Source organism: Rhinolophus sinicus, linkage group LG03, assembly GCF_036562045.2.
Source record: "Rhinolophus sinicus isolate RSC01 linkage group LG03, ASM3656204v1, whole genome shotgun sequence".
Lineage (NCBI taxonomy): Eukaryota > Metazoa > Chordata > Mammalia > Chiroptera > Rhinolophidae > Rhinolophus > Rhinolophus sinicus.
In genome coordinates, this window is record NC_133753.1 from 55568949 (window position 1) to 55857306 (window position 288358).

At 40.3% G+C, this 288358-nt stretch overlaps 3 protein-coding genes across 5 annotated transcripts; all 3 read left to right on the forward strand.

Annotated features, from left to right (window-relative positions):
• The first annotated feature begins 4927 nt into the window (after positions 1-4927).
• Positions 4928-23882, forward strand: ARPP19 (cAMP regulated phosphoprotein 19). 3 transcript variants are annotated; one of them, XM_019747089.2, is made up of 4 exons: positions 4928-5002; positions 5205-5273; positions 15615-15737; positions 19729-23882. In XM_019747089.2, exons 2-4 carry the CDS (start codon positions 5229-5231, stop codon positions 19897-19899), a joined length of 339 nt encoding a protein of 112 aa, XP_019602648.1. In that variant the 5' UTR covers positions 4928-5002; positions 5205-5228; the 3' UTR covers positions 19900-23882. The 3 variants fall into 3 exon arrangements, with proteins under 3 accessions (XP_019602648.1, XP_019602649.1, XP_019602650.1); XM_019747090.2 differs by having other exon boundaries at positions 4944-4997; XM_019747091.2 differs by lacking the exons at positions 4928-5002; positions 5205-5273 and adding an exon at positions 15408-15544.
• Positions 23883-27604: 3722 nt separating this feature from the next.
• MYO5A (myosin VA) lies at positions 27605-187228 on the forward strand. The gene is made up of 42 exons (XM_074327734.1): positions 27605-28118; positions 81002-81112; positions 84086-84257; positions 86414-86558; positions 94887-95043; positions 99365-99508; positions 102127-102208; positions 102821-102928; positions 104789-104895; positions 109804-110069; positions 110703-110784; positions 116552-116692; positions 117669-117794; positions 119096-119179; positions 125002-125163; positions 126319-126416; positions 129645-129731; positions 129828-129936; positions 132213-132424; positions 133815-133971; positions 137244-137483; positions 138467-138715; positions 141701-141794; positions 144168-144316; positions 148388-148501; positions 153395-153538; positions 153853-153906; positions 155854-156081; positions 158163-158171; positions 160289-160389; positions 163230-163310; positions 165138-165336; positions 167795-167869; positions 168520-168613; positions 173711-173857; positions 176154-176308; positions 178204-178293; positions 179886-180036; positions 181930-182212; positions 183743-183917; positions 185137-185217; positions 185506-187228. The coding sequence occupies exons 1-42, from the start codon at positions 28092-28094 to the stop codon at positions 185656-185658; spliced, it is 5643 nt and encodes a 1880-aa protein (XP_074183835.1). The 5' UTR covers positions 27605-28091; the 3' UTR covers positions 185659-187228.
• A 7512-nt stretch (positions 187229-194740) lies between these two features.
• MYO5C (myosin VC) lies at positions 194741-283297 on the forward strand. Its single transcript, XM_019747087.2, has 41 exons — positions 194741-195175; positions 206509-206619; positions 209795-209960; positions 210546-210690; positions 213582-213738; positions 215505-215648; positions 217104-217185; positions 218123-218230; positions 223588-223694; positions 224929-225194; positions 229041-229122; positions 231258-231398; positions 233200-233325; positions 235634-235717; positions 237492-237626; positions 238060-238157; positions 238913-238999; positions 239506-239617; positions 240379-240590; positions 242885-243050; positions 243679-243825; positions 244569-244733; positions 246050-246143; positions 248859-248922; positions 250945-251125; positions 253075-253168; positions 253477-253540; positions 253627-253707; positions 254587-254767; positions 256924-257017; positions 257485-257548; positions 258850-259018; positions 263233-263320; positions 266560-266658; positions 267886-268040; positions 270008-270097; positions 272891-273041; positions 273708-273990; positions 279840-280014; positions 280528-280608; positions 281905-283297. The coding sequence occupies exons 1-41, from the start codon at positions 195149-195151 to the stop codon at positions 282055-282057; spliced, it is 5229 nt and encodes a 1742-aa protein (XP_019602646.2). The 5' UTR covers positions 194741-195148; the 3' UTR covers positions 282058-283297.
• Positions 283298-288358: the final 5061 nt, after the last annotated feature.

Below are 288358 nucleotides of genomic sequence, written 5' to 3' on the forward strand. Positions count from 1 at the left end.
GCAATGTGGAATTTGGGAGACGGGAAGGTCTTTATTTGGGGGCCTGGCTAATGAGTAGACTATTCAAAAGATCTGGACAGGTGATGAGTGTGGGGCTGTAGGCTGTGGGATGGGGGGTCAGCAAGAAGTCTCTTACAAATTTATTTTAAAATACCAGCTAAAAGAGAAAAGTCTATTTATATTTTATAAAACTAAAGAAAAAAAAGTTTTGATTGGCACAAATTTATGAAGATTGTTCTCAACCTTCAGTCTGTGTGAAAACAACATGGTATTGGGCCCCAAAAGCTTTGGATTGTAGTCCTCGCTCTAATGGTATCTGATGGGACTGACTCCAAGAATCCGCTGACCTTTCTAGGTCTGTGTGATTAAGAAAATGGGGTGAGAGTATCGTTAATGGGAGGAGTGGGGGAGATGTTATCTAATTCTTCCTAAATTCTGTTATCTAATTCTTGGGATAAGGATTTCAATACACGTATCTAGACTTACACATTTGAGCAAAGTCAATATGGGTAATTTTATATAAAACTTGAAAAACACCAAGTAGTTAAAACACTTGTGCTTTTCAAATTTTTTTAAAGTTATTGCTTCTTTGACCTCTCCAGTAATCCAAAAATTAGTAACGTATATTGTAAGTAGGTGTCTTTTTACGTGGCTACCACATTGTAATCTTTCCAGAATTCTTTCTAGTACATGGTTTTCCACCTTATGGAGCATTATTTTAGAAAATGTCAAGATGATTGAAGCATCTGGGTGCATCTTGTGCTCTTCCTGGCAAGTTTGTGCAAGAGAAACATTTTGTCCCTCTACCTCTTAGAAACTTTTTTACCCATGTTGTTTCTCCCAGTGAGATAGCGTCACCCAGGACCTGTCTGCTCTCGCTTGCCTTGTACTGTATCATAATGATTCTTTTTTCACCCTTTTTTTTTCCGTAGGCTAAAACTTTACCACACCTCCTACATGGCATGGCTCCTCTTTGTAGTCACAAATTATGTCACTAGATTGAGTGTTGACAAGCAGGTAAAGATACCAGCAGACAATCAACAGTGATACTACCTATGGTAGATAATAGAGATTTCCTCACTTGCTGCAGGTTCACTTGGCAGTTTTACAGACTAACAAAATGAGTCGCAGATGATTACCTTTAAAATGGAGCTCTAGGTCACAAATACATGCAGAAAGTCTTTGAAAATTTTCTTATCATATGAGAAGGAAAAATATCTTTGGAAGTTTTCTTATCAGATGAGAAGGAAAAATATTAATAAGTTATAAAATGGCAGTTGGCTGAAAGACACCCAACAAAAACAACAAAAGTTTCTCTCCTCTTGTCATTTTCCCCACTAGGTACGGTATCTGTCATTCCCAGAGGGTTAAAGAAAGGAAAAAATTTCTCCTTCAGAAACTTCACTCTTCCCTAATTTGTTTTGTGAATGAAGCAGTGATTCTTTTTAAATTTTAATTTTAAAATTTATGCAATGTTTATTATTTAAAAATTTTTTTTCATACTACATAATTATATAAACTAAACATGAAAATCCCTCCCTCTGTCTGACCTGCTGGCTATCACTTTACAGAGATGGTCACTTAAAATTTTGGTATATGACACTCGTATGGTCTACTAGACTTAGGAACACAGTATCGGTCTAGAGAGGGAGTGGTCTTTTCATCATAGTAGGAATTCACTCAATCCCTATTGGAATCAGCCCATTCTACTCCATCATGGATTATCTGTGAGAGATACGTGTATTAAACTTGGACACTGTGGGAGGAGGAAAATAATATGAATGCCTACTATGTGCCAGGCACTGTAAGCAATTTATATTAACACTTAAAGCCATACTTCAGCATGAATATATTTTACAGTGAAAGAAAGGGAGGCTTGAAGAGCTTGCTCAACGTCACACAGTAAGTGTAAAAGCCAGGATTCAAATCTAAGTTAAAGCTTACGATTTTTCCATTCTACTACACTGGCATTTTGCCTCTTTTTTCTTTTTTCCTTTTTTCCACTAGTAGTTATGGCCTGGCATTAAAATATACTTTTCATCAATATTCTTGGCAACCAAGTTTATAATTTGCTGTGTGATATAATAAGGCAATGCCTGTTAATCATTAGGGGCAAAAAAACAAAAGACTGATTAATACAATAGACTTTAGAAAGGAATATCCTAAAACAATTCAGGGGCCATTCAACTTCTTATAATGTCAGGAGACATGGAAATACAGTTGAGGGAAGTTTTAGAAACACACTGCGGCAAATATTTTATGAGATTTTAAAGGTTTAAAGTTTTCCAAACCCCACTATTCATCGTTCTTTTTAATCTGTTCAACACTTTTCTGTTTCAACCTTCCCAGTTTATATAAAGTTTCCCATCTCACTTAATCCCTAAAGAAGTGGTATCCTCCACTTTCTAGGTTCTACTTCCAACACTCAAGTTGTGGAAACTGCTCTCTTTATAGTTATCTGGACTGCTTATTTAGGTAAGTTTCCCTAGGCTTTGCTCACAGAAGTCACCATTTATCCTCAGGGTTTTTGGCACTCCGTGTCTCACTCGGTTTCCCTTAGTTGATCTCCCAGTCTCTTCCTGTCTCTTCCTTTTATTAAAAATGTCTTCTGTTCTCGGTATTTGCTGCAATATTAGCAATGATATAAGTGGACTTCCTTTCTCAGATGTTTGCGGAATGGATGTGGTGGGACATTCTCTCATCTACTTTACTCACTCCTACAAACTCTCTTGAGCTAAGGGCACCTAAACCTCAAAAAGACCCCTGATCTTTTTAAAAGATTTTACACACCTACCAAGTTCTAAGCCCCAAAATTCTTTGGTGCACTGTGCATCAGAATCACCAGGGGGAGCTTTGGTTAAACATCAATGTTTGGACCTTGCTTCAGATCTAATGAGAATCTCAATAGGTTTTCTCTGATTTCTAATCCCTGTGGCTAATTTAGTTAATTAAATTTAAATGACATTTAAAATTCATTTCCTCACATTTAAACTGCTCAATAGTGCTATATGGCTGTGACTACTATATTAGACAGCACAGACAGAGTATTTCCATCATCACAGAAAGATCTATTGGACAGTACTGATCTAGAATATATGGATGGCAGTTAAAGCTATGAGGGTGGAAGTGATCTTTTGGAGAGGGTAGAACTAGAAGAGAAGGGGAGCCAAGGACAGAATTGTTACAATTCTCCCATTAGGAGGCAGATAAAGACTCAACAAAGGAGATTAAGAAGGACTGGCCAGAGAAATAGGAGAGACTAAGACAATGGTATCCTAGTGACCAAGAGAAGAAAGTTTTAAGAAACAGGGTGTTGGTGATCAGTGTGCAATTTTAAACATTAAGGTTCATGGTTGATGATGCAGAGGGGTGTTAATTGGGGAAGGATGGCTTCCCACTCAGGTCCCCACATTGGGGTATTGGCCTTTGTGAATTCTCCATTGACCAAAGTCAGCCTCCCAGAAATTTAACCTTGCCCTCATGCTATCTTTCAGGAACATAGTCTCTTTATACAAAGCCAGGTATAATGATTTTTTTTTTAATGTGTATGTGACTATCAGATTTTAACCCATACATTGATATGGGATATAAAGAGGGTGCCAAAAAAATATGTACACGTTTTAAGAAAGGAACACTGTATTAAAATTGTAATACTCAGTATATACTGATAACAAAAGATGAATACAAGTCACGTTTGACTTCTGCAATTATAAGAGGTGATCAAAGTGGTTACCATCAGCATCCAGACACTTCTGATCACGGCGAACTACTGCTTGAGCAACGTTGACCAAAGTGTCCCCTTGTATATGTTTTTTGACACCCCCCCAAATTCCAGAATGCTAGTTTATTAATAAAAATACAACTGTTAGATGCTCCAGTTAGCCTAACTAGTGCATTCTCCTTTCTGAGAACAAATTTAGTTGAGCTTGCAAAGTTTCTTAACTGACCCAGCTCAAGCGATATCATTGTCAAAGAGCTGGCCTCTTGAACCCTTGTATTTTAAATACTTTATCGCCAGACAAATCCCTTCCTTTCTCCTAAAGGAGTGTAGTATAACTCTCATTTTTTAAATTGCAATCCTAATACAAGTCTTCTTGTCTGAGATTCTATAAGGACACCCCAGTTGTTTTGATGGTTTCAAAATTTCCACAGAACTGCATTCATTACCTGTTTCTTTTCACTAGTTCAACTCTTAGAGGGCAATCTTATTTGCTGGTTTCTGAGAGCACTTCATTGGAACAGCCAAGTATTGCCAGTAGTTACGTATTCAGATGGCAAGTAGAGTGAGGATTAAATGTAAAGCCAATGAATTCAGCAATTAAGAAAGTCATTGGAGGAGTATGGCACTAGCAGTCGCAGTGAAGTTGTGGCAGTAGATCCCCAGGAGTAGACAAAAGAACGGACCTTCGTCAGATATTTATTGAATATCTAGGAAATGCTGGGTTCTGGGAGTGAAATACAAGCAAACCTGAGTGATGTAGCTTATCTGAGCAGGAAAAGGGACATTAATAAAGTAATCAAAACATTTACTGTCTAGTGATACAGTGTGTGTTGTTGAGGAAGAATACAGAGATGTGATAGCATTTAAGAGGTGGAGTTGACCTAGTGTATGGGGCTCAGGACGAGCTTTCCTGAGGCAGTGATGCAGGACTGGGGATGTGAAAGATGAACAGGGTTAAGGAGGTGAAGCTGAGGAGGAAAGACTAGTGGAGGGAAGCAGAACAGAACTTTGGAGCGCCCAGAAGAAAATCTGGGTGGCTGCAGAGCAAAGGACGAGGAGGCGATGGGACGAGGAGAGTATGAGAAGATGGAAACACTAGTAAACCTCCTGGAACAGAAGAGATCAGAATAGGCCGGAAAAGGCGGGGAGATGCGGCTGCACCTATAAACTACAAGTCCCAGAAAGCATCGGGCGGACGGATATGAGGTGAGGCGCGAGCCGCGACCTTTGAAGAAAGAAAGGAAGTGCTTCGGCGTCGCTGAGCCGGAGAAGAGGGGTAAGGTAGGCAGGGGCGCGGCGCGGGAGGGGCGACCGGGTCGCTGGCGGGCCGGAGTCGCTGATCGCTGCGGAGCTCCGTGTCGTCATAAGGCGGCGGCCATCTTCGCGGGCGGAGGCGGCCCGGGCGGGGGCTCGGCGAGCGGGGACGGGAGGGTTTGAGGTGGCCGGGCGGCCTCGGCCACCCGATAATCGCATCTTTTCCCAGTGTCTCGTCTGCAGAGGGAGCAGTATGTCCGCGGAAGTCCCCGAGGCGGCCTCAGCGGAGGAACAGAAGGTGAGTGTGCGCCGGGATCGGGCCCGGGAGGCCCCGAGCCGCCCCCACAGGGGACCGGGCCTGGCGGGCGGCCTGCTCCCGCCGCGTGCGGAGGGGCGCGCCCGGCCCGGCCCCGTGGCGCCTGATGCAGAGTGGGTTGCGCCTCGGCTGGGAGGCAGAACACTCGGGAGTCGGCTGCCCGCAGTAACTCTGGTAATTAGCGCCAACGTGGTGAGAGTTTGAACCTTCTCCACGTCTTTCCTGAAACGTGCCGGTTCTGACGCCTCGGTGGGTCGCGTTGGTCCTTAATCACTTCAATATACATAAGGGCCCAGGACTCAGTCCTTAACGCGTGGAACCTAAGTTTTTCCGTGGCTTCACTTCGCTTAGGAAATTTTATTTCACCCTTGAAAAACGAACTCTCCTATTGTGTGCGTCCTCTTAGTTCCAAAGGCGGTGTCGGGCGGACCTGGGTTGGAATTTCAGTTCCAGTCCCTGTTAGCCGTGTCATCGTAGTTATTCAACTCTTCAGGCTTCAGTCTCCTAATCTGTAAAATAAGAATAATAGTTCTTGCTTCGTACGGTGGTTATGAGGCTTATGAAGTAGGTAATTTACAGTATTTAGCGCCGTGTGTGCTCAAAAATGTGAGCCAGTGGGATTCGCATATGGTAATTGACTAAAAACCTGAAGGTTGGAATATAAATTTTTTTTACCGACTTAGTTGATCAGGGTTTTCGTGGAAACAGGACTATTTTGTAACTCACTTTAAACATCTTTTTAATGTAGGGAAATATGCCACGATTCGGTGTGATTCAAATTAACAGATAAAAAGGCTTTATATTTTATCTAGGCTAGTGCTAGCCCCTCCCACCATAATTATTTCTGCTGCCCTGCCCTCCTGGGTACTTGGGGCTGGCCCACAAAAGTCCATGATATCTTGTCTCCTAGATTGTTTATGGAGATTTACCAACACGTTCTTTAAAAAATCAGACTGCATATCATAAATGGTATTTGGTCTAATGCTTGTACTTTGTTAGAGTTTCTGCTTACTGTTGCACCCATGCCCTTCGTCAGGTTGGAAGTTGATAAGGGTTCTAAACCTATTCCATAGGTTCTTAAACCATCTTAACTTTTCCTGGGTTGGATGGTTCTATTGTGATATTGTTAAGTAACTGGAGAAAAACAAGAAAATAGCAATTGCGTAAATAATAGGCCAAGGTACCACATTATTTGGGAATATTCCAATGAAAACAATGTTGGATATTTTTCACACTTTGTAACGTAATGGATTTTGAGGGCAAAAACTATAGTTTAAAGATTAAAATCTTTATAGTAATATTAAACATCATTTATTTATTGTAAAATATTTATCATGATATTCATTATTGCTTGGGATTTCAGAATCCAGAAAAACAAACCCATGTCTGTGCTGTCTTGTCCTAAACACTGAAATCAACCTCAGTTTTGACTTCTGATGTACAATAGCGATGTAAGTTTTTCAAATGAGATTTGTTAGTATGTTGCCCAAGTGTAGTGTTGATTTCTATAGTATAAAGGCTTGGCAGAGCCTAATAGTATGTCTCAGCAGTATTAAGGATATCTTGACTGTTTTCTCTTCTTGAGTGTCTACATTAAAAATTTATTTCAGGTCCTTTGGTTTTAGATGCTGCTGTCATTAATACCAAAGAGTGTTAGTAATGTAATGTCCCTTCTTGAATTAAAGATTGGCTGTAGATGTTGAGTGCCTGTAGCATGGATACCATCCCTAAACATGAGGAAAATGTGCACAGTCACTTCTGTGTTCCTATCGACCAAATCACCTGGTTCTTCTATTTGGAAGAATGGTGATATGACCTAAAAAATTGGATTATTGTCTGTGTACCCAGTTTACCTCTCAATTACAGTGAAAGTATTTATATTTAGGTAAAATACCTTTACAGTTTCATGATACATTAGCCTGTTGCCTCTGAAAAATTAAGGTGAAGAGATGAGCTCTGCAGAGTAAGAGCTAGATCACTATTTCTCTACCTGAGTAATGTGTGCACCCTTGTTAAGAGAAAAAAAGTGTATAGACCACTTTTTTATTGGGATGTTAATTAAATATATACAAGCTTAAAGATAAGTATAAACTCCTATTTTTTAGACTCTAAAACTGAAATAAATCAAGTACAAACAAAACCAGTTTAAATTATTAATTCAGAGTGACAAGGTATTTTGGTGAAATTTTCCAATGTATTGAGAATACAGTAGCAGTCGGTAAAGGGCAGGAGCTTTTTGAATATGGCAAGTTCACGCTCACCAACACCATATGATGACTCAGTACTCCTTTTTACAAGTAAGCTTTACGGTCATTAAACTGTAGAGTCAGGTACGAGGTCTGACAATTAAGTTCGCGAACTCATCCTAGAAAAAGTGCTATATACCTGATTGTTGAATATCACTACCATCGCCTTTGAAGTACTTCCCTTGGGAAGCTATGCACCAATGCCAGCGCCTAGTCCACCCTTCAAAGCAATTTTGGAACTTTTTTTTCTGGAATGTTCATCAGAGCTGTCATCGTATTACCCTTGATGTCCTGAATGTCATCAAAATGTCTTCCTTTCAACATTTCCTTTATCTTTGGGTAAAGAAAGAAGTCATTGGAGGCCAGATCAAACGAGTAGGGAGGGGAGGGTGTTCTAATACAGTTATTTGTTTACTGGCTAAAACCTTCCTCACCGACAGTGCCGTTTAAGCTGGTGCATTGTCGTGATACAAGAGCCATGAGTTGGCGAAAAGTCAGGTCATAACTTTTTCACGCAGCCTTTTTAGCACTTCCAAATAGTAAACTTGGTTAACTGTCCAGTTGGTACAAATTTATAATGAATAATCCCTCATATTAAAACAGGTTAGCAACATCGTTGCAACAAGTTCACAAACTTAATTGTCCGACCTCGTACATCATTGAAATTGTAATTCAGGTTTGTTCTTTTCTCATCCTGGACTATAGGAATAATACTGCTGAGTCTGTCATCATAGATGAAAGCTCAGACAAGGAAGTCGCACAGCACTACTTAGATACGAGATGGCAGTTCAGACGCCCTAGAATATGCTTGTATTTTTCTTTTAGGTTATCACTGAAATAGAAACAAAACATTTTAGCAGAGACCTCATGGGTCTATTATCTATGAATTCCACTTTGAATACCACTAAGTTAAGACAGGCATGCACTTTGGTCCTGGGGGTGAGAGGTTTGCAGAGATTTAAAATACATAATTCTGTTTTCATTGTGAGCATCTTAAGTTCAGGGACCCTTCTTTTTTAATTAAAATGTATTGGGGTGGCAGTGGTTAGTAAAATTACATAGGTTTCAGGTGTACAATTCTGTAATACATCATCTGTATATCACATTATGTGTTCGCCACCCAGAGTCAGGTCTGTCACCATATATTTGATCCCCCTTACCCTCGTCTACCACTCCCCTTCCCCTTTATCCTCTGGTAACCACTAAAATATCATCTGTGAGTTTTTGTTTCTTTTCTTTGTGTTGTTCCTTTGTTGTTACAGTTTTATATCCCACATGTCTCGTAAAATCATGGTTCTCCCTGGACCCTTCTTTATCTTTTCTCTCATAGCATCTAGCATAGTACCGGGCATTATTCAGGAAATGCTGGTTGAATGAATTTTTCTCAGAACTTTTCAGTTGAAACTTGCCAGAGTATTATTCCAATACAAAGACAACGCTAGTACTACAGTTAAAAAAAAAAAAGAGAGAGAGACGGATAGACCATGGTGATATAAAAACCTTAGCTTAGACCCACTTAAGTCTGAATGAAAGTAGAGGAATGAAAAGGGCAGGGGATTAAGAAGTATATAAAATAAGTCATGGGGATGTAATGTACAACACAGACTATAGTCAATAATATTGTAATATTAATAACTGTACAGTGACAGATGGTTACAAGACTTATTGTGATCACTTTGTAAGGTATACAAAAGTTGAATCAGTATGTTGTGCACCTGAAACTAATAAAATACTGTATGTTGAATACAATTAAAAATAAATTTTTAAAAAGTGGAGGGATGTGTATATACAGAGGGTGCTAAAAAGTGTATACACATTTTAAGAAAGGAAATCTGTATTAAAATAGTAACAATATATACCGGCAACAAAAGATGAACACAAGTCACATTTGACTTCTGCAATTACAAGAGGTGCTCACTGGTTACCATCAGCGTCCAGACACCTTTGATTACGGCGAACTACTGCTTGAGCAATGCTGACCAAAGTGTCCACTTGTATACATTTTTTTGGCGCCCCTGGTATATTCTAGCTTTTAAAAGATCTCAATAGCGGGTTTTCTAAAGATTTTATTACAAGATTCATCAAATTAGTAAGATGTCTTGGAGGAGGCTAACTCAAGTAGAGGTCTCAAATATTTCTGTCAGTTTAAAATATGTGTGGTGCTTTTTTTGAATGATGGGAGAGGAAGAGAACTGTTTAAATTACCTCCATGCACCAACAGTAAAGAGTGGATATAAATTGATTTCCTAGTTTCCCAGTTTTTAAAAAAGTGCAGTTAATATTGGCGTTTTTCTGGGGCTAGTTTCGACACTACTTTGGTAACCAAAAGGCTAAATAGTGCTTTCAGTTCAGAGCACAAGGTGCTACTTGGGTTTGTGTGCAACCATTCATGCTTAGCAATCTAGAGGTAAACCTTAGGAGTTTTGAAATGTTTCTTGCTACCTTACCAGTTTGCTATACAGCAGTTAGGCTTGTCTGTTGTTTGTGAAGGACTTGAATATCAACTTCTGTTGTTGAACCTGTAAGGTCCAAATATTTCAAAGATAAGCTAATGGTGAAACTATCAGGTGTTTAGAAGGGTCTTTAACTTTATTGAAACATTTGGAGTACATTGTATTTATTCATTCAGTAGACTTTTATTGAACAACTAAATGCTAGGCATTAGGCAAGAAGCAAGGACTTAAGAGGACTACAGTATATTTCCATAGTGGTTGACTATATTGATACCTTCCTGGCAATTTCCTAAAGGATTTGTTGGGTTTCATTAATCTCTTCTATTTATTCATCAACCATTGCATCCATGAACATATTGCTTGCTTAGTAGATAGAGGAGAATTTACTTAGAGTGGTCAGGTTTGTATTGCTGTTGTTGCTGTGTAATTTCTCTGCTGAATGCTGAAAAGTGATACCAGTAATTCATACTTAATACCAGTCCATGACAGACTACAAAATAATCCGTAATCATGTGATAAAATGTCCTTTTTATATGTATGTACTTATACCTTATACCCTACCTACTTATAGAAAGGATAACTAATGTATTTCAATAGAATAGTTCACAAAAATGCAATTGCCTAACACAAATGTTAGGCCCTATGCTAGGTACAGGGTATACAACGAAGATTATTTGGAGGCTTAGGTACTTGTCAAGGGGATAAATATGATGTAAAATACAGTTTAAAATGTCTTTTGTATATCATAAGCATGTATCTGTTAGAATATCCTGGGTTTCTGCTTTCCCAGTTTCTAGTCTGTAGTCAAAAGTTCGAGAATGCCAATGATGCTTCTCCTAACCCCCCCCCCCCCAACCAAAGGTATTATCAGCTAAATGAATCTACTCCAGCTTTTATTTCTAAAAAGTAGTAAATTGCTCTATAACAAGCACAAAGGCTTCTTGGAGAGTAAAATTTCAAAACCAGGTTTGAATTTTAGAAAATACTTCTTGGTTAAGTTTGTCATTTCCCCCCTTTGTTGAGCCCTCTCTATTGTGTCTTTGTTTTCTGTTCATTAATTTCTGCTTTTTATTTTCTCTTAATCTCTTTGGGTTCCGTTCTTTGTCTAATTTCTTAAATTAGAATACGTAGCACATTAAGTTTTAGGGTTTTTTCTCTCTAATATAAGCCCTAAGGGACACTTGTATCCCACAAGTTTGCTATTTGTAGAATTTTTATTATCAGTGAGTTCTGAGTATTTTCTTTTAATTCATGTGATTCCTATTTTAACCGTGAATTATTATTACTGACTTTTAACCTCAATTATTAGTCATAGATGGTGGTTGGGATGCAAATGATTAAAGCTTGCTGTATGACCTAATATTTAGTCAACTTTTCCATTTTTGCTTGAAAAGAATATGCATTTCCTAATTGTTGGATAGAGAATTAAAATCAAGTACCTCCACTACTTTGTCTTTACCTATCAATAATTGAGGAGGGTGTGTTGAAATCTATGCTGATAGATTTGTTGCTCCCTGTAATTCTGTCGATTTTTGCTTTATATATTTTGAGAATTTTTATTTAGAAGCATGAATATTTAGATCTTCTATAGCTCTAATAATGCTTTTTTGTCTCAACGTCTCTGTTATCTGATATTAATATAGGAGTACTAGTTCTATTTTGGTTCGCATTTGACTGGTATGTTGTTTTGTTTTTCTGTATGTTTCAACTGTGTCCTTATGTGTTTAGATTTTTTTTTTTTTTGGTACTCAGCAGGTGGCTAGATTTTATTTTAAATTCACCTGCTAGACTTAAGTGGACAGTTTATCAGTCCATTTTTGTTTACTGTGGTTATTGACATAGTGGGTTTTATTTCTCCCGTCTTTCATTTTGCTTCTCTTTGGTCTTTTTTTTTTTTTTCTTGCCCTTATCCCTCTTTTTTTTTTCAAATTGATTTCCTTTTCTTCCATTTTACCCCCACTATTAGTTTGGAAGTTATATACTTTGTTTTTGTTACTTGATTGGTTCTCCTTGAAATTTTATGCATCCTTAAAATGTAAACTTAATATCATAAACCCTTTTCTAAACAATGTAGGACCGCAGAACATTTAAACTCTAAAAATACTGTACTGTCATATAGTATTTTTGTTCTGTTTTTAACCTCACATATTAAGACATTAATATTAAAAGTGAATGTGTCAATTATATCTCACTAAAGCTGGGGGAAAATTGGAAAAGTGACTTGTTTGTATACGTGAACATATACCAATTTCTTTGTTTGCTATTTTCTTCTGTATCTCAGACTTTTGGGGGGATTTTTTTTTTCATTCTAGCTGAAATAAATGCTTACAATTCCTCTGAAGGATGTTCAGAAATAAGCAGTCACACCAAATTCTGTGTCCCCTTTTGCATTTTTTAAGCATAACTATAGGGCTAAATTGCTTATTTTACCTGAGTTTTATCAGTGTCCTGTCTGGAGGATAGAAACCATTATGGGTATTTCAAACAGAAAGGGCTGTGATTTAGGGAATTATGTTACAAAGTATTAGAAGAGATAGAAGAGCAAAGGGGGAAGATAATGTTTCCAGAGGCGAGGGATTGCAGAATGCTGTTGAGAGCATTATTCTGAACCCAGTGTCGCCCACCCACTCTCATGTAGCTGCTAAGTATCCCCCGATTATCTGCTCCGAGCCTCCGGAGCTCACAGGGTCTGCACATTGTTGGTGGCATCACCAGAAACAGAGTGGGTTCTTTCTCCCATGTCTTGTGATCTCGTGTATGTACCATTGGCAGAACCTAATAGGAATTCAGTCTAGGAAATGTAGCTTCAGGCTTCTAACTAGTGATTCGGGGAATTGTTTAGAGAAGGGTATCTGGACTGAATGCCAGTAGACATAGTCTGCCACCTGATGTGTTATTTATACTTCACAAGCAAATCTGTAGCTGTGTCGAAACATTGGTGAATGTCCAAGCATTTGAACTTGCTTAGAACTTGCCTAGAATTGTCTACATCTGCAGAAGGTTAAGAGTGTTTTCATATGGTCCATGAAAAGTATTGTGGACATCTTGATGGTATTTACTATGTTTAAAACATGTGACTTTGGTCATAGTCTCCCCTTTTAGTGTTCACTGCAGCTGAAATGCTGACTGAAGCTATGAAGTTGCATTGAGCAGGGACTTGCCATTCTGCAGTGTGTTCGGCAAGAAAGTTCAAGAGTTGGTTTGTTTTTCACATTATAAATCTAAATGATATCTTCAGCTGTAGTTGCATTTTGCCCCAAACATTTTTCTACAGTAAACTAATTTAATTGAACATGCTTACTATTTTATATAAATATATACATAAATGTATTCCTTAATAAGAAAAGAAGGGAATGCCAGATATGATGGCATGTTGTATACAACTTTTCCTCTCGCATTTATAAAATGGGGGAAACCTGAAGAAACACTGCATACTACCCCTATACCAGAAATTTTAGGGAATCTCTCTTTAGATACAGAGAACTGATAATTCACATCAAACGAAGAAGTGGTGGAAAGCCCTCATTTCCTAGGCCCAAGAAAATTGGGTGGTTTTAGTGGAAATGTAGAACTCAGTTAAGACCCTTTAATTTAAAAATTCTGGGACTGAAAGGCTGTAATCAGGTTGGAGTCCTTTCCTACCTACGTCCAAATTTAATGTCAACCAATTCAATAAACAGCTTTACAGGGGAGCTCAAGAGTAGGTCACTCTTCCCAGTTCCACTTCTGAATTGTAGCACACAAATACCCCGGGGCCATAGTAGAAGCTTGTGTGAAGGCTGAACCACAGAGAAAAACTGCAGTGACCCAGCCCACCTCCTACAGGAAACTGGTAACCTTAAATTTATATTATTTCTCGAGCTTCTGTGATCAGTACAAGTGTAGTCATAGCTTACATGGGAGTTAGATTCTAAAGTTAGTAAGGCCAAAGCACATATAAGTAAAATCCCCCTTGAAAAATCCCAATGAAGTCTTGGCCATATTGGCAACTGCCCTGTCAATTCTCAGGTCAAGTAGTCACTTTGTTGTCTGGTGTTTGAACCGATGTCTGGGCTAATTCTTCAGTTGTTTGCCAGCTGAGATAGTAAGCTTGTGTTGTAGGGCCTGAGTTTTTCAGTACTGGAATGGTAGACAGTAAATTGATATGCTTACACTCTGAAAAATACCCAGGGATTGAGACTATCATTGGAACGTCAAGTTTGGATCACGCACCTCACACTTGAGCTCTCTGGGTCATATCCTTCCTGAAGGAATGACTGGCATAATCACTGTTGCTCTTTTAGAGCCTCTGTCTCTGACTGAGCACATGTAGTTGGATTTTTTGTGAATGATACGACCACTGTAAAGAGACAAAATCAAAATAGATAAATGAAACTGCAGCATAAAAGGAAAGTAGAAGGGACCATACACATAAAAGAAGCCCCATAGAGCAAGTGTATTTGGCAGTAGCAGCTTTATTCTCAAAATCCTTTAAGACTAAAAATGCGATGTGTAACAACACAAGAAGAAGCTGTTCAAGATGAAGGAGATATTGACTATATAAGGTGAATAAAGCTGATTATAAAACGTATGAATACAATTTTGAGGAAAATATGTGCAAAACTTGTATGAAGTTGTTTCTTCATTTCCTGGATTGATAAATGATTTATTTGCTGTACATTCGCACATAAACATTAGGCTTGGCATTTATGTATTTAACATTCGTGCTTTTTGACTATTCATAAATAACCTAGGAGAATTGAGATATGCAGAGGTGTGTCATTTTGCTGAGCTGATATGCGCAAATGAGTTCATTAGCTAGAAAGTGCACCTTGCCATTGCCCGGCCTTCCCTATTAGGGCAACTCTGTTTTTCTTGATTCATTCTTTCCTCTGCAGTACTTGCCATAAAGCGATAACCAGCTTCCCTATAAAATTTGGCTCTTGGGAAAAAAGTCGACTGTCTCAAGGCTGTCGTGTTAAAAGTGAATAGCCTAAAGACATTGACAGCCCTTGTTTAGAAAACATTTTTTTGATACATTAAAGATGTAATCTTTAGCATGAAGATCATTAAATATAGGGGATAATTAGAAAATAATATACACAGACGTGAAGATTGACAATGTTTTTCTCCTTTACAAATAGCAAGGTCTTCTGTATTGAGTTATTCAGGGAAAATGTGCTGGTAAGTAAGCTGCTGTTAATTTCTATTAAAGAATCTTGAGCTTCCAATTATGCATGATTTTGGATAAATAAGTAATCAAAAAGATTTTTTTGTATTTTAACAGTGTTAAGATGATTCTCTAAATATAGACAAAGAGCTGATGAGTTCCATAGAAGGTGACTAACTATAAATGTATTATACGTGACTAGAAAGTAATGGCAAGCAAGACTTCAGAGCTGAGCTATCTTGATATTTTTATCCAGTGTGTGGGGTGTTACACATGCATCACAGCTATAATAGAACTATCACATGGATCATTTGAAAAACAAGATAGAGATGTTTTAAAAGCTCCTGTGCTCGATTTCTTAGATGCTGCATTATATGGCATTTGACAACTAAAGTCAGAATCCAGGTATTAAAAGGTAAATTATTTTAAATAACTGAATTGTAATAGAGAAGTAATTTATTTAAAAATATTTCAGGAAATGGAAGACAAAGTGACTAGTCCAGAGAAAGCTGAAGAAGCAAAATTAAAAGCAAGGTATCCTCATCTGGGACAAAAGCCTGGAGGTTCAGATTTCTTAAGGAAACGATTGCAGAAAGGGGTAAGTTCTTATGTGTGATCTTGAAATACTTAAGCTCTATGAACTCAGCGTGCCAATAGAAATTAAAAATGGATATCTGCGTCTATGGCTCTGCGTATATACCTTACCAGATATATATATATATAATGTTTTTTCCCAGTATTTTAGACTGTTCATGGTATAAAATATGTATGATAAGAATCAATTCTTTATCACTTCAACTGTAAAGTATTTCAAGCATGTAGAAAGGTGCAGATAATAATATAATAGAACCCATGTGCCCACTGCCCAGATTTAATGTTTAAATATTTTGCCATATTTACTTCAGTTTTATCTTTGTCAGAAAGAAAGTGTAGATATAGTTGTAACCTACCCTGTGTATATATAGTATATATATTATCACCTTTCTCCATTTTTTCCAAAAGCAACCACTATCCAGAAGCTAGTATTTATTCTTCTGTCTATATTTTTTCAAACTTTTGACTGTTTTAAAGGTGATTTCCATACAATATCCAAAAGTTTAAAATACTTTTTATTTGGACTAAATACGTATAGAAGCATACCTCACTATCTCCTTTACATAATGCATTTCACAGAGTTACTCTGATACAATTTATACATTGTATACTTAGTAATTTAAATTACTGAAAACATTTTTTCGAAATCTTACCATACTTTGTGAGGTAGAAACCATTATTTTTCAATAATGAGACCTGAATTGAGATAATGTCATGGTTGTTCCTTAGGTTTTTCTTTTCTACCCCCTTCCTTTTTTTATAAAAAAATTTAAGGGCTCCATCTTTAGTTTAAGCACATTTAAATTACCATACAGGGAGCAGGGAAGGATGAAATACTGTTTATGGAAGAGAGTTGTTTATTGAATCAGAGGCTAAATCATGTTTTTACTTAAAGGAATACCTTAAATATACTTGTAATTGCAGCTTGCTTACAAAAACGCGTGTGTATATGTGTTTATATTAGCTATCATTATATATGGATTATGTTCTCAAACCAAATTCCAAAAGGATATTTTTTCCAGCTCTATTGAGATACAATTGTCATGTAATATTGTGTAAGTTTAAGGTGTACAATGAGATGATTTGATACATGTACATATGTGACATGATTACCATGGGAAAGTTAGTTAACACATTCTTTACCTCACAAAATTACCATTTTGTTTCTATGGTGAGAACATCAAAGCCCTATTCTTATTAGCAGCTTTCCAGTGTACAGTCCAGTATTGTTAACGATAGTCACATTGCTGCATATTAGACCCCTGGAACTTAAAATTCAAAGTACCCTTTGACCAGCATCTCCCCATTTTCCACACCCATAGCCCCTGGCAACCACAATTCTACTCTGTTTCTGTGAGTTTGATGTTTTTAGATTCCACATATAGGTGAAATCATACACTGTTTATCTTTCTATCAAAAGAATATTTTAACAATTTTTTTTAAAGTGGCAAAATATAGAATGGTATTTTTCTTATCTTACATGAAATAATACATTGAAATAATAGGATGACAAGGAAGAATTATACCAAATATATAAAAATGTAAAATTTCTGTTCCACAGGAGGTAATAACTTCCACTGAGGAAATTATTACAAAAATGTCTCTATAATACACAAAGGGATCTTTCAAATATACAAGAAAAACAATAAGGACCCCCCACACCCCCGCCACCAGAAAGGATTTTAACAGGAAATACAGATATTAAACACACAGAAAAATATTTATCCATGATAGAAATCAATGAAGTGTAAACAAGAACAATCATGCCATAGTATACACCCAACTAAATTAGAAAATATTTAAATACCCATTGGTGAGGTTGAAGTTGAATGTTGCTAATACACTTTTTGCTGTGAGTAGCATTTAAAATTCTTGCTATTGCTTTGGAAAGGGGTTTTGGTCAAGATTTATAAAAATGTTCATGTTCTTTGAATGAATACTTTCTTGTGAATTGATCAAAGGGTATAATTCAATATAAGGAAAAAGTCTTTAAGTTTGAAGATACACTTTGTAGCTTTAACTATAATTAGAAGCAGCACCACTATTCAAGAGCAGAGAAATAGTTAAATTATGGTAAGTCAGCAAATGGTATCCTGGTATTAGTATTATAGGTGTAAATAGTTCCAAATGAGAATAAGCCACGGAATCAAGAAATAAGTATACAGAATTTCAGAAGGATTCTCTTGAATTGCTGTATATTATACCAGAATGTTAATGAATAAGCACTTTATATTAGGGAAATGAAGTCCTAATATTCAACCATATCGTTTCCTCTATGATAAAAGAGTTTTGATTTTTTTTTTTTTTAAGAAGTCTGCATCACAGAGTCCTGGGTTTTAGTTTTCCTCTGCCACAATAGCAAGCTGACATCTTTAAGTAGTTTCTTTTTCATTTGAAAGAATTGGATAGATATTATTTATATTAGGTTCCATTCTGTTTCACTGTACTTGTTAATGTCATTACGAGATGTCAAGGATTGACTCCTTTAGGCTTTTAAATATGATGTGTACGTAGTGACTATATAGACTGTCAGAGCTGGGAGGGATATCAGCCAGTGCTCTAGCCCATGTTTTGTTTGTTTATTTGTGGAGTTTGTGAAGTCCCAAGAAAACTGAGAACCCAGTTTTAAGAAACATGGTCTTAAAAGTTAAACATTGTCAGTTTAGCTGATCACTTAGTGTCAGTGCAATTATAAATACTGATGTAACGGTAGCCCCTGAATTTGGGTGAGAGGAGGCTTTTATAAGATTGTCATCCAGATGATCCAGGTAGTTTTGTTAATTTTAAACATTTTCACTTAACACAAAATTTTAAAATTGTTAAAAAAAAACTAATACTGCCTTCTTAGACTGTATCTGTCCCAGTATGAGAAACATTGATCTAGTTCACTCTCCTATCTAGGGCAGTTAAAATTGTTAAGCATTGATTTTAGTTTTGTCTGTAGCCACACAAAATAAATGTAATTCCTTTTCCCCAAGCAGAGTAGCCTAATCTACAGTTAAGTGAGAATTCCTTATGATGAACTTTTTTGCTTAGTATAAAATTAGTGTCATTAGAAACTGACTTGATTATGTTGGGACAATCTGCCTAAATTTTGCACTGTGTGTTAAATATCTCATTTTGTGCTTTTGACTAAACATGATAGGTAATGTCGGAACCCAGACAAGTTCATCTGTTTTCACTCTGGAACAGATAACTCACATAGATAGATTATCGTATTAAGGTTGCTCTTTAGCTTTCATCACAATTTCTGTTTTAGTGATTATTGTTACCTTATTCATCCCTCAAACTAAAAAAGAGTAATAATTGTACTTATTCAGTGTCTTAAATGAAAAATGGTGATGTAGGATAGAATTGTGCATTTTAAATGATGATTAATTTCTAGTGAGTTTATTTCTTCCGTTACCCTAGCATTTATATTTTAACCTTAATTTTGATTTTAGTGCACTGCTCAGGTTCAAGTAAATGATTTAAATCCTCGCAGAAGTGCTTGTCCTAGATGACAGTACCAGCAAGTATAAATAATAGTTTTAATAACTCTAAGGTTGATTGAAAGTGGGTGGCACATTATAAATACAAGTTGGTAAATTACGTATTTTTATTTTCAAAATCATTTAAGCAAGAATATCAGCCTGCTTTTTCTGTTAGTAAATGCAAGTTTAGCATTTCACTTTTTAAGTCCAGGACTGTTCATTCTCAGGTAGGTTGATGAGGAAGCCGATGTCAGTCTTAAGGGTTCCACACTGAAACCAGAATGATACAAGCCAGCCTGAAGAGGAGAGGGTTTTTGCCTGACTTCTCATTGTTGACTGGTGCTGGAACTCACTACAGAGACATAGCTATTTTCATCTCATTAATGTTTTTGTTTAAATTTTGTTAGACTAACTTATTTTGTACTGACTATATAGGGTCACATCTACATCTTAAACCATTGTAATTGCATATGAAAGCCTTGAAACTCATCTGAATTTTTTTTTTTTTAATTTTTCTTGTAGCAAAAATATTTTGATTCTGGGGATTACAACATGGCTAAAGCAAAAATGAAGAACAAGCAACTTCCTACTGCAGCCCCGGATAAGACAGAGGTCACTGGTGACCACATTCCCACTCCACAGGACCTTCCCCAGCGGAAACCATCCCTTGTCGCTAGCAAGCTGGCTGGCTGATTAAAAGAGCTGAACTGCATGAATCTTCTAATTCCCATTATTTTTCCTTACTATGTTACTTCCCCGCTTTTTATTTCCTTTCATTCACTAAGTCATTTGAGAGCGACAGCTTTGCAGGTAGCGGTAGTGTGTGCTGCTATTGTAAGGGAAGACACATGTGTAGAGTTTCTGATTAGTTTCACAGTGCACTGATGAAAACATGTTAGAGCAACATAAAGTAATCTACTTGAAAATAATTGTATATATTACCTAACTCTTTAGTGTAGAACTGGTCCTAACAACTACCAAGCAAGATTTACAATTTTAATGTTTTGGCTTTCTTTATTTCATCTTAATTATAGCTTTGTGTGTTACTCTTATTTAATATAATCTCTACTATATTGTTTTTCTTCTGTGTTATCCTTTCGGATTTTATAAAACAGAAGTTTAAGACCACAAGTTGGAAGAAAGGTCACATATTTCAAACACAAATAGATCGGGCTCCAAAAAATTTGTATTTCTGTGCTTGAACTTGAATGGCCTTAAACCTGTTTCAGCTTTAACAATAGAAGTTTACTTGGGCAATATTTGCCCGTTCTGGTGTAACTTATGTGACCCTATTGCTTAACAGCTGCCCTTGATGCTAACATTCAGTTCTATAGTTAGAATACCTTTTGTTGTTAAAGATGTGAATGAAGTATGCATGTGCATCGACTGTTGAATTCACTTTTGTGCCATTTTTGTAAATACAAGTTTTGCACAACCTCTCACAAATGTCTGTATTAATTTCACATATTAAAAAGTAGATGATGTGCCAACCAGAAGCACAAAGTTCACACACAAAACTCTGTATGTCATTAGAGCTTTTGTATAGTAAGAGTAGTTTACAATCTTGGGCTTATAGAATACCAAACTGAAATCTTTGCTCAGTCTGCCATAGACTTAAGCTTTTTCATTTGTTACTAATATCCATAACATTCAGTGGCCTTGTGCAAATATGATATGTTGCTTAGGCATATCTTTTGTCCTATGCAGAACGTTTCATTTTGACTTTTATGAAAATTACAATTCATGTAATTTATATAAACTTTTTAAATGTAGAAACTTTTTACTTCCACAGTCAGTTTTGGGGACACTAGAATAAAAGGCTTCAATACTCTGCCTCCTGTGGCCCCTCCCTCCTTTTTTTCTTGCTGCTTTGACTCAAGTCACGTTGGGCTGTGCTGTTCAGTCTGTTCGGAAGCATAGGTGTCTGTCCTTACCCTTGAAATTCGCTGTGCTGAATGCTGTATTTTATAACATACTAAGGATGTTTTCCTTATAATTTCTGTTATTAACCATTCTTAATCCTGTATTACTAATACTTTACAATTATTTAAATAAAAAGAACTTTATAATGAAACAAATACTTGAGAAGACTGGCCCAGGAACCATGTCAGGATGAGCTAAATTCTGGTAAATAATTTTAAGTAATTATGATGAGCTAAGTGAATTAGGCTTGTGACAATTAGAGTAATTTACATAAGTGGAACATGTTCATATTAAAATATTTAGGTATTTTGCTTCTATAGATGTCATTTTAATAAAATAGCCATTTAATTTTACTTGTTTTTTATCTAGTTAGTAAGAACTTGAACACACTTTATTGGGACAAATTTACTGCTCTTTTAGGAGCTCTTCCCGTAAGGTGTTGTGATGCTGTAGCATGATAATAAGAATCAGTAATTGGAGATGATACTGTTTTTCTCTTCATCTTTGACTTGCACAGGGCCTCCCTTCTTTGGGATCCAAGCATCTTTGCTGGATCTTGGCTCTTTGTATACCTGCTTTCCTATGACCCAAATCATCATAGATGGTGCCTTGAGCACAGCACCTGCACTTAAAGACTCTGCCTAACGCTCTGAGGAAAGCTTGTTGATCATCTTTCTGCTCCACCTGCCCCGAAAAGCAGAAAAGCAACTGTGTCAGTAATGTGCTAATTTGTCATTTTAAGAATCAGTTATATAGATATATTTGTCATAGGAGCAAGTAGGTTATTCCACAATATGTATAATCATTGTAGGATCTATTTAAGAATTAGAAAATACCTGAAGTAGAATTTTCTGTGATATCTGGTCTTTTGTAATGAATATGTGCACGCTATCACCATTAAATCTGCACATCAGAGAAGATTGATCTGAAAGAGAAACCAGTTATTCTTGATCGTGATAGGACTCCTGCTGTGGTTTGCATCAAGTGATGTAACCTCTGCCTAAGTTTTAGTTTGTAAAATACAATGCTAATATTTAACCTACCTCAAAACTTGTTGAGGATCTGTGAAATACTGAATAAGTGCCCAAAATAAAATATTGTTGATTGTCTTTATTAAAAGTAAATTTCCTCATTAAACCAATCTGCCTTCTATAAAGTTACAGTGCTTAAAAATCTCAGGATTTTTCCATTAGGAAAGACCTGTCATTAAGGATTTGTAGGTATAATTGCTTAGCCTCCGTTATTGGTGCTTGGGATAGAGAGGCTTTAAATTTTTCTATTTTTTGTTCTGCCTCATAGCTCAGTTTATTGAAATCACATTTGCAGGCTATTTCACCATTGCTGAAATGATGATTTTGGCCAGACAGCTTAATCGTAAATTTTTATGATTTCAGAGTTGTGGCTTGAGAAACGATTAATTGTAATCATTGTCCTGTTTGTTATAAATGAATGCTGAAGTAAAACCGAAGTTGGAGATAACAAATACTTCATGAAAATTGGCTAACGTCTGAAATAACCTGTTTCATGTCTAGTAGCTCCTATTTGATAGTACAGTTTAGAGAAATGTTTCATTTTTGAAAGCTACAGCTGACTAAAATAGTTCTTGGCTTGTTGGGAAAATAAGGATTCTTGGATTGTTTTGATACACTGGAAGGAGCTTGTTTGCAGTCTATTTACAGATTACTCAATCCTCTTGTGCTGCTGATTTAACAATAGGTCTTAACTCTTCATCAAGGAAGGCCTAGTAAGGCTTCTACTTGTTATTACAACAGTTGGAATTGCTGTTTTTACTTGATGTAACAGGATTATACCTCTAAATATTTATTGATACTTTTTACTAAATCAGACATGTATTCTTTCTCAATCCAAATTAGTGAAATTTTATCAAAACAAATATAATCTCCACTTAAATTGTGGTCTAAACTTGGTGTTTGGTGAATCGGGCAGGTAGCCCATAGAAAGAGCACATCTGAGTGGCAACTAAAGCAGTTTTTCTGGTGGCCTTTTCACATTCCCCAACATTCAAACACATTTTCACTCTTAATTTTCCTTATTCATGATGCTAATTCCAAAACCAGACAAAGACATTACAAAAAAATTATTCATTCCCCCAGCCTGGCTTATTTAAGCACCCGATGGCATTCATTAAATAGTGTTTAGGATTGGTGAATTACCTATCCTTAATATCCGTCCCAATAAGTGACAAATAAGGACACATTTTTCATTTTCTAAAACTCGCTCCTTATCTGGATAATGACTAATTTGAGCCACTGTCCCAACTCTGCAACTCAGCATCCACTGCCAGTCTTCCGCACCATACCTTGTAAAATTGAGATGAAAGAAATCTCTTTCTGGGATTGTTAATCTTAAGAATAAAAATTGATTTCAACATTGTTTTGCTTATTTCAGCCTTTTAAATAAGTAGGCCTGTGGGTTTTATTCTGCATATCACTGGTGGTCATGATAACCATTAATGTGTGTTTGTATTATGTTATTTATCAACTAAATAGCATTTGAAAGAAAACATCTAATTTCTTTAATATGCCCTCAAATCTGTTACCACACATCTATCATTTGTGATGCAATAGGACACTTCGTCTGTCTGTATTAAAAGGGCCAAGAGTAAATGCCTTTTTTGTTGAACATGTCTATATAGAGTTGGCAGTTAATGCTGAAGTTTGTCAAATAGCCCTTCCAGAAATATACTTGTGAAATATACAGAAAAATAAATTGATCTACTTAATTTGTATTGATTTAATTTGCAGTTTTTTTATTTAAATGCTACATTTTTCAGAATATTTTCTGAAGTTTATCCCTTCAGAGTTTGGCTACTACTATATGCAGAAGTAATTTAATTTTGTAGTCTTCAGTTTTAATGTGCATTAATGAGATCCTAGCAATTAACTTTTATTATTTGTAAAGGCTTGTGATTACAATAACATTAAACGTTTGCAGATTGTAAGTTTCCATGACATGGTAAGACACTAGTACAGTGGTGTCAGAAATAGAAAGATGGATGAAACAATGAGCTTACATTCTGAGAAATAGATATACTGGGGGTGCCAAAAAAAGGTATACAAGGGGCAATTTGGTCAACATTGTTCAAGCAGTAGTTCCCCGTAATCAGAAGTGTCTGGATGCTGACAGTAACCACTTTGAGCACCTCCTATAATTGCAGAAGTCAAATGTGACTTGTATTTGTCTTTTGTTATCGGTATGTAATATTACAATTTTAATATAGTTTTTCTTAAAATTTGTATATATTTTTTTGGCACCCTCTATATGAGGTCTGACAATTAAGTTCACAAACTCATTCTAGAAAACGTGCTACTACATACCTCATTGCTGAATATCACTACGGTCATCTTCCAAGTACTCCTCTTGGGAAGCTGTGCACCTGATACGAGTACCTGGTCTTCCCTTTAAAGCAATTTTGGAACTCTTCCTAGAATGGCCATCAGAGCTGTCATCATATTACCCTTGATGGCCTGAATGTCATCAAGATGTCTTCCTTTCAATATTTTATCTTTGGGTAAAGAAAGAAGTCATTGGGGGCCAGATCAGGTGAGTAGGGAGGGGAGGGTATTCTAATACAGTAATTTGTTCACTGGCTAAAAACTCCCTCAGAGACAGTGCCGTGTGAGCTGGTGCATTGTCATGATGCAAGAGCCAGGAACTGTTGGTGAAAAGTTCAGGTCGTCATAACTTTTTCACGCAGTCTTTTCAGCACTTCCAAATAGTAAACTTGGTTAACTGTCCAATTGGTACTAACTCATAATAATCCCTCTGATACCAAAAACAGGTTAGCAACATCGTTTCAACAAGTTCGCAGACTTAATTGTCCAACCTTGTATGACGATGCAGCATGGACTGCCCCTTCCTCCACCCCTGTGGGTACCTGTTGCAGTGAGCTCCCCAGGCCCGGAACCGTATTTCATTCATGTCTATTAACTGCTGTTACATAATAGGACCTCAATAAAATTTGCTTTTAAATTTGAATAAAGCAATGACCAACCACCTTACTACAATTGCTGATCCTCTCACATTCTCTCTTTAATTTCACCTTTGCACACTGTTATGGGTTAAATTATGTCCCCCCACCCCCCTAAAAGATGTTGAAGTCCTAACTCCCAGTACCTGTGAATGAGACCTTATTTGGAAATACCGTCTTTGCATATGATCCAGTTCAGATGAGGTCATTAGGGTGAGTCCTAATCCAATATGACTATGTCCTTACAAAACAGGTAAATTTGGACTCAGAGACATGCACGCACACAGGACACCACGTGAAGATGACATGGGGGTGATGAAGTAGAAGCCAATGAATGCCAAAGATTGCTAGCAAACCACTGGGATGTAGGACAGGGGCATGGAACAGATTTTCCCTCAGCTCTCAGAAGGCACCAACTGCCAGCAGATTCGTCTGGGACTTCTAGCTTCCAGCTCACACAGTATGTTACTGTATGCCCCCCAGTTTATGGTACTTTGTTCAGCAGTCCTAGCAAACTAATACACTGATTTCTAATTGTCAGTCTCCCTGGCTAGAATGTAAGCTCCATGAGGTCAGCCATTTTGTCTGTTTTGTTCACTCATGAATCCTTAGCAAGTAGAACAGTCTGTGGTCTCAGTATTTGTTCAAAAAAGTCATTCACGAATGTTTTGGAGGAGAGGAATTTTTCATATTAATTTCTACATTGTTTTCATTTGGAAATAACCTTCATGAATATGTTCCCAATAATAAAGCTTTAATTGAGAACTCTATCAATTTAAAGTAAACTGACGAAGACAAATGAGCAGCAGAAAGGCATACAAATTTACATTGTTTTACACAACATGAAAGTCTTCACAAGGAAATGAAGATCCAAAGAAATGGCAAAACCTACTTGCTTTTCTATTAGGCTGAACAAGAGAAGCTATTGTGGAAAAGTGGCTAAATTGTGTGGGGAGGCTAAAGGAAGATAAGAGTTATGCTAACAAGGTCTGTTTGCATAGAATTCTCTCGGTTTCAGCTTCTCATCCTTGATAACATTCCCTCTGGTATAGGGAGGACAGCTCTCACACAGGAATTTCATCTCCTGCTTTTAAGAAAAAGAAGGAAGGCCAGAGTGTTTTTCTCGTATTTGCTGTTTTTCCAGTGCCCCTTGAAGTAGACATTATGCCAAAGCAGCATACTCTGGGGGGACGTGCCCTAAACTCGTTCTTTAGCACACGCAGCATTTCTGGGAGAAGGTATTCTCTTAAAGGCAAGAAAATAGACTGGTTAGCACCTTACACGAGGCAGGCAGGAACTGCAAGGGGTAGAACTCAGGCTTTTAAAATCTCAGTCCAGTGCCCTTGCTGTTGTACTGGTCATAACTGCACATGTTTTCTCTTCTTGTGTCTGGGCAACTAAGAGTATGCCCCCAAAACATGAAAGAGATTGGGTTTGAGAATTGGAAAGAACATAGAATTCTGCAGGATTTTGTACTTGGTAGCCTTTATCTCTGGCATCTCTGAGGAGACTGTGGGCTGTGAGCAAGGACAGGAAAGGCCTGAGTTCCAGGAGTGAGGACTGGACCCAAATATCCCACTGGGTCAGTGGTCTTCCTTCAGATATACATGCAGGATACACACAACCATGGGCTCCAACCTTGAGAGATGATCTTGATAGAAACCATCCCAGATTCCCATGCCAGGCACTGGGTACCACTTAGATTTAAAAGAAAAACGAAAGATGAGCACATTAAAAAGAAGCTGGGATGAAAAAATACAGAGAATAATTAACCAAGAGTGGAAGTGGGAGTGGGAAGGAGGGTGAAGACATCACGGGGTGGGTGCGCAAAGACCACATTCCTGTGCTTGATGGGCAAGGAGAACAGTGAGCAGATTAAATGCTGCTGCTGAGATTTCTCTGTCCTGATACAGAGCTACACTGCAGGTCCAGACCTCAGGTGGCATCTGCATCAGCTTCAGCATGATTATAGATGGTGTGGATAATCACTGGGGGAACAGGAGGAGGAAGAGGGCTGGGCAGATGGGTACTGACACCTCTACAAACATACAGGTCTGGTACCCAGGCAGGTTCCTGGGCCGCTCCCTGCAAGCATCCTGTTTCAAGGTTCACTGAAGTTTCTGTAGCTTCAAACAGGCCGCTATGCTCTGGCATCAGAAAACAACCCCGCTGCAGATGCTGAGGTGTTCGGGTGACTGGTGATCCTTTATCTCTGATTCCTGATCCTCACTCCCAGACCTCTGCTGCTCACATGGCTCTTCTGGAATTCTAGGTTATTCTATGGCCTTCCAAGAAGTCTTTCTTTCCGCCCCCACCCCCCAAAAAAACAAACACCCCACATCTTTTCCCTAGAAATTCTCGTTAGGATAGAAGCAGACTGGAGACTCCGAATCGTTTACCTGGACACCCTCAGTGACACCAACCATCGCCGCCCCTCTAGAGGGCTGGGCCTTTCTGCAAGGTCCAGGGCTCGCTTAGGGTAGGGGTCGCCCAGGGTGCAACGCGCCCCGGGGGCAGCTGTGCCTCGGGCGGCTGTCCAGGGGCAGCGGAGGCTGGCAGGCTGCTGATGCTCGGAGCCCGCAGCCGATGGGAGGCAGCGTGAGCCCGAGAGTGCCCCGAGCAGCCGCGGTGACCGCGCTGGAGCGCAGCCTCCTCCCGCTCCCACAATGCACAGGGCGGCTGCGGCGGCGGCGGCGGCGGCAGCATCACCGGCCACCGAGGGGGCTGCGGCGGCGACTCCTACGATCCCCGGCACGCGGAGCGCTCGCGGCTGCTCGCGGCGAGCCCGGGAGTGATGGCGAGGCCCCCGCGGGCCGCCCGAGCCTGAGCCGCCCCGCCCCGCCCCGCTCCGCCCGGTCGTGCCCGACTCCCCGCCGGCGGCAGCCTGGGCGCTTCCTAGTCGGCGCGGGCGGCGGCCCAGGCGAGGTGCGGCCTCCGCACGGGCGGGGGGCGTCGGCGCCACGGGCCCGCCATGGCCGCGTCCGAGCTCTACACAAAGGTAGGGCGCCGGCGGGCAGTGGGCAGGGGCCGCGCGGGGCGCGCCGAGGGCTGTCAGGCTGGGGAGCGGGCGGGGGCGCGCAGGGCGCCGGCGTCACCACCCCCTTTCCGAGCGTTTCCAAATCACCGGCCCTGCCCGCCTGTCGCCCGCAGAGGTGCCTTCCTCTTTTGGGCGGTGATGATGATGAAGGCGGCGGAGGGAGGCCGGCTTCGGGGGTCTCTCTGGCCCTGCCAGGCTTCTTGGGCTCGGAGCAGAGCGTGTGTCTAGAAAGGGGTCCCGTGAGGATTGAGTAGGGTGGGCCTGGGTCAGGATTGCCCAGCCCTCTGGCTCTGTGTAGGAAAAATCCTGGCTGGTGGGAGATGCTTCTCCGATGGAGCAGATGGTCCCTCCCTTGGGAACGCGCGCTTAAAATAACGTCTCGTGTTGGTATGCGGTGCCACTTCTACCGCCCGCCGACCTTTCGGTGAGATTATTTGGAAAGCTGCAAACGGTCGCCAGCTGATTGTCACCTTTAGCTGCCCGGTTTCAGATTGCTGCCCTGGGGTGGTGAGCCCCTGGGGATGGTGCAGCCGGATCAAGGCGAGCTGATTCACCGGCTGGGATGGTCCGGACTCATTTATCGCTGGGAGTTTGCAACCTGCGTGTAATCCCTTAGCGCCTTGTTAGGCTCCACGTCTTCACCATTCGCTGGGACGAGCCGTTTCCTTCTGGGTTTAATTTAAGGGAAGGGGCATCCTTTTCTTTGTAATACTGACACCAGTATTCTCTGGGTCTGGAAATCTCTGACTGGCATGTTTTGGAGAACTGTCCCTTTGAAGACTGTTCTGAAAATTTGTCTTGGGCAGTATGTGGTACCCTTTGTTAATATGTGTAATCATGGCATTTTATACTGTAACTCATGTGTAGGTAGGTGTTTTGCCAGCTATTAATTACTCCTAATTACAGTTAACAGAATGGCCTTAACGTTTGAAGTTCACATTTGCAACAGAATCCCCATTTAGGTTTCTAAAATCATTACTTCCAAATGTGACCCAAGTAAGCACAGGGCCCAAACTGCAGCGTGTTACAGAGAAAAGAGGTCTGGACCCCCCCAACAAAAGAACTGGATTCTTGCCCCAGGCCCCTTCCACTTACTGAGTGACCTTGGGCAAGTCTTTCACCTCTCTATGTTTCAGTTTCCTCATGTGTAAGTGGGTTAATTATACCTGCCCTGCATCTCTTATAGCTATTGTGAGGATTGAATTTAATAGGAAAGCTTTTGTAACCTGTGACTTTCTCTACAAATATAAGGTATGTGATCAGTGTCTTCAACCATGAAATGAGGAGGTCGCATGAAACAATTTCTGGGACCCCTGTCTTTCCAGCCCCAGATTTAAGAATTGGAATGTCTCTAAACCTGGTAATTTTCTTTAAGCATTGTAGATCTCTAACATATGAATAAGGTGCCTACTAAGAAACATCAGAGTCATTTTCACATGGAGAGGTAAAGATCTGTAAACATTTCTAGTTACTTTGTCTAGCCGGTCCTCCCCCTTTCACTGTGGTGAAGAGTCCATCCTTCAGCTGCCTAATGGGCGGGTTCACTAGAGACTGACGATACTAAATTGCTCTTGGACTTTGGGTCTGCTGTTTTCCACCAAGATAATTTGTGAGAGAAAAAAAAAAAAGATACTGTGATTTTTCAATTGTAAGGTTTTGGGCTTCAATCATCACAATCTGTTTTAAAAGTCACCTTATAGTGATTGTGAAGACAGACTGGTTTGGACTTCGATACTGAAGTTGAGCTTCAACTTCTTTCTCCTAAGTACAGTCATGCATAAGAACGATCTGGTCACTTGGCTATGGCTGGCTAGTGTGTGTGTGTGTGTGTGTGTGTGTGTGTGTGTGAATGGGCATTAGCTTAATTGTGGGCAAGAATATTTATTGAGCACCTCCTGGGTGCCAGGTACCCTGCCTAATGTTGAGAGGTTCTAACAATAAACAAGACACAGTCCTTTCCCTCAAAGGGCTCACAGTCTGATTCTTGACCCATTTGGAATCTCCAAGGACATAAATAACCTGCTGTCACTCAACAGCAGGCAGACAGCGGGTATGGTATTAGTGGAAGTTAGGGAATGGTCTGGGACATGGGGAATGCTGGAAAGATTCTAGAGACAAATGCTTGGGTAGTGATTATTAGAGGAAGAGAGAAATCCTTAGAAGTAATATCAATGGATAAACACAAGGGTTTTTCCCTTGCACAAGATTACAGGAAAGGAAGTGCTGGGGTAGATAACTAGGAAAGATGTATTATTAGTGACATGTCATAATTATGGTGTTCCACATAGTGGTCAAATCTGAAAAGTGCCCTTTTAAAAAATACCATTCAGGAGCTTAAAGGTAGATTTTGATGTGTGATACACCATCAGCTTTTATTACGGTGAAAGGCAAGAGACCATTCACTTTATTATTTTTAGCTAAAATGGTAGTGGTTTTGTCACAACACTTTAGTGGGGCTTCCATTTTGTAATTTTTCCAGCAGTATAAACATTTTAAGGGCAATAGCTAGGTTCCTAGGATATAACATTTCTGGAAATCAACATTTTGGTTAAAACATGTTTTTTAAGACAATAGCTTTACTGAGATGTAATTCACATACCATACAATTCATCAATTTAAAGTGTACAATGGTTTTATTATATTCATAGGGTTGTGGGTCGATTTGTTTTTAGATCCCTTGGCTTGTTCCCAAAAGAACTGAAGATGACTGTGATAGCTCATTGCTTCTAATTTTTGAAAATATTTGCTAGTCTCGACTTGCCAGTGGATATCTGAATCATAACATCACCCGTAGATGCTTTCAGCAACTTCAAAGGGTTCAGCATTTATGGAACAGAGGTGATGAATTAGACCTCGATGGATCACCAGCAGCAATGATGTGGGATGCTAGTTCGCCTGGCTGGAGGTTCCCAGACATAAATGCTGTAGAATGGCCAAGATTACCCGGCGTTATTTCATTAGGAATATCCATGGTGTGTCAGGATGCTGCGTCTTGTAACAGTGTAAAAGGATTTAAAAAGCCCTGCTCAGGAGCCATGTAAACTTTCTTAGACGAAAACAGCCATTTTAGCCAGTAGACTGTGTATCTGTAACCTTCCTTTCCCACCGACTGAAGCCACATGGCCTAGATATTATCTGGGATGATTTTGGTTTTGTATTCTACGCCATTGTCCCTTTAAACCATCAATCCTAGAAATTCTAATGTTTTGGTGTCAAAATTACATTTCTCAGGACTGCTTCCAATACCTTAAAGCAGGACAGCAATCTCATCTCTGATCATGTGCCCTGATTTAGGGCTTGGCAAGTACATTCACTTTCCTCAAAGTCACCTGTCGTGCCCCTTCCATCCGTATTTCCTCCTGATGTCTGTTAGTGGCCCTGCAATTCTCCTATCCCTCAGGTTGGAAACCCCAGCAGCTTTTCCCTTGTCTCCTTACACTCTACTTCTTCTTTACCAATTCGGATTTCACTTGACATCCAGCTGGCAGTTCTCTTCATGATCTGTATGCATTTCTATCTTATTAGTTACTCGTGTATATGTCTGCCACTCCCACAACACTGAAAGTCCCCTGAGATGCTAATCAGAGTTTTGTTCACCTCCTGTAGAACCTAGCAGAATGTCTTAAACACAGTAGGTGCTGATTGAATATTTATTGGATGAATGAAGGAATACTTAAACAGAAGAAAGAGAGACTGGAAATAATGGTTTGGGATGATTAGTCCACTTGTAGGCATGAAGCAGGGTATAAAGAAGTGGTTAAACAAGTATGCACGTTTTCAGGCTTGTTGAACAGGGTAAGTAATAGAGGAGAACTGGGAGACCAAGGAAACTATTGCAGGAAACAAAATGTGAAGTGATGAAGGGCCGGTAGGCTGAGGCACAGGCAGAAGGTATGGGACCAAAGGGGACAGGTCTGAGACACAGGTCTCGGTGACACGTTAGGTGGAGGATGGGAAGGAGAGCGAATAGTGTAAATTAATGCTGGTAGCTCTGGCTTTGGAAATGGAAGTTAGTTCCCGTCACATCACGAATGTTTGCTGACTCCGTGGACCTTGTAGGCTACTCAGAAATGCTTCTTTAGACTGCTGGGGCAAAGCAGAGGTCTCATGAGTTCCTCTTGAAATTTGTTACTGTCTCTTGAAGTGTGAAAGTTGAGTGTATTTCCCAGTGGCTAAAAGATGACAAAGGGGTTCTAATTCTCATGAGGATTGCTACTGTCAGATAAGCAGTTTAAATCTCCCTGGGGTTTTCAGCTTTTTAAAGTAGAGGAATACAAGGAAGGACTATGAACAGGGTTCCAGGGATTTGACTACAACCTTCAAAGGGTTGAGGCGGTGGGTTGCTCACTTTCCTATAGGAGAGAGTGTGGGAGAGGAGAGGTGCACCCCTTTGCCTCTTATCTCAGAAGGTAAGTAAGCTGTTCTGTTTTTCATTTTATGATGGATTTTAGCTCCTTCCGGAGAATCTAGGGGCACAGGTGCACTGGAAGATAGACGTGGATTCATTGTTCTCTACTTTGCGCAGTTCCTAGTGAAGTGTAAGGTACAATCGGAAGTGTAGACTCCTGGCTGATGTATGGAGTAAAGTCTGGCCCTCAGTAAAATATTGTTTGGGTCCCACTCCTCCCCCTCCACCCGGGTGGGCATGTCATCTGGCCCACAGTTACCTTCCCAGACTTTTTTCATTTGTCTACCTGGGGAGTTTGTCCCCCTTTTCCTCCAGCATATCTCTCTCTCTCTCTCTCTCTCTCTCTCATCAACTTTATTGAGGTATCATTTACATGTAGTACAATTCACTCATTTCAAGTGTACACTTGGATGCGTTTTGCAAGATCTATCCTGTCATTAAACACCACCACAAACCAGATATAGAACATTTCTGTCACCCTCCAAAGTCCCCTAGTGACTAATTTCTCTTCCCCAGCTTACTCAGAGAGTTTACTGGAGTCGTGCTTACCCATCAGGGCAGAGGGAAGAGTTTGTTTTGTTTGTGTGTTTTAAAATGTATGTTATGGTTCTACCTGAGCCCAACCGGTAGAGATACTTAATACCTAGGACTGACCTTGGGAGTCACTCCTGTGGAGTTTCATTGACAGTGGGAGGTGGGAGTAGCTGGAAAAGGAGATTGGGTGGTTGATTGAATCTTTCCTTCACACACCTACCCCTTTAATTTTAAAAATGGTCTCTCCCTTTGATGCCTTGTTTCCTCAGTCCTTAGTGTGCGAAAATGCCCTTTAGTCAATTTTGCCCGTTAATAGTTCTCCCCCATCTGCCTGGGTTGCAATGTCAGTCTGGGTTTGTGCTGATGTAGATTTTTGAATTTAGCAGAAACTTATCCCTGGCTTCTTCCTGCTTCGGGCCGTCTGCATTTCTCTGCTAAGCCCTCCTCAGTGGGAAGTCTCCTTAACCAGCAGCCATTAGCATTGCACATCTTGTACAACAGCCACTGGTAGAAGTTATGGATGATGTAATTATGTTTTGATTTCAAGAGAATGACTCCAAACTTCATTGAAATCAGGGAGAAATGCATTATCTACCCCTGAATGTCCATAGTGACCTTCTGTCTACCTCCTTTGGCCTGATATGTGCTGTGGCCAAAATGTGAGCAAAATGCTAGACTGGAGGGAGACCGGACACAAAAAAGACAAGTTTTGTCTATCCTTGGTCATTCATACAAAATCATGCCTTGTCCTGGCTAGGAATCCTGTGTGTATGCTTGGGGTTTCTACTTCTTGATAAATACAAACTGAAACTAGAGGATTTTCAGAACAGGAGAAATAAAGTCATCAGGGCAGTGAAGACGCTAGATGGATAAAAGGATAGAACTCTTTAGAAAGATGAAGGTGAGCTGGGCAAATGGCGAAGTATTTAACAGCAAGAATAGTAGAAATGTCTAACGTCAAATCTCAGTTCAGCAGGGATTCTTGTTATATCTTGAAATAAATAAATATGTCATTTAAAATGAATTTCTATCTTAAACATTTAGTTTTGCATTTATGAAGCTAAAGTTATGATATCACTGAAAATGTAGTACATGAAGAGATTGGTCTGGATAATTCATGGATGGCAGTTCTAACACACCGACTTACCAAACCTCTCTTTGACAGTGTTGAACAGTTTACCAGCCAGAGCGATTGTAGTTGGAAATAAACCCAGCTCAAAGCCCAAACGGATTTTATTTGCTAATGTGACCTGAAAGCCCAGTGGTGGCTGGATTTAAGGCTCAGACATGGTTTCTGGGGCTGTCTGTCACTGGCTGTCATGTCAGCTATCTGACATTGGTTTCATCTCAGGACAGCTCTCTTCGGGGTGAAAAAGATGGTCAGTGGCACCTGCAGACCGATGATCTCCTAGCTCTAGTCCTGGAGGAAGAGAGCCTGGTGGAGGAATTCTGGGTACCCTTGCTGAGGGTCCTGTGCCCCCTCCTTTCACTGTGCTGTGTAGTCTGTGGGGGAGCAATATCACGAGTGCTCACCCAAGAGGCGGGGGGGAAGGCAGGGCATTGTGAGTGTTGGTCCACTCTCACCTGGTTGGGTGGTGAGAGCTGTTCTCCATCAGGAGGTACAGTGCTTGTAGATAACAAAGCAGCTACTCTTAATCAGTGTCCACTGTGGAGAAATGACAGTGATCTTTGAGTAGCACATTGGGAGAGTTTTGCATAAACAGGAGGACATTGGATTTCTTTCCCTTAGAAAATCATTTTGAATTAAGAAAAAAAAAGCCACGGGGAATTCATATAAGCAAATGTTACTAAAAGCATATTAGAGTTTGAAGATTTGAAAAGTATTTTTCATTTAGTCTTAATTAATTAGGGGACTTTAAACCATATGTCACTCTTCCTTCTGATCTCTTTCTGCCATACTTTCTTAGCATTTTATTTCCCCTTATTTTCTTCACTTCCTAGTTTGTATACATTAATTCTCTTCCCTCATTTTCACCCAGAAATTGGCAAAATTTCTAATTACCCCTTTTTGACTTTCTGAATTGTCCCTTATTTATCTTTGGTGTGATATCTCTTTCTGTTCTCTTGCCTTCCACCCCATCGTCTTCTTCTTGATCCCCCGACTACTGTATTTCATCCAGTCACCTTAACGCTCTATTGTACTTTGTTGTAACCGAACACTCGTTACTTACTAACTTAGATCGAAGAGGATACTTCATTTCCTCAAATCCATGTACTTTTGCTTTGTTACCACTCCCTGAATCTGACATCACAATAGGAAGTAAGTTTGCATGAGTTTACATAAGTCATTTTCTCTGTGTGTGAGTGTGCAGATGTTTTAAACAATTAAATACTTGCTTTAGACTAATTTTTAGACTAGTTAGACTAATTAGAATTTATTCAGCCACCGTACCGGAATACATACAATAAAATGACCAGCTATTACTTTAAAGATATGACCTCTTTAAAACATTTTTCTAGCAGAACTTAAATTTTTACGTATAGGATTGATCTCTATGTGCTCAAAATGAGAAAAATTTTACTTCTAGTTTGACAAACAAGCATCATGCTCAGGTTGGGAGCAGAACTCCTGGAGATGTCCATAAATGAGGAAATGTGTATCTCAATCAGGAGTTTTGGTCAAAACCTGGATTAAACTTTCATTAACCCAATTTATATAAAATCTTATTTTAGAAGTGAAAAGTTAAACCCATTAAAGCTAATATTGTATTTTAACCCACTCTTCCTGTTTATACTCTTTTGTTCCATCCTAGATCAAGATTTCTCAACCTCTGCACCATTGACATAGTAGTCTAGATAATTCTTTTTTACTGGGTGCTTGACTTGTATATTATAAGATGTTTAGCCAAATCCCTAACCTTTATCTGCTAGATTCCCCCACTCCCAGTTGTGACAACCATATTATCTACAGACATTGCCAAATGTCCCCTGGGAAGGGGGGACCAAAGTCCCCCCTCCCCCTGAGTACCTTTGACCTAGACTTTAATTAAGACTTAGACTTTGGCAACAAAAAGTGGGCAAGAGTTAAAAACAGAAACAGAGATTAATTGGAAAAACTTAAAAAATATAATTGACTTTGCAGTAAATTTTTCTGCTCAGAGAAATGATATATTGTAGAAAATTTGGAAAATACAGAAACATATAAAGAAAGAAAATTAAAAATAAACTATTAATTATACCACTCAGAGATAATCATTGTAAACTACTGATTTACTTCCTTAAGTCTTTTATGTATATTTGTAATGGTAATTTTATACTTTCTAAAACTTAACATGAACCGTGAGAATTTTTATATTATTAAATATTCATTGAGAATGTTTTTAATGGCTGCATAATATTCTGTCATCTGGATATACCATAATTTATTTACTGCTGGGTGTTTTCAGTATTATAAGAAATGTACTGTGATGGGCATCTTTGTACATAAATCTTTCCTTGAATTAGTTTTAGTCGATTTTGGATTCCAAGTCTCCTTGTCACGGGTTGGCATTTACATTTATTCAGGATAGGTAGTCACATTTATTTCATTTTAAAAATAGCACTTTTATGTACATTGCTTCAGGGCATGAGTTTACATAAATCATTTGTCCCACTTCTGTGAGATGCTCTCTGTGCGCTATGCCAGGCCTGCAGCTCAGTGCTGTGTACTGCAGCCCTCCTTGGGACTGGGAGCCCCTAATGTGGAGGAAGGTTGATGGTGTGGAAACTTAGATATTGAAGGCCTGAAAAACGGAGTTGAAGCCTTAGCATCCTTGGAAGTTTCTTTGTTTTTCTTCCTTGACTAAATCATTGATTTTTCCCTTCTTTAGTTGTCATTTGTTTTCTTCTAAAACTGTGGCTTGCATAAATGCATGACTCCATGGCCGTATCATTATCAAATAATAATGGGTGAAATACACTGAGGCCTTACTGTGGACCAGGCTGTACTCTGAGGGCTTTGTTACAACTGTTTCTTTCTTTGGCTTGAAAGAAAAAATAATGCCTGAAAGAAAAAATAATGCCTGGTACATAGCAGTCAAGGACATGGACTCTGTCTACACTTAGAGTTTGAATTCTGGTTCAAATCCTGGATTTACTTTTCGCTGTCTGTATGACCTGGACAAAGCTACTTAACCTCTCTGTGCCTCAATTTCCTCATTTTTATAATAGGGAGACTAATACCTCAGATGGTGTTAATAATGACTAAATTATATAAAAAGTGCTTAGAATAGTAACTGATACATGGTACATACTTGTATGCTGTAGCTGTTCTTGTTGCTGTTGCAGTTATAGCTAATCGTTTTCATTCTCTCTGGCTGCTTTGTCTTCAGAAGCTTACCTCCCTTCTATTGCCCCCTAGATATTGGTGTTCCTAGGCTCTGTCCTTGACCTGCATTCCCTCCCACTGGGGCCTGATCTGCTCCTGAAGAGTTAAGTACCAACCCTGTGCTGATGACTCCACATCTCTGTTTCTAACCTACTTGCTGTCCCTACAAACCTGGATCCCTATAACCAACTGTCTTATGGACGTCTTTATCTCAAACTTAACATATTCAAAATTGAACTTGTCATCTTCTCCGTCCCTCTTCATGCCACTCTTCCCTACTTAACCTCTGTGTCTTAGTTTCCTCATCTGTAGGATGCGATAATAATAGTACCTACTTCCTAGGTTGTTAAGATGATTAAATGAGATAGTTTATGGAAAGTACCTAGGATAATGCCTGGTACATATGTAAGAAATGTTAGCCATTATAATTATTGTTGTTATTTGTATTCCCTGTCTGGTAAATGGCATCAACATCCATCCATTTACCAAAACCAAAAGCTTAAACTTAGAAATCACCCCCTGCCCCAAAACTAATCAGTTACCATTTTCTGGCACCATCCTTATTCTGTTTGGGCCCTTAATATTGCTTTCCTGGATCCTGAAACTGCTTCCTAAGCTAGTGTTGGTCTTAGCTCCTGTAATCTATTTTTCGTTTTGCTACCAGAGTGATCTGCTTTATAGAATGCACATATCTGATCACGCCAGTCTCTGTCTGGAAACTCCTCAGTGATTCCTCATAGGATTTTTGTTTTGAGAATAAATTTGTTAGTGTAATGCTTCCCAAAGTTTGGTTTCTATTTGCATTACCGAGGAATCATGGTAAAATGGAGATTCTGATGCGGGTCTGTGATGGGGACCCATGACTCTGATTTCTAACAACTGCCAGGTGATCCCGTGCTGCTGGATGGAGGACCACTCCGTGAGTAGTGAGGCTGTAACGCAGGCCCTCCCTGACCTGCCTGCACCTGGGCCTGCATCGTCTCTCGTTTCCCTCTTAGTGTTCAGTTCTTCACTTTCAAGTCAAGAGCTCTCCAGGTTGTCTTCTTCCTGCTTTGCAGCATTCGCCTTGAGCATTTGCTTTGCCTGGCTTTCTTTACTCTTCATTCCTGAATGAGTCCCTCCGGACCCCAGCCTGGCTAAGGGGCTCCTTCTGTGTGTTCATATAGAACACTGTTTACCTCTGCCCTGACACTTACGCGTGCCTTGCTGTTGTCTATCTACCAGGGCTTCTCTGAGCCCCTTAAGGACTCAGGAAATCTCTCATTTGTTTAGTTTTAGTAACAACTTTATTGATGTGTGCTTCACATATGATAGTTCGTTGACTTAAACTGTATCATTCAGTGGTTTTTATCTGTTTTTTTCTGACCCAATATCTAGACCAGGGTTTGGTACATAGTAACAACTCCTGAATGAATGAATGAATGAATGAATGAATGAATTTAATGACATTGAAGTACCGTTCTAAAGTTTTCTCCAAATTTTCCTCTCCATGTCTGTATTTTGGGGGTTTAACATTTCGGCATTCAAATCATCTTATTTATTCATCAGTAACTCCTCATGAACTTCCTCCTCCCACCCCTCTTTTTGGCACCGGTGATAGGAACCGCTTTATTCTTCTCTTGGTCAATTTTAATGCATCATTATAGACCACTTTCCTCAGTTCCCTAGTGCTTTCACTTCTCTTTTTCAACCTACGGTGGAATGAGCAATACTGACCCAAAGCACAGAACTTAACATGCTGCTCACCAGTTAAAACCCCTGCCACGTCCCCCACCCCTCCTCTCCCTGCCGTAATTACCTACAGAATGAACTCATTCCTTCGCCTGACATTTATTCACTTGGCTTGATCTTTCACAACACGGGGATTTCTCAGACTTTATGTAGCCATCATCTGGAATGCTTTTTGTTTAAATGTAGAGTCCTGGGTCTTGCCTCCAGAGATGCTGAGCCAGTAGATTTGCAAGTGGCGGGAATCGGCATTTTTAACACCATACGGGATTCTGATGCAGGTGGTGTGTGGAACCCCCACTCAGGGACATCAAGCCATCTTCCTGCTTGAGCCTGTGTTCTAGCTTTGCTTGGCTTGGGACTCCCCTCTTGCCAGAATCGCCCACCTAGTCATGCTCAATCAAAGTTAGTTGAATCAAACTATTTGTTGAGTGGTGGTGGTGAGTCTTTTCAAAATTGTAAGATGATATACTGTAGACATATTGTCAGCCACTATTTTCCCCTTGCTATCCTTAATGTTTCACTTTTAATAGACTATGTGAAAATACCTGGCACATGGTAGTGACCCAGTAAATCTTTTTGCTATTTTTAAAGGCAACTGGAAAAACTGCCTCCCTTATATTAAAACTTAATTTAGAATCTTCTATGGTGAAAGATGTTCCATTACCTTTACTAATAATAGTTGTGAAATAGTATAAGAAATGACTTGCAAAATTACTTTGGGAGCTATTTTTCTTTAAAAAAAACAACTATAAATGTTCAGTGCAGAGCCTTGGAAAATTCAGAAATTCAAAAGAAAAAATTGCATGTAATCCCACTGTCCTCAGATACTCTTAGTATTTTGATGTATGTCCTTCTAGCTTTTTTTTCTATGTATATTTTCTTTAGCAAAATTGGTGTGTGTGTGTGTGTGTGTGTGTAAGCATACTATTTTGTAGCAAGATTTTTTTCTCTAAGTAATGTATTGTGAACATTTTCTCAAGCTGCTACATAGCCTTCTACAATGTTTATTCATGGCGTCAGAGCGCTATATCACATGAATTAGACACGTTACTTAACCAGTACCCTATGATACTGGTTCCAATTTTTTGACAGTTTACATTTAAAAAATGAAGAGAATCAAAAGCCTTTGTGTGTTCCTTTAAAAAGAAATCCATTGTAGTTGTTAATGAATTTGACTATAGTTACAAAACATCCCACTTTTCTACCTAACAATATTGGTACAAAAAGTTGATTATCATATCAATGTTAAGAAGATAAGTCTAGTTAGAGTTTAGAAAAAAATGTAAAAATTAAAAAAAAACCCCACAGAATATCAATGCAATCAGGAATAAAGCCTTAAATATAATTTGGGATCTCAGCTGTGACAGCCACTAGAAAGGAATCCTCCAGACTATAAAGGAAGATTGAGATTAGTGATCAGTGGGCCAGGTGAATCAAAGTGTAGGTTAGCTCTAACTTGTGAGGGCAGTGGATCTCTTCCTATCCCAGTATTTTGGAAGCCATGAATTATATTGTAATCAACACATTAATATACCTGCCTTTTCTTGTTGAAGACACTATCCCCGACTAATAAAAGCCACCTGGGATTTGTCAAGCCCATGTATCCATTTTTAATGGCAGGATAGCCTGGTTGCTCAGAAACTGTTGGCTTCAGAAATGAAAGGGTTGATTTAGGCTACAAGGAGAAGAAATATAAGAGAGGTGGTTATTCAAGAAAAAACACGTTTATTAAATCAAGAGAAGTAATCTCGGAGACATAAGACGGATCTTAAAAGCTCCGAAGAGGAGTCTTTTTTATTAATGTATTTCAAATACCCCTCCCCCCTTACATATACTGTACTTAAATATTTCTTATAACAAATTTACAACTGAAATATGTCTGGGAACCTGGCCATGGATCCTCACTGTCCCAGTTCTTCAGAAGATGTACATGTTCCTTGGGGCAGAGGTGGCACCTCCTTGGGTCCGAGAGTTTTATTGGTCTGTGTCAGGAGCTGAGCCTTAGTCTCAGGAAAGTTAGAAGAATCTGTGGACTATGTGACGTTACCTCCTTGGTCCCGTCCCTGTAGTCACAGAGGTCCGGTTTGTCTTTTGTAGCTGGGCCTCCACTATGGTGTGTTTAGCAAGGATCTGGACCAAACATGCAGAGTGCAACTTAACTGGTTCAAGTAAGGATTGGGATGTCGTATCTGAGTTTATGAAAAATGAAGTGATGGGGACATTTGAAAATCAGTACCAATTTAACAGCTCTGTAAGACTCAGTTGTAATCTGTGTCATTCTGTACATTAAACCTAGTTTTTTGTTTTTTTTTTAAGATTTTGTTGGGGAAGGGGAACAGACTTTATTGGGGAACAGTGTATATTTCCAGGACCTTTTCCGAGTCAAGTTGTTGAACTTTTCAATCTTAGTTGTGGAGGGCGCATCTCAGCTCCAGGTCCAGTTGCTGTTGTTAGTTGCAGGAGGCACAGCCCACCATCCCTTGCGGGAGTTGAACCAGCAGCCTTGCAGTTGAGAACCCACTGGCGCATGTGAGAATCAAACTGGCAGCCTTCGGCGTTAGGAGCATGGAGCTCCAACCCCGAGCCACCAGGCTGGCCCCAAACCTAGATTCTTAAAATAATTTTGTTTTTAAGGTTAAACATCTCCTGTATTCTGATTTGCCTTGCTTGTCTATTGGTTATTTTTTAGGATTTTCTAAGGTAACTATCAGACTACATGAAATTTAATATATCTGTATGAGTGGAGGCCAAATTAATTATTTAAAATATATATGGGCAAATCATGTACTCGTATAGTGGCACTATTCCATGATGGAGTAGTGCCACTATGCGAGTACATGATTCCAGCTTGAAAATTGCTTCTGTTGGGCAGCAGCAGTGAAGGTTTTGTAAGTCTGAAATTACATAGAGTTTATTCAGAGTGTGATCAATATATAGACAGAGAGTCTCAGCTAGAGCACTGGAACTGCCTCTATGCATGCTTTTTACTCTAGTCAACTTAATTCCTTAAGTAGCCAGTTGTCCTTGGTTTTTGTTCTTCATTGCCATAGCACAGTGACATCACATGCAGCTGGAGCTTAAAGAAGAAGGGTCATGTTAATTAATTCCAGTGAAACAAAAAACTGCCTCAAATAATTAATGGAGTAACAGCCTCATTAAGGGACCTTAGAGTCCCCCCCCCCCGCCCCCCACGGACTAGAGAAGGAGAATGGCACAGATTGTTCACTGGAGACCGTTTTAAGCTATTGATCCATCTTAAAGCCCTCATCTGATGGTTAGGATTTCAACAGGAATCATTCAGGCCATGTAGTGATTTTCTCTTGAGGCTTTCTGTTTGCCTTAAGTGACAGTTTTCAAGAGAGCAATCCATGAACTTTGGCTTTGTCAGAATCTAAAAATGGCCTCTATTTCATTGTTTTATTTATTATAGCTGTCATATTTTAGTTTAAGTACAGTTGACCTAGCAAGCAAACATTTGTGTGTGTACACATAGGGTGACAAATACCAGGTCAGGTTCCCTGCTGGGTTATGGGAAGGAAGAAGAGGCTATGTATGTTCCCCTCACTGTATTCTTCAGCTGATCATACTGTCAGCTGATCTTGTTATTGAGGTTCACATTTTTGTCTTCCAAATAGTTAAGACAGGAATTATTGGAGAGAGATAGCCAAAGTTAGGGAAAACCTAAGGTTGAGAGATAAGTAGGAAGGTCCTTTCCCATATATGATTAACTTGGTTTTCAACCCAACAGTTTTGTAATTGGTAGAAGCTCCCATCTTGTGACCTAACCTTTGAGGACACTACCTTCGAGAAAACTAGAAAGTTTAATCTACTTTTTATTTTAATAGTAGATGAAAGAGAATAAGAGGAAATTATCACATAGCATGTGGTTTGCAGTTTTTTGACAGATAAAAAGGTGTGGATTTCATTGTGTTGAAAATATGCTCAGAACCTTATGTGTATTCAGGAAATAAATTTTTGGGAGCTTAATAATAAAGATGTAATGAAAAAGAACGTTAAAAAATAAATACAAGAAAACATAAAAATGGGGAAAAAAAGTGCTGAGGAATAATTGGGAGATTTGAGTATGATTACCCAAATGTGTGTTACTATGTATCTGTGGGGCAAACGGGGTTATGTCTCAGGAAGGGAAATAGCACGATAACTCAGGGGACCAGTGACTTGTCTATAAATAATATTGGCCACTGTGCTGTAGAGATAGCAAACTCAGAGTAGATGAAACAGGAAGGATAGGCACAAATAGGACTAACGTAGATGTATAGTTATGTTTTTACTTTTGTTGTTTGTGCATTGTCTTTGTGTTATGATTTTTTTTTTTGTTGGTTGTTTTTTCAGGTTAGTTGTAATATTTTATGTAAGCTTTCTAAAACTAGCTACAAAATTTATTTGGATTACCTGACTGGGTTTCTTTAAGATGTGATTGAAACAGCTTTGCCACTTTAGGATTTGAACCAGATGTACTATGGAAAGAAAATAGAGAAAAGACTACTTATAATATATAACTAAGAGTTAAACTTTATGAATATGAATGATTCAATAACAAATACATAAAACAAATGGTAAATCCTGAGACCAAATAAAGTAACAAATGTAATGTGATATGGTTAAAACCATGAGCTCCAGTGTTAGGTTGAGCTTCTTCCTGTGTGATATAGGCAAATTAGTAAATGCACTATATATATTACATATATCACTTAGCTCAGTACTTTGCGTATCATAATGAAGTCCCTTAATGTTAACTCTTAGCTGGTATTATTGGCTTCTCTACTTTAAATGGTTTGTAAAAATTTGTTTCCTTAAAAAAAATTCATGTCCCCAGAGAGATCTCTTCTTACCATACTCTTAAAGCTCCTGGAAGGTTTCAGGACATGAGTTTTGCACAGTAATACAATTTTCCCTTCATGCTGGATGGGGTTTTGTTAGAGATACTCTTTCAGTTATAATCTATTTGCAACTCAGCGTTGCTAGCACTTACTTCTACTTTAAATTGTCAGCATTGTCTGACATAGCTGTAGCTTTCATTCCCATCCCTTTTTAATCTGTCTCCATCAGGATTCTTACCTTCTGTCAGAAAGAGGAACTTATTCTAAACGAGGGCTCTTAATGCTCTTGCACCCAGTTGTAATTAACTAGCATAACTAGCATTTTATGCATTATATAGACATATGCCATAAACAATTGGTTGAATCTCAAAAGCCAGCCCCAACCCTGTTACTCTTGCCAGTACAGGGGTTTGAAAGACAAATACTCCTTTTTCTAACTTTTGTTGCAGTTCGTGATGGCTGTATGATTCAGTCTGGGCTAATGTGATAGAACCAGAAGTCTTCCGGTAGGCCTTTACAGGGAAACAAAAATTGCTTTTCTGAAGAGGAACAGAAACAATAGAACAGTTTGGAGGCACATCCCTTTTTCCAATCTTCAGAGTGGAATAGGATGTGGATTTGTGACAGCAAAGTTGCGATCATGAGGCAGCGAGCCTGAAAATAAAGTTAACAAGCTGAGGTGGCAGAGCAGACAGAGTTGGGTTCTTAATGGTATCACTGAGCTGTCAGAACAGCCCTGAGTTCATCTTCTCTGGATTTCTTGTCTGATGCATTCGATAGGCCTTAGAGTGTAAGCTGCTTAGTTGGACGTCTCTGTTCCTTGTAGCTGAAAACATGCCTCACTTAAACAAGAGGTAGCAGCTTTAATGTGAATAAAGTTAATATAAATTTAGAAGATCTGTCCAATTTGTACAGTGTTATTTATGCACAAAATAAATACAGGTAGCATGGGAATATGACAGAATTCAAGAGGTGAAAAATGAATTCTAGTCATGCTTTTGATATTGCAAAACACGGACAGTAATATCTAATAATCCAGGCCTAGTCATAATTTCTAGGCTCTCTGGCTACCTCCCAAGTCCTTTCCCACATTACCTGTGAATTTTTAGTGTTGTTTTCCTCAGGCTTAGAAACCTGAACATGACAGAGGCAAGGACTGAAGTTTCAATACTAAGGTAAAAGCTGGGTATGAGTGAAAGTGAGTGGGTGGAAGACATCAATTAAAAGATAAGTGTGTAGAGGCCATACCCGTCTTCCAGCCAGCCTGTTGCTAGGATATCCTGAAGCTCAATGTTTTTGAATTTCACTGGGGGAAGAAGAGAACAAGATATTTAAAAAGACAAAGAAGGAGAAGCAGCAGCAGCAGTCATTGAAAGCCTAGAAAAATTCCTTGCAAGCATTAGAAAAAGCCCCTTCAACTTTGAAGTTCACTTCCACTTGGTCTCTCAGCTCTTATGTGATGTTTGTGGCGAAGTCATGCCAATCAATCATGTTTAACCCAATCCTGTTACATTTTAGATAATCTAATGTTGTTAAGATGTTTGGTAGATTTGTCCATTTGGTGTGAAAATTTAAAAGGAAATACAAGTGAGAAAATGAGGAGAATGCTTATGGAAGGTAGAAATTTAAGGAAACTTGACTATATCATGAGAGGAACATGACAATTACATTTTCCATTGAGGAATTGTTCTTACTTAAATTTTATCGTTTGTTAAGACTCCCAAAACAGTGCCTCTTTTGCATCCCTTTAAAGTTAATCATAAAGCAAAACACTAATTCTTTGTGGAACTGGATAAACCAAAATATTGTTTACCAATGACACAATGAGAGAATTATACTTTAAATGGCGGCTGACGCACAAACTCCCATATATATTCATCTGTCTTTTACATTGATCAACAAGCTTGATAGCCTCTCTGTTTTGGAAATGGCTGGCCTTCCTGATCACACATTTCTGTAGATGAAGCATGATCAGAGGAGATACTATTTCTGGTACAGAGGGAGAAAGAATTTGTAAAAGCACTGTAGGCAGATATGGGAGGGCTGCCACTGCAGCCCTGTGAGATTTAGATCTCATGTTCAAGTGACACTGAGTAATCACAGGCTCCACTTTCCATTTCTTCCTCACTTTGTTGTTCAGTGTTAGACTCCAAATGCTTTTGGTCATATTAGTATCCATTTTGTCTTGTGTTTTGTGACTGTTTCTAAAATTCAATTTTCAGTTTACATATATAAGTATTTCATTGAGTGCTATTTAAAAAAGATAATTAACAGCATTTCATATCGATATGGATAGATATCCAGGATATATTGTTAAGTAAAAAAAGCACAAGTTAACTTTAGGTCACCTAAGACAATTTCAGTTATATCACAGTTTTGCCTTACCCTGGCTCAGCCCCACAAAGCCTAGAATACAATAGTATCTCCAGAGTTTTTAAGAATCTTAGATGATATTTTACCTTTGATATGCTTTATAGAGTTTCAGACTACATTCCTGGGCCAGCAAGGTATTTGTAGAGATTCATTAAATTTTTACCCATGCTTTTCCATTAGGGTTAATAAAGGTGATTATTTACATAGTAATCTTGGGATAGGGCTGGTATTTGCAAACATCAAATGAAAGACAAACTATAAAGGAAAAAAAAATTGACAAGGATGTAAACAATTTAAACTTCTCCCAACAACAACAAAACAAAATGCTCGAAATGACATTAATAGGCAAATTGATAGAACAGGAAAATATTTTCAATTTTTTGGTTAGGTGCTCAATATACTTAATACATAAAAAAGTAATAAAATTTATGAGAAAGACTAACACCCTAGTAGAAAAGTAGGTAACATTAATAAGCAATTCACAAAAGATGAAATTTAAATACCCCAATAATATTGGGGTATTCAACTTCATCAGTAACCTAAGAAATGTAAATTAAGATGATGAGTTACTGTTTTTTATCAATTAAATTGATAAATGTTTTTTAAAATTATGCTTGTTATTTAGGGATATAAACACTATCATAAACTGCTAGTGAGAGTAAAATTGACTCAGTGTTTCTCTAGGGCTGTTTAGCAACATATGCATCAAAAGCCTTAGAATTTTTTGCAGTCTTTGAGCCAACAGTAATATATTTATAAGAATTCGTTATGACGAAATAAGTAGGAATAAATACTATAATACAAGGATGGTAATTTCAATGCTGTGGAGTAGTGTATCCAACTGGAGACAATGTAGATGTCCAACAAAAGGGACGTGTTACATAGACTATGTCTGTACAAAGGTAGTATCTAATTTATTAGTATTTTCAAATAATTAACTTTCGGCTCTATTGATTTTTCTTTACAATTATTTTCTAGTTTGTTGATTATTTTTATATTTGTCTTTGTTATGTTCTTTCTTTTACTTTCTTTTTGTTTAATTTTCTTTTATTTGTCTAGTTCTTATGATAGATGCTTAGACATTAATTTTCAGTTTTCCTTCTCTTATATGATTGAAGTACATAAATTTCCCTCAAAGCAGGATTTTGACTATATTCCTCTGGTTTTTATGTTGAATTTTTATTATCATTCAGTTCAAAATATGTTCTTATTTCCCATGAAAATTCCTCTTTGACTCATGGGTATTTAGAAATATATTGCTTCATTTACAAAAATTTGGCAGTTTTCTAGTTCTCTCACTGATGCTGATTAGTAGCATAATTCCACTGTGGGCAATGAAGTTACTCTGTTATCTGTGTATGTTCTTTGAAATTTGTTGAGATTTGTCATCTCAACACCCCCCAGCCCCCTCCCTGAATTCTACCTGCCATCAGCTACTTTTAAGATTTTTCTCTTTGTTTATAGTTTTTAGCAGTTTCACTGTGCTGTATCTGCATATGTTTTTTGTTGTTGTTGTTGTTGTTTTTTCATTTATTCTGTTATGGGCCTTTAGAGATTCTTACTATGGCTTAATGTTTTTCATCAGTTTTGGAAAACATTTGGCCAGTATCTCTTCAAATATTAGTTCTGCCCTATTCTCTTTTGTCCTTCTGGGATTCAATTACATATAAGTTGGACTATATCACTTTATTCCATTTGCCTCTGAACGCTTTTTCTCTGTTACTTTATTTTTTCTATTTTTGGTTCAATATGATTTTCTACTGAGCTATCTTTCACTTCATAAATCCTTTCTTCTGCTGCATCCAGTCTATTTACCGAATTCTATTTTTTTTGAAGATTTTATTGGGAAAGGGGAACAGGACTTTATTGGGGAACAGTGTGTACTTCCAGGACTTTTTTCCAAGTCAAGTTGTTGTCCTTTTAATCTTAGTTGTGGAGGGCGCCGCTCAGCTCCAGGTCCCGTTGCTAGTTGCAGGGGGTGGAGCCCACCATCCCTTGTGGGACTGGAGGAATTGAACTGGCAACCTTGTGGTTCAGAGCCCACTGGCCCATGTGGGAATCGAACCGGCAGCCTTCGGAGTTAGGAGCATGGAGCTCTAACAGCCTGAGCCACCGGGCCAGCCTATTTACTGAATTCTTAATTTTAGTTATTGTATTTTTCAGTTCTAAAGGTTCTACTTGCGTTTTTGAAATATTCAAGTTCTCTGGTAAAATTAACAACTATTTGCATATTTTAAAATATGTTAATCATAGTTATTTTAAAGTCTGTGTTTGAACACTCCAATATCTGGATCACCTGTGGTTCCTTTTCTATTGGCTATTTATTCTCTTGGTTTTTGGTGGTTTAGTTTTCTTTCCTGCCATGCTCACTAACTTTTTATTAAATGGAGCACACTCTATATGAAAAATTATAGAGTCTCTGGATAATATCATTTTTCAGAATTGATTTAATTTTCTTCTGGCAGCCAGACTGATAACCTTGTCCAATTAGGGATTGAGATCGTTTCAGTGTGTCATAGGCTTTGTAAGGGCAGTCAATTTCCAGTTTGGCCTTAATTTTAGCATATAATGTTTTAAGGATCTCAACTGAAAGCTAGGACATATTCACTAGACCTTTCTTTCTTCCTGGCCCTGAACTCTGATTTTTGCTTCCTCATCACTTGAGTTGCCAAAATTTCTACTTAGCTGTTTAGCTTCTTAGTGATTACTTTCTGCGTGGTTTCTCAGCCACTCTGTCTGCACATTTACAATTTGGAAACTGACAAAATGCTCTAAAGGGAAATTGTGAGCGACTGGGACCACCTCTTTTTCTCCAAGATCCTCTAATCTTGGAGTTCAAGGCTAGTAATACAGGAAGTTTTTGTCTTCTTAGACCAGTGAGACTGCCACAAGTTCTGAGTCAACACTCTTTGCTCAGCCTCCACACCCCATAAAGTGAATTGGGAAATGACTTGAGAAAAAAAAAACAGTAGCAAAGGTAGGGCTCACCTAAATGCATTTCCCTGGGATCTTTGTCCCTCAAATCATGATTCTTTGGTTGCTATCCAACCTTCAATCTGCTGGGGGGTTTTGCATTTTATCTACCTTTCTTAGTTCTCAGTAGAAGTATGATACACCTTATTCCATCATATTTAGAACCAGAAGTCTTTTGCTAAGCTACTTTTAATTATGTGTTATAAGTATTTTCTTATGTAGATGCAAGAATTATTGAGGTGATTTAATATAAACTTTTTCTGGTAGGTAAAGTAACAGTTTTATTAAATAAAGAAAATTTTATTTCAGATATATTATCAGTCATGCCAAAGATGTATAACCCAGCATATGCATGTGTGTGGGGGTGAAGTAAACCCTAAAATAGTTTTCTGTTTTTACAGACAGACTACTTTTTCCAAATGTTTTTGGAATTTTCACATTTTTGTTGGTTGTATGGTATACAAAGTAAATACCCAATTGTGACTAGTATTCAAGTTATGATCTATTTAAGAAAAAGTTTTTGCATTTTTATAATGTTTCTTAGAGATAAATTTGAATATGTTTATTATGTTTTAAAAATCACCAAACCTTAGCTGTACATATTACATATTTTTCTATAACTGATTTTTCTATATACTAATAGTCACTCCTATTAAGCAAATTTATTTTTTCTAGTATAAGTATATTGGATATAAATCTTTCTAAAATCTATTATTAAAAATAGGGTGTACCTTTCTATTTGAAAATACAGAAGACCGTGGTGAAGAATTAGAAACACAAAACAAAACAAAAAACTCCCTTCCAAAGACAGCCGATGCTGATGTTTGGGTATAGTCTCTGTTGTAGACACCGTGCTGCACAGTCCAGATCTCTCTCTCAGGACTCCCCAGCCCCCTCTTCCCAGATGCTGCAAGGTGGTTGGGAATTTTCTCAGCTTAAAAAAGCCATTTAGCCCAAGGTCACACTCTTTTCTAGGGCAGATTGCTTCCAATAACTGGTGATGCAGGGCTTTGAAAGCCCAGCCTCTTCGTGGCAACTCAGAGTGAGGGCCATTCTCATTTCGCAACTCCATGTGGAGTTGACTAAGGTTTTTGTTAGGCCTACACTGCAGTTCAGCTTCTCTCTCTCCCAGTCATGCTTCCTTCTCTTCCTCTCGTAACTGTCGATCCTAAGAGCACACTCTAATAAACTGCCTGTATACTGATCTCCACTCAGAGTGTGCGTTCTGGAGACTCAGACTGCGACAGTCCCTTTCTAGCTTTGTTCACTTATTATTTTTTATATAGTCAAATATATACATATATGTGTGTATATATATATATATATATTTCTATGCAGCTCTTTTCCCTATTTATGACATGAATATTTTCCTTGTAATTTAAAATTGTATAGTTTTCAGATTATCATATAGATAATGTTTGCTCTATTGCTGGACATTTATTTGCACAGTTTGGGTATTATAAATAATGCTGTTATGAATATTTGTAAAATACATTTTTGCATGTGTTTTGGACTATTTTCATAGAATCAGTTCCTAGAGATAGAGTTACTGAATATTTCTAAGGTATTTTGTGTATAATGCTAAATTGCTTTCCAGAGTATACCGGTTTATACTTCCATCAGCGATAGATCACTGTCCTTCACCAAGTGTCTCGTTAGTGTCTTAGCTCTCCTTCCTAGAGAGGATATTGAATGCAATTTGTGAGTAATGGGTCATCATAATAAATGTGACTAGTAGTGCAATATAGTGCAGTGAAACTCACATAGTCTACTGAAGTGTTAAGGAACATTTGCCCATATACTAAATTACCTCTGGTCAAAATTTTTGGAGGTCCTGCATTCTTCGTCATGAGGCCATAAAATCTTACTTTTGGCAACTCTCTGTTTCCCATGATTTCTGTAGCTCGTCTTCACCTGTAATGGATACTCTTTGTAGGGCTTGAAAAGCCCCTAGATTGTGATGAACCTTCTTTAGTCCCCAGCCGTTGTGTATAACTTGACATCTTCTCACCTCGGCCACATGAGTCTAGATGAGTGGTGGCAACCCGTCCTGTGCTGGCCACTCATGTCCATTTCCCGGGACTTTCCCTGTGGTTAGACCTGTAGACCTGAAGCTCAGGAGCTGTGCAGTGGCCATTTTTCATCAGCCATGGGGCCCAGAAAGGAGAGGTTATAGATGCGCACAAAGGAACAAAGATGAGAAACTGAGAGGGACTGATGAGCTTTTTAAGCCCCGCTCCCAGTTCTGTCTGAAGCTCTTCCTGTGCTTAGACCTCATGAAGAGCCCACATCCTTAAAATCCTCCTTACCTGCCTAGGTTACTGTTGTTTCTTAGAACAACGTTACTTTTCTGTCTTTAAACTGACATGAACTTGGAACAGATAAAATTGTAAAGGAAGACTAGAGATAGAGCCTGTGAGTGAAAACTTGAGGGATTCTCTTCCAAGTAAAGCTTTAGAGCATGCAAAGACTTTGTGTTTTCTCTTCTGACACTCGGAGGCTATTTTTTTTGCCTTGTATTTTTAGTAGTGTTCTGGATAGTTGAATTTTAGCCACTTTGTAAGTCAATTGAACTTTTATAGTACTTATATATTTCATGCGTAGATTTCAGTGCTCGGGTATATAAATTCAGCAGAATCATTAGTACTTGCCTGGAGCTTGGCACCTAAATAATAGAAAACAAGAAATAACATTGTACCTTTTATGTAATCAGAGTAACTTTTATCTTGATAACAGTTATCTAAATATTGTCCTACATTGTAACACACTGCTAAGTGATGGAGATGATGATGTGCTTTATGCAGTTGCTGAGCTTTTCCATTGGAAGGAGAGATCTGTGGGTTTTAATACAGAATCAAGGAGACCCTTGGCACCTTGTGCATCTGTAGGCTTTGTTCTGGTCCCCAGCTCAAAGATTTCATCCTGTTTTTGGTCATATTGGCAATTGAACGTGAGTGTGAATGGATTAGCGAAAACCATCCTCACTAACAGGGAATGCTTTGCTAATAATGAGTCATTTATGATGAGTTAAAAATGCTTTTGGTTTGGAGACCAGGGATGGCACCACTCAGTAGTGAATGCATATTTTTTCTTAACATAAAAGAGGGGAGATGTGGAAATCCATATTGCTGATTTGGGCCGATCCTCCTTGCCTCATTCTTGTCTATTACAGGCTGAGCTGTCATGTTGTGGGGTGTTGAAACGAAGGGCCAGGTGGTGAAGCCTCTTATGCTGGTAGTTAACCCTTTGGGCTTTTAGTTGTTTTTTCCACCCTTTCATAATGCAAGCTAAAACATGGTTTCATTATGTTTATGTTACAAATAATTTATTATTAAATACAGATTATTTGTTTCAGAGGAAAGAGTATGCTGTTACCCATATTTCCCCCTACTTCCTTCAATTCTGCTGTATACCTCATCTAAGGAAAGCAAAATTTAATGGTGTCTGTGGAGGCCGTGTAGCTGTGAGTCCGAATGCTGTGTAGCTATGAGTAGCTCTAGTGTTTGGAACTTGGTGCCAAGGTTTTAGTCACTCTGAGGCTAATGTCTCCCATTGTATAATATGGGAGTAGCATGTCTCAGTGCTAAAGAACACATTTTTGAAATGGAAGAAACATTCTCCATTCTTTATTAATGTGCTATGGGAAAGAGTAGCTACATATTTATTTTATACTCAGCAATTAATGACTCAAAGTACAATAAATCTGAACTGCAAAACTTTATAGATCAAGAGCATTTGCCAGCTGTTTAATCTGTGGCTACAACTAAATCACTCTCAAACTTTTGGCTCTGAGGTATACCGGGCGTGCCAAACAAATGTATACACATGACTTGTATTCATCTTTTGTTATCTGTGTATATTGAGCATTACAATTTTAGTACAGTTTTTTCCTTAAAATGTGTGTACATTTTTTTGGCACCCTCTGTAGTTTGCCTTGGATAAGAGGCAGCCCTTTCTGTCCCTGTCTACCAGAACATGTTAACTGACCAGTGAGTGTCACGGTTCAAAGCCTGTTCACACATGGCCTGGGACGCTCTCTCTTCCCTCAGCCCTTGGTAGCAGCCAAGGCTTCTTTCTACAAGCTCTGGTTCTCAGCCCCACCATGCCACCGCCCTGTCTATTAACAGCCGAAGCACTGGTTCTGAGTTTTCTCTGTGAGGAAAAACAAACAAATAAATAGTTTTATTATGAAAAAATCTAAAACATATACTAAAGTAGAAAAAAATACAATTGTTTCCCATCGACCTGTTTCCCAGCTTCCACAATACATGGCTAATCTTCTACCGGTACCCACTTCTTCCCTCCCATTTTACTTTGAAGCAAATCTCAGACATACTGTCATTTCATCTCAAATATTTCAGTGTGTATCTTTGCAGGAAAGAGTTACCATATGAGACCTGGCTATTTTTTGGAAGTCTTGTTTACAAGTTTTGCCCTTGACTGGCATCTGGGAACTTGGATTTCGGGAGGGTTCTTACCATGTTTCCCCGAAAATAAGACCTACCCGGACCATCAGCTCTAATGCGTCTTCTGGAGCAAAAAATTAATATGAGACCGGTCTTATTTTACTATAATACCCGGTCTTATCTAACATAATATAATATAAGACCGGGTCTTGTATTAATTTCAGCTGCAAAAGACGCATTAGAGCTGATTGTCCAGCTAGGTCTTATTTTTGGGGAAACATGGTATCACCTTAATTTATAGTGGCTCACTGTGCCTAAGCTTTGTGTACAAACAATATGGTTTATGCCGAACACTGCTTTCCTTCTGGGAGTCTGGAATCTTGGTACGTGCTAGGTAGAACAAGCCAATGTAACCAGCCCTCAATAAAACCCTGGGCACTGAGTCTATAATGAGTTTCTCTGGTAGACAGTCTTGTCACAACTTGTTGCTGAGGGAATTAAACACATCCTGTGTGGCTCCACTGGGAGAAGACTCTTGGAAGCTTGTACCTGGTTTACTCTGGACTTCACCCCATGTACTTTTCCCTTTGCTAATTTTGCTCTGTATCCTTTCGCTGTAATAAATCTTAGCCTTGAGTATGGTACATGCTGAGTGCTATGAACTCTCCTAGAAAATCACTAAACCTGGAAATGGTCTTGGGGATCCCTGGCACAGTATCTTTAAAACGAGCACTTAAGAATTATATATATCTCCACAATATCATTATTATATATATCCACAATACCATTATTATACATAAAAATATTCATAATGATTCCTTAATATCATCGGATATCAAGTGTGTTTGCAATTCCAATTGTATCATAAATGTCATAGTCTTTTTTACAGTTGGTTTGAATCAAATTCAGATATTGCAATGGTTGGTATGTCTGCAAGTCTCTTTTAATCTATATGTTCTCTCTCTCTTTTCCTTGAAATTTATTTATTGAAAAAAACTGGGTCATTTGTCTTGTTCTTGATGATTTTATTGCCATGTTATAGTTTCACTGTTTTCCTGTAAATTGATAGTTGTATCTGGAGGCTTTTTGTAAGGGTTCTTGAAAGCCCAATGCCTCATGTGTCCTGAGGCTATCCCTGAATTTCCATTTGATTAATGTTTGCAAGCACTTTGAGGTACTTGGATAAAAGGGATTCTGCTCTAACAGTAAATATCTTTGTTTTCATTAGCATGAGACTAGATCTTCTGACACTTGGAATCTGACTCATTGCACTTCAGAGAATCCAATTAAAAGTACATGGCTTAGTGTTTATTACCTGCCTTTCAGGTATTAACGCTGGCAGAGTCCCCTGAGCTCAAGCTGGCTTTAATTATCTAGGGCTGGTACAGTGCTATGGTGACCAGATGTTATGATGTAGGTGGAAATGTAGTTTTTTTTTTGTGTGTGGTTTTTTTTAAGTCTATCTTACTATTTTTTAAGGCCCTAAAACAAGACCGAAAACGTCAGAACCCTACTAAAATCTGTAAAGCCTAACATGCATTAATTTGCTATGCAACAGAACCCTTGAGTATCTCAGTAACTAAGTTCTTTCTAATTAATGAGTTAGTAAGTTCCTCTTACTTCAACTCTATAGGAATAATCTGACAATAAGTGTCCAATGTAGTTATCATAGGTCATCTTTGGAGATGTGCCTTTTTGAACTGACTATGTGTTTGGGCTTTTAATAAACATTTAGAATACAGATGTATGATTTTAAATTTTTTAATTTTTACTAAAACACATATGAAATTTCCCTTCTGAACCGTTTTTGCATATGTAGTTCAGTGGTGTTGAGGACATTCATATTGCGCAACCAATCTCCAGAACACTTTCCATTTTGTAGAACTAAAATTCTATACCCATTAAACCACAACTCATTTCCTGTTCCCTCAGCCCCTGGCACTCACTATTCTACTTTCTGTCTATGAATTTAGCTGCTCTAGGTACCTCATACAAGTGGATTCATATAGTAGTTGTCTTTCTGTGACTGATTTAGTTCACTTAGCATACAGCCTCAAGGTTCATCCATGTTGTTGCATGTGTCAGAATTTCCTTTTCAAGACTGAATAATATTCCACTGTATGTGTACATTGCATTTGTTTATCTATTTATTTGTTGATGGATACTTGGATTGTTTTCACCCCTCAGATATTATGAATAATGCTGCAACGAACATAAGTGTACAAATATTTCTTAGAAAGACCTTGTTTTCAGTACTTTGCAATTGCTGGATTAGATGGTAATTCTATGTTTAACTATTTTAAAGAACTGCTGTACTGTTTTCCATAGCAGCTGCATCATTTTACATTCCCACCAACAATGCCCAGGGGTTTCAATTTCTCCAAATCCTCTTTAACACTTATTTTATGTTTTTGGTAGTATGTATCCTAACGAGTGTGAGGTAGTATCTCATTGTGGTTTTTGAATTGCATTTTCCTAATAATTAATGATATTGAGCATTTTCTCATATGCTTGTTGGCTATTTGCATTATTTTCTTTGGAGAAATGTCTGTTCAAGTCCTTTGCCCATTTTTAAATCAGATTGTTGATTTTTGTTGTTGAACTGTAGGAGTTCTTTATATATCCTGCATATTAATCCCATGTCAAATATATGATTTGCGAATATTTTCTCCCATTTTCTGGGTTGCCTTTTCACTCTGTTGATTGTGTACTGTGATGCACAGAAATTTTAAATTTTGATATAGTCCAATTTATCTTTTTTGTTGTTGTTGTTGCCCATGCTTTTGGTGTCATAGTCAAGAAATCATTGCCAAATCCAATGTCAGGAAGCTTCCTCAGATCTTTTCTTCTAAGAGTTTTATAGTTTTAGCTCTTACATTTAGGTCTTTGATCCATTTTGAGTTAATTTTTGCATGTAGTGTAAGGTTAGAATCTAGCTTCATTCTCTGAGGTTGTACTTTTACACATAGTGTAATGGTGCAGGTGCACAATTTGAAGGTGGGGGGACGTCTCTCAGGTCAGTTACACTACTGACAGCCACTTGCTGTGGGAAACTTGTTAACGCCTCTTCCCCTGTGTGGTTGTTACGACCTAGCTCATTATCCCCCAATGAGTCTTTCTAAGTTTTAAGAATGAAAGAGAAATTGTGAAATCATTATCAAGCAGTAATTATTTATAACTTTTAGTTTAGAGTCTTAAACTTTTTTTAATGAAAAGTTTTCAAATATACAAAAAGTAACGAGAATAGTAAAATAAACCCCCAAGCACAGAACTTCAACAAATATCAGCATTTTGCAAAGCTTGTTTCATCTAGTCCCTTTCCCAACTTTTTTTCTTTCTGGAATATTTTAAGGCAAATCCCAATCACTTTATCATTTTGTTTATGTTTATATGTTTAATGTAAACATACAGACTTCTGATCAAATATGTATTATGTCAGAGTGTGCTTTTCTATGTATTTCAAAGTAGAATACTTATATAATCGGTTTGTATTGTTTCTAAACCCTAGGACAGGCCCAGTAGCATAATTTTAATATTTGAAATTGTTTTAAAATTTTATAATTTTACATATTGGCTTTATGGCATTTCCTTGATCTTATATACAACTACTATGCTGCCTAAGCCTCAGGAACTGAAACTTCAATTATAACGTTGCTCTATTGAGAAAGTATGTTAGAATGTGGTTTCCGAGAGCTTGTTATTTATAGGTATCAACTACATATATTTAGCTGCATACCTAAACTGCTGTAAGGAGAACTCATAGGCAAAATCACAAAAACATGCTTCTCTCTTTTTTTTTTTTTTTAAATTTTTCCCTTGGTGGTTTGTGTCCTAGTGGATATTATTTAATAGTACCAACTACCTGATCCATTATTCTTTCAACCTCTTACTTTTTTTAAACTGGACAATTTCATAAAGTTCAATCAAGTGGGAAACTTTTTGCTGTAGAAGTACTACGTGAAGAATTCAGAAACACAAGACCATTGAATTGAGAGGTAGAGGCCTCATCCAAGGTTCTAACGGTTTTCTTCTTAGTCTTTGTACGGCCTGATTATCTGATGCTACTGGGACCCAAAGTAGCAGATGGGTCAGTTCCAGATGGGTCATCTCAGCAAGCTGTTTGAAGTGTGGCTGTTTGGTAGTTGTGGGTGTGGGGAGTGAGGAGGCCAGAGGTGTTGAGAACTGCTGCTGTTCAAATAAATTGGTTCCTTCAGTTGGGGAAGAATTAAGACTATATACAGGGTCTGGAAGTCCAAGAATAGTGGTTAAGGATAATGCAAAATTGAAACCAGGAAAAGCTGTAGTGTAAAACCCATTTTAGCATACTGTTCCGTACATGCCTCAGATAAGTAGTCTGTGTCCTATAACCTATTTCTCCTTTCTGAGAAGCCCTAACTTTTTAATATTGAGGTAAAAACTATTATAAAGTCTTCTGAAAAGGTATTCAAGAAGCAGTCACATATGACACAAATACTAATTCATTATTCTCTTAAGAAAGCACACACATCCACATGCTGACATTTTAAACCCTGAATGTGTTTTACCCATGTGCCTAAAGGGGTGTATCTTTGTGGGGAATCTTCCACAGAGCCTTGACTGTGAGCCTTGGTTACCCCAGGGGGCAGGACGGTGGTCAGGTCTGCACCTTGGCCTTTAGAACTGGCTCCCTCTCCCTTTAGCCTTTCAGGGAAGCAACAAGAGAGAAAGTGTAATTCTGGTTGGTTTGTTTCTTAACATCTTCCTTATTTTTCTCTGCTGGTGTGTCATTTGAAAAAGAAAATTGAAAAAGGCTTTGTTTTCCACAGGAAAAGACGACGATTTATTAATGGGTCCAATAGCTTTAAAAATGTGAAGAAAATAAAACTACTAATTTAAAAGGATGGTCTCTCTAAGAAGGTGAAATTTGAGTTGATCTTTGAATAAGAAAATAGCACAGTGTATGGAGAGAGAAAGTTGGGGCTAGACATTCCTGGGTGAAATCTTGGCTCTGCCATTGAACTAGACCCTCATCTTGGCCAAGCTACCTTACCTCACCCAGCCTCAATTTTCCAGCGGTAAAACATGGATAAGAATGCCTAATGATAGGATTGTTGAGGTCAAAATGCACCCAGGTTCTTTGACCTTCTTTTGACTTGGATGAGGCAGAGAGGCCTGGACCTGGCACGCAGAGAACAGACTATACTGTCGTCCTCCTTGTTCTGCTCTCACCGTCACAGAATGGATGTGATTGAAACAGTTAATAAAAATGAAAAACAGTGTACCATGGAACTGTTGCTAGAACCATGGCCTCCTGACTGCTTGTTTATAGTGATAATTAGCAACTTAAAATAATTTTGTATAGTTGCTTAATGCCACGCTGTTGAAATCACTTCAAGGTTCAGCCTAAAGGATTTGCCATCGTGTTTTTACAAGAACGACATTCAGAGCTAACAAATAGGTTATAGGAAAGATTTAAGAAATTTAATTATTTAGCTTTACCATAACGCTAAAAAAACCAGAGCAACAATCTTTGTCTTATCTTCTCAAAGCTGTGGGGGGGCTTTTTCTATCAAAAGTGGTTTGATTTTTAATCATCCACCCACTCCACTTCATAGCTGTGGTGTGTAAAATTACATTTGTATAGTAGAAATGCATATAGTTAGTATCTTAATAAATCTAAATAAAAGAAAAAGAAAAAGTGTAAAGATTATGCTGATTTATGTTTTCCTTTTTATTTCATTACATTGATTAGTACTACCGAGGGCAAGATTTCTAGAAAGAAGACCTTGTTATTCAAGAATTCAGTATCTCATGATCTCATCAGAGGTTTCATGTAGAGATCAACTGACTTCTTTTAAATAGGCTACGCTTAACTCATGTGACAGAAAACTTGAACTGTCTGAGTCCCCTTAAGTCCAATAGTGTTTGCGAATGTGCTCTATTTTGTTCAAATTCAGTACCCAAAACATGTCTTAACATCAAAATGATTCATCACCTGACAGTCTTTTTTCACACAGCAAAATCTTTCCTTCTCTTTTAAAAACTAGTGTTCTATCATTTACAACTCATTATTAGAAGAAGGGTAATTTAAAGTATTAGGAACTTCTCTGTCAGTTGAAGACCGATTAGAAATGGAGATCATTTTTAGTGACTTAGCTACTTTTTAGCTCTGAAAAGTTCTGTAATTACTCAGTCTCTGTTTTTATTATAATCACGCAAAATAACAGTTTATTCGGTTAAAAAAAAGACAATATTAAAATCCGAAAATATTTAGAGGAATAAGGAAATACATATAATTTTTGGTTCTGTCTACAAAGTTAGTAGTTGAGGAACATAACAATGCACTCTATCTTCTAATGGCATCTCGTAGAATGATCACTTTGAAATATTTAGATCTGTGAAAACTGAAGCAGTGGTCAGGGTCAAAGTTCATGTCGTGCCCTGTCTTTTTCTGATAATAAAAAGAATTAGGAGAGTACAATGTTTTCACACTGAACACTCACCTCCTCCTTTCCCAGCTACTGGAACAGGTCCACATTCTTATTTTTTAAAAAGGAGTGTGTGTGTGTGTGTGTTTTCTCTACTGTAGTTACCAAATTAGCCAGGGTCTCTTATGATCCAGTTCTTTGCATTCTAATTTGATTTTATTTTCGAGGAAAATGTAGTGTGTAAAAAGCAAGGCACACCTATAAAATGTTCAACTTCCTGTATTTGTCATAGAATACTTTTTGATTCTGCTTATATAGTCATTTAGTGAATAAATGTAATCACTTTAATTTTTCTTAAAATGGGGCTGCAAAGATTAGCTACCTTTCCCCTGTGGTCTGCTTGTTTGTGTCTGAGTTCAGCAATTCCAGTCTATACTAATAAACCTTTAAAGACAGATAAAGAAAGTGGTCTCTTTAGTTTTGACTGACTTCCTAACCTAGGGAGGCTTCCAGAGCTCTAGCCACGTGGGATCCTTCCTGAATGGGCGAGGGCTTCCTACAGCTGTAAGAAGGGATTAGCACCGCTAGAGGTAAGGCTTTTGGTCCGAACTACTCATTTGTAAAACGTGGCGTTAGCTGTATAGACCAGACTGATCTTCCCGATCACTGTGTTATAACGATAGAAATTGAAGAACCACAGTTAGGGGGCTATGATAAGAATGTGAATGTAGCCATAAACTAAGGAAAAGGTTCATCTAGTTTGGGAATGGATCTTCAAATCCTTTCCACCGTGTCTTTCAAGATCTCATTTTCTCAATTAAAATGTCTTCGGAACGTAGGACATTGGAGAGTAGGGGCAGATGTTTTTCTAAATTATGTGACTGGAGTAGGTGGGAAAGGAATGGTGTGTGCTGAGAATGGATATTTCAGGAATGTCTAGGTGTGTCTTGGCTGCTGAAGACCTCACACACATACTTTTTATGTTACTAAGTCTCTAGTACCAGCCAGATATCACTTTTTCCATCTTCCTCCTGAGACTTCTGCCGAAGCATTGCTGCCATTGGTGCATCATAAATGAGCTTACAGTGCTTTCCTTACCCACAGCCCCTTCTGAGGCTAACTCGTGCTGAAGAACCAGGACTCGTGCTAAAAACCACATGATGTAGGCCCTCTGGCCAAACTGATTAGACTAGGGGACGCCGTGACCCAAGGACAGCTCACTCACAGGCTGGCAAGGGCCTTGTGATGTTGTCTAGTCTCAAAAAGTTCAGTCTAAACTGAGCCACTCAGATGTTCTGTTTTGGGAACTGCAACCAAGGAGTATGGAAAGATAAACCACAGAAGGGTGGTGTGGAGGCATGGCTACTAAGGACCGCATGAGCACAGGTACATTGGAAAGGCCACAGATCCCTACTTGCTGAGCTTCCTGGGCCTGCCTTGGAATCAACACCACACTGAAGTTTTGGCCTCTGAGATTCAGGCCTCCTTTGGTTACTTATCCTTTGGTTTCCCCTGAATTCTTAACATACGCTCTTACCTTCCTTCACTAGAACGAGCTTAAGTGAGTCTCAGCCCCTTGTAATCATAGGAGCTCAACCATCGGCCCTTAGATGCCTGGAGGAGCAAAAACAGGTGGGTGGTCAAGGGGTGTCAGGGTCAGTCACAGTTCCAGGCAGGAACATGGACTTCAGGCTCCCAACCTCGAGCTGCTTCAACTTCTGTACTAATGGACCAGTTTCACTTTTTGTTTTTTTTAAACAGACTTTATATTTTAGAGTAGTTTTAGGTTCACAGCAAAATTGAGCAGAAAGTACAGAGAGTTTTCATATAGCCCTGCCCCCACACATGCACAGCCCACTTTTTATTTAAAAAGAAAGATACATTATGAACAGAAAACCAGTATTAGAGATATCAAAAGGATAAATTTCACCTTGTTGAGTTGTTTTTCGTGTGAGTGTGATGAAAAGTTTTTAGAATTTATGACTAGTAGTTAGGGTGTCTGCCTCCATTATTAACCTCATTGCTTCTGTTTTCTTATACTTACTGAAAATCTACTCTGGGCCAGAGTTCCTGTGTGTTTCAATATGGGTCATGCTGACTTTTCTCCCAGCTCTGGGATCCTCTTCCCTCTTCAGCAGCAGCGAAGGACTCAGGTCCACTTATAGAAATCAACCACCAGGAATATGAGTTCTGCTGTTTCCCAGTTCAGACTTTCCTCCATGTGATGCCGTGAGGAAAGACAGGTAGAGTCACAGATAGTTGGTTTATTTAGGTTGGTTGTGTCTAGGCAGGTGGATGGAAAAAGAGACGTTTGCTATATCCAGGAAGTTAAACTCAGAGAGCCTGAGCACCCCCTTTTTACCTTTCTCCATATGATTTCAGCCTGTGTCTTCTGCGCAGACCCCACCCCAGCTCTTTCCTCTCTTGTGGTCACAAGGATATCAAAACTGCCCAGCCACTTCCTCTTTATTATGCCTGCATCTCCAAGTATCAGGCTGAGTGAGCCATGTTCTTGCTGACTGCGTCATGTTCTTGTAATTCTACTGATGTATTATATTTTGTTTCTACTAACAGAATAAAATACAAAATATGCCCAATACGCATAGCCATATGCTCATATCTTTTTTTTTTATGCTCATATCTTTTATCAAACAAGTATTTATTGAACACCTACTATGTGCCAGGTCCTTCCTGATCAGAGCTCCGGGGGTCTCTCTGATTTCCTCTCATTTCTTACTATAGTGATTCTAAGCTGCTCAGTATTCCTCACACAGATTTCATTCTGTTTCACATCTTTATGCCTTTATTCATGTTGTCTCCGTCTGGAACATGCTTTCCCCACTTGCCTGGCTAACTCCTATTCATCATTCTAGTCCCTATTCAGGTACTCCCTCCTTGGGGAAGCCCCTTGTGCTCCATTGCTTTGCCCAAGCAGAGTGAGGTTTGCCTCCTGGGCTCCGTGGCACCTACCCCACCACACTTACCACATCATAGTGACTGGATCTGTCTCCATCTCAACAGCAGACCCTTCAGAGGAAGGACAGTATCTTACTCATTTTTGTTTCTGCAGTTCTTAGAACAGTGCATGTAATAGAATATACACATAAATAAACACTTGTGGAACCAAACAAAATCCGTCATGGTATAATGTCAAACAGGAAATCTTATAGGTTCTCCAGCCAATCCATGGCTGCATTAAACGATTATTTTTCATTGCTAGAGATCATTTACCCAAGTCTCCAGCAAGGGCATTCCTAGCATGTATTGCAGCAATACCAATCATGAGGTAGAGACACACCATCTGGTTTTTAGTGTGTAAGGGCTGACTGGGATTTTGGCGGTGTGGATAAATGTGCTTGAATCTAGTGCCAGTCCTGACCTCTGAATTTAGTCAGTGGACATGATTATGAAGACTTAATGCAACGAGTGTGTACAGTGTGGTCCAGCACACAATCAACCCTCCAGTACCCTGGATGGGTATAAGAGAAACCAAACATAATCCCAGCTACCAGTGTAGATGCTGTATCCCAGGACTTAGACCTGCACGTGGTATAGGGTCAGTACATGCTTGTTGAATGAATGCATACATTTGGATAAATGGATTTAATTGTATGCAAAAGAATCAATGGTTTGCACTTTGTAGCTCTGTAGAATTTGCTGCTGCTGGAGGCACAACTAAGGGTTGAAGCTAGGAGATGATGCTAAGGAAAAAGTTTTCTCTATTAGAGAAAAAAGGTGTGGGAAACCAAGTTGTGCAATAATGAAGTGGAATTTTAGTTGCCTCTTGATTTTGCTTTCTTCTGTGCGGCTGTATAATTTCTTACAGATCTGTTAGGTCTGAGAGAGAGAGAAAACACCAGAGGAAGCCAGAAAGAGCCTCGGGACTGCAGGGGACTCAGGGCATGCTGTTTTTAGTGTGTGTTTGGTCTGAGCTTGCTTTACAGTCTAGATGTATTACCCTTGGAGCTTTAAGTTTCTTTGTGAATGAGATGTTTGGACCAGATCATTTTTAAGCTCTCTTCTAATTCTGAACTTTCACAGTCTCAGTGGAGTTTGAAGTAGTTAGGGGTTTTCCTAAATTCTGCAGGTGTTTCCTGAGTGGGTTAAACACCTAATATAAATAGATCAAATTATAGATGACGTAATTGAGGTTCTTTGAGTTTTAGCCAATGACTCTGTAGTTATTTGACAAGCACATTTCCGTGGTGATTAGTATTTGGTTCTTATTTCTTCCTTCACACATGAAAAGTAAAACAGACATGCTGTAAAAAATTAGACGGATCAATTTTTTTCCAGTCATAATCACTAGAACCAACACTGTAATTGATGTAAAAAGACAGGCCTCATTTATATACAATTACAAATTTGAACAAAGTGGATAACTTTTTTTTAAAAGACGTTTTTTAAAGAGCAGTGTAGTGTTCACAGCACAACTGAGGGGAAGGTTACAGAGATTTCCCATGTATCTCCTGCCTCAACAAGCAAAGGCCCCCTTGTTATCGGCGTCCCCCCACCGGAGTGTTATGTTTGTTACAATTGAGGAACCCTCACTGACAATTCATACTCACCCAAAGTGCATTCTTGGTGTTATACATTTTATGGATTTAGACAAATGTATAGACATGCAGCCATCATTATGGTATCATACAGAATTTTTTCACTGCCCTAAAAATATGTGCTCTGCCTATTCATCTGTCCCCTACCTTCACCCCTGGAAACCACTGATCTCTTCATTGTCTCTATAGTTTCACCTTTTCCAGAATGTCATATAGTTGGAATCATGCAGTGTGTAACCTTTACAGGTTCCTACATATCTTTTCACCGCTTGATAACTCATTTCTTTTTAGCATTGAATGTCTGGATGTACCACAGTTTATTTATCCATTCAGCTACCAAAGGACATCCTGGTTGCTTCCAAGTTTCGGCAGTTATGAATGACGCTCTGGGTGCAGGTGTTTGTGTGGACATAAGTTTTCAACTCCTTTGGGTTGAATCCCACCAAGGAGTGTGATTGTTGGATTATATGTAAGAGTATGTTTAGTTTTGTAAGAAACCACCAGACTGTCTTTCATAGTGGCTGCACTATTTTACATTCCCACCAGCAGTGAATGAGAGTTCCTCTTGTTCTACATCCTCGCCAATATTTGATGTTGTCAGTGTTCCAAATTTTGACCACGCAAATAGGTATATAGTGGTATCTCATTGATGTCTTAATTTGCATTCCCCTGATGATATATTATGTGGAGCATCTTTTCATATACTTATTTGCCATTTGTTTATGTCCTTTGGTGAGGTGTCTCTTAAGCTCTTTGGCCCATTTTTTAAATCAGGTTGGTTGTTTTCTTATTGTTGAGTTTTAAGAGTTTTTTTGTATGTATTTTGGACAATAGTCTTCTATCAGATATGTGTTTTGCAAATATTTTCTCCTAGTCTGTGACTTGTGTTCTCATTTTCTGGACATTGTCTTTCACAGAGCAGAAGTTTTTTAATTTTAATGAAGTTCAACTTATCAATGATTTCTTTCATCAATCATGCCTTTGGTGTCATATCTAAAAAGGCATTGCCATATTCAAGGTCATCTAGGTCTTCTCCTGTGTTATCTTCTAGGAATTGTATAGTTTTGCATTTTACATTTTAGGCCTATGATCCATTGAGTTACTTTTTCTGAAGGATATAAGGTCTGTGTCTGGATTCATTTTCTTTTTTCTTTTTCTTCATGTGGATGTCTTGTTATTCTAGCACCATTTATTAAAAAGACTATCTTTGCTCCCTTGTATTACCTTTGCTCCTTTGTCACAGGTCAGTTAACTCTATGTGGATCTATTTTTGGCCTCTCTATTCTGTTCCATTGATTTATATGTCTCTTCTTTCACCAATACCACACCGTCTTGATTACTGCAGCTTTACAGTACGTCATAAAGTCAGATGGGATCAGTCCTCCTACTTGGTTCTTCTTCAAGATTGTGCTGGCTCTTCTGGGTCGTCCTCTCCATAGAAGTTTTAGAATCAGCTTGTAGATATCCGTGAAATAACTTGCTGGGATTTTGCTTGGGATTGCAATGAATCCACAGATCAAGTTGGGAAGAACTGACATCTTGATAATACTGAGTCTTCCTGGTCATGAACGTGGAATATCTCTCTACTTATTTAGTTCTTACTTGATTTTATTCATCAGCATTTTGTAGTTTCCTCGTATAAATCTTGTGCATATTTTGTTAGATTTACACCTGTGTATTTCATTTTTGGTGGGTGCTAATGTAAATGGTACTGTTTTTAATTTCAAATTCCACTTGTTCATTGCTGGTGGTAATTTTTCATACAGTATGTTTAATATGTTATCCATAATCACGCATATATATATATATATATATATATATATACACACACACACATACCGTTCATTCATGTGCCAGCCACTGTTCTAGATGGTAGAGGTGCAGCAGTGGGCAAAAATAGAAGGGATGGAGCTTCCTGGGAGGAAAGCAGCAAATGTCATGTCTTAGCTGTGGTAAGCGCCAAAGAGGGGAGGTTCATAGTGCTGTGAAGGCACACAGAGCCGCAGGAACTGATCATTCGGGGCTGCTTCTCTGAAAAAGTATAGGCCAAGCTGAGGTTTGAAAGAAGCCTAATTATTCATGAGGAGGGGAGAGGAGAGTTGCTAGCAGAGGGCATGGATTGCAAGAAGTCCTGTGGTGGGGCGAGTCCAGCACCTTTGAGGAACTGAGAAAAGGCCAGTGGGGTTGGAGTACAAAACAATCAAGGGGGCAGTGTGATGAGAGATAAAGCTGGAAGGAGGGGCCGGCGACTTTGTAGGCCAAGGCTGAGCTAGGATGTCGGGGCGGGGTTGGGGTAGAGGAGACAGCCCATGGTTAGAACAGTCACTTTCAGAGACCTCTTTCCATAATTTTCACTTTCATCACAGTTGCCAACAGGGGGCTTTCAGAGCTCTCGCCTACAAGGAACGTTTATTTGTTTATTTATTTATTATCTTTTAAGGAGTGTGCGCACTAATGGGGAAGAGCAGAGATACAGCGTTCAAGGCAGGGCCAGGCCCACTATCCAGCTCTGGTCTCCCTTCCCCAGAGAGGTCCTCACAGAGTGTCACTCATTCATGACCAGGCAAAGGATAAATGTGCAGATGCCACAGCCTCCCAGCCTTTTTCACAGAGTGGAAATCATTAATGAAAACCTCTGACTGTCAAGCCACTATATTGTCTGGCTCTATAAATAGATATTGAACAAAAATAAAATCATAAAATTATGCTGTTTTGCAACTTGCCCTTTTTCAATTGACAGTATCTTTCCATGGCATCACCTACCTTATAGTTTTTTAGTATTCCTTTGTATAGCTGTACCATAATCTGTTAACTATATATTACCAAGTTATATATATATATATATATATATATATATATATATATACACACACACACACCTTTGTGTCCTTTCTGAATTTTTACTTTTACAAACAACGATGCAGAACATTTTGGAAATAAAGTTGACCCCTGCACAGTTCAAATCCATGTTGTTCAGGGTCAACTGTAATTGTTTGTACTTTCAGTATCCATGGGAAAAATTCCTAGATATAGACTTTCTGAGTCAAGGATATGCATATTTTAAAATCTTTTGGTTTTATTATAAAATAATACTTATAAAAAATGTAAAATATAGAAATACATAAAGTACAAAATCAAGTCTGCCCTCCTCCCAGCTTGGTATGCATGCATCCCTGCAATATACATCTTACATTGTAAAAGAAAGGACCAAAATACAATCTAAAAAGCTTGTGCCTGTTTATCCTATCACCCATCCATGAAAATGCCCGATTTTCTACTTTTTTTCCTATGCATGTTATTATCAACCCTTTAAATCTTTTTAAATCCAATTTTTTTAAATTAAATTTATTGGGGTGACATTGGTTACTAAAATTATATAGGTTTCAAGTGTATATTTCTATGATACATCATCTATATATTGCATTGTGTGTTCACCACCCAGAGTCAGTTTGCCTTCCATCACCATATAATATACAAAATATTAAATTGTGTTTTTAAATGTGCGTTTCTTTAATTATTAGTGAGATTGAACATCTTCTTTTATGTTTTTGATTTTTGTTTCTTTTTTTAGTGGTGCTTCTATGAGTTGCCTGTTTTTTTCATTTGTTTGTTTTTTCACCTATTTTGCTACTGGACTGTTTACCTTTTTCTTATTAATTTGTAAGAGTTCTTTATACATTAAGAAAGTTAGTTTGTTACGATTTTTTTTTTTTTTGGCCAATTTGTGTTTTGACTTTATTTATGATGTATTTTGCTACCCAGAAGTTTTTCATTTCCTTAAACATCTTTTAAGCCAGCCTTTCTTCTGAAAATAGGGCGTAGGTCAACTTTCATAGCTGCTTTTCCCAGCTGAAATTCAGCTACAAGGACACTTAAAGAAAGAGGAGCAGTGGATGAGATAAAGGAGCGGGCTGCAGCACAGGGGTCAGTGCTTCCATTCAGAAGCAGGCCAGCCAGGATCTTTTCCTCAGCCGACTGACCCAGCCTGCAAGCTGTCCTGCTCATTTGCCCTCTCAAACCTAGGTCATTACAGGGTCTCTCCTTTGCCCCCACCCCCGATATTACAACCAGGACTCTTGTTTCCAGGGCCAGAAATCTCCCCTCCAGCTTCCACCGCTCATGAGGCACTAGCAGCTGAACTGCCCGTCCAGCCCCTGCCTTTTGGTGAAGCTGACTCCCAGTCACTCCGATGCGAGCCTGATTTGCCTAATATGAATGGCATTTTGGAAGCAATTATGTGGGAATTAGGTAAATCTTATCTACAGACAGAATGTGAGTGGTAGCAGTATACACATAACTGGGGGGAGAACAACTAATTACAAGCAGAAGTTGTACATGGTCCACTTCCGATTATGATGAAAGAACTGCCGATTAGAACTAGGCCATTAGAAACATCTGGTCACTCATTACCCTACCGAAAAGCCTTTGATGAATCCCTATCTGCAGTATAAAGGCCAAACTGCCTAACATTGCCTGTGAGGTCTTTCATATCCTGGTCCTAACCAGTTTTTTTCAGCTGGCTAAACACTGTGCTAAGCTTTTTGATTCCACACATATTTATTGAGTACGTTTTACTTGCCAGACATTGTTCTATAGGGTCTGGAATTAGTGGTCTAGATCCCTGCTCTGACATGGCTTTCAGGCTAACTGGGGAGACAGATAATCCCAAGTAAACAAAGCAATTTGTAGTGTGGCCAGGGAGGATGTTGCTGAGGAGACGTGTAAACTGAGATCTGCAGAAGGAACTGGCGACTGTAGGAAGATTTGGGGGATGAGTGGAGGATGCTCTAGGCAGAGAGCTCAGTAACAAACATGAGGTAAGCAAGAGTTTGGGGTATCCTGAGAACAACAGACGGCTGGCACAGCCAGAGCTCAGGGGAGGGACAATACTCCAGTCAGGTGACTAAACCCGAGGCAGGGCCGACTCACACAGTGCAAGGTAGCATATAGTAAAGGAATTGAGATTAAACACAGTGGGGGGCTTCAATCTGTGGTTGTGGTGGGTAGGGGGTGATGACACTATGATGTAATGGTCTTTAAACTTCATCTCATTGATCTGCATAACAACTTTCTGACATAGGTATTATAAATAACCAGTTTTATGATTGAGGGCCTTGAGGAAGGAGGTTGGGTAGTTTGCTCAAGGTCATACAACTGGAAAGTATTGGAGCCACTGGATCTGTCTGACTCCAGAGCTCGTGCTCTTAATCTTGACTTTCAATTATATACTAGCTTTATTTTGTGACTGAGAACATTGAAATTCAGAGAGATTAAAAAATAAGCTAGAATGAGTAAGAGGATGTGAGGCACTGTTAAAAAAAATTGACTTCAATCTGGGAGGATAATGAATGAGCTTCTTATCTGGTGGAATCTCAGAAAGCTATGAAGCACATGAAGAGGGCAACCTGGACTTATTCACCATATCAATAAGAACTCAGGAGCATCTCTTGAAGATTCAAAGAAGTAATTACACGTCAAATAAAAGGAAGTGATTTTTAAGCAGTGGGTAGTAAACAGAAGAAGCCGATTATCCCACGTACAGATTGAAAAGAAAATAAATTTAGAGCAGCTTTTCTGAAGGCTGTAGAGTGAGCTAGCAAAACAGAACCTATTTTGTATGAAGCACACTAAAATACCAATGAAATTGTCTGTAATGGAAGCTTAAATAACTAAGAAAATTAGGGAAGAATGAGTAAGAGGAAACTAACTCTATGTATAATAATAAAACATGAAAGCAATTTTAGGTGTGATAATTTTGCAATATTTAAAAATTTTAGTTTTTTATGTATTAAGAAGTACATAAACTCATGTTTTTCTGGGTTTTTTGTTTTGTTTTTTTAAGTGAGAAGCCACTATAGAAGGATAGAAGGAAATAATATCTTTCCTCAGTCATACAGACAGAATGGCATTCTTATTTCCAGGGAAATCCATTTGGTCTGCTAGAAAAGGATGTTGCGGTCAGTGTCAGGACACTAGCTTGACATCTGAGGAAAAAGCTGAGGCATAAGTTCTTTCAGAACCCCTGCTTGTTTGTGCTGCATCTATCTTTCAAAATATTCTCTCAGCATATACATGGGAGTAACTCTTGCTCAAATGTCCTTTATTTCATGAACTATGAGATTTTTACAACCTAAAATAGAGTGACAGTTGATTTTGATTTTTCTGTTATAACCCTCCCCCACCCGCCATTGTCCTGTCAGATCCTCTCATTCCTATTGAGAACCCCCAACCAACCAATTCAAATGATCTTTATCAATTCAGTAATACCATTTAGCACCTAAGGCTGTCACAATTAAGGAAAGAAGAGTACACTCTTGGTCTTTCTAGAAGTTTGGGAATTGTTGAGCCAGAGTTTCATAGCCTCAATATCTAATTATTTCTGCTTCTTGGTTCTCTAGCAATTGTCTTACCAGGATCAAGGTGCAAGCGTGGCGAGCAGCTGTCTTGGGTCCAGCACGACTTCTGTTGTTCTCCTCTTCCTTTGGAGTAACTCTGGGGTCACCTGCTTCCTTGGTACTCATTGTGCCTTCAATATATCAAATGAACACTGCAGCCTTATGTTATTAGCTTAACCTGCTATGTATGCATTTAAAAATATTAATGCTACAAAGTAGAAATTGTGGGTTTTTCTCAAACAGTTTTTATAAGGATTCTGTTGATCAAAAGTCTACCCAAGCCATGGTCAGAGGGATAGTTAGCACATCCGATGTAAACATGAATATGTTTTACTAACCTTGAGGCTCTTCATGTTTCTCCATATTCTGTTCATCATCCTTAAAGTAGCCTCCTATTGAGAAATGCTATTTCTTTGGGGCAAGCCAGCCTTGTATTTTTAAGCGTGGACGACTGAGGTACTGCTTTTCACTCATGCTTGTATTTGGTAGCTTAATTACATTATGTTCAGTTCTCTTCTTTGTCTTCTGCCATGACGGGCTTTCTGTTTCAGCATAGTATTCCTTCACATTTCAAGTCCATGGGAGCTCTGTGGCTCCTAAAGACTAATCCATTGAACTATCCACTCACTCAACAGACATCTCTTGAGCATCTACTCTGCTAAGCACTGAGCCAGGTGTGGGGGTTATGCCAATGGCTAAATCAGATCTTGTCCTCAAGATGTCACAGTCTAGTTAAAGAGCTAGGCCTGTGAGCGGATAATACTAACGGAATGTGGCATGTGAATAGAGAGAAAAACCAGGTATTATGGAAGATCCAAACAGGAGCCCCTACCTAAACTTGGGGGTCAAGGAAGGCTTCCTGGAGGTTTTAACACTAAACTGAGTTGTTCAATAAGTTGTTCTATTTTTTGAATTCTGCTTTATTCAAGAAAGGTTGTACCTGTCTTTTAGACAAAAGTTTAAAAAGTAGAAAAAAAGAGAAGGCAAAAAATGCAGAGACAAAATAGAGTCAGAGAAGTGGCTAAGCGAATGTGTACAATGATGATCTGCTGTATTCACCAATTCTGACAAGCACATTAGGAATGCATCTTTTATCATTGGTGGTATCTTAGATTTGATGAAATAGGATATTCATTTATTCAGTAGGTAGTTGTTGGGCACCTATTATAGATCAGACACTGTGTTTAGCACTAGGCATCAGTTTTGAGCAAGATAGGCGTAAGTCTTTGTCCTCATGGCCTTTATAGTAAGAAAAGTACAGGATTATGTGAGAAAGCGTAACAGAGGGGCTTTATTTAGATGGACAGCTCAGGGAGGATAGTTCCAAATAACAGATATTCAAAGCTGAGATGTGAAAGGTAGGTGGAAATAGTAACACTACCAGTGAGGCTACGGATTCTAGGCCGAGAGAAAGTATGAGAGAGGTCTTGAGGTTTGAGGTAGCATGGATTGTTTCAGTAGTCTAAGGAAAACCAGTGCAGAGGCCCATAGTGGGATGGAGATAGGGGCTGAGCAGCAGGGGTAGTGGGCAATGTTGTGCGATGAGGCTGGGTGTGCGAGACTTTCTGGAGGCAGATGCCAAGTGATGCAAGGCTCTAGGAGGTTATGTGAATGTTTTATTTCAAGTTACTAAGGGTTTTAAGCAAGGGGAAAACATCATCAGATTTTTTTTTCCCCATTTCAAAAAGAACGTTCCGGCTGCTGAATGGAGAATGAGGGCGGAAACTTGATATAGAGCTATTTCAAGCATCAAGGTGAGAGATGATGGTGTTAGGATTTGGGGGGTGGCCATGGAGGTTGAGGGAGGTGGACCAAAGTTGCCATATATTGGAGGTAGGACTTAGTGATGGATTTGATAGGAGTCCAGGAGAGAATGGAGCTCATGATCAGTTTTCTCCCAAGAGCTGGGTCGAGTATGCCTATTACTGACATGGGGTTACTGCTGGAAGGACAGATTTCAAAGGCAGTGGAAGGAGAGTTCTGTTTGGGACTTAAATTTAAGATGTGTATGAGACACCTAAATAGAGATCTTAGATAGTTATGTGAGTCTGTGGCTCTGGAGTTGAATAAAAAGGTCTGGGCCAGGGAGAAATTTGAGAAAAAATGGTATTTAAACTCATGAGGGTGGGATACAGTGTTGATATAAAAATCACAATAGTGATCTCTAATGATAATGATAACGTTAATATTAACGAGGATGGCTAATATGTATTGTCTGCTTTCTATGTGCTGAGCACTGTTCTGAGGACTTTATGTATATTAACTAGTTTAATCCACATACTAACTCAATGTTGTAGATATTATTATTACTCTCATTGTAGATGAGGCGCAGGAAATCCACAGAGCAGGTAAACAACAAAGCCCAGACATTCTGTTCCTAAAGCCTGAGCTCTTAATATTACATTAGAAGAGAGAAGGCAATTCCAACATTTAGAGGTCGGATAGAGAAGGTGGACACGGCGCAAGAAACAGAAAAGGAGTGATTTGAGGGGTAAGAGGGAACCGTGAGAATGGAGTGTCTCAGAAGCCAAGGAGAGTATTCCAGATAGATCGTTAAGGTCAGTGATCAAATGCTGCTGAAAGGCGGGCTCTGAAAGGACACGTAGGCATTAAATGGGCGACGGGGATGGGGAAAGGGTGTGCCAGGCTTGGGGAGAATGTGAGTGAGAGGGAGATAAGGAGGAACCAGTTGTTATTTGCAGTTGTTAGAGAGCCAAGTGCAAGCCACGAATGGTGAGAGATGAGACTGGAAAAATTGGCAGGGGCCAGATCACGAGAGACCTGTAATGTGCCCTAAGTTTGCACCAGGCCATGATCTCAGCCAGAACTGTCTGTCCCCAAAGTTGGGAGCAAAACAAAGGGAACCACCTGTTACAAACGAGAGGAGCCACGTACTGGTGCCTGCTTATCTATGTTGTCTCATATAATGGATATATTCTCTGATTTCTTCAAAATTTATGATGTTGAACCATTTTATTTCAGATTTAAAAATTATCCGTGATTTCCTTAACACCAAATCATTTATCAGAGTGATAGGTATTCTGCACCAGAGGAAGATATCTATAGCAGAAGTCTGGACATATTTAACATAACCCTTTTTTATACTTCTGTCTAAACTCTTCAATGGAATATGTGTTGAAAATGGTAGGAAAGTGTTGAAAATGGTGGGAAAGCGTGAGTTGTTTTCTTAATTGGGCAACTTTGGTCACAGTCAGGAGAAAGTGATTCTTTGGGACTATGTTTGTTTTATTCTTCCTTAGACGGTACATCCTAAGCGTTTTGAAGTCAGATCGCCCTGAGTTTGAACCCTGCTTCTGTCATTTATTAGCTGAGTGACTTTGGGGCCAGTTGTTTAACCTCTCTTAGATTGTTTGTTGAGCGAGGGAATATAACAATTATAAAGAATATTGCAAAATTAAGTAAAGGAAAGTTAGGAGCATTCTCCATCCCAATCAAACAAAAAGTTTTCTGATGAAAATGATCAACATGATTCCTTTTTTTGTTGGTGATTCTGTTTTACTTTTGATTATTTTATTTACATAGAATTTTGTAATTTACCCTCAAGTACCCACTAGCTAATTGTAGACAGAAATAGTAATTTTTCTTGATGTGCATATTAAGACTGTGCTTATAAAGTGAGACCTAGTTCCAAAAATAATCTATAGGAATATTACAGAACTGCAGTATCTAAAAATATTCATTACAAAGCTCTGCCATCTCACATAAAATTCTAGAGAAATAAGGTTATTTAAGTTTTGCTCCTCGATGGTGACAAAACATAAAGTTCTTCATGAATTTAACATAATTTTCGTGTCTGCTGGAAGCTGACTTGAACTTTACTTTTAAATCATGTGCATGCGGGGTAACTTCAAGAGTTACAAAGAAATTAAAAATCTTAAATTTACCCTATCACTTTGTTTGTTTATAGAAGTAAATGAACCCAAAATAATTCCTTTATTAAAATTTTAGTCCTTGTCATCCTCAGATTATTTTTTGCTGTTATTCCCTAAGCTCGTTTCTGTGGTCAGAGCCAATTGGAACACTGCAGGATGGATGCCAGGCTGATTACAGTGGCTTTGACACATTGTCTTAGATGAGACACCGACCAGTGAAATAGCTGTGTTCATTATGATACCAAGAGGAACATTTTTGGAGTTGGGGAAGGGAGTTTCTTCTTCATGAAATTTGCTGTTTTAACTAGGGGGAAGTGTGGTAGAGTGGAGAGAGTATTTGGCTTTTAGAGTAGCCATAGATTTAACCCCAGTTCTACCACTTTTTAGGTCGAAGCCTCAATATCTGTTAAAATGGGTTAGTAATAGGGCTATGGTGATGATGGAGTGGAATTATATATGTAAACTACCTAGGTCTCTACTGACACAGGGAAAGTGCTCAGTAAATGTTAGCTCTCATTCCCCACGACCTTTGTCAAGTTCCATGAGGCAGGTTGGTGTGTGTCATTTGCTCAGCAGTAGCACGCAGCAGGGGCATAAGACACGTCCACTCTTCACCATCCCTACCCAGAATGCACCGTGTGTTCACCCCATCTCTTCTTTTCTCTTTGCTCCCATTTTAGTGTGATCCCTTACCCTGCTTTGACTCCCTGACTTCCTTTCTTTCCATCTATTCCCCCCTTTGCTGCTCCAGGAGATGACTGGTGAGAGATGGTCACAACACTTTGGCCTTTGAAGCGAGGCATTCTGGTGGGGTTGGGAGTGGGGCTGTCTGTTCTAGAAGGGAGGGATAATAACACATGAATCGTGAAGGGATTGAAGTATGGTTTGTGTGTGGGGGAGAGGAAAGGATGTTTTGTTACTTGCTCTACCCACTAAGTTCCTGGCTCTTTTTCTTTCTGTCATACCAAGATTTCCAACATAACTTAGCGGTCTAGTGTTGATTATATCTTTCTCTATTTCTAGGAATTATAGACCCTTTCAGAAGATTCTGAGAGCCTCTTGCCAATACGGGTTTTAGTCTGCCCTCTTAGAGTGTGATAACTGAGGCCAAGAATATTCATATAAAAAAACTTAATTAAGAAATTATCCTAGGCAGGCCCTATGCTAAGTGCTGAAGAGACCACGATGAAGAAGATGCACCTCCTCTCAAGGAGCTCACGGTCTCGGGGGGGAGATAGGTACACAAAGTCATCATTCAGTGGGGTAAGGATTCTAGCGGAAGATTATAGGAGGTAATGGGGACGTTGAGAATGGAGTGCCAAATGACGGTGATAAGTCAGGAAAGCCTTCTTAGGGGAGCTGGTACTTTTACACCGGTATGAAGGATAGATAGGAGTCTGCTGGCTGGAAAAACAGAGGGATTGTGTCTCAGGTGGAGGAAATAGCTAAACCAAAGGCACACAAGTGTGAGACAGCAGGGCTTTTTCAGGGTACAGCAAACCCATAGTTTGGTAGGACTGGAGAATAATAGTGGTGAGTAAAAATGGATGGAAGAATGAAATGTTTAAGAACATATTCCATTGAGGAGTTTCAATATGAGTAATGTTCTGTTTCTGAGCCTAAGTGGTGGGTGCATGGGACTTCATTACATCATTCTTTCATTCAACAAATAGTGTGTGTGTGTGTGTGTGTGTGTGTGTGTGTGTGTGTGTGGAAAGCCCATTATGTGCTTTAGAGTAGTAGTTTCTGAATTTTTTACATCAAAAACATACCATGAGGGTTATTTGAATTACTTAGTAACCACATGGAGCACTGATGTTAATGTCAGGATTCAGAGGAGGGGGTATTGATGATTCAGGATTTCTCTCCTGCTTCAGTTTGTAGCCTAGAGGGATAGTTTATATTACAGGCTTGTTTGAATTGTCACATAAAACTTTCATTTTTGCGAATATTCACAATGAGATATCAAAAAAACAACCCAAGGCGGATTCCATGTTGCCACACCGCTTGTGTTGTAATGGGGGAGCTGGAAAAGATGTGCACATGTGCTGTAAGTAAAGCAAGTCATGAATGTGGGAGTTTGGGGAAGGAGCAAGAAGCCCATGGGTCCGTCGTGTGGGACTCAGGGACCGCTCACTTATTCCTTAAGTGTTGTCAGTCTTGTTCTCGAGGCGCCTGAAACATCAGAAACAGTTGCTCTCGGTGCCCACATCTCAGCACACCTGGACTGACAACATTCAAGTTAGCAAAACTTCCAGTGAGTTATCAGCACTAATCACCGACCTCTTGAGTGTTGTCATTGTGGTAGGACACAAAAAGAAAGATAACTGGTGTCCCCTTAAGGGCGCAGGGATGGGTGTACCCGCTGGGAAGGTGTGAGGCCCTGAGAGCCTAGCCGGCACTGGTTAGTGCCCCTTTCTGGCGAGTCCTATGCAAGCAGGTCCCGCGAACCTGCCTTTCCGGGGCTCGTCCATTAGACTCTGTCAGAATTACCTCATCTCCGCCCCGCGGACGGACCTCATTCATTACATTGCACTGCAGAACGATAGATGGTTTTTATTTTCCTTGCAAACTGTAATATTATGTAACTTAACTCTGTGCAAACATTGTTCTCTCAGGTTTGACTTGTAAAATTAAGCCCATCTTCGTTTTGTCCCTACTGTCTTTCTAATCAGGTCTTCCTTTGAATTGTCATAAATCTTTGATACGTGTTTACATTTTAATGTTATCTACTTTAAGCCTTTTTCCTTTTTTCTTCATTTCCTACAGTTAGTTAGTCAGTTAGTTAGTTTGTTTTTTGGCTTTAGTGACAGTACCTCATATCCCAAATCTTTGTTTTCCCTTCTCCTACCACTTCCCACATCCGTGTTTACTCTTTCATTGCTACTACTTCAGGAATCTCTCTTCTCTCTGACTCCTCCCACTTCTCAACTGTGCTTTGTGGCTTCAGGAAAATCCTGCGGTAGGCCTGTGAAGTTTGCCTTTGCTACCTCTCATCCCAGTTCTCCCATGTTTCCCCTTCCCTTGCCCTACCTCTTCTTAAATAAAATCAACAAATGTGCTGCCCACCAACTGTGGGCAAGGAACTTGACCAACCTTAGAGAGGTTTCAGATGGGTTAAGGATATACAGCCTAGTGTGGGAGGTCAATAGACCCATAAATAACTCAAACAAGGTCTGAGGTATCATGAGTGAGATATTTGAGGTGCTCACAAGATAACGAGGGACAAAACTGGAGCAGTGTGAAGGGAAAAGGGAATGAGGAGCATTGCTTGAAAGCCCACCCTCCACCAGCTAAGAGTGAGTTACGTGACCTCCTTCCCTCCCTTGTCTTGCTGGAAGTTCTGTCCAGTCTGATTCACTTTGGTCAGGGCTATCGTTTAATAACTGCTTCTGTTTCACTAGGAAGCCCCAGAGCAGACTTATGGGTATGTGTGTCCACCCCTGTTTCTGATTCCTGCCTGACTCTTGCTTCCATGTCCCATTTCTAGATTTCCCATGTGATCTTTGGGCCTTGTCTTTCTTCCTGCACTCTGCACTGGATGTGGCTAGACTAGTTTAGTCCTATTCCCAGCACTGCCAAGTATATTTTCATAGGGAGCCTAGGAGAAGAGTGGAAAGAAGGGTTGGAAGTGACAGAGGCAATAGGAAGGGGCATTGTCAGGTTGAGATTCTCCCGGGTTTCAGCAACTAAGGTATATATACCTCCCAAATTGTCCCAGTTCTGCTGGAGTTGTCTCTGCAGTCACCATTAAAGATGGAAAGGAACCATAAAAAGACAATGGTAGGAATAGACTGATTTCTGACCTATTTCTCCTTGGATACTTTACCAAGAAACAAAGTTAGTATAAAGGGAAAGTTGGTTCACAGGGTGATGTTTGGTATTTAACTATCTTTTCTCTGCCGAGTGTCAGGGCCTTAACCTCCCTCTGCTATCTGTTGCCGACACCCAGCTTTTGGGAATCTAGCCTTTGGCAAAGTATCTGCTCATTCCTGTGTCTAAATATTTGTGAAAATCAGAGCTGTTGACAAAGAACACAAAGGCGCTTCTCTCTAGATTTAGTTAAAATCCCCGCTTGTTTAGAGCGGGTCAGGCATGCTTCTACACACTCACTTGGACCCATTTCGCTTTTTTGTGCTTTCATTGATCAGGATAGTAGGTCATTTCATGACTCTGAATCTCACATATTACATATCTTGTCTAGAGCCAGTAAATTTTTCCAGAGAAAGTTACAGAAATACTGGCTTTCTAAAGTGAGCTTCAGGGTGGGAGCAGTTGGTACACAGAAATGTTTATTGAGTGAGTAAGATTTTAGTAATGTGTACAGATATCACAGTGTATGGACTGCGTCACTGGGGAGAAAGTTATCAAACAAATTTCAGTAATGTATTGGACATAGAACATTAGCAATCACTTCTTACGGAAAAAACACTTAGTAACAATTATGCTTATGTATGGGTTTATGCTTTTCATGAGGTTTCTAAGTGTACGAGCCCTTGAGCTAAACTAGATGAGTACCGCTGTCATCCTCATTTTACAGATTCTTGAAATACAAGGTAAATGGCCAATATGGTAGTCCTGGCATTAGAACCCATAACCGAGTTCAGTATTCTTTCCTCTGCCAACTGCTGGGACAAAAAGTTTACATGAGTCTGTGATAATAAGAGAAAAATAAAGCAATGGGTGAGTTTGTTTTACCATACTATTTAATTCAATTTAAGGAGATGCCTTTTATTCTGAGATTCTTTCAACAAATCCTAAGTGCCCAGCTGTGTACCAGGTACACAGGCACTGTATACTGTATTGAACAAGACAGACATGGAGCTTATGTTCTAATGAAGGAAGAGAAATAATAAATAAGTAAACAAGCAATAACACAACAGTAAATAAGTTCAGGTAGTAATAAGAGCTCTGAAGAAAAGGAAGTTGAGAAAGGCCGGTGGTGGTGGTATTTTCATATGTGATATATTCCTGAAAATGGACGAGGTTTAAGTGTACCTGTGTTTTAAAGGGAGACTCGTTCCTGAGGAATCTAAGAAGTCATAGAACATCTCTTCAACATGGTGTTTGGAGTATTCATTCATGTTAATATATTTTGTTATTTTTCTTCAACATTGACTGGAAGTCCAAAATTGGCTTAAGACCAGAGTGTCTAGTTGAGGCTAACGATTTGCTGCTTCAGGAACCCTTGGTGGTTACCATACTTCTTTCATGATATTGAAGCTACAAGAACCAACTTTATTGCTGCCCAAATATACCATTTTTACTCATCTTTATAAAATAATGAGGCAAAGTATTAGACAATAATACTTTCTCAATTTTCTTTTATTAGCAACAGAACTACCTTTAAAGAAACTTCCAGATGCCTAGTATGTAAACCAGCTGTGAAGCCACCTGCTTGCTTTCCTCTTCTCCACACCATAATGGCCCCTGAGGAATACCTGAGAAATCACTGAGGCTTGCAGAGCATAGAATGAAAACCACAATAAAAAATTCAGATTGTAAATCCTTCTATGAAAGGATAGCTGTGCTACTGAAACTGGCAGAGCTGCCACACCAGTCATTCAAAACCATGTTTTGAAATCCATGAAAGTCTACATTTATATGCACATTTTAACCTCATTTACATTTTCAGGTAGCGTTTACTGTATAAAGCAAAGTCATACTTTCACTGTAGCTATTTCTTCCTCATACTTTTTGTGATATAGTTGACATACAACACTGTCTAAGTTTAAGGTGTACCTCATAGTGATTTGACTTGCATATATTGTGAAATTATTACACAATACGGGGCATACTTTTTATATAATGTGGGCATGATGGTACTACTTCTGGGGCTAAAATTTTTCACCTATTAATTTAAAAATTAAATTTCATATTGGCCAAGGTTTATTTTTCATAAATTATTTAATTACAAATAAATCCATGATATGTTTTCTATATCATTAAAAAGTAATTGGTTTGCTCATTTAAAAATTTTTTCTTCTTCTCATCTTCTAGTTTGCCAGAGTTTGGATACCTGATCCCGAAGAAGTTTGGAAGTCAGCAGAGCTGCTCAAAGATTATAAGCCAGGAGATAAAGTCCTCTTGCTTCACCTTGAGGAAGGAAAGGTAAAAATTTTGCTTTTATTTGTTATCATTAGCATAAAGTGACGGGAATTCAAAATAGTAACTTTGCTGTGACGTAATTGACTTCAGTTGGAGGTTAATATTTTTACTCACTGACTGATAAAAATGGCAAAAATCCATGAATTTATTATGAGTAGGTTTAGATTCACATCTAATCCTCCCAGCTATGCCTGTTTATTTGTATTTTGTTTAGGCTACCAAGAATGTTTTCATATTAACTAAGAAAACATTCAAGAAGCCAGTCTGAGATTTGATATTTGCTGGAACTAATCACTTGAGAAATATTTACTGAGAAGTTATCATATATAAGCACTTGGTTAATGACCAGAAAAGCTGAAAATCAGTTGTGTCTCTGTACTTGCCTGTTTGCATTCACTGCACTAGTGGACTTGGCTTAATTCCGCCTATTTTAATCTCTACACTGCATTTGACAGGGCATGTCACACTTTTTTCTTAAAAACCTCTGTGACATTAATTTCCTTTAAACAACTTAGTCTAGCTAGGGAAATTAGATATAAATACATGAAACATTAAATAAAATATAGAATATAAAGAGTAGTTCAATACTGCTAAGGCGTCAAAGGTAAGTTTCTGATTAACTACCAAATGAGTAACAGTATCCTTTCAGTTCACATGTATTGCACACTTACTATGTGCCAGGCATAATTCTAAGTGCTTTGTTTGCTATAACTCCTCTTGGAGGGAAATTCATTGTGGGCTGTTTGTCAGGGAACGCTTCAAGGAGGAGGAAGGATTTTGACTGGGTCTTAAAATGTAGATAGAATTTGATTGAAAAAGAGAAAGGGGGTAGACCCTATGAGGGTTGTATTTTGGAGATCATGAATGTAACAAGTTGACTGGAGCAGAGATTTAGAAAGGTTTGTGTTCCAGTTCAAGGCTTGCATATTAAGGTACCTGCTGTATTTCCACTGTAAGAGGTGGCAAAAGGTATGCTTTCTGACGTCAGAGTCAGGTAAGATAAATAGATGTATTTATGAAAAGTGTGACCCATGATATAATAAATATAAACAAGAAACAAAAGTAGAACAGAGCGGGAGTCGGCTGGATGGCTCAGTTGGTTAGAGCGCGAGCTCTCAACAACAAGGTTGCCGGTTCAATTCCCTCATGGGATGGTGGGCTGCCCCCCCCCCCCCCGCCCCGCAACTAAAGATTGAAAATGGTGACTGGACTTGTAGCTGAGCTGCACCCTCCACAACTAGACTGAAGGATGACAACTTGGAGCTGATGGGCCCTGGAGGAACACACTGTCCCCCAATATTCCCTAATAAAAAAAAAAAGGAGAAGGGAGCAGGGAGTGGTCAGGGGGCTGGTGAAGGTGAGGGGTCTGGGATTCATTCTCTGAAAAATGAGTACCCAAGGGGGAGTGAATTTCAGGGATCCAGAAGAGCATGGTGTGTTTCAGGAACTACACAAGTTCCACAAGTTCCATGTTGTTGGGGTGTAAAGTGGCCAGCACAGGACCACAGAGGGCCTGGTAGCCATGCTAAAACTCTTGGACTCCAACTGGTATGCTACAGGGAGTGATTATAGTGTTTATAAACAGAGGAAAGGTACTAGGTTTGTGTTTTAGAAAGGACTCATTGGTGACCTCCTGGTGGAGGATGAATTTCAGGACAGCAACACAGAGACAAGGAGATTAGTTGAGAAGAAGCTAGGGAAGAATTTGGCAAGCTCAGAAGGGCCTTGAATGCCAAACTAGGGAATTAATTTATTCAACACATATTGATCATCTACTCTGTGTTAGGTACACGTTTGGCGCTTTGGCCTATATTTTTTTACGTTAATTCTCACGGCAACCCTTGGGGCTTGTAGGTGGTATTAGAACTGTTTCCCCAATAAGGAAGCCAAGGCTCAGAGACGTTAAGTATTTCTGCCTGAGATCGCACAGCTGGAAGTGGCTTTTGTGTCTTGCAGGGGCCAATGCAAGGACCAGTCAGCTTTAGGGAAAGACATTGTACTCTCGTAAACAGGCAGAGAGAGGTAGAGGGGCAGATTGTAAAATTTCTCCCATTTTGCATAGTTCATTTAGACCAGATTTAATACTGGACCTCTATTTATCTCTTCAGTATTAATAAAAGTGGCTTTTTACAAAACCTGCTATCCCTCCCTACGATTAAATTGCATTTTTTTCCTTTTCACTTGTATGTTATTTGCCCTTAATATGTAGTTGTTTGACACTTCCATGCTTGGCTTTGCTATAAAGCGTATTCCCTTGGCTTAAAAGTGAATAGTCCTTCTTAACTTTTGGGGCCAAGCACTTCACAAAAAATCAAATAAAAACTGTGGACTGTCTTTCAAAAAAAGTACACATATGTGTATATATTGACAAATATATACATATATACCTAATATCAGGGGATTCTTGGATCTCTTGGGGTTTAGGGTTTCCCAAGTATATACCATGAGCCAGGCATTGCCTCATTTAATTTTTTACCACACCCCTGTGAGCTGTTTTTATTATTCTCTTTTTACAAATGAAGGATTTCGGTTAAATAACATACCTAAAACTACAAAGGAAGTTAAGTACCAGTTTTAGGATTTAAACCCAGGTAGATCTGACTCTAGAACCAAGGTCTTGACCACTTTGTTTCACTACCTTTCACTTATCGCTGCTGAAGAGAAAAAAAGAAAAAACGTAAATGAAAATTAGAAACTTCTGGTCCAATAACTGGGTAAAAAAAAGTCTAGACTATGACTGCTCAAACTATTAATATATTAGCAAAAATTATTAATATAAGTTAATACATCTAATGAAAAAAAAGACTCCTTATTTTTTGCCATTTCCATCAGTTTATGTGCTTTTGGAAGATGCCCAGGAAAAGACTGTTTAATAACTACGAAGCAAATCAGAAATAGGAAATAAGCAAAATACATGGGCCTGTTTCATGTTTATTGCCCTGATTTATCCATATGCTGTATCTTGTGCATTTGCAGGATTTGGAATATCGTCTAGATCCAAAGACCAAGGAACTGCCTCACTTAAGAAACCCTGACATCCTCGTGGGTGAAAATGACCTCACAGCCCTCAGCTATCTTCATGAGCCTGCTGTGCTCCACAATCTCAAAGTCCGCTTTATTGATTCCAAACTCATTTATACATATTGTGGTAAGTGTGCCTTGCTGTCTGAGTGGACTGGGACCTCTTTCCTCTAATGGACATAGCCTTGGAAATATTGTGCATGGGGAATGAAGACTGTGGTTGGATTTTCTCTTAGAGACAAATTCACTTCAGAGTTATCAAAAGGATTTACCAGTGTTCATTAGCTAGTTGCATTTTATGCTAAATAAGCTCTTTTGTGAACTTACATAATTTTCTCAAAATGAAAAGAACCGGGCCCCATCTTTTGGATTTTTTTCCCCCTGCAGAAGTCATATGACAAATTCAATGCCAATTTCCAGTTATTTTTATTTTTTTTATTTCTTACAAAAACTATTACATGAAGAGTCAATGTCCAAAGACTTACCTTTGGGGCTGGTTTGAGAAATTTAGTGTTCTCTTTTTCTCAATTGCTTAGAAATGCAGGACTGACTTGTCTCATAGTAACTATTCTAGCTTGATCTGCTTGCCTGGGCCCCTGCTTCTTGCAGTATTAGCTGCCTGGGACCCAGCTCAGGTTTCTTTTTCTCTCTCTTAGAAATTAAGCAGGCACATGTGTGTACATTTGGGTTCTTTTCCCTCTTTCCTTCTTTTTTCTCTCTTTCTCTATTTTCTTCTTATCTGTTATTTTCTCTCTCATTCCCGACTCTTTTTTCTCTACTGACTTCTTACCTTTCTTTCCCTAATCGTTCTTCTCTGAAACTCAGATTCGAGATTTCCATTTGTTTCCTTCTAAGTTTATTTGCTTGGTATACCCGCCTGAGTGCTGTCATTTCTTCTTTACTCTCCTGTTTTGGACAGGGACAGATATCTTTTCCTCTTCAAAGAATTTATATATTCTTCTTCAAAGAATTTTATATCCTTGATAGTAAATATTTTTCTTCCCTATCTATTAACTAAATAGTTCTTTTTCTCAATTTTCCTTTTTGTTTAATTTATTTTTTGCTTGCACATACGTTACCTTCTTGGGAAAGCCTCCCTGCCCCAACCTCCCATCTAAATCATAAACCCCTTGTCATCTTCTTAGTCTCTATCTCTCTTCTCTGTTTTATTTTTTTCCTTTTTCCTTACTACTGTTTAACCTATAATATATATTTTTTCTTATTAATTGTTTGAATTTCCTACTAGAATATAATAAGGTCCATGAGGATAAAGATTTGTTTATTTTTGTTTACTGTTGTGCAAACCTAGCACTTCTACTTGAAACATAGTTGGAAATGAAAAAATATTTGTTGAATGAATGACTTCAATAAGTTAATATATACCTACTGTAAAATTTAAGGAAATACAGAAAAAGTATAAAAAGGAAAAGAGTTACATGTAACTACATATAATTTACCACTGAAAAATAACAAATGTCATGTTGACTTACATCCTATATGTATGTATATGTGAGAGAGTATAAATAGATTTAAAATTGGAATCAGTCTCTATATAATTTTGTGTCATGTTTTCCTATGACATTTAATATTCTTTGCAAACATGATTTGTGGTGGTAGCAAAATAGTCTATTATATGGATGTAACAGAATGTATTTAAGCACTCCTTATTTTATATTTTTTATTTGTTTTATTTTTCACTATTATGAATAACATTGTGATAAACATCTTTATTTTAAAACAAGACTCTGCATGATTATTTCATTTGTATAAATTTCAAGAAGTGGAATTTTTTTTTTTCTAATTTTATTGAGGAACAGTGTGTTTCTCCAAGGCCCATCAGCTCCAAGAGGGAGCAGCTCAGCTCCAAGTCCAGTTGCCTGTTTTCAATCTTAGTTGCAGGGGGTGCAGCCCACCATCTCATGTGGGAATTGAACCGGCAACGTTGTTCTTGAGAGCTTGCGCTCTAAACAACTGAGCCATCCAGCCACCCTTAGAAGTGGAATTTTTAAATATTGTGAAAATATTTAAAGTTCTTTTAACAGTGCCACAGTTTTCATTATTTTAAATAACCTAGTTCAGTTTTTAAGTGATGATGTAGTTAGCGCTACATAGATATAATGGATTCAGAGGCAAAGGCTATGACATATTTTAATCCTTAATAATTTGTTAATTCAGTATTAACTGACATTGAAATTTGTGTTAACTGTGATTCTCACTTTACCAAGTTTGACATGTCCCTTAGGATATCACTGACTTCTTTTGCTTTTTCACGCCTTTCCCCAGGTATAGTCCTAGTAGCTATAAACCCTTATGAACAGCTGCCTATTTATGGAGAAGATATCATCAATGCATACAGTGGTCAGAACATGGGTGATATGGATCCACATATCTTTGCAGTAGCTGAAGAAGCATACAAGCAAATGGCCAGGTTGGTGGAAGCTCTATTTATTATTCATGCCTTTTATTAGATGTGATAATTCCTTCTTTGCTGAGTCACAGATATTTTAAAATACAGCAAATAGCAACTTGTAAATTATTATTAAATAAACAGCCTTGACTAGCTTGTCTCAGATGGCCTGCATTATTATTAAAATAGCCTATAAAAGGACATGTAGTTTTTAAAAACTGCCTTTGAATTTTATCGTGATCCTGTGACTTTGCAAGGACAGGTGTCATGTTTTACAGATGAGTGGATCAAGGTGTGGTGGTATTAAGTGCCTTGCCCAGTGTCTTTCAGGTAACGCGTGGCAGTTCAGAACTAAAAGGCCTAAGAGCTGCAAGAAATCTGCCTGTATCTTAGAGAATTACATGTGCAGGAAAGTGTGAATTTTAATGTTAGTATTATGTGCTGGGGCTTCAGGGGTCCTGAGCAGCATCCGCAAAATGTCTTTGATATTAACCATGGAACCCTAACATTTGGAGAGTGGAAAATGGGAGAAAAAAGCTACTTTCAAGACTAGATTATACTCTTAACAATGTAATGTAATGTAATGCAAAACTATGGATGCGTCGAAGATTAGTATATATTTAAGAAATTTCTCCAGCTTACAGATAAGAACTTGGAATGTTGTAAATATGATACGGGAAACCCTCCAGCAATTTATGGAGTGGAGAGAAAACTAATACTGCAGAGATTTTTATTTTCCAACCAGAGTGTTTATTTATACATAACTAGATCAGCATGAGCCAGAATTTTAGAATTATTTCAGTGACAGAGTCCATAGAAATCACTGTGCCCTTTTATTCATAAAATATTATTAATCTAATAGCAACAAACAGTTGTTAGGTACTCTGTGTGCAAGATACTTTTTATTTGCCTTCCATTTATTAACTGATTTTATCCTCACAGAACCTTCTGAGGTTGGTATTGTTATCAATCTTCATTTTACAGATGAGAAAACTGAAGCACTGAGAAGTTACGTAACTTTTCCAAGGCCACATAATTAGGAAGACTGGTTTTCAAATTCCATTAGCCTGACACTATGAAATATTATCATATTAAATATAAAATGAGTTTTGTACTATGTAACGTGCCATATTATACCAGATTGTACTGTAAAATAGTAACAAGTGTCCCAAGTTTAAGAAACTTTATTTTTTTAAGCTTAAAATTAAGCAAATTCCATCTGTCAGTATAATTTTCTACCTAAAGTTAGAAAAGCCCAGCAGTTTTGTATGGTACTGGAGACTTGCAGTACTGAGTTAGCGCCATACAGGTACAGCCTGACAACTACTAGGCAGAGAGGGAATTGCATAGAGTGCTAGAGCCTAAAAACAGTCTCTGAAAAATTTTATACTGCTCATAGAGAGAACTATATGACTTCTTTGAAAGTACTCTCCTTAAATATGAAAGCTTGGCTCTTACCATCTTTGTTACTGGTAATCCACAAGTAGTGTTAGATTTATATGAATACTTCTGCCTTTTTACCCTTAGATTTACTTTGGTTTTCCAACATTTCCCCCCCTCTCTATTTTCTGTGGCATAGCTATTCAATATGATCTCTTGACTGCAGGTTTGTTGGTTGGTTTTCTCTTTGCTCAGTTTTGTTTTTCAGGCAGTTTTAAAGTATGCTTCAATCAGTTATGATATCATGAATAAATCTACACCCATAAAACGTGCCACAGCAGCTAAATTGACCATGTCTGCTTAGACTTACAGTCGGGAATTGCTGTCGCAGCATCGTTTCTTGCCATTCTTGTTCTTACCAAATGAAGACGTGCCATCTTTACTAGATGTGAATCCTGGTCTCCTCGAGGCCCCTCCCATCTTCAGGGAAGGTCCAATTCGTTGTTTGTTCACTAGACCTTTATTGAGCACCATCCAAGCACTATTTGGGGTACAGGGGACATAGCAGTGAACAAATTAGACAAAACTACTACCCTCATGAAGTGAGGCATGATAAACAATAAAAATAAATAAGATACACAGGATGTCCGTATTAATATGTGGTGTGTGAAAAATAAAATTGGAAAAGTAGTACGCTTCTGACCACCTGTGACTCAGCTGCCATGTGGTACCAAGTATCCTATCTATGCAAATAGGCTTGAAGTGATGCCTGCTACCGGATAAGGAGGGTTTAATGTATGGTATGGAAAGGTAGATTAACTTACATTAAGTAACAGCTACCACGTTTAGATGCCTGCTATGTGCCAAGCATGGTGTCAGCTTGTTACCTCTAATCTTCCTTACATCCCTGGGAACATATATCATCACCTCTGCTTTACAGGTGAGGAAACTGAGGAAAGTAACTTGTTCGGGCTGTCATGCTGATAAATAGTATCTGGGAGCTGAGATTTCAGTCCAGCTCTGAGACTCCAAAGCCTTTCTTCTTTGTCATTTAGTTTTCTTACTTTCAGCTATGTGGCCTCACTCTAACATGTCTATTCCCTCAAATTAACATTGCATACCTCTATTTCTGCACTTTCTATTCATCCTAGAATGCCCTTCTCCATGCTCCTTTATCTGCCTGATTTCTATTTATTCTTCATGATCCCACTCAAATTTTACTTTTACACCATCTCAGTTCCCATTAAACGACTCCCCTTCAGGGTTCTTTATTAAGTGAATTTGGGACTCGCTTAGTACTACCCTGTTTCATCGAAAATAAGACCTAGTTGGACAATCAGCTTTAATCGTCTTTTGGAGCAAAGATTAATATAAGACCCAATATTATATTATATTATATTATATTATATTATATTATATTATATTATATTATATTATATTATATTATATCATATTATATTATGAAGACCCAGTCTTATATTATAGTAAAATAAGACCAGGTCTTATATTAATGTTTGCTCTAAAAGACGCATTAGAGCTGATTGTTCGGCTAGGTCTTATTTTCAGGGAAACACGGTAATCCATAGGTTGCAATAGGAATAAAATACAGTAACTATAAGAGTCTATAAAAGTTAAAAACAAATATAATTTAGCTATTTCTGTTACGGCGTATTTATATGACTCTCGGAGGCTCTGTGCTGATGGCACAGAAAAGTCAGATGGGCAGGAGAGGATCTGATAACCATGTGACAGGCTTCTCATCAGGAATTGAATGACCTCAGCACGTATCTCCAGGGAACGCTTATTTTCATTTCCTGAATAGTCTCTCTGCCTCTCTAAAGCACAGCTTTCACCAGTGCCAAGACACTCTTATAGTAAACATTTACACTTCAAAAGTAATATTGTCATTGTGAACTCATGGTACATTCTTCTTGGGACTGATCAAAAGCGGTAGTCAGAGAGACATCGCAGAGTAGCTTGATTTTGACAAGTGATAATAATGTAGAAAAACTTACCATCTCTCTGAGAAGAGAGATAGGAATTAGAGTCTCAAGTGAGGCACATCTTTAAGCCACCGCAGTAAAAACACAGTTTGGGAAGAAAGCATTATATTACACTAACTTAATGTTCTCTTTTTTAAACAAGGGACCAAATAAAGGGAGAAATAATTAGATTGATTGCCTGTAAAGAAGCAAAACTTAGGTTTTGTTTCATGTGACCATGATCACTTATAAGCTAAAAGTTAGGCCTAGGTACTTTATACTTGACCAGGGCACGTGGCAGCACCAGTGGGTGGTTATCAGAGGGCCAGCATCTACATGGGTGGGCATATTCCATTGTGTTCTGCATGAGTCAGCCCTGAGGCCGGCATTTCTTCGTGTCCTCATTAACAACCTGGCTGTGAATTGGGAGTATGATCATTAAATTTGCAGAGGACAAGGTGATGGTATTGGAAGATATGAATAGTTTTCAATGTGACGATGATAAACTAGAGATTACACTTTTTAAAGGGTAAAGTTTAGAAGGAAAAATCTATAAAATAATGCACCTGCTACAAAATGGAAACTTAATTGACATAATACAGGGAAAGGTTAGACAGACCCAATAGATAGAGATTTTGATATTAAATAGATATAGATACTGAAGACCATAGAAGAGAGATAGAATAAAGCGTAAAATCTCTTTGATCATCCAGAGTAGGTAGTCTATCCTTAAATAACTTTTTTCCTGGGGTTTCCAGTGCTTTTACATATTTAATTTCATTTCCCTTTTCCCACACAATCTGGTTTCTCCTAATCACTACATAAGAGTCAATTCAGGCATCACCTTCTCTAGAAAGCATTTCCTGACTTCCCCTCCTCACATTTCCCAGTAATTCCATACACTTCCTCAATGCTTTCATAGTATCCTGGATAGTCCGCTTTTCTAGCATTTACTCTACGTTTTTTTGTTTTTTGTTTTACTCTACTGTATTTTAACTGTGCACTTTTCACTTTCCCTCAGTAAGCTATGACCCTAAAGTCTTTATCTTCATAAAGTGCTTGGCACATTGTGACTACTTATTACATTTGTTGAATGAATGAATGAATGAATGAATGAATGAATGAATGAATGTATTTTTAGGTGGGGTTTATAGCTCACATAGGAGCCTGTGAGGCCACCATTGACTGAGACAGGTCAGAAGAGCTCGCCTCCACTCCAGGACATCCGGTACCCAGGCTACTTACAATCATCGTAGAGGCCCTTGGGGCGACAAGCCAGGCCAGAAATCATAAATCTTTGGTTTATGCATCACTCGGATGTTCTAGATTGATCTGTCCTTGATGAGGAGTGGAGAATCTCTATTCCTTAACTTGGTTTTATCAGGCCCTTGAAGCGATATCTACATTCCAAAAGTACAAAGAAGGTTCTTGCAATGTAAGGACACAAACCCCTGAAATATTATGAACAGTGGCTGATCAGCCAATCAGAATTTCAAAGAATAATAAATTATTATTTACATGTACATAGTAATCTAAAAGCCACAGTTCAAATGAATAGAAGAGGGTAGATTCTGATATTTACCTTGGAACCATAAATGTTTTATCCCTGAGGTGTCTGTCTGTTTTCTCCCCATCTCTATCGTATTTCCCTTTGTATCTCTTCATTTTGTATTACCTTTCTCCCTTCTGTGACTCTGCTTGGCTCCTAACTTTGTCTGTCTCTGCTTTTGTCCTGTCTTTTTGGCATTTCTTCCTATGGCCACATAGAACTCAAAGACATTTTAAAGACTTTATTATACTTATTATAAAGATTTCTGATTCCTGTTCTTAATTTAAAAGCAGGTCAATGGATTATTTTACGTTTTTCTCTTTGTAGCCCTTTGTTGGTTTTGGCCATCTCTGACTCAGGGATCCTTCAGAGAAGAAATTCTCCATCTCACATACAGCCATTCGAGACCACCTAAGTATCCGTTGGCCTGGCCTGGTCCAGTTGTCCCAAGAGTTTACCCTGGTTTAGAGTACAGGCTATGGCCCATCCAACATGTGAAAACTCCACTGTAGACTTATTTTGACTTTTAGCTCATAGTACTTTAGCTTTTGAGGGGGACTTTAGAAGCCATGTAATCTGAATGGTGAGAAAACTGTGACCCAAAGAGTCCATGCAATTACTCAGAGCCATGAAGCTGGTAAATGACGGAGCTAGGACTGGAACCTGGATTCAGAGAAGTTTATGTAATGCAAGAGTGGTACTTATTTATATATTGGAATGCTCTAGTAAGCTTGGATAAAAGGGAATTCTCTCTGCCAAAAGTGAGGAAAATATAAGAAACAGTAATGTCCCTTAAAAACATTTAAAAACTACTCATTATATGGATATAGGAGCCTAAATTGTGGAAAAGAAAATGTATCTGGCATGCGCTTGACATCAGTGTGTGCATGTAGGTATTTGTACAAATCTCTGTTATTCATTTGAATAATCTTGATCTTATTGCCTTTAATATTTTTCTTCTTGCCTGGATTACAGGAAAGGGCTTTTATGAATTTTTATATGAAGTTTTATATGAAAGGGCTTATATGAGTTTTTAGATTTTTTTGATACAAAACTTTGTCATTAAGACTTGAAATAACTTTTCAAAGGCCGTACAGGTTAGGATAGCAGTTCCTATTAATATTTCCTTTTCATCAGATTAGTGGCAGCCTCCTCACCTAGTCTGCCATTAGAAGTGCTGGGAGGCTTTTGTCAAGTTAGCTGTCACACAGGGTGTAGTGACAGAACTGATCACACAGGAATTAGGAAGAGATCATTTTCTAACCATATTGTAGAAGGTAATCTGAAGACTGCTGGTACTGTCCCTTGATTAAAGTATCGAAAAAGAAATTCTTAGGACTTTTTAAATGACTGAAAAAAAGGAGATTGGCACCATAATGAGAACTGTTTTACTAGAGTGATTTATCTTGAAATCAGCCATGAATCAAAGAGGCAATGGGAGTATCCAGTATAGTTTAGAAATTCAAATAGAAAGGAAATGAGATGGTGAGTATGAGGTTCAAGGAAATTTCATAAAACTGGGATTATGTGCAAGCTTGTAGTATAAGAATTAGACATGCCTTAGTGTGTCACCAAGGTCCTCTTGAATTTACCCACCATTTGGGAGTCAGAGTGACAGGAACAGGCTGTTACAGGGCCGTGTCAGAGGGATGTGAATGTTCTTATCAGGTCTGCCCTGAGTACTCCCACTGTATTTTTCAAAGTCTGGAAAATAAGGCAGTGAGCCTCATTTTCTCAAAGAAAACAGAATCTTTTCCTTAGAAAAGCCCTAAATTCCTACTTTGGAAATTCATTACCAAGTACTGTTGATTCCTACTACTTTTGTATTTCTTAAACCCACCTGCCTCTCTGAGTCACGCCCACCACAACTTCTGTTCAGACTGTCATAATTTTACATCTGGACCCCCTGGCACCCGTACTCCACATTGCAGCCAGAGTGATTTTACAAACTGGGTTGTGTTATTTTCTGTTTAAAACCCTATTATGACGCTCAATGACCTTTAGGTAAACTTCAAATTCCTTAACATCTCATATAAGACTTTATGATTCAGTTCTTGCTAACTTTGCAGCCTCGTCTGTCATTATTCCATGTTCCACCCAAAGTGAATTATCTCCTTTTTCCTAACTTCTCACGTATCTGAGCCTTCGTTTGTGTTATCTCTGTTCACTGGAATGTTCCCTCCTAACTTTCTCATCCCTTGCTTGCTTTTTCCTACTCCTCTTTCCAGACCTTGCTCATCCCCGGGGAGTCTTCCCCATTACCTCTCATCCTCTCAGTGCCCCATCATATATATTAAGACCTTGAAATACTAGTTTATCTTTCCTACTGGACCACCAACCACTTGAGGATGCAAATCATGGTTTATGTAACTTGCGTCTCTAGTATTCAATTTAGCACAATGTTTGGCATGTGTATTTGTTGGATAAATAAATCTCTTTTAAAAGATTAAAAGATCTTCTTCTGTAGTGGAATAACCTCCCCATCTTGTGGCCTTATAGGATAGTTCCATTAAAACCTTTGACGTAATCTTGTCTCTTTGTAAATGAAGGGCGCAAATGATACCCCCATTATGTACTTGGTCAGTTATTTTGACGAATTAAAGCTAGCTGCTGGTTTCATCTCAGGAAGTGGACATTTCCTGCTTATGTCCTAATAGAAATCATAGCCAAAGCAGAGAGATTGATTCCTAGGCTACGTTGCTCATTGAAGTTCTATTTCCTTATAGTCAATACACATTTATTAAGCATTTGTGATGTGCCAGGCTCTGGAGTAGGTGCTGGATATTAAAGATGACATAGGTCCTTATTCTCAAAGAAATAACAGTCTTATGAGCAAGTTCATAACTTAGAGTTTGAGTCATTGTGTGAATGAACTAAAGATGTAATAGTGATAGCCTTTGAGTTCTGACGTATTTGAACAAATCAGTCAACAAATGAACCATTTCTTCTCTGGTAGTGAGGATACTGTAGTAGAAGACAGAGCTTGTGGGAAACACGATTTAATGGACTGTTAGCTAATAGACAATTTGTAATTTTAAGTAAATAGAATTTTCTTTCAAATTCCTTTGCTGTGGCTCTTTTCTTTTCTGAGGTGATTGACAACAGTACTGTAATGTACCAAAATAATCCTCTAGGAATAAAATAATATGTTTGAGACGTGAATACACAAAACATTCAGAGATCCTCTGTTATAGATTTATCCTTAGATGTAATGCTTTCTAATTTAATGGTTGATATCTTCTTCTCCCTCTCTGTTCATTGTTAGTTTATAAGTAGTTATTTTTATCAGGAAATATCATTCTTAAGTTCCTTCCCACATTGCCGCCTATATGAACCAGCAGAAATTCACCATGGCTCATTGATGAGAACACGGAGGAAATAATGTTAATCACATTGAGAAGTGGGCAGTATTGTCAGCTACTCTTCTTTGTTTTACAGAGATGAACGAAATCAGTCCATCATTGTAAGCGGAGAGTCTGGGGCAGGAAAAACAGTCTCGGCTAAGTATGCCATGCGATACTTTGCCACTGTGAGTGGTTCTGCCAGTGAAGCCAATGTTGAGGAAAAGGTCCTGGCGTCCAACCCCATCATGGAGGTAAGACAGCAGCAGACTTGGCCTTCCGACTGTATTCTCTGCTTAAGAAACAGGTTAAAAAAAAAATGACTGATACAGCACATGTCAGGAAGTCTGGGATCTCCCATGCACTAAAAGTAGGGAAGTACTTTTCCACGTGTTAGTAAGAGACATAGGAAAAGTGAAAATTCACCAAGGTAGACATTTTGAGTAAAGTTCAACTATAAAAGAGTCTACTTCATTTCAGAATCGTGCTTTTTTAACCTACCGTTGAATTTTTGCCTCCAAGTAGCTGGTAGTGGTACTTCATTTTCTAAAGTTTCTTTCTTCTAGTTAATTGACTCAGATCTATTGCTCCTTGTACTAGAAGTGTAAATTACTCATTTTTTCCCAATCCTGAGTTCTTATTCAAGCTCTTTCCAAAACACAGGATTCACTATGTTAAGCGTGAAAGAGGTTCATTATTCCTTTACCCACATTTCATTTTCTATATTTAGTCCAACCTGTTTAGCTATAAAGTTTTCATTTTTTTTCCAGATTTGAACTATAAACTTACATTATGATTTTATAAACATTTTTCTTCTTGTTTCTGTCAAGCATATCTCACAGTTTTAGGTTAGAAAAAGAAATTCAATAACTATAAATTCTTGAGGAAAGGGAAAACTATGAAAGTCTGTTTCAAAAGCAGAATATGTATGCAAAGTAGAAATGCTTATGCCAAAGAGAATGGACTTATTTGTGTGAGAATTTGAGTATTTTAGGATTTGTAACTGGAGAATTATTTGTCTAATATGATTTTAGGAAAGTTACATTTTTGTAAGCAGTCCCATTAAATGGGAAAAGTAAGCCTCATTAAATGGAGAAACAAACCTTTCTTATTAAAAATTCAATTCAGCATTTTTTATTCCTGTTTTTCTCCTTTGTCAAGCCTTATTTGTCACCCAAACACAGATGGAGTTTAAAATTGGCCCGATGCACCTGTGGTACAAGTGGTTTTTGCAATAATCAATCCAGAGGTAATTGTGCCTGGTTTGCAGTGCTGTGTGTGACACTTCAGAACAGAATGCTGTTTCCCCTTGTCTGCATGGCTGCTTCTAGAGCAGCAGGACTTCTGTTCTTGGGGTTGAGAGGACAAGATACTCTGGGGAAGTTAAGAGGCCTCCTGGGCGGGGTGCTCTATGGAAAGAGAACTGGAAAAGTTTTCTGAAATAGCACGGACAGGAGGAAACAGATATTTGTGCCAAAAGAGAGTAGTAAAGATTATAAGCAACTATTAAGATTTTGAAGAATTTAAGCTACAGATACAGTGGTGAATACCACTGGTGTTAATATTAAGGAAATACAGTCTGTAGAGCTGGTTTTAGGTTTTGGATTAGAAAGCAGCAGGGATTTGCTTCCTACCATTATTTTGGTCATGACAATGAATTCTTGACATTTGGCAATAGTTTAGGCCGTTCATAGACCCTAATGTTAGAATATCCCAAAGTCTTGATTGTGATGGCATCAGGGAACCCCATCTTTTCTAGGCCTGGATCACACAAGTCTGGAAGGAACCTTCTAGAATATGTCAAGTTGAATGAAATATTTCATGACCTTGGATGTTCTCTTTTGAAAAATAGCTGCAGTGGTTTTTCTACAACACAGACTTGAGTTGTGTTAGTTAAGAATGATATTAAAAATTTGGAATGGTCACAGATACTACTTTTAAATATGTAGTTGTAAGAAATGTACCCAGTTTGCTAGGGTGAACAAAAAGAGATAAAGTCTTCAGTTATGTCTAGCTACTTCCCTCTATATTATTGTTTAGTTTCTTTATAACAATTTGAAGTAAGGAAATTTGGTAAAGAGAGAACTAATTTTCAACAACTACAAATGACAACATCCCAATTTGAAAGATTAAAATGTACAGGAAAAAAAGTAGGTAAAATAGAACATTTTTAGCTTTAAGCCTACCTCAAGACTGTGCTTCTGTATCAGAGCCCTTTACTGCGAAGTCAAGAAAGGCAAGTCCAGGTCTCCAGTGATCTGCTGAAACTCCTCAAGGATAACTCCTCATTGGAGCATCTTGCCTGATCAACCTCCCAGCCCCCTGCCTACTGGGATTTGCACATTATCCTTTAAAAAGCAAACTCCTCATCCTCGGCATGGGCTGCTTTTGCAAAATACAAATGGTGTACAGAGAAGTTATTCTTTTTGCTCTTTTTTACCTTGTTTTCTTTTTCTCCCTTTTCTCCTGGAAATTTTTATCCTAAGATGGGGGCAGGGAGGATTCTTGGGGCACACTGGGTCTTAATAGTTTATTTTCATCTTCAGTAACCGTCGTTGAAGATTTTCATCTCCATTTAGTAAAGAAGAGTAACTCAATGTTTCACTGAAATCAATAGTAAAATTAAGACCACAAAACTTCTTTCCTTTAGCAATTTCTTGCTGATTCAAATGAAAATAGCATTAAGGCTGTTGTAAATACAGTACTTATAAGGCAGATGAAGCAATTAGGGGGAATGACAGGAGATAGTTTATATTACTTTATATATAGGACCTTCTTTCCATATCAGGTTCAAGGATTAGAATCCCATCATTTTATTTTTAAAAAGGACCCTAGAGCTCATTTATCCTAGTCGGTTACACTTGGGAAAACTAAGGCTCCTCAGAGGATTAAATGATGGCAAGTTAGTAATAGGGCCTGGTCTGATACCCTTTAGATTTCTATTTCACTTGCTTCTTCTGCCATTGCTCTACGTTTAAGTACCTTTTACACAAAGACAAAGGGGTCTGTTTCAACCTTTGCCTACTCACTGCCTCTTCTCACAGAGTGTAGTGTTATTTTGGCAGGTTGGCTGCTCTGACTCCCACTCTGAGTAGATGGGGGAAGGATGACATATGGAAAGTGGGATACGAGTCAGGGAAGGAGGAGAAGTGGTGGCTCACCCTTCCTGCCAACTTGCTTCGTTGCTAAAAGTGCTTAGGACAGTGGCTGGTAAGCACCCAGTAACTATTACTGCTGCAGCCAGTGCTACTGTATGAAACCCTTCATCTGCTCTTTGACAGAATATATTGTGCTGAAAGAAAATTCTGTATTTATCATTAATTTCCTTTTCTAAACAAAATAATGGGACTATGTCGAGACTTTTTGCTGTGCTTTTTGTAGTGTCAAGAAGAGGACTATGAGTAAACATCTGTATTGTTAAATTACCTTAGGCCACAAATAGATCACACTGTTATTTTGCTGGAAAGATAGCTTGCAGTCATTCTTTCCATTTAACATGTTAATCTGAAATATAGCAGTGTTCTCATTGCCAAAACAAAATGGGATACTACCTGCTCTGTATTTCAGAGAGTGAAAATACATTTTATTTGATGGATCAGAGAACCTAGTGTGTTGACTTTTGTGCCTGTGTTGCTCTTTTAATCACTTATGTTGTTGCTTTTGTAACACTTCAAAACATTTTTACATCTTTCTATTTGCTATGGTTTTGCACGAGTGAAAGATACTAATCTTATGAAATTTAGCATACTAAACATTTAATATATGCATTATGTGAACACTTGCTTTTCTAACTACACCATGTTTTTTGCTTTGCCTTGGAAGAAAAATGTATAAAAGCATGTTATTTGAATCAGAAAGCAGTACATATGCCATTTTAAGATTATATAAAAAATTTAGCTGAGCTATATTCTCTGCATTCTATAACAGATGTTTTACAAGTTTGATACAGCTATCAAAATCCAAAGCCAAATTATAATGTCTCTGGTTTCGGAAAATGGCTTTGAATTGAGTGGATAATTGCTAATACTTCACAAATAAGTAGTCCAACTGGCCCTTTGTTGTCACAGGATAAGATGATAGAAACTTCTGGTTAAAGAGATCTTGAATACCAAAGCAACCTTTTCAGGAGAATATTAATGTGTCTTACCCAGCTTATTTACGTAAAACAGACCAAGTTTTTTAAGAAATCAAAACCCTGTTGTTTAACTCAGAGGGCTTGTGCCTTGGCAGCTCCCAGTCCCATCCAGTCTCTTTCTTTGCTGGCATGAATGAGTGTGTTCAGATACCCCAAATGGTCTATGAAACCACCCAGCTGCTGGTTCAGGTGTACTATTTATGAAACTAATTTGTGTGAGCATAATAAGGCAGATATGAACTATTAGTATATATTTGCATGGTTGTGCAGTGAGTAAAACATACACTTGTGTCTGCAGGGGCAAAATTGGTGTTGTTCTTAAAAGAATACATTTTAAAGGGTTGTGTCCTATACCATCCTTTCTCTCCGTGAACCAGCCCTGTAAGTGATATGTCATGAATTGCACTTCTAAAATCTTATTTTTTCCCTTTGCTTCTTAGTCAATTGGAAATGCTAAGACAACCAGGAATGATAATAGTAGCCGTTTTGGGAAGTATATCGAGATTGGTTTTGATAAGAGATATCGAATCATTGGTGCCAATATGAGAACTTATCTTTTAGAGAAATCCCGAGTGGTGTTCCAGGTAAGCTGGGCATGTGCACATATATACATGTGTTAGATTGCCATATAATTCCAGAGTTCATGCTTGCTGGTATGTATTTTATTTCCAGGTACTCTTGAGCATATTATGACAATATTACTACAAACCACATTGAACTGAAACATGTAAAATGATGCCTGTTAGAGACAGAGGAATACCTATTAGACAGTCTTTGGGGCGGAGCCCTGATTTAGGTTTAATGGTTTTGACTTTTCCTAAGAATGCTTGTAAGAAAAACTTAGGTAAGAAGAGGTGCTATTAGTTTAGTCTTGTTGCTCATATTTCCCAATTGATAGGAAAGACATTGGTTTATGCCTTCAATAAGTTACAGTTTGAACTCAGTTCAAGAAAAATGAAATTATCCTGTGCTCTTTTCTTCCTTCTTCTCCTCTCTTAGAATATGACATTATTATATGTTTAAATAGAATAATAAGGATGAAAAAATCTTCACAACCCAGTTGTGAACTACTGTCAAAGAGCACACTCAAATCTGTGTGCAGGATTTCAGTCACATTTCTGCTCTGGGACATACTGAGAGCCATGAGTTTCATCAGCCTGCAACTATCCTGGCTTTGACTTTGGAGATGTGCCTGATTTGTGGCCACCTAAAGTATAATACTTGATTTGTATAGTAAAGCAATAGTCACCCTCCTCCATTATGGGTGGAAAAGGTGAAGGGATTAAGAAGTACAAATTGGTGGTTACAAAATAGTCATGGGAAAGTTAAGTATAGCATAATGAATATAGTCAATGATACTATAATAATTATGTATACTGTCAGATGGGTACTAGATTTATCGGGGTGATCATTTTTTAAGTTATATAAATGTCTAATCACTATGTTGTACACCTGAAGATAATATAATATTGTATGTGAACTGTAATTGAAAAATAAAAAAAGGTTTTTAATAATGTAGGTACATACAGAGCTATGTTAATATGTACAGATATATACTTGTATAGTTTTTTGTTTTTGTTTTTGTTTTTATTGGGAAATATTGGTGAACAGTGTGTTTCCCCAGGGCCCATCAGCTTCAAGTCAAGTCATGGTTTTCAATCTTGTTGTGGAGGGTGCAGCTCACTGGTCCGTGTGGGAATCGAACCGGCGACCTTGGTGTTAAGAGCACTGCGCTCTAACCAACTGAGCCAACTGGCCATCCCTGTATAGGTTTTTTAAAGAAAATGTTTAGTAGCCAAAAGAAAGAATGGGGGAAATATGTAAATCTAAGAGAAGACTGGGTTTAAATGGTACAGATTTGATTGATAGGTAGGTTAACAATGAAAGGGTCAGTGGGTATGGTGACCAGAGGTTAGTAGTGCTTAAGACAAAACATTGAGGCCTAATCCTGTCTTATCTAGAGATATTGAAGCAATTCTAGCTGTTCCCCAGTCCCCAGGGCTGTATAATGTTGAGGAATTTCGAATGTCAAAATAATCAGACAGAACATTATTGCTGTTGTCCATGTACAAAGACGACCAGAGCATTTCTGGTAGACCCAGTTGTCTGTGAGCTGAACTCCCTGATCTCTTGCTTAATCATGCTTATGATTATTGGTACATTGTTAATTTGTTCGGTATCTTATGTTCCTGTAATAGGTTTTCTTTACCAGACATCAGACCCCTTTGAGCATCAAACCTGACCTTGGGCTTACTTGCAGTGTTGTTTAGTCAACTGAGTACACTACAGAATTCAAGGACATGATAAGGTTATGATAATAGAGTACAAGGATTCAGTTTTGCATGAATATTATTATAATATTGTTAGAACTGTATTTTTAAAGTGTATATGTGGGAAAAGACTGACAGGCAATAATAAGAAATGATCTTAGAATTGTGCATGATTTATTTCTTATTTTACAAAATATTTTTATTGATATTAAAATATATAAACTAAAATGATGTAGAAGACATAGTGCATTCGTGGGTTTCTTGAAACAACCATAGTAGATGGTCCCGTCTGAAATATGGCAAAAACAGGATGGCTCAGTTGGTTAGAGCGCGAGTGCTCAACAACAAGGTTGCTGGTTCAATTCCCGCACGGGATGGTGGGCTGTGCCCCCTGCAACTAAAGGTTGAAAATGGCAACTGAACTTGGAGCTGAGCTGAGCTGTGCCCACCACAACTAGATTGAAAGACAGTGACTTGGAGAAACACACTGTTCCCCAATATTCCCCAATACAATTTAAAAAAATAAAAATAAAATATGGGAAAAACAGGATATTCTTTTTTATTCAGAGTGTTAAAAAGACTGTGAATCTAAGAGGTACTGTGAGAAAATACTGAGTATTCCAAAAAAATGGTTTTAGCTTCCCCCAAAGGTAACGTTCTCTTATGACAATGCCATGTATCAAACTGTTCACTCTTTCAAAAAGCATTGCTATCAGATATTTTATGTTGAATGTGACCAACAGATACAGACTCACACATATGTACATGGCTAATAAATCATAAGGTTGAGTAATGAGACATATGTATTAGAAAATTTGGGAAAGGACAATTTATTGCAGCGAGATAATTAAATATTAAAATTTTATTTTATGATTGCATATTCTGAGTTTTAGAAGAAAATGCTGTAATTGAAAACTCTTCTTATTTCAAAGGCAGAAGAAGAGAGAAACTATCATATCTTCTATCAGCTTTGTGCCTCAGCAAAGTTACCTGAATTTAAAATGCTGCGATTAGGTATGAATATGGCATTAGATTTATTGCACTGGTATTGTTTTCTGTTAATTTCTGAGTTCATAAGCTTACTTGTTGAAAAGGAGATTATTTCATACTGAAATATTTATGGATGACTTAAGAGGTCTGCAATTGGCTTCAAGATAAACCCATGGGTTGGGGAAGGTGTTAGTGGCTGTATAAACAGAACAGGATTGGTCTTGAGTAGATACTTGTTTACAATGAATGCCGAGTACATAGGGGCTCATTATACTGGTCTCTCTACCTTTGTGTATGTTTGAAATTTGCCTTGATTAAAATTAAAAAAAATTAAAGGAGTTTATGTGATAGAGAACTGTGAGGTTTTTGATGAAGGTAATAAAGTTTTTGAAGCATGTAGATTGGAATAAAACGTATTTAGGAAAGGACTATTCATCTCATCAGTTAAGATAAGTAAACTCCAAACATTTCCCTTCGTTAGTTAATTTTGAGTTTTGCATTAAAACATAACTGAAAACATAGGCAATGGAACTCAATACACGTAATTGTACTATCACTGCCCCTAATTCCGAGTAGACATAAGGGTAGAAGTCAAGTCTTTTTCACAGACTACAAATCTTTTTTTCTTAATTGCAGGAAATGCAAATAACTTTCATTATACAAAGCAAGGTGGCAGCCCTGTGATTGAAGGAATCGACGATGCCAAGGAGATGACACACACCAGGCAGGCCTGCACTCTGCTAGGTAATGTAATTTTAGTCTTGAACTCTTATGAACGATAGCGTTTTGATTCTAGCAATCTTTGTTTGGAATATTTGCTTAGCTTGGTATTAAAGTGGTGAGTATTGTTGAGAGATTTCACATTCCTTATAAAACACATTTGACAGCAAATGGGCATGAGGTTCCTTTTTGGGGTGGTGGGAACTGTTCTAAAATTAGATTGTGGTGATGGTTGCACAACTTTGTAAGTTTACTAAACATCATTGAATTGCTTACTTAAAACAGGTGAATTATGAGGAATGCAAATTATCCCTCAATAAAATTACTTAAAACACACATTCAGGGCATCAAGGGAGGCAGGACTAATTAACTTTGCTTAAGTTTTTTTCAAAATCTGAAACCCATAGTTAAATGGGTTTCTGTGCAAACTAACATTTTGTGGGGTCTTTTGTTTTGGGTATTTTTATATGGCTGAGCAGGCTGGGTGACAAAACAATGTATTAATGTAGTTTATTCTGTTTTTGACATGGCTCAGATGTCACTGTCTTGTTTCTGGTATTTAAAAATATTAGGTCTACGTATAAATAAATTAACCTTTAGAGCTGCAGTGTACAACTTTACTGGTGAATTATGTCTTTAAAAACCTCAGAATATGAATAAACCTAAAATCGTATTTTGACGATTACCCTGCAGTGAGTTAGTTTAACTTAAAAGCATCACTAATCAAAGTATGGTCCAGGACCACTGTACAGCAAAAATTCATAATCAGACCCTACCTCAGACCTACTGAATCAGAGTCTGCATCTGAACAAGATCCACTGGTGATTCATATACATATTCAATTTGGAAAACACTGTTTTACTTCTAGGCCTAAATCTGGTTATAAACAGAAAATTATAAATTTGAAAAAGCCATAATGCAGTAAATGGCAAAAACATTCATTATAAGATCAGTACTCACAGGGAATGTAGTCAGTGGTACGGTAACAGCTACATATGATGTTGGTGGGGGGGGGGGTGATCACTTTGTGAGGTGTGTGAATGTCTAATCATGGTGTTTTGTACCCCTGAAACTAATATAAAAAAATAAAATAAGGGGAAAAAAGATCAGTGCTCAATTATGCTGTATCTGATTACATATTTGGAAATAATATTATTATTTTTACTTGCATATAAGTGTATCTAATATTCTGGAAATTCCTACCTTATTTAAAAATGAAGCCAGAGCTGATAAAAAGCCAAGAGCTGTCCAGCTTCCTTATCCTGCCTCATCCTTCAGGTCCGGCTTCATGCTGCATTTGGACTCACTCATCAGCGTGGGTTACAACACCAGCCTGAACACTGATTTTACGGTCCCTTTGACTTATATTTGGTCTGTAGTTAAAAGAAGTAATTAAGTAATCCGACTTAAAACAGCTTTATTTGGCTGCAACTTGCATTTGGAGAGGAGATAAATACAAAAGCAAATCACATTAATAAAATATTTAAATCTGGTGTATGACAATGCTGATTTGTTTAGCCCTTCCCATGTATCATATAGCGTGTTAAATATACTACATGCACTTTCTCATTTAATGTTCATAAACACCCTTTGAGGTAGTAACAGTCATTCCCGGTCTCAAATGAGAAAGTGGAAGCATAGTAGGGTGAAGTTACCTGCCTCCATGAGATGGCAGGTCGGGAGCAGAGCCAGGCCTTGAGCCCGAGTCTGTCTCACTCCACAGCCCAGGCTCTCAACCCTGTTAAGTACTGTTAACTATGACACGTTATAATGTGCACAACATCTGGCAATATTCAACAGTGAAAAATAGGCTTAAAATTGCCTGCAATAATTGTTTAGTTCCTATTTCAAAATTAATCACTTGCCCATTTACTCTTGTTGCAGGAATTAGTGAATCTTATCAGATGGGAATTTTCCGAATACTTGCTGGCATCCTTCACTTAGGCAATGTTGGATTTACGTCTCGAGATTCAGACAGCTGCACAATACCTGTAAGTTCAGAACAAGCTTAGTGTGATGACAGTTGATTTGTGTTTTAGTTTTGTTGATTTCTTTATGGAAGAAATATATTTGAAGTCTCTCTATTAACATTATCAGAGAGATAATTATCTGAAAGATGTATTATCCGAAGTAAAATCTTGAACTGAAAATAATGAAATATGGATTCTAATCCCTGGTACACAATGATTTTGTGTGTGTGTGTGTGTGTGTGTGTGTGTGTGTGTGTATTATGGGAGGAGGAGACTTGAACTTGGATACGTGTCTGATCTATATAAACAGAAATAGGAAATATGAGATGTAAAAGTGGGATTGGTGAGTCTGGAGAGAAGGGTTCATTTGGCACCAGTACCAAGAACTGATAACTTTATTTATGTCTCCAGCTGTGGAAATGTAATATGGTTTAAAAGCTATTGAAGAAACTGTTAGCAGTGGTTACTCCTGGGAAAAGGGACTAGATGGCTGTGGGATAGGGTGTCTTCACTTTGATTTACACCTAGTGATAACTGCATACTGAGAATTAAAACCCAATTCCATATGTGGAAACATTTGTTTAAACTGTAACAAACCTGACAGTCCTGATCGTCCTGGTTGGGCATTTGTGATTTGCAGTGTTTGCTGATTACTCCATCAAAGATAACACACACACGCACACATTTATTAGCTATCTTTTAACTTTATCAAACTGGAGTAAGTTTTAATATAATTAATTAGTTTTCAGTTCTGTTTCCTCAAAGATTGTAATAGAAGACAATCTTGAGATTTATGTTACACTCTTCAGATACCTGAGATGAAATTAGCAAATAAAATGTAAATTAACGTGTGTAACTTAAATTTGGATAAATTTGACTTTTGTTTTGAAATATATGTTTCAGTATCTCTGTCTGGGTTCAATCCCAACTCTGTTGTTTACCTGCTCTATGTGTTTGGTGAGTTGCTTAGCTTCTCTGAACCTTAGTTTCCTCATGTGTAAAATGAAAGTCTCCTGGTGCTCTGATTGAGCTTCAGAGTTTTGGACTAGGTGCTCTGATTGACTTTCATGCTGAACAAATTGTACTGAAAAAATATTTTTTAAATAAATACACAAGAACTCCGCAAAGGCCAAAAACAACGAGGTGAAAATAGGAACTCAGAAAACGAAGCACAATCCTGAAGCTAAGACTCATTTTGAGGGCATTTGCTGAACCCAGTGACCTTGAGCTTTGGTTTTCGTAGCTAAGTGGGTTGCAAAAGGCAAAAGACGAAGCCTAGGACTTACATAAATGTGTAATAAATAGGGGAACCCCTGCCTAAAGCTGAGACCCTAACTGAGGAACTAGTAATACATTTTCCCACCATCCATTCCAAGAGTACAAGGGAAAGTTAATTCAGCTCCAGCCTTGGTGCTAAGTAGAGGAGGAAAAAATAGTTTCCTGAAAATTGATAGCAGTGAACTGACCCTCACACATACTCCCATCCTGATTTCAGAGTTCCTGGGTGGTCCTAGAAAGCTCCATACAGAAAACTTAACTTAAATTGGTCCTGGATTTGTAGGGTCCTAGATGCCTGACAGAAGCAAATGCAGATTTACTTTTGAGGACCCACCTTCAATCCAGTCCTCAATTGAATCCCATGATACAAGTTACAAGAAATATTGGCTTACAGTAAAAAAAAAATACAAATCTCATGATGAAACAAAATAGAAAGAGCTAGGTAAAACAACAGAATAGCAGAATCAAACCTGCTAAGGATGTCAAAAGAGATTAATTTTGATCCAGATTTGACACAACTGAGGAGAGAACTGATGAGCTAGAAGATAAATGTGAAGAAATTATCCAAAAGGCAAGGTAGGACCCAGAGATGGAGCACTTAAAACAATAGATTTTAATTAAAATAATTTTAATCTAATGAGAATTCCTAACAGAGAAAAAAAAAGAGGATGAGGCAGACATGTTTGAAGAAATAATTACTAACAAATTTCAGAACTTGCGAAATGACACTAAACCACAGATTTGGAAAGTTCCAAAACATCCCAGTTAGAATAAATAAAAAGAAATCCACCCAAGGCACGCCATAATGATAGCAAAGGCAAAGAGAAAATCTTAAGGCAGAGCACTAACATATACCAGAGGTGCCACAAAAATGTACACACATGATTTGTATTCTTCTTTTGTTATCGGTATATATAGAGTATTACAATTTTAATACAGTTTTTTCCTTTCTTAAAATGTGTATACATTTTTTTGGCACCCTCTGTATTAATCTTGAAGAAATAGCAATTAAACTGATAGCTCACTTCCCAACTTTAACAGTATGACCCAGAAAACAGTGGACTACCATCTTCAGTGTCCTAGAGTAAATAGCTATTAACTTAAGATTGTATATCCAGTAAAAATATCTTTCTAAGATGAGGGAAAACTAGAAGTGTTTTCAGACAAATAAAACTTGTGAGAATTTGTCACCAATAGGCCCTCACTAAAGGAAATATTAGAGGACATTGTTTAGGCCAAAGGAACATGATCCCAGGTAGAAGATCTAAAATGTGAGAAGAAAGGATGAATCAATAAACTAATAAAGTATAGGCAAATGTAGATAAAAGTTGATTAATTAAACCAGTAATAATAATGAATAATGTATTGGGCTGCAAAAGATAGAACTCCTCACAAAATACTTATTAGTTACAAAGGGAAAAGTGTCTTTCGAGTTGAGAAATCTGGTGGACATTCCCTTAACCAAGTGACCACAATTGACATGACCAGTAATGGGACCGGTCAACATCCCATAACTTCTGATATGGCGCACTGAGGAGAGTGCAACATCACTTCTCTGGTATTCCTACTAAAAGGCATGACCCAGATCTAAGTATGAGGCAAAATCCTACAGACTCAAATTGAGGGAGGTTTAAAAAATGTCAGTCACAAATGACAAAAAAAAGTGAAGAAACGTTCAGATTAAAAGAGACTAATGAATCATGATAACTAAATTCAATGCATGAACCTAGATTGGATCCTGGACCATAGAAATGGTGTGTGTGTGTGTGTGTGTGTGTGTGTGTGTGTGTGTGTGTTTCCATAGAGGACATTATTAAGTCAATCAACAGAATTGAATTAGATCTGGAGGATAGAAAATAGGGTTGTACCATTGCTAATTTTCTGATTTTGTTCATTATACCATAGTTATGTAAGATAATGTCTTTGGTTTTTAGGAAATGCACACTGAAATATTTAGTACTGAAAGGTTATTATGTTTGCAACTTACTCTCAAAACGTTCTGAAAAAATAATGTATGTGGATATGTGTGTGAAAGAGTGAGAGATAAAGAACATGATACAAGCAAATGTGGTAAAATGTTAAACTGTATTAGGGAATCTAAATGAAGGGAAATTTGTGTACTATTCTTGCAACCTTTCTGTTAGTCTAAAATTAGTTCAAAGTGAAAAGTTAAAAAAAAAAAAAAATGACTCACCAGCCCCTAGTCCCCAAAAAGGATAGAATTAAAGTACTGGATAACAGAACACATAGATCGGGATGAGAGTGTTTGGAGTTAGTGTTATTAAATTACATTAAGCTAACTAATACAAGTTAGTGCTTCTTTTATAAAAATAGAAACATAAAGTAAATCTTTCAAACTAGTAGAGAGAAAAATGGACTGAAAAACATAATCCAAATGTATCAAGAAAGGGGGAGAAAAACTTAGAAATAGTGGAACAAATAAAGACACAAAATAATTATAAATGGATTAATGTTTCAGTTAAAATGGATTGTTAGACTGGTTTAAGAATTCAGGTGTATACTTTTGAAAGGAGCATTCTTAAACATAAAGGTACAGAAAGTTTGAATATAAAAGGTTTAGAAAAGACACCATAATAGCTAGAAAAAAACAAACAAAAAAAAACTGTCAGAGCTATAATGATACTGGACAAAATAGACTTTGAGGCCACAAGCAGTACTCGAGATAGAGTCTACGTGTAATGGCTGAGATTTTATTCACCAGGAAGACGTAACAGTTCTAAACTTGCACGTACGTAATGACGTAGCCTCAAAATATATGAAGCAAAAATCAATAGAAACCACAAGAAGAAATGGACAAATCTATCATAGTGGGAGATTATTGACTTCTCTCGATTATTGGTAGTTGAAGAAGTTCAAAAATTAGTAAAGGTATAGAAAATTTGAATCAAACAGTTAGCAACCTTGATGTAATAGAACAATATAGTAACACCATTCAAATGGAATGTCTCTGGCTTCATCTCATGCATCTTCTCCCTCATCAGCTTCAGTCCCTCATATTGCTGGTAACCCTCCCACCACAGGATTTTCATACCAGCTATTTCATCAGCTTGGAAGACCCTTCCCTCCCCCTTTTACCGAGTTAACACCTCATCCTTTAAGTCTGAACTCCGTCTCTCAAGCAACTGTCTTCTGCCTCCCTGAATAGGGCACATTCATCTTACATGGAATCTTAGCATAGTGTCTTTCTCCTTTGCAGTAATTTTACATTTTAGGGAGTCATCATTTGATCAATATCCATTTTCCCTAGGACCGTAAATTCTTGGAGGACAGGGACCATGTCTGCTTTTGTTTCCTGGTATATAAGAGGCACTCAGTAAATATTTGTTGACAGGCTGACTGATTTTCTGATTGACTAACTGAATGTGCCTGAAGAGAGATACAGACAAATGCTATGCAGAGACAGGAAGAGGTCGTTTTTTAAATGAACCCTAGAAGAGATTGTAAAATGCTCCTAGATGCTGGTTTGATGGATGATTGTGATTATTATCACTGATCAGCTTTCAGTGATCTTGGTGTTTGTTATGACAAAGAAATTGCTAGGTTTTATTTGTTTCTACTTTATTAGTATTTTTCAGTAAATTCTTATTTGATGGATATGATCAGAGGAAATAACCCATTCTCCTTCGGCAGCCCAAGCATGAACCTCTCAGCATCTTCTGTGACCTCATGGGCGTGGACTATGAGGAGATGTGTCACTGGCTCTGCCATCGGAAGCTGGCTACTGCCGCGGAGACATACATCAAGCCCATCTCCAAGCTGCAGGCCACAAATGCCCGTGATGCTTTGGCCAAGCACATCTATGCCAAGCTCTTCAACTGGATTGTCGACCATGTCAATCAAGCTCTCCATGCTGCTGTCAAACAGCACTCTTTTATTGGTGTGCTGGACATTTACGGGTAAGTACATTTGGCTTAGTGCTCTGCCAGACAGCATTTCTTTCTAGTGATTCTTTTGTAGTGACTCTGTGTGGGTATTTGATTCTGTTTCCTACTGGTGAGGAGAAGGGAAAATTAGAAGAGAATTTCTAAAAATCTAAATTTGTTTGCTAGTTTGCCTTTTCTGGGTAACTTTCTTTAACTGTTAAAACACTTCCTGTACAATTTGTGCTTTTTGATGCCTAATTTTTCATTATCTGGTTCAATTTTTCAAAAGAACCTATGAGATCTCTATTCCCAGTTCCCTTCTATGTAGACACTGTGAGTCTGTACATTGACAGGAGCAATGGCTTTTTCATAATTTGAGTGTTTCCCTTTTGGGGATGAATTAGCCTTCAAAAACTCACGTTGTTGAACAATGCTGCATGCTAGAGCCTTTTAAAAAAATCTTTCAGCCACTTGGCTGATGCCTGTCTGCTGGAAACTCATCCCATGTTAATGACTTATAACCCTTATCTTCACTGATGTGGAAAGAAAGTTTTACAGCGTTGGAGAATTCCCAATTTTTTTCTTTCTAATGTGCACATTTTGAAAATTTTTAAAAAGCTGTTTGTTCCCCTTTCTTCTCTTCCCATGTTATTTTTGGTTTTACAGATTTGAAACATTTGAGATAAATAGTTTTGAACAGTTTTGCATAAATTATGCAAATGAAAAACTGCAGCAACAATTCAATATGGTAAGAATTTTCTTCCTTCAATACTATTCTGCTATAAATTATTCTCTTGAATTCCTAGTCTGTGTTTAAAGCCTGGTTCCTGAAATGAAGTTGTGAATTAACAATTATCATCCGGAGTTTAGAACAGCTAAACTGGGACTTATGATTAATAAATGATGCAACACTAGAAAAATGTTTATGGTCCAGATAGGATTCAAGGTTATTCTTGGATTGCTTTCTGAGAATAGTGAAAATTTGGTTCAAATAAATTGAATGAGAGAAGCAGAAAGCGTGTTAGGTAGTAACATAGGGAGTATGGAGCTTTGAGCCCAGGGATATCCCTCAGTTTGTTGTTCTTGACACTAATTATGTGTGGAGTTAACTCTGATTTGTTGTATTAGCAAGCTGTCAGAACAAAAAATCAGAGCAAATTCTTTTCTACATATTTTTTATGTATTCTCTTTTCAACAAGACAATGGCAATGGGAATATTTTGAGAGTAGCTCTTGTGAATTAGTAATATGAAATATCTTAAAACATTAGCATTAGGGCTACTGTGAGCTGCACCTTCCTTAAAAAAAAAAGAGTTACCCATAGGAAGTGGAAGACAAGAGGGCCGAATACAGGAAAAGAATCCTGAATAAATATCCTCATCTTACAAAGAGAGACATCCCATAGTGTCATCTATTGCTGATGAAGAAAAAAATAGAAGTTTAAATATATGTATTATTTTATGTTACAAAATTAATAAAAACAAAAAAAGATCTAAAAATAGTAATATTGAGAGGATAGCGGAAGAGCAGTGAAGAGGTGGTGTATGTGAATTTAGACTCATCTATCTTATCAAGAAATCAATAGATAATGTTTCCAATGAATAAATAAAAAAAAATAGCAGATAAGCATGTTCTTTAAATGTATATATCAGAAGAAACAGCTAAGGGAATTAAAAACAGTTGCCTGTCGGGAGTAAGACTGAGGTTGGAAGGGATGGGACAAGGGATTGTTGCTTGTCAGCATAAAATCTTTAGACCATTTGACTTTTTAAAAATATTGCATATACTTTGATAAAAATTTAGACCATTTTTATTTAGCAAATTAAGCTACTTAGCACAATGATGTAGAGGTGAGCTTAAAACCTTAAGCTTATGACTGTTTCCGTAAGAATGTGATGGGGATATTTTTCATCTCTACGTAAGGAACATTAATAAGATCCTATCAGAGACTAAGTTGAGTACTATCTTTTCTTAATGGTTTTCAGAGTCTCCTAACACTTTAATCAGTGCCACAGCTTTCTGTTCTTTCTCAGTATATTTTGGCACAAGTTGACTAGAAGTACAAGGGACCAGTGTCAGCCTCATTAGGAACTGGCGAGTTTGTCTATTTCTCAAGGGCCTCGGGTCTCTGAATGTGTTTCTGATCCTCTTTTTTCTCTTTCTCTTTCCCTCTTTCTGTTTCTATCCATTCCTCCTTCTCTGTCTCTCTCTTTCTCTCTTTATCTCTCTCAATCTCTCTCTCTGTCCCCTCCCCTGTCACACACACATACAATACCGCACCTTAGCTTCTCTCTGCACAACTGCTCCATTCCCTCCAATTACCAAATGGTATATTCTTTCCTTCTATTCTGTACATATTTTCTTTACCTCAAGATTTCTGCTTCCTCAAAGTTTCTGCTTCCTCAGTCATTTCTAACTTCCTGTGAACCCAGCAGTGGTTGGAGTGCTCCTCCCATTCTCTTAACTTGCTGACCATGTTTCCCCGAAAATAAGACCTAGCCAGACCATCAGCTCTACTGCGTCTTTTGAAGCAAAAAATAATATAAGACCCAGTCTTATTTTAATATAAGACCGGGTATAATATAATACGATATAATAATATAATACTGGGTCTTATTTTACTATAATATAAGACTGGGTCTTATATTAATTTTTGCTCCAAACGACGCATTGGAGCTGATGGTCTGGCTAGGTCTTATTTTCGGGGAAACATGGTAGCTCCCATTCTTCTTTCAGCTCCATCTTCCACTGTTACTCGCCTGTTCCTACATTCTCATACCTGAGAAAGAGAATCTGATTAACCCAGTTCAGTTTTTCATCCAACATCTCTGGCAATAGCGTGCCCTCAGGTGCATCCCCACACTTGGTCTAGTCAGCTGTGACTAGGAATATGGGGTCTCACAGGAAAGAACTTGGCAACGTAGGGCTGCTCCCTCAGCAGGAGCTGTGTGTGGGCAGTGGGCGTGAGAAACGCAGTGACTGGCAGGTTTAGTGCTTAGAGACATTACCCTATTGACCAAGGATCTCGTCATATTGAACCTCATTTTGACAATTGAGCATCCAACATTTCTGAGGCCCCACAGACTTTTCCAAACGTAGATATAGAGATGTGTGTGAGAAACAAGCCCTATTTCAAGTCTGGAGCAGTGTTTCTGTTGTCAATGTGGAGACTGCATATAAATTAATTTAAAAAAACAGGGCTCATTGTTTTGGACAATATTGGTTCCATCAATCAAGGCATCCTGCTGACAACATGGTGCCCTATTTGTCTTCTCATTAATCGAAAGAACAGAAGACATTTGCTTTCTAATTAGCATGACATAAATATTCAGAAAGTTGACCATGGTTTGTTTGTTTTTTAACTAAAGTTTATTACAGCCGGTTAGACTATAAATGCTGCAAATGAGCCAAGAGTGGCATTATAAGTATAGAATAAAGTGGGAAAGTTCCAGGAGCCTGAGGAGAGTTATGTATCAGAAATCTTGGTGACACCTAAGTTTCATGGGGTTTTGGATCCTACATGTGTTGTCTGGTCATAGCCACAGAGGGCTAATCAACCCAGAAAAGTAGCAAGATGTGTGAGAGAACTCAGGAAGACAAAGGCAAGTAAAGGAAAGCAGAAACCTCCAAGCACTAACAAGTAGAGGCCATTAGCATCTGCAGGGACTGGAAGTTGTGGGCGGGCTGCATTGGCTGGGTGGCCTGAAGCAGGGGCTACAGCAGAGGTGGGCTTGCCCATCTCACCTGGACTAACTTAACTGCCATTCACCCTCAGAACTCAGGCCACATGCCCTTCCTCAGGGAAGCCTTCTCTCACTATCCTGCATCCAAACTAGGTGAGCACTCTTGCTCTCATAGCTCGCATTATTTTCCTCTGTAACATGATTACAGTTTGAATTATAGTCCTTGTGATTATTTGATTTCTGTCTGTTTCTCCTACTAGTCACCAAACACCATGAGGGCAGAGCCCATGTCTATTTTGTTAATGGGGTTTAGTGACTGGCACATAGTAGAGAGTCAATACATATTTTTGCTTAAACGAGTAAATGGAGATCAGAAGCAATGGTGGGACATTTAGCAGAAATAGCCCTGAACTGGTAGAGGCTGCAGCTGCTTACAGGATTGGATCTAGAATCCAGAAAAGTGAGCTATAGAGTCCCTGACTGTGGAGAATAATCAAGGCAGACACAAAAGACTGACTATTATCCAGTTCTGAAGCACATGAACTTCAACACCACAGACCCATAAGAGAATTACTTTGTTAGGCCGTAAGCATTGCCCAGCATGGTACAGTGGTCTGTAGGGCATCCACTCTACATAGTTGTTCAGGGCCATCTAAGGCATTTCTGTGCCCTTGTTTTAATAGTGCAATAATTTAAGAAGCAAAAAAGTATATAGTGCAGTTTGAGATGGATACATATCAAAAAATTTTAAAAACTTTTCAATTTATCAGCTACTTAAAACAGCCACATACCTAGATTTACTTGTTTACCAATGAACCCTATGTAGCTGAGAGTTTTTTTAAAAGATTTTTACTAAAATATAGCTAACATACAATATTATATTAGTTTTAGGTGTGCATTATAGTTATTCAACAGTACCCACCTTGTACTACATATAGTTATTACCATATTGTTAATTATATTCCCTGTGCTAAAGAAGTGATCACCATAAGTCCAGCAACCATCTGACACTGTACCACTCAATCACAATATTATTGACTCTATTCCCCATGCTGTACATTACACCCCCAAGTCGTATTTGTTTTATACCTGGAAATATGAACCTCTTATTCCCCTTTATCTTTCTCCACTTCTTTAATTTTTCAACTACATTTGACATTTAATATTATTTTATATTAATTTCAGGTGTACAGGACAGTGGTTAGACATTTATATACTTTACGAAGTGATCCTCCTGACTATGCTAGTACCTACATGGCACTGTACATAGTTATTACTATATTATTAATTATATTCCCTATGCTTTACTTTACATCCTCATGACTGTTTTATAACTACCAATTTGTATTTCTTAATCTCTTCATCTTTTTCACCCTGCCTCCAACCCCCTTCCCATCTATCACCCTGATAGATCTAGTACCCACCTGGCACTATACATAGTTATTACAGTATTATTGACTATATTCCTTATGCTGTACCCTATATTCCTATGACTACTGTGTAACAACAAATTTGAACTTCTTAATCCTTTCCCCTTTTTCACCCACTCCCAACACCCCTCCCACTTGGCAACCATCAAAATATTCTCTGAATAAGTTTGTTTCTGTTTTGTTTGTTTATTTTGTTCTTTAGATTCTACTTATAAGTGAAATCATAAGACATTTGTGTTTCACTGTCTGACTCACTACACTCAGCACAATACCCTCTAAGCCGATCTGTTGTCATATGACAAGATTTTGTTCTTTTTTATGGCTGAGTAATATGCCATTGTATATATGTACCACCTCTTCTTTATTCATTCATCCATTCAGGAACACAGAGGTTGCCTTCATGTCTTGGCTTTTGTAAATAATGGTACGGTGAACATATGGATGAGCACGTCCCCTCGAAATACCATTTTGGGTTTCTTTGGATAAATACCCAGAAGTACTGGGTCCTTCTTTGTCTCTTGTTATAGATTTTTTTTTTTTTTAAGTCTATTTTGTCTGGTATAAGTATTGCTACCCAACTTTTTTGTTTGTTTCCATTTTCATCTTTTTCCATCCCTTAACTTTCAGTCTGTATTTGTCTTTCAATCTGAAGAAAATCTCTTGTAGGCAGCATATGTAAGGGTCTTATTTTCTTATCCATTCTGCCCCCCTGTCTTTTGATTGGTGTGTTTAATTCATTTACATTGAAAGTAATTGTTGATAGGTATGTAGTTATTACTATTTTATTATTCATATTTTTATTTATTTTTATTTTTCATCTTAAAGAAGTCCCTTGTAATATTCCTTGTAAAATTCCTTGTAAAAATTCCTTGAACATTCCTTGTGATACTGGTTTGGTGGTGATGAACTCCTTTAGCTTTGTCTTGTCTGGGAAGCTCTTTATCTGTCCTTGCATTCTAAATGATAGCTTTGCTGGATGGAGTAATCTTGGTTGTTATGTCCTTACTTTTCATCACTTTGAATATTTCTGCCAATCATTCTGGTCTGCAAAGTTTCTGTTGATAAATCAGCTGATAGTCTTATGGGCGCTCCCTTGTAGGTAACTAACTGCTTTTCTCTTGCTGCTTTTAAGATTATTTGTGTTTAACCTTTGGCATTTTAGTTATGATGTGTTTTGGTGTTGTATATAGCTGAGGTTTTACTGCCAGTGGTTTTTCTTTGCTGTCTTTTATTGTTCTCTGTGTGTAAATGATGTTTCTCCCTCGAGATTGTTGTTGCTGGAAGCTATGGACTGTCTCAGATTATGCTGGTATCCTCTTAGATTATTTTATATAAACGTTGTTACTTGACTAGCATTTATGGTAATAATCCAGTAATGCCACGTTTTTTCTTTTTTCTTTTAGCATGTCTTCAAATTGGAGCAAGAAGAATATATGAAGGAACAAATTCCATGGACTCTCATAGATTTTTATGATAATCAACCTTGCATTAATCTTATAGAATCTAAACTGGGTATTCTAGATTTGCTGGATGAGGAATGCAAAGTAAGTATGATTTTCTGATGTACTTAGTCTATCACAACAGATATATGAAGGTCAGAAGGTAAGTGGATTTAAGCAGATTCATAGTACACCATGAGGTGCCACTGTGGGGGTCCCTCGAACTTGCATTCTGAAGGGGCCCTACACCCAAAGGGCTTTAAATATAAATGGAACTAGGAGAATTTCCTTCTCTTTTCAGCTGATTCTCAGTTATGTGAAAAATTGACATTAGATACAACTACTACCTATTTTAACCACTTTTGTTGATCAATATGCTTATAGTTGGTACTTTTTGTCTAGTGGTATGATATACTTAAAAAAATGCAAGAAATTGTACAAAAGATATTTAGAATAATAGCTCTAAATATCCATAATTTAAAATTATGTGAGTTTTAGCTTTAATATTTGAAGGTGCAGCAAGTTGGAAAAATGTGAGATTCCCCAGCTTTACTACTCACTGAGTGATGTTAGAAAGTAACCTATTCTTTCTCTTAATATCGCTTTAGTTTATATGCCATAAGTTACATCTCTAACATAGATTGATCCTCCTAATAATCCAGAAAACTACTTTCTATTTCATACCTCTCTGAATTAGTAAATATTTCACTATGTGCAAATGTTACCTTTATTTAACGAGTTTTGAGAAAATAACATGATGTCATGATATATCATCTTTTATTTGTGAGGCTTTGTTTTTAAAGCAAATCAAGTATTTATTTGATGATTCCTGGTACTGGCAGATTAAGTTGCCCAGAGATTGGGCTGATTCACCCATGGGAAGGTCTCAGTCATTGTTCTTCATTAGTAATTGGTTTTTTGCCTATAAGAGAGAAATATGAAAAGAATATGAGTTCCTAAATTGAATATCAAAACTGTTAGGTGAAGCCAAAAAAATGATCTCTTGATTGATGCATTGGAAGAGTCTTATAACAATATCCATCTTGTTTTCTTTCTTTCTTTTTTATTTCATTGACTGTAGATGCCTAAAGGTACAGATGACACTTGGGCCCAAAAATTGTACAACACACATTTGAACAAATGTGCACTCTTCGAAAAGCCCCGTCTATCAAACAAAGCTTTCATCATCCAACATTTTGCTGATAAAGTAAGGAAGCTTTATTCTTTTTTCTTTTTGAATACTTAAGTTCAAAGAGGAAATAAATCAGTAGTCAAGAGGTATCATTTTTTTCTTTGCTGACATTTACATTCTTTAAGGCTTTATAGGAAAAATAATCTTCATTGTTATTTTATTGTTTTTCTCTTCCTTTTACCTAAATGGAATTATATTATGAAATAAATATGGGTCTATAATGCTCTATCTGTAATTTTGAAATCCAAGAAACTCTGAAAACCAAGTTTTTTTAATAATTTATTTAATGGCTAAACCTGATATCTGACCGGAACTAACATGAGGTTATTTATAGTTTTTATTTATCCCACTTAGGCTGGATATTTACATATTTTAATATAGAAATGTTAATATGTTTGATCACAGATTGCTGCTTCAGACTTTGCTGAAAAATTCTGAGTTCTAAAACATAGCTGACCACAGGGTTTTCAGGATAGAAATTGTGGACTTGTGTCACCCTTTGTGATTGAGTCACTGTATTCCGACTAACAAGGCAGGCAGACTTTCTGCTCCAGAAGTTCTGTGGTCTCCTGTGAAAATCAGGAGCCATGAGACTAATTTATATTTCAAGGAGGTTGTGAGGCAGGCTTTCGGGTAAGCTTCCCATCGTCTCCATCAGCGTTTGAGGGTCTTCTGAGTCCACCATAATCCTGGCTAGAAACCTTAGAATGACTTTAGGGCCTTCTGAGGGCTTTGTGGTACAGGCTGGGAACCCCATGAGTGGTAGGTAGTTGAAGTCACTGGAGTTTTGGGAGCAGGAACAGTCCATTCTAGAGTAGTTCCACTTACCAAATCATACAGTATTTACAGGCCTCCACCTGCATCCATCATCAGCTCTTATACTTTCTCTCTGTGAGACAGCCATTTGTTCCTCCTGATCCCTTCTCTCTTTAATCTCTTCTCTCCCAAGAGGAGATTGACCCCTGCTGGATGGTGAACTAGGTTAGAAGGAGATACGTTGGGTCAGCCTTGGAGGAGCTGCCAACATGGGAGACAAGAATCAACTTCATATGGGTCTGCTTACCCGTGATTGGGAGGATCTATTAGACCACAATTAGTCAAGTACTACCACTGTTCCCTAGGAAAAAAAATATTTAGGGAGTTTCACTCTGTAGTTAACATACTTCTTCCCAAGTTTCTAGTTTCTTAGAATAGAACCAATGATACCACATTGCTGAGAGCCTGTCATATAGACTAATACTTTTTTTTGTTGTTGATGATTATAATATCTATTCAAAAGTTTTATTAGTTAAGGAGATTTTTCCATGTGTTTTCAGGTGGAATATCAGTGTGAAGGCTTTCTGGAAAAGAATAAAGACACCGTTTTTGAAGAACAAATTAAAGTTCTTAAATCAAGCAAGGTAACCATGTATATGATTTTCTCCAATCAGGATATATTCAATAAAATGTTAATTACTTAAGCATTAGCTTTTTAGCAATAATAATGATTTTTCTAACAAAATCAGCTTTCCTGTTACTTTGTAACTTATCATAACACTTACTGTGTGTTAGGTCCTGTTTTAAATGCCTTACAAATGTTAACTCATCTAATTCTTATAATGAGATATTATCATTACTCTGTCCATTTTACAGAAGAGGCGCATGAGGCAGAGACTTTATAGCTAATGAGTTTTCAAGCCAAATTAAAAACTAGGCTGTATGGCTCAGTCTGTGCTCTTAACTACAATGCAATGTTGTCTTTCAGTTTTATGTGAAGTTGTTGCCTCCACAGCAGTTGTAGATTCTTGTGCCTTTGTGAGAGACTGTGAGAGAAAACAGTATTTTTCTGTGTCATTCTGAAGGGAAGCACTAGAAACATGGCCTTATGCACCCCGTCCAGATAGAGGTTGATCTCTGGGTCATTGAGTGCAGTTTGAAGTGTGGCCCAAAGCACATTGAAATTACTTTTCCTAGGCATACATACTAGAAACACTGCTTTCTAGTAGGAAAAGAATATTCCAGACGGCAAAGAACTATGATGGTTACACTAGATTGATTATTATGTTGATTCCAGCCTCCACTCTTTGACTCTCATCAGAAAAAGATAGGGAGACACAACTCACTTTCATTCTATAGGCAGCAAACCAGGAAACCAGTTACTCAGTTTAGCAAAATGAATATTTAAATAATCAGTAAAAAGCTAAAAATATTCATGCATATTCTTCCAGATTACTGGCTAGCACGCTTTTTGTTTTTCTGGTTTATTCTAAATCCTTTTAACTTCAATGGAATATTATATGAACATTTTGACTCTTGTTTTATTTCAATTATTTTAATAATAGAAAGATCATATAAAGACCAAATTTCAGTTTTAACACTCAGAAAATAATGAGTCTAGGTGTCTGTAGAAAGAGTCAGGTTTTCACGTGTCCTCCTTGGTACTGGGCATTAGTGCTTTATAGCTTATAAGATTGAGCTATAAGAGAAACTCAGTGCCAATCCTTGAGTATTATTCAGTTAAAAATTGTAAATAATTTTGATGAAACAGAAGTGATAAAACCCATGAAATTCTAGGGTTACGACTCTGCCTCAGTAATTTAGGTTAAATAGAGCATCCACAGGTTCTCATCCCCAAGCACCTACAATCAGTTGTGTCTTTATTCTGACCCAACTTTTCTGATTGGATAGTTATCAGCGTCATCATCAGAAGGCGGTTCTGAGGAGTCACTGGAGTGACTGCCAGTCTGTGCGTTGTCGCAGTTGGCATGGTAACACTGAGGGACTTACATAAAGCTTAAAGGCCTCCCCTGCCCCAGTCAGCAGAAACCCTGAGGGTGTGAACTTCATATTTTAATTTCTTTGCACCTGGTAGGAAGCAAGTGTAGTATAGTATTGATTTGTTCTCTTGGAAGTACTAATTTTAGAACGTTAAGACTTGTTTAAGTGCTTTGAATAGAATTAGGTTTGTGGTAATGCAGTGTGGAGTTTTACTTATGTATGTGTATTTTGTTCTTTTTTCCTTTCTTTAATGTTGTAGCCTTTAGCCAAATCTATAACTTGAAAAGGAATTAAGGTGTTATAAACTTAACAGAAAGTGTCTTAATTTATATTTTTTCACCATAAAGAAATCCTGTGTTGCCACATCTAATACCAGGAGCACATGCATAAATTGCAACGCCACTGAACGCTACTAAATTGCAACTCTACCAAATACCATTAAAAAGAGTTATAACTCCAACTTTCCATGTGTTCGTTGATGAGGGGAAGCATAGCTTATCTACTGAATTTATGCTTTAGATTGCTCATCTATAAAATAGAATCATGATTGTGTCTATTTTAAGGGGTTGTTAATGAGGATTAAGTGTTATTAAATTTTTATTTATTAAAACTTATTTATTAAATAAGCTTTATTAAGCCCTTAAACAGGGCTTTATATATTAAAAGCTCTTAGTGAATAATATTGTCATTACTGAAATGATTTCCCACATCTTCATGAAACTCTTACTTGGATCCTCCTGTTTTCTTTAACACTATTTCCTAGACATATAAGTTCAGTCTTAAGCAATTCCCTATCTTAGATATAGATAGATCAAAGAAACAAGGTGGAATGTCCAGGCATATCTGTCTACTTATATGTCTGTATATCTGTCTTTCTCTCTTTAAATAAAGTTGGCATCCTCAGTCAGTGGAAAATGGATAAATTCTTCAATAAATGATTTAAGAAAATTGAGAATTTAGCTAGGTAAACAAGGTAAATGAGACAGGCAAAGGTCCCTGCTTTTGTGGGGAGCTAGGTAATAATCACTTAATCAAACACTTAGATAATATCATACCATAAAGTGATAAGTGCTATAAAGAAAGTAAAATAGGGTATCAAGCTAGAAAGTATCTCAGTCTACATTAGCTGGGGTGATCAGGGAAGGCCTCCCTGAGGAAGTGTCATTCAGGCTGTACCCTGAAAAATGGGAGACAGACATCAAGGCAGATAGAAGAACAAGTGGGGAGCACTGCTACTATATAAGCTGGTTGTGTGTGAGATCCAAAAAGAAGGCCAGTGTGGCTGGAGCATGGGAGGTGAATAGAATGTGTAGGATGGATAGGCGGGGCCACTTTCTGGAGGGAAGTGTGGTAAAGAGTGTGGATTTTATTCCTACTGCCTTGGAAAATCTGGAAGGTTTTCATAAGGGGAATGATATGCTGCTGGAAGGAGATGTATTTGGTGTGAGTGGAGATGGGGCAGTAATGATCTAGGGGGGAGATGGTGAACTGAGGTACTGAGATAGTAACAGTGGAGAGGGCATATGATTTGTGATAGAATTGACAGGTCTTGTTGATGGATTGAGTATGGAGAGTGAAAGAATGGGAGAAATTGAGGAAGACTTCTGTTTTTAGCCTGAGGTACTGGATGGATGACGGTGCCATTTACTGAGGTGAAGACTTGTAAAAAATCAGGCTTTGGGAGAAAGAATCAAGAGTTCTGCCTTGAACGTGTTTTGCCTGAGATGGCAATTAGATAATCCAAGTAGACATGTCATATAGGAAGTTGGAAATAAAAGTCAGCAGTTCCTGGGGAAAGTCAGAGTAGGTGATATAAGTTTGGTAGTCTTCAGAACTAGATGGTATTTAGAGCAATGCTTTGGGAGAACAAATAGATTTTTTAAAAAAATAGTAGAGAGTAAGGCCAGAGTCTGTATGCATTCCAACTTTTAGAGGCTGGCCTGAGGAAGAATCAGAAAAGATATCTGAGAAAAATGGCCAATGATGAAGCAGGAACAACTACCTAAAGAAGAAATTATAGAGCAGTTTCTAATACAACAATGTAAAATGTACTCTTTTTGTTTTTTTAAGAAAACTCAATGTAGAGAATTTTATATTTATGATTTCTATGGTTTCTTTGAAGAGGAAGCCACACACATGTATGTATATGCATATATATATATATATGTATATATATATATACATATATATATGTATATGTATATATGTATATATATATGTGTATATATATACACATATATATGTATATGTATATGTATATGTATATGTATATATATATGTATATGTATTCTGAACTCTGACCACTAAGCAATTTTCTAGTAGATATTAAGTTAAATTGTAGCACTGTCGCACCCAACGCAACGCAGGCAGTGAGAGAACGAGAAGGGGCGGCAAAGGGTTAAGAAAGAAACAGAAATCAAGAAAGTTGTGAAACAGGGGACCAAGGGTCTCCCAGCCTAAAAGGACTGAGAGTCCCGAATCAGGCCACCTTGTGGCTTTTATTGATATACACACAAGGAAGTAGTATTGTTTTCTCCACGGTCTGTGAGTCTCATACATCATACCAGAAAACTGATCCAAATAAATCACCTTTGCCTGCAAACAGCTGGAATAGAAAGTCCCATGATGTCTTAAAAATTATGACATGTGCCTCCCCAGGGACAGATCCTTTATGCTAAAACTTATTGATAAGAATGGAAGGAGAACTGATGTTATCACATCATTGACTCACTTCCCAAGCAGGTTATGGGAAGGAATATAGCCACATAGGCAGAAGCTCTCCTTAGCTGGGGGAAGGTGGGGGGCTGTGCCCACCTCTATCGACCCCATGAGTTCTCCTGGTGGTCCTCACACAGCTGTGCCTGGCTTGGGTTGTTCCTCCCGTGAGGAATCTTACCTGTCATTGGCTGACCAGCCATCTTTCTGGGGCCAAACAGAGAGACATGAGGTGTAAGCACAAAGGTGAAGCAAAGTCCCTGAAAGGATCATCTTACAGACTCTCCTTTCTTTAGGGGCAGGTACGAGGGGACAGACGGGTAGGCTGCTGCGTGACAACCTAGCACCTAATGGTGAATGTGATATTAGAGCCCAGCTCTATTAACCATTTCACACAGAAGAGAGGAAAACAAAGTTTAGGTAGGCAATGCTAATGTGGAGTGAGCAATTTATTTGGAAATGATAGAATAGCATAGGTAAGATTCTTAAGTACTTGGTCTGTCATTGAATAGCCTAGCATCTTAATCCCGTGCTGAGTTTTCACATCAAATCTATTAGGAACTCTTCTTTTTCCCCCTTTGGAAAACAGCTTTAACATTATAATATAAGATATTAATAAAACATATATTTCCTCTTTATAACCAACCAAGCTAGAATGTATTATTTATCTATAAAGCAAGGGATACGTTCATTTGTGTAGCAAGCAACCATTTTTGGTATGTTATATATAACAATTTGTTATATGCATCGCGAATTATTTTCTAAATTATCCTTATGATTTATATACACATTCACAGTAAATGAAATTATTTGATTTTGTTTTTTAATGAAGAAAATCCTTCTAAGAAAGTTATTTCTTCTAGAGACAATCTGAAATTATTAGACAAATAATTAGTAATTACAATTATAATTTCACTTATGAGAAAGATTTGTTTTATTTATATGGAATGTGGCACTGTTATGAAGATATGGACATATATCAAGATGTTCCTGTGAATTAATTTGAAATCTATTTTGTTCCATAAAATTTCTCCCAACCATATTGACTAATACCATCCACCCACTTACTAAGTACCAGATCTGTTAATAGACTTTCATATTGCTAACCTGATACAACACAAAATTGATAAGTCCCTTGAAAACAAATATAACAGCTTACAGGGTAAGGATGGGTTTTGGGGTTGTTGTTTTTTTCACCTTTTTCTGTAATCCAAATTATTTTCTAAAAATTATTATTAATTTTTCATTAATTTTTAATCTCATAATACTGTAGAACTAATGCATGATACGCTTCCTGCTGAGATTTTCAGTGATATTTTTTAGCTGGTGCTAAATTAGTGGGCAGACAAATGAAGCATGGTGAGAAAACATTTTGTGGAACTGAGGTAATAAGATAGGATTTTCAACTAGCAGTTTGCTCATAAAATGATTGTAGTTCAAAACCAGTAATATGTTCATAGTGGCCAATTTCTGTGGATTAGGATTTCAATAGTAGCTTTAATTTTGTTTCCCCCAAACATGGTTATAGAATTATTGCATTTTTCCACCCATATTTTTATAGCATTTTTGTCACACTCCTCTCATATTTTTGGCTCCCAGCACAGATATTGACCATTTCTGGAATGTGACTGAAAAGGTTTACTTACGGAAGGGAATCACTATGGATTGCAAATCTTCATAATGTTTGTGTAAAGGTTTACATTTGAGTTTGGGTTTAGAGCGTACTTTCTTTTTATTGTTTCTGACTCAGTTTAAGATGCTACCAGAATTATTTCAGGATGATGAGAAGACCATCAGTCCAACCTCAGCCACCTCTTCAGGGCGCACACTCCTCACCCGCACTCCTGCAAAGCCCACCAAAGGCCGACCAACCCAGACAGCCAAAGAGCACAAGAAAACGGTGGGGCACCAGGTGAGTTCAGGGAGCCCCTGCTGTGGCGCTCCTGCCCCTCTGGCTCAGCTGAAGCCTCAGGGCTTCCTTTCCCAGCCGCCCAAGTAGGGCCCTCAGGTGAGGAGAGGCTGGAGCTTTCACTGTGAGAACATGTAACACCGACCTCTCCTATCTCTGTGTCTTAATTCATGCACGCACATCTCCCTCACAGACCACTGCTGCCTGTGTTTTGTTCTCTGGTAGTTTCCTCTCTGGATTCATACAGAGCATCAGCTCCTTCAGCCCAGGAACCATGCCCTTTCCTTTCTTTGATGTTTTATGCTCTCCATAGGGAGTGGGAAACGTGCCACACATGCTTAGTGCCTGAACAATGGCTGGAGACTTTGGACAGGAGGCTGAGCACCAGTCAGCGTGTTTCCCTGGGCGTGGGACCCTGTGCCCAGTGCAGACAGGAAGAAAGACCTGACACAGGGCCACAGCCTCCAGTCCCCATCCCAAGTTCCTAATGGTAACCCCACCCTGACTGGACTCTCCCCTTCTCTCACTTATTTTCCATACGCTTAAGCCATCTGCTACTTTTTTCAGTATCTTACAGCAGAACTCCCACTGTACATGGGCTTAAATCGTCTTAAAGTGAGGTTATAGTTTTAGTCAAAATTCTGAGTTCACAATACAAGGCTATGGATATCTGTATTAAAAAGAGGGTGGGAAGAGTGAACTCTAATGTAAACGATGGACTTTGGAAGATTCTGATGTGTCAGTGTACCCATAGGTTCATCAGTTGTGACAAATGTTCCTCTCTGGTGAGGGATGGTGATGGTGGGGAAGGTTGTGCCCGTGTGGGGACAAGGGATGTATGGGAAATCCCGGTATCTTCTCTTCAGTTTTGCTGTGAACCTAAAAAGTCTATTAAAAAGGGGATGGGTGGAAAAAAGGGGTGGGAGAGAGTAAATGGATATTTAGCAGAGTAAACATGTGAATGGTAGAGTTTAAGTAAATCATAACCTAAAGCCCTAGCATTCTTGTTTAGTAGCAGCTCCCTTTCTGAGGATGGGTCAGGTCCACAGGTAGCAAAGTCATCTCTACTAGTGTCACTGGAAAAAAATTTTTAGTTGTTTTACATTATCTTTGACTTGGACAAAACTTTGATGCCCCTTTTTGCTCTTTTTCTTGCAGTTCCGAAACTCCCTTCACCTGCTTATGGAAACCCTCAATGCCACTACCCCTCACTATGTGCGCTGTATTAAGCCTAATGACTTCAAGTTCCCATTCACGTAAGCATTTCTCAACTACTGAATTTAAAAGTGTCCATATCTCATAAGGGTTACCAAACCGATAGAAGGAAAATAGAGTGGGTACATCTTCATGTCTTGTAGAGGGGAAAGTACTACGTAGGTAATAGAATTTTTTCTTTTTACATTTGACCTCCTTTACCCATTTCTCCCATTCCCCACCCCCCACCTCTGCAACCATCAATCTGTTCTCTATATCTATGAGTTTGTGTGTGTGTGTTTTGTTTTTACATTCAGCATCTGAGAAATCATATAGTATTTGTCTTTCTCTCACTTTTTTAGCATCATGCCCTCAACATCCATCCATGTTGTCGCAAATGGCAAGATTTCAGTCTTTTTTTTTTTTCATGGCTAAAGAATATTCCATTATGTATACCACAATTTCTTTATCTATTCATCCATCACTAGACACTTTGGGCTGTTTCCATACCTTGGCTATTGTAAATAATACTACATTGAACATGGGAGTGCATTTATCTTTTTGGGTTAGTGTTTTTGTTTTCTTTAGATAAATACCCAGAAGGGGAATTATTGGATTCTATGGGAGTTCTATTTTTCAATTTTTTAAGGAATCTCCATAACTGTTTTCCATAGTGGCTGCACCAATTTACATTCCCACTAACAGTGCACAAGGGTTCCCTCGTCTCCACATCCTGGCCAACACTGGTTATTTTTTGTCTTTTGATAATAGCCATCTTGACTGATGTGAAGTGATATCTCATTGAGGTTTTGATTTTCATTTCCCTGAAGATTAATAATTTTGAACATCTTTTCTCATACCCGTTGGCTATCTGTATGTCTTCTCTGGAAAAATATGTACTCAGATCTTCTGCTCATTTAAAAAATCAAATTGTTTGTTATTTTGCTGTTCAGTTGTATGAGTTCTTTATCTATTTTAGATATTAACCTTTTATTGGATATATGACTTGCAAATATTTTCTCTCATTCAGTAGGGTGCCTTTTGTTAATGGTTTCCTTTCCTGTGCAGAAGCTTTGATGTAAGCTTTTAGTTTGATGTAATCCCTCTTATTTATTTTTGCTTTTGTTGCTTTTACTTTTGGTGCCAGATTCAAAACATCATTGCTAAGATCTATCTCAGGGACCTTACCTGTGTTTTCTTCTAGGAATGTTATGGATTTAGGTCTTATGATCAAGTCTTAATCCATTTTGAGTTAATTTTTGAGTGTGGTATAAGATAATGGTCTAGTTTCATTCTTTTGCATGTGGCTTTCCAGTTTTCCCAACACCACATATTAAAGAGACTGTCCTTTCCCCATTGTATATTCTTGGCTCCTTTGTCATAAATTAATTGACCATATATGCATGAGTTTATTTCTGGGCTCTCCATTCTGTTTCATTGTTCTGTATGTCTGTTTTTATGCCAGTACCATACTGTTTTAATTACTGTCGTTTTGTAGTAGTGTTTGAAATCAGGGAGCATCCAGCTTTGTTCTTCTTTCTCAAGATTGCTTTGGTTGCATTTTTTCCAGTTTTTGTACCCTTTGAGAATGTGAGAACAAATTAGCAGTTGGCCTTCTGAACATTTTAAAAGTTGCGGTTAACCAAGGATTCCTAGTTCTAGTTTTTGTTTTAAATTTATTTCAGTTCAAGATATTTCTAGGCTTTTGTTAATTTGGGCATTAGTTAAAACCAGAGCTGGGTGGGATAAGGCTCATTTGGAAAACATTCAGAGTTATCCCTGCTACTTTTTAACTGTTGAAACCATCAGGGAATATCTACTTTTACCAAACATATTGTACTACATCAAATACCATGTATGAAGAGGAAGCTTTTTTTTCAAAATGGAAATATTTTTCTAATTTTAAAAGTAATGCATGCACACTGTAAAAACAATTTTCAGGAAATATAAAATAGTATGAAAATAAATGAAAAAGCATTCATTGTATCCAGAGAGATAACTGGTATTAACTGGCCAATATTTCTTCCTTCCCTGCTCCGTGTGTGTGTGTGTGTGTGTGTGTGTGTGTGTGAGAGAGAGAGAGAGAGAGAGAGAGAGAGAGAGAGAGAAACTAATAAAAGGGAAGGGCTCATGCTGTAATTGCTGTTTTGTATCTGCTTTTATCTTAATAAATTGTGGATGCTTTTTATGTTAGTAAGTAAAAATCCACATCATCATTCTAATGGCTACATAGTATCCCATTGTATAGGCATACCATCATTTATTTAAATGACTTCCTAGTAACTGCCATTTATGTTATTCCAATAATGCTGTGATAAACATCTTTTGCCCAACATTTTTGTATATTTGCCTGAGTACCTCCTTAGGATAATGTATTTATAGAAGTGGAATTTGTGGGTCAAAGATTAAACACATTTACCAAGGTTGTAATAATTCCAACTCCCACTGTACAGTGTTTGAGTGCTTGTTTCTCTGTGCCATTGCCAGTCTTGCCCTCTGAAGATTTTGCCTCAGTTGGCAGCACTGTTCTAAAAGACTGTTATATCCTCCTCATTGCCAAGCAGCCCTTTCTGGAGGAAGTGGGAAGCAGAAAGAAGCTGCCACACTCTGGCCACTCTCCCTGGCGGCCATTGCCTCCCATCAGCCCACCTTCCGGCACCACCTGAGAAGAGCATAGCAGAGGCTTGGAGAGGTTGCTCAGAGCTTAACTTGGGGAGTCAGAGGAGTGATGAACCAGCGAGAGGCAGGCCTTACCACTTCCTCTTTTAGGATCAGTTTAACATTAAGATGCCATCTGTCTGTAGTGAAATAATAGCTTTTAGAACACCAATGTATTTTTTTCTTTAAATAACTGAACAGTGCATATTGAATTTGCCCTTCTTGTTAGAGAAATCTCCAGAGCTGGCCTGTCTTTATTCCAGGGGAGCTATGTATGGCGAGCTAAAGAAATGTGAGAATGTCTAGCAAAGCCAAGCCATGTAATGAGTGTGGGCAAAGTGCAGAGGAGTTGGGGTTTTTTAAAATGTGAATGCTCAGTGGCATTTCTTATGAGTGTGTGGTATGAATGGCAGGTAATGTTTATGGTTCTTTATTTTTACTGCTAATTGTGTCCTCCTCACTCTCACATGGAGTTCACCATTTTGATCACTGTCCCAACTTTTGGAATGCTTTCTTTCCTAGTTTATCTATTTGGCTGTTTACAGAATAATTTAATCTCTGGACGGAGGAGAGTAGTTTGGGGTGTGAGCCAGGCTTCTTTGTGTATTAATGATTTTCATTTTCACATGTAGGTTTGATGAGAAGAGGGCAGTGCAACAACTGAGAGCATGCGGTGTCCTGGAAACCATCCGAATCAGTGCGGCAGGGTTCCCCTCACGGTGAGCGTGGGGTTTCTCAAATACAAGGGGTCCTACGTCTTTCAATATGAAGACTCCTACAGCTTTCAATATGCTGATGTGAGTTTCTTTTTATAGGTGGACTTACCAAGAATTTTTCAGCCGCTACCGTGTCCTAATGAAGCAAAAAGATGTGCTGAGTGACAGAAAGCAAACATGCAAGAATGTGTTAGAGAAACTGATAGTGGTAAGAAAGATTTTCTCTTATCTCTATCTGAATAGATTATGGCCCAAGGCCTTGTGATTGTAACCTTTGAAAGCCCTGGGAGCATCCAGATTGCACAAATCCACAGGGTGGGTGAGGGTGGGGGTGTGGGGGCGGGTGTGGGGGTGGGGAAGGGTGAGGGGGATCAAGGGGCGTGCTCCCAGTCTTGGAGGCCAAGGCTGACTGCTTTTAGGATGTTAGCACTGACTAGTGAGGATGGTGGTCCACCATCAGGAAATAGGTGGTGAGGCTCATATGCAGACTCGAGACATATTCTTGTTAGATTTCAATCATTAGCAAGAAAACTTTACCTAGTACTTACTCAGGGAAGCTACCAGGCCAGATGCTGTGTGATTAAGCAAGAAGTCTCGTCCTCAGGTAACATAATCTAGCTTGGAAATTAATGTATTTTAAGGATAAAGATAATATACCTTAGTGTCTATCAGATGCTGAGTGAGTGAGACAAGAAATCAGAATAAGGCAAAACCACATCTGTGGGAAGGAAGAACAATTTCATGGAAGACGTATGTTTATTATAGAATCAGGCCCTGAAGAATGGGTAAGATTGTGTAAAAGTGAAAAGAGAATATTCTAGTAGGAAGCGTGGTGGAATCTCCTAATAGGAAAGAAGTAGGAAAGCATAGAATTTGCTCAGAAGACAGTAGTTTCTTTGCAGTACAAGATTGGTGTATGTGGGACAGTAGAAAAATGCTTAGGAAATGTAGGTTGGTGTTTGGAATCTTGCATTCCAAGAAAAGGAGTTATCAAACTTTAGAATGCATCAGAGTCCTCTGGAGGGCTTCTTGAAACACAGATTGCTGGGCCTCACCCCCAGAATTTCTGATTCAGTGGGTCTGGGATGGGCCCAACAACTTGCGTTTCTAACAAGTTCCCAGGGGATGCGGATGCTGGACTATACTTTGAGAACCCCTCAGTCATGGAGAACTTAAGATTCATGAAATGTTTTTAAAAATATATTTTCACTTGTTTGACACCAGTTTGGCTAGATTACCTCACTCTGGAGTAGTTAATCATGATTACTAGTAACTAAACATAGTATTTATTTTTAGTAATAATCTTTTTTCTTTGAAAGAGCTAAGACCCCTTTCTTAATAATGTGTAAAAGAATCTGGTGCTTTTTGAGTTTGTCCCAACTCCTTTCTAACCTGGGTTTAGATGGGAATGTAGAGAAGAAAGCAGGGACAGTCCTACACCTGGCCTCCTGCCCCAGACCACTTTGTAGGGCAGAGGTACAAGACAGAGGGCAGGGCTGGTGTGGCGGAGAGCGAGGGAAGATGAGACGGGGCAATATGGAGAGGGAACTACTTTCTAGTTCTTTTTTGTATCTCCAGCTAGGCTTCCTATGTAAACTTCATTAAAATCCAAATAATTTTAGATGTTGTAGATATACGTGGAGATTTCTGATTTTCTGGCTTCATGTACAAGATAGGAGATACCTGCCTACAGTGAAAAGCAATATTCAGATCACAGTGGTGATTATTGTAAATAAATTCCACTCTTATTATGAAAATGGTTAATAACTTGCATGCTTCTAGATAAGGTGGATCAGAATGTAATAGATCAAACATTGGTGTTTACTGTTCCACTCTGCTTGTAATCAAAAGTAAATGAGCACTATAAGTGATTATATTTTTGTAAAAGGAGTTTTAAAATTTGTGCAAGGATTTTAAACACACTTACAGTGTTTTGTTTATTTTCAGATACTGATGATAAAGCCAAGATATAGCACAAACTTAACTCTTAATATGAATAAGCAAGGTTTTTTGTTTTTTAACTTTTACTTTGTGTGCATTACTTCCTGCCTTATTCTTCATACTGGTTTTTTTGTCCCTTCAGCTTTCTCATGGAGCATACAGCCCGATGTAATCCTTACAGCCCGGGTCAGTCAGAGGGAGTTCAGCATCTCCATTTCCCTGAGATATTTAAAATACAAACAAGCAAATAATAGCTGCCTATAACCCACAACCAAGTTTTGGCCTCAGATAATAATTCCAGGTAGAATAATTCTGGAAAATAACTCTTACACTGCAGTTTTCCTTAAAATCCCTTCTATTTGCTCAACTTGCATAGGATCAAAAAAATGGCTCCATTAGTTCATTGTGATGTAGCCCAAGTTTTAGCTCATAGATTCATCCCTTTACTGATTCTGCTTTTAGACATATTTTTTTTCTCTTTTAGAATTTCACTTATATGGTCATTATTTCTACTTCTGAGTGTACAATTTCTTCCAACAATAGGACAAGGACAAATACCAGTTTGGTAAGACAAAGATCTTTTTTCGTGCCGGTCAAGTGGCCTATCTAGAAAAATTGAGGGCAGACAAGCTGAGGGCTGCCTGCATCCGGATCCAGAAGACAATCCGAGGGTGGCTGCTGCGAAAGAAGTACGTGCGCAAGCGGAAGGCGGCCATCGTTGTGCAGCGATACGTGCGAGGCTACCAGGCCCGATGGTAAGTCTCCTGGCACCTGGCCAGTGCAGCGCCTGGCTCCTGAGATTAGAGAGCTCATCTGATTCATTGTCCATCCTAGGACAGTTCTCAGTGGTCACCCTACCTGAGAAGACAACACCTCGCCTCTTCTTAGATTCAAGGAATAACAAATTAATTCATAGAACAGTTAAATAAAGTTTCATTCACCCTTATGAATGATTCAGATTCATCCTCCAAAAAAATTTACTAATTACTGCATACTCGGGTCCTCAGTATTTTTTATGTTTTTATACTTTTATGTGGGCTTGAAGAAATCATCTGTAAACTAAAACAGTCATGAACTTGAGCTCGTTAATAATTGAGGAAAGCTCCATTGAGGAGCTTTCAGGGGTGATTAACTGAGGTCTTTCTAGAACTACACTGCAGTGTGATTGCATATTAGGATTGTTAGGCACGGCCAGAGGAATGAGTCGCGGGAGACCAAAATTGGTCTATTAGAATTTATTTGGCGTGTTTGAACTGCAGGAGGTCAGGCTAGAAAAGACCATAACCTCCCCGAGCAAAAAGGGGTATGGAGTTTTTTTATAGGAGGGGGTAAACGAGGTTGTTCCCTCTTCAGTGCTTCAGGGGGTTTTCGTTTCATTGTCTTTAGCAACCAAGGGTTTTGGGTCATCCCACCCTAGCCCCCAAGCCTCTGTCTGGACTGCCCAGGTCTGCCCAGGCCCACTGATCACAAGCCCCTAGGAGACAAAGTACAAAGCAGGACAGGATAAGATGGTTTCTACATTCCAGGTGGCTTCTCCAGGCCTAAGGCAAACACAAGCCGGCAGGTACAAGGTACAAAGCAAGACAAGATGGCTTTTAAGATAGGAAGTTTCCTGTTCCTGGCCTAAATATGGCCTAACAGGGATAATTTTAATTTAGAAATATCAGTAGAAATGAACCAATGCTAAAGACTTTGCCCATATGGATATATTTGGGAAAATATTGCACATTAGGTCTACAATGGGTAGATCTAAGAAAACTGGTGATAAGTAAGTATGGGCTTGCTGTGTACAGCTGGTCTGCTATGAAAGGGGAACTTAGCCTGGGATGGTGAGCACTATTCTAGGAAGAATGAACCTTTGTGAGCTTTACTTCCTTTATTGTAAAATCAGGTAATATGAGACATCCTACTGTTCAGGGTTAGGGAAGGCTCAAATGAGATAGTGAATGCAAACATATTTTAAGGAAATATAAATTGCTATATAAATATTAGAAATATAAATGTTGATTTACTATGTATATTATTATCATGATACCATGGAAGTACTACTTGTTATGCCAAAGATATTAGTGCTTTAAATTTCTACCAAATATATTCCTGGGTTTTTCAATTACTGACAACTGCACGACCCTTTCCTTTGGCCAGCTACACGAAGTTCCTGCGCAGAACCAGGGCAGCAACGACCATTCAGAAGTACTGGCGGATGCATATAGCCCGAAGGAGGTACAAGGTCACGCGAGCTGCCACTATTGTTCTTCAGTCTTATTTACGAGGCTACTTGGCCAGAAATAGGTATCGCAAGGTGAGCCATTATTTTCAACTTTGTTTATTCATTCTATTAACAGTAAATCAAATTCCACATCTGTACAAAGTCACTACAGGGGCTCCTATGGACATAGGAACCATATGGAGACAACCAACATTTGAAGCATATTTTTAAATTAGTACATATATTTATTAACCAGACAACGGAAAAAGAAAATTTACCTCCTTTTCTTCCCCTTGTCTATGTAATTTGAAAAAAAGCTAGTGTATTAGTTTCCTGTGGCTGCTGTAATAAATTACAGTACCAACTTGGTTGCTTAAAACAACAGAAATTTATTCTCTCACAGTTCTAGAGGCCAAAACCCCAAAACCAGTGTCACTGGGCCAAAATCAGGGTGTCAGCAGAGCTGCACTCTCTCCAGAAGTTCTAGGAGAGAATCTGGTCCTTACCTCTTCCAGCTTCCGGTGGCTACCAGTATATCTTGAGTTTGTGGCCACGTCACTCTAATCTCTGCCTCCATCTTCACATCATCCTCTTCTCTTTGTGTGTAACTTCGCTTCATTTGTCTGTCTCTTATGAGAATATTTGTGATGGATTTAGGGCCCACCAGGATAAGCCAGTATAATCTCATCTCAAGATTCTTAATCACATCTATAGAGATCCTTTTGTCAAATAAAGTATCATTTACAGATTCCAGAGATTAGGATCTGATATCTTTGGGGGACTTTATTCAGTTATCATGGGCTTTGACTAGGTAGGATATATGACTAATGGGTAGAAGATTGTTCCAAGAGTGAAATCATCTTGGAATAATTTTACCATGGTGAAAAGGAAATAAATAACATTAATGTGGTTAAACTAACATAAACTTGCAATATGATTCTCTAGAAGTTTTTTTTGACAAATAATCTTTATATCTAGCAATAATCAACATGACTTTAGATAATGGATCACCAGATTCATTTTAATCATCACCTCTGATAATATATGACCTTGTTAATGAAAGGTTTTTCTCTTTTATTTTGGCACAATTTTGAGTCTGTCCTTTAGGAAATCCAGTCTGGATCTCAGCGCTTTAGGGGCACCACAGTTAAAAGGAACATCAATAGAGTGTTTTGAGGGACAGCTGTCTAAGCATAGGCAGTATGTGGGCGTGACCTAGCCTCTATTCATGTATGTATTTCACTTCCTTATTTTGAAGTAAGTTTAGACAACAAAGAAAAATAGAAAGCTAATGAGGCTTGAATGAGCATGTTTAATAGCTGTGTTTTGAAGAAATTTTGTAGACGGCTACTGCAGGTCTTTCTGCCCGTGCTGGCTTTATAGTCTGGTGTTCTTTCTTCACAAGCATGAGCTTTCAGGGGAGGGAAAATCCTTATTAAACTTGACCTTTTGGATACAGGAAACTGGTTACCCTTCCATTTCCCTCACTACTCTCCTCAGGAACATCTGAACTGGATTTTGAGGCCATTGGTTTAGCAGTAACAGTCTCTGGCAGCTTAGCTCCCACTGTGGTGACACAGTGGGGGTGGCAGGTTAGAAGCTAGATCACGTATAGGCCAAAAGCACCCCATTAGTGCTCCTTCTGGTAGTGTTTCCGGTCCAAGCTTCCTCTTCATGGGGCTTGGGAGTCTTACAGGGAGAGGAATATTGTTTAATTTCTCTGACTCACTGATGGAAATGAAACGAGAATGGAAACTCTAATTATACACTGTTTCCATTTGACTGAAATTATAGAAATGGACCAATGTCTGAAGCTACATGGAGATAAGGAAATGGAATAGGAAAATGGGCATTAATAGCTTTGCCACTGTGTGCTGCTTGAGTTTTAAAGTCTGAAAGCCTCCAATTTACCTTCACTGAGTGTTGTCCAGTTGGTCACTAGTCATCTGGGTAAAACAAGGGGTTCCCTAGGGATGCGATGTTCAGGGAGAGCTCGGGACGCCCAGCCTCCCTGCAGCAGGCTGCACAGTAACCACACCAACTGGAAACTGAAGGCTGCTTTAGCGTTAGGAAAACAGCCCAAAGGTGCAGCCTGGACTTAGTTGAAGATACTGTCTAGGTCTCCATCTATGTTTCTCCTGTATTTGAGGACTGAAAACTTAACCACTTATTTCCTAAATGTATCCTCTAGAATGGCACATTTTTTTCATTGTTTTTCTCAGATATACTCATATAACCTAAAAATAGGAACTGTTCTTTTAATGATCTCATTAAACTGCTATCTATTTGAATAGATGATTTCAGAGATTTTAACATTTAGGAAGTTTCATGAGGGATATGTTGTGTCCATTTGTAATAATCACTAAAAGTCCTTAATCACATGCATACATTTAAGTATCATTTATATCATGCAAGAGTTGCTTCATAAAATCATAGACTTAGAGGACCTTAGAAGGCTTTGCTAGTTCAAGTTTTATTAATTTCAAGAATTTCTTCTCCATCATTCCTGAAATTATTTACCCAGTCTCTGCTTGATGGTTGTTAGTGACAAATTCATCTTGCAAGGCAACCATTTAGTTATAAACAAATTGCTTATAAGTTTAGGGTAACTTTTTTTTAATATTAAATCAAAATTAAGATTCGTTTACTTCATCTTACTTTTAGTCTTCCTTTTAAAACTTTATCCCTACTACCTTTGAATTCCATAGGTGGATTCCTGCTACATTTGAAGGAACACTGGGAAATCCTCACTAGAATGGTGTTCCTCAAATTGGGCAACTAAGAGTGTCACGTTTTTGTTTGTTTCTGAAAAAAAAATCAATAAATCAGTAATACACTTTGCTGTACTCCAACTGTTAGCCTGTATAGCCAGCTTACTAGCCATACCCTGTGTCCTAATACACAGTGACCTAATACACAGTGAGATGGTATCAGCAGTAAGTGTGGTGGGTAAGTCTTTTATTTTAGTAGCGCATAATTCACAGGGTGCCAAATTCTGTTCATTTTATAGAGGATCACCTGTTGCTAACAGATATCATATTCCAGGAAGAAACCTAGTGGGTTTTTTATTTCTTTCTAGGATTGTTTGCCTTTTAGTAATATGGTACCTTTTATTTAGACAGCTTCTATGTGTATACTCTATCTCTAATTACCTTTTAAAGTCTTTTTAAATCACTTTTAAAAATATTTTGTTCTTCCATATACTTGTGATATGTACAATCCACATAATACATTGGTACTTCAGCTTTTGTGTCTTTCCCTTTAGGTGATTTATGGATTCTCAGCCTGACAGGCATAGGTTGATAGAACTGAACTCTGAGTCTAGTCCAGGGCCTGACATTACTTGCCCTTACCCTTCTCTGCAGATACTCTATGAGCACAAAGCAGTAGTCATCCAGAAGTGGGTCCGGGGCTGGCTGGCTCGTACCCGCTACAAGAGGAGCATGCATGCCATCATCTACCTTCAGTGCTGCTTCCGGCGGATGATGGCCAAGCGCGAGCTGAAAAAACTCAAGATTGAGGCCCGTTCCGTGGAGCGCTACAAGAAACTGCACATTGGCATGGAGAACAAGATCATGCAGTTGCAGCGCAAAGTGGATGAGCAGGTGTGTTTTAAACAGGAACTCTGAAAGTGGAGCGCGCCTCCAGAAACCCACGGGGATTACGTGCAGCATCGTCTCCCCTGACTGTACCTTTCAGTCTTAGCAAGAAAGTGAAATAATGACAGTAATGAGTGTGGAAATAGTGACAAGCTCATAGGGTATATTACAATTACAAGGACTGAGGCAGGAAATTATTTCTGAGAAAACAGCAGATTTACTGGTGCTCCAAACATTGACCGAGAGCCATATTGTACTTTATGTTTTACAGAGCTCTTTCGCCATTACCGTCCATTTGCATGTAGTGCAATGTTCCCTTTGCAGGTTGTTTAGGACCGAGAGGGCGAAAGGAACAGGAAGATGTCCCTGCTTCCAAGGAATCTACAGTCTATTTGCAGACATCAAAGTTTGATTTCTTAGAGATAGTTACTAAGTAATATTTTAGGGCATGCAAATGATATAAAGGTGATTTAATAATGCATAGATGTTAAGGAGGGCAAAGAAAACCAGAATGAAATAGGGTTCATCAGAAAGGTTTTCTGAGTGGGAGGAGGAGTTTTGAGATAGTAAACAAAGAGATTTGTCAAAAATTTGTGATTTTAATGCCATTTTATCTTTCTTATGCATCGCTTGGCTAGCACGGGGCTTTTAGTAGTACACCGATTTGTTTTGAAAAGCAAGTATAGATTTTCCTATTTCTGGATTATGAATCAGGAAATTAAAACTTTACGATGGCAACTCACCTTGTGACTGAGAAAATCATATCTATGTTGCTCATGATGTAAACAGAAGTAATGGTGCCTGTTCTCTCTTTGTATCACGAAGAGGGTATTGATTGTGTTATAAATGTTGTGGTTAGAATTTTGGTCAGATACTACATCAATGCTATGATGATACAGCACAAATATGATGAATAAGCATGGTTTTCTCACTAAATACATTTGATGATGTGTATATTTACTTATTGTTACTTATGTGTGTGTTTAAAGAACAAAGACTACAAATGCCTCATGGAGAAACTGACCAATCTGGAAGGAATATACAACTCTGAGACAGAGAAACTACGAAGTGACTTAGAGCGTCTTCAGCTAAGTGAGGAGGAAGCTAAGATTGCCACTGGGCGGGTCCTCAGTCTGCAGGAAGAAATTGCCAAGCTCCGGAAAGATCTGGAACAAACTCGGTCAGAGAAAAAATCCATTGAGGAACGTGCAGATAAATACAAACAAGAAACTGAGCAGGTAGGAAGGAACTAATGTCATCTCCCTCCCCATCTACTCCTTTCACAAAAGAAATGTGCTGTCATATTGACCTGGCCCTTGTTGTTCAATGTTGGTTTCAATCAAAGCTGAAATACAAATTTCAGTTGTTTTACTGTTCATTATTAGTGTTTCCCAAGCATTTCTTCCACATTATGGATGAGTAGATGTAGGTCTTTTAGTAGAACTTTTTGACTCTAATGAGAACAGAGGAAAGGCAGTATTGTAAGAACATAATTAATGGCAAAGTCCCTCTTTAAATGCATAGTCCTGGATGGAGTGTAGATTCCTTTTTCTTCTGTAGGGTTAACACGATTAAGAAGCAAGTCAAACAATGAACTGTTAATAGCTGATGCTAGAGGCCATTCTGGAAACCTGCATTAAGGCTGTGCTAAGAGGTCCAAGAAGGAGAAATCTAAATGTCCGCGCACTGATTGTAGCCAAGAGCTGCTATGCACATTGAACCAAAAAAATAAAATAAAATAAAATAATAAAATAAAATAAAATAAAATAAAATAAAATAAAATAAAATAAAATAAAATAAAATAAAATCCTTACCGATTGATCAGTGCTTCCACATTACAAATTTGTATTAACTTATGTCAAAACTTTACTAAACACAGAAAAAAAACATTAAGGTTCTCAATCGGCAATGAGATGTATTGTTTAAACCAAATAAAAGCACCTCAACATAAGGCGTACTGGAAAAAAGTAATTTTCAGAGATTCCACTAGGATGACTGTCTTTAAAATGAAAACAGGTTGACTCTATTGGTTGTAACCGTGGGCAAGAATCCCAATGTGCTGTTTTTGTGCTGACTTTTGAATGTTAACCACAACATATGGAGTGAGAAGCTCAGAAGGAGCTTAGATGCAATTCAGGTGGGATAGTGTAGCTAATAAAATTATAATTCTTCCATGGTATTCAGGTCCGAACAAAATAATTACTCCTATATCTCTAGTAGATCTGAGCGCTGTCTAGGGAAACAGCAGGGCCATTAATATATGTTATTTTGACATGGAAAGCTTATTCTGTCAAAATTCAAATATGCATTCAAAGAAATACTCTTGAGGTTGAAGATCTCTTTCTCTCTCTCTCTCTCTCTCTCTCTCTCTCTCTCTCTCACATTTCCTGAGTCCACAGAAGCTTTCCAGATTCCTCTGAATCTATTGACTATTTAAGCTTGGTGGGAATATTCTCTTTTCCTCTTCAAAGTCAAGTTCATACCTTTCTAGTATGATAGAATATTGCACATGAGCAGATTCAGATTTCTCCTTTCTTTTTATCTTATTATCTTCTGCTTTTCACAGGGATAGCTATAGTAGATTCTTTTGGACTGAGTGTAGTAGTGGGGAAAAATGCAAACTTTCACTGTGACAGCCAGCTTTATGGTTAGGAAAGCTACATTCCCAGTCAAACTGATCAAGGAGCCTAGAAGGTAAGCCAGAACTGTGGTTCTTAACCAGGAGTGTGTATCAGCATCTGCTGGCGAGTTTTTAAAAGTATACCTGCCCAAGCTCTAGGAGTGTGGGCTAGGCACATGTATTTGAGAAAGCACCACAAGTTATTGGTTGCACACCCCTGACAAAGCACATCTTCTCTCAAGAGTACATAGAGAATTTGGGCCTTTCTACTGAGGGCTGATGTTAAGGGCATTGTGTACGGAGGGAAGAGACTGGACCATCAGAGGGACACCTTCTGGACTGACTTCTGCTGTGGCACAGTGTTATCTAACTTCCTTGTTCTTTAGGATTCCTTAGTCAGAGTCCTCTTTCTCTATCTCTGTCCTCCTGACACTTTCTCTTTATTATTAAATCTATCCCTTTGAGAGCTCCCTGAACTTATGATTAGAGAAAGGAATTCAGATTTCACTCATTTCAAGCACACGTTTTATTCCAGAGATGAACTGAGTAAATTATGAACTTTGCAAAGTTATCTTTGGTTTTGATTTTTGCTTCCAGGGAATTGTTACCCAACCAGGAACTAGAAAGTTAAAAGTCAATGCTTAAAAAAAAAAAAAAAAGTCGTGGTAAAATATACATATACATAATATAAAATGTACCATATTAACCATTCTTAAGTGTACAGTTTAGTGGACTTAACGTCCATTCACACTATTTTTTTTTTTAATTTATTGGGGTGACAATTGTTAGTAAAATTACATAGATTTCAGGTGTACAATTCTGTATTACATCATCTATAAATCCCATTGTGTGTTCACCACCCAGAGTCAGTTCTCCTTCCATCACCATATATTTGATCCCCTTTACCCTCATCTCCCACCCCCCAGCCCCCTTACCCTCTGGTAACCACTAAACTATTGTCTGTGTCTATGAGTTCTCATTCACACTATTTTAAGGTCAGTCCTTAAATGTGGAATCAAAGGACTAGTTTGCAACTTTGCAAAACTCTTGAAAGGAGTTTTGTCTTTTTTAAAGACAGACAGCAGGGAACTTCAGAAAGTCTTCAGTGAATTTCCAGAACCCAAATACCCTTCATGTCTTTCTTAACCTCTTCAGTCTCTACTTGAATCATGGATACACATAGGCTTTGTGTCAGGCTGTTGAGGTGAGGAAAGCATTATCCTTGCCTTAAGAGCAAATTCTTACTAGGTGCCAGGCAATTGCTAAATGCTCAAGGTACAAAGGAGAACAACAGCAGCAATCATCTCTGTCCTCCAGGAATTTCTAGTCTATTAGGGAAGTGAAAGTAAATCATTTATAAGGGCTCTAAAGAGGCCGAGACAAGGAGGGTCTTGTAGTAGCCCAGACGAGAGACATCTACTTGGAAGGAATTTTCAGGAAGGCTCTCTGGAGGGGATAATGCTTGAGCCAAGTTTGAAAGGTGACTAGATATAACTCGGCAGAGAGATGTGGAAAGAAGGAGTGACTGCATGTGGTCTTTATACTTCGTTCTGGGCTTCATCTGTTTATTGCAGTCACCTCAGTTTATTGTTTCATTTTATAGCTGGTGTCAAATCTGAAGGAAGAAAATACTTTGCTGAAGCAGGAAAAAGAGACCCTTAATCATCTTATCGTGGAGCAGGCAAAGGAGATGACAGGTAAAGCTCACGTGGTCTCAACCTAATGCATGCCAACCTACCTCAGACCAAAGTTTTATAAGTTAGAGCTTTGCTTAGAGCTTAAATATTTTTAAGAGTTGAGACTGTCATCAGTAAGTTTATGAAGTTCTAAGAGGCAAGTGCTATAAATATTTTGGTTGAATTAGTTGGCGAACTTATAAATCTGGTCTCTTTATGAACAAATGTGAACTAATATTTCATAAATATCATATGTAATTAGTCAATATATGTAATTTAAGAAATTAATTGTTCTTCATGTATGATTAATCAGTTATGGCTTATAGGATTCCTGTTGATTTAGGAAAAATTCTTGAGCTAATGGGTATATCTGTCTGTATGTAGTCTTTTTATTTATTTATTTATTTATTTATTTATTTATTTATTTATTTATTTATTTATTTATTTATTTTTAAACCAATGTATATTATTCTCCCAAGATCAACCACTCTTTGCCACCAGACCAAAAAAGAAACAAACAAACAAAACACTCACCAATTTTTTGAATAGAGAACTAACTAGATGTGGCCATTTGTTCAGTTTTCTCTTCGTGAGAGATTGGAGTGATAATTTACAAGGAATCCACATATAGATACACTGGATAAGAAGATACAGATCTGAACTAAAGTAATTGGTGGTGGAAATGGAAAGGAAGTGATGGATTGGAATGAGGATATATTAAAAGAATCAACACAATGTTAGCATTTTTGATGTTATATTCATAAAAGGAATAAAAATATCTAAAGTTTTGATATGACGTATGTTATTAGTATTGAGGAAATTGAGGGGAAAAAAGTACCCGTTCATGAGGAAAATTAATGAGATCAGTTGGTTAGAGTGCTAAATTTTGGACGTCAGCTAGTGCCTGCAGATAGAGATGTTCTGAAAGCAAACTGAGATTGAAGACTAGAGAGAGAAAGAAATGAGCCGTAAGGTACCCACTAACACTATGGTGATAAGAGAGCCCTTTGTGCTTTCCCCACACCGCCCCCTCCCTCCCAATTAAAGGAAATAAGGTAAAAGAAAGAGAAGAAAATATGGAATTAAGCCTTATAGGATGACCATATGTAAGGGTTTAGATTTTTAACAAAAAAGAAGAAGAAGAAGCCAGAAAAGAAAACTAAGAAGGGAAGGGAGAAACAGTCACTAAAGACATAGAAAGAAGTCTGCTAGGGTGCAGAAGTGATGGAAAGATTCAGAATGATGAGAATACTTCCGGGAAAATATAAAATGTTATTCAAAACTGACTGAATGATAAGAACAAAGAACTAATAATGGGTTTCCCTAGGGAAAATCTATTGATAGCCTTGGGCAGCTTCTACAAATGGTGGGAATAACAGGCAATTTATAGACTGTTATAGGGAGAAGAAATTCTTTCATTCCTTCATTTACAAATGATGAAAGCCCTGTGGTAAGGAAACACTGTGCTGGGCACCAGAGAAACAGTCGTGGTAAGACACTTGCAGCCGTTGTCCTCATGGAGCTGACAGAGAAACAAATAGTGAAGCAGCAGAAGCAGGCAGGGCAGATGAAGATTTAGCCACAAAATATGAAGGTAAAATGGGCCATAGTGGTAGGAAGCTTAACATTTATAAATATGGATGGTTGGCTCATTGAGTTAAAACATAGCTGAGCTTTGAGGTTTTTTTCACTTTGCTTAATCTGCACTCAGGGGCTCATCTCCAGCCTCCAGATGCTGTGCTAAGCAAATGCAGGCTTCTGGCAACAGACAGGGCAGAGTGGAGTGGGTAAAAGGAAGGTCGTGGTCCCCAGCAGCACATAGGAGAAGTAACAACACACATGACCAGGCATGGGGATCTCTTCTGGTTAGAAATGGGGGAGTAATATGACAGCGAGGGAATTCAGAGTGCAGGAAATTGGTAAATAGAACCCAGGACTGAGATGAACGGAGATTCTGTAGAGTAGGATAGCCAGGTCCTCTGAGAAGCCACCATTCCCTCAGAGGCTTGAGGAATATCTCTGACTTTTTAACAGCATGTACTAACTTGGACAAAAGAATTTTATGAATAGCCTGAAATAGAATACTATTGGAATAAAAAATATGTACTTTTATTACTAGACAATGACTAATGGAAGTTTGTCAAGGATATGCTGTAACCACTGAGTGAACTAGTGGCGCTAGTCTGTAGTACATGGAAGAACTCAGTAGATGATGGTTGTTTTTATGAATCAATTATTTCAGTTTTTGGTCATGATATTTTCTTTTCCTACATTCACTATGACGATAGTCTTCATAGATCATAGTGGTGCTAAAAGTAAAATCCCTTGCAGAGTTGCAGAGAAACTGGAAGTCAGTGTAAGTGTGGAGCCATCTTTGGTATACTTTTCTTTCAGAGACTATGGAGAAGAAGTTAGTAGAAGAAACAAAACAACTGGAACTCGATCTTAACGATGAAAGGCTGAGATACCAGAACCTTTTGAATGAGTTCAGTCGCTTAGAAGAACGATATGATGACCTCAAAGAAGAAATGACTCTGATGGTGGTGAGTCATGTGCTTCTTTTCAATGCAAAAGTTTAGACACATTCAAAAGTAGATAGAACAGCAGAATGAACCCCCATGTACTCCATGTACTCATCCCCCGATTCCAAAATGGTCAACACATTTCTACCCTCCATTCTACCCACCCCCCCGTCCCATCCCACCCAATGGATTGGATTGTTTTAAAGCAAATTCCAGAAATCATATGACATTATTCATAAATACGTAATAAAGTCGAACACTTTGAAGACTGGACTATACGACGGTATAAAGTCAGTACACCTAGACTTTATGTATTGAATGACTTAATGTAAAATTTGAATATAAAGCGAATATACATATAATTGAGTAGTTTCTCCACTGGTTTTTATTATAATTTCAAAGACATATTCCTACAAAAAGAAAGTTCAGCCTCTATTTGTAATAACTTATCTATTTCAAAGACTCTTCTGCATCTGGCAGTGTACCTCCCGTACTTTTAATAGTTCTTCTCTCCCTCCCTGTTCTGCTTCACCTGTTATCGGGAAACAAAGAATTCCCTAGCTCCCTTGTTCCCTAAAAGTATCAGCCTTAAAGATACCCTCCTGGCACAAATGGCCAGAAATGCTCTCAAATATCTTATTTAAAAAATATCTTATTTTTTTTAAAAAAAAGTAATTTGATTATCTCTGGGGTATTTGCTTCAAATTTTGCTTCTATCTGGATCCTTTGACAAAATTTTAAAAATGTGACATTTGCAAAGTCACATTTCTTCTTTCACATTTTCTCATTCTCAGCTTTCTCTTGAGTTCTTTTTCTGTCTTTCAACATCGTGCTCCCCAGAGTTCCATTCTTGTGAGTATTTGTATCCTATTTACAGGATAACCGCACCAACATTTGTGGTTAATCTATGCTTCAGCTATGGCTAGAGCTGAGCTTTGTATCCCACGGGGTGTTTCTGAGGCCCCTAGTTACTTGGGATGCTAAGAAGTGGCATTGGGAAAGTAAATAATTGAGGTCAAATAAGGTGAGGATCAACCTGTTTACATAGAGATAAACAGATTTTTTTTTCCCTACAGAATTTTTTGGACTTTTTAAACAGTGTATGCCTTATAAACCTCAGAAAACAAAATGAGAGAAGCATATGCCATTTATCTCACTCCCGGAGCACATTCTAGGGACATCTGTGAGGTTAGCTAGTCTGCTCAGTCAGAGAGGGAGCCATCTGTAGAAAAGACCCTCCAGTAATGGCCGTCCTCCAGCAGCTTCACAGGACTGGCTACTCCTTCCTGCTGAGCAAGTCTCTGCCTGCTATCCATTCTGTCCTCAGCAGTGCTGTGGGGGAAAAAAAGATGTAACCAAGTTCCAGGGGCAGTTCAGCTGCTTGATTTCTGATTTCTCAGCCTATAACCCTCTCTATTGTGTGACTATGACTCATTGTCATTCCTCTTGGGTAACAGAATGCTCAGAGGAAGGGAAAGGAAAAGAGCAGAGGAAGGAAGCTCAGAGGTTGCTTGCTTTCTAGCCTACTCTTCATTAGGTCTCATTTCCTAGCTCCAGATGCAATCAAGATCGCAGATTGCAGGAAGTGTTTGCTGGGGATTGCAGAGAATAAAAATTTGCCTTTAGAATTTAGGACTAATTAAAATATTAATAGCAACAGCTCTTATTTTAATGTTTAGATAGAACTTTACAACTAACAGGTGGGTACTTGCCTAATATTTCATTGACACTTCTCTGCAAATGGAGCTCTCACTGCCACAAGGCTAAAGAAGCATTTTGTAGTAAACAAATTCCTCAAATGGATGGTGGGAACACTTAAGAGAGGGGAATGGATAGACTGCCTCAGGGCTTCCCTTACTCTGTGCCATACAGGGGCCAAAGATAATGCCACTGAGTACCAGGGCCTAGATTTGTTTTCGCTGGTACCAAGAAGTGTCGTGGGATTTTTCTCCAGGAACATTCAATTGGAGGGCAGCGGCAATGAGAAAAGACTGATCCAGGGCTAAAGAGTTTCAAGCCAACAATGAAAGGGTAATGAGGCAAGGGAATCCAGGCTTGTGAAGTGTTTGAAGATAAATTAATTCCAAGTAAGGAAGGAATCCATCAGTCACCAGTAGGGTCATTAATCCTGATGAAGGGGGTAAAACGGATTCAAGAAAAGAAGGAACTATGGGAGAGATGACAGAAGGGAAAGAGGAGGGGCTGCATGCAGATCTTGAAAAACAAGATGATCAAGTCAGTTGTTTGTCCTTATAACTGAATAACATTGAATAAAAACTGAAAGGCCACCAACAAGGTAGTTGTTGAATTACTGCAGGGTCCTAACAATTACAACAGCGTCACTTACCGTTAATTGTATGCCTGTTATATCCCAGGTGCTATGCTGAAGTCTTTACTTGCACTGTCTTCTTTAATCCTCACATAAATCCTGTGAGGTAGATAATATTATAGTCCCCTTTATCGGTATGATGAAAGGGAGGCCTGGAGAAGGTGGGTAAGGGACAGGTAGGTGGCAGAGCTGGGATTCCTACTCAGCTCTCTCCTGTTTCAGACCCAGAGCACTTAACCGCCGTGTATCCAAAAGTTACATTAAGTAGCAAATATACAGTATTGCTTCTATTCATACTTTAACATGTGTCTAATAATACACACATGTAGGAAAAAACTAGGGGTCTTACTCCTCTTTAATAAGCTTATTAAAAATCTTTGTCCTAGGGTTTCTGGACCTACCTGTTTCTCTTAATGACACAACCAATTTATTAAATAGACATCATCCTATACAAATGTTGGCTTGGACTAGGAAATCGAAGAGCACCTGTGTGTATAAACAGAGAGTAAACCTGAATGCCTTTGGCTTGATGTGTGGCAGTTCTCTCCTTTAATGTGCACCCCAGCTGCTATAGAGTGCAGAGGTTCTGGTGTGCATGGGTCTTCCCTACATACTGGAGGACAGGCTGGGCCGGCCTGGGAGACTTCCAACAGCCTCAGCCTGCTGGCTTCCCTGTGGCTGCACAGATGGATCTCTCTCCATACACCTGGATGTTTGGAAGGAAAGAGGCAGAGAAGCTCTTTGTGGCTTCGGGTTCTTCCTGCAGTGGGGAGAAGGAGGAAAGGAAATTGGACAGACCAGAAAGCTCTCAGAGGCCTTGCTGAAGCTCCCTGGATCGATAGTCCTGCGAGATCTAGGCCTCTGAACCTCACCACCTCTTCTGCTGAGGGCACACTAGGGGTGAGGGGCACAAACCCAGCCTTTTATTCCTTCTTCCTTCAAGCTCCTTCAGAAAGGAAAGGATGACAATTGCTTAATTTTCCTATTCCCCACAAGCTTTCTGAATGCAATTTCATAAGCATGTCATAAAATTGTCACCTTGACTCCTGAATTAATAACCCAAGGATCTTCAGAGGATTCTTTGAGCAGTTTCTTGTCTCTCCTGCACGGTGCATCCTTCCCATTGCTGACTCCAGAGTCAACTTCATGCATAAAAGTGACAGAAATTATAGTCACCTAAGTGAAACTCCCTCCCTCCCTCCCATTTTTCCTTCCTTCCTCCCTTCCTTCCTCCCTTCTTTCCTTCCTTCTTTCCTTCCTTCCCTCCCTCCTTCCTTCCCTACCTCCCTCCTGCCCTCCCTCCCTCCCTGCCTATTTATACCCAAATACAGAGCAGTAAAATGGTTATGCTGTCATTAAGCATATCGTGTGAACTTTGGTCAGTTTTACTTGATCACAAGACTGAAGTCAGTGCTTGGGTGCCGAGGCATCATACCTGCACTTCATCCGGTGTGACTGGCTGGCCACTGACAACTTTAAAAACCTGAAGACATCTCCACTGATCATCACAGATGATCTTCATTTGAGCATTTGGTTTTACAGCGGTTCTTGTCACGCCCTGCTGGTGCATCTCCCACTTTCTTTCCGCTCAGAACTTCACCCTTTCGTGAGGGTTCAGTCAAGGCAACATGGCACACATCAGTTGAGCATGAGAACAGCAAGTCAGTGAGTGGGGCTTAGAACCACGTTACAGTGGACGCTGCCTTGACTATGGCTGCTTTGGTGATGTTGTGTTCATTATGTCCGGTTTATTTGCCTTGCAGCATGTGCCTAAGCCTGGACACAAGAGAACAGACTCCACCCACAGCAGCAATGAGTCCGAATACACCTTTAGCTCTGAACTTGCAGAAACTGAAGACATTCCGTTGAGGACAGAGGTACGTTTAGACACCTGTCACTAACAGTAGAATGTGATCACGCTGCTATAACAGAACATTTCCATTGCAGAGTGGACCCCATTTGCCCATAACATTTGGTTTGAACTGTTGATTCTTCATAAGTGACTCATAGGTGCTTAATTAGCTGTGTGCATACATACTTATCGCACATACTTTTTGTCAATAGACATTTTAATTTTTAATGTAATTTTGATGACCAGATTTTCCCTTTTGTAATTCCCTTTTACACCTCAACTTATTCTATGTGTAGAAATATAGTCTGTCATGAATTTATTTCAGGTGGAGGTAAATTGTTTAAAAAGTAAGCCCTTTGCCCTTGAATCTTACAAATACCACTGCCCAAGAGTTTAGCAAAATTACTGCCTCTGTTTCATGACAGTGTTTACCAATGTCATTTTCTTCCACAAATATTCATGGAAAACAGCTTATAAATCTGCCTTAGTGTTTTCTGTTATGTGGTACAAAACCAAAATGACATATTACTGTAACTCCAAGAGTACAGTGACTTTAAGTTAGATTGTTCCCAAACCAAGTCTCAGATCTTCTTTTCAACTATGACATTAGTTTCAGTAATGGGTAATTGAAGCACAACTCTTCTATTTTTATATCATACTCTGAGAAAATGGCCAAGTCAGGAATAGACATCTTTCAGATCAGCTGAAAAAAAAATAGAATGATTCTTTCCTTTCTTGTCTTATTTTTACTTAAGAATGAAAGGTTCCTGCCTTCTCATTCTGATCATTTTAAAGAAAAATGTTACATAGTTGGGATGTCATATATATATACAAGTTGGAATCATACTTGCAAGAAAGCTAAGTTACTTGTAAATGGCAGGGCCAGTATCCTCCCTAGGGCTTGTCTGTTTGGTGCTTCGTACTCTACCTCCTCCCATCCAGGGATTCTACTGTGTAGTTCTCCAGTCCCATCTCTGTCTATAGCTGACATTAGGCTGGAGACTCTCAACACAGCAGTGTGGCCAGTACACAGCAGAGAGAGGTTGTTCCAAGTGTGCAACAAACCATCGCAAACTTTAGTGGTTTCAAATAACAGCAGTTTATTATTGCTCACGCTCTTTGGGTTTTGACTGAGCCGTTCTGCCCGGTGTTGTTCGGGCCTCTCCCTGGGGCTTCTCTCTTTAGCAGCGTGGTGAGTGGGTTCTAAGAGACAAAGCAAATGATGCCAGGCCTCCTAGGGCCAGGCCCCGAACTGGCACAGTGTCAATTCTGCCACATTCTATGGTCAAAACAAATGACAAGGCCAGCCCAAATTCATGGGGAAGGGAATAAACTTCGTCTCTTGGTGGGAGGAAAGGCATTTGTGTTAGGAGGAAACGTTGGTGGCCATCTTTGGAGACGCCTACAAAATTAAATTTTGAAGATTTCAAAATGACAATTTCTGAGCCTCTAGTGGATATGAAGGTTTTTGGATCACATCCTGTTGGTCTTAGTGGGAATACTCCTTTCAGTAGTCTCAGGGAAGTAAGTGCTTTACAAACTGTTGGTTTCAATGTAACACCATGAGCAGCTCCTGCAAGGGAGGGAGAAAGCCATGGCAAAAAGGTTGTGTTGCAAATTAATTAGTATTAACTCAGGCCAAAGAGTCCTCTTGTTGGTAGTTTTGATTGAGGGCATTATATTTGTAAACTCAAAAACGTTTATATGCTTAATGTAATTTTTACCAGTAACAGTACTTGTCAAGGTCTCTACTCTTTTCAAGTATTCTCCAAATTCTTACAGATTTGAGAGGAGGGGTAAGCCTTTTGTTTCTAATTCTTATCTGTTTTCTACCGAATCTTTTCTCAAGTTAAGAGATCGGTTAGAGTGAGATTCAGTACGTTTCTCATAGCGTTTGGATAATGACTATGAATGGGACTCCAGAAGTCACAGACAGGTCTTAGAGCATTGTGTACTGTCCTTCTCAAGCACGGGGCATTGCCCCCGAACCTTCTCTCAGTGACCGGGAAGGCTTTTCACCAGACTAGTCATGCTTGTTCCTTGTGCCTACTCATAAGTACGTGATGGGAAATGTAGCTGGCTTTGGCTGGGAGTGTTGTCTTCACCACAGGACAGACCACGGAGCTTTCTGCCCTGGGCCTGACCCCTAGTCTTCCTTCTTGCTCATGTGCAGTCGTATAGGGAAGACAAATGGTATCTCTTCAATTAGATGTGTCGTGGGGGAGAAAAATGGGCGCCATCCAGAGCACTCTTACCAATCATTATGCCTCAAGCAATTTTGCACTTCTTAAATGTTATTTTTTGTGTTCTTCCATCTGTTTTAATGTTCCTATCTATAGAAAGTTGCTGTTATCTAGCAATCACCTAATTCTTTGTACAGTATTAACTGATAGCTAAAAAGTTACCCCATCCTATTTTAATGAGAGGATTCCTTTTAAACAAAAATGCCCATTCAAGGCTGAGAGAAATGATTCCCAAATGGCAACATTTTAGGTACAATGATGACACTTTAATATTATATTTTTTTCATAGGACAAAGTCTTCTATTACAGCGTAAAAAACATTAAATAATTAGAAATTTCACGGACACATATATCATTAATAGATATATATTAAAAATACATAATATGGAATGTTTACATTGCTAAAATATAAGTATTTGTGAGATGTATTGAAATGAGTTTTTGTATGAATGAATTCTATAGTAATTCATGTTCAGGCAGGATGTTATCTTTGTTCTAAGTCAGGCTAGACTGTATGGTGAAGATCATATATCTAAACTTTCTCTTACTGTTTAGCATTACAAAAGTGGACAATAAGAAAAAGCCCAGATCTAACTAGTTTGTAGGTAAATGACCTTGACAACCTATAAATGTCTGACTTCTTAGTTTAGTTGATTCTTCTTAGGTGTTTTTTTTTTTTAGAACTGCGATAACACTGAACGTGACACTACTAAGAATTCACAGACGACCAATGATAGCCAATGAATATAAAAATTATTCAACCTTATCAAAAGGCAAAGAAGTGTAAATTAAAACAATAATGAACTATCACTTTTGGTCTATCAACTGAGACAATTTTTTTTTTGTTTTTTTTATAACAGTCATTGCTCTTCCAGGCAAGGTGGTGTTTGCTGATGGAGTATAAACTGGCCCAACCAATTTAACAGATTTAAAAATGTGAAAGTTGAGATATTTGTGCTAGGATATTCATCTTAGTATATTTCAATAGTAAAAATGTAGGCGTAACCTCCCTATCAGTAAGGTAATAGCAAAGCAAATGATGATACACGTGTCAACACAGCCATTACAAATTAAGGTTTAAAATGTCACATCATAAATTTGGAAAACAATTGTAATATGATGCTAAGTTTAAAAGACAAAATAAAATTATAACAAAAATATTATTCCAATTCTATAAATCTAGAGAAAAAATAGCATAGAAAAATTGTGAGTTTTTTCTGGATATGAGATTATGCCTGCATTTTTCTTCTTTGTATGTTTCTTATTTCCTAAATTTTCTATAAAAACTTATTTTGCCTTTATATCAGAAAAAAAACATTCTTTTTAAAAACTGACAATTGGAAATATAAGATTTGCTAACCAGTTAAGAATTATACTTTGACTATTTAATTAAATAAATGTTATTGTTATTGTTCTGTTTCTTTCTATCTAACAAAGAGACTCCTTATTCTTTCCATTAACTCTAAGGATACAATTCTTTCTCTTCTTACCTCATTAAAAGTTCAAAACCAAAGTATTCAAGATAAAACAATTAGGGCACTCTCAGAACTTCCATGATGGTGGTTAGTTCTCTCCATTTGCTTAGCTTTAATTCATGTGTCTTTATTTATCCTAGTAGTTTTCACTGTTTTAGAACCAATTGACATACTTTTAAAATGCTACTAGGTTATCTTTCAGTTTATTAAGGGATATATATGTTTTGGTTTTTCAGTTTTCTCTCTGCTTGATCTCAAGTATTTATGCTGGCACTTCACCTTTTCAAAAATCATTTTTCCTGGTTACAAAAGAATTCAAATATAGAATGTATAAAGTATTAAATGAAACTTTCCCATAGTATTAGGTTGGTGCAAAAGTAATTGTGGTTTTTGTAATTTTTAACCTTTTAATCTGCAATTACTTTTGCACCAACCTAATACCTCCCATTCTCCAATGTAACCATTGATGGCCTTCTAGGTTTTTATATGCCATGTGCTAGATATGTTTAAAAGTCACGAATATTTGTTTGTTTTTTAAGCACAATATAAGATCATAATATAAATACTGTCCTGCAACTTGTGTATTTCAGTTAATAGTTTTATCTAGGACACATTTATTTCCTCATGTAGATCTACTTCATTCTTTTTAACAGCTTAAAGTATGTCACAGTTGGCCTATACCATAATTTATTTAAGCAACTCTCCTATTGACTAACATTTGGGTTCTTTCAAGTTTTTTGCAAGTTCTTTCAAGTTTTTTGCAATTACAAAAAATGCTGCAATGAATGAACATATTTTTCCATATATTTCTGTGTACTTGTATAAATATTTCTGTAGGATTAAGTCTTAAACATGGATTGCTAGGTTAAAGGGTGTCTATCACACATTTAGATGTTAATAAGTACAGCTAACTTGCTCTTTTAAAAGTCCTACTTCTATTTCCACTAATATCATATAAGACACTGTTACTGATACATGGCATCATTAATCTTAATGTGAGGGGAGAAGTAGACCCTCACTGTTGTTTAACTTGCATGTCTCCAGTTATTAGCTGGGTTGGACATGTTATTTGTATATTCTTCAGCCATTTATATTTCTTCTGTAAGTTAGCCTATTTTTCTGTTGGGCCATTCATCATTTTCTAATTGGCTTGTACGCCTTTTGGATCGTCTCAACCATCTTATTTTTTCTGGGGTTTAGGAGCCAAGCGAGAGGAAGGTGCCTCTGGATATGTCATTGTTCCTCAAGCTCCAGAAACGGGTCACGGAGCTGGAGCAGGAGAAGCAGGTGATGCAGGATGAGCTGGACCGCAAAGAGGAGCAGGTGCTTCGAAGCAGGGCAAAGGTGCGTGGAGCTGCAACGAACACACACACAGATACACACACACACACACACACACACACACACACACACACACACACACACACAGTGCCCAGGCCCGCAGGCAAATGGGGCCCAGAGGCTCCAGTTCTGCTGTCTCTGCTTTAATGGGAGCTCATCCCAGGAATACCTTAACCAAGCAGCCTTTGGTTTAAGTAGTGACGGGCTAAACTCTCCTCACTGTTGTCTGCAGAGCAAGGAAATATTCTGAGTAAAAATGTAACAATTAAAATATAACTACTTCTTTGTAAAGTCGAAAACTTTATATTTTTCCCTAGGAAGAAGAACGACCACCAATTAGAGGTGCAGAACTGGAATATGAGTCACTCAAGGTAATGGGAAGTTTCTGCCCAAGGCGGAATATCATGTTTTGGCAAGAGGCCTGCTCAGAGCCTCTCTATTTCTTATGGAACATCCTTAAGGGCACCCAAGGCCCTAGCTTAAGCCTTATTCAGGCATTATGTGTAGCCTTGTGTTCTTCCCTTTTGTAGAATCTATTTCATGTAAGCTAGAGTTCAGTCTAAGCAAAAACAGGACCAGTAGCTGCCATTGGAACCTACAGAAGGTAGTAAAGGATTTGAACTCTAGTGTCAGACTGCCTGAGTTCAAATGCTAGATCCTCCACTATGTGGCTGCATGCAGGTTATGTATCCTTTCTGTGCCTCAGTTTTCTCATCTGAAAAATGGGAATAATGATAATATTTATTTTATAGGACTGTCATGAAGATTATATGAAGTAGTCTATGTAAACTGCTTAGAATAGTGCCCAGCACATAGTAAGTACCCAACAAATGCTGGCTGCTGTCATTATCATCATTTTTAAATACAGATACTTTATATATCAGTTTTAATGCTTATAACAATCCTGAAAGTCAGTATTTTAGTTCTCATTTTATGGATGAGGAAATTGAGGCTAAGAGATATATATATAACTTCCCTAAGATAATCCCACTAGAAACTAGACAGGATTTGAACATAGGGGTCTCTGGCTCCCAGTCCCCTGCTCTAACCACCAAACCTACTGAAACTATGTGTTGTTGACAAAGGTAGCTAGCTATTAGTTTGCAGAGTAGAAACATATTTTAACTTATTTTTAAAAAACAGTTGAGAGGTGAGGATGCAGGTGGAGAATTTTGTCTTCTTACTGGTTAAAGGCAGTGTCTACCTAGACAGTGGTAAGCTGCCGCCGTGTGTCCCAGAGCAGTTGAACACAGGAAAAGGCACTGGATTAGGAACAGTAGTTCCTGAAATACAAAGCATCTTGGGTAACACAAGAGTTGAAGTTTAAAAAAGAAAAACAAGGCCCATTCCTTGATACAGAGCAGGCTGTGTCCCACCTGGCTCCTTCCTCTGCTTTCCAGAATCAGAACCTTGTGAGACTAAATAAGGCACCACGGTGCTTTTAAATGACTGTCTACTTCAGTGTCTGCCAACCGGTATCCTTTGACATTTGTGTTTCAATGTCAGTAAATACAGTTTAGTATCAGAGCTCTATTCGGGGTTTGCACTGCTGTTATGTGAGCAGAACGTGCAGAGGGCAGTGCTAACTGGTGGCACAAGGGGGGCGGGCAGTGTGTGCAAGTATGGGGGGGGCACAGGATGAGTATGTCCATCCAGACGGCCAAAGGAAGAGGTGGCCCATCCTCTCCTGCCACCTCTAAGCTTCTGCCAGCAACTTCAAAGCGTGCCATACAGGAAGTAAATATGAAAAAAATACCATTTGTTGTCACCAAAATGCTAAAGGGAATTTTATTGGTTTAAATAATATGGTAATTTTTTTTATTAGAAGTTAAAAGCCTAAGATTTCAGTGATCTTTCCATTCTGCTTTACAAAGGAATTAAGAGGATGCTACCCAAGATTTCAGGGATCTACTCATTTGAAATTTTCATTGGATATAACCTGACCAGCTGGACCCTCATAGTTGCCCTTATATTTACCCACAAATGAAACCTGCGCTCCTAGGGCTAGGCTAAACTCATCCCTGGGAACTCAGCAATCTCTCCGGGCCTGTGAACACGCCCTGGGCAGGCCTGGAATAAATTTGACTCTGGAATTTGGGTTGATTGAAGTAAGCTACCATTCACCTTGCTCAATTCCACTGGATGTCAGACTTCCTAAATTTGCAAGCAGAGCTCTCAGTAGAACCTGGAAGCCATTCACTAGGGTAGCTCTGATGACCTTTTCCAGAAGAATTCTTCTACAATCTTGGGGGAAGATGAGCATTCCAATGTAAAGCTGAGAATGACAGTGATGAACTATTCTTTGTCTCTACATACAGCGTCAAGAACTAGAATCAGAAAACAAAAAACTAAAAAATGAGTTAAATGAGTTACGCAAGGCCCTTAGTGAGAAGAGTGCCCCCGAGGTGACTGCTCCAGGAGCACCCGCCTACCGTGTCCTCATGGAGCAGCTGACCTCTGTGAGTGAGGAACTGGACGTCCGCAAAGAGGAAGTCCTAATCTTGAGGTCTCAGCTGGTGAGCCAGAAAGAGGCCATCCAACCCAAGGTAAGAACGAGCAAGTGGCCAAAGAGGGTGTTTGGGGGCTGGCCCCTATTTCTTCCTAGCCTTTCCCTCCCATTTAAAATGAAGCAAACACTTAAGAGCATTTTTAATCTAATTGAGGATATCATCATTTTAAAGCAAAAAAAATCTCAATGTTGTTTTAAAACTGTTGTGTCAATTAAAATGAGCAAAAAGCCAATGAAATCCCAAATGATCTTCAAAGTTTCATCTCTCACTCATGAGCAAAGGGCTTTTAAAATTAATCTTTTTGTAGTAATGTGGCCACAATAAATTTTGATCAAAAATAAAATTCTATTAAATACAAAATTCATAAATTGTCTTGCTGTGGGAAGGTGTAAAATACAACTTTAAAATTATTTGTTGAAAATAGCCTGTTTAACTGGGAAGGCAACATATGAAAAGGTTAGAAATGAGATCAGTCAGTGGAAGTTACATAGAGATGATTTCTGCTCACTTTAGGGAGTTCTGTTTAATAGTGGGAGCTGTCCCAGTGGGGAGGGGCTGTGTTTAGTGACTCAACAGGAAGGACCCACACTGGAGAATGTAGATGGCTCTTTGAAGTCCTTCCCTGCCCCCAGGTAATTAGAGATCTATCACTGCCATATGCTGATCAGAAAAGGGCCTCTTTGTAATTTGCCCTCAGACAAAAATGGTCTGAGTAATCGTCTTAGAGCCTAACCTGTATCCCTGCCCATGTGCGTGCAGCAAAGTGTTATCAAGACTTTAGGCCGTCAACTATCCCAACTGCGTGACATGCTGTATAAAATATGACTGTGATACAAGATGAACTGGATGCCTGAAAGATCTGAGAGTGTGTCTCTCAGAAATGATAGTTCTGCATGTGGTTAAGATAGTGAACCTGGTGCGTAAGTCTGGATTGATAAAGGCAACTCTCACCTAGGATTAATCCGGAAAAAATATCCAATTATCAAAATGAGGTGTGTGACTGAAGACTCCCAGGGGGTATGTTCTACTAATAAGTGGAGTTATATAAAGAAAGGGCTTCCTTATTTTAAAACAAATCACATACCCCTTAATTCTGAAATGAGAAGTTGGAGAGGTGAAGCTCTCCTTTGGCTGGGCCCTGCACATCTCACCTGTCTCACTTTGGTTCCCATGATGACCACTGTGGTTGGGCCTCATGAAACAAGGCTCCCTCGGCATGCTAGCTGGAGCAGAGTCCACAATCGGGATTCCTTTCTCTGATTCCCTTGTAACAAACTGGTATTCTCACAAGAAATTTTAGTAAAAGTTAAGGAAAAGAAAAATGAACCAAGGGGCACAAAAATCAATCCAGCTAACAGAGCACATCGTTCTAGGATCACACATTCTCACTTACCCATCTCACATACTCCATGTAACAACTGCTTGCCAGCCCCTAGTGGGCTGGCTCTGTCAAACTGAAGTCCCTGCTTTCCAAGCTCCCAGCTTACACCTGGCAGCAGCTTGTCCTGTCCTCAGAAAAATGCCTATGATGCTGATTGAGACCTTTCAGATACCACAGGGCTATTCGTTCCACTCAGTTTCTAAGTCATAGACTCATCATTTTACAACTCCCGTGCAGAACAGTGGTGAGTGACACCCAGTGAGCAAGGCATGATCCAGCCTGGCCAGGTCTGGTTTATCTGCTCCACTTCCACGAGTGTTCTGGGAGGCTTTACTTGGACAAATGACATCCTATCAGGGCATTGCTATAACTCTCACAGACCGAGGATAAAAATTTCACCCATATACATTAACAGGAGGTTCATTTTCTCACATACTCAAAAATACTTTACAATTAGGGGAAAAAACAACAACTCAAAAAGGATTTCAAGCACTTGTTCCTGAGAATTAAGCGTTGTCATCACATAAATAGACAGTAATGTCCATTTCATGTCAGTTCCGTGAATATTAATTTATTTATCGAAATAGTTTTAGGAGAAACAATTTGTGGTTTTTACAGTTAGCTTTTATTTGTTATGATGGGGACTTGATGGAATTTATTTATGGAATTTATTTATTTATTTATTTATTTATGTTTTCTCCTTTTTTTTTATGCTCACTGATTTGTGATTTTTCAGGATGACAAGGTAATTACAAAATTTTTAGTAAGTACTTCTATTTAATCCTAATTGTAGTTTACAAATATCGCTTTATATATGTAGTTGACGCTTTCTGGACACCAAGTCTATTTTTGTATTTACAAATTGATTTCCTATGTTAACCCCTCCTTATTTGGGAGGTGAATGGGAAAATACGGATGTAACAGGCTCCAGTCTGGCCCACAGCGAGGGCTCCACAACTGCTAATTCACAGTCAGCTCCGTGGCTCACTGTAGTAGTTATGCTAAGCCATCCCAGGTGGGGGAGGGACGCCCCTAACTTGGAGCTCACTCCAACGCACAGGCTCTCCCATGCTCTCATTTCTGTGGGCTGTGGGCTTGTTGGCCAATGCAAAGAGGAGCCGGAGTTGCTGAGCACACCCTTCCTGAGGAGGCTGGGACTTTTCCACATGGTGCAACCCTTTCATCACTTCTGGCCACTGAATTGGGGCAGACAAACTGGGCAGTGAGTCAGAACTTCCTAACACTGGCCGTCCAAGTGTGATCTCAGGCACCAACCACTGCTTCTTAGCTAAGATAGGCCCGATGAGCGAAGGGTGGACTGACCACCTGCTGCCAGGACGGCACCATACTAAGAAGCCTATCTTTCTTTAGGATTAGTTAATTAGGCGAGTTAGCTAATTTACTAAAAGTTCAAGACCACATCCTGTAGGTAGGTCCTCATATCAGAGTATCCATGTAGCATTATAGAATCTGGGCCTTTGGGAGTGATTACTTAAAATTTCAAAATCTGAGTATGAATGACCCTTTATAGAATAGAAAGATTTTCTGCCTTGCGGGGAAAAAGGAAAAAGAAATTTTCTATGAAATTTGTACTAAAATATTTATAAAACAGATAAAGAAATGCTATATGGGGTGTTTATGGGAAAGACATTTAAAATTCAATAAAATATAAGCTTTTGTTAATAGCTTTTATCAGATTATATTTGGTTTTCTCTAAGGAAGCATTTATAAACTCACAAAAGGACAACATTAGGAGAAAAGTGGGATTTTTAAAAAAAGGATGCTTCTTATGAATGCTGAAATTCAAAAGCAAGTATTTGTTGGCTCTACTTGGCATTAAAGTTATCTTGAATCTGGTCTCTAAGGTCATGGTATTTGAAGTGTATCCTATTGACACCATTTCATTGTGAAACCAGACTATAGAGCAAACCATGACCAAAGGATCAGACATATATACTATTGAGGCAAATGGAGTGGGCCCTTGGGTTCTAAAGTGTACTTTTCATTAGAAACTATAGAGCAGTAGTTCTTATTGTCTGTTCTTGCCCTGATTTAGGAGAGAGGTAAAGAGAGTAGCTGAGTAGAAGCAAGATTTTGAAATTACATTGGTTGTCAGATAGATTAGACCAAAAAGGGAAGTAGAAATGTTAGCAGAAAATTCCTTTTTTGTACAAAATCTTTAGTAATTCTGACCTGTCAGATGTTTATTTCAAAAGCGTCATGCTATACTGTAATAGAGGGAAAAAGAATTGAATAACAGCAGATGATAGATATTTACAAGAAGCTAAATCCTCCCCATTTATATTTATCTAAAGAAGTGAGGGAAAAAAACTTAATTTTGCTAAAGCATGTTATATAAATGCCATCTTATCTGTACTGAGTTTTTAATGGAAAAATGAGGTTTATGTCAAACGTTTAGTGTTTTATTGGGGTGTTTTTGTTTTATTATAACTGATCAGAAAGTAGTAGAAAGAACAGCTTTGTCCATTTCACTAAATAGTTATTTAGTGATCTTGCCTGATTATTGTTCTGATGCTGTATTCTCTCTACCCCGACACACATAATGTAAAACACACATAGCCCATCAGTTGTTTTGTTTACAGGGCAATGGTACCCTAGAATCTCACTACCTTTGTAATGGAGCATTAAGGATTCTCAGGAAAGGGACCGAAGCTTCCTCTCTCTTAGCTGCCTGACCCCCTCTCCTCTTGCATTTTTGTGGCTGGAGCTGATGCTCGGGAGGGGCCGAGCTGTGGGGGAGCACATAAAGCCCTCTATTCTGGAGGAAAGAAACATGTATGTGGTCCAAAGCTTCTGAGTTGATTCTTAATGAATGTGGAAATGTGTCATTTCCTCCTTCAGAATACAATGACAGATTCCACAATACTTTTGGAAGACGTACAAAAAATGAAAGATAAAGGTGAAATAGCACAAGCATACATTGGTTTGAAAGAAACAAACAGGTAAGTTCACCCTTTTTTATTCATTTGTTTTAATATTCCTGATCTTGTGTCTTCAGGCCTCTTGTACAGTACATCAGCGTGTTTATGCATCCACTGACCTTGAAAGGGAATCCAAGTGTTTCAGTATAGCCCCAGTTAAATCTCATTTGTGATGTAAGGCAGCAGTATTGATGAGAGGTATCAGGGAAAATGTTCTTTACATCAAGGGAATATATGTCTGTATATTTAAGGGCCTACCTAGCCTTGAGAGGGAAACCAGTCACTAACTGTTGGACTGCCTTGGGGAGTCACTTTCATTTATTATTCAGGCTGGTTATTCGGGAAGGTTTGTAGAGGCAACTGCAGCTTTTAGTAATTGGAACTTAATGTGAAGAGCAATGATGAAGTATCTGGAATCCATCAGTGTTCGCCATAGAATTCTAAAAGGGGACCATGATCTCTACAATGGGACCCTGATAACCAAGACCAAGTTTTTGTCATGTTTCCCTAAGGTGTTCTGAGAAAACCCTAACTCTGGTTTTATCCCATTTACTCTAAATATGAATGAAGTTGCAAAGGGCACTTAGCTCAGTCAGTATACACTTAAGAAGCCGAGGTGGGTTGACTGAGACAGCAGGATTTGCACAGTCATTAAATGACTGAACTTTCCGGAAGCTTTTTCTCTAGCTGAGATTATCACAAAGTAACGGCTCATCTGTGGAATTCCCTGGGCCTTCTTGTCAGCCCTTCCCAACCTTCCTGCCTTAGTGCTGTTGAGTTCTGAACTTAAAAGACTACATGCTTACAAGAACATGGCCAGCGATGATCGGCGAGAAAGATAGTTCTGGAGATTTTTATTATCAGTGTGCAGTCTAGGTCTCTTGTTGCATGGTATCAGGGGGGGTAGATAGAAAAATGTCACAAACTAAAGAACATCGCCATCCAAAACGCACAGTACTTATTGTCTTCTTCTATGGACAAGGGTGGAGAATGTCTATAAAAGTATTTGGTTAAACCTGAATTTAAATTTATGAATGTCAATTATAAATAACACATATCTTGTATCTAAGACTGTGCAAGTATAAAAAGAGCTAGATTACACTGTTCAGTCACCCACTCAGCTGCTCAGTCACCAGGCCTGTGCTGCATGCCTCCTCCGTGCCAGGCCGTGTGACACACTCTCGGAAGGCAGCAGTCAGCAAGGTGAATGCGGTCCTTACTTATACAGGGTGATAGGCTGTTGGCGAGATAGCCAAGGGAATTTGGACTACACTCCAGTGACAGTGGAAGCTGTTGAAAGGTGTTAAGTAGGAGAATGATACAGAGACTTGAATTTTAGAAAGCTACGCCTGGCTCAGTGGTAGTGGAACAGGGTTGAAAGTGTCAAGACCAGTGAAGAGGCTATTCCTGTAATCAGATGACTGATTTTTGGTGACTTTGACTTGGTTGCTGGCAGTTGGGATTGAGAAATGGGACGCTTTGAAAGACACACAAGATGAGGTCACTAAACCTTGTGGTTTATTGGCTGCATAGGTGAGAAATAGGGAATCATGAGGGGTGAATCAAGTGTCTGTTGTGGGTTCTTGGCTGGATATGGTGATGCCATTTCATGTTCCTAGGTCTGGGGTGTGGGGAAGTACGGGGTGGAGACGATTAGTAAGATTCACAGATATTACATTTAAGGAGCTAAGAGGACATCTAAGGAGAGAAATCCCTTAGACAGTTGAAATACAGATCTGGAACCACAGAGAGATGCATAGGCTGAAATATAAATGTTGAAGTCATCAGGATATGGTAATACAATGGAAACCATGCAAATAGATGAACCCTCCAGGGAGAGATGGTAGGTGGAAAATAGAAGAACATGGTCTGGAATTTGTTTTATGTAAACATTGTATCAACGACAGAAGTCTAGGAGGAGGAATAAGGACCTCGGCTCTGGAGACAGGTAGCCCTGGGCTCCACTGCTCGCTGCTATGTAACCTCCACAGGTATCATACTTCTGAGCGTCCATGTCTTTCTCTGCAATGTGGCAAGTGGTATGTATTGGGTTACTGGGAGAACTACATGAAATAATACATGCGGGAAAATGTAGAACAGTGTCTGACACTTAACAAACACTCAAAAATATTATGTATATACCAGGGGTAGAAAAAAACCTATAATAAAGTTCGTCATTATTATTTATCAATTATACATACTTTAAATAAAACATGTCATCTCTCTAATATAAAAGCAGTTTCCCCAAGTCTTAAAATTATTTTTGACACAAAAAAAATCTTTTAAAAGTTGTGTTGTAAAAGCTGAGAGCTTTGGGTATCTTCTTATTTCTAAGTTACTCCTATAAGAATTTTTAAAGCCATTTTAAAGCTAGGAAATTAGACTTTATTAAGTTAAAACAAGTTCCTGCCCAGAAGACATAAAACTTCATTTTGAAATGGATTGTAAAGATTGCCACACAGAGACAATATCTGAACTTTTCATTATATATGTGTATGACTACTGTGGTTGTTTCTAATATAATATGTGACATATAAGATTCCTAGCTGAAAAAAATGTTGAAAAGCTACTTCTCACATTTTGAGTCATTTCCTATTTTGCAGGAAAAGTAGCTGTAAGTCCTTGATTATTTTGTTTTGATTTCTACCCATTTACGTGTGATGTTACATGTTACACATTTTTTTAGAAATTAACCAAAAATAATGTTTTGTGATAATGTCTTAAAGTCATCTGTAATTAACAAAAAGAATATATTGACTTAATAAAATATTGAAATACCATGTGCTGCTCCTGACTATCATCATCTCATTCCCATCCTGTATCCTTTTGTGTTTTGCATTGTTGTTCCTTTTGCATGGAAGATCGCCTGCTATGGATTGCCATGAGTTGAATGAGGATGGAGAGCTGTGGCTGGTTTATGAAGGGTTAAAACAAGCCAACAGGTTATATTTGTCTCCTCAGAAGGGAATGTTATTAATTTGTTGCTTTTCTTACTAACAGTGACCTCCTAACTTTAACTTCTATATTTCTTTTACATTAATTGTCTTCCTAGGTAAATTTCAGTAGAACTTAGAACATTCCACTAAACCCCTTCCTAAAAACCGTCTCTACCAAGGAATGCTATTAAAGCTGAAATGGATTGATGGTGAACATAAGGGTTGCAGCCCATAAGTGAAAGATGCTATCTAGAGTTCCCTTTAGACACTAGAATTTGTGAATATCTCACTAGGAGTTGGAAGAAAACCAAAACCTTTCAATTAGAGCTCAAACTACTGTGGAGAGATTAATACCTATTGTTTAGTGGTTTCTTGTTCGGAATAACCTAAAGGATATATGTGCCTGTGGCAACGTGGCTACATTCTTGTATATCATTATCACGGTGCCTAACAGCACTGCTAAGTATATGATTTGGCATTCTATGTGGTTATTGTGAAGTTCAAATTTGTGAAACAGCAAATCAGGAGGGTTTCCTACATTACTACAGTTCAAAATAATTACCCAAACTCAACATGTTAAATATGTGTAGGGGAAAACAAGTGAAACTGAAACAGCAACACCTTTCTAACACAGACACTCATCCTCTCTAGTGATATTTGTGTCTTAAAAATCTCATAAAAATACCATTTTAGTGATAAAATTTTAAAAATACTTATGCTATTTGTTCAAGGGGCTTCTGCTTATTCTGTTTTGTTTGTTCTAATCCTAAACCATTGTCATTAACTTTGTGGTGTTATTGGTTCAAATCCTTTTGAAATTGTATAATCACAAATAGTTTTAGTCTGCTGTTAATAGCTTGCTTGCAATGACAGCAAAAAGTTTTGCCCAGCAATCAGTAACCAAGGGGATTGGAATAAAAGGATATCTTTTCTTTCTCCATGTTAACTAATCCCTAACTGTAACTTTGTTTTGTGTTTAGAGAGGGGTGAATAGAGAAGTGGGGGTGCAAGGTGCATGGTAAAGGGAAGATGGTATTTCTCCCTGCTCTTCTCACTGCTAGTGCTCGGGTCTACTTATAGGCACAGCTAACTCGTATGTTTAATGCTCGAAGGCAGTAACCACTTTGTTGGTCCTATGAATATTTATGTTCTAAAGCCATGTCTTGTTAGAGTTTTGTTACTGATAGGGAAGTTTATGGGGAAAGAGAAGATGACAAATTGAGAATATATGTATATGAAATTTCAGAACTACCTGTTTGGATTTGGGTAAGTCTGTGTCTATTTCAGAGGAGTACTCCAGCCTTTCTGTCCTTCAGAGATAAAAGCAGAAAGTGAAAACGGGACCCTGGTTGCACCCTCTGCCTGAAATTAGTAACGCTGAAATTCTTAAAGCCATATTTATTAGCCGTAATCATTAGATTGGGAGTTTGTAATCTTGTCCTTCTACAGTGCAGAGTTATTCTGTGGCAAAGGCACTGTCTTTGCCAACTTCAGTGCTGGCTTGTAAATATAGAAAGCCAGATTAAAGCTGTGACTTTTGATTGTTTAAGTCATCGGTTCAAAAGAGCTACAACTCTTCCTATTTCTCAGGGCCTTTGAGAACTTTATATTTGTAGCAGGGCCTACAATTCAGAAAGACAAATGAGAGAGCATTCATTTCCATTTCTGGCCCTTGTTTGAGTTTCTTGACTTTAATCAAGTCAGAAGTTCCGCAGGTGCTAAAGAGTCCCCACTTTGCCAGCTCTTGCAAATGGGTACAAGCCTCACACCCACCACCCCTCAGTAGGGACTCTGGTCTCATCTCCCTGTCCTTCCTGTGTGGCTTCTCCACAGGCTCCTGGAATCCCAGCTCCAGTCGCAGAAGAGGAGCCATGAGAATGAGGCCGAGGCCCTCCGCGGGGAGATCCAGAGCCTGAAGGAGGAGAACAACCGGCAGCAGCAGCTGCTGGCCCAGAACCTGCAGCTGCCGCCCGAGGCGCGCATTGAGGCCAGCCTGCAGCATGAGATCACCCGGCTGACCAACGAGAACTTGGTGAGCAGAGCTGCCTGGGCCCACTCACTCCTCAGCAGGCAGGGCCTAGCCCTGCAGGATCGTTTTACTTTCTTGTTGATCAAACACATCCTCCAGGGCTGGGAAAACTCACTGCGCCACACTTGTTACCTTCTTATTCTAGCAGAGACAGAGTGAGGAACATATGACCTTGTTGGTAGACATGAAAAAGGCATGTGTGCAGGTTGTGTTATTCACAGAAGGCTCTCTGACCTAACTCGAAGGGTCTGGAAAGTATCACCTGACTGTATGCCTGGCCTTTGATATCCTCGTGAACCCAGGTGGTCACTTCTTCCATTTCCACTGAAGATTCTCTGCCATTGGAGAAGGTTGGTTATGCTTTTGTCACAAGAGAGACTGGGGCCAAGTTGCATTCACCTTTGGTCCCCAATCAGCCGCCCAGGCCATCCCAGCCTCCATTGCTAGCAGCAAGCAGGGATTAGGGTTACGGTCAGGGAAGGCGGTTGGCAGGACCAAGCAGGCACTTTGGTTGGTGTTGGATGGAGCTCCCAGGTCAGGGAGGAGGGACAGCAGGATTCAAGTTTGTACATCGTTTTATTCTTTTAAACAGAACTTGTGCAATGATTGAGGAGATTTCTATTCCTTTGCCAGATTCTGAACACTGGCACTCAGTCCAAGTTTTTTCTTTTTCTTCTTTCTTTCTGTCACAGAAAGTGTTTTCTAGAATATTTCTTTCTCAGTTACAAAATAACTTATTACAGATTTACAAATTTTTTTTTACCTACTCAAGTTTAATAACTATATTTATTAAATTTAAAGCCATTGAAAAGTTGTAAGTTATATAAATGTTGAATCACTATGTTGTACACCTGAAACTAATATAATGCTGTATGTGAATTGTAATTAAAAATAGTTTTAAAAGTCATTGAAAAGTTTTAATTCCACATTTCTATGTAAAATCTATGTTGTAGTTTTGAAAAAAAGCTTTTTAGGACTGGTAATGATTTGTCTTTTTTTTTTTTTTTTTAAGTTCAGGGTTTTAATGACCTATAATAAAATAGTTTGGATTGTCTCTGAAGATTTAACAATCTGAATTATTCCTCCATTGCTCTATTAGTGGTCATTTACATTACAGATAGTTTTCTAGTGTCATCTATTCAACCATCTTTTACGTTAATTAGAATTAAAACCCAAAGGTGTCCTTTTCACATCCTGTCTGTCCCTGCTAGAAGAGGACGGCAACGTGCTGCAAGACAGCGCCATTGTGGGAATGGGAGAGGTGGCTAAGGGCGGTGTTTGGACTCTTTCTGCAGTAACTGAAATAGCACTAAATTGTGGGGGGAAGTCTTCTGAATTATGGACTATTTTTGCAATGTCATTTTATTACTCTCAAGTACACTGTTGCTGAAATTAAACTAACAATGCTTTAATGCCTAAAAATTGATGAATATACTAAATAGTATAATAATGATTGATCAGCATATAAATTCTGTGCTTATAAAATGATTGTCTTAAAGTACGAGGTGACACCGTGAAATACAGATGCTTCTAGGTGGCAGTTTCCCAGCGATTTTTCACTAAATTAAGCATTTCCCTTGCAACTTTGTCTACAGTCTTAATTTTCTTGGCGATTTTCCATAGCTAATACAAAAATAAACTAAGTCCCCAAATTCTAAGCTGGTAGAGTCTAGTTAATGAGTTTGTCTGAGTTTTAGGAAAACCCTTTGTAGGTCAGCTGGTTTTCCTGCCTCACTGACGGCTGATTCGGGAGAATAGATTCAAGTTTAAGTACCGGGAATAATGCGCTTTTTCAAAGTCATTATAGTTTCTCAATCTTAATTGTGCATTTCTTTAGGATACGCTTGATCAGAATATTAAAGCAGCCATGGGCCTAGGCTTAGTTCCTGGAAACTCTACCCTGTGTAATCCGCCTACCCCTCAACACAAACCCAGAAATAGTTTCTCCCCCTCCTCCAGGGAATATGCTTCACAGGCCTCCCCCGTGCTGCCTTTCCGGGAAGGAAGGCACACAGCTTCTTACCAGCCTTTGCACCTTCAAAGAAGAGTGTCAACATGGCCAATATTCTCACTTTCATTTTATTTGCCTTCCCCACTCTTGGCTGCTGCCGCTGCTGCTGGCAGCAAAGCAAGTGCAGCAACTTGTGAACAGGTCTGAGGAGTGAAATAGCAGGTTTATCTGGGGAATATGGACCACCAAACTGCTTACCTGCTAAAAGATGGTTTCCTGGCCACAGCCTGTTTCCTCTGAGCATATGAAAATAGATGTGTATATATGTATAATTGAAATCATCGATACTAGAAAGACCAGATGGCAATGGCAGGTGACAAATTAGAGCCTTTTGAGTATATACATTTTCATTATTTGTATCTTAAAATATTTTAGGATTGATTTTGCTGAGAGGTAGCATTCCCCTCAGACACACAGAAAAACAAATATCCATTGTGCCTGTTTTTTCAGTATTTTGAGGAATTATATGCAGATGACCCTAAGAAGTATCAATCATACCGGATTTCACTTTACAAACGGATGATTGTATGTAAACTCAGAGTGCTTTTCTGTTGTCCTCCTTGCTACTTCTAGCCTCTATCACTGAAGAACGCTGCTGCCTGCCCCTCGCCAGGGAGTCTCTTCAAAGACTTTCACGAAACCTGTTTCTCCCTACAGCTATCTTTTAGCCAGTGGTGTCACCTCTATCAGTGTCTCATGTCCATTGTCATGTTTGGTTTGTTATTAACACTAGGCTTGCAGTGTGATGGAAATAAAAAGTCCAACGCCCTCCTTAAGTTCAGCCATCCTTAAAACTCCTCATAAACTTTTTGTGCATTCATCAAAATTTATTTTGCCTATTTCCCTGTTAAAAGAAAACATTCCACTGTAATAGCAGGACATTTTATGAGCATTTAATTGCTTTACCCACATGGAGTCTACTGGAAACGACTCCCCAGTGAGCCTGCTATCCATCACGCTGTAAAGGATTTGACCTCACTGAATGTGCTAACGTTTGGCTTTTATTGTAGCTGCATTTCCTGTGCCTGCTAGTTTTAGCCAGGTGGTGGCACCACCGACGAGCTTTTCTGTAAAACTAACAGTGCTGTTTCTGTGATGTTGTGTCTGCTTTTCTTCTGTGCATTTTAGAAGGCCTGTTTTGATCTTTCTGTTATATTTCTCATTTTAATCTTTAGGATTTGATGGAACAACTTGAAAAACAAGATAAGACTGTCCGGAAACTGAAAAAACAACTGAAAGTATTTGCCAAAAAAATTGGTGAACTAGAAGGTAGGTCATGTTTTTATGACAATTGGTGAACCTTTGTTTTGCATTGCTATAACTAGTGGCCTAATAGGTTTGCATGGGAATATCAGGTACAATAACAAAAATGACTTTCAGCAAACCTAGTGTCTGTGGAGTAGAAATTTCCATGGCTAGGTGGGGAAAAATATTCTTTTCGGTATACTAATAATTTACAAAGCAAGATAATTGATTCAAATATCAATGACTGGCATCTATATGTCAGGCACTGCGCTATAGCATAGAGGTTAAGGGAATGGATTCTGGAGTCAAGTTTCTTGGGTTCAAATACAGGTCTTCTTTTATTAGTCATCTGATATTGGGCGAGTTACTGAATCTCTCCATGTCTCAGTTTTCCCATCTGTTAAATGGGAATTATAATGGTGTACATGATACAGTTTGTAAATAGTAAATGAGTTAATATGTGTAATCTATTTAGTATAGTTCCTGACACATAATTAATGCTATGTACAACTTAGTTATTATGATTGCTCTAATTTTTAGTATTAGGACTACTAAGGTGAGTAAGACAAAGTCTGTGTCCTTAAAGCACTTACCTCTAATGGAGAGAAAAAGAAGTAAATAAGGAAAAATGAATTATGATTATAAAGAAGATTTTTTAAAACACCTTATGATTTATATATGATGATGATGATGATGATGGTAAAATACCTAAAAAAATACTCAAATATCAGTTGTTATTATTATATACAAATGAATCTTGACTTGTGTATTAGTGTGTTCATTTAGTAAGTATTTATCTAGATGTCAGGGATATAGCAGTGAGCAGGGCTAAAGACAAATTCTAAGCTTATTCCAACAACGCTCTCATTGTTTAAGAGGTTTATAGACCCTCTTTGGAATTGCCTGCAAATCTATGAAAACTATTATCATTCTGACTGAAAATTATACAGTCTGACTACCCATCTATCCTGTCAATGTCACTCTTCATAATTTTTGCCTGGCTCAACGGCTGAAGAGTCCTCATCGCTGGGAATGTTCACAAGATGCTGCCATGACTTACTCCGCGTGGTTTTCATTCTCCAACATGCCAGGCCTGTCATAACTGTTCCTTCTATTTGGTCTTCCTGCTCCTCTTGGTAAAGTCCTGCTCATCCTTTGAGATCAGAGTCATATGTCATATCCTCACAAGCATCCTTCCTGATCACTGAGACAGACCTTAGGGCTTATACCCTCTGTGTACCACAATTTGACTCACATCATTTACGATTTTCACTGTTACAATTTTAGGAATTTTTCTGTTTGAATTAATTACTGGCTTCCTCTATGGACTGTGAGCTTCCAGAGCAAGGGTGCCACCTCTCATTTCGCCTTTTTTTCACAGCACCTAGCATAGTGTCTGACCTGTCATGATCGTTCCAGAAATGTTTGTTAAGTAAGTAAGTTCCAGAACTATTTAGAAGGGCAACATGGATGTTTACATTGAAGAGGATAATATGCCCTTCTATATAAAAATGCCGAAATATTTATTTAGAGATCAGATTACTTTGCTGTCGTATTTTATATATAATCCTTTAGCATTTTGTGATTCAGATAGTACATTAATGTTTTGAACCTCCAAATCACACACACACGGGCTTTAAGGTCTATTGGCAGAACTTTAAAAATCTTTATTCAGAGAACTTATCTGCACTTAATCCTGCGCTAATTATATCATGAGATGATGATTAGATAACAGAGTGTTTGCTTGAAAGAAACTGATTTCAAGGATATTAATTTGTGAGATTGATTTTTTAAACTCCTAATAGTTCCACTTGTTATTTTAAGTTTTTACTCAGCTTTCTTTCATATGTATATTTCTAATTGAACAGGTAAGTTAGGGTATTTTAAGATGTTAGCAATTGTAAGTAATTATCAATCAGAAATCAACTTCATTAGTTAAGCTATCCTGCCAGCTATGTTCTTAAGCCTACAACTAGCATTTGAGAAGGCATTTATAGATTAAACAAAAAAGATATTACAATATTCTTAAGAAAAGTGGAGTGAAAAGATGCATGACTAAAGAATAAAATGAAATCTATTTATGTGTTCTGGGTACTTGCTGAGTGCAGTATCCCCGCCCCTCTCTGAAATTAGAGAATAAAGGTGACAGACTTACAACACTTTTCTCTTATCCCCCATTACATAGAAAATACTGGCAACCTTGTACAACACAGCACCTTCTAATATCTACACGTTTTCTGATATTTTTCTTTAAGTAGATTATACTTAAATTTTTCTGGTTTAAGATAGCAAGACTCTTGCCTCCTACTATGGTCTACACTTAGTAATTAAGGAAACTTTTTAAGACGTCAATGAAAACTTTTTAAATGACAACATATATAATTTTTAGCAGAAATTATATAGCTAAATGGAGAGTGTTTTAAAATTTGATCTGCTTTGTGCTGTATTTTAATTCAGGAGTGGGTGTTCCACCTCAGTTGTCACCGAGTCAAGGAATTTAGACCTACAAGAATTCTAGAACTCAGTTAATTGCTTCATAGGAGAAAAAAACTTAGGCCCCAAAATCCTAAGTGACCTCCAAGGTCTCAGCCAGTTAGTGGTCAAACTAGGACTAGAACCCAAGCCTTCTGAGAACCACTGACTTCTCCTTTGTGTCATATTTTCCAATAGAATCTCTCTACTTACAGGAATTTATTTGATTTTGTCTCAGTTAAACCTGAGATCAAGGAAAAATAAATTAAAATTTTTTTCAGTTTCCTTTCCTTTTCCAGGACAAAAAGGTTCAAGGATATCTCTCCCTCAAGTAGAAAGAATCTAGAAGATGGAAATAGGGATTGCTTCAGGTCTTTCTAGAAGAATTAGATGGAGCATAAGATCTCTTGGGTCTTTGAAAACTGGGGTGGTGTCCTGATTTCTCTCTTTCAGGCTTTATATTTTCCTGATTCTGTATAAGGGTTGAAATTTTATTTTAGTTAGTAGATGATTTGCTAAATAAATCAAGGTTATGTTGAGCTGACAGCCATATTTTATCTGTGAGTTTTTGTAAAGACTCAAATCTCTTGGGAGAATTCAAAGGCAGAGAGAAAAATTTTAATTAAAGTATGGCAAATTTTGTCTGTGACATTTTTGTACAGAACCAAAAATATCTTGGTTAGAGATTTTGCAAAAGGAAAACGAAACTTTCTTTTAAAACATGAAATCTCTTAGTAAAAATATTCACCATATTTCATAAATTCTGAGATACATAATTTTTGACATTTTAACATCTTCTGGAATTATAACTGGAACTTATAACTGTTGATGGGTTATAGTTTAATTGGCAGTATTTTTCCTTCTTTAGTGTTATATAAAATAATGGCATTTCACCTTAGATATGATGAAATCAGTAGGTTCAAAGCATTCTCTTCACATCATATGTAGTCCAAATATGTACACTGATTGTTAAAATGTATACGTTGACTCTATTTCATCCCAGTTTCCCCTTTTAGAATTGTTTCTGTGGCTGAAAGCGAGCAGTATCGTAGATGGCAGGGATTTTATTATTTTGTATTTTATATGCAGCATATACACGAGCCGTGAAGACCGGCCACTGTATGCTGATTTTAAGATGCTGGTGGGGGTGTGTTTAAACTGACTCCAGAAACAGTATCTGTAAAATTGCATAGTTCGCCTCTCCTATCTCTTGTATAGAGGCATGCATTTCACAGTTAGTCCTGTGGCTTCCAGACTGCATCATGCGTGTGAAACACTTGATTCCACAGCCCTCTTTGTCCAGTCAGAATCTGATCACACTGTAGATATCATACTGTTGATGGATGGTGGTGATTTGCAGCGCTGCTAGTCCTGGTGTGTGATGCTGCAGCATGAGGTGGACGGGGTGTCACCAGGCTGTCTGCCACACAGGGAAGAGCACAGGCAGGTATTGGTGTTCTCTGTGATAACCGCGTCTGTGGAGTTGGCTTCCCAGAACTAACACGGCAACTGCCCAAGAGTGACAGACAGCACTACTGATACCTTGTGGAGTCAGCAACATTCAACTTTCTGATGCATCTGACCTGCATTTTGTTTGCTTGAACGCAATCTCTGAACTCAAACTTAATCTACACCTAAAGAGACTTCTCAACTTTCCCCCTTCCTATAGGTAGAAGACTTTTTTAAAAACCTGCCTGCTAGCATATGTCTCCACAAACACCACTGTAACTCTCACTCCTGTGTTCCCTTACCTTCTCTTGCATTTCCCATTTAATTCTCAAGTTTGAGATGAAATTGGGGACGTTTTTTAATCCTTAGCATAATTCTTCTCCAGCAGCTACTATTGACAGCAGTGACCATTTTTAACATCTGAAAGGGTTGTTAACTAGTGGTTGTCCTTTAATGGTTGCAACTTCATAGTATGATTTTTAGCACTTTACTAAAAACAAACTAAAAACTGAATAGTATTTAGGAAATCACATTAGATAGAGGTTGTTTTATCTGCTCATGATTTCTTTGGGAATGAGGGGTGGTGGGAGAAAGGTCTTTGCGTTAGGAAACCCTCTGTGAAAAATAATCTATGTCATCTCTACTGGTGTGAAGAAGCACCATCCTACCAGTGATCTCGATGTGGTTTCAACTGTTTGCAATGATACATTTAAAGTAGACGTTCTTTTTCTTTATGACTAGATTCATAGAGTGAAAGGTGAGCAAGAACCTTCTACACTCTTGCTGCCTCTCTATAGAATATCGTTTTTTCCTTCTGTGATTTAAAGTCTAAACATCTTTAACCATTTATGATTGGTAACAATTCATTAACCCAGAAGTTCAACCACTTACTTTGGGGACATTTGATCTTGTTACAGAGTACATTCTATGACCAAAAAAATGCTTTTGAATGAAGTAAGTTTCTCTGATGTTGATAGTAGCCGTGCACTCGTGGCTGTCAGAGTGACAGTATATAATTTTGCCATCTTTCCACCCAATTTTATCAGGAAAAAATATTTAAAGAGGGGACAATGAAGTGGCAAATACACATGTGGCATATTTCTGTTGTTATAGAGTTCATTTAAAAATTATAGGAACATGGAATCTTCTCATTTTTTCTACCTGGAAAACATTTTCTTCCCCTTTTTGTTTCTCACGAAGTGGGCCAGATGGAAAACATATCCCCAGGACAGATCATTGATGAACCCATTCGTCCAGTCAACATTCCCAGGAAAGAAAAGGATTTCCAAGGAATGCTGGAATACAAGAAGGAGGATGAGCAAAAACTCGTTAAGAACCTGATTCTGGGCAAGTGTTTTCTGCAGGGGATAACAGGTCTTTCTGGTGGGCGAGACTGGCCACTAACCTTTCAAATAGTCAACACCAGTGTGTTTAGTCACCATTGTGTGCTGTGCTTCATTGTGCTACAGAGGTGTCCTGACCACACCACGCGCTACCAGTCTTACTGCAGGGACCACCTGTGAGGATCCCCTGAGGCCAGCCAGGTCTTCTCAGCTCTGGCTGCACGTTAGAATAACCTGGGAAGCTTCTGAAAAGTACTGATGTATGGTCCTCACCACAGACTCAATACCTCAGAATCTCCAGAGGAAGAGCTGGCCATGTCTGGTATTTTTCAAAATCTTTCAGGGGGTTTCTGAAGTGTAGCCACAGTTGAACACCACTGCTCTAGGCCACTAAAGTTCCTGAATTTCTGTTTCCCTTACTTCCCTAGATAATGTATGACTAAATATGTCAAGAACAACAGTTCAGTGATAGGAAAAAAACAAAAGAATTCAGGAAAACATTCCAGCAATGGAAGGAGAGGACCAGACAAATGAAACAGGCGTAGAGGAAGCACTTCAGAGCAGCATAAGACCTTTAAGATTGGGGGCCAGCCCACGGGCTCTGCAAGGAGACGTTTGAGGGGAGGGTGGGAAGTGATGAGGGAGTATGCACAGCCTGAAAGCTGTGAACTTAAAAGGTTGAGAACCTCTCCTTTCAGCTTGTACTTAGCATTCCTCCCCCAGGTGCCAGGGTGACAGCAATGTGAGTGGCAGTTACACCTGAGTTAATGTGCCGAGGGTGCCTGGCATTAAACTTTAGTGCTATATATAGATGCAGAGGCACTTAAGTTTCAACATGATCTTCATTTAGCAAAAATGTTAAGGAGCCACTGATTTTTAAGCATGGAGTTTAATCAAAGATTCATCGGTTCGATAAACATTCGCTACCCTCCTGCCATGTGCCAAGCATTTTCTAGGTACTGGGTAACAAAGTCAAGTCCCTGTTCTCATAGAACTTACATTCCAGTGGGAAGGAAAATAGAGGGAAAAGTGAAGAAATATATAATGGGGTAAAAAGGGTAAAGAATGAAGGCAGGTGTACTAGTTTATATAAAGTTGTTAGGAAAGGCCTCTTGGATGAGATGATCTTTGAACAGAGACCAAGGAAGTAAGGAAGCAAGTCATGCTGATATCTGAGGAAAGAACATTCCAGGCAGAAAATAGTACATAGGCCCTGGGGTGGGAGCATACCTGGCATGTTCAACCAACAGCAAGGAGACCCATGTTACTGGAGCGCGGTGACCTTGGGAAGGGGAACGGGGTCAGATCACAGGCCATGGTTTGTAAATGAATGTGATGAGAAGTCTCTTGGAAGATTTTCAGAACAAGAGTGTTATGATCTGACCTACATTTTCTTATACAATTACTCTGGTTGTTGTGTGAAACTGTATTACTGGGGAGCAAGGGATGAATGAGGGAGTCCAGTTTGGAAGCTCTCACTATAATCCGGGAGAAGATGATGGGACATAGACAAGGGCAGCTAGTAGAGAAATAGATGGATTCTGGATGTGTTTTGTAGGTAGAGCCAACAAGATTTGTTGATAGATTAGAGGTGTGGTGTAAGAAAAAGAAAGGAGTCAGAGATGATGATAAGATTTATAACCTGAGAAACGAGGGGACAGGAGCTGCCGTTTACTGAGATAGGGACAATTCCTGGAAGAGCAGGTACCACAGGGAATGAAGAGTTTGGTTTGGATGGGTTCAGTTTGAGGTGCCTAAGCAGAGTTGTCAAGAAGGCAGTTGAGGGGTGGCCTGGTGGCTCAGTTGGTTAGAGTGCGAGCTCTTAACAACAGGGTTGCTGGTTCAATTCCTACATGGGGGGGTGGGTTGTACCTTCTACAACTAAAGATTGACAATGGCAACTGGACTTGGAGCTGAGCTGCTCCCTCCACAACTAGATTGAAGGACAACAACTTGGAGCTGATGGGCCCTGGAGAAACACACTGCTCCCCAATATTCCCCAATAAAAACTTAAAAAAAAAAAAAGAAGGCAGTTGATACACGAGACTGAAATTCAAGGAACAAGTCAGGGCAAGAGATAGAAATTTGGGAGTTGTCATTGTATAGGCAGTGAGGATTCACATGTCCTCACCCTCAAGAACTTGTCCTTTTAATGAGCTATTAAAATATGGTCTTTTATATGACCTATTCACCCTGAATGAACTCTTACATGAGAACTGTGCTTTCATGATCTCACAAAGTATTTCTCATGAAGACTTACAATGTTATGTAAGATTCTTTGTCCTCTTTTCCTCTTTCAGAACTGAAGCCACGTGGTGTAGCAGTCAATTTGATTCCAGGTTTACCAGCGTACATCCTGTTCATGTGTGTTCGACATGCTGACTACCTGAATGATGATCAGAAAGTAAGGTCGTTGCTAACATCAACGATTAACAGCATCAAAAAAGTCTTAAAGGTCAGTTCAAGTTCAACAATATTTTCACAATGAATATTAGTTATGTAGTTATGACAGAATCTGTACAGCGGCACTTTTCCTTCCTTAGCCTTGAGGTAAGTTACTGGTTAAGAACACTTTCCAGTGTTGACCGCTACCTGCCATTGTAGGAAACATTCGTTCTTGCAAATTGTCTGTTTGCTTCTTTCAAAACAGGGCTCAGGTTGAAGAGTAATCAAAATTAATTTGACATAATGGCATTTAATTGTGGAATAAATTGTTTCTTCATAGACAGAGATAGTCTGCTTTAAAGTCTTAGAACTAAATTGGAACTATTTAGTGGAGTCCATATATGAGTATATAGGGAATATGATGCTTTAGTTCAAATTGGTATTAAATAAGTTCACTAATACATGACTCATTCATATTAAAAATGTTTGATAAAACATTAAAATTTTTGTTCGAACTTTGCTTTCCATTTTTCTCCAACTCACCCATAATTTCCTCTTACCTGAAATGCCTGATTCCTGGTGAGAAGCAACCCACAGATACTAATCAGAGAGGGAAGACTTGGAAAAGGCAGCAAAATTATATAACAGAGCAGAAAGCTCTACATAACTCGGTAATCACTGAGTCGTGTTACATAATCCTCTTAACTCTAAAAAAAAAAATAAACATTATTCCTACTTTTAACTCTCAGTGTTTCTGTAGGAAGCTAAGAGAATGTGCTCGAAGTATGTTGTTTTTTGATTGTCTAACGTAAGGAGAACTTTTAGGATGGAGATAAGTGAATTGTTAACATGACTAGTGGACTCTCTCAAGTCTAAGATGTCTTTCATGAACTATTTTAATTGTGGTAAAATATACATAACAAAAATTTTATACCATTTAACAATTTTTCAGTGCACAGTTCTGTGGCATTAAGCACATTCATATTATTGTGCAGCCATCACTGCCATCCATGTCCAGAACTTTTTCATCTTTCCCAGTTGGAACTCTGTACCCACTAAACACACCGTTCCCCAATCCTGGTCATGAACTTAACATTTACAAACTGATGAATGTCTTCTGAATGTAACTCATTTAATTTGGGGTATATTGATGCTATATTGAGCTTAAATAGACTATAAGTTTTATTGCTTTTTACATCAACTCTTATAAAGACAACAAAACCAAATCATAAAGTTTTCTCCCTCTCATCTTAATGGCAAGCAGACATTTATCTAATTTAACTAATTCTGTACCAAATTGTTTGAAGATTAAAAAGGCGTGGGTACTAGAGCATAACACCCTTTTGGTGTCATTTAAAATTGATGTGTGTTTGTCTTGCGTCCTCATTTTGAATTGAAGTGATTTGTCATTGGTCCCTGTTTTGATTTAGCAGTGGGTTTTTGACATGTGCCCCAGTCCTGATAAGGAGTCACGCAGCTTCCCCTGTCTGTACAGCTCTGCCCTGGACTTCCTCTATCCCACTTCTGATTCACTGCTTAGAAATCGTATCTTATTGTTGACAGACTTTTAACCTGGGTTTCAGTGCTTCACAAACTTTATGATTCCCTTTTGTGCTTTTAGTCCTTTGATTCCCTCAGTCACCCTGATGGAAGTAAGTTTCGGTAAGCTGAGGCTTGGTGAATTTTTTTCTGCTTAAAGGGACTGCTAAGCTCCCATGAACAGAATTACTGGGAATAATTTTCTGATGGCAAGAAAATGGATGCCACGCAACGTAACAAACAACCAATTAACCCAAGGGTTGAAATTCTCTAAAATGACTTAAGACTTTAAAATTGCAATGTGATTTATTTTTATAATTGTTTATAATGGTAACTGCAAGAAACAGGCCTTCTGGTATCTGTTCGGTTATTTTCAGGTTATTTCTCTAAGGAAAAAACGAATTTAAACTTAATTCTCTGTTTCAGAAAAGAGGTGATGATTTTGAAACTGTCTCCTTCTGGCTTTCTAACACATGCCGATTTTTGCACTGTTTGAAGCAGTACAGTGGAGAAGAGGTGAGAAAATCTTGATTATAAAACCAGCATGCTATACTTTCTCTGACCTTTTTAAGGAAAATTTAAAAGCACAAAATGTTTAACCATTTGTTGATTTAGAAACCTGAATTTAGAGGTGGCTTGGAAGTTCATAGCTTTGATGTTCATTATTTACAGAACAGTGACTTTGGAGAATAACATAGTTTCTTCCCTCTGAAAGTTTGTATTATGAGAAAACACAGAAGAAATAAAGGAGCATTTTAGATGTAACAATGAAATTTTTTGCCAATATGTGGAAGCGGGCTTTTCAAGGACTAATACAGGAATATTGAACTATTTTTAAAAATTAATCAATTTCAGCTTACTATAATACATTAAAGGTGATAAATTAAGACCTGTCTCTTTAGATTTGTCCAAAAATCTGTTTTGCTTTTGTTTGCAGTGATATGTTCATCTGTTGTTTGACAGACTTCATATTTTAGAACTATAATATATTAATAATTACTTAATAATTATTTATTAAGGGCTGCTGAGATGTGTCAGATAGCACTTACTATACATTATGTTATTTAATTCTTATAATATTTCTATGAGGTAGGAATTATAAACCAGTTTTACAAATGAGGAAACTGACACTCAGTGAAGTTCATCAGTTTGCCCAAGTCCTGTCAGCCGTAAGGAGCAGAACTGGAATTCTGGGTCAGCCCGCCTCCGAGAGCCTGTGCCCCTGACCACTATCCTCCATGCCTCCTCATCATTTGCCGGGAGGGTAGGCCGAGAAGCGAGCAGTAGTAGCACCTTTCTCAGCACCCATACAGAGGCTAGGGGACAGAGGGCTGTCCTGGCAAATGATGGGAAACACAAATATGAGGAAGATGTGGTCCCTGCGAAGGTGGGACTGACAGACCCGAGTCCCCCAGAGGGATCGTTAACTAACTGTCCTCCTTCCCCACTTCTAGACCATGCTGGGAAGTAGGTTGCAGGGCGGCAGATGCTTGACGCTGGGCAGCTTCCATCAAGCAGACTTGGCGCTGTCAGGCAGTGTCTGGCAAAAGCACCTGCTCATGCACTTTGCTTTCCCGTTTAACAAATATAATACCACCAAAGGATGCTATTCCAAGCTCAGACTGCAAATCATGTGTGGATACCATGAAAAGGAAAATTTTTTAAATTTATTCACCAGTCTCTGTAGAAATTGGTCTATTTTAAGAAGATTATATATGCCCTTTGAGTGCAGTATTTATAAATAGGACTATATTTAACAAACTGAAGTTTAAGAGGTTAGTACTTTTGATAACTCAGTGTTTGGCAGTAAACCTCCTGTGTCATAAGTGAAAACACTCATTAATTTATTTTTTAATTAAGTTTCCCCATCTTGTTTCATTGCCATTGCCGTTGGAAAGGCTTAAATGCCAAGTTTAGACATCATTCAAAAGCTAGTAAGAAGTGGCGCTTTTAGGATGGAAACAAATACACAGTGTTGAGAATGATTATCCGGGCACTTATGTGTGGGATGGATGGAAACTCTTCAGAGAGATGAAAAGAGCAGGTGGAGGCTGATCCAACGAGAGGGTTACTTCATGTATATCATTAACTCTGCCTTATAACTCTAGGGCTTTATGAAACACAACACATCTCGCCAGAATGAACACTGCCTCACCAATTTTGACCTGGCTGAGTACCGGCAGGTGCTAAGTGATTTGGCCATTCAGATCTACCAGCAGCTCGTGCGAGTGTTAGAAAACATCCTTCAGCCGATGATCGGTAAGGCCAGGGCATTGCGGACACCAAGATCTGTCTCCCTCATGTGCCCACCGGTATATGACCACCAGTGGCACACGTTTCAGGGCGTGTATCCGTATGGACATAAAGTAGTAAGACTCCGTCCTCACGTTAGCTGAGGAATCTCAGAACATGGGGTGTTCGCCATAACTGACGGGGACACATCAAAATCACTGCTCCACATGATCACGTCAGCAGTAGGTCGTTTCCCTCCCCAGTGTGGAATGCCGCTCTCTTAAGATTCGGTTATGCTTTTGTCCAGCAATAGACCTCATTCCTTGTCCAGTTTTCAACAACACTTTAAACTTTGGTCTAGGACCCTACTACACTCCTCCACCTAAAACTAAAGAAGCTGGGGAGGGCTTGCACTTTGCCCAGTAGGCTACAGTAAAAGGTTTGGACGGTACCATGGCAGCAGAACAGGTCTCAGGCACCCCATGCTGAGGTGTGCATCTATCTCAAGGGCCCTCTGGAATTGTTAAAGGCAATTTGGTTTAAAGCAGCAGTTTCTTATTGGATGAGCCTCTGTGTGTGTGTGTGTGTGTGTGTGTGTGTGTGTGTGTGTGTGTGTGTGTTCAGCTAAATGTGTGATTCCATGTACTTCTCTTTATATGTGTACACTCATTCTCAGTATTTATGTATCATGCTACCTATATTCCTTTGGAATGTGTAGCATGTGTGAAGTAGGAATTAGGAGGCATGTACAAATTGCAGGCTGCTAATCTAGAATGCATGAAATTAAAGAAATTATTTTAAAGTTACCAAACTCTGTTATCTTCAGACAAATTACCAGCAGCCTCTGAAGGCTACTCCCTCTGAAAGCTGCCGTTTCTTGCCCCACCCATGTGTTTTCCTCATTTCTACAACTTCTTCCCTTCCCTTCTGTGGGCTCATAGTGTTCCATTTTCTATCATACACTCACAATTAAACAACTGAAAACAAAAGGCTGAGGAAACCATGTGAGATAGCAGTGACTTTGTCACTTGTCTTCTAAAAGATTATGAATTTAAAACAATCTAGGTCAGCTAAAGTGCAAGAGGTAACAGATACAAGGTCAGCTGCAGCCAACCTTTTTCCTATTCTTGCCTATTTTTATTGGCTAAACAAGGAGTTCACCTCTAAGATGTCCCACTTTAACCCAGTACCCCCATCTACCAGTGATTTAACAACAACCTTTTTGGCTCCACAGGTTCTGTGAAAGCTGAATTTAGCAGTAGGAGACACAAAAATGAATCAGGCTTGGCCCGTGCTCTCAGGGGTTCCCAGGCCAGGAGTGGGCATCCTAACACCATCCTAGAGGAGACATAAGCCAAATGCTATGAGAGCGCAGGAGAGGGAACAGCAGTGCTCCAGATGAGAAGACTGAGTCCTGAGAGGCAGAGGCTAACCCCAGGTCTCCCTGCCCTTGTGAGAAGCTCAGGAAGAGGAAGGACCCAGCGCTCCAGCCCTGCAGGACTGCCCTCCCCCCATCCCCGTCTCCTCCAAGGCCTCCCACTCTCCTGCCTTTCTTGCTACTTGATGTATTTTCCACTAGGGCTCACGTAGCTCTGGAGAACGCTCACCTTCTCCCTAACGCTGCATACCTCTCTCTCAGAAACCCTTCCAAGGTACCACTCACTTGTGCTATTACAAGGCCGCTGCTTCATATTTTAGAAAATACATCATTAAGATTTCTTTAATTTCATGGTAAATTTTTGCATTAAAGAATTATTCCTTCACTGAAGTTGAAAATCCAGAAGCCCATTTCTCGTGAAGTTCTTGTGCCCTCTATTTTGATGCTCCGATCGTGTTTGTAAACTGAATGTGTGAGATTGTGTGTTTGTACATGAAACGGGTTTCCCTCCAGATCTTTTAACACTTGAACTACTCCTGCAGTCTCCGGCATGCTGGAGCATGAGACCATTCAGGGCGTGTCTGGCGTGAAGCCCACAGGGCTCAGAAAGCGGACCTCCAGCATAGCCGACGAGGGCACCTACACACTGGACTCTATCCTCCGGCAGCTCAACTCTTTCCACTCGGTCATGTGTCAGCACGGCATGGACCCTGAGCTCATCAAGCAGGTGGTGAAGCAGACGTTCTACATTGTGGGGGCCGTCACCCTGAACAACCTCCTCCTGCGGAAGGACATGTGCTCATGGAGTAAAGGCATGCAGATCAGGTGAGCAAACGCCAACCCTGTGATGGCCCCTGCTCGCAGCCCAGCTGCCTGCTGGGGTGTGGAGAGCTGATGGCTTGTTTCAGGTCCGTGCACCTGACGTCTGCTGCCACCAGCCAAGCGGCAAGGGGAGACCTGGCCTGGAGCCGCTACCTCTTGCCTGGCTGGACTTGTCCCCTTTCAGCCATTATTGCTCCTGGCTGTACCTTCCAGCAGATTCTACTTACTGTTTGTTTGGAACTCTGCTCCACTGTGAAGCTAACTCTTTTGAGGGAGTGGAGAGATGGTGAAAAATACATAAAGATGAGCTAGCTGCTTCCTCTCCTTTTGTGTGTATTTTAATTGTACAATAACAAAATATCGAATGATGGTGAAGGTTTCTAATGTTTGATTGCTCTTAGAAATTTATTTTGACAAACTTCCTTTTTGTACCTAGGGCAACAAGGACGTGTCTAATAGACCTTTTACTCACACTGCAAATATGCCCCTCTATATGTTAAGAAAAGCTGCACTCAATTTTATGCCCGACTTCTTACTCTTCTGCATAACCTCATTACCATAATAAAATTGATTTATTTTGAAAATAATTTATTTTAAAATAGCTACAATATTCACCAAGAGGGGCAAAAAAGAGTTCTACAAAAGTCTTTAGTGAGTCAATCTCAGGACACCTTGGCGTTCTTTTCAAATTTTTCATTTTGACCCACACCCACTATAGTTGACGTTAAGAAGATAAGGCCTTCCACTCAGGCAGTAGAGTTTATTTCTCTATAACATTTGTTTATACATGTGAAGCACCTGTACTACTGTCATAATTCCTGCTATTTGCCTGTTTACTAAGTTCTGATTGTGTGTCCATTTACCTCATTTTAGTTTAAGAACCACTGTTACTTGGTTGGCCACCTCTTGCTACCTCAGCCTCTGTGTAGTTTCTTTGTCTCTCTCCATATTTGGGCTCTTCATCACTCCCAATGGCGCCCACTCGCCTTTCTCGCCTTCCTAAGCTTCCTCAGGCCACTAACTCCATTGCCCAGGCCCTTCCCTAAAGAAGCCTGCAGCGCAAAGTCCGTGTGAGGGAATTGTGTTATTCAGATAACTAGCTTGCAGTTTGACTTCAGAAAGAGCGAGGACATAAAGGATTGTTAATTCTCACCTCTGAAATTGTAAGAGGAGCTAGAAAGTGTTTTCTGGTCAGCTGTTTAATAAGGACACAGCCATACGTAGAATGTGTTGTTTTGTCTTTCAGCCAGTCTTATTTCATAACTTCAGCTATTTCTCTATCTTCCATTAAAGATAATTATATTCTCTAATCTTTTATATAATTATGATTATAAACCTCATGACTATTTATAATGATATTTTTAAGCACAGCTGATAAGATTTAAGAAAAGCGAACAGAAATACTGCCTGTCATTTTAACTGAAATTCCTGACAAAGCCACATACAAAAAATTGAGACATTTATGACAATATCCAGTAAATTTTCATTCTCTCTCTCTCTCTCTCTCTCTCTCTCTCTCTCTCTCTGGCATAGGTACAATGTCAGTCAACTGGAAGAATGGCTGCGTGACAAGAATCTGATGAACAGTGGGGCTAAAGAAACCCTGGAACCTCTCATTCAGGCTGCTCAGCTTTTGCAAGTGAAAAAGAAAACAGACGATGATGCAGAAGCCATTTGTTCCATGTGCAATGCTTTAACTACTGCCCAGGTAAAGCAGCTTTCCCTAGTATGAACTAATTTAACATTCATCGAGGGTGATATTTAGGCAAATAAGCCACCTAGCTATTGCTCTTGTCTATGAGCTGAGTTCATCTGTGTCAGAGATGATACTGTATCTATACAGATCTTGAAGAAAGGAAATTTTACCAGAAAGTAGTACATTTCAGCGCTAGTCACAGTCATCCACAGTCAACATTGTGTAAATATTTATTGAGTATCTGCAGTATTCTGTGTAATGTCCCAGGCACCGAGACACAATCATGAGCAAAACAAAATCCTGCTCTCATGGGTATACATTCTATGCATTCTGTGGAGCTTGTATTCCAAAAAATAATTTTCCATATTATTTCATAATGGAATGATTCTTTAGACGTCTCAATTTTGAGACAGAACATTCTTGTTCCTGCAATTCACTAAATGATGAATTGAGTTCCTATTTCAAGGCACCATACTTACTTCTGGGGGAGATAACTTCAATAAATAAGGAACAATCCCTGCTTAAAAGGAACTTCAAGTTCAGTAGGGAAGACAGATGTACCCAACTGATTCTACTATAAGAGATTCTGGCAAGTTCAATGGTAAGACGTCTAAAGGAAGTGATGCGGGTGATAACTGAGTGTGTTCAGCGAAGGTCCCATCAAGCTCGGCATTGAATTTAAGGAGTGAGACGAGGGGAAGGAAGGACGTTGAGAACAAGGGCAAAAGTATGGGGCAAGGCATAGGCTTAAACATGCCCATTGGTCTTTTGCTCAGTTATTTCTGTGCTGACTCGTGAACTTTCTTAATTTTCACCACATATCTCATAACATGGAAATCTTACATGTAATCTTAGATTACACACAGAATATGCACAGAAAGTACATAGGTGGATACTAAGGACACTCTCCAAAATTGCCACTTTGGGAGACTTAGGAGGATCGGAGTAGGAGCACTTTCATTTTTCATGTTATGTTCTTTTGTACAGTTTGAATGTTTTTCCAGATTTATATTGCTTCTTAAAATGCACAAAGATTAGTACAGTTTTATTGTAAAAATTCAAATAGTAAAAGTAAATGTGCTTCAGACTGTCTCTATCTCCCCTGTTGTTCCAACCCAGCCCCGAGCAGAATATAAAACTGTGTGCACAATCCTTTTAGTTTCCCAGATTATAAGCACCCAGTGTATATTTCTTAATATGCTGAAAACTTTGATCATTTCACTTCTCACAGATTGTCAAAGTGTTGAATTTGTATACGCCAGTTAATGAGTTTGAAGAAAGAGTCTCTGTGTCATTTATTCGTACTATACAGGTAAGCTAAGCTCTCCAGGCTTTCTTTTTCTATGGTTCACCAACACAAACTTTTGAATGGAAATTTTACAATTTCTTGAAGGATAATGTGTTTTTTATTATGTTGTTTTACCTTATTTTTATAGTGCATGAGGTTGTTTTGATAACAGCTTATTGGAAAAATGAAGTGATTTTAAAACAAATATAAACATTATTCATTAGTTGAGTTTTTGGTAGGATTGTTGGCAGAAGAAAAATCTTTATAGATTCAAAGAATTGATACTCTTTTTTTGTTTTTCAATTTTCTCAGATGCGTTTACGAGACAGAAAAGACTCTCCTCAGCTGCTCATGGATGCTAAACACATCTTTCCTGTCACCTTTCCTTTTAACCCGTCCTCCCTCGCGCTCGAAACCATCCAGATTCCAGCCAGCCTGGGCCTGGGATTCATAGCCCGGGTCTGAAAGTGATATCAAGGCAAACAGTGACAGTACATTTCTTGCCTGAAATAAGAACCCATTATTCCCACTGAGCTACTGAAAACACATTTTTAAAGAGAAAGTAGTGATTATCTTTCAAACAAGAGGTTACTAACTGGAAATCTCCCTAGAATACTTTCATCACGTTGGAAAGGAAGGAAGTGAGGCTCTTTTCTGCTGTGTTCCCTTTAGAGCAACACTCACCCTGACCAGTTAGGTATCCCGAATTTACATGCAGGTGAATGATGGAAGGAGAGAAAAAAAATGTGTCTTCAGCTGCTAGCATTTGTTTTAAATCCTTATCGCTGCATCTAAATGATATAAAAAACAGAAATTCCAGATATGTGCTGTTGTTAGAAAGGTACCAACAGAGAAGAACCTCCTCTGTGCTAACCAGAAGAAAAATCACTATTGAGTGCGTATCAGTTTAGGAATGAATTATGTTGATGTTGGCGAACTGCATCAAATAAATAAACTGGCAATATGTATAGTAGTTGGTCAAGTAACTTCCTTGTATGTGTCACTAGAATGTAGAGATATTAAGAGAATGTCGGTTTGCTGTGTAGCATAGAAGCCCATTTGTACTGTAGTTTCCTGAGCATTTTAAATTGCTGCTACATCCTGTGTTCTTTAAAATGTAAGCGATATTCTTATTAGGCACTACAACCATAAGCTTCTCTTGTATCAACTCTGTTTACAATTCAATCAGATCACAGTTGTAACTGGATTACCTGCAGATATCCACAGATTTCACTTGCAGAAGTAGCAGACACTGGGAGGTCATGTAGTAATGTGACAAAATGTTTGACATTTTTTAGGGTTAGGATTAGACAGAATGGCTATTGTTGCTGTTACTATTTATTGATGATGTATTACATTGACATGCTCATTGATTTTCCCTGGGTGGGCATCACATCGGGTACAGTGTTCTGTGAAGTGACTTATTTTTAGTTACCAGATCTGATTCCTGCAGTGCATATATTCAACCTTGACAGGTTTTCTTTCTTCTTAATTTATTAAGAATTAATCTCAGTCACTATCTAGAGAGCATTGTCAGCATATTCATGATTCAGGTCTTGAAACCTTGATTATCCTATAAATTATGCAAAAGGAGATGTATAATAAATAATTATGATTCCATCTTTTTAGGCTTTGCGACATGTATAAATGTTCTCACTAGATACTTTAAAGAGCATCATACTAGAAATACTTTGACTTATATAAGAAATATAAGAAGATTGCTGAATTTTACAGAGGATTTGGCACAGTATGACCCACATTCTGTTTTCACTCTGAAATTCTAATTAAACATAGTCTCCATTTTTTTTCTTAGAAATCTTATATAATTAATCTTTCAGGTTGTACAAAAGCAAATTATTAGCTTTCATTAGAAAGTCTGGTTCTGCATTACAATCATAGATTTATGTAATTTAACTCTTAGATGGTTTATAAAAAATGACATCTTATTAAGATATGTGCAATATTATTAATGGAAGTCAAACAGTTTCAAATCAATGATAAAGATTGTTATTAAAAGATAAATACTGTCAACTTATTTGGGCCTCAAAGTCCTCGTTTATACAATAAGAGGGTTGGACAACTGATTCTTAAGGGCCCTTCCATGTCTAACCTTATCTCCTCCAAGCACTTGGATCCTAGAGAAATGAGCTGCAGTTACTCTGTTAAGTTCATGCTCTGATGGAAAGACCAGCATTTGGTACCTGTTAATTCTGAGAGATTAATCAAATGTAGTATCACAGCTTGTGGAGCTATAACCTTTCTTAAATGTACATGATTTATATCCATGCTTTTAGAAAGTTAATTAGTTTAGGGAAATTTTATTGAATCCCATACTGCTATATTCCGTTAGGGTACATTTATTTATTTGCAAAACCAACCAAAAACACTACTAATTCGATCAGATTCTCTCAGTTTTGCCTGGTTTGTCAATGTGACTTTCAATGAACAATGAACTCATAACCATTTGGTTAGTACCGAATGTGTCAGAGTCTAAGAGCATAGATGGGCCTGGGCTGGGGGAGATGCCACATGGTGTAGGCTGTTCACCTCAGACCTGCAGATTCTCCCGGGTCTGCCCCAGCTTAGTCCTGTGGAGCATGTCCCATGTAAACCCTCACTCTTGTCATGTCTTAGCTCCCACTGCCACTGCAGCTTTTTATCTTCACCCCGAGATACCTTGTGTCCCAAAGCCCCTCTAGTCTGGGCCTTTCTCTCTCTCCTGTCTCCTGTCTCTCTGCTGGAAAGTGCAGCAGCCTCAGTTCCACACATGGGCCAGAGTCTCTCCTGTTCAGGGATGGTCACACAAAGATTCTGCTGTTCCCGGGCTCTAGCTTCCCCCAAAGCCTACCCAGAAGCCTAGATGGGGATCTCCATTAATTTATCTTAGCAGCCTAAAGATCTTTAGTCCTAACAAGAGTGCTTTACAAACAAGAACCCCAAGACCTGGTAATGACTCTGGGTACTACTTTCTTGAGGATGCAACAATATTCTGCTGGCTCTGGGTATCCTTTGGCCACTCTGAAGACAGCTCACTCTTTTTTCTGTCCATCCACAGTTTCTCATGAAACTTCAAACACACCTCCAGCAGCCTTCTACCTGCCCATTTATCTGTCCACTCTTCACCTTCCCTCGAGTCAACCATGGATCCTATCACCTGCCTATACGACTGCTCTGGCTGCACTGAAGGCAGTGGTGGAGTCAGCCCTCAGCTGCCCGCCGCTGGCCTGCCTGTGGCTCACCTTCAGGCCGGTCTTTGCACAAGTTCTTTTTGTCCTCGCTTCTCTGCAGTATCTTCTTTAACATTATCACTAATTTGCTTTTTCATAATTCCTCTATGACTGACACACAATAGGAATCAAAGGAAGATCTTGAAAGAACAAGAGTTCAATGTCTTAACAGCCTCTTCTCAATACTCTCCACCCTACTCACCTTACAGATTCAGCTCACACCTTGGAATGCAAAGTTGAAAAATTAGAAGCAGTTTCCCTTCTTATAGCTTTTCTTAGGTTAAGGTTTTGGTCTGCCTGAGAATAACTATAAAGATAGGGAAGATGAATATGGCATAAAATCCACAAATGTAGCTTCATGATTCTTTTGGAAGTTTTAAAAAAATCCCCATATACCCGACAGTTCTTTCTTCAAGAGCAAAAGTACAAAAATATATATTCCAAAACCAACTGAAAGGAGATTTGGGGATTTGGATCAGTTTGTGTGATTCGTTTTATTTCAGTGAATAATTGAAAGTTGGCTTTTTCTAGGTGAGAATTATGTGTAATATAGATCAAATCTTTTAATAACGGTGGGGGAAGCTATGAAAATTCTTTATTTTATTAGAATTTCAGTGATTGTTTTGAGAAATTACTTTCCTGGTAACCCTAGATAAAGGGGCACCTGTCACCATCCTGAGAAGTTCTCACATAATATTCTTATGATCTCTCTCTCTCTCTCTTGCGCTCTCTCTCTCTCTCTCTCTCTCTCTCTCTCTCTCTCTCACACACACACACACACACACACACACACACACAGAGTCACCAGTCCATAAAGTTCCCCGGGAGGCATAATCAAGGATCCTCTGGGTAACTTCAACTATTTTGGATAAAACAGAAAGCAAAAATTAGTGTTTGACCCTTAAATTCTGTTGAAAGCTGTGCAGAGCAGTACCTTGCATCTGGCTATGCTTTGCTTCAGCGCACTTTCTCTGTTACCTCACTGTACCCTCACAGCAGCACTGGAAGGCTGAAAGGGCAGTAACTACCCTGAGAGGTAGTTACTATCACCATTTGCTGATGATAACTGGAGAGAAAGTTAAGGCCAGACACCTGCCTGAGGTTGCACAGCCCTCCCGCCCAGCTGCTTTCCCATATGCAGCAGTGGCGGTGTGGGCAGATGGGAGGCAGGAGACTTTAAAGTGTCCGAGGTTACATTCTGTTCCTCCTGGTACCTGTGGGGTGCCCCATGTTAGCAAGAGGTGCTCTTTTTCCTTATCAGAGTTGGCAACTGGCATATGGGAACAGAGCAATGCCACGTACCAAGTTCTTTGTGCTAACAAGGTAAAGCGCCTGGAGCCTGGTGGTTCTTTATATCAGTTACCTGCTGTAACTAGGTTTGACTTTTGTAATGAATCAGTGCCCCCTTGGAGGGCGCAATGCTCGGTGTTTAGCTCATTAATTCGTAGCAGGCTGTCTCGTCCTGATGGAAGGCAGTGAAAGCCTCCCAAAAGTTAAGAGGAAGGTCACTCAACACACACCCCTCAGAGTCGCTGTCAGATCCAGCAGGTGAGCCGGGCTGCCTGTGGAGACCCTGAAGCTGCCAGCCAAAGCCCTGCGTGCCTTCCGAGGGCTGTCCCGGGCCAGGCCATATATACAAGTCAGGGTGTGTTTGAACTTTATGGTGTGTGCATGCCGCCAGTGTTTACTTTGGAGTTAGGAGGTGTGCTGTGTGTATGCATGTTAGAGAGGCTCTGTATTGCTGTGGCCTCTGTTCATGGATAAGTGCATTGTAATCTCTTCTCAGGCTGTGCTGTGAGGGCCGCCTTACCCCCTGCTCCCTTCCCTCCTGGAGCTGCCTTAAATTCTCTGGAACTTTTCCTCTGTAAGGGGATGTCTTGCCTGGAGAGGATATCAAGCCCTGTTTCTCAAGGTTTTGTGAAGGTTTTGGTTGGGTGTGGCCTCCAACCACTAATTCCTTTCTCCCCTTTCTGCATGACCCTCCCCGACCTGTTACTTCTTCCTTTTTTCTCTGTTATTCCCAAATAGGTGTTAGAACTCTGAGGCAGCAACAATCTCAGAGCCAGTGAAATGTGGGCTTAGAGAGTGTTCCTGAGTTTTGGGGGCTCTGTGTCATAAGTAAGCAAATGAACATATGGAAAAAAATACAGAGATGAGTTAGATTCTTGGTAACACTTAAATGGCTTGTTTTCCACTGATCTTTTCTTAATAAAGATAAATAGTACAATTATAAAAACCTTTTATGGACATTCTTCAAATATAATTTTTAAGAACCCTATAAAAGATTGACTGAAAACAAGAAAGAATGCTATAAATTCTGATCAACTGTATTACCCTAAATTAAAACAACCTGGAGTCACAGTTGGATTTCTCAGTAGATCAGAAATTGAAAAATACTATGTAAAATATCTGCCAACATGCATTTTATACGTTTTTTTTATTTTGTAATTTGGTCTGGCTACAATGTTCATTAGCCTAACATAACGGGTGTTATCAGAGTCATAAATATCTAAAAATGACTAACATTTTCTTAGTATTGTAATGTTGCCTGAAATAGTTGAAAGAAAAAATGGTTTTTGAATTGAAACTGGTATGTATAATTCAATGCTTGGTAGGTCAGTACAGTTTCATGCATTTTTCAGAGTCAATAGTTTTAACTATCTTATTGTTACCACATGTTGTATGATTTTAGAGAGCATTTCAGGTTCTCTAAATCTCTTAAGCCATTTAGTTTTTTTCCAACAAATGGTGAAATTTTCCTTTAAATGTGGATGTGTATGTTGTATGTTGTAATTTATGATTCCTAGTTTTGTTATTTTTGTGGAATCCTGGAGTAACATTGATTTTTTTTGTATCCTTGGAAATTTTAAATTGCTCTAACAGTGTTGCCTAGAAATGAGCTCATGACATTTAACATACTATATTTTAATTATTAACTTTAATTGTTAATTTACTGTGAAATGGATATACCTTTTAACTAAAATGAAATTGAACATTGCAATTTTCCAAAAATTTTTCTTTGTTGGATCTGGAAAGGAATTCCACTTTGATCTACACAGAAAAACATGATATAGTTTTAATCCTTGGAATGTTCTTGGGTAAAGTATTCATCCATTAAAAAGGAAGCAGAAGTACTGGGAAATGAAGGCATTATCAACCAACTCTAGTTTTAAACTGAACACATCCCAGCATATCTCATATGGAGTTTTTAAAAATAAGTTAGTAATTCACCTTATATCAACAAAAGCCTTTGAAACATGGGTTTTCACTAGATATCACCTAGTGCTAAGATGAAAACCAAAACAATATCAGATTGATATTTACGCTCTAAATTTGTAGTTGTCTAATGTTGTACTTAGTAAATGTGTGTCATTAATGCTGTAGTCTCCTAGCTATTATAGAAAATTGTTGAAATAAAGATGTGGATATAAAGGATTTTTTGTTGGTGTCTTATCAATAAACCCACCACACATGGACATGGAACATACACTAACATAGACCACATCCTGGACTATAAAACACACCTTTAAAATTTAGAGAGTAGAAATCCTGTAATACATGCTTTCAGATGACAATAGAATTAAGCTAGAAATCAATGACAGAAAAATAACAGGAAAATACCCAAAATACTTGGAGATTAAACAACATACTTCTAAATAACACATGGGTCAAAGAAGAAATCTCAAAAGAAATTTCAAAATATTTTGAACTAAATGAAAATACAACTTATCAAAATTTGTGGGATGCAGTGAAAGCAGTACTTAGAGGGAAATTTATAGCATTGAATGCATATACTATTAGAAAAAAAGAAAGCCCTAAAATCAATCATCTAACTTTCTACTTTAGGAAACTAAAAAAGGGAGAGTGAGAATTAAATGCAAAGTAGGCAGAAGAAAAGAAATAAAAATTAGAGCAGAAATCAATGAAATTGAGGACAGGAAATGAATGGAGAAAAATCAATGAAACCAAAAGCTGGTTCTTTGAAAAAATCAGTAAAAAACTGATAAGCCTCTAGCCAGGCTAACTAAGAAAAAAAAGAGTGATGACATACAGTAGCTAAGTGGTTGCTTCGGGCCGAGAGGAGGGGGGTAATGAGATAGCTAAAGGCCATTGGAGTTTCTTGAGATGATGACAATGTTTTAAAATTAACTATAATGATACCTTAACATATCTGTGAATATACTAAAAACCACTGAGTTGTGTAATTTAAATGGGTGAAGTGTATGCTATGAAAATTATATTGCAATACGTTTTTCTTAAGTAGACTTTTGACTTCTGACATGGCAGACTGAGGAAGGAGCTCAGCAAATTCTCTACTCAAAAAGGAAAAACAAGCACAACACTGGACAAAAGTGTCAAAAACAACAATTTTAGGGCTTTTTAAATTGACCAACAGCATACAACAAATTAGTAGTGGTTATCCACTAAAAACCACTGAACTCTGAGTAAAAACAGTGGGAGTCTGACACTGTTGTCTGGGGCTACTCCCATCATCCTCCACTCTCCCAGCTCAGATAGCATGGTAGTTCTACCAGTCAGATGAACTGTGAAACCAGCAGCTTTGCCTTTGGAGGGCCTCCCTTGTTTGGAGGGGAGTGCAGTGAAAACCTCACACTTAGTAGTAAGAGTACTGGTCTCAGAACTGTGAGAGAATACATTTCTGCTGTTTTAAGCCACCCAGTTTGTGACATTTTGTTACAGCAGCTGTAGGAAAGTAAAGTAATACAGTATTAAACTGAAGTATCTGTGATGAGTTAAGATAAATATTTTAATCTCTAGAAGAACCACTAAAAAAATTAAGAAATAGTTATTCATTTATTTATTTTTAAAGCATAGGAATTAAAATAGTGCACTAAAAAAAAGAAAAATATCTACCACCAAAAATGTCAGTAAAGGAGAAACAGGAACAAAAAAGACATAAGCCATATAGAAAACAACAAAATGACAGGCGTAAATCCAACCATATCAATGATTACATTCAATGTGAATGGATTAAATACTTCTACCAGAAGGCAGAGATTGTCCAACTGGATAAAAACAAACAAACAAACAAAATAAAAAATCCAAGACTCAACTATATACTGTTTATAGGAGACACACTTAAGATTTAAAAACACATAGAGGTGGAGAAAACAGGAGAGAAAAAGACATACCAATCCCATTCAAGCCTGAAAAGCAAAATTATAACTAACTAAAAATAGGAGGAGCTTCTTCAGCCTGACAAAGGACATCTATGGAAAAACCTATGGCTAACCTCATAATTAATGGCAAAAAAAACGAAAAACAAAATCCTGAATGCTTTCCCCCTAAAATTGGGAAAAAGGCAAGCACGTCTGTTTGTTATTACCACTGCTATTCGACATTGTGCTGGTGGTTCTAGCCAATGCAATAAGGCACCAAAATTAATAATAATAATAATAATAATAATAATAAAATAATAAAGGCACCTAAATTGAAAAGAAAGAGTAAAAAAATGTATTTATTTGCAAATAACATAATCTTTTATGTGGAAAATTCTAAGGGAATCCACAAAAAAAGAATTACTAGAACTAATAAACGAATCCAGAAAAGGTCACAAGATATAAGATCAATATACAAAAGTCAATTATATTCTATATACTAGCAATAAACAATTGGAAAATGAAATTAAGAAAACATTCATTTACATTTATAATAAAAAGAATAATAGTCTGGGAATCAATTAATTAAAGACGTGTAAGATTTGTACACTGAAAAGTACAAAACATGACTGAACCATCTTGCAGGAGAAGTTTGCAGCGGTCCACAAACTTTCCCAAGGGCTGGCATTCGGCCAGGATGTGACTTCTATTCCATATATAATATCAAGTCATTGTACAATTTTCCAAAAGTCCTGCTAGGATTTTTATTCCAATGATGTTAGGCTTATCTATTATTAACTTGGGTAGAATTGACACCTGTACAATATTAAATATTCCCATCCATGAAAATGGCACGTCTGTCTATTTATGCAGGTCTCCTTTTATGCCCTTGAAGAGAAATTAAAATACTTCTCCACAAAGGCCAAGTGCATTTTTGTCAGTGTAATTTCTGGACACTTTATATTTTAGTTGATATTGTAAATATCTTATTTTTCTATTTTACTTTCCATTGTTGTTGTTTTTTCTAAGTGGTTATTGCTGATATAAAGGCAAGTTACTTTTCTGTATTTGATTTTGAACATGGTCACCTGACTGAACTCTCTTACAAGTTCTAATAGTTTGTTGATTCTCTTGGGGTTTCTATAGAAATGGTCATATCCTTTTTCCAGTAAACACACTGCGACCTAAGGGAGCTGAAACTCGGGCTGGAACCGCCTCAGAACACTCACTACCCGTTTCCTGCCCGCGAGGGCCAGCGCGTCCCGCTGGGGCTGGTTCTTGGAGAAGAGCTCGGTCCCCGCCAGGTGGACCCACTTCACCGCCGACCACTCGCCGGGAGGAGGGTCGCGCCCTACCCCGCCCCCGCCCCAGCCAATCGCGGCGAGCACTCGCCAGGCTGGGCCGGGAGAGACCAATCCGCGCCTTGTCTGCTCCCCTGCCGCCAGCCCTCGGGAAAGTTTGTGGGCCGCTGGAAAACTTCTCTGCAAAGTGGCCCAGCGCTGATTGATGCGGCGCCCGCTTGCAGCTCCCTGCCCCGGGCCTCAGAGTCGCAGGCCCAGACCCCGAGCCGCCCATCGCGGTGCTTGAACTGCCCAGGCTCTCTCGCCCATGGCGGTGGCCGAGCTGTACACGCAGGTAGGCAGGGTGGCCGGACCAGAGGGAGGGCGCGCGCGAGGGAAGCCGGCCCGGCGCTAATGCTGACTGTACCTGGTGCCCGGGCCACACCTGTGCACCTGGCGCGCTGGCCGTGGGGAGGGGCAGCGGAGGGCCCGGGGATGGGGCACGGGGAGCGTCGCCCCTCGAGGGCTCGGGCCCTTGTTCACGGGAAAGACGCCTCCGAGAGCTTGGAGAGCTTGGGTCCCCTGGTGATTGGAAGACAGAGTGAGAGGGACGCCTCTCCGGGCCGAGCTCCGGGTGCCTAGTGGTCGCGCGTTAACCCGGTCTCCCGCGCCCCTGGGCCCCCTCTTCCGGAGCCACAAGTGGAATCCGAGTTGCTGGCGGCGACGTAGAAATCTCAGACATGGACGAATAATATTATCCATAATCTTCCCGACCCTCCTGGTAGCTTCTTGGACAATTTGGCCTAGTTTAGGGCCGCAATATTCGGGACGATGTCTAGAATTCTTGAGTCTTCAAAAGACCTGCACGTGTGTTGAAGTTCATCTGCGGCTGAAAGCTGCAGCTGCCTGGACGTGTGGCCCAGGCATCGCCTGTGGTAGAAGTTGAGAGCTTCTGGGAACCCAGGGGTCCTGACATGCGACCACAAGCTCGTCACCTAATATTTATACGGTGTTGTTTCATAGTTTATATAGCATCTTTCACACACAACCCGACTCTGGGAGTCACTCTAGAACATTCCTCTGAAACCTCATCTTCCAGGGGCCGAGTACTCCACCCTTATCTAGGAAGGGCGCATTCCCACAGGCTGTCCAGAACCTTCTGAAATGAGCTTGGTTAATTATTTGGATAAAAAGTGTGAAAGTGTTGGCCCTTTTGAAAAATATCCATTTGAATAACCATAATGCTGGATCTTCCTACACTGTAATGGAGGAAATCCACAGTTCGCAATATTCAGATGGATGAGACTAGAATCCATCCATTTACCCTGACACATGCCCTCCTTTTATGTTTAAAATGACACTTTTGCTGTAGATACAAACAATTGTTCTAAATAAGTGTTGCAATAGGCCTGTCTTCAAGGCTTATGCAGGAAGGGAGATTAGACAGGGGACAGGCAGGTCACAGCAGTGTAAAGTGGGTGACTGGGGCAGCCTAGAGGTCAGGGGGTAGGTGTGGCTGTCACACAGGACCTAGCTGCCAGGCATGGATCCCTGAATGGGCAGCCCACCTGCCACCCTACTGCACGGTCACTATTTGCCTGGGTGCAGAAATGGGTTTCAGGTTGTTTGAAAACATTGTGGGGTAAGATTGTACAATGGCAGTTAAATGTGGGTCCCCAGTCACAAACTTTGACGTAGGCCAACGCTGTGTGCTGGCATCCAAGACAGTTGGCTAGATCTTTGGACTCGGGAGGTGTTGACAGGAGTGGTAGGAAAGCAAGGGAGAGGGTTTAGGTTAAGAAAGAACTATTTAACAAATTAAACTCTAAAACCTAAACAAGCGGCTATACAAATGGGGGAGCATCCTACCTCTGGAATGGATAAAGTGGGGGGCTGACTGACCACCTGGAAGGGAGGTGGCGACCTAGAGACACTGGATACAAAGTGGGTAGGGACAACCATCAAGACTCCTTCTGACTCTGGGATTCTCCGATTCTCTGTCCATTCAAGCTGTCTCTAGAAAACTCTTCCATATCATTTTTCCTACATTGTGCCTGGTACCTAGTTAGTATTTGATAAATATTTGTGGCGTGAGGCACTTGATGATAGGGGTGCTTCCACCTGTGTAGTTTTGCTTGGGGGCAGGGAAGGGGTTGTTATTTAAAATAGTTAACAATTTTCTCTGTCCTCCAAAGTATCTTCCAAGAATAGTTTTGTTCAAGAATTTTCTTTTACCGCCAGTAAGTTGAAGACCAAAGAAGCACTGTTGGATATCAGATCGCTCACATTTTCACTGGTAAAACTATTCTAGAACAGAGGCAATTCAAACACTGTCCATTTAGAACTTTAGTTAATGAAAATGCATTAGAGCAGAAAATACTATTTGGTTCCTTTGTATTTGTACTGTTACTAATTAAACAAAGTAGCAGAAAAAAGTTTGCTTAAACTATTGTAACACTTATTTACGACAATTGTTTATATCTACAGCAAAAGTATCTCTTTAAATAGAAAGGGGACCCTTGGCCACATTTAACAGCCATTGTACAATCTTACCCCACAAAGTTTTCAAACAACCTGAAACCCATTTCTGCACCCAGGCAAATAGTGACCGTGCAGTAGGGTGGCAGGTGGGCTGTCCATTCAGGGATCCACACCTGGCAGCTAGGTCCTGTGTGACAGCCACACCTATGCTCTGACCTCTAGGCTGCCCCAGTCACCCACTTTACACTGCTGTTACCTGCCTGTCCCCTGTCTAATCTCCCTTCCTGCATAAGCCTTGAAGACAGGCATATTATCTCCCATAAAACACTTATTTAGCACTTCCTGTACATAAAATATTATGCTTGTGGGCAGTTAGAAAGATTTTAAGTGACAGTCTTGCCTCTCAAGGATTTTTCTGGTTTGTGAAAAATGAGAAATGTCAAGTAATTCAGTCTGCTGAGACATAGAAGGCATGGAGGAGCCTGCTGGGTAATAGAGCAAAGCGGGGGGTGGAGTCCTGACAGCCATAGGTCAGGGCTTTATACTCCCGTGAAGGTTTTAAGTGGGGATGACAGGATTAAGGGTGGTATTTTAGGAAGTTGGGTATGCCAGCAGTGCCTATAGGATTCTGGACCCGTGGGAGAAAGCTGGAGTCAGGTAGCTGAATTCTCAGGTCATCCTAAGTATCTGGGGAAAGAACTAGGGCTGCAGTATTGGAAACAGACAGTGGAGGCAGGATCTGGAGACCGTGTGGAGGAGGTGAGAGTAAGAGTCTGCACTGGGGAGTGTGGGGAGAGAGGTGAGCCAAGGATGGCATGGAGGTTAGCATCTGGATGAGTGAGAACAGGGTGGCACCGTGGACACAGTTAGGGACATCAGAAGGAGGAGAGATTTCTTAGGAAAGTCATGAGGCAACTACCTGCAGGGGTTGAGGTGGTGGTGGGTTTTCAGGGGAAGTGCCTGGGTGGTCGGAGGTTTGTGTGGAGGACGGGCCAGGTGTCTTCTTCCCAGAAGTGGAGTCGAAGCTCAGGCAGTGGGGGCTTCACCCAGGGAGAGAAGACAGGACGCTGGGGAATGCATCTGATCAAGGAGGGAGAGGAAGCAGAGGGGACTGAGGCAGAGCCATTTCGGGGAGGTGGAGACAGGAGAGCGGGCATCAGGAAACAAAGCAGGCGAGATTCTGAGAAAGGGGCTTCCTGGGAGGAAGTCCGGTGAGAGTAGCGGTTGCTATAGATGGAAGTATAAAATGACCCATCTCTTTTCAAAAGCTGTTTGTCAATATGCCTTAGAAATGTTCAGAGCATTTCACCCAGCAGTTCCAGTCTTTGAAATCTCTCTGAGAAACGCCAGTTGGGCCCTTCTCTACCTGAGCCCTCTGGAGTCACTTTCAAATTCACTGACCAGCCACTGGGTCCAGTCTCTCTGCGTCACCTCCCAGCCCCCTGCCTGCCCACTCCTGCCTTGGCTCTTGTTCCACCAAACTCCTTGCTGTCCCTCACTGCATTCCTATGCCTTGGCACACGAAACTCCCTCTGCTTGAATTGTCTGTCTGTCTGTCTCTCTGTCTGCTTTGCTCACCTGCACCTTCCACATTCAATTTGAGCAGTTTCTCTTCTGAAAAATCTTTGCAGCAAATCCAACTGGGCATCTTTGACGCTGACTTGTAACAGCTCATTAACTCTCTGTCCCCCCTGCTGACCAAGAGTTTCTAGAGAACAGGGAGCAGTGGGGGCTCAATGCATGTTTGATGTGTGCATGCATGAGTGAGTGAGTTTTCCTGCTTTTAGGGAAAGCTATGGGCATGAAGATGATGATGTTCAGGTGGTTACTTTTATCTCACACAGTCACTGAGTGCTTCTTACGTGCCAGATGGCGTCCTCAGAACTATGTACCTCCTTTTACTAAATCTGAAAAATCAATGTTTTCTTATCCCAATTTTACAATTGGCTCTGGTTAAGTTGCCTGAGGTCACATAGAAGTGATGGAGCCAGATTTAAAAGCCTATGTTCTTCTTATTATTTAAATTTATGGGGGTGACAATGGTTAGTAAAATTACGTAGGTTTCAAGTGTGCAATTCTGTAATGCATCATCTATATATCACATTGTGTGCTCACCACCCAGAGTCAGTTCTCTTTCCATCACCATATATTAGACCCTGTTTACCCTCATCTACCACCCCAGTCCCCCCTTACCCTCTCGTAACCATTAAACTATTATCTGTGTCTATGAGTTTTTGTTTCTTTGTCTTGTTCCTTTATTGCTTTCAGTTTAAAAGCCTATGTTCTTATGGTAATACCTCCAGCTACCACCAGTTTGGTTCAACTGCCTGGCACCTTCCTCCTCTGCAGGAGATCTGACATTTCCCCCCCGACAGAGGACTGGTGGGGAAGTCCATCTGCTTTATAACTGCCTCCCCAATACCTGCTTGTTTATCAGATTATTCCTTCTAATAATAAATGGAACCAAACCCATTGTCCAGCAAAAGGGATAGAATTAGATGAATTATCGAAGACTCACAGTGTAGAATAGTACGAAGTCATTAAAAATGCTGCTTAGTGAAGAGTTCATAACAACATGGGAAATGCTTATATCACGTGAAAAATGAGGGCACAAAAATTGTATCTGCTATGTGATCATAAACATGAACTATGGAAAAATTATGTATCTATCAGCAACTGAAGACTGGGCAGTCAGTTGTTCTATGGCTACAGAGAAGTTAAGGAGGACAAAGGCTGAGGAAGCGTCCTTCAATCTGGCCATTTAGGAGGTCCTGGACACTGCTTCTCTTTCAGTAGGATTGTGAGGGAGAAAGGGGACCCCTGAGCACGTGCACAGGCTGAAGGGAGAGAACCAGCGGAGAAGTGGAATCCGAAGTTGTAAGACAGGCACCAGGCAGGGGGTAGCCTAGGAAAGGAGTGGGGGACCCGAGGCTGCGATGGCACGAGTGGAAGACATGGAGATATTTAGAACGAAGGAAGCCCAGAGGACTTCACAGCTACTGAGAATGCTGCACGGGCAGGACTGAGAGCTGGGGCAGAGTGACAATACCACCAACCTTTGCACTTACAGCATCAATTCAGACCACCTTCCAAGCCACCATCGCTGGGCGAATTTCAGTACCTTGGTGCCTATTTCAGTGGCACTATTCTCTAGATCTGGTCTGCTCGGCCATGAGTACTGTGAAATCGTGGGCCTGCACCCTCCCGCGAGTTGCCCCAATGCAGACTGGCGTTAAGTTAGTGTTCTGTTTGTTTTAAGCGGAGCTGCTCCATGCTGCCCTGGAATGCACTGTGCATGGTGGCTGGTGGTGCTGCCCCTAACTGAGTGACACTGAACAAGTTACTTAACCTCTCTGAGGTTCCACACCTGTAAAATGGACTTAAGTCTTAATAGTCATTGTAAGGATTAAATAATCTATGTAAAATCCTTAGCACAACCCCTGACACACATGCTTAGTAAAAGCTTTTTTAAAATATTGATGCTATTAAAATACAGTTGATTTTTGGTACCTAAATACGGGACTTTACATCTTGATCATCTTTAGCTAATTAATCATTTCACGTGTATATTTGATACACATGGTTTGGTTTGGTTTTTTAATCTAAGATTTTGGTGAAAGTGATGAATGGAGGATGAGGCAGCAGAGCTCTACGGCATGCTTCTAGAAACCTTTCTTAAATTGTTCTTGCTCATTACTCAGGACTCAGGTTATCACTGGTTTTAGCCACAGATTCACAAATTATGTTTCAACCATCCATGTCTCTCACTTGTGCATGAGAAACTCACAAGACATCTTCACGGAAGTTTTGCTGAAACTCAGATGTACAAGATCAAGAGACGTGTTGTGAACAGCAGTCCAGGGTCTGTGGCTAAAATAAAGTCAGATTCAGTTTAATGACTTTGTATTTGGATATTATAGGCAGCTTCTACATGTCATTAACAAGTCTGGAAAGTTAGATTTATCCAGTGTATTATAGATGGGTAGTTCAAAAGAGTTAAAAAAGGGGGGGGGGACATCAAGACTAAAATACCAAGTTTAGTCTTTAATTGGTGCAACGGAACTACTAGGAATATAAATTTTTGTTCAATAGATGTCTATAGAGTATTAGCTCTGGGGAATCATTGTATTGGGTTCCAGGGCACAAAGGCAAGACTCTTAAAGTTCACATGTCAGTGGGGGAGATGGAAGTGACCCAGAAACCTGGGGAAGGGGAGAGAGCTCTAAAGAGGAAGCATCCAGCCCTGCCTGGGGTGAGGATGGCGGGGAAAGGGGCACAGAGGAGGGGAGTCTTGAGCTGACTTCTGACTGCTCAGAGCAGTTTGCTCACTAAGGGGGAGAGGAAGGGTGGCATGGGGGTGGAAGGAACAGAATTTCACAGTGCAGAGCCAAGGAAGAGCTTGGCATATCCTAGAAACTGCTAGTGGTTGGGGTGGCAGCAGACAGAGAGTGGATTGATAAGTGGTTGAGGCCCGAATAGCAAAATCAGTTAAGATGGTGGCTCCCAAGCCAGGCTGTTCATCAAAATCCATAGAGGAGAACTTTTAAAGTTTTCCTCTTCTTAGATGAAAGTTTTTATCTTCTTTCTACCCATGGAAATTCTGATTCAGGTGTGGGTGAAGGAATCTGTATGTCCACAGAAACCTGTTGCTCAGCCTGGTTGAGGAAGCACTCAGCAGGCCATGGGGGCAGGGCAGGGAAGCTGACTGATGGCCGTGCCAGTGGGGATGGATAGGGCAGAAGATGAGACCTGTTTAAGATGTAGGCTTTCCGGCACCCAGCGACCGTTGGGTTGTTGGGTGTGGAGGGAGGGAGGGGGAGCCCAGCGTTGTCCCAGGTTTCTGTCTTGAGGGGCACGAGACCGGTGGAGGAGGAGCAGGTTTGGGGGAGGCATAATGACCACTTGAGCTTGGGATTTGTGAGTGTCTGGGGACGTTTCGGGGCTGACATCTGGGAGGCAACTGGAAATGTAGTCCCGACCCATTGAGAGATCTGGGTGGAGGGCTCCTGGTACCCAGGTGCCAGGGCAGTTGTGGAAACAGTGGGAATGGATGAAACGCTCCGGAAACAGCCTGTCATGAGATGAGGCCAGGAAGGACATTGGAAGGTACAGGAGCAGGCCAGAGAGCCCAGGGAGGGCCCTGAGGAATGAGGGAAGAGACGGGGCCCAGCGTCGCTTCTCTGGTCTGGCTGATCCAGAATGTGGAGAGGCCCTTCCAGGCCAGAAGGCGGCAGGAAGGACACTCGTGTCGTCCCACATTCTATGTAAGTTCTTCACGCTATTTCTGTGGCTGATGCCAGTAGACCCCCTCAAATAGGCAGCGACCTGAGAATACGCTCCTCTGTCTCACCTGAGCCTGTGGGATGGGCCAATTGGGCACGTACCTGAGGACATATCACTCCTAAGGGTCAGTGCTCCTGAAGCCTTGGCCTTATTCCCAAGCCTCCCATGACTTAGGGACACTACGATTCCCCTCCCCCTCCACCAGTGAGGACTCCCAGGAAAGGTGTGGGAGGCCAGCCTGCCTCCAGGGTGTGACCTGAGTTGGGAGGCTCCTGCCTGGTGAGAAGTGACCACACTGGGAAGCTAAATCGCTTTGTTTGCATGGAGTGCATTTGTTTGACCAAATGCTGCACAGTTAGCTCTTTCTCCGGTTTGAAGAGTTGCCTTATGGGTAGAGGAATGTGAGGAAGAAGGGAGGGACCGGGTGAGTGTAACTTCCGTGGAACTGGGTAAACTTCGGTGTGTTTACTTACCAGGCTGGGTTTCAACTGCAGGGCCCTAAATGACTGGCAGCCTTGCTGGTAGAGGCACCAAGCCCAGTGGGGTGTGGGCAGCCTGGGGACTCAGGGGCCAAAGAGGCCATTGTTCACTCCAGGAGAGAAGCAGACATTTGTTTTGGTTCCATAGGTCCCTATACTGCGTACCATTTAATACTACTTTTAGCTGAAACTAACAAATGCAATAAATCCAAAACGAGTGCTGGGAGAGTCTGTGTACCCGCAAGTAGATGGTTGCAGTGGAGTTTAGGATTATTTCTAGGGCCAGACTCATTTAATTACTGAGTAGCTCAAGTAGAAGTGAGTTACAGGCCGTTGAGACTCTCTGTGTGGTATTTGGTGGGTTATTGACCTCTCTGGGCTTGAGTTTGGGGATCAGTAAAACAAAAGGGTTGGATTGGCTTAGGGACTTCAATATTACTTCTCAGACCCCAGGCTTCTGTAGAAGGGCCTGACAGACCTCAGCTGTAGCCCCCAGCTGGGCTCCCACCAGAACACCTCCACTTTTACCTGTTTCACAAGTGAGCTGCCACTGTTTCATTTGAAGTAGCTTTCTGCAGCTGTAAAAAGAACTTTGACAAACAACTTGGAGTAGACACTCAAGAAGGACCTTTTCAGCTCTAAAATCCCATAGTGGCCAATTCTTGATAAATTGGGATATTCTGCTAATGATTTTGGGTTTATGAGGTTAGCAATCAATATTTTCAAGAGCAGACCTGAAGTAAGAAATGGTAGTCCATGGCAACAAGGATGTGTGGAGTGTGGGTGTGTGTGTCTGAGAGGTGTGTGTCTGTGTTTGTGTGTGAGGCTTCTGTCCACCTATTTGCAGGGCTGTGTGTATCTAAGTGTGTGTCATTGCCTGCTAGGTCATTCTTCCTCTCTCTCTCTCTCTCTCTCTCTCTCTCTCTCTCTTTCTTTCTCAAATCCTGCCCATCCCATGCCACATTTTCGCAAGCTTCTGCTCTTAGCTAGCTGTCAAGAATTAAAGCAACCCAAATAACTTAGGGAGTTATGATATATATAAATATATATATATAAAATTTACATTAACTAACAGATTAATAGATATGCTCCTCAATCAACTTTGCCCTAGTGTAGTACTGAAGCCCTGAAACAACTTTTATACATAATTTTTATTTCCTCCAACATCTTTTTATGAAAAATTTGTGTGTACAGTAAAGTTGAAAGAACTTTACAGTGAGCATCTGTCTCACCACGTAGATTCTAGCTTGAACATTTTACTGTATTTGTTGTATCACATGTCTATCCGTCATTCTAGCCTTCTGTCCTCAACCTATCGTATATTTTGAAGCATTTTAGAGTAAATTGTATACATCAGTACATGTCCTCCTAAATATTTTAGTATGATATTGTTGAGTTCCATGTTTGGTTAGTTTTTTGTGTAAAATTTCCAGGCAATGAAATGCACCAATCTTAAATCTACATTCTCTGAGGTATGAAAAGTGCGTAACACCTGTGTAACCCCAAACCCACCAGGATGTGGAATGCTGCCGTCACCCCAGAACATTCCCTCGGGCACCTTCCGAGTCACTCTCGGGCCCCACCGACCCCCAGAGGCGACTACTGTTCTGATCCATCCCCACTGTGTTTCGGTTTCACCGGTCCTAGCACTGTGAAAACTGTGGCACTCATCTCAGCCCTGCTGCTGGGGAACTTGGAGGCCTGGGCCCAGTTTCCTCTGGGAAGTGAGGATTAGATGCTGATGGCCTCTCAGGCTGCATCCAGATCTGGGATCTTGGGCTATTTATTGAGCCTTTGGATGCAAGAGCTTTCCTAGGTGCCGCTTTATGTCTTCCTGCGAGTGCTTCCCAATTCTTGTTCCTGTTGGCCTGGTTATGTCCCAGGACAGCTGCTGTAGGGGTGCCCTGTTGATAGAAACCACTGATACATGGGCAGAGAGATGCAAATACACACATATGCCCATGCACCTCAGGTTAGTAGTTGGCTGGGTTAGTGGGAAAACCATGATGACGAAGAGAAGCTGCCTTTCCTTTTTGGTAACCCAGCACCATGCCAGACATGTACATAATAGATGTGTAGCAAGTGCTTATTGAATGAATGAATGAACGAATGAATGAGCAGGCAGCCAGACAAATGAATGAACAGACTGTTGCAGGAGACTTAGATATGAGGTCTAGGTGCAAGAGCGAACGTAGTCAGGGCATGATGCAGATGGCATGCCCAGAGGAGAGAGAGGACTGCATCATGGGACCCTGTGACGACAGCTGCAGTATAAGCATGTGGCTGTCACCTTGTCTTTATCTTGAGCAGCATTGAGGTACCACTGGTAAATTCTGAAGTGAGACTGCCCCCTTCCTACTGTGTGAATTATTAGACATCTGTATTAGTTTACCATAACAGTATACCACAGACTGGGTGCTTGAACAACAGACATTTATTTTCTCACAGGCTGGTGTCTGGTGAGGACTGCTCCAGACGGCTGCCTTCTCACGTGTCCTCACATGACATTTCTTCAGTGCACACAGGTGGAGAGTGTGCGTGGAGCTCTCTGGTGTCTCTTCTTCTAAGGACACTAGTCCTATCAGAGCAGGGCCTTATGATCTCATTTAACCTTAATTACCTCTTAAGGACCCTATCTCCAAATAGAGTCACGCTGGGGATTAGGGCTTCAACATATCGGTTTTGGAAGGGACACAATTCAGTACATAGCAGCGTGGTTCTGCCTAAAGACTTGTCCATCAGCACGGAGCAAGGTGTACCGCTTGCTTGTTGGGAATTGAGCTGGGCAGCTACATCTGTACTTCCACATTTCCCACAGTGGGAATCCTTGGCTACTGGCCCGTGTGATAAGGCTGTAATAATGCAGTTATAACAATACTTGCATAGTGTTTCGCAAAGTGCTTTCAGGTACATAGTGTAATTTAATCTCCCAGCAAACCTCTGAGATAAGTATTGTACCCATTTTATGGATGAGAAAAATGAGACACAAGAAGTTAAGTGTCTGGCCCAGAGCTCCATTAGTCTATCAATGGCAAACCAGATCCTCTATTCCAAATCTTTTAAACAGCACTCAGATCTTACCTTTCAAGGCACTCATGAATTTCCTTTTCACTCCCAGGCTCTCAGTTTTCAAGGTGGATTCAGGAGGCTTTGGGAATTCCTTTGCCTACGAAATGAAGCTGCTGGGCCTGGTACATTGTATTAGGTCGGTGCAAAAGTAATTGCGGTTTTGCAATTATTTGTAGCCTTTTAAACTGCAATTACTTTTGCACCAACCTAATAGATACACTAAAGATCACCTCACAAGCAAAAATTAAGTAAACATATTCCTCATGAAGAAACTGACCTAGTGGACAGAAGGAAATCTCCCTGATTCTAATCACCAAATAATCTGTGTTTCGTTTTTAAAGTGCTAAAATTAAGCCTGTCTTACTGTGTTGGTCAGTACAACAGGGTTTGGATTCCTGATCCTGAAGAAGTTTGGAAATCTGCTGAAATAGCAAAGGACTACAGAGTCGGTGACAAAGTCCTGCGACTGCTCCTGGAGGATGGAACGGTGAGGGGCCTTGCTGGCCATACTTACCATGATGTATGACAGGGTAACGGAGAATGTGGGGGGCAGGCGGAGGGTCCCTGTGGGAGCAGCCCAGGGGAGGGCACATGACAGGGCACCTCCAACGGCCATTCATGTGTTTGTACCACTCCCCCTTCTCTCCCCACCCACCCCAAGCTCCCTAATGAAGGTGAAAAGTGCCTGACCTTAGCCAGGCCTCTCTCTATAATGAGATGCAGTAGACAGGTCTGTTCCTTGTGCTGCATTTCCAGGGGCTCAGCAGTGTTGGGAGAATGGGGAAAGGTGATCAGTCATTTTGGTTTCATGGGTCTCAGCACAGAGACTGGGCAAAGATAAGAAACTGGGAGGGAAATAGTTTGATCCCAAGGCATAAAATGACAGAGAAAACCATCAGTATGGGAAGAGAAAGAAATAGAGGAGGGAGATTGAAAATAGGAAGGTAGAGGGAGGTGTGAGAGATGGACAGAGGGAGAGCGAGTCAGGCTTTGGATGGACAGAAACATGTAAGCATTGGGGCTTCCAGAAGAGAGTGTGACAGGGCAATTAGGGAAGGGACGGGAGATGGGACAAGAAGACAGGAATGCTGAGCTTTGTGTGACATTTTGAGGGACCTGTCAGTGCTGGTGTGGCGAGGGAGAGACGAAGGATGAGCAGAAAGGTGAGCAGTTGTTCCCGTGGTGGAGCACGCTGGCAAGGAGGGCCTCTCAAAGGCTGGGTGTGTCTGGATGACCAGCTTCTGTAGATTTTGTCTTTGCTTTAACTATCCACCATGAGTCGTCCTTCCCCTGCATAGCACTAATGACATCCCACTGGAGCCATAGCTAGGGTGGTCTTACTTTCTCAGAATCAAGTCTCTGGATGCAGAGCTGGACAGAGGCTTTGTGATCCGTCTCAGTGCCAGAGTTGGTCTGGAGAATAGCATATGAATATTGAAATGCTGGGATTTCCAAGTCATGTGAACGGCCTCTATAGAGAGACGACACAGTATTTCTAATCAGACTATCCTGGATTTGGGAGTCATTTCCTGGGAGACTAGGAAGGGAGATGAACATTGAGATTAAGGGCCCACCCTCCAGAATCAAGATATTTGGATTCCAATCTGCCACAGCCCCTTGCTACGTCTGTGGCAGTGAGCCGCTCAGTTTTGCCATATGTAAAATGGAGTTAATAATGGCACGACATCACAAGGAGGGCTGCTGAAGGCCCAGTGAGATAATCCAGGTGTGCGTGTGCAAATACAAGCGAAATAGTGGGAGGATCCCGGCTTCCATCCAGCCTTTTCTATCCAATCCGTAACTTCCTGCAGCATTTGTTCAGAACCTCCTGGGCACAGACAAGGGATCTGTTATGATTAGGGATCAGATGGCTTTGGGAGAAAAATCTCAAGACAGCAGCTGCAGTGATGGTTTGCTGCTTTAGTAATATCAGCAGGGCTTCAGGTGGCGACATTCCTGGCCCTGAACCAGCTGCCCAGAGGAGGAGGAAAGAGGCAGGTAAGACGGCAGGCAGCCAAACTGCTCTGTAACTTAACCCATTGTCTATACCACGAAGGACAGAGCCTGCTTTGTGTAGGAACATGGCACCTCTGCCTCTGACTGTCAATCTGATGTTCTTCACATTTCTTCCCTCTCCCCCAGACTGTCTGTACTGTTTGTCCTCTCTCTCGCCCTTTCTGTTTCTTACACACACACACACACACACACACACACACACACACACACACACACACACACACACACAATGGCTGACCTGGAAAAGGAGGCTATATTTTTAAAACAGATAACAGAAAAACTCAGGGGATATAAAAATTATGTGTAAACAGCATTTTTCTTGATTTTATTCTCAAAGTAAAAGTGTGCACATGAAGAATATTCTGCTTGGGGGAGGTCCACAGATATAATTGTAAGCAGGCAGCTGCTACAAGGCCTCATACCCAGTTGTCTTGGGTTGCCCTGAGCTGTTCTCCTTTTGCCAAACAGACCAAGCAGTCAACAAACCGAACTCCTGTAAGCGTTGATAGGAGGCATCACGACGTCGGCTTCAGAGCCAGTCAGACCCATAGTAACCATGTGACCTTGGACAAGGAATTTAACCTTCCTGAACCTGTCTTCTTAACTGGTAGCATACTCATGTGCTGCTTCAAAGGCAGTTTTGAGAATTAAATGAAACAACCAGTGCTGAGCGCTAGCATAGGGTCTGGACAGTGGGCACTCTTAAGGGGCAGCTGAATCACATTGTGGAGCTGGCCCAGGACCAGGTATCAAAGGAAGGCCGCCTGGAAAAGTAGGAGGGAAACAAGCTTGCCAGGTGACCTCGCTCAAGTCACTACGCCAAGTGAAATGAGAGTGACGGAAGTTAGAACAGGTGGTCGTCGCAAGGTCCCTTGATGCTCCGACGGCCCAGTCGTCTGTGGCATGGACACCACAGGCTTGCTAACCTGGCCTTCGTTTTGCTCAGGCAGCTGCGTTAGGAATACTCTGTAAAATCAGACAGAAGAGAGGCCAACCTGCAAGTCACTCAGCCCGGGCCGAGGATGACAGAAGCAGCAGCCCTGCAGGGGGAGCCGTGGACCCCGGGACACGGGGCAGCTGCACACAGGACTCACTGCACTGTAGCTTCTCCCAGACAGGCCACCAGCGCAGACCCCTTCAGACACTTCTTATCACGAAACATGTCAGCTTTCCACAGAGACTCGGCAACCTTAGAGCTGCAAGGGACCTTGGGTCATCATGTCATTGTAGCAGCAGCATCCTGTTTTCAAACCAAAACTTCCATCACATCCAACATATAAACCATAGACAAGTGGAGCCCCTGTGGTAGGATCGGGGAAGGGACACCCAGGTCCGTGCCCACATGGCTTCCCTGTCATCCCTTGAGGACCCCTGACCTGGTCTAGCCAGTCATTTCACAGATGAGAGAAGAGAGGCCCAGAGAGGGTGAATGACTTGTCATAAGGCACACAGCCAATACCCTGGTCCCCTGGTTCCCACTTTTTAAGTCAGCCATGAAGATTATGTTCTCACTGCTGTACATAAGTGTGCATTTCAGAGTGTCAGGGGTCACTCCAAAGGGCTGTAGACAGGACAGAAGACAGTGGTTCAGCAGAAACACCAAAAATCTTCTACTTCCAGAACTTTCCTTTAATCTTGGTCCCCAGGAGCTGGATTACCCCATTGATCCAGAATGTCTGCCTCCGCTCCGGAACCCTGACATCCTCGTGGGTGAGAACGACCTCACGGCCCTCAGCTATCTCCATGAGCCCGCGGTGCTCCACAACCTCAGGATCCGCTTTGCAGAATCCAAGCTCATTTACACCTACAGCGGTAAGGAGGGGGGTTCCAGGAGAGCAGGAATGGCACGGAAACTTAATGCCTACTGTCTAGAGCGTCCTGATTTCTTTTGTGTCACATTTATATTATAAATGTTCACATCTGTCAGAATGTGTAATCACACGTAAACATTTTCCCAATTTCTGTCTAAAAGGACCTTTGATCTTAGAGTTTGTATATATAAAAGGAAGTATCTAGGTGGGGAGAATTGTCAACAAGAACTAAGACTGGACTACCAAGAAAAATAGACACGTATGGGGATCAAGCTTGTGTTTGAGTTTCTCACTGGACTTGAGACATTTATTATTTATTTTAGACAATGATAATATCACGATATTTACATTGAGAATTGCAAAAATGTCTCAGTTTTAGGGCCATCCCATTTGTCATCTCATCGAACCCTCAGCATAGCCCAGAAATGTAGGTGGCATTGGCAGGGAACTGAGTTCAAAGCATTATGTGACCTGCCCAAAGTCACACGGAAGGTTTATTGAGTGGCAAAGTTGGTGTTTATCAACAGAACCTGGAGGAATGGGTGACAGTAAGCATCCCATCACTGTATGTAACATCTTTCCTCAGGAATCATTTTGGTGGCCATGAATCCTTACAAGCAGTTGCCGATATACGGAGATGCCATCATCCACGCCTACAGCGGGCAGAACATGGGCGATATGGACCCACACATATTTGCCGTGGCAGAAGAGGCATACAAGCAGATGGCCAGGTAGCCTCCTGCCAGTGCTCCTGCATTTCCTGGGTCTTCACTGTGGAGGGGAGACATATGTCTATCTGGTTTGATGTCATTAAAAGTGCCCATCAGACCAGAGGGGGCTCTTGGTAGAGCAGACGAGCTGTACTGAGTAGCAAATGACTGTTATGTGTAACTGACCTGTCTACACCGAGTTTCCTGGGTTTGTTCCTTCTAAGGAATCCAAAGTTGGTCCTTTCAATGTAGGGATACCACATGCTTTTCACAGTATGTTAGATTGGAGGAATATTGAGTTATTCTCCACTGTGAGATTTTTTTACCCATCCAAAGCAGCAGAGTCTAATGGTAGATTTCAACTGTGAGAGATTTGGGGTTTTATCCCAGTTTTGCCACTTGTTTTTTGTGTGGCTTGTGGAGTTGTTTTACTAGTAAATATTGATTAAAAGCCTCCTGTGGACCAAGAACCATGCACACATTCCTGTACATGATCTTGGGTGCCCTCAGAATAGCCCATGATGAAGATGCCTGGGCAATAAACTGAGATTTGAGAGTCATCTGCCCAAGGTCACCCAGCAAGTAAAAGGCAGAACTGGGATTTGCACTCAGATGTTTTGACTCCATGTGTCATTTCTTTTTCCCGTAACTGTCCTCTTTTGGCATCAATCCCTCATCTGTAAAGTATGAAGAATAAAAATACCATCTTTGTAGATCCTTTTACAGTTTGCAAAAAATCTTTCAGACACAGTGGTCTTCTTTGAGTCTTGCAACACCGTGGTGAAGCCGATTGAGCTGTCATCACTGCCCTCATTTCTCAGAAATCTGAATCAAGACACCTGGACCTGCTCATTATTTAACCACATAGCCCAGGACACAGCACCTGGTCTCCCTCAGCTTCAGTGCCCTCATATGTGAGCTAAATGCTCAGAGAGTACCCATTCCAAGCTCCACTGCTTATAAACAGGGAAAAATGATGGTGGCTTTAACAAGGTAGAAGCGTGCGGTTCTCTCCTGCAGAGAAGTCTGATGGGCAGTCCTGGGCTAACGTGGCACCTGTACCAGCTCATCAGGGACCTGGTAGCTCCCAGCTCCCCTGTCCCTAGGGCGAGACTCTCATCCTCAAGACCAAGCTGGTACTTAGCCATCTCCTCCATATTCTAGACAACAGTATTCCAGGGGAAGGTTGTGCCCTTCCTGGTTGAGGAGACTTTCCAAAAGCCCCACAGAGCACTTCTGCTCATAGCTTGTTGACTAGGACTGACTCACATGGCCGTGTCTAACCACAAGGGAGGCTGGGATATGTAGTCTTTTGTATGGGCAGCAGTATGCCCACTAAAAATTGGGCATGGTCCCTAGGAAGGAAGGGGGAAATACTAGTTGGGTAGAGAATTGCCATTTAATAACCAATTACCTTGGTTTCTGCAGCAGCAAGTTTCGTTTGATCCCCTGTGGTTCTGTGATTTGCCGGGGCTCCCTGACGGTCTCCAGGGCATCTGCGTGATTAGAGACCCTGGCTCAGAGCCTGAAGGGCAGGGCACCAGCAGTATGAGCTCATTGGGGCTGCGGGCCTGAGCCAGGTTCAAGCTTGAAGAGCCAGTTTTCTATGGAGGTCTGCCTGTCTAACTGTAATAGCAGAACAAACCTAAGACAGGCTGGACTTGTTGATGGTAGACTGGGACCAGGAGAGCCTGGAGTTAACAACCCAGCCTGGCTGAAGGACTCAGGGACATCGTTCACCTCAGAGTCTTAGCTTCCTCATGTGGAGCAGGAGCTCTCCCTCAGGTCCTCTCCCGTGTTCACAAAGGAGGCTCTGTGCCCTGTGCCCTCCATCAAATCGCTTTGCCTCTCTGAGTCACTGTTTTACTCATCTGTGAAATGGATATATATGGCATAGGATTTTTGAGGCTTCGATGAGAATCCCTTAAAGTATTAAAAAACCCCAGGCACGTAAGTGGTGCTAGATACATAAGATGGCATTGTAATAAGGTTCTACCATCAGAATCTTATGACGTGAAAAGTTTGATGCACTTTTTAAGATCTCCAAATTATATAACAGTGTTTTGGCTTACGGTACATGTGTTCTCATGCATATTTTGAATAACTTCTCTGCAAATAATGCCTTTAAAATGTTTTTATGTTTAAGTGGGACTATGCAGAAAGGAGTTTGCATAGGCCTGAGACTGCTCTCCTTAGACGCTTGTCAGCAAGGCTGGCACGTGACTGTCCGCTGGGAATTTGGATTTCAGGAAGCTTCCCACCGTGTCCTAACTGATAAGAGTGGCTCATGGTACCTAAACTTGCACTGTTTGTGTAAACAATGTGATTTGCGCCTAAAATCTGCTTTCCTCCAGGCATCTAGGAGTTTGATATCTTCTAGACAGAGGATGCCTGTGTGACCAGCTCCCAGTAAAACCCCTGGGCACTGAGTCTCTAATGAGCTTCCCTGGTAAACATCATTTCTTATGTGTTGTCACATTTCACTGCTGGAGAAAATTAGTGCATCCACTGGGAGAGGACGCCTAGAAGTTTACGTCTGGCTTCCTTTGGCCTTGACCCCATGTGCCTTTTCCCTTTGCTGATTTGCTTTGTGTTCTTTTGGTGTAATAAATCTTAGCCATGGGCACGACTCAGTGCTGAGCCCTGTGAGTCCTCCTAGCGGATCGTTGAATTACTCTTGGGGACGCTGAACACAGGAGATACATAGCAGGAAACAAATGTGTGTTCAGCATGATCCCATAGGAAAAAAGACGAGAAGGAAATTCACTAGAATGCTGAAAGCAGTTGTTTTAGAGTGATGAAACAAAGTCTCCCTTCTTCCAGCTTGCCTGCATTTTTCTTAATGAGTATATATTGCCTTTTTAATAGGAAGAAATGAGGATTTAAGAAGTCCTTTCATTTGTTTGCTCTAGAAACAATAAAAATCAGTCAATAATTGTAAGCGGGGAGTCGGGTGCTGGAAAGACAGTGTCTGCTCGCTATGCCATGAGGTACTTTGCCACCGTCAGCAAGTCGAGCAGTAATTCTCGAGTGGAGGAGAAGGTTCTGGCGTCAAACCCCATTACTGAGGTGGGTACCCTGTGCTGGGGTGGGGCGCGGGATTGAAGGCAGAGGTGGAGGTGATGGAGAGACAGGTGGGTAGGTTGTCTCTGTGTTGTCCTGACTAACTGTAGTTCCCGCCCTTTGAGGACCAAAGAATTGAGTGTGGCAGAGCCTGGAATTCTGTTCTCCTGGGATTTGAAAGGTGGTTGGGGCAGAGGTGGCTGCTTCCCAGGCTCTCCTCTTCCACCTGCTGGGCTAGAAATTCTACCATCAGATTTAGGAGTCCCCTGTTTACATTTATATCCCAGGGGAAATTTCCTCTACCACAGACACTGCTGGTGCACTGAAACCAGTAGAGTTCTCCAGCCCGTGGGTACCAACTGAGCTGATTGTTAAATATTCAAGAATATTTTTACATGCTATTGTTAAACCTATGGTAGCTTGAAATCAGTCACAGTGGGAGACTTTACGCCCTACAAATTGGCAAATGCCACATATCAAGGCTCTTCTTCTTTCCCTCCCCTCCATCTGATTGATCGGCACAACTCTGATGACCAGAGGTGTGGGCAAGGCCAGCCAGGATGGCACCCAGTGGTAAGGGGACCAGCCTCAAGGAAGGAGGGGTATCTGGAGGGCTCAGGGAACAGGCAGGGCAAAGGCCAGCTCTGGCTGCCTCACAAAATGGGGAGAGGACTGATCTGGATTTAGTCTGAAGTACAGCAATTAAGAGCATTAAATTCCTAGACCTCTTGGCCCTGTTTTCTCAAAACAAAATCCTCGATGAATATTTATCAGACCACCTGTTTTGTTTTAGCCACTGTGCCAGATAATATGGGCAGTAATGGAAAAGAATAAGACCCAGTCCCCAAGTTTTAAAACTCCTCTAACATAAGCATATTTTAAAGTTAAATAGAAACATAAATCACAGTCCAAGATAGCAGTAGAAAAGTTGCCAAGAGGCACTGCCTAGTTAAATGTGCAGTGGATAATATTGTGTGGTTATTTGTTTAGAGTTGGTCTCGCACACTAGACTGTAAGTTCCACAAAGGCAGGACCACGTCTACTTGGTTCACCTTTGCCTACTGAGCACGTGACCCATAGTAGATGCTCAGTAAATATATATTGTAATAAAGTATGATGACCAGGACAGGAAGTACACTGTGTGTACATAAGAAGGGTACTTCCTCAGGGTGCTCGGGAAGGGGGAGAGGATAGGCAGAGGAGATGGAATTCAAGAGTAGAACTAAAAAGCAAAAATCATTTTCAGAGTGTGGGAGGGATGGGAGAGGGCAGATTTTTGGTTGAGTAGAAAGTTTGAGTGGGGACGTTGTGAGGGCTAAGGATAGTAATAAAGGTTAGATGAAGGATGTGGACTTAATTGAGCATTCTTGGAGCATGGATGAGTCGAGGCACTTTATATTACTTCATTGAATCCTCCCAACTCTGCAAGATCCCCATATTACAGACAGAGAAACTGAGACTTGGAAAGATGAAATAACCTTTCTAGCATCACACAGATAATAAAATAGGAACCTAGGGCCATGAAACACCAGTAGCTGTGCTCTTTCTGGTCCTGCTCAGTGTCTCCCAACAAGATTGCGAGCCTTGAATGGCAGGCTGAAGGTGTGTCATGTTCCCTGTAAGCCTTGGGCTACTTTGGCCCACGCCCCCGACCTCTCTCTCTAATCAGACCTTGCAGCATACAGAATTAGATTTTACTAAAACTGCTCCAATAATATTAATGCAAAGATCTTTTTAATGTTGTTATTTAAAGAGGGTCCTATGTTTTGTAGGCTGTTGGAAATGCCAAGACCACCCGCAATGACAACAGTAGTCGGTTTGGGAAATACACGGAAATCAGTTTTGATGAGAGAAATCAAATTATAGGAGCCAACATGAGAACTTATCTGCTGGAGAAATCCAGAGTTATCTTTCAAGTAAGGATAAAAATATTAGTTACATTTCCTTTTCCCCAACTTTTAACGTATTGTTTCCATTTACATACTCATTAGACAACCTACATTGTTCTGTGACTTGAAGAGTTTTCCTATCTTTCATTTGCAGTTTGGTTTTTTCTGTTTTTTAAAAACAATTATTATTATTATTTTTACTTTTTATTAAAATTATTGGGGTAACATTGGTTAACATTATGTAAATTTCAAGTGTACAACTTTTTAATATGACATCTGTATACTGTATTGTATGTTAATACCTGAAGTCTAATCTCCTTCCGTCATCTTATATTTGACCCGCTTTACCCTCTTCATCCTATTCCCACTTCTTCTCCCCTCTGGTAGCCACCATTCTGTTGTCTGTGTCTATGAGGTTTTTTTGTCTGTTTATTTGCATAATTTGTTTTGTTTATTTGTTGCTTTTGCTTTATATCCCATATATAAGTAATATCATATGGTTCTTGTCCTTTTCCATCTGACTTATTTCATTTAGCGTAATACTCTCAAGATCCATCCATGTTGTTGCAAATGGCAATATTTCATCTTTCTTTTTTTCTTATGGCTGAGTTGTATTCCGTTGTATACATGTGCCATTTCTTATTTACCCAATCATCTGTCGAAGGACACTCAGGTTGTTTCCGTGTCTTGGCTATTGAGAATAATGCTGTAATGAATACAGAGGTACATACATATCTTTACCAATAAGTGTTTTCAGAATTTTGGGTGGATACCCGGAAGAGGGATTGCTGGGTCATATGGTAGCTCTATTCTTAATTTTTTGAGGAACCTCTGTACTAAAAAACAAACAAAATTCATGGATAGGTACAATATCAGTGGAGTTGTATGACCTAGAGAAAAGGTTATGATTTTTAATTTGGGGCACTTAAAAAATCATTAGAATTTAAAAATCAAGTTTGTCTTTCTAGGATACAAGCTGTTTGAAACAGACAAAGCTGTTAGACTGGCTTTTCTATCAGGAAGAGAATGGGATTAGAACTAGTGAGGGGGCGTTTAAGAAAGGCTCTTCTGTCAGTAAAATGGAGAAAATTCTCATAGTTTTGGCCCAGAAGGAGAGTAGCAATAAGCCTTGTATTGTGAGGAGTTTCTTTAAAATTTCAATAAGTATGAACTACATTATTCCCATTTTATAGAATATTTTCCTTTAATAACATCCTCCCTGGGGTCATTATTTGGGGGGCCATCTTGGGCCACCAGTTCTCCCTCTGAGAGAGGAAGGGCCCACCTGTGAGCCAGCACAGGGGAACAGGTTGGGTCATAGCATTATTGACCACAGCAAAACACACACGTAGGTGTCAAGGTCCCTAAGAGCAGAATTGCCAATCCAGATTAGCCATCTAAGTTAAAAACATCCAGTTAAAAACTTCACATTTTCACTTATAAAAGGTTGGTGTAATTTTGGGACTTTTCTTTCTTTTACAGTCGGAAAATGAACGAAATTACCACATTTTCTATCAGCTTTGTGCATCCTCACAGCAGTCGGAATTTAAACATCTTAAATTGGGTATGTGATGGATGGTGTGTGGGAGAGTCTCTCTTTTATGTAAGGGTTTAAATTCTAGATTAATTTCTTCTTCTTCTTCTTATAGTAATATCACTTAAAAAATATTCTGCCCAAAGACATAAGATCCTTGGGTTTTAGGGTAGAATTGATGCCTCTAACTAAAGAGACAGAATAGGGCTGGGAGGTGGGGTAGGTCCAGGGAGGGAGGAACCCTCCAAACCTCAGGGTTCTTTTTAAAGCCCATGGGTAATTGTGCTCTACGTCCCCAAACTTTTCTTTTTATTTGAATTCCTTGGATGCTCATTTTTCTAACATGGGTGACATGTTTTCCTGTCTTCTGAGACACAGTACCTCTATCATAATTTGAACTTCCTCGATGACTCAAGGTCATTCTTATTTGTAGTCATAATGAAGTCACATGAAGATAATATCCATGCCTTGTCTGCTAAACAGAACGTGAATAGCAAACATGGAAGAGCTTTCTGAAGGGTCAAGTATTAGATGTATCTGAGGTCATCATCTTGTTGGGGCGATGGCTTTCAAAGGGTGTACGTATGTCAAAACTCATCAAATTGTATACCTTGAATGTGTGCTTTTAATGTACATTTAATAAACCTTAGTAAAAATGTCTGTGACACAGACATTTGTACAGAAATTTTACACCGAAAGCTGTATAAAATTGTCAGGTGGGGGAACAAACACCATAAACTTTGGAGTCCGGCCTGTGTTTAAATTCTTGCCCTGCCATCAGCTTTGGAACCTTGAGCAAGTCACTTCTGAGCCTCAACTTCTGAGTCTGTAATGCAGAATTCTAAGGAATAAATGGAATCATGTGTGTAAAATGCTTAATATAGCTTACGTGTGAACTTCCCTTCTCTTGATGAACATGCATTCCAAGTTATTGTTGCAGACATCGAAATCTTATTTTTTATTTCAGGAAGTGCGGAAGAATTTAATTATACAAGAATGGGAGGCAACACTGTCATTGAGGGTGTGAATGACAGGGCCGGCATGGTGGAAACTCAGAAGACCTTCACACTCCTGGGTAAGTGAAAACATCCTGTCCAAGGTATGGCCATTTTCTTTTAAAAAATAATAAAAAATGTAAAAAGGCGGCCAGATGGCTCAGTTGGTTAGATCGTGAGCTCTTAACAATAGGGTTGCCGAATTGATTCCCACATGGGCCAGTAAGCTGCGCCTTCCACTAGATTGAAGACAATGAGCTGCCACTGAGCTGCTGGTGGGGCAGCCAGATGGCTTAGCTGGTTAGAGCGCGAGCTCTTAACAACAAGGTTGCCAGTTCAATTCCCGCATGGGATGGTGGGCTGTGCTCCTTGCAACTAAAGATTGAAAACGGCAACTGGACTTGGAGCTGAGCTTCGCCCTCCATAACTAGACTGAAGGACAACGACTTGATTTGGAGTGAGGGGTCCTGGAAAAACATACTGTTCTCCAATATTCCCCAATAAAAATTAAAAAAAACAACAACAAAAAGGCAAGGATGCCCAGTATGTATGTATTCTGAAGATTCTTAGTCAGTCCTAATTTGAGAATGAGCCAATCAGGACATATTTAGAGGACAAGTGGTCAAGACCGGCCTTTCCCTGAAAAGGTCTAGAAGTCAGCTCCTTCGCTCTCAGGCTCCTCGCAGGCTCATTGGCTTGCAGGGAGAGGCCTGGGCTGTAACTCAGTTCAGAAGCGTCGTATTGACTCCACATGACCTTCATGGCTATCTTGATGATGACAAAATATGGACACTTAGGTGGTGCTTGCTGTGTGCCAGGCACCGTCCCAAGTACTTTATTACCCATATTAACTCATTGAAACCTTGTATTTACCCTATGAGCTAGACACTGGTATTTCCTGCATTTTTAAAAGGGAATCTGAGGCACAGAGATGGTAAGTGATTTACTCAAGGTCACTTGGCTAGTACAGAGGGGAACTGACATTTGCACTCAGGGCCTGACACAGCTCATTTTTATATGGAAAACCACATTTTTCGGTTGCAAGGAGGCCGACGCCGGTGACCCAGGTCTCTTCCCAGTCTTTCTTCACCTTGCCTTTCCCACATGGAGCTCATGTTTGGAAAGACTGTCTACCACATGATTTATAAAACTAGTCATTGTCTTTCCCATTTTGTAGTAGTCTCGGCACCCGCACGTAACTGCCAGTCAAAGCTTCTGATCAGTGTGAGACCAGAGAGCTAGCTCAGCAAGTGAGTGGGCATGGCTGGCAGAATGCCAGGAGTATGGTGGAATCTGCATACATTTACTTTCCTCCAAGCCTGTTATTCAAAGACGTTAGCCCAATGACGTCTCTTTCCTCAGATTGCCTGTACATTGGCCATTAAACCTCACAATTTAATACTTAATTATCTGTTGCTATGTATTTGCTCCAATTATTTCATGTGTGATAAAATAGGTCTTTGGCCTCGTACAGGTCAATTATTATTTCTGGGCATCAGTTTTGCCATCTGTACACTGGGATAATAATGAAAATATTTAGTTGTTCCAATTATCTATTGTTCTGCAAACCTTAGTGTCTTATAATTTATTATTATCTCTTATGAGTCTAGGTGGACTTGGCTTAGCTGGGCACTTCTCACTTGGGGACTTTCGTAGGATGGTGGCAGGGGCTGGATCCTCTGAAGTCTTCTTCTCTCACATGGGCTGGGATGGCTAGAACTACTGGTGGCTGGGTGGGCTGTTCTCTGTCTCTCCATGTAGGTCTCCTCACAGCATGCTGGCCTTAGGGTAGATGGACTGCACGTGTTGTGGCTACCTTCTCCCAGAGCCAGTTCCAACAGGCTCTGCAGGGCATTTTATGAGCCAACCTCAGAGGTAATGCAGCTGCTCTACTGCCATGTGCTAATAATCAAAAGCAAGTCATGGGGCCAGCCCAGACTCACGACTCATGAGAGGGAGCTACACAGGGCTTGGCTGCCGGGAGTGGTGTGCTCTGGGGCCATCTCTGGAGTACCCACCGCAGTAGCAGTAGCTGTTAGGGACATTGTGAGGGTTAAGAGGGAATGTCTAACATGGTTTATCAACTGTGACATGCTATATTAGATATCAGTACACACTGAACGAAAGCATGACTTCACTGCATGAATCACTAAAAAATGTCTTAGACCAAAGGTTGGCAGATTGCAGCCTATACTTGTAAATAAAATTTTATTGGAACTAGGCACACTCATTTGTGTAAGTATCGTCTATGGCTGTTTTCACGCAGAGTTGAGTAACTGTGACATCAACTACACGGCCTGCAAAGCCAAATAAGAAGACATCTGCTTAACTTTGTCCTAGATGATAGAGTGAGAATAGTCAATGAGTTCCTTAGAGTTTTCTCGCAATATGTGAAGACTTGTGGAGTTCATGAAGCCGTCTTAGCTTCACCCCAGTGTATCTACACTTAGAAGTCCCTTGATGACCCCATGGCAGGAAAAGAAATTTGAGGAGGCTCCAGAGGTCCATTTACTGTTGTGGAGTGAATTCATGCCTGGAACAGGGTGACCTCACTGTGACTTTGAGACTGACATCTTCCTGTGACCCCCCCCCCCACAACCAATGACCTCATGCTGTGACTTGATTTTGTGGTCTCTAAACCTGTGCTATTCAATCCAGTGGCCACCAGCTACAAATGACTGTTTACATTTCACTTTAATTAAAATGAAATAAAATTAAAAATTCAGTTCCTCAGTTGCACGAGGCATGCTTTGAGTGCTCCTAAGCACATGTGGGGAATAGCTTCTGTATTGTAGAGCACAGATGTAGAATATTTCTATCATCTCAGAACGTTCTATTCAACAGCGCATCTCCTAACCATGTGAATGCTTATACTGCTTGTCCCACTGGCCGTGTCTTCCTGTTTGTGTCTCAGTGTTATCTCTCTTAGATGGGGACCTCCTCAAGGGCAGATTGCCTAACTTGAATCTTCTATAGGCTTCCACTTGGGCAGATCACCCTTTGTAAAAATGTGATTGCTGAATTAGTAGTTGTTGGTTGATATGTCCATTCCTGTGTTTTGTTATGGAAACAGTGTGGAGAAATGGGCACAGTTAGCAGCAAGGTCATTAGTTTAACACACAAATCCACTTCACAACATGCCCAATAAGTGGACCTCTGGAGCCTGCAAACTTCTGTGCCTGGCACGGGGCCTTCAGAGGGCTTCCATATTAGACACACAGGGTAAAGCTAAGACGGCTTCATAAACTCACATTCTGCTTAGATATGACATAGCCAGTGTGACTGGGGGCCAGTTCCCTAACCCTTCTATGCCTTAGTTTCCCCTATGTCCAATGGGAATAATACTAGTACTTACTTCACATAGTTATTGTAAGCCTTATAGAGAGGACAGTGGAAAGTACTGGGGACAGTGCCTGATGCAGAGTTTTATTCACTGTCCCTTCCCGTTCTGCTCCTGAGGTACCAACCACAGTTACCCTGTGAGGAAGCAGAAGGGGAAGCATTTTGCTCAAAAGCCTTTCTTCTCCTGCTGATTCTCATTGAATTCATCCTTTGACCCTTGCCTGTTTGTTTAGGTCTCTGACAGAAAGAACGCCCTGGAAATAGACACTCAGTCTCCAGGAACTTGACCATTGTTTCTTGATGAAATCTAACTCAGGCCAGTAGTGCTTTTGCATGACTTTGTCTCACTAGAGATAATTACTTAACTGAGGTCTTCAGTTCTTCCTTTTACATCATTGCTTTGGAGTTATTTCACTTTTGTTGATTCTGGAAGACATGGAGTAGTTAAGTGATTTAGTTGTGAATCACGCAGAGAATGGAGTGGCAGAACAAAGATTACCAAACTTTGCATTTTTAGTTGCTTTTCCTCATCACTTACCTGTCATTTATCATGGTGGCAGAGCTTATTTCTGTTAGCATCTGTCCTTCAGATGGAGGCATTCGCTTCAAGTAGAAAGACAGCAAATTCGTAGACCCAGACTGAGCTGGAGCCATCCATATATATATATATATATATATATTTTTATGCTATAGCTAGTAGATTTATTAAAATTCTTTCTCAGATCATCCATATATTTTTGGCCTGATATCTTTTGACTTCGATTTTGCTTAATCTTTGAAGTAGAGCAGACTCTCTAGGTTTTGAAATTATTTAAGAATCTTATTTAAGAATATAAGAAATTTTCCAGGTGTCCTCATGTAGAAGTACTGGGTGGCCATAGTGGCTGTCATTCAGCATTTGGGCTTAGAGGGAGTGGAGGGGAGTCGTGAGTCTCCATTCCAGTTTCCATCCCGGTGCAGACCAAAAAGCATGGCTACCGATCCTGCTGGAGTGTAGCTCCAAGCTCCATGACTCACTGCAGTGTCACTACTACCACCTGGCCCTCACCCCGCAGCCACCTCGCTCCTGCACCGGGATCCTCACCCAGCAAAGTCCTGTTCACAGCGGGCAAGTTCTCCATTGTGATTTCTAGGAGTCAGGCGTAAAGTCCTTCCCAAGAACTGGCTTGTTTTTTTTTTCGGCTCCAGGAAATGTGCTTGTCTCCTCACGATGTTCAAATACGTTATATATTCATAGTTTATGTTTTACTCATCTCAGTCAGAGGCGCAGTGGGAAGCATGGGGGTCACTCCAATTAGGATGCAAGGAGGATGTTTATTTCTGAAGGGAGCAGCTATACCAATGTGGGTAGGGCGAGGGGAGCGACAAGGGCAGTAGGGACCCGGGACAGCTGCAGAGCTGTTCGCCATTCGTTCCCGTTTGGGCACAGGAGTTACTGGAGCCTGAAAGGAGTGTGGGGGAAAGTCAGTCCCAGACCATGTTAGTCGGCAGCACAGCCAGCCTGAGGCAGCTTTGCAGGAAAAGAGACAGGATGACGTGCCAGCACCTCTGTCCTCCCACCCTCTGACCTCCTACCAGGGTCCCCACTGGTCAAACCCAACCAGAGACCAAAGGACATCAGAGCCCATTGCCTTGGGCCCAGACAGGTCAAACCCTGGGGCAGAGAGCAGGGTGCAGAACAGAGGTCGCAAGAAGAATCCATCTAGCACTCCACCATAAAACGAACTCAGGGAGCTCATGAGCGAAAAAACAAAACACACATTAAAACTACAGCAAATACATCACAGAATAAATGAGAAGTGATTTTCCCAGGTTCTTGATGTGAAATGGTTACTTGAATTTTTATGTGGAACTTCCTACCAGCCATGGCAAAAGGGGAAACCTAGTGGGTTGTAGAGTTCACCTTGTGTGTCTACACAAGTCAAGCTGGAAAGAATAGTGAGCCCGATTCTCCTGGGGTCCACTTCACGTTCCTTGTCCCAGCTTTGTCACCGATGGTACTAGAGGTCTTGAAAGAATTCAGGTGTTATCTTACGAGTGATTAAATAGGAGAAGAAATGCAGTATTCCTAATTTGGGAAAATTTTTATTTTCAGGTTTAAAGGAGGATTTTCAGATGGATGTTTTTAAGATCCTGGCAGCCATCCTACATCTGGGCAATGTGCAGATCACAGCATTGGGCAGTGAGAGATCTACACTTAGTGTAAGATACTTGTTTGTCTCACCCTTCCTGTGTTTGGAGGGTCCCCAGTAGGTTCCCCTGCTTTTGCATTTTAGCATCAGACAAATTGGACACACTGGGGAGACCAGTCTAACGGGAACAAGGAAGCAAGAGTTCCCATGGGTTACCTTCTAAGAGTAAAGGTTGTTCCCCTTGCAACAGTAAAAGGAGAGGGAAAATGCATTTTCTATGTGTTTTTCTTTTATTCAACCAATTTTTACCGAGCACCTCCTCTGTGCCAGGCACTGTTGTAGGCTCAGGAGAAACAGCAGTGAACAAAATGAAACAAGAAGCCTCTCATGGAGCTTATGATCTAGGGGAAGGAAGCGGAGGGGAAGAGATACAATAAATAATTATAGGCTCTGACAGCTGGGGGTGGCCGTTGAAAAGGGAAATAAAGCAGAGTAGAAGCTGGAGAGGAGCTGTGCCTTTTGTACAGGGCATTCAGAGAAAGGCCTTCTGATACAGTGGCGGTGGGCAGAGCCCTGAAGGCAAGGAAGTGAACTGTACCTATATGTGGGGGAAGAACATTCAAAATAGAGGGAACCGCAAGTGTAAAGGCCCTCGGGCAGGAGGTGTAATTTGAGAAATAGCAAAAACTCCTGTATCCCCAGAGGAGTTAATGAAAGGAGGGGTGGTAGATGAGGCCAGGAAGCGGGGGTGCGGGGTGGGGATGGGGTGCGGTGGGGGGGGTGCAGGTCATGTGGGGCCTTAAGATCACTGGACAGTTGTAAGCAGAAAGGACACCTTCTACCCCTGACACTCACCTGAATCAAACACCAGTGGTGCTGGCTTCCTCTCTGGAAATGTAGTCCCATGTAAATTTTGTGACAGATTTCTTTATTTAATGGACACAAGGTAAGTTTATGTGGGTGCCTCTTCTGTGACAAATATTGATTAGCAATTCTTGGTAGGAGGTATACATTTCGTTATTCTCATCAATATGCATGTAAAGAAGAAAACACAGTAGAAAATGTCTCTATGAAATGGAACGGCAGTGGCACCGTGCCAAGGGCAGGGGCAGGCTCAGTGCCACTGTGGTCCTTCCTGCTTTACTCCCAGGCTCGACTCTGCCTCGTGTGCCCTGGACATTCTCATACCAGCTTGTCGTCATCTCACACTGGCCCGAGTAGAGGCCAAGGGGCCCCAGCTGGGTGGGCGGGTGCTGGTTTCGGTGGCTGGATGGGCCTGACGGGGCTTGTGTGTGTTTTTGCAGGAGGCTGACAATCACCTGCAGGTGTTCTGTGAGCTCCTGGGCCTGGAGAGTGGCAAAGTGGCCCAGTGGCTGTGCCATCGCAAAATCGTCACAACCTCTGAGACGGTGGTGAAACCCATGACCAGGCCCCAGGCTGTCAACGCTAGGGATGCACTGGCCAAAAAGATCTATGCTCACCTGTTCGACTTCATCGTGGAGAGAATTAATCAAGCATTGCAGTTTTCAGGCAAGCAGCACACTTTTATTGGTGTTTTGGACATTTATGGGTAAGATTCTCTTCCGTGAGCCTGTCTTTCCTTGTTTAACTGTTGAATGCCCGTTATTTTTAGATCATTTTGTTGAGATTTCTCCTTTGTGTTTTACATGATCAGAAAGTTCTCTGTTTTCCCATGTATGGGTGTTACATACAGTCTCCTGGGCTGCAGTGTCTTTTGTTTAGTGTATTAAGTAAATGCTAAATTAGTAATGGCCATGATCACGAGCTCTCCATGCTGGGCAGTTTCCATGTACGTTCTCACTTACTGCTCAAGCAATTTCGTTTATCATTATCCCCATTTTAGAGATGAAGCAGCCAAGGCCTAAAAAGGCTCAGTACCTCGTGCATAGTTGCTCTGCTGGCGGGAGGGCCCAGCGCTGGGTGAGGCCCCGTGAGGTGTGGCCCCTGACATCCCTTTCCTGTTTCCCGGGGGAATGACCGTCCCAGAGGTCCTGCACCTGGCCCAGGCTCACAGGCCAGAGGAGGACTCAGGCCTTTTACCAACCTGCCTTAAATCCTCATCCTTTCTTGCATAATGAGGGTCTTGTATTTACCTCGGCCCCTCCCCAGGAATTCTAATACTTCAGGGAGCCGGAGTTCCCACAGTGGAGTTTCGTTCTTCCTCCTTTGCCCCGTCCTGCTTGTCTACCTCCTGGGTCAGACTTGTGCTAAAGATGCTGATAGAAAGGGCAGCGGGAGTGTGTGAGGCCAGGCAGCAGGGAGGTGAGGAGGCTGGGGGTGGGGGGGCTCGGAGGGGCTGTCAGCGCTCAGGCTTCTGTTTCTTAGAACCCGGCCTCCCATGCCCAACTCCTCCCCCCTCCCAGGACCAACCCTGGTTTGTACCATCGGAAAGGGGGCAGACTGTCCCAGGAAAGACATCATGGGCTGTTCTCCCCGGATGGGGGAGTTGTCCCCCACATCCTGTAAAAAGCAGCTCAACACCGTTCCTCGTGCAGGGGCGGAGCCTGGGCTCTGGGCCTGTGGCCTGCTGCTCCCTGCTGGGGGATGGTGGGCAGGGAAGGCAGAGGGACCGCAGTGAATCCAGGTAAAGAGTTTAGTAAGACAATGCCTCCCGGGAGTTACTTTGTTTAAGTTACATTCTAAGTTAATACATGTGACTCCCAATTAATAGTGTATGTCAACAGTTATAAAATACCATTAAATTGCTGGGATGGTCTAGTAAATTATTTACCTTTTCTTGTCCTGAAAAAGCACGTGAGCAGCCAGTACTAATTTCAGTAGACGTAAAAAGAAAGACTCCTGCTTAACAATAGTCTCTTTGTGCTTGAGACAGGTGATTGTTATATTATTCTCTGTTCTTGGCTGTGTTTTTTAAATGCCTTAAAAATAATACACCTTTATGTTAAGAATATATTATTTCATGCATCCAACAAGTATCTGTATGCCAGGCACGGTGTTGGGTGTGACCAGTGAACAGCATAGACACATGGCCCCGACCCTTTTGGGACTTCCATTTAGTGGGGGAGGCAGGTGGGTAATTTAGATGGGGATGATTCCTGTGAATGGAATAGAGGAATGTGCTGGGGGTTAACAGGGCATGGGAAGAGAGGGGCAGCAGAGTGCAAGGAGCAGTGAGTGAGGAGAATGGCAGGCAAGGACCCATGGGGCCCGTAGAACACTGGAATAAAGAATCTGAATTGTTTTGGTGAAGTGTGCAAGCCTGAGTGAGACAGGAGTAATTATAGATACAAAAAAACTTGTTAGCATTCCTGCTAAATCTTAATTTTAAAATTAAATTCCTCTTCAAAAATTATGAAAGTCACATGCTTGCTCCCACCCATGCATTCATGGTACGCTCTCCAAAAATCATAAGCGCCCCTCTGTAAGTAACAGTGCTACGGCCTGGGGTGAATCCTTTCACGCCGTTCTCCAGTACGATCAAGTCTAGATTAGCCCTCGCCCATGTGTGCCCTGCAACTTGTGAGAGAACTGAGCCCAGTTTGGCCTGGAAATAAGGTAACCTCAGAGGAAGAGTTACCCTCCCGGAAAGTGTTTAAATCCGAAGCTGCAGGCTTTGAGGTTTCCGCTGGGTATAACATGAGGGCTTGTAGTTCCCCAGCCAGTGAGGCGTTTGTGTTCTCTGGACTCAGTTGGAAAGGCCTGGGGCTGAGCGGACCCTGCAGCATGCAAGTTGTATGGCCCTGAGAAAGTCACAGAACTTCTCCGAACCTCTCTTGCAAGGTTATTATGAAAATCAAATAGAAGAAATTGTCAAGGGCCATAAACATTGTTCAGATGTTAAGTGTTGTCATAGCTAATGTGCTTTTGGGATTTTGAGTCATAGATTTAGGTCTTGGTGTTTTGAATTTGAGCTCCTAGTGCTCTTTCTTTGGGGGAAAAGGGACAAAGGAGCAGGAAAATAATCATTGATGCTTGATATTCCACCTGTGCTCTAGAAAGCCCCGTCTTTGGCATTAGCTGTGGGCTGTGAAACTCAATGATGTCATTTTAACTCTCCCCCCCGCCAGCCCAGCCCTGACCTGCCCTCACTGTCCAGCCTCTGGACCTCCAGAGCACATGTGGAATGGGGCTGTCAGAGCTGTGTGGGTTCAGCTCCTGCTCTGAGTCACTGTGGAGCTGCTAAGAGGAAAGTCCAGGCCCTTGCCCTGCCGAGGAAGTCTAAACTGAGCCAAATTGGCTCGGTCAAGTGAGACTCTCAAGGGACCCATGGTTGGCACTGGCAGTAACCCCTCAGGATTCCAGTGATTAAGAACCAAAGCTTTGGAGGCAGTAAGAGCTGGGATCAAATTGTGTGTCTGGCACAATTTGCTGGCTGCTGGTCTCTGCGATGGTCACCATCTCCTCTGACCATCGTGTGTAGCAGTGGGTCACTGTAGCCTTCCACCTAGGGCAGTGTTAGGGTTATGTGAGATGATGTGCTTCGCTGCTGACACCTAAAGCACGGGGGGACCTTCCTCCTGGCAGGAGCGGTCACCTGGCCAGATGGTACCTGGCCAGGTGGTAAGTTTAGTGCCTGAGTTTTGTGCAGCCCACAGCATGTTTTACAGAGTGGGATGATTCACAAAAGAGTCCAGATTTCCGGCTTCTCTTGAGAATCAGGCGATCTAACATCCTGACCTCAGTAGTCCATGGCCACAGCTGGCTGGAGCTGAGTAGCAGCTGCCGCATTGGACAGTCCTGTTTGCCAGGGCCTCACACAGCTCACCCTGTGCTCTCTCCAGCCTGCTTCCTGTGTCTGTCCGCTGACTGCCTCCTCTCAGCTCCAGGGCGGCTCCAGCGACAGCCACCGAAAGCCTGAAAATGGAGGCGGGGCCGTGTCTGTCCTGGACCTGATGGAGTCTGCTGGGCTATAGGTATTAAATAACCTTGCCCTTTTCTTCCGAGAACAATGAAAGCACCCCTGGGAGGCAAAAAAACGGTGCTGCCTCTCCCTTCAACAGGCAAAGAGTGGGGCAATAGGAAAGAGCATTGCTTTTTCACTGAAAGCATCCACGTCGTTGTCAGGCAGACTCACGGCAGTGTCTGACACTAGCTGTGTGGCCTTAGGCAGGTTTCTTAACCTCTCAGTCTATTTCCTCATCTATAAAGTGAGGATAATAATTGTGTCAGTGTTATTGTGTGGATGAAACGATGCACGATATTGTGATGGGCCTGTGTTAATGTCTGCCTCAGGGTAGGCCTTTTGTATATACCAGATTCCTTCTGAGGCAACCTGGGTAAAGCTGATTTATAAACCGACTGCCAGGATATTAAAATTTTCAGAAAACATAGCAAAATTTTTAACTATGAAGTTTTTCAAAAAATACTGATCTATAAACGAAAGTATGTGTCCCCCAAGTCATATTTTAACTTCTTTAAACTGTATTTCTTTCAGTTTTGAAACCTTTGATGTGAACAGCTTTGAACAGTTTTGCATCAATTATGCGAATGAAAAGCTGCAACAGCAGTTTAACCTGGTAGGTGACTCTTCTGCCTTCTTGAAACTCGTTCTCAGCCCTGCTTCTGGGAACCTGGGAAGAGGCCAAGTCAGGCTTCTCTCTCCAAATCCTGACTAGTAATGGAGCTGCACGTTGTGTCACTGCACCACCTTGTGGCTGTATCTTGATATTGCTCCTTGCCCTCCTATTGCATCTTCCCAGAGCCCGCTGACAACTTTTTGGTTTGCTCGTCTGCCAGTCTTAGATACAGATCCCCTATGCAGCTGGACCAGATGATTTAGTTTCCTGAAGCCTCCACGTCCTTGTGGGCCTCTATCTTTGCACCTGCTGCACTCTCTGCCATAACCCACCTGGGCTCCTGTCCTTTTCCAACCCTTCATCTTCACCTGGCAAACTCCTGCTTGTCTTTTGAAATTCAGTTTCTCCCACAAAACCCCTGAGGAAAAGATAGTATGACATCATGGAGAGCGTGTGTTTTTGTCCAAACTGAACTGGGCTTGGATGTCAGCTCTACTACCTCCTTCCTCTGGAACCTTCAGCTCTTTGAGCCTCAGTTTTCCTCACTTCAAAAATGGGCCAATAGTGCCTAATGTTGTGAACAAAAGACCTAACAATGAATCATACCCAGTATGTTTCTTTCCTTTCCTTTTCATTGCCCCAGAATTAATCCATATTTAAGCATTAAATTTCATCCTATTGCAAATTTCCAGTTTGTTTGCATTCTCAAGGATTCCCTGCCAGTTTAGCATTTAGTAACCACAATGAAGATTTATTCCAAGTAGATATGCAGCATAAGTAAACTATTTCTGCAGATTCTGCCCCCTCCTAGGACTCCAGAGCCATGCTGTCCCCCAATGCACACATCACCTCAACCTGACAATAATGCACATGTGAGACACCCCCTGAAAATAGCATATCAGAGGCTGCAATTCCACTTTCCTCCCTCTTCTTCCACTTCCTCCTCCTCCTTTTTTCTCTTTTTCTTCTCCTTTTTTTGAGTCATCTATCAATGTGCAGATCCTTCTGGAAGGGGTAAGACCTTAAAATGTCAGCACAAAAGCCCTAGTGAGGACGGGCTCCTAGCTCCTGTTCCATAAATCTGGCAGCTAATGGACTCCTGTGCCTGGTGGCCTCTGGGAGCTCAACAGTGGCAAAGCGAGCCCACCACCTTCCTCTCTTGGCGTCCTTACTTTCCGTGCTCCTTTGTGTGATTAAATCACCAGCACTGACCCAGTGTCCTGGCCTAATGTTCATCCTAACTCATCACTCTTGCTCATCTTCCTCCCCCAGAGTCCTCCGTGACTCCTCCCACAGCGTCCAGCCACCAAAGAACACTTGGCTGAGTCCTGACTGGCCTCTCTGCCTCCAGTCATGTCCTTTTCAAAGCCATTGCCACCCAGGCCGAGCTGATTTTCCAGGTCTCATCCCTCCCTCACGCCTTCTGTGGGTCCTCACTGCCCTTAGGAAAAAGCCACGGGACCAGAATGCTCTCGGACATGTGAGGGTCTTGCATGACCTCCCTCTGCCATCTTGCTGTGCTTCTGCCCTGCCCCCATCACTGTGTTCTCTGCCTGGTCTGCACACGCACTGTTTGGTTCTCAACCACCTGTTGTGCTTCCCCGCTGCTCCCACTGGATTCTTCTGCGGGAGGCTTGCTCCTCGATGCCCCTCCCCTCCAGCCACCTGCAGCCAGAAGGAGCCTGAGCCAGCCCTCTGGGAAGCCTCCCCGATGCCCCTGGGGCCCAAACAAGTACTGAATAGAGCTCTCCCAGTTATTGGCTTGTCACCCTGGCCGCACAGCCAGCATTCTCAGGCAGGCTGGCCTCTACCCCGCCAAAGAGGCTGGCTCTGTCCTGGGTAGCAGCAATGGTTGTGAGCACGGAGGGACTCCAGGACCACCCTGAGTACCTGCAGTGCTGGAGGTGACAGGACATGGGCACCCACTGAGACCCGGTGGGAGGATGACGTCTAAACCCACATTAGGAACTCAGCTGCATTGAGCATGGGTGGGCGGGGTGGCCCACACCTCAGAGTCTGCCGTAAACATTGCACATCAGTCACGTATCTACATTTTCCAAATGCGTACGTCCTGCTCTCCAGAAGCACACTTTAATATTCTATTTTACTTTCTGGGTTAACTTCTGGCTCCCCAGCATGTCTTTAAACTTGAACAAGAAGAATATATGAAGGAAGACATCCCTTGGACGCTGATAGATTTTTATGACAACCGACCAGTGATTGACCTGATTGAAGCAAAAATGGGCATTTTGGAGTTACTGGATGAAGAATGCTTGGTAACTTTCAAAAATTATTGGTTGTATGCCTTTATACAGTGAATGCAGCTGCGTGGGATTAATATTTCAGTGTATGTCATTTGTAATACCTATTTTGGAATCTGTAATAAAGTAGCTTAGACTTTTAGGTATAATTTTTTTAAGTGACACGTTTGTTTATAAACATTTTTAATTAAATATTTGAGTGCCTGTTGTGTTAGATACTACTCCAGGTACTGGCAGGGCCTCCACACATTGTCTCATAGGCCCGGAGATGAGTAGGATACAGCCCGTTGCTCAAAGGGCTCGTGATTTGAATTAATTTTTTAAAACATTTTTTTCAACTTCTGAGTAGTAACAGGTGAGCATATTGCAAAGTGGATGTTTTTTAAATGTCCGTGTAAATTCCTGACATGTCACCCAATTGGTAGGCTATTAACACTGCAACCCTAGCCAGAACCCTGGAAGGTCCAGTGAGCCTTCCACCCTCAGCATGCGTAGCCCACCCTTGGGTAACCTCTCAGGGCATGTCCAGCAAGGAAGTGCCCTTTGAGGCCATCCCTAGGTGACCGTACAGTAGACATGGAAACAGCCAGTGACCCCACACCATTGTTAATGATTAACAAGAATGGAGTTTTCTTTTACTTCCTGAGTCTATGAGTCATCCCTCGGGAGGTGAAGCAGAAAAACCAACACCATAAAATTCAAGAGAAGACATCTCCAAGAGTTTTTCTATTATTCTTTCCCTTTGGGAGGGGCACCTTTATAGTGGGTCAGCCTAGCAGCGTCCTCCATGGGGCTATCAGAACAAGTAATCCTCATGACAGTGTTAATGTTTTGGTTTAACGGTTGTATTTTGATGTTTAAACCTAGGTTCTGTTTCTTTTCCAGAGATTTGTTTGTACAAAAAAACCAACAAACAATAAACCGCAATTATAATGTTGAAGGCTTAATAGCATTTCCTCCCTAGAATTCTCAAGTTCCTGGTTCTCCTCACAGATTATCCCTTCTGGTGCCACATGTGCTTCAGCCCCTGCAGTGACATAAGATGAAAGGGCTGCCATCAGGGCTAACATTCTGCAATGACCTACTAGGGACAGGGTGCAGGGGCCAAGTAGCCTCTAGGAAATGCTTGTACCCACGCTGCACAGACATTCCCTAGGTGAGCAGTGTCACAGAGAAGTATGCAGGACTCATTTGAACACAGGGGGTATTGGTTTACAACGCTCGGGCTGAATGTACTTGATAGCTTTAAAATCACTAGTTATCCAGAAGGAGTTTTGCAATGAGCTTAGTTTGAGGATGTAAGATTTTAGTGCAAGGAGGTAGTTATTCATTAGGCAGTAAAGCAAAGGAAACACTGTTTTCCCCCCGGGGGGAGGGGGGGGGAGGGGAAGACTACATTTAGGTGCCACTCTTTCCCCATTCAACAACTAAGAATAAAAGTCACATTCACGTAATGGAATCTGTACTAGTTTTTCCTGAACCTTTGGACTTTTGGGGGGGAAATATGAAAATACTGCCAATTTTGCAGAAGTAAAAGTCTTCATTCTTAAGTCATTATATGGCCGTTTTCTTTTAGTTTACAACATTTTCTTCTTCTGAAAGGTCATTGTTATATCCATTTAAATATCACCCCAAAGATTATTGAGATCAAGGACAGACTTATGCCAGGAGTTGCTTTTAAACAAGGAGCCACGGGTCTAGAGCAGCTCACTTTGAGGTGCCAGATCATCTTGCTTTCTCAGAATTGGCATTTCCCTCTCCTCGTCTTCCGTCTCTAGTTTTCTTACTTGCTGTTTGGTTTGCTTTTCCCTTCCAGTTACCACATGGAACTGATGAAAACTGGCTTCAAAAGCTGTACAATAATTTCGTCAACAAGAACTCTTTGTTTGAAAAACCCAGAATGTCAAATACATCCTTTATCATCCAGCACTTTGCTGATAAGGTACAGTGAGAGTCTGGAAGGAAGCTGTCTGCCCCGGAGCCAAAGCTGCCTCCCAGACAGAACGGGCAGTCCAGGGACTTTTCAAGTCACACTTAGCATGTAGGATACACGTGAGAGAGAGAGAGTGTGTGTGTGTGTGTTAGCAAGAAATCTTAACGTCTTTTTATCACAAAATACATGAGTTTTGATTGTACTGCTTTAAAGATCAATGTGTGTTGCTAGCAGATCTCATTTCTGATTTTGGATTTATTGTGAATTCCTTAATCTCTTATCAGTTTATTTTTCTCTATGAAATTGTTACGATCAAGACAGCATAATTGTTCCCTAAAATGAAAGCTATATCTTTTATTGAGGTTTTCCTTTTCCAAGTTGTAACATATTATGTTGGTAACATAGGTTGACTCAAAAAGATGTGTTTTCTAGGTGATCTTTATTTTGTCCTTTATATCACTCCTATTTTTTTTTATGAAACAAATTGTTCGCTAATAAAAAGAAAATTGTTTTTTTTTAAATCACATTACAGAAAGCTTAGAAAATAGAGGGGGGGAAAAAAGAAAAATCACCATAACTACCTGCCCTATATATGTGTTCTCATCTTGTCCTTTCCCAAGGAAACGCCTATCCTCAGTGTGTGTTACTGTGGTGGCCTGGCCGGTGCCTGAGGATCGTGGGCATAGCCTGTACTTGTCTGCCCCAGAGGCTAGTGCTGTGGGTCAGAGTCTGCTGGTCGTTCCTGAGTGACTGGGTGGCCAGGGGAGGGCACAACAAGCTGGAAAGCTGTAATAACATTTGTGGGCTAAAGGGATACTATTACATATGATAGCCTTTTAGTGCTTCGAGGTTTTCAGGTTGGTTCCTGAAAGGATGCATATGAAATGAGCAATGATATATCAAGTCTAGTTGTTGTCCTTTATAACTTCACATTTGGGGTCCCATGGGGAAAAGGAAAAAGAAAACATCAGACTTCATACAAAGCCCATATGGGGTTTACTTCCAGAGGCCTTCTCTATAGATATAGTGTCTGTGCATTTAATTCTCTCACCTGGCACTTCCCAGCAGTCCCTCTTAAGAGCTAACAATGCAGCACTTCTGGTGTACTATGGATTGGTAGGAAGAAAACACACGCACGAGAAGGTCAGCCTAGGTTCTCAATTCAATTAACCAAGGAAATAAAATCATTTTGAAAGTGAGGCAGCTATGCTTAGATGCAATAAGTCAGCACATCTTCCCTCAGTCCCCAGAGCCCCCAACAGAGGCAATCAGCCACCTGTGACACTGTCCCCACAGATGGTCTCTCTGGATCGGAAAGCTCTATATTTGTTACACCTTTGCCCACTTAGACTAATGGCTCATACCACCAGCCTGGAAAAATTTACACCAGAATCCAAGTATTTCATTCACAAGGGAGTATTTACAAACAGCCAATATTCCTGGTTCTTAACTCAAACTCTGTACCAGTAAGGACACTTCCTTACCCAGGGAAACAAAGTAGAGTCCGCACCCAAGGGTCACTGAACACCCTCTGCCTCCAGATTCCAGCACCCACACAAGCCTGTTTCCTTCCAGTTAATTTTTTTATATTTTATTTTTTAACATATATTTCTTTTTAATTTATGAAGAATATAATACCATATTAAAATATATAACCCAGAGGCATAAACTATTGAGTTTTGAATGTTTAAGTAGCCCCTCTGGATACGTTGTTGTTTGAGGGATTTGAGAAGACTTACGAATCAGAAGGGCTGTGTGGAGAGCTTTTCTAAGGCAATTGCAAGCAGTGCAAACACTGACCCACTCTAAACCCGACTCAGGGCTTTGGTGGCCCTCGGAGCTTTGTGGTCAGCTTCCCCCTTTCTACCACATTAATGCTGATTTAGGAAAACATTTCTGTTTGAACCCAAAGGACACCATTGAACTTTTTTCTCCTCCTGGTGGCTTCTAAGGCAAAGTGAGCCCTAACTTGGGTCTTCTGAGACCTATGTGTGTGTGTGTTAAGTACACACATTGCACATTGCAGAGAATGGTCACGTGTGGCCCGAAGGAACTCACAGGTGAGTGCAGGGTAACCAGCGGCCAGTGAGAAATCCAGGCAGTGGGAGGCCTGGCTCTTTCCATGAGGTGATGTAGTCCCAGCTCTCTAAGCTTCACATAATGGGGTAGCTGCGATAAACGGAAACTGAATCTCTTTTTTAGAGATAGCCTTTATAGACCCACCGTTAATCTTTCTCTAAGAAGAAAAGAAACTTGTGGTACTTAGATGCTGTCTGCTTTGTCTCTTTGGAAATAACTATTTCCTTTCTCTGCATAGGTTGAGTATAAATGTGAAGGCTTCCTTGAAAAGAACAGAGACACCATGTATGACACGTTGGTTGAAATCCTGAGAGCAAGCAAGGTTTGTCAAGTCCGAAGGGGTAATTAATGCTATGCGTTATGTACCTGACACAGATCTAGATGCCTATTAGGAAAGAGTAAGGAGAGAGAGAGAGAGAGAGAGAGAGAGAGAGAGAGAGAGAGAGAGAGAGAGAGAGAAACTGTCTTGCAGGAGCAAATTATAGCTCATATATACAAAAAGAACTATCTTAGAATTGGGACTGAAATATGTTCCTAGCTTCTGAAAGCATGCGAATCTCCACTATTTGCAAAATCAGAAATCAAATGTACAGGTGACAGAGAGGGAACAACCATTTAAAGAGCCACAGCTCACATTTTATTCATTCAGGCTGAAATATTGATACAGCACCTACTATGTGCCAAGTGCTGTCCTAGACAGCACAGCAAACAAGGCAGTTAGGGCCCTACCCTGGTGGAGCTCACATCCTAGAGGGAGTGACATGCCTTAAACACCTAATGAAGCAACGGGAGGCAGTGCTAAGTGCCTCGTGAGGGAAGCCAAAGCAAGATGAGACACAGCAACACAGGGAGGGGGCCTCCTGCTTCAGATGTGTGAGCTCCTCGAGTCCACGGTTCTGTGTGGTGAGCGGTGCCACCCAAGGAATGACTTCAGGCTTTTTCGTTTCCTCTTTGAACATTTCTTTATTAAAATGTGAGAATAGGAGTATTTCATGCATAAGCCTTCATTTTTGTGAAGATTTGATTATCATGTTTACTGTCCTTCTTTTAAAAGATCGTAGTCCTCTGTTGATGTGCAAGTATTAAGTTGGTGCAAAAGTAATTGCGGTTTTTGCTCTTATTTTTAACCTTTTAAGTTACAATCACTTTTGCACCAACCTAATATTCTGACCATTTCCTAAGTAAGTATGAGCACTTCCACTAATGATCACGAATAAATCACTGGCCAAGACCCCTTCAGTTACTAAAACTGGTTCATGGTAGAGAATTCAATGTGGAAGTGGCCTGCATCTTGTATACAAAATTAGTTGACTTAATTCACCAATTGTTTACTCACCCCGAAGCTTACCCTGGGGTCCCGTCTGGAAGATGAGCTCAAATCGTGTAGAAGCACAGAGAGGTCTCCCCGCTAAGCACACAGGCTCTCAGAGGCGTGGGCGTTTCAGATCCCCTCCTCGCACGGGGGACACACAAAGATGCATCAGGCAGGAGTTCTGCCCTGAAGGAGTTTCTCAATGTCTGATTTAAAAGAAAAAATATGAGGCTGACTCTAAGAAAGAAGATACAACATTTAAAGAAAGAACTGATGCAAGGAAGAAAGTAACAAGTCTTAAGAGAGGTACAAATAAAAGATTAAGATTGTTTAGAGGAACTAGGGATTCATTCCTGCTGGGGCATCAGAAAAGGTATTGACAGTGGTGGGATGGGAAAATATTTTAACTGAACCTTGAATAATGGGTTGGGTTTGGATCTGTGGGCATGAGAATGTGGGGTAAGAGGGAGGAAATTCCAGCTGCAGAAACAATATGAGCCAAGGCACAGAGGTAGGAATTGTAACATTTCCACTTTCCTGACCCTTTGAGTGATACCCACATGTAGACGTTCTCTGCCCTCATTCCTGGGAAAGAAGCCACAGTCATCCCGAGTGAGGACAATCCACTGTGTGGAATTGAGATTTGCTGTAGAGATTGGCCAAGACTATCACTTGACCTTCCACTGGATTCAATGGGCTCGTTGTGACCACTTATTTGGCTTGTGACAGCTGAGGCCTGTGGGAAAGTACTTCCGGACATTGAAATCCTCTCTGCTCCTTGCAGTTTCATCTCTGTGCCAAATTTTTCCAAGAAAATCCAGTTCCTCTTTCCCCTTTCGGTTCAGCAATCACGATTAAATCTGCAAAGCAAGTCATCAAGCCAAACAACAGGCAATTCCGGACCACAGTGGGGAGCAAGGTAACGAGACAGTGCGGGGGAGGGGGACACAGGCCAGGCCCCTGGGAGCCACTGTTGGGAGGACCCACATTCCAGGCCTGCACATGGGCACCGAGCTTCTTCAAATCTAGTGTAAATACAAATGCAAAGAACAGCGGTAGTTCATCGTCATCGTACCTCAGCCTCCAAGGCAGCACACAACTGATCAAATGGCACGTTTGCACAATAACCTGATTTATTACATTCCGTGCTATGTGGGCGTGTTGGAAAGGGCAGCGTTCCATCCAGAACAGGGGGACACTCTTACAATCACAGTCATGGGCTGAAGCCTTTCATAATAGATGTTTGTGCATGAAGTTAGCCTTTCCTGTTCTTATCAAGGTGGGGCCTTTTTTCTGCCTTGATGTAAGCCTCACATTTCAGCCCGATGTTTGTTGCCTGACTTGTCTCCTAGTTCCGCAGCTCTCTGTCCTTGCTCATGGAGACCCTCAACGCAACCACGCCCCACTACGTTCGCTGCATCAAACCCAACGATGTGAAATTACCCTTTGAGTAAGTGTTCTCATGAGACCGACAGGGAAAACACTGAGCAATCCAGTGTGTCGGTCATGACGTTGGAGACTGGGCTTACAACTGTCTTGAACTATATACTGTTTCTGGGTTTTCAACTGATTCAAAACAATCCTGCCGTTTACATATCATGTTAACACAACCGCTCTGGCTAAGCCACCTCATCTCCAGGACTAAGCAAAGTGGCTCGATTTGAAAGAGTCCTCTGCACCTGAAGTTTATGCAACTGCCAAAGCCAGAACCTGTTCCTTGATTATAGAAGAATTTGTATGTGTTTGTAGGAGGAAGGCTTTAGAAGGGTCAGAAATTTTGCCCTCAAACGTGGCAGGAAACATTAGACTTGTTCCCGGGGTCCCCAAGGAAAAGGCTCCAGACCCATGAGTGGAAGTTGTAGTCCCTTTTAGCTGACTCCAGCTAAGAGGTGTCTCGGGAATGAGCTGTCCATGGACGTGGTGAATGTGTCTATGGGTCACCCAAGGATATACCTGAGCCAGAGGCCACCTGTTGGGTGTCTTACAAAGGGGAACTCAAGCATCAGATGGGTATTTGGACGAGATTCCGCTCTTTTTGTCATTCGAAGCTCAACCCAAAGGGCATTTCCCCCCATAATGTTTTTTACCCTGTGTCAGAATCAGGTGCTCCTTTCTCTGTATCCTCAGCTTTCTGAACTGTTTTCCAGAGGTGCTATTATCAATTATAGTGGTAACTTAATGCATTATAAAATTGTCTTCTTTAAGGTTTGACTCCAAAAGAATTGTTCAGCAGCTGCGAGCCTGTGGTGTTTTAGAAACGATTCGCATCAGTGCCCAGAGCTACCCTTCCAGGTACATTGTCAGTCTTTTATGGGGGGAAGTGCCCAATTTCACATCTGTGCTGAAAACCAAGGGAGCAGCTGCCATGTTTGTTGTCATAGACTTTCATAAGATGCTCCCAAAATTTGTCCCACTGTGCTGTGGGAAGGCCAGAAGAGGATGACATATAGGCACTGTGCGGGACAGAGGCTGCCATCATCACCGCCCATCACCCACCTCCACTGCGAGAGAGGGTCACCCACTGCTCCCAGTGCTCCTGGGAAAGGGGGCTGGGGGTGGGGAAGAGAATTATTGGAGTGAAATATTAGCATAAACAGTCCAGCTTGCAGACAGGTATGCTCAGTGTGAGGTTCGGGTGATGTCCCAGGAGGGAGGCAGGTCAGAGGTCAGTGCCATATCCTCAGAACAGACTAACCCACCTCTACCCCACCAGCAGAGACAGGTAAGGCCATAGGGAGCACAGACTCCACACGTGCCTTCTCTGGTATGCCTCCTTAGATCCCGCTTTGACATTCTAGGTGGACGTACATCGAGTTCTACAGTCGTTACGGTGTCCTCATGACCAAGCATGAGCTTTCGTTCAGCGATAAAAAGGAGGTGTGCAAAGTGGTTTTACACAGGCTCATCCAGGTCAGTCTTGCTCACCTCCTGAGTCATGAGCTCTTAGGAGCATGTCTTCCAAATGCATTTCCTCATCTTTGCCTCAGTCTCTGGACCACAATTGTCACGAATAGCTAAGAAGAAGGAAAATGTGTCCCAAGCAATTGCGAGCTAAGGAGTTCTAAGCAGGTGCACAGGTGGAGCATCAGCTCCTGATAGCAGTGACCCAGATTCGAACCCGGCCTTCCCCAGTGTCCCCCGGGCCTGCTTTGTTTCCCCACAGTCTTACCTGGTCAACTAGACGGTTACTAAGCCAGGGGCTTCCAGACATGGCACTCAGTGTAGATTTAGATTATTGCTCAAGTGATGAGCTATGATGGAGGAGAGCTAGGGAAGGAGTTATGATGGCCAGGAAAAGGGGTGGTGAAGAGAAGCCAAAATGAAGACAGAAACCAAGCCTTTTCAGGCGTCTCTGCCCTTTTGTGGAAACCACATATAAGAGGCTAAAGTTCTCCAACAGCTCAACTGAGAATTACTGAGAATGCACACACCCCTTTGCACCTCACGGAGATACCTCCACCTCAAGTCCATTTCTTCCCCTAACGTGGCTTCAAACAAGTCAAAATACAAATTTCTAGATCATGATCAAGTTTTTCTGTTTTATGTCAAAGACCAGATACGTCCAAATAACAATGTTTTTGGTATCTTTGAATCTCTAAACATCTTTTCCAATTACTACACAGAAAACCTGAGAAGATTTTGTTTCTGAGGATATCATTTTTCTCTTCCAGGATTCTAATCAGTTCCAGTTTGGTAAAACCAAAATTTTCTTCAGAGCGGGGCAAGTGGCTTATTTAGAGAAACTCCGATTAGATAAACTGAGGCAGGGTTGTGTTGTGATACAAAAGCACATCCGTGGCTGGCTCCAGAGAAAAAAATTCCTCCGAGAGAGACAAGCTGCCCTGATAATCCAGCAGTACTTCCGGGGTCAGCAAACCGTGAGGTATGTTGGAACGAAGGAAGAGGTGTGGAATTGTACAGCCGTCTTTGCTGATGACCTCCGGCGGTGGGTGCTGTCAAAGACAAAGGGCCTTTCTCCTGGGCGCCAGAGTGCATCTCCCTGAGGTGGCCATAAGCCTCGAGGTGAGGTGTGTCTCTCGGGGCCAGGTAGTGCTGACTCTGCTTGCTGTCCCCATGTGGGAAGGGTGACAACCAGAACCTGGAGAGAGGAAGCGCCATCAGGGTGTCTCTGAAGAGGGTCAGAGGTGCCTCTGGGTGAGACCAGGTAGAGGGACTGGGCCACTTTGCTGTGGGAATTGAAAATGCCTAAGATGATCCGGGTCTTAGTGAAGCCCCTGAGTAAAGATGCTGTAAATAGCCACTGACCAGCCTACCTGCAGATGGTGGAGGGCAGACGATGCCTGAGAGGATCCATGGCAAGGCCGAACCCCTGGGCAAGGCTAGCGCAGTGGCCCCAAGGGGAGTCTGAGCGGAGGGCAGTTCCATCAGCCTTGCCATCCCATCCCTCCTTGAGTGCTCCCAAGAGGCCGTGCTGGGCTGGCCAGTGAGACTGGTGTCCTTCCCACACAGCATCGTGTGCTTCTGTGTTTGTGTTCTGCCTCCTTTCTTTGCATCCTGTTAGGATTGTTGAGAAGGCAAGTGTTAAGGGTCAGGCTGTGTCACTTCCTGAGCTTGAGGCCTGACCTCCAGCGGCATCTGGGCTTTTCCTTGTGGTTGGTGCACCTCCTCTTTCGCCTCAGCACACCCCACGCTGTGCTTGCCATTCCATCTCTCGCTCCCCCAGGCAGCCATCTACATGGTCACGCAGCCTCCCCTGCTTCCAGGTTCAATTAATAACAGGAGTCTCCTGCACAGGAAACCCTAGCGTTATCTCCCTCCCCAAACCTGTGCTCCTGTTCCTTTGGGGACCACCAAGGCCTGATCATTCTACCCCTCCTCAGTGCTTGCCTTCTGTGTCTGTTTCATTCACTCCATTCCCACGCCCCTGTGCCGGACGATGTCTTCGTCATCACTTGCCTTACCCTCATGCAGCACAGCCCTCCACCTGCCACCTTTCTCTCCCGTCTTCCTCAAGCAGGGCCTGATCGAGCCACTGCGCGGCAGCTGCCTTTAATGCCTCCAGTGACCCCTGTTTCCTACAGAATAGCATTCAGTCTCTGCCATGGCACTCAGAGCCCCACAGCCTAGAGGCATTCGTAAGAATAGAAGCTCTGTGAGGATAAGAACCATACTTGTTGGTTACCAGTACATCCATACCTAGGACCTAACACAGTGCCTGTCACATAATATATATGTGTGTGTGTGTGTGTGTGTGTGTGTGTGTGTATTTTTAAATAGTCCCCATCTATTTTTCTAATCTCATTGACTACAACTTTTCTTCATGCATATTATATTCTAGCAATTCCAGACAGATTCTCTTTTTCTGAATATTTCAGGCACTGCTAAGCCTCCATGCCTTCTTGGCTCGTCCCTCAGCGTGTAACGCTTTTTCCAACCTTCACGGTCTACAGAAATCCTTTTATATCAAAGGCTGGCTCAACACGTCAGCCTTTCCCAAGCAGAATGGTAGCTCTGTAAGAACTTTCTAATACGTCTTTTAGTAGTTATTTTATTTTTCTCATATCCCACTTGGTCATTTATAAGTCTGTCTACTCCAGGAGGCTGTAAACTCTGAAGGTAAGTACCTTGTCTTCTCCTCCAATCCTTTGGATAGTAGTCGACAAACTTGTTCTGTAAGAGCCAAATGCCTTGGGCTTTGGGGGCCCTGCAGTTTCTCCCACAACTACTCGCCTCTGCCATTACAGCATGAAACCAGCCATGCTCAGTAAGTATGTAATAGGTGTGGCTGTGTCCCGATACACTAACAATAATGGGGGGAGACTGCAGGTTTGGCCCCCAACCATAGTTTGCCAGCCCTGGTCTAGAGCCTCCAGCATGATTTCCCACAAGAATGAGGGAATAAAAGACCAAGCAAGTACAAGGCCAAGCACGGTTTTGTTGTCACGATGTCTGTGGGCCTATGAGTGGATGGATCGGCCTGGATCTAAAGAGTGTGAATGTCCCCACATGGTTCCTCATGCCTGGAATAGATCCACATTTAGATCAGGGTGAAAGGGGAGGTAGCGACGACTGATCTCATGTAGGCCTTAGAACACATCGCTTACAGTTTAATGGGTATATTTGCAAAACATTTGACTATTGCTCAGTAGAAAAGAGCTGCCCAGCTTGTCAGTGCTTTGTGAATAACGGAGGGACTCCACATTCTTCTTAACCCAGGAGAGCTGTTACTGCAGTGGCCTTGAAAGAGGCCTGGGCAGCCATCATCATTCAGAAGTACTGTCGTGGATATCTTGTTCGCAACTTGTACCAACTGATTCGCGTGGCCGTCATCACCATCCAGGCCTACACCCGAGGATTCCTGGCAAGGCGGACGTATCGAAAGGTGTGGCCAAGACCACATGCTTTTTCTGGGACTCATGTTTCCCAGGGATTGTGTTATTTTTCACCAACAGTACAGGCATACCTCATTTTATTGTGTTTCACAGAACTGCGTTTTGTTTTGTTTTTTACAAATTGAAGGTTTGTGGCAACTCTGTGTTGAGCAAATGTGTTGGCACCATTTTTCCAACAGGTTCAGATGGTAGTTAGCATATTCTAGCAATAAAGTATTTTTTAATTAAGATATAGCTTTTTGTTAGACACAATGCTATTGCACACTTGATAGACTATAGTATAGTGTAAGCACAACTTTTATATGCACTGGGAAACCAAAAAGTTTGTGTGACTCATTTTATTGCGATATTCACTGAACCCACAGTATCTCTGAGGTGTGCCTGTAGAGAGATAGTTTTTCTTCATGAAGAGCAGGGAGTTCTAGTATGTGGATGTCTGCTATAGGTAGAATTTAGTTATTGTTTCAAAAGTCTATTATAGGTCTCTGGGGGTTGATTGCAAGAAATTCCTATATTACACAGTGGGAATATTTTGGTAGTTGCATTCCCAACATTAGAGGAGTTGATGAGACAAAGAATGGAGATCCAGTTTGCATTTCACAAAACCTTGTTTTAAAGATGCTAGAGGAACACAAGGCTGTGATTCTTCAGAAATATGCTCGGGCATGGCTGGCCAGACGCAGATTCCAGAGTATCCGGCGATTCGTGCTCAACATTCAGCTTACTTACAGGGTCCAGCGTTTGCAGAAAAAGCTAGAAGATCAAGTAAGTGTTGGTAACGCATCTTTCATGCTTACTTTTTCTAACAGATTTATTTTGTTCTGGACCAGTTCCTTAGCAATGCAGTTAATATTTATTATACCCATGTCAGGAGGTTCAAACAGTTTACACAGACCACCTGAGCTAGAAAACAGAAGCACACTGTAAAGAGCTGCTCTGTACAGTGGTATACGTTGTACACTGCACAAGGACAGCTGCCCAGGAAGGCAAGTGGGGCTGAAATCCAACCTGGCTCTGCTTGTCAACCATGTGTCCTGACATAGAGCTGGGCTGCCTTGAGGCAGGAGCTCCTTTTTAAAATTTGCACAAAGCTGCTGTCTGTGTGCCAAGCCACGCTCCCTCAGAGCTGTGTTGGCTCCGAGGAGCTGCCATTTTCCAATTTGCCCAAAAGTCCATATGATCTAGCTGCAGCCCTCCCTCATTTAGGAAGACTCCCCATGCCATTCCCACTGGTAGGAAAGACGTCCACATGCTGTCAGCCAGTGGGTGAGGGCTGCGGAATATGCAGTGTCCAGATCTATAAAACTCACTCCTGGACCTGTCTCAATTAATACCGAGATTCTCCTAAGGTGAACTTTAAACTTAGCCCTAAACTATACCATAGGGATCCTTCATGAAGGGATGAATGTGCAAATAAATAAATGTGAGGTTTTGATGTAATTTATCTTCGTTGTGCTGCTTTTTTAGTTTTGATAACCCCCGAAGCACCTGTTGTCTCTCTTCTCTAGAACAGAGAGAACCACGGGCTGGTGGAGAAGCTGACCAGCCTGGCTGCTGTTCGGGCTGGTGACATGGAGAAGATTCAGAAACTGGAATCAGAGCTGGACAGAGCCACTGCCCACAGGCACAATTATGAGGAGAAGGGGAAGAAATACAAGGCTGCTGTGGAAGAGGTCTGTGCTGGCTGGGACTCTGGCAATACCTGGGAGTCTTTCCATGGAAGACCAGAGTGCAGCATTTTCCCACAAGGCAGGGCTCTGCAGAGCAGCGCAGATTTTGCTATTGGCTTCCATGATCAGAGAGAGCCTCCTTTTAGGGGAGGGGAGGACAGAGCCCTAGAGTCTGGCGTAGGAGGAGGAGATTCAGTCTTTAAGAAACACAACACGAGGTTTCCTCTTCCTTTCAACTTCTCTAAAGTGAGAAAGGCTGAGAAGGAGCCCTGGCCGCATGCTTCCCCTCTTCCAAGGTGATCTCGGTCCCCCATTGCTTGCCCATCTGGTGTGTCCCCTGAAGCATCTTGCCCAGAACAGCCATGCAAAGCTCCAGGCAAGTTTTCATGTCTGTGGTGTAGTAACAAGAGCAGTAGCCATAAAAATCCAACGTCCCAGGTTCAGTCTTGTCTTTGCTGCTGTCTGGCTGGGTGACCTTAGGCAAGTCCCTTACCCTGTCTGAACTTTCGTTCAGTGATAACAAAAAGGGACTTGAGAGAGTTGTTGTGAGGATGAAATTTTCAGATGAAACAATTGAGCCAAATGCCTATCATAGAGCCGTGCACAGGCTTGAGCTAGTATTTTCTAAGGAGGTGGTCTTTATTACTGTCTGTTCTCCTGCACCTTCCAAAGTCCTGCAGCACCCAGGATTGTGGCAGCCTGGAGCCCGAGGGCATTCCTCTGCGCTCCCCATGGAGCCACACCCAGCTGCACTGTCACAGCCGCTGGCATCACCCACACTGCTGGGCACCAACCACCAATCAGCACCCGGGGGCCCAGCTGCCAGGCCAGCAGACACTTGACCAAGAGAAGCTAAAATAATAGAAATTCTGTCATGATCACACATCCTTCCTGAGTCCTAACACTCCTGAAGTGCAAATCTGTGTTATATCATAAGTAATTTCATAAGTATATCATATTAAATCTATAAATACCCTGGTTATTGAGAAGCTCAAGAAAAGGATAGAGGGGGGTCCCTGACTTTGCGGAGACCTTAGTTTGGTTCTTTCTCCTTGATTTCAGCCATTGCTGGGCCAGGTTGGAAACTGGTGTCTGTTTGAAGTCACCTGGGGCCCTTGCACGTGAAAGTGAATGCAGTGTAATGCAATGGGCTGGTGCTGGCTGTTAGCCACCGACAGGCGCTAAGGCCAAGAATGAATATGGAGATATATGTATATATTCATTTAAAAAATACATCTTTTCACCAAGAAAGACAATGGTGACAAAACTTGAAATGAGGTTTTCAAAAAAGTTTTTTTTTTTCCCTTTCCCTTCGCTAGAAATTGGCAAAGCTTCAGAAACATAATTCAGAACTGGAAATACAAAAAGGGCAAATACAGCGGAAGCTTCAGGAGCAAACTGAAGAGCTGAAAGGTAAAACCCAAAGTGGCTTGATCTGTACATCCATGAGTTCACTTGTCCAGTTGCTCTGGAAATAACTTTTGGGTGTGAACCAAGTTTTAGGCAAAATCAAGACTCTCTGGTGTATACTTAGTTTGATGAGAAAATTTTTGCCCCACAGAAAATAACTATTTAAATTGTGGTAGCTTGACAGATTCATCTGTTTTTATTTCTATCTTTTGTCAGACAGCGCAGCAATCCCGGTCTCAACCCTCCTGGGCTATTTGCAAAGTACAGATGGTTGTGCCATTAGCCCGGAGCTTTTCCATCAGGAGAGGAGATGTGTGTGTGTGTGTGTGTGTGTGTGTGTGTGGTGTGTGTGTGTACATGGGTGTGCCTGTGGTAGTGGTGGCAGGGGTGGTTCAGACATCGCATTTTTTTTTTGAACTTTGTGGTAATCCTGGTGCCCAGGCAGGGTAATGTTGGAGTAATGTTTGTTGCTTGCCAGAGATTTGCCGTCAAATTTCAGATCTGTCCACGTTACTTGGCCTCCGTGGTATTCCATCCCCTGCTACTGCCCCAACCTTACATGCAGGGCCCTATTTAGCACTTGCACCACCCACAGGCTGTCAGACGCAGACCCTTGGAACCAGGGGTGGTATCACTTTTATTTAGGGGTGTGGAGCAGCCACCTTTAGCTTAGCTCTGTCCATTCATAGCTCTCCAACTTGAATTCTAATTGCAAGCACTTGCTAAATTCCAAGAGGAACATGAGTCTGGTGGTTCCTGACCAGATAGTTTAAATCATCCGTCTTGTCCAGGGATCCATTCCTTAGGCTCTGATATGGCGCACGAGGCACGAGGGTTCGGGCATGGGGATCTGGCACACACCCCAGGCCCGGCAGGGGCTGGATATACCAGGATCCAAAGGAGAGCTGGAGCCCTGGGGGTTCAAGTCAGAGAGCAGGAGAGGCACGTGTCCATAGGAGGAAGTAAACACCCTGAGCCTGCCCAGCCCAGCAGGAAAGGCCGTCTGGATGATGCCAAAGACGGGCGTGCCCTCCAGCTCCAGATACTGTGTGCCCTCCACCCTGTCTCTAAGAACTGGTGATGTATGTGGGCAGTGATGAACAGAGGGGGGTCAGAGGTCTGCGACTTAACCTTGAACCTGAATTAGGGAAGGGCTTCCCCACCGCCTCCTTTTTTTTATTATAATACACTCCTCTTGGGTGTTCTTTTTCTCTAGCTTTAAGTGGAATTCCCCACAAGAAAATGTAAATTCCCACCAGTGTGTTCTGAAAATTACATATTTGACAGTGTTGACATGTTTGGATGGGTAATTTGATACCTTCTTCTAAAAAGTGTGTGAAAACTTTCAAACCCAGTGTTTATAAAGTGCTTATCCTGAGGGTCTCCCTACATGTGCCAAACAACGTTTAGTGAAAAGCACCAGGCTCCACTTTACTCTGCAGCCTGTAAATAAGGGATGTTATCAAAGTCATTTCCCCGTTTTGAGATTCCAACGTGGACACCATCCCGTTGTGCTTGGGAAGAAAGTCACATTTGAGCCGCCTCTTTAGCCCCTTTGCAACAATGGCCCAAGATGGTAAGCACCAGATCTGAAGCCAATTCTGTGAGTGAACTGAAAATTGAAATTATATCAAATATGCTGCTTCTAAGTTAAAGCTTAAGCATCTCGCCTCCTATTTCTGGCTGACTCATGACATTCTAAAGCAATCGTTTGGATTCAAAGGCATGAGATTGTGCATTAGACAAACTATTAAACTTGGCTGGTTTTTTTTTTTTTTTAACCGAGTAATTTGGAAGATTGCTATCATCTCCTCATCCCTGGGCTTCCCTCTGGGGCAGGACTCAGAAATGAGGCAGAACTCAAGAATGAGGTGTCAACTAAGTACAAATAGGGACATCGGGCTTTGATGGGCTGCATCTGTCATCCTGCTCCCATTTTGAAGGGCCCCTGTTGTATGAGGACGTGTTGGGAACATGGGGCTCTCTTAGCCAGAGAACAGCCAGAATCCCGGTGACTGTTTCCCAGTTACCCAGTGCCCCTTTAACCTGCACTTTGTTAGAGACTCTTGTATTTAAATGCAGCAGCATCTTTTTATACTTCCTCTTGCGAAGATGCAGGCAGACAGTTTATTATTTTCTTGATTACCATGAATGGCTGGTTCTCAACCAAGGCACTTTTGTTCACCTCTGCCCCCCAGGGGACATTTGGCAATGCCTGGAGACATTTTTGGTTGTCACAGCTAGAACAGAGGTGCTACTGGCTGCTAGTGGGTAGAAGTCAGGGATGGTGCTCAACAGCCTGCAATGCAGCGGACGGCCCCCTCTGCCCAATAAAGAATTAGCCAGCCTGAAGTGTCAGGAGTGCTGGAATTGAGAAACCAGCTTCCCAAAGGATTCCTGTTTACTTTTAATAATCATATTTATTATCTCAAAGCCAATATGTGTATTTTAATCAGACAAGTGATATTCAGACCAATAAAGTACTATAAATGAAACAATTCCATAGATTCCAACCCAGACAAATTTGTGAGAATTATTATTTTGAATCCCCCCCTTTACCCATATTTCTAATTTATAGACATGGAAGTTACATTCTCATCCTAAGTCTTATTAGTAATAAATACCCCATCATTGTTCTTGCATTCTCACTTTCTTAAACATGATGGCATCAGGGCATTGGTTTGCAGACATATTTCAAAAAGCATTCTCTTTTCACAGGAAAAATGGATGACCTCACCAAGCAGCTCTTTGATGATGTCCAAAAAGAACAACAGCAAAGGATGTATGAGATCTGGTTTGCCTTAAAACTGCTGCTTCTCTCTCTCTCTGCTCTTTTAGATTTAGCTTCTCAGCTGGCACACAGCAGATCACAGGTACAGGAGCGCGAGGTGTGACTATTTGGGGGAAGTGAGAGACGTCAGGAGTGGTGAGAGCTGAGTCCCACAGGTGCACCTTCCCGACACTGCACAGGTTTGCGGTTGTGGGCAGTGGACCGCTGGGAATTTCTCGCTTTCCCTTTATTGCTAAGACAGTGAAAAGTTAAGAGACGGCCACCCCTTTTAACTTCCATCAAGTCCAAGAAGATTATTGCCTAGGAAATAAACCTCCTTCCCTGCCCCTACCTGTTATACCTGTTGACTTGACTCTTGCCCCGGAAAATAAGGGATATAAACCCCCTCACAAAAATGAAGGCAGCTCCACATAATTGCACTGTGCCAGCCCCACCTTTCCTATGTCAATGTCAAACCCTTTGTTAATCTCCAAAGACTTCCATCCGTACTCCCTCTCTTAGGAAGTCAACTGAAAGGTGTTAGATCTCAAAGTTGGGATGCGTGGCAGGGTGTTGGGGAGAGACGGAACATTCATGGCATGTCCTGTTGGGGGCTTTATAAGGCTCCGGGCTGCCTGGGGTGGTAGGATATACAACTCCCCCATGCAGTTAGTTAGCAGGAAAAGCTGAGTCTGGGTAAGGAGGCAGGATGCCAAAAAGGGGAAGGAGTGTCACTGAGAGCTCTGAGAGTTAAGAAATACATACGATGTTTCATGGTCCTACATCAGTTTTAAAATAGAGATATTTGACCTCTTACCTTGAAAAATCTATTTTTCAATGACCTCAGAAGAGGAGGGCAGTTGGCATCTCACTGTGCACTGGGGCCACTTGAGAGTGATCATTTCAAGCAAAGGACTTGGAGAGCCCGGCTGAGGCTGGGTCACTTTGAGTTCTTTACAGCCCTCTTCAGCTCTCACCTGTAGCTCGTCTGGTGCCCGGTCAGCTGACTGGGGAAGCCCTGACCCCTCTCACAACCCTCAACAGGGGCAAAGATGCCCACAGCCTGTGGGTGCACACCTGACCAGTTTAGGCTGCAAATCTACGATTCTTCTTACGTGACATTTCTGCTTGCAGTCTGCTTCTTCAAAGGTATTTCACTGGCCTCTGAGGAACACTGCAGGCTTTTTTAAAACCCGGAAACAAAGTTTAAAAGTTTGTTAATATCTATAAAAGGAAGCGAAACAACCTATTAGGAACGCGACTCTCTTGGGGCTTTTCCCTTTGTGCTATGAAAGCAAGTCATCAAATGAACCAAGTGGTCAGCCCAGCAAGTAGAAGGACGATTAATAAACTCATAGCTCCCCTAGGACTGCTAAGTCTGACTGGGCCGCTGAGGGCCACGTTGGGCTGGTGGGACAGGTCATGTATCTTTCTTCGATTATTTTCTTGGTCAGTCATCCCATATTTAATTGAACAAGTGTCTCATGAGAAATTGGGTTTTCATGGACTTTGGGGCAACTGGATGTGCTGCTATTTATTCTAGAATGTTTGATGGGCTGAAGTCTTTGACATATTAAATGGCTATATTCACTTGTGTGGGACTAAGCCAAACCCTCCAGGATCCTTGGAACTTGGCCGATGCCAGGACTTGGCAGAATATGCCAAGGTCTTTGCTGAGGGAAGTAGCCCCTCCAGGGGACCACAGGGAACCAGGGTGGCTTTGGGGATCCAGCACCCCAACCAGCACCGCGTCTTTAACTTCAGCCTCCCTGTCCTGTGTTTCCTGTGGGTGACCACTGTAGAGCCTCACTTCTCAGATCAGAAGGTGTAAGAAGCTTCCTTAACCTAAGGGGACAGGAAACGGCTAAAAATAAGGCCCGTGTCTATTGTAACTGTCACAATAGAGCCTGATTAGCTTGTCTCCTCCTTTCCAAGTCTCCTCTTACTATTTTCAAAATGATGTATAGTTCTAATTCAGGGTAAAGACTTTAGAGACAATTCTAAACTAATTATTTTTTCCTTTTGCTGCCCCAGACTTCTTGAAAAGAGTTTTGAACTAAAAATACAAGACTATGAGAAGAAGATCTTGTCTTTGAAAGAAGAAATTAAAGCTCTCAAGGATGACAAAATGCAACTGCAGCATCAGCTGGAGGAAGAGCGTGTCACCTCTGATGGCTTAAAGGGGGAGGTGGCCCGACTGAGCAAGCAGGCAAAGGTAGGAGCCCTTCTCACTTGTGGATGAGCCCTCTGGCTGAGTCAGTTCACCTGCACAGAGGGAGCAGTTTCAGATTCCCACAGGACCACACAGCTCACAGCATCTGTGTGAAGGCCAAAGGCTAGAGAAAGGGCTCTGGTTCCTTCAGCTCTTCCAAGTGTAAACCCCAAGCCACCGTTGACCTAGCAGTAGTTGTTTTTCATATTTTAAAGGTCAGCTTTCTAACTTTCTTGAAATGACATTTACATGAAGTGACTCAAATATGTTGACCTGGAGGATATGTCTGAATTAAATTACAAATGGACATGAACGCTTATTACACAATCCATCATGTTGTTATATATCTATACATGAATGATTAAAATTCAATTACCTTATTATCAGAATCTTACATTTTAAACTGTTATTAGAAAAATCCCACAAAAGCAATGATCCATGCTTGAACGATCAGGCTTAATTGCATTCTTTCTGTACCAGGAAACACAAACCTATGTGTCCCTATGTTCTTAACCGCAACACATTTCAGCGTAAGGTTGAAAAGCTTTTATGTTTTCCCTAAATATGTGAAACACATGTTAGTAGCATATTTGTTAAGGTTATGCAAGTATTCTCTGTAATTGTCATAGAATAGCCACATGTGGCTTAGAAGAGCATTAGGAATCACATCTGGGTCGCCCCTGAACTTGACAGCAGCGCTGTCCATATTCTCTGGGCCCTGGTTTCCTGTTGCTTAAAAGTAAGACATTGGACTGTGGGATCAGGAAGGACCACATATTCCTATGACCGCTTCATTCTTAGCAGTCACAGAAGACTGATGTCAATCCGTGGCAGTCGTGTCATCTGCTATAGTCTGTATCTTGGGAAATCATGTGGCTGAACTTGGAGTGGGCGCCAGTATTTGTCACTTAACTTCCTCTTTGGTAACTAAAACTTCAGTCCAAACTTTCCAATGTGATACATTAAGGAGATTAATCTGATTTTCAAAGAAAACAAACCCATCATCATCAAGTTGTACGTGTTATAATCCGTGTATAAGTAAATACACAGGTGACTTGGAACATCTACTAAAACATTACAGAGAGCAGGGCTTTCAGGTTGGATAGTCCTGGGGCCCCCATCAGCTTGCCGTGTAACCCTGAACATGACGTTTACCCTTTCTACAGCTTCAGTTTTCCAATCTACAAAAGATCACTTTCCTCACCTTATGGGCCTGTTACAAGGATTAGGTTGTATTATGTAAAGTGATCCATAAATGTCAATTCGATCTCCCTTCTCCCCTCTGTAGAAACAGGAGCTGTAGCCCTTAAACACTTAGACTGAGAAAATATCAAGGAGGGGTTATTCACCTCTGTTATTACAGCTACAACACCACAAACCTGAGATCATTACTCAAGCTGAGCTCACATGGTAATAAAGGCAGAATACAGCCTCTTGCCCACAACCAGAGCGGCCCCTCAGTGGACCCGGTCACACTCCCATGGCCAGCTCCCAGCTCCGCATGCATCCTGTGCCACTTCTAAACCTAGCTGGAGGCCAAAGCCACAGTTCCAAAGTTGGCAGCCTTACCCACATCCTTGCATCCAACATTCCATCATACAGTGAAAAAGAATTTAGCCCCATTGATGATGTTACTTCTCTTGGCTCCCCTTCCTCCCTACCCCACCCCACTCAAGCTTGGAGTAAGTGGCTATTGTTTCCCTTTATGTAAGGGAACTAATTCTATTGATACAACTGGGTAGATCTGGGAATAAGTAACAATATTTCAAGCAGTTAAACATCTTTCAAGACCACACTGTATGGGCAGTGATGCTTTAACAAGTTTTTAACTTAGAAACTGCAGTGAGGACACCTGCATAGACTCACAATACTGTAACGATATTCTCTTTGTCAAATACAAATCATAATAGCTATTTTTTTCTTCACCTGGTGTGGTCATTGCTGTGATTCAGACAATCTCTGAGTTTGAAAAGGAGATAGAGCTACTTCAGACACAGAAGATAGATGTGGAGAAACACGTGCAGTCACAGAAGCGGGAAATGAGAGGTAACAAAAAGGTGTCACTGGGCCCATGGGGTGCAGATGGAGGTTGTCATAACTGTCACTGCTAAGCAAATGTGTCCACTGACTGGATATGCGATGGGCTGGATAGCTGGCTGGCTTCAGGCTTCACAGCTGGTAGATTGGTTAGTTGGTTGGTTGGGTGCTGGCTGTTTGAATAGCTGGTCAATTAGTTAGCTGATGGGATGATTAGCTGAAGACTGTGAAGTTGGAAAACTGCGCCCTAGAAAGAGAAAGGGAGAAGGAAAATCGTGCAAAAATGTAATTTATACCCCTCTGCCTTTTCCTCTCAGAAAAGATGTCCGAAATCACTAAACAACTTCTTGAAAGCTATGACATTAAAGATGTAAGAAGCAGGTAATCATTTTTACATTATCAAACATTTAGAAACATGTAACACATGAGAGAGATGATAGATTTTTCTCACCCTCCTTGTTTTCTAGGCTCTCTGTGGAGGATTTGGAACATTTAAATGAAGATGGAGAACTTTGGTTTGCTTATGAAGGATTAAAGAAAGCAACACGGTGAGAAATTCCCTTCAGGGTTCTTTTTGATTTCTCAGTGATAATAGACTATTGGAAAGTCAGATGTTTATCTTACATAGGTTTGATACACAAAGTAAATTTCTTGTAGTAGAATGGTCTAATAATCGCTGGAAATATTTTTTCAAGAATTAAGTAATTAGTTTAGTAATGAAGAACAATCTCTTTATGGACTAAACTGCTGAGTAATAAAATCCATATCCTATAGAGTGAAAACTGATTATATCAAATAAGTTAGCCAGTGTTGCTATAGATATATACGTATGTTTAAATTTAAGGAGTTTGCTGAATTGTTTACATTAATAAACTTTATTTTTAGAACAGCTTTAGGTTCACAGCAAAATTCTGCAGAAGGACAGAGATTTCTCATATACCTCCTGCCCCCACACATGCACAGCCATTACCAACATCCCTCAGCAAAGGGTACATTTATCACAACTGATGAACCTACATTAATACATCATAATCACCATGGTTTACGTTAGGGTTCTCTTGATGTTATACATTCCGTGGGTTTTGACAAATGTGTAATGACATGTATCTTTACCACTGTTGCATCATACAGAACATACTTTTAAGCTATTGGAGTAAAAATGTAATTTTAATAATGTCTACAATACAATTTCTTATCATTAACTGCTTGTCAACATCATCCAATGCTTCCTCACTAGCTGGAAGGATTTCGTAATTTTATGTTCCTAATTCCATAGCCTGTAAGAATGTGCACATTAGAAAACTCTCTGTGCTTAGTGCAGGGCTCTAACTGTGGCGTTGGTGACTGCCACCCGTGCACGTGCTCACGGTCACCAGCACAGTGGGGTCCAGACCACGTGGTTAATTTCCTGATCCCTCTCCTAACAGCGTTTTGGAGAACCATTTCCAGTCCCAGAAGGATTGTTACGAAAAGGAGATTGAAGCTTTAAACTTCAAAGTGGTTCATCTAAGTCAAGAGATCAACCACCTGCAGAAATTATTTAGAGAAGAGAATGACATCAATGAAAGTATTCGTCACGAAGTTACTAGACTGACATCAGAAAACATGGTATGGTCTCCACCATGGATGGGCCCTGGTTGTGGCCATTATTCTAGAGATATTATCCATTAGTGGATTAACATTCAGTTTCTTGGCATTAAAGATTGTATCAGAATTACATTTTCTAGGAGTGAGATAACTGGGTCAGAAGAGAAGCTGTAAAATTACTCCAGGCTAGAGAGCACTTTGATTTGAGAGTGTTTATTTACCATAGGCTGGGTCCAAAGTGTGTGTGTGTGTGTGTGTATGTGTGTGTGTGTGTTTAAATCTATCTAAAATCTAGCCCTGACGCTCAGAAAGACGGAAAAAAACATTAAGGTAAAGGGTAGCTCTTGAGAGGGTCATGCATGCAGAAGGTCAGACTCTCTACTTGTGCTCTTACCTTGCCTTACCAAGTCCTCCCTCTTCCATGAGGCATGTCCTTTCCACTGCACACGTCTCATCCTTGCTTCTATCTCATGCCTATTGGCATGGAGAAATGCTTTAGGAATCTCCTCACTCAAAACACATCCATTTCTTTTTTTTTCCCTCTGTCTTTTTTTAAAAACGTTTTATTAGGGTATACTTGACATACAACAAACTACACATCTTTAAGGTATACACTTTGATAAATTTTTACCTAAAATAATCCCCACAAGTTCTGTGAGGTTCTGATTTGGTCTCGTTAGGAAGGACAGCAGAGAAAGGAAAGTGTCTCTGAGGCAGTGACGTCTAAAGTGGAATCTAAACTACCAGCCCTGGGCAAAGGCCTTTTGGCAGGAGCTGGAATGGCAAGTACTAGAGGAAGCAGCTTCTTGTACAATTGAGCCATTGTAAACACATCCCTTTCTTAACCTCACATCCCCTGCAGCCACCACCCTATTTCTTTGCAGGAGTTAGCCAGACTTCTCAATGGCCATCCAACTGTGATTTCTCCACTCACCTCTCATTTACTCTACTAGGCCACCCCCTTCTGTCATGTGTCCTTACCACTAACTGAATCTTACACCAGGCTGAGCACAAAGGGTTCCTTTTCACCCTCATCTTAATCTCAGCAGGATTTCATGGCAGTAATCATGCCCTCTCCCTCCACGTTGTCCTGGTGGCTTCCAGGAAACCACGCTCTCCTAGTTTATCATCTTGCCTCACTGGCTGCCCCTTCTCAGCTTCCTTACTCACCTAACCTGGGAGTCTTAGGAAATCAGGGCTGTATGAACAGATGAGGAGACGTGACCCTGGGCAGAGTTGACATGAGGGACAGTAGGTAAGGACCTTCACACCTTTGTTGACACCTTGGGTGAAACGTTAATGAGGACTATGCACCAGTGAGATCCAACTGCACAATCAAACCAGTATTCTTCATGTGAACTTCAGACGCATGAGTATTTCTATAAACTTGGACAGCAGAAAGACTGTGTTTACCTATCTAAGAAAGGAGGTGGTGGATATTTAAAGAACTCTGCAGGCAGACAAGGACAAAGGCTTGTGACACATACGTTATGACTCCAGACCTCCACAAAGCACAGCCTGGAATTCAAAGGTTGCAATGGGATGTCTTTGGAATGATTTTCCTGTTCCTAGACGAGGAGATAATGTCTCTGTGCCTGGAGCAAAGAGGCTGGCCACCATTTCTTTACATCACCTCTCCCTCCACTCAGCACAGAATTCCCAGACACTACACTTCCTTCTCCCCAGGAGACCTCAGTGAGGTGGGGATGGAGGTTGTGTGAGAACCGCTCCCTCTGAGCATGTTGGCGATTCTTGAGGTAAACAATCATGACACCAATCCAATCTAATGTCTTGGCTGTCCCTCTGACACAGCTAACTAGACATTGGTTTCATGGGGTTCAATACCTATACAGTTTAGTTTGTTTCTGAGTAGCTCTGATATTTTTGTTTTGTTTTGATTTTTTTAAATGTTTTGTTTTGTTTTGTTTTTATTTTTTATTTGGGAATATTGAGGAACAGTGTGTTTTTCCAGGACCCATCAGCTCCATGTCAAGTCGTTGTTTTCAATCTAGTTGTGGAGGGCACAGCTCACTGGCCCATGTGAGAACTGAATCAGCGACCTTGGTGTTAGGAGCGCTGAGCTCTAACCACTGACCCAACCGGCCTTTTGCTCTGAGATTTTAAAGTTCATAAATTAAAGTATTTCATATTCTAATATTTCTAATTTTTCACTAAAGATGATCCCAGACTTTAAACAGCAAATTTCAGAACTGGAGAAACAGAAGCAAGATCTTGAAATCCGTCTGAATGAACAAACTGAAAACATGAAAGGTAACTGGAACCGTCATGAACCTGCTTTTAGAAATCAGTTTCCTATATCCAGGAAATGACAGAAAAGTCATTGTACCCAGGGGTCTCACGCTCTGATTTTCTGTGGGACCAGGCAGCTGACATAAATGTGAGAGGTGGGCTGGGTGGATGGTACAGTAAGGTGCATAGGCACATGAAGAGGGCAGCTGCCGCCAAGCTCTGTGGCTTATTGCCAAGTAGGAATGCAGGCCCCAGTTTTGCTTGACATTTCTATTTTTAAAGAAAAGCCAGAAATACAAATTTTGATCTTAAATATCACAACTTTTAAATAATGGCTTAAAAAAATTTTAAACATCGTTCATACCAAACAAAATCTAATCTCTAGCTGGATACAGCTTACGACCCCTGGATAACTATAACTAGGACCAAGCCTAAATCAGAATGCAGTGGTATGGCTCCCAAATTACTGACACTTGTTCTCACTATAGGAAAATTAGAAGAATTGTCTACTCAGTTGAATCGCAATCAAGAAGACGCAGGAATGCAAAGAAAGTAAGTGTTAATATGTGTTATCTCCAGTTCATGTTCATGTCCTGTTTTCTTTACTGAAATTGTGGGAGATATGTTACTAAGCTTAGAAAGCAAGATGCTAATTAAGGTATATAATAGCATTCAAATGTGAAGAACAGAAATACTTGTATATATACAAACACACACACACACACACACACACACACACACACACACACACACACCCTGTGTAGGAGAATGTACAAGAAACAAAACAAATAAATCACCGTTGCCTCCAAGGAGGGTAGATGGATGGCTGGTGCACAGGGGAGGGAAGGAGACTTACTTTTCCCTGTATACCCTTTTAAGCCCTTAGAATGTTATACCATGTACACATGGATTATCTGTTCAAAAAATTGATTAAAAAAAAAAAGATTGTGTGAGAGAGAACAGATTTTCTCTTAGCAGACCATTTAGGATAAGACTTAAAACCCATGTGGATAGAGAACCTTCATTGATAATCTCCCCAAATTTATATGTTGACCAGCAGAGAGCCTGGTGCCCTGGTGGAGCCTCTTGAGGAAAGTGTTCTGTTTTGCTTCCAGCTTGTTGAGATTCTTAATTTTAAGAATAAATGGACCCTCTACATCCCAGAGAGCATTTTTAGTCATGTGACTTGATTGGTAGGCCTGGGATGAAATGAGGGCCCAAAACAGTAGGAGTGATGAGACATCATTTTGTAATTCTTCTGTTTTGATTAATTTATTTTCCATTATACTTGAGATACAGTATTGTATTAGTTTCAGGTGTACAACATAGTGATTAAACATTTATATGACTTACAAAGTGATCCCCCAGTTAGGTCTGGTACCCATCTGACACCATACATAGTTATTACAATGTTATTGACTATGTTCCTTATGCTGTATATTACATCCCCATGATAGAACTCTTGTGATGGGCTCCCTCTTCTCTCTAATTCCTGGCTTTTTGAGTATCTGGTCCCCAGGCTGTTTACAAAGAAGATAATCATTAGGCTTTTGGTCACAAGGGTGTGAGTGGGAGTGGATGTCCCCTGGGAGCAGTCAAGGGGTGTCGATGGGGTAGAGGTGAGAATGCCTTACCAGGTTAAGGAGACTGGGGCAGTCCGTGGACAATTTTATATGCCAGCCAACCCTGGTCTCTTTCCGCCCTCTTCTAGGACTCCTCTATTCAGATGCTATTTGCTTTACACATAAATTGGCCAAAGTATTTTTCCATCTTTGGAAATATCAGTGCTTGTTATGAGTGACTTCTCCATGGCAGTCAAACTGATACCCCAGTTTCCTCTCTCCTTTTCTCAGGACCACAGAAGGCCACAATGAAATACCCACCAAAGAGAAAAAGAAGCTGATTGGTAAAAGTCAAGAAACGCAGGAGGCCAGCGAGCACTTGAAGAGACAAATTGAAACTGAAAGTGAAGTCGAGAGTAGTTTCCGGCAGGAAGCATCTCGTCTCACTATGGAAAACAGGGTGAGAAGTTTTCTAACTTGTAGATAAATAGCTGCCTGTGTGTGGATGTCACAGAAAGGGGGACATGCCACCTAAAGTATACGATGAACAGCCACCCTCAGTCACAACCATCTGGTTCCTTATCTCCGATGGTCCGGTGGTCACTGAGGTTGAGCCCACAGCCGGGAGCCTTGGGACTTAATGGGCCGCTCCAGGGAAGTGCTCGATAAGGTAAAGGGAGGTAGAGCGGAGAACGAGGCGGTTCAGGGGTCCTGGGCACCCATGGACGGTGCTCATCTGAGATGACGATGCCCCTGCTTGCTTCTGGGGGTGCGTCCTTCCTACAAATTTAGTTTAGAGTCAAAGTGTCCTTCTGTGAAATGATGATGGTAGTAGAGGACAAACTTTTAAAATTGTTCAAATCTTCATCAAATTGTAAATGCCCTTGTCAAAATGCAATTCGGCAACATACTATGTATAGTGCCAGGTGGGTACTAGACTAATTGAGGGCACAGCTTAAAAAGTTAAATAAATGTCTAACCACTGTGCTGTACACCTAAAACTAATATAACGTAAAATTGAATGTTAACTGTGGTTGAAGAAAAAAGAATTGATAGATAATATCTGTTAAAGAAAAAAAAGAAAGAACGAAATTTGGCAACCCTATGTCCATCCTCAGTTGTTCTTTTGAAATTTTATTGGCATGTGAAACCCACAAGACTGAGAAGCACCAAAGTAGCAGATGGGACGCTTTCCCAGGAGTTGGGCACTCGTGCCCTGTGCTGGCTTGGCAGCATCGAGTACCATGACCAGGGGAGAGCTCACCAGGACAGTGGGTGCCTAACTTGCCCATAGGCCCTGCTCCCCATTATCAGGGACCCCCATTTTATACACGGTCAGGAACTCACCCTAGAAAAAATGCTACATCCCTCATTGCTGAATATCACTACAGTCACCTCCAAAGTCCTCCCCTTGGGAAGCTATGCACCGATGCCAGCACCTAGTCCACCCTCGAAAACTCTTTCTGGAATGGCCATCAGAGCAGTCATTGTATTACCCTTGACGTCCTAAATGTCATCAAAGGGTCTTCCTTTCAATATTTCCTTTATCTTTGGGTAAAGAAAGAAGTCACTGGGGGCCAGATCAGGTGAGTAGAGTGGGTGTTCCAATACAGCTATTTGTTTACTGGCTAAAAACTCCTTCACAGACAGTGCTGTGTGAGCTGGGGAATTGTTGTCATGCAACAGCCATGAATTATTGGCAAAAAATTCAGGCTGTTGTCATCTAACTTTTTCCTGCAGCCTTTTCAGCACTTACAAATATTAGTAAACTTGGTTAACTGTTTATCCCATTGGTACAAATGCATAACGAATAATCCCTCTGATATCAAAAAGGTTAGCAACATCATTGCAACAGGTTTGCGAACTTCATTGTCAGACCTCATGTCTCATAGGAAAACCAGGACAGGGTAAAATTATATTTCACAGTGTCAGAATTTAACCTTCAAGAGTAATTATAGCTACAATGAGGAGTCTAGGGAGTTTAACATTTACTAGGAAGTAACAAATTCAGTCAGGGGCACCTAAATGCCAGCCATCGTTTCTCAGGGGAATACAACTTCCTCAGAGAGCAGACTCTGCAAATCACACCAAATAAGCAACTGTCTGCTGAGCGTGTGTGAGATGCCATCCTGCCTTCTGCAGCTGTGTCTGCATGTGTGTCCCTGGGCTCTGAGCTGGGGCCAGTGCTAAGGGAGAGGACATGTGGGTGGGTCGTGTGTATGCTGCATGTCTTGTCCAGGTGAACTGTCATTCCCTAGCTGCGCGCATGTGTCTCTGGGTATGTGCCAGTCCTTGAATTGTGGGGGGTTTGTGTGAATTTGTTTCTGACACTCTGGGAGCAGTGATGTCCCACTCAGTGCCCCTCCACAAGAGCCCCCCCACATGTGTGGCTCTGTTTTCAGGTAGGGATAGACCAGCCCTGGTGCTTCCACAGTGCACTGAGCTAGGGAACAGGTATGTTTACATGTTCGTTCCAACAAACTATTCCTAAACCAATGAGGAGCCTCAGTGTTACAAATGAATATGCCACAAAAGAATACGATTCCTATCTATTATTAAGTGGTGGATTTTATCCACAAATGAGACTTAACTGTATTAGTTTTCTAGAGCTACCATAACAAATTGCCACAAACTGGGTGAGTTAAAACAATGGAAATTTGTTCTCTCACCGTTGTGGAGGCCAGATGTCCAAATTCAAGGGGTGTGCAGAGCTATACCCCTCCAAAGTCTCAAGGGTAGAAGCCTCCTTGTTTCTTCCAGCTTCTGGTGGCTTCCGGAATTCCTTGGTTTGTGACAGCATTAGTGCCGCTCTCTGCCTGTATCTTCATATGGCCTCGCATCTGTGTCTGTGGGTGTCCTTCACTGTCTGTTCTAGGGACAGTCTTATTGGATTTTTGGACCCACCCTAATCCAGTGTGATCTCACATTGATCCTTAGGTTCATTATAACGACAAGACCCTATTTCCAAATAAGATCATATTCTGAGGTTCTGAGCGGACATGAATTTTGAGGGAATACTATATAACCCACTAATGATCGTCTGATCAAAGAAAATCCTTATTAAAAAAGGAATAATGAAAACAAAAAATTTTTAGTGATCATGTCAGTGTTTATCAGACATTCAGAATTAAAACTAGATGTTATTTTTGCCTCTCAATAGAGATCTTAGGGTGCTGGTGAGACCACATTGAAGTGAGCACTGTCGTATGTGGGGTCTGGGAATATAAATTGGTATAAACTTCCTCAGGGGTGATTTGCAGACAAATATCATGAATTTTGGCAGTGCATCCCCTTTGACTCAGTAATGCAACCTCTAAGATTCTATCCCTAGTAAGTAAACAAATATGTGGACAAAGATTTTTGTTCAGAGTGTTCATAGTAGAGTTATTAATCATGGCAAAATTAAAAAAAAAAAAGGGAAACAGAATGGATGTCCAATAAGATTAGATAGATTAAATTTGTTGTATATCATATGACTTAGCCATTAAAATGATGGTTTGGGTATATTATCATTGGGAAATATGTCTGTAATATAATTATAGAAAAATATAGGGTATAAAACTACGTGCATGCAGTATGACCCCCATTTTATAAAACGTACATGTGCCATATTAGGAAAAGAGAAAGGAATGAAATAAAATGAAAACAGTGGTTTCCTCCAGATTATGGATTGATGGGTGACTTTTTTATTCTTAGACATATAATAGGATGGGCTGAAGTTGGAGGGAAGAAACTGTACCCACATCCCCACTTGAAAGGTCAGATAAAATTTCTAAGGTGTTCAGACAGGGTCACAGAACCGTAGAAGGGGAGAGGTAGCCACAGAGCAGAAACAGCACCATTTCCCTTGGTCCCAAGAGTCCCCAGAGGACACAGGGGTGCAGTGACTCTGCAACATGGGCATCGCTGGACTGGAGAAGCTTGAAGCCTTTTGATGTCAAAGCCCTTGGAATTCGGGAAGAACCTAACCACTCTGTGCCCATTATAGGAAATACGTATAGGTATCCAGGACTCTCCCAGGTCTTGAGCCAAAATCAGCCTGGGCAAGGCCACCCCCTTTCAGGAAAGAAAGGCAAAGCCAGGACTCCAATCTCTGAAGAGTTTCTCTGCCTCTAGCTTCTGATATCCAGAGAGCCTATTTTCACACATTCATATTTTTAAATTCTCTACAGTGGGCCTTACTTTATTAAGGGAAAAATAAATCAAACTAAATGTGGTACATCCTCACAATAGGATCTTATTCAGCCACAAAAGGAATGAAGTGCTGACGCATGTTACAGTATGGATAAACCTTGAAAACATTATGCTAAGTGAAAGAAGCCAGACACAAAAGACCATATATTGTATGATTCCATTTATACTAAATGTTCAGAACAGGCAATTATATAGAGACAAAAAGTCGACTAGTGGTTTCCAGGAGCTAGAAAAGAATGGGAGGCTAGGGCGTGACAGACAGAAGTTACAGGCTTCTTTTTGGTGTGATAAAAATATTCTTGAATTTAGAGAATGGTGATGGTTGCCTAACAGGCTATATAAAAACCACTGAGTTGTATAGTCAGCTTTATATTGTGTGTGAATGGGATGGTATGTGAATGATAGCTCAATAAAGCTAATACCAAAAAATGAATTTACATGCTTCCAAGCTAATGTCCTTGTTTCTTGTGATCTCTATAGGATCTTGAAGAGGAATTAGACATGAAAGACAGAGTGATTAAAAAGCTACAAGATCAAGTCAAGACTCTAACCAAGACAATTGAAAACGGTAGGGAAGATAACATTCACTTTCCTGTTTTTTGAACTTTCAGTTCAGATCAACATGCTTTAAAGTGTTTATTTCCTGATGTGGCCCAAAGTCTTTGAAACCCAAAGGAACGATTATCAGCTGGCAGCGTTTGGGGCTCAGTGATGGGCCGATGGAAAGATCTTTCAGGCAAACATATAGCTCCCCAACCCTCAGATAATACCAGCTCTGCTAATGCCATTGTAAGGGATACTCTATAATGAATATTTTTAACCTCTTCCTCTGTGAGCTCTCCCTTTTTAAAAATGAAACTGTGAACAAGTTTCCAATTGAACTGCTTTGAAATTCACTTCCTCTCCCAATTACATACAATCAGTATCCCAATTCCTATTAGAAGAAAAAGTAGAGAACTGAGAAGCCAGACTGTAGTGCTGAACTTGGACGCAACTGCACACTCTGAGTGTCCTCACGAACTCCTGTGGGAAGGACCCCGCGCCTTTCTTTCCTTCGTCTGCTTCTGTGTCACTGAACTTTTCTGATTTCTGCGCTCTTCTAACATTCTTCATCTTTTGGTCCATGTTTCCTCTTCCTGCAAATCTTGATCTCTAAGGCTGTATCTTGAACTATCTGTTCCTTTTTCTATATTTATTTCTTTGAAGAACTCCTGTATTGTTATTTATTCAACTCTTACCTCAAATTAAAGTGTTCAAAACCAAAGTGATCTTTCCTCTCAATAATAAATGATAACAGTCAGTCTGTCCCCTGAGGTCAGGGACCATGTCTGTCCTTCCCGACCCATACTGTGTCCCCGTTGTTGGAATAAATGAATGAACTGCCATCTCTATATAAAGTCTTCCAAAATCTACCTCCCACTCCTCACCTCTTTTCTGGGTTGTCAGTCCCTTTTTGACTCTAAGACTACCTTCTTTGTCTTTCTGTTATCACCTCCAACTCAACGTGTCTCAAGTGGAATGCATCAGCTTCCCCTTACATATTCATTATCTATTGTCTTATCACCAATTATCCCATATTTAGCAACTTCAAGCAACAAATGCTCTGTGTCATTACACACGGTTTCTGAGTGTCAAGAATCCAGGAGAGGCTTAGGTCAGTGCTTCTGGCTCTGAGTTGCAGTCAAGTCATGAGCAGGGATGCAGTCCGCTGAGGGCTTAGCTGCAGCTGGCAGATCTGCATCCAAGTCCATTCACGTGGCCGTGGCAGGAAGCCAGTGTCTCTTGAACACTGTAGAGATGGCATTAGCTTCTAGGGTCCCTCCAAAAAACATGCCCAGATACAAGTCACCACAGTCAAGGATATCCAAAGTATGTCCTTATCAGATATTTCTGCTTCATTTTTTATTCTTCCCAGTCCAGACACAATTTACAGAGGTCATTTTTATCATGAACAGTATTGCTTAGTAAAACAGTTGACATTCTACCTGTATCAGTCTCTGAGGGAACAGAGCTAGTAAATTAACAGAAATTCTCATGCAGTGGTAAGAGTGTTCTGTCCGCTCTTTACCTACACTACCTTCTTTTTCATTCACCAGAGGCTACTCACTTTTCTTGGCCCAACTGGAGTGCTACCTCCTTCAAGAAGCATTTTTCAACAGTGCCAACCCCTGTCTGCATGAGTTCTTATGGCCCCTGTATTAATTTCCTATGGCTACTATAACAAAATACAATAAAATTAGTGGCTTACTAGAACACACATTTATTATCTTACAGTTCTGGAGGTTAGTTCAAGATGGTTTTCACTGTGCTAAAATCAAGGTGTCAGCTCGGCTGCATTCCTCTTGGAGCCATTAGGAAAGAACCCATCCCCTTGTCTGTTCTAGCTTCTAGAGGGTACCTGCATTCCTTGGCATTCCTTTCTCTCCATCTTCCAATCCAGCAACATAGCATCTCCTAAATCTTTCTGACTCTCTAACTTCTGCTTCTGTTATCACATGTCCTTCTCTTAGAATGGACATGAATCTTGGGGGCCCATCCAAAGATGTTCCCGTCCCAATCCCTGGAACCTATAAATATGTTACCTTATGTGGCAAAAGGGATTTTGCAGGTGTGATTAAGTTAAGGATTTTGAGATGGGGAGATTATCCTGGATTATCCAGGTGGGCCCAATGTGATCATAAGAGAGGGACAGGAATATCAGAGTGAGAGAAGGTGATGTGACAATGGAAACACAGGGAGAGAAGAGGATATGATAATAGAAGCCGAGGTTACACTGACGTAGCCACAAACCAAGGAATGTGCGTAGCCTTTAGAAGCTGGAAAAGGCAAGAAACAGATTCTTCCCTACAGACTCCAGAAGAAACACAGCTCTGCTGACACTTTGATTTTAGCCCCATAAGATCCATTTTAGTCTTCTGACCTTCAGAACTGCAAGTTTATGATGTTGTTTTAAGCCACTAAGTTTCTGTTAACTTGTTATAGCAAACAGGACACCAGTATAGTCCCTCTAGGATCGTGCAGTTTGGTGCATGATCGAACTTTGCACACTGAATGGTCCATGAATCTTGGTTCCTTGTCTGTAACATCTACATCTTGAAGACAGGGGCTTCCTCTTGGATCACTTTCATATCCCCACTGTGTTGGACACACACCAGGTACTCATAAGGATTCTTTCAAGGGTAATTCAGCCTTTTCAGCAGCAGCTACACTCATCTGAGATACCCACATAAGAATCACTACCAGGGTGGATAGGTGGCTCAGTTGGTTAGAGCACAAGCTCTGGGCAATGGGGCTGCTGGTTCGATTCCCACATGGACCAGCGAGCCGCACCCTCTGCAACTAGAACGAAGTTAATTAGCTGCCGCTCAGCTCCTGGGTGGCCAGATGGCTCGTTGGTTGGAGCGCGGGCTCTCAATAACAAGGTTGCCGGTTCGGCTCCTCAACTCCCACAAGGGATGGTGGGCTGCGCCCTCTGCAACTAACAATGGCAACTTGACCTGGAGCTGAGCTGCACCCTCCACAACTAAAATTGAAAAGGACAACTTGACTTGGAAAAAGTCCTGGAAGTATACACTGTTCCCCAATAAAGTCCTGTTCCCCTTCCCCAATTTTAAAAAAAATCACTACCAGAGAAATTCTCCAGGATTCAATCAAGTTCTCAATTATCGGAAAGCCGCAGGAGTTCATGTGCAAGCCAGTCAGAATGGGGAGGAAGGAGACAGAGGAGGAAGGAGACAGAGCAGAATCATTATAACGCCTGTGGCAGTTGTTTTGTGTATGTAACTGGTTGTTTACCTCTGTCTACAGGTAATGATGTGCCCTTGTCCTCAGGACCCAAGGAGTACCTTGGAATGCTGGAATACAAGAGAGAAGATGAGGCCAAGCTCATTCAAAACCTCATTCTTGGTAGTGAAACCTGGAACTCTATGTTTGCTTTATGTTTGCTTTATCTTTGAGACTTGAATGTCCGTCATTGCCGCAGTTCTGGGTGATGGCAGTCCCTTCTCTTCCTTCACTGTTTCTTCCTTTAGCCCAGAGTTTATCAGCCTCAGCACTGTTGGTGGGGGGGCTGCACATTTTAGGATATTGAGCAACATGCTTGGCTTCTACCTGTAGGAGCCAATAGCAAGCCCTACTCATGACAGTAAGAGGGTCTCCAGATATGGCCAAATGCCCTGTGGGGGCACGTTGCCGTCAGCTGAGAAACACTGCCCTACCCTCTTCCCAAGTCTAATTATAGGGTCTGAATAGAAGACACGTGTTTGTGTCTGAGCGTAGGATACGTGCTGGAAGTGACCGTGGCTCTGTGCTCCATCTGACTTCTGCTAAGAAATGTATTTGCGGGCAGTGTGACAGGGGCGTCCCAGCCACACTTCAGTTACAGGAGTGTCCCATTGTGCTTGCACAAGGGTTTGTGGTCTTAGAACTAATCTTACTAGACTGTCTTCACCATGAAAACCACATGGTTTTCCAGAGGGAACTAGAAAAATTGCCTCTTTCTCAGCCGGTCCCAGGATCACAAAGCAAAAAGTCGATGTGTAGCCTTACTTCCCCTTCCTCTAAGTGGCCCCCTCAGAGCACAGGAACACCCCTACCCTTTCTACCCTCACTGGCACACAGCTGTCGGGCCTCTTCTTTGTTTCCCAGTCTTCATGCTGCCATGGGGAGGGCTTTGTTTATCTTAATTTGTTCTATAAAGTTTCCCTCTTTCATCCCCATCTGACTCCCCGCCATTCTCTTCTCCCTAAGGTCAGGAAGGCCTCCTCTGCCAAACTGCCATGCACCTGTTTCCCAGATTCAAAGCAGGGGCCTGTGATTGCTAAGATTGTATTGCATCCTCATCCTAGAGGCAGGTGCCAGCGTACTTGGAACTGGGATTCCTCTCTTATCGGAAATTCAGGGTCTCCACACAAGGGGGAAATTACTTTGCAAATGAGAAGAAGAGCAGGTGGCCCCTGTATGTTTTTGCCAAGGAAAGAGCCAGATAGAATTCCTCAAGGAGAAAAGACATCCCTGTGCATTCAGGTGCTGCATCCGGTGCAGAGCAGCCTATGAGCCCTGCCCCGCATTCAGAGGTTCCCTAGGGGCGAGCTGACTGCCCACTGTGATCCTCATGGCCTCTCTCTGCTGCAGACTTGAAGCCGCGCGGTGTGGTGGTGAACATGATTCCCGGGCTGCCAGCTCACATCCTGTTCATGTGTGTGCGCTACGCAGATTCACTCAATGACGCCAACATGCTCAAGTCCCTCATGAACAGCACCATCAATGGCATCAAGCAGGTGGTTAAGGTAGGAGCCACCTTTGCCATGGGCCTGTGGTATTAGAGGCACTTGAGGAACATCTGTGGAAATGACCAGCTGGCCTTCCTGTGTCCCTCCACCTCTGGGCTTTGGTGAACCACGTGATTCCTCAGACCAGTCTGAGGCCCAGTCAGTGAAAGAAGCCAAGCTGTTAAGGAAAGACCAGTTAGGTCAGGGACCCCCAGGGATGGGCATCTCCAGTAGACCTTGAATTCTTACCTGTGAGGTGACAACGTGGTAGCCATCCTCCCCACCACTTCTTATCCCCTCAGGGTGTAGAATCCCATCTCCAGCGAGTACGTGTCTACTGATGTAACAACTGTGAATGGTGAGGAATAGGGAGGGCTGAAAAGTTACTCATCCGTAATTCTCCCTTCTAAAACCACATCATGTACCTTTATTCCAGCCCAGAAACAAAGATAAGCTGCGTGTTAGTGGGAAGTAGTAAAGTATAGATCTAATATTTTCATCCCCTTTCCAAATGAGAAGCAGTGTTTGATGTTGGCATACATTTGAATTTTTAGTTGGGGAGGGTCCTATCTGACTTTTAGTAAAATGTATGTTTTAATAGAGTCATGAGTAATTAAATCCTGTTTTAAATACTCTAGGAAAAAAGAAGAATAAAAACAATCCATGAGAGGTCAGAGTATGGGTAATTCTCTCCCTCTCCCCTCCAAATTTTATACCAAGAATTCATTATTCGTTAGGAATTAGGAGTAGAAAATTTGCTTGGTGCTGGGTGCTTCATAGTCACTCTCTTCACAGTAGCCACCAGAATGGTCTTAGAAGGGGCTCCTGTGAATTAATATTTCCCATCTATATTTTCATAAATTAGGTTTCTTTGCACACACTTGCATTGTGTCCCAGGACATAGGCACACAGTATTGCCCTGTCTTGCTGCTCTGGAATGCTTACATATTTAGAAATCCAAAGATGCATGGCATGAGAAGTATAAACCCTTTCTCACCAGCATCTTCCGTCCTAGCTTCCCCCGCAGCCCACTGCCCTCTGCCTTTGTTGGTGGTCAGGACCTGTCCCTCTGGTTCCAGTGCACAGCACTTCAGAGCAACCCTCACTCGGCCCACACAGCCCTCCAGCCATCGTGCCTTTTCCTCCACCACCACCCGCTCCACTGCCAACAGCGCTTAAACGGGTGCTCTCTGCCAGTTCTCTTCTTCACTGCTTGCAATCTGGCTTCTACCCCTATCACTCCATAGAAAGATCACCAGTAATTCATCTTGCTAAATCCCATGCTATGTCCTTCATTTTTATTCTCCTTACAAGGACTGAAGCAGTAGTGCTATCTCTTTGAAACCCTGGTTCCTTGTCTTTCAAATTCCAGGACTTGCCCGCTTTTCCTTTTACCTCTCTGATATCGAACCTCCTCCTTCTTTGCTTGTTCCTCTTCTTCCTGCCGCATAAGTGGAGGTGTTCTTCCCAACAGAGTCCTAGATCCCGAGCTCATGTCTCTCTACCCCTTTCAAGGAGGCCATCCTCCTGCCTCTCTCATGAGGTTTGCTCAGCTGCTCTGGTTCTCCATCATCTCTCCATCCTCTGAGTTTTTGTGGCGCAGTCCGCACCCATCATGTGGGCAACGGGCCACCTAATTACTGTGCCCTGTATGTGTTATGTCTGTCTCCCTCGTCAGACTGTGAACTTCGGAGGGCGAGGACCGAGACCAACATTTCTCAGGCATTGCCGTCATGCCTGCTTCAAGCTTCATGACAAATGACATAACGTATACAGAAATATTTTGCAAACCTTAACCTGCTAATATAACAGCTTATCATCATAAAAGAAATTTAATAAAGGCTTTAGTGACTACAATAAGAATTCATTTTGGTTAAAAGCCACCAACTAACCAAACAGGTTAGATATGTCTGTTCTTGGCTCCAAGGCACCGGTAATCACCAAATCCACCTTTGTCTTCTCTTTTTTTTTCTTTTTTTTTAAAGGCACATTTAGAAGACTTTGAGATGCTGTCTTTTTGGCTTTCCAATACTTGCCATTTCCTCAATTGTCTGAAGCAGTACAGTGGAGAAGAGGTAGGGACGCTGGCCTGCTCTGTGTTCTGTGCTGGTAGCCAGTCTGTAACCTCCTCATGAGCCAGATCTCACTAGAGGGGTTAGGAGTTGGGGCACCAGCTCCAGGGACAGTCTCTGCCCCAGCTGGCTTCCTGGCTTCCTCCTCACCCAGGAGGCCGACTTCACATCACCAGTCAGACAGAAGCCACAGGCAGAAGACTTCTACTAATAGAAAGAGGCTTAAACCTTGGACATGGTACCAGGCCTCAGTTTCCTTGAGTTTTACATGAATGAGGTGGATTAAATAGATGATTTTTAAGTTTCTTTCTGGTTGTGAAATTCTGAAGTTTTTAATATTATGACTCTAAAGTTTAGCCTTTAGCTCAATATGCTTGTTGCTTCAGAGTTGTTCTATCTATACAAATCTGGTTGTTCCTCCATAGTGTAAATCCTTTGCCATTCCGACTCTGCTTCCAAGGGGCTGACATCATAAAGGAGTTTTCACATTCAACTATTCACAGAGCAAAATTTCAGTGATTTAAAATAACAAAATGGCTTTTAGGGTTTTCATTACTCTCTGCACCATTTTATAGTCCCACCAGTATTGTATGAAGTTTCCAGTATCTCATACGTTCACCAACGCTTGGTATTGACATACATATTATTTACCAGTCTCATGCATATAAAATGACACCGTGTTGACTTAAATTGCAATTACTTCATCACCAGTGATGTCAAGTATCATTTCATGTGCTTATAGGTCATTTGGGTTTCCTTTTAAACTGCCAAGTCCATTTTTCTTAGGTGTGATTTTTTTTTTCTTATTGATTTATGCAGTGTCTTTGCATAGTATGAATAGATTGTGGTTTGTCTTCTAATTTCCTTTATGAAGTCCTTTGTCATATACAATTTTTGAATTTTCATGTACTTAAATCTATCCTGTTCTTTTGTGATGTGTTTCAAGAAATTCTTTCCTACCCTGAGACCATGAAGATATTCTCTTACTTGTTCCTAAACTCTTATAATTCAAATTTAGAGTTCACAATTACGCTTTTGTGTATCCAAAAATGGTGTGATTATTTATCTGTCCCAAGTTGACGTGTGAAGTAATGATTTCATTATCTTACTCCACATGGATAGCCAATTGGCCCAATGGAGAGAAAGTAAAAAAATATATAAAAGTAATCCTACTGGTACTATAGAACAAAAGGAGAAACAAGTGAAAAAAATCCAACCTCTGACTAAAAAACAACAACAAACAAACAAACAAACAAAAAAACGAAAGCAGGGAGGGGCACAGACCAATCCATTTAAGACAAACTGGCATCTGTGAGACATTAAAGAAAGAGGATATCATTCAACAGCATTTATTTTTTGATCCTGTCTTTGCCCCCTTCAGCCATATATACAATATTCTTTTCCCTGTCTCAATGTTTTTTCAATTATATATATTTTTATTATTATTAGTTTCAGGTGTACAAAACAACATAGTGATTAGACATTTACACACCTCACAAAGTGATAACCCCTCCAAATCTACTACCCATCTGACACCATACATAGCTATTACAATACCGTTGACTGTATTCCCTATGCTGTACTTTACATCCCGTGACTATATATACCAGGGACGCCAAAAAATGTATACAAGTGAACACACTGGTCAACATTGCTCAAGCAGTAGTTTGCCATAATCAGAAGTGTCTGGATGCTGATGGAAACCATTTTGAGCACCTCTTGTAATTGCAGAAGTCAAATGTGACTTGTATTCATCTTTGTTACCAGTATATATTGAGTATTACAATTTTAATACAGTTTTTCTTTCTTAAAATGTGTATACGTTATTTTGGCACCCTCTGTATATTTATATTATAGTTGACATTCGATATTATTTTATATTAGTTTCAGGTATATAGTTTTATTTCTAAAGTTTCAATGGTTCTTTTTCACCTCTGCCTTTTCTCATAATGTCCTCTTCTTAATGTTTTCTTTTATGTTTTCTCTTTGAATATATTAAACCATATTGTACTAGTCTGCTTGAGCAGCTATATACAAAATACCACAGACTGGGTGGCTTAAACAACAGAAATTTATTTTCTCACAGTTCTGGAGGCTTGAAGTCTAAGATCAAGTTGCTGGCAGGGTTGGTTTCTGATGAGACCTCTCTTCCTGGCTTGCAGACAGATACCTTCTTACTGTGTCCTCACATAAGCTTTCCTCAGTGCACAGGGGTGGAGAAAGATTGAGCTCTTTAGTGTCTCTTATTATAAGGACACTAATCCTAACAGATGAGGGCCCCACCCTTATGACCTCGTGTGACCTTACTTACTTTCTTAGAAACCGTATCTCCTAATATAGCCACACGGGAGGTAGAGGCTTTAACATGAATTGGGGAACAGGGGGAGACACAAACATTCAGTCCATAACACATTTTAAAATATTTCAGATAGGTCTATACTCTATAATTATAAAGTTATGAATCTTATTTATTGGCTCTACTGACCTCTTACTGCAGTTTTCTTCCTTGGGTGCTTTGCAGTTTTTTTCTCTGAGGTTCCATGGAAATTATTTTCCACTATAGTCTATAGGCACTGGGGGCGCATATTTGTGGGGGAGAAGGCAGTACAGTGACAGTAACTGATAGAAAATAAATGCTACCTCAGACATCAAGAGCTCATTTGATGTAAATCAGACATTATGTTTTAAAATATAGGAGTTATAGTAGAAGCTGATTATAATATTAGTAAAGGTAGTATTTTAATTTCCTACATGTCTATATTATTTTCATATTTATATGCTCAAAATTACTTTCAGGAATTCATGAAGCATAACAGTCCACACCAGAATAAGAATTGCTTGAACAATTTTGACCTGTCAGAATATAGACAGATTCTTAGTGATGTGGCTATACGAATATATCATCAGTTCATCACCGTAATGGAAAATAGCATTCAACCAATAATAGGTAAGAAAAGAATTGACAAAAAAAATATTTATAGTAACATTGAAACCTTAAAAAATACATCAGGTGTATGGAATGTGGGGTTACAAAGAATATAATTTTAAAACCAAGAAAATTTAGTTGTGTATATGTCCAGTTTTTAATTCTTTGGTTGCTTGAAAGGATTACATATATAAAAGTACATGGTTCATAGTTTTCTTTCTGCAAGGGTGATTCATCCTGAAGGGAAAAACTTGGGAGAATTGCTGCTACTTACATGGCTAATCTTGGGTCTTAGTCAAGTATTTTTGAAATCCTAAAGTCCCTCTCAAATTCTTGTGTACCTTCTCCAATTTTCTGAAATTTAAATATTTTAGGCTTTAAACGGTTCTAGACCACAAGTGATCATGCTAACATGTCCTCTTTCCTGTGATGTTGAAAGAGGAGGTGCTCCAAGCCTAGAGAAAGGAATGCTGCCCTGTTGTAAACAGCCAGCCATCCCCATCCGCCCCTTACAGCCTGGTGCTCCGCGGTCCTTTATTCTCTTGCTTTCTCTGTCACAGCTTACATCCACTACTAACTCTTGTAGAAAATGTCCCACCTCTTGAAACAGACACATAAGAGCAGTGAGAAACGCCCTGTGGTTGTCCCCACTGTGTGTATGAGAAAAGCTTCCATTGTTCTTTGTAGTGCCAGGCATGCTGGAGTATGAGAGTCTGCAGGGCATTTCCGGCCTGAAGCCCACAGGCTTCCGGAAGCGGTCATCCAGCATAGATGACACCGACGCCTACACAATGACCTCAGTCCTTCAGCAGCTGAGCTATTTCTACAGCACCATGTGCCAGAGTGGCCTGGACCCAGAGCTCGTGAGGCAGGCTGTGAAGCAGCTCTTCTTCTTGATTGGAGCCGTCACCCTGAACAGCCTCTTCCTGCGCAAGGACATGTGCTCCTGCAGAAAAGGGATGCAGATCAGGTAAAACCATAAACCACTGCTTACTCCAGAGAGGCTGGCCGGAAGGAATACTCATACAATCTGCAGCCACACATTCCCATCCCTCCCGCCCCCAGAGCTGCAATGCTGGCCTGGGGTGTGTGTGTACGAGATAACTCTCAGAACCTTGGAGGAGTCTGCCCTCTGTTGCCCGGCCCCTCCTCCCATCACCTTCCACCGCCCTAACTTGACGCTCAGGCTTTCACTAGGAGCTAGTAATTGTAGATTTTAACTTCTGGCCCTCTGTGATTATCATACACTCAGCCAGTACTTACTGACCACCACCTCTGCGAATAGCACAGCCTGGTAGAGGACACAGGAAACAAAGAAAAGGGCGATTTGATCCCTGCCCTTGAGAAGCTCAAAATAACTAAATAATGCGAGGCTACTATGATGAAGTCAGGAACAAGTGGTGCGGGAAGTGCTTCAGAAGAGAGATATTATGATGGACAGAACAGTTCAAGAAGCCTGAGAGCTGTGGATTGAGTGGTTTTTCAAAAGGGAGAAGCACATTCCAGGCAGGGAAATGAGGTGAGCAAAGACGTAGTGTTGGAACTGACTGAGGACCCTCTTCAGGCAGCAGCAGTGAGCTGTGTCCAGATGAATCAGAGGTTTGTTTAGGGAGCAGAAGCGCTGAAGTAGAGTGGCAGGTTGGATCCAGAGTGGGACAGTCTAGAATGCCAGGCTAAGTGAGGCATTCGGAATTCATCCTGAAGTCATGGGCTCTAGCTGGGAAGTGTGTCAACTTCTCTTTATCTCTTATTGAGGAAGCACGGGCCCTGAGCTGTCATTGGAATGCTGTCACGTGATTGGAAAACACATAATATGTGGGTAGATATTTAAGACTTTTATAACATGTACAGGAATTTGATACCCGTATGTGATATGAGAACCTGGGGTGGTGATGATGGCAATGATGTAAGGGACAGTGACAAAGGATGTATGTTAAGCAAAGAATTAAACATGAGGCATCCATTGTATCTTTTGGGCATGCGTGAAACATGGAGTTGGACATTTCCACAAACCAGACTGGCCACTTCCCATGATACCAGGTGTGGTTTCCAGATAGGAGGGGGAATTCAGAAAGACTGGGCTCTGTGGACCTTTTTCTTTTCATTGAGAAAGGAAAGAGTTCTGTTTTATTTCACAGACTCCGAGCAGATGGCCTGTAGCTCTCTGAGGTAGGTGTCAACCCTATTTAAAGTAAAGCCATAATCCTTAATGTGCCACCAGAGCCTTTGCGGCACAGATCTCATTCCATCAGTAGGTCCCCCAAGATGAGTGAACATGGGACATGAGTGACAACTGCCTTGAGGATAAGTAGGACCTGTTCCCTCAGGTGCTCAGCACTTCTTCCTTTCACCAATTGAAAGTGGCCATCAGAGAAGTAGTGCCATTACAGTGCATTGCTCTGCTCTGAGCTAGCACATGCATTTTAGAGATGTTCATTCATTCAGATATCCCTTCAGCTCCTGCCTAAGCAAGGCCCACCAGGACTTGTGGTGGCTTTACAAGGAAAACAGAATAAGAAAACATGAACACAAGTAGAAAATCAAGACCAAAGAAAAGAAAACTTTAAACAGTAACAGAGTAGCTTGAAAACTGGCTCTGGGCTTTCCGGCTGTTGGGACAAAAAGCAAAAAAACATCCCCAGCTTTCTGGTCTCATTGGGTATGGTGAGACAGACCAGTTCCTGGGGTGATCTTTAGATTTTCCTAGTACCCAATTCTTCTTTGTTCCTACTCATGAATTATAAAAATACTATATCATATGGAACTTTGTCTCACAATCTCCACAGTTGCATTTTTACAGCACATTTCATTGTGGCTGTTTTGCCCCGTGATCTTTGAGAATAGCCTAGGTAGGGTTCATGGAGACAGTTCTGTTATGAACCAGAATAACGAGGCCTGAACACACACATTGCTTGCTGGCCTGAGAGAATCTGGGGAGAAGACCAAAGGCACTGAATTGGGTCTTGAAGGACAGATAGGATTTCAGCTGGCCATAAATTAGAGGAATGAGCACAGGCTTCAGTGAAGAAAATGTGATGGCAGGGTCTGAAAGGAGCACCAGCAGTGATGAGAGAACCTAGAAAGATTGGTTAGAAAGAGAGAGTAGAATGCCAGAGTGAGGAATGCATGCTTTAGTCCCTCAGCTGTAGCAGCCACTATAGATTATTTTTTCTTTTCTTTATCAGAACGCTTTAAAGTATGATTCAATTCCTTTAATAGTTGTAGGACTATTCAGGTTATATATTTCATCTTAGATAACTTTGGGTAGTTTTTGGTTTTCAAGGCACTGGTCCACTTCATCTAAGTTATTGAGTTTATGTGTGTAGAGCCGTTCATAATATTTCCCTATATTTCTTTGGATTTCTGCAGAATCTGTAGCAATATCCCTCTTAAGGTCCTATATGGGTAATCTGTGTCTTCATTATTTTCCTTGGTCAGTCTTGCTAAAGTTTAATTAACTTTACTGATCTTTTCAAAGAACCAGTGTTTGATTTCATTAAATATTTTCTTTTTAAAATTTAACTGATTTCTGTTATCGTCTTTATTATTTCATTCCTTCTGCTTACTTTGGATTTATTTTGCTCCTTTTCCCCCTAGTTCCTAAAGTAGAAGTTTTGATTATTGACTTTGAGACCTTTCTTTTCTAACATAAGCATTTAATGTTATAAATTTCTCTCTAAGCACTACTTTAACTATATCCCACAAATTTTGTTATGTTATATTTTCATTTCTGTTCATTTCAAAATATTTTCCAGTTTCCCCTGACTCTTACTCTTTGACCCGTGGATTATTTAGAATTATGTTGTTTAATTTCCAAGTGTTTAGAGACTTTCTTATTACCTTTCTGTTATTGATTTTCAGTTTAATTCTATTATAGCCAAAGAACACACTTGTTCAAACTCTTAGAAACAGAAGGTAAAATGGTGTTGCCTGAGACTTTTCCAGGTTTATTTTTAACACAAAAACTTCTAAATATTTTTCCATTAAAATAATAATAAACTTTGTATGATTTTGATTCTTTTTAAATTTGCTAAGATTTGCTTTTATCATCCACAATATGGTTTGTTTTTGTCAATGTTCCCACATGCAATGGAAAAGAATGTATATTCTGCAGTTGTTGGGTGGAATGTTCTATACATGTCAGTGAGACTCTGTTGTTTGTTGATAGTGTTTTTCACTTGTTGATAGTGTTTTTCACTTCTTGTATGTATCCTTGCTGATTTTCTCTTTTAGTTTTATTGAGAGGAGTGGAGAAGTTTCCAATTATAATTATGGATCTGTCAATTTCTTCTTTTCAATCTGTCAGTTTTTGCTTCATGTATTTTAAAGTTCTATTGTTAGGTACATACACATTGAGAACTGTTGTGTATTTTTGTAGAATTGACACTCCTATCATTATGTAAGGTCCTTCTTTACTCCTGTCTAGTAATTTTTTCTTCTCTGAAGTCTACTTTTTCTTAAAGTCTACGTTTTCTTTTGATTAGTATTTTCATACTGTTTTTTTTTTTTTTTCATCCTTTTACTTTTAACCTGCCTATATCAGATTTGAAGTGAGTTTCTTGTAGGCAGCATATATTTGGGTCTTTTTTCAATCTAATCTGACCATCTATGCTTCTTCATTGGGATGTTTAGACCATTTTAATCTAATGTAATTATTGATATAGTTAGGTGTAAGTCTATCATTTTGTCATTTTCTTTTTGTTCCTTCTGGTTTTTATTTCTCTGATACTTTTTTCTGACACCTTTCTGGGTTCTTTGAACATATTTTGTACCCCTTTCTAGTTTGCCTATTGTGTTTTTACTATATCTCTTTGTATCTTTTTTAGTGGTTGCCCTAGGAATTACAATATACATATATACTTTCTCAGTCTGTTTAGAATCCATCTTACCACATCAAGCAGAATGTAGAAACCTTACCATCACATAGGCTCCTTTACCTCTCTTCATTTTATGTTGTAGTTGTTTTATGTATTATATCTACATACATCAAAAAGTCTGTCAGAAAGTGTTGTAATTTTTCTTTTAAACTATCCAACATATTTTAAACAACTCAATAGAAGAAGAATAGTCTATTATATTTACCCAGATATTTACCATTTATATTATTCCTTCTTCTGAGTTTAAAGTCTCAGTTTTTCCCCCAAATCTCATTTTGATATCATTTCTTTCTGCTTGAGGAAATTCTTTTAGTAGTCTTTTTAAAGCAGGTTCACTGGCAATAAATTCTCTTAGTTTTCTTTCATCTGAAAATGTCTTCATTTTACCTTCATTCCTGAAGTATATTTTTGCAGACTGATAGTCCTTTTTTTTCATCACTTTAAAAATGTTTCACTTTTTCCTGGCTTCCATGGTTTCTGATGAGAAATGCACAGTCATTTGAATTATTGTTTACCCTACAAGTAATGCATAGTTTTTCTCTGATTGCTTACAAGATTTTTTTCTTTGTCATTAGTTTTCTGCAGTTTGATTATGATGTTTCTAGGAGTCGGTTTTGCCTCTTTGAGATGGCCTGAACTACTTGAATTCCCATGGGGAATTGCTAATCTAGAAGGTCAGAGTTGGACTTGACCTTTGAGATCACATAATTCAACACTCAATTTTTAAAAACAGCTTCATTGATATATAATTTACGTGCCATGAATCTCACCTGTTTAAAGTGACTTCAATGGTTGTTGGTATATTTACAGAGTGTGCAGCCATCACCATAATGTAATTTTACATTTTCATCACTCCAAAAAAGCCGTATAGCCATTAGCAGCCACTCTTATTCCCTACCCACATCCCACATCCCAGTCCCCTTACCCTGAGCCTAAGCAACCACGAATATATTTTATTTCTCTATAGATTTGCCTATTCTGGACATTATTTAAATAAGTGCAATCATAAAATATGTTGTCTTTTGTGACTGGCTTATTTCACTTAGCGTAATGCTTTCACGGTTCCTCCCCGTGGGAGCAGGTGTCACTACCTCATTTCTATTTATTGCTGAATAACACCCCATTGTATGGGTAGACCACAATTTCTTTAGTCATCAGTTGGTAGACATTTGTGTTGTTTTCAATTTTTAGCTAAGTGAAATGCTATGAACATCTGTGTACAATTTGTTGCATGGACATGTTTTCAGTTCTCTTGAGTACATATCTAGAAGTTGAATTGCTGGGTCATATGGTAGTTTTATATTTACCATTTTGAGGAGCTGCCAAACTGTTCTCCTTAGCAGCTATGCCATTTTTCATTCCTATTAGCAATGTGTGAGTGTTCTCAGCACTCTCATTTTCCCAGAGAGGTTGAGTAACTTTCCAAGCTCACACAGTGGATTGATAATACTAAAACCCATGTCTCTTAACTCATAAACTTATGATAATTAGTGACAGAAACAAGAATCAAAACCCCACTAGACTAAAAGACAGCCTTCTGCCAATTGAAAACTTTCTGCCAATTTAGGAAATCAAACAATTTTTTTTATACCATTGTAAGTCTTCAAATATTACTATGATTTTTTTCCTTTAACAGATTTTCAATTCTATTAAGAGTATTTTAATAGATTATTCTACTTTATAAATTATTGCACTGTGCTCTGCTCAGATTCTCCCCAAAGTTTATCCTGGTACAGCCCCTCATCATAGACCATCATGATCCTTAGAAGCATGAATCGTGAGAGCTGATCATCTGGTCCTCCTCACATTACAAACAAAACTGCTGGACTGTGGTCCTGAGGCTCTCAGTGAACCCCCTCAGGACACACTGGGGCATTCGGTACCCTCCCCAAACATGTATGGAACCATCCACTGTTCTCTACTCCTCTGGCTTCTACTCCAGGTGCAACATCAGCTACTTAGAAGAATGGCTTAAAGATAAGAATTTGCAGAACAGCTTGGCCAAGGAAACTTTGGAGCCTCTCTCCCAGGCAGCCTGGTTGCTTCAGGTTAAGAAGACCACAGACAGCGATGCCAAGGAGATCTATGAACGCTGTACCTCACTGTCTGCTGTGCAGGTGACCAGGCTTGCTCAATGTCTCCCTGATCTGCATTGACAGGTCATGTAATTGTTGTCACCTTTCCTGGCATAGCCAGGGGTATGCAACTGAGTCTCTGCTTTTTGGGGAGCATAATATCTCCCATAGCCCACCCTCTTCTCTAGTAAGCATTTATTAAATACTAACTCTAGACCTTAAAAACACAAAAGTGCATATGACACATTCTCTGCCTACTACACTCACAGATATGCTAAGGGTGGGGGAAGGGGGTGAATGGAGGGAAGGAGACTAGAAGTGGGGAATTGTCTTACTGTCACCTAATTATGTGGTTTGTCTTTGCTCCCTTCTATGCTCCTCTCACCTTGTTTTCTTTTCTTGAAAAAAAAAAATAACCCATAGTTCCTAGAGGCAAATTACAGTATAAAAGAATTAGCCATGGTTCCCAACAGTTGCCAAACCACCAGAGGCATTATTTCATGGACAGAATCATCTTTTTTCATGGTCTAACATCATCTTCTGTACTGTTTGCAGATCATAAAGATCCTTAATTTATACACACCTATAGATGACTTTGAGAAAAGAGTGACTCCATCCTTTGTTCGCAAAGTACAGGTGAGATCCTTAAGAATGTGGCTTTTAATTTATAGTTAAGTTGATATTTAATTAACATTATAGAAGTCCAAGATTAAAGTCCATTTACCAATCATGCATACAAAGGGCTCCCAGCAAAAGCAGCAGGAATTTTCCATCAGATTCCCCAGTTTTCAGAACCAATTTTAGCCCTGTGGAAAGGGAATGAAAACACCAGAGCCGTGACTCAGAGTCTGTTCCTTCAGCAGGTCTTGTTTCTTGTCAGTCTGAGTGCTGTGCACGTGAGCACTTGAATGTGTAGTTTCCAATTACACATCTGTGTGAGGCCAACTTTTCTTCCTATACTTCAACAAAAATAACGTATCACAATATATGGAATACAGAAGTAAATATGAGATCCCACCTGTCATATTGTCAAATGTTAAAAAGATTTACAAGGGGCAGCCAGTTCAACAAGGGGCAGCGCGAGCTCTCAACAACAAGGTTGCCTATTCAATTCCCACATGGGATGGTGGGCTGCGCCCCCTGCAACTAAGATTGAAAATGGCAACTGGACTTAGAGCTGAGCTGCGCCCTCCACAACTAGATTGAAGGACAACGACTTGGCCCTGGAGAAACACACCATTCTCCAATAGTCCCCAATAAAAATTAAAAAAAAAAAAAGATTTACAAAAATATAAGACAATACCATTTCTCACTAATTGTTTTTCAAAAATATAGTTATTTTTCCAAAAAAAAAAAATAGGTGACTATGTGTTGGTTTCATTCTTGTTGTTTTAGTGAATTAAATATTTTAAATTATTGTTTTAATTACTAATATGATACATAATTAACTAATATGATAAATATCAATAGTTAGACCCATGCACACAAAGGCTCTTTGGAATCCTCCATAATTTTTAAAAGTATAAAGGAGTCTTGAGATCAAAAAGTTTCCAAACCACTGAACTAAAAACAAAGACGAGTGTGATAAAAAATCAACACTTGAGATCTACTCAGGTTTGGGCTTAGAATTATGCCATGAGAATAGATAAGAAGAGAAAACATCGATTTACGTCACTCCATCCTGTGGGAAATTAATCTATGAAGAGAAACAGAACAGGAAGTATTCATGAGAGCTGATCTGAAAGTCCTGGATAGACTATTTCACCTTGGAATTGTGCTATTTAAAAGCTCTTTTGTGTGTTATCTCACATGATTTTGAAAGGGGTGTTTCACTGGAGATAGAGTGGTGTTTCCTTACTTTTGATTTCCAGGTAGCCATCAAGCTGAATGCTCTGGTTTCCTTATTCATGTTTCCTCTGGTTCTAATTTTAGGCTCTCCTAAACAGTCGAGAGGACTCATCACAGCTGATGTTGGATACCAAATATCTCTTCCAAGTCACGTTTCCTTTTACCCCCTCTCCCCATGCTCTGGAAATGATCGAGATCCCCAGCAGTTTCAAGCTAGGCTTTCTCAATAGATTATAGCAGAAGAAGAAAGAATACTTTTACCTCTAAAGCTAAATGAAGTTCAAGTATGGGGATGTGGTTTATTCACTGGGATTGGAAATGCTCTAGGATGTGATTTAAAGAAGAAAATAAGAATTCTCCCAGATGGGCCACATCTTCTGTCACTCACTGTGAGAGTGTGGCTGCTGTTGTTTTGTAAAACTTAACACACCCACGCTGTCCCCTTGGAATCTCAGCTGGCTTTTACTAGAATTCCTGGAAGGCTCATGTTTTCTTCCTGGTGCCTCTTGGTCTAGATCTGTCTTGTACAGGGCACCACTCAGAGGGCATAAGATCCAGGGGGACACTGTCTCCCAAGTTTTCTAAGGTTCATGTAAAGTCCAGGTACATTTATGAAGCCACAGTGGGGTCCCGGGGCGAGTCTTCCAGGAAATAATTCCATTTGGCCATGATGGCCTACCAAAAGGCCTCTCACCCCGTGCCTTAGTGTGGGCTGAGTTTACCGACTCTTTTCACTAAAAATGCTCCTGCATAAAGAAGTATTTATTATCTCAGACCCCTGTAATTTTTAAGAGAATATTTAATTTGAAAAGAACCATATGAAGTATTTTTATGTATATATATATATTTAAAATGAATATAATGTTAAAGCTTAATTTCTACATCTATCATCTGCTCTGAAAGAACATTTCTTTAAATCTTGTCTGCCAACATATTTGCCATCATTTTTCATTACTATTTTTCATACGATAACTTTTTAAAAAACAAAGCTTAAAAAAGCAACCTAAATGATTTTCTCTGTCTTATCAGCATTCAAATATGTTTTACATTTTTCTCATAAAAGTACTTGAAGAATTGTATCAGGTGCCTCCTTTTGAGAAGTCACTGTTTCCCAAGTTTTATGGGAACTGACTATTCTTTGTCCTCCACGCCCTCCATTCCTCCCTTTCAGAGCATAAAACATCATTTAATAAGCCTCCTTACCTGTGGCCGGCGGGCCAAGCACCCTTCTGCAGCACCCCGTGAATCCCAACTGGCAATTCTGTTTCTGAAAGTCACAGGCAATCAGTGTGCTTCTGTAACACAGACATTTATCTTAGCAGCGAAAATAATATATGATCAATCACCCTTGTAGTATGTAATAATGTCTTTTCACATTATAAATGATTTAATGTAGTTCATTTAAATACACTGTATATGAAGAAATGAAAAGTAGAACTTGTAATAGTTTAATCAATAAAATGAATTCCCGTATGAATTGGGTCAGATTCTTTCAATTGCTGGGAGATTATATTTTTCTTAAGTGCACAAGTTTATGCCTTTCTCTATGGGTCATACTTACAGATGCTGGAATCTTTATAGAGTCATTATATCTCTTAAAACATATATAAGAATTTTTAGGGAGGAGTAAATATGCCCTAAGTCCCAGCTCAGGTGGTGTCTCCGTAGGGCTCCTAGGCTGCCAGAATGAGAGGCTACTTTCAGAGAGTCAGCTGGGTTTCTGATCTGCACCGTGACCTTCTCCGTGCTCCTTCCAGACTTTCCCTGTGCCCTGAGGAGCCCATCACCCTTACTTTTCGGCTCCCATTGCTCCAGGTTCTCGCCCTGCGCGAGCTTACCTGGCCAGCACTTACCCTGGGCTGGAAATCAGTCATGTTCCCCATTTCCCCCACTGGCCTGTGAGATCCTGGAGAGCAGGTCCACATCTCACTCATCCCTGCCTTCATCTTGATGGATATTGGCGAGGTAGAGAGAACGGCAGGAGCGGGGTCCTATTGAGGGGGCAGGGTTTGGGGTGGGGGGGGAGGGAGGTGTTGGTCAGCACTGGGAAGCAGTGGATCTTGTTTGGGGACAAGACAAGGGGACCTGCAGAAGCTAAGAAACATATGCATGGAGAAGGGGTAGTGCGGGTTCGCTCACCCCATAGTGTTGATCAGTGCTACAAACCTGAAGGGGGGCCGGGGCCAACATTAAAGCGGTGCGGGTGAGATGAGGACAGTGAGGAGGTGGGAGGCGCTGATAACATCCAGTCACAGGTGGACAGAAGGTCAGGATTGCTCGGTGGAGCAGGGTGTGGATTCACAGGCAAACCTGTGAACTCTGCCTCCCACTGAGGGCAGAGAACTAAGCTCAAGAAACTGGCCCACAGGGGTTCTGAGGGCACCTGGCAGCACAGATGGGCAGAAGGTTCAAGGGGTAAGTGATGCAAATCGCAGTGAGTGCCCCAGCAGTGAACACAGAGCTGCAGGGGGACAGGGATGAAGCAGCCCAGCTATAATGCCCAGATAAGGAGATTAGACAGGATGCAATCAGTCCCTTTCCCAGCATCACCTTCCAGCTGCAGCTCTAACTTCTCGCCTTTCTGCTGATCAGTTCCAAGTGTTGAGTCTGTGGAAGGTATGGATGTGTTAACATTAAATTAATACTCAGGCTTTCTGAAATGCCCAGATAAGTGTTCAGATGTGTACATACCAAGGTGTTAGCAGTGGTCTTTGTGGTGGGAGCACAGGTGAGGGATAGTGGTGGTTGTTAATCTGTTCTAATTTTTCTACAATTTACATGCATTTCTTTTGAAATAAGAAGGTGTTTTGATTTTAAAATATGTTTAGTATTGGCATTAGGGAATAAGTTAAGCATCTTTAAAATCATTTAATCAGTTTTAAAAATTGATCCGGGTAACACTTTACATGTCAACATAAGCCTCCAAGTGTAGTTTACGGACTTGAAAGAGGTTTTTGATGTAAATATTATATAGTCATAATAAGTTTGGGAGATAAAGCCACACTGTCATGTGTATCAGTAGTTTATTCTTTTTTGTTGTACGAACATATCACAATTTATTTATCTAGTCTACTATTGGTAAACATTTGGGTTTTTCCAGTTTAGAGCTATTATGAATAAAGCTGCTATGACATTCGTTTTTTGTTTTGTTTTTGTTTTTTGTTTGTTTGTTTTTTACCAATTTATACCCCTCCAGCAAGGAAGGAGGTCTAGTTCTTCACATCCTCGCCCACACTTCAGATTGTTAGCCTTTTCCATTTTAGGTATACGGTGGGTAAGTAGTGATACCACAGTGTGATTTTAATTTGCTTTTCTTTGATGACTAATGATGTTGAGCACCTTTTTATGTTTATTGACTACAAGAATATCTGTATTTGTGAAGTGTCTCAATAAGTCTTTTACCCATTTAAAAATAATTTTTATTGAGATATAATACACATAACATAAAACTCACCATTTTAAAGCTTACATTTCAGAGTTTTTTAGTATATTCACAAGGATGTGAATGATCTACTTCCAGAGCATTTCCATCACCCCAAAAAAGAAACTCCATACCCATTAAGCAGTGTTCCCAACCCCACACCCATCCCCCCCTCTAATCTACTTTCTCTCTGTGTGGATTTGCCTATCCTGGACATTTCATATAAATGGAAACATAACTTGTAGCCTTTTGTGTCTAGCTTATTTCACTTAATATAATGTTTTCAGGGTTCATCCATATTGTAACATATACATATACATATGCTGTAACAACGTATTGTAATAAGAATTTCATTCTTTTTTTATTGCCAAATAACATTCTACTGTATGAGTATAACACATTTTGTTTATCCATTCATCAGTTGATGGACATTTAAATTGTTTCCACATTTTGGCTTAAATACTGCTACAAACATTTGTGTATAAGTTTTATCTTGGGTATATGCCTAGATATACCCAAGTGGATTTGCTGGGTCATATGGTAACAACTTTGTTTACTGCCAAACTGTTTTCCTCAGCGGCTGCACCGTTTTACATTCCCACCAGCAAAGTTCTTTTGCTCATTTTTAATTGGGTCAATGAAGCATTATTTTAAAAGTATAAACTGGAGATACTCTATATATCTAAAAATAGGAGATTTGTTTAATAAATTATGATACTCCATAGTATAGAATAATATTAAAGTTATGACCAAAAGAAAAAAAACAGCTCTATAAGTGCTAACAGAATAAGGTAGGAGAAAAAAACAAGTCACTAACAGCCCCAATTATATAATTAACAAAACTGTATCTATGGTGTCAGAAAATATGGAAGCATATGAACCAAACTAAATAAGGAGAGTAGATGCGGAACAGGTAATGGGGACTTTTCCCTTTTGACTTTCTATCTTTGGCATTGACTCTTTTAAAAATAAATATGGGGTGGTGGGTTTTTTGGTAATTTTTAAACCATATATTTAGGTGAAACATGTCAAATAAATTTTGTGTTTGGTGTAGGGTAAGCAGAAGGTTTGAGAAGTTCTATGAACTTCTTCTACAGAGCAGCTTCATGTAAAAACTTATTAAACTGAGGCATTTTTATCTTTTTCTTGTCAAAACGCTTATTGAAGTATTTGCTCTGTAAAAAGTTCCCTCGTCATAAAGAGGATTATTGACAATAAGTACAATAGAATTGTCTAAAATGAAATTTTGCTCATGATATAAATACTAAATGGAAAATATCTGGATAAAAAGATATAAGAGTATACATGAACAGTGTAACTGCCATGGTCCTAAAAATCTTGCATATGCCAAAATGTGAAAAAGAGTCTCTGTGGGCAGGGACTGTAGGTGATTCTTTTCTTCCTTTCACCTTTTTCATTTTTGCAGACTTTACAATGACCATAACATTTATGGTTTTAAAATGCTATAATCTTTCAAATTTGGTTTGTAGCTTGCCCATGTGTAAACAACCAGATCTAAAATGTGACATGATTCAAGGTTGATATGACTCAAAACTTGTGGTCTCCATTAAAAAATGGTGTTTTCCAAGAACATGCAATGACATGTGAAGATGAAAACACTGTTAAGCAAAATACTAAAGTTCAAAATTGTATATGGCATATAATTCCAATTTTTTAAAAAGTATATACATATATGCCTATAAAGATGTGAGAAGAAAACACAAAATGCTAACAGAGGTCAATTATTTGTTAGTATAGGGCATGTGGGTGATTAATTTTCCTTCTTTGTGTCTTTCTGTTTCCAATCATTTATAATGAAAACATGTATAGCTCTTATAATTTGAAAAAAAAATTTTAATTCAGTCTGGGAATGAAAACATTGTTGCTATCCAGATTTGGAATATTAGCAATCTTTTCAGCTTCTGTTTCTCTTGATCTCCCACAACTCCCAGCCATCCTTCTGTTCCTTCCCCACTGGTTCCCTCAGTTCCCCTCGCCTTCTATTCCTGCAGCGGCTACTCTGTCCAGAGCTCATTTCCTCTTCCCCACAACGTGATAATAATCTCTTAACCTGGCTGATTTTCCTGCTGTACAGTCTGTCTCTGACCTACTTCTAGAAGCACAAATGCTGGAATAATCCACTTAAATGATGTGCTCCCTTGCTGAAAACCCATGGCTCACCTTCCTAATGCTATTACTTGGAGTCTTCAGCACAACCTTGGGACTGGCTGCCTTGGCAGGCTCGGGCAGTGGGGGGCAACATTCCTGGACCTCTACCATGGGCCAGGCTCTAGTGGACCAGCTCTTTTGTATTCTTGAACTCAGTTGTGACAAAGCAGAGCAGCTTGGTGGTGCTGGCTCCACAGTAGGGGTTGTGGAGTCCTACTGCATACAGAGTCAGGCTCCACCGTTGACCTTGAACTCATTGAATCCCTTGGACAGCGTTTCCTTAGCTGTCACACAGATGTCCTGCCTCCCTCTCAAGGTGGTTGTGAGAGGTCAGAGCTGATCACTAGCTAGTTCCCTTCTACTCTCACCCGCAAGGGACTGTCCTCTATTCCTTTGTTACCTAGCGTTCCCAAGAACTGTGCCAGCTGCCCCTTTGCTGTAGGAGTTCACCCAATTCATGCTCTTCACATTCTCCCTGCAGCCCCATTGTGATCTCTGCATGACAGATACTCCCCTCAGCGGGAATATCTGCCTTACAAATACATCCTGCCTTACAAATACCTGCCTTACAAATACATCCTTGAAAATGGGGCTCAGTTGAAATATGCAGATCAGTGCCCCCAAATATCTTTATACTCAGGAAGTCATTTCTTTAAACCTTGACGTGGCCCACTCTTTGAAACACCTATTGAATTGGCACAGCTACGATGGCCACTCCCTTCCACCTTCACCTCCTCATCTTCCATCTCCAACAATGGCACCTGGCCCCTCAGCCTCCCAAACAGAAACCTAGGAGCTATCATAGACATCTCCCTCTCGTCTCCACATGTCTCCGAGTCCAGCTCCTTCTCCTTCCTAAGTGTGGTCCACATCCATCCCACAGCAATGCTTTAGTTCAGGCCTTCCTCGCTTCTTGCCTGAACTGTGGCCATCGGCTCCTCTCGGCTC

Excerpts from the sequence above, each read along its gene's own strand:
- MYO5A (XM_074327734.1), top strand. The coding sequence starts at position 28,092 with ATGGCCGCGTCCGAGCTCTACACAAAG. Across the intron at positions 99,509-102,126 it reads AATCCCGAGTGGTGTTCCAG|GCAGAAGAAGAGAGAAACTA; the intron begins GTAAGCTGGGCA and ends CTTATTTCAAAG. Across the intron at positions 168,614-173,710 it reads AAAAATTGGTGAACTAGAAG|TGGGCCAGATGGAAAACATA; the intron begins GTAGGTCATGTT and ends TTTCTCACGAAG.
- MYO5C (XM_019747087.2), top strand. The coding sequence starts at position 195,149 with ATGGCGGTGGCCGAGCTGTACACGCAG. Across the intron at positions 240,591-242,884 it reads CGGGGTCAGCAAACCGTGAG|GAGAGCTGTTACTGCAGTGG; the intron begins GTATGTTGGAAC and ends TTCTTAACCCAG. Across the intron at positions 246,144-248,858 it reads GCAAACTGAAGAGCTGAAAG|GAAAAATGGATGACCTCACC; the intron begins GTAAAACCCAAA and ends CTCTTTTCACAG.
- ARPP19 (XM_019747089.2), top strand. The coding sequence starts at position 5,229 with ATGTCCGCGGAAGTCCCCGAGGCGGCCTCAGCGGAGGAACAGAAG. Across the intron at positions 5,274-15,614 it reads CCTCAGCGGAGGAACAGAAG|GAAATGGAAGACAAAGTGAC; the intron begins GTGAGTGTGCGC and ends AAAATATTTCAG. Across the intron at positions 15,738-19,728 it reads GGAAACGATTGCAGAAAGGG|CAAAAATATTTTGATTCTGG; the intron begins GTAAGTTCTTAT and ends TTTTTCTTGTAG.